General features: G+C 49.7%; 8 protein-coding genes and 1 pseudogene across 62 annotated transcripts in view; 3 read left to right on the top strand and 6 right to left on the bottom strand.

Moving 5' to 3' along the window:
- BOLA3 (bolA family member 3) overlaps positions 1 to 7,045 on the bottom strand; it is an 11,000-nt gene extending 3,955 nt beyond the window's left edge. The window contains exons 1-3 of the mRNA XM_070068905.1: positions 6,891 to 7,045; positions 3,803 to 3,923; positions 1,259 to 1,347 (exon numbers count right to left, since the gene is read on the bottom strand). Of these exons, the coding sequence (XP_069925006.1) occupies positions 1,259 to 1,347; positions 3,803 to 3,923; positions 6,891 to 6,944 (264 nt within the window). The 5' untranslated portion in view covers positions 6,945 to 7,045. The remainder of the gene's footprint in view (positions 1 to 1,258; positions 1,348 to 3,802; positions 3,924 to 6,890) is intronic.
- Positions 7,046 to 14,032: 6,987 nt separating this feature from the next.
- On the bottom strand, positions 14,033 to 42,490 carry MOB1A (MOB kinase activator 1A). The gene is made up of 6 exons (XM_002709733.5): positions 42,198 to 42,490; positions 36,935 to 37,101; positions 27,599 to 27,692; positions 26,142 to 26,275; positions 19,350 to 19,513; positions 14,033 to 17,581 (listed from the first exon to the last, which is right to left on the bottom strand). Exons 1-6 carry the CDS (start codon positions 42,209 to 42,211, stop codon positions 17,504 to 17,506), a joined length of 651 nt encoding a protein of 216 aa, XP_002709779.1. The 5' UTR covers positions 42,212 to 42,490; the 3' UTR covers positions 14,033 to 17,503.
- A 10,911-nt stretch (positions 42,491 to 53,401) lies between these two features.
- MTHFD2 (methylenetetrahydrofolate dehydrogenase (NADP+ dependent) 2, methenyltetrahydrofolate cyclohydrolase) lies at positions 53,402 to 65,991 on the top strand. Its single transcript, XM_002709732.5, has 8 exons — positions 53,402 to 53,722; positions 58,894 to 59,078; positions 60,044 to 60,166; positions 60,853 to 61,005; positions 61,798 to 61,905; positions 62,723 to 62,815; positions 63,405 to 63,530; positions 64,819 to 65,991. Exons 1-8 carry the CDS (start codon positions 53,622 to 53,624, stop codon positions 64,980 to 64,982), a joined length of 1,053 nt encoding a protein of 350 aa, XP_002709778.2. The 5' UTR covers positions 53,402 to 53,621; the 3' UTR covers positions 64,983 to 65,991.
- Positions 65,992 to 67,539: 1,548 nt separating this feature from the next.
- SLC4A5 (solute carrier family 4 member 5) lies at positions 67,540 to 209,205 on the bottom strand. Of its 11 annotated transcripts, none has more exons than XM_070068885.1 (28): positions 190,982 to 203,224; positions 187,187 to 187,387; positions 186,750 to 186,798; positions 163,900 to 163,974; positions 155,991 to 156,182; positions 138,865 to 138,994; positions 115,140 to 115,300; positions 114,513 to 114,668; positions 113,288 to 113,383; positions 110,376 to 110,431; positions 105,816 to 105,973; positions 105,316 to 105,403; positions 103,960 to 104,114; positions 103,142 to 103,333; positions 101,366 to 101,540; positions 99,008 to 99,141; positions 98,130 to 98,401; positions 93,874 to 93,932; positions 92,424 to 92,624; positions 87,657 to 87,770; positions 86,378 to 86,539; positions 85,576 to 85,754; positions 84,330 to 84,402; positions 77,117 to 77,185; positions 76,312 to 76,485; positions 73,678 to 73,830; positions 71,045 to 71,112; positions 67,540 to 69,315 (listed from the first exon to the last, which is right to left on the bottom strand). In XM_070068885.1, exons 4-28 carry the CDS (start codon positions 163,970 to 163,972, stop codon positions 69,150 to 69,152), a joined length of 3,456 nt encoding a protein of 1,151 aa, XP_069924986.1. In that variant the 5' UTR covers positions 163,973 to 163,974; positions 186,750 to 186,798; positions 187,187 to 187,387; positions 190,982 to 203,224; the 3' UTR covers positions 67,540 to 69,149. The 11 variants fall into 11 exon arrangements, with proteins under 11 accessions (XP_069924986.1, XP_002709774.2, XP_051693154.2 ...); XM_002709728.5 differs by lacking the exon at positions 187,187 to 187,387 and adding an exon at positions 72,080 to 72,164; XM_051837194.2 differs by lacking the exons at positions 187,187 to 187,387; positions 190,982 to 203,224 and adding an exon at positions 207,256 to 209,205.
- LOC108176327 (glycine cleavage system H protein, mitochondrial-like) lies at positions 161,230 to 161,790 on the top strand (annotated as a pseudogene).
- Positions 209,206 to 209,353: 148 nt separating the features above from the next.
- On the bottom strand, positions 209,354 to 239,833 carry DCTN1 (dynactin subunit 1). Of its 17 annotated transcripts, none has more exons than XM_051837114.2 (32): positions 239,577 to 239,729; positions 226,086 to 226,331; positions 225,744 to 225,822; positions 225,504 to 225,538; positions 224,901 to 224,921; positions 222,680 to 222,697; positions 221,243 to 221,263; positions 219,842 to 220,033; positions 219,318 to 219,515; positions 218,977 to 219,181; positions 218,822 to 218,900; positions 218,548 to 218,707; positions 218,349 to 218,453; positions 217,976 to 218,167; positions 217,763 to 217,879; positions 217,392 to 217,544; positions 216,296 to 216,456; positions 216,020 to 216,188; positions 215,684 to 215,752; positions 215,401 to 215,463; positions 215,138 to 215,287; positions 214,811 to 214,972; positions 214,600 to 214,731; positions 214,288 to 214,413; positions 213,933 to 214,075; positions 213,502 to 213,668; positions 211,782 to 211,796; positions 211,451 to 211,584; positions 211,156 to 211,348; positions 210,822 to 210,901; positions 210,239 to 210,328; positions 209,354 to 209,826 (listed from the first exon to the last, which is right to left on the bottom strand). In XM_051837114.2, exons 1-32 carry the CDS (start codon positions 239,658 to 239,660, stop codon positions 209,689 to 209,691), a joined length of 3,897 nt encoding a protein of 1,298 aa, XP_051693074.1. In that variant the 5' UTR covers positions 239,661 to 239,729; the 3' UTR covers positions 209,354 to 209,688. The 17 variants fall into 17 exon arrangements, with proteins under 17 accessions (XP_051693074.1, XP_051693097.1, XP_051693078.1 ...); XM_051837137.2 differs by lacking the exon at positions 239,577 to 239,729 and adding an exon at positions 228,344 to 228,671; XM_051837118.2 differs by lacking the exon at positions 211,782 to 211,796.
- On the top strand, positions 233,635 to 264,261 carry WDR54 (WD repeat domain 54). Of its 13 annotated transcripts, XM_070068897.1 has the most exons (11): positions 233,635 to 233,878; positions 238,885 to 238,979; positions 261,140 to 261,362; positions 261,485 to 261,547; positions 261,923 to 261,989; positions 262,081 to 262,134; positions 262,446 to 262,573; positions 263,390 to 263,490; positions 263,593 to 263,755; positions 263,924 to 263,998; positions 264,075 to 264,261. In XM_070068897.1, the coding sequence occupies exons 3-11, from the start codon at positions 261,141 to 261,143 to the stop codon at positions 264,204 to 264,206; spliced, it is 1,005 nt and encodes a 334-aa protein (XP_069924998.1). In that variant the 5' UTR covers positions 233,635 to 233,878; positions 238,885 to 238,979; position 261,140; the 3' UTR covers positions 264,207 to 264,261. The 13 variants fall into 13 exon arrangements, with proteins under 13 accessions (XP_069924998.1, XP_069925004.1, XP_069925003.1 ...); XM_070068899.1 differs by lacking the exons at positions 233,635 to 233,878; positions 238,885 to 238,979 and adding an exon at positions 260,703 to 260,810 and having other exon boundaries at positions 263,593 to 263,746; XM_017340606.3 differs by lacking the exons at positions 233,635 to 233,878; positions 238,885 to 238,979 and adding an exon at positions 260,706 to 260,810.
- C2H2orf81 (chromosome 2 C2orf81 homolog) lies at positions 252,147 to 260,675 on the bottom strand. Of its 5 annotated transcripts, none has more exons than XM_070068891.1 (4): positions 260,526 to 260,675; positions 253,969 to 254,208; positions 253,656 to 253,877; positions 252,147 to 253,570 (listed from the first exon to the last, which is right to left on the bottom strand). In XM_070068891.1, exons 1-4 carry the CDS (start codon positions 260,541 to 260,543, stop codon positions 252,206 to 252,208), a joined length of 1,845 nt encoding a protein of 614 aa, XP_069924992.1. In that variant the 5' UTR covers positions 260,544 to 260,675; the 3' UTR covers positions 252,147 to 252,205. The 5 variants fall into 5 exon arrangements, with proteins under 5 accessions (XP_069924992.1, XP_008252936.3, XP_069924993.1 ...); XM_008254714.4 differs by having other exon boundaries at positions 253,969 to 254,199; XM_070068892.1 differs by lacking the exon at positions 260,526 to 260,675 and adding an exon at positions 260,264 to 260,487.
- Positions 264,262 to 264,389: 128 nt separating the features above from the next.
- On the bottom strand, positions 264,390 to 277,604 carry RTKN (rhotekin). Of its 13 annotated transcripts, none has more exons than XM_051837274.2 (13): positions 276,087 to 277,118; positions 275,135 to 275,285; positions 269,874 to 270,073; positions 268,254 to 268,315; positions 268,103 to 268,156; positions 267,880 to 267,997; positions 267,488 to 267,697; positions 266,895 to 266,989; positions 266,701 to 266,807; positions 266,356 to 266,484; positions 265,879 to 266,047; positions 265,664 to 265,768; positions 264,390 to 265,076 (listed from the first exon to the last, which is right to left on the bottom strand). In XM_051837274.2, exons 2-13 carry the CDS (start codon positions 275,204 to 275,206, stop codon positions 264,757 to 264,759), a joined length of 1,641 nt encoding a protein of 546 aa, XP_051693234.2. In that variant the 5' UTR covers positions 275,207 to 275,285; positions 276,087 to 277,118; the 3' UTR covers positions 264,390 to 264,756. The 13 variants fall into 13 exon arrangements, with proteins under 13 accessions (XP_051693234.2, XP_051693222.2, XP_051693227.2 ...); XM_051837262.2 differs by having other exon boundaries at positions 275,135 to 275,516; positions 275,890 to 277,117; XM_051837267.2 differs by having other exon boundaries at positions 275,890 to 277,117.
- Between the last annotated feature and the right edge of the window lie 3,605 nt (positions 277,605 to 281,209).

Raw genomic sequence — 281,209 nt, 5'->3', positions numbered from 1 at the left:
CATGAGGCTGGCAATGGCTTCCCACATTGAGTGGGGTTAACTGCGCGTCCGACGCTGTTCTTGGGGGCCCCCTGCTCTTTATCACTAATTCTCGAACCCTTTGGGGCAAGTGGGTTGCAAATTAGGAAAATGGGCACAGGTCAAGGTCACGCAGCCAGAAAGCAGCAGAGGCCGGAATGGGAACACGGGCAGCCGGGCTCCAGAACCTGTACCCTTAACCTCCTGGAGCTGTGGCTTCAGGCCAAGGGCCGCACCTCGGGAGCTGAGCTGCACCAGGTGGCCCATGTCACTTTGAGAACAAACCCAAAGTCCCATAGGCTAGGGACAGTCTGGGCCAGGTCTGAGATCCTGTGGGGCTGCTGTCCCAGCCCAGCCCACCCTTCAAACCACCAACTGTGGGTGCCACATCCAAGAAATCCAGTCCACAAAGGGCTAACAGGTCACAAGGGACATGGGGTAGGGGCTGAAATGTCCGGGACACCAGCAGCCAAAAGAGGGAGTCAGAGAGTGGAGGGTGCCCTACAGGGGGCAGGGGGAAAGGGGAGGCAGCATCTGGGCTGGTATAGGAGTCTGGAGCTGGGCAAAGGTGCGGGTGCAGAGAGGCCATCGGGCAGCAGCCAGGCGCAAGGCACGCAGAGAAGGGGGGGGTCCTGAACAGCAGCTGGGGACACCCAAACTCCAAGTGCCGTGGCCACGGGAGAGACCCTGACAGCCAGAGCAGAGCTTTGCAGAGACCACGCCAGTTCACAACGTGCAGGGGCGTGTAGCGGGGCCCTGGCTAGACACAGGCCCAGGAGTCAAAGCTGTACGGGTTCTAACTGAAATAAGCAAGGAAACAGTATAAACTGAAATAAGGAGACAGTATAAACTGGGCCCCGTTCCGGTTAAAGGGGATGTCGCAGGCCGCAGGTGTTCCGTCCTGGGTTGGGGCAGCTGGCACCACGCTCAGTCACTGCATGGATCATCTACCCATCGGTCAAGCATCTCCTCCAGTCTACGCAAGGGCATCTTTTGGCACTGCCTATGTTTACCAATACTGTTCCACGTGTGACAGTGATGGCACACACAGGAAATGCGAGACACCCCCTGCGGGGCTTGTTTTCGATTTGGAACACAACTCCTGTTTGTCCAGTCCGATCCCAGGCAGGCAGGGCTGTATGTGGCTCAGGTCTCGGGTGCGGGTGGCATGAGCGTGATGTCGCATTGCTGTCCCCGCTCAGCGGGCCCCGGGCCCAGGGGCATGGTGACCCCCACTGACCTGATTAACCATCTGGTGCTGCTGGACAGTTCTCTTCTCCTTGAAGTCTTCCGACTCGATTTTGATCTCGTACATGGCCCCACAGCCCCCTAAAACAAACACACGTCACAAGCATAGCCATTCTCGTTCCAGCCGCCGCCCTCCAAGGGGGCTGACCTTGGAAAGGCAAGCTGCTGAGACGGTTAGGAGAGGAGCACAGCTTCCAGCAGGACCCCGGGTTCCTCCCAGGAGGCCGCCGCGGGCCAGAACGTGCCCGGCCCTCTCCGGGCCGCGGCGCTGGCCAGGGCTATTGCCTGCGGGCGGGAAAGATGCCTCACAAAGCAAGGGAAACCTGGGGGACGCACAGTTCACTCAGTGCTTGGTGTCCATGGGAGACTGGTTCCAGGACCACCCGCCGCCCCCCCACCGCCAAGGATACCACAGTCCAAGGATGTTAAACCCCTTGGATAATCCGCCTAACATTTGCAAATAACCCACACACAGCCTCCTGCACACCTGCCGTCAACTTTCGGAGCAGGAGCAGGTAGCAGTTAAGACGTTGGCATCCTGTATCAGAGACCCTGGGTTCAATTCCTGGCTCCACCTCCCGACTCCAGCTTTCCACCAGGGCTCAGAAGGCAGCGGGATGGCTTCAGTAATCGGGTCCCTGCCGCCCACCCACATGGGAGACCTAGACGGAATGCCTGGCTCCTGGCTTCAGCCCAGCCCAGCCCTACCCACTGCAGGCATCTGAGGAAGTGAATCAGGGGACAGGAGCTCCCTTTCTCTCTCTCTCTCTCTTTGCTCCTCAAATGGATGATAAAGATACTTTAAAGACTCGTCTCTAGCTTACTTATTTATTTTTTTTGACAGGCAGAGTGGACAGTGAGAGAGAGAGAGAGAGAGAGAGAGAGAGAGAGAGAAAGGTCTTCCTTTACCGTTGGTTCACCCTCCAATGGCCGCTGCGGCCGGCACACTGTGCTGATCCGAAGCCGGGAGCCAAGTGCTTTTCCTGGTCTCCCATATGGGTGAAGAGCCCAAGCACTTGGGCCATCCTCCACTGCACTCCCTGGCCACAGCAGAGAGCTGGCCTGGAAGAGGGGCAACCGGGACAGAATCCGGCGCCCCCACCGGGACTAGAACCCAGTGTGCTAGCGCTGCTAGGTGGAGGATTAGCCTAGTGAGCCGCGGCGCCGGCCCGCCTCTAGCTTACTTATAACGCCTGGTACTCTGTAAGTGCTACATAAAGAGGAGTCTTATTTAGGAATAATGACAAGACAACAAAGTCTGCACACGTGCAGCACAGACATGGATTTTACAGGTTTGTTTTGGGGCCTGGGCTTGGTTGAATCCACAGACGTGGGGCCCTGGATAAGGACGGCTGAGCGTGTGCCCTTCCCTAGGAAGAGGGAGGGCACCGAGCTCCGGCGTTCCAGCTTCCCGAGGCCCAGCCCTGCGCTCGTCAACAGGCAAAACCGCTCTACAGTCTGGGGGTAAGCACAGCCACAGGGAAGAAAAGCAAGGAACAAGGAAGCCTGGGACCCAGGGAGGCAGAGGCCGGGCTCGGTGATCTCTGCCGCCCCCTGTCCACGGTGCAGCATCCAGCATTTCACCTCGCCAGGCCGGAGCTTTAGAGCGAAGCCCTCAAGGCAGAGGTCCTGGGGAACCCCACACGCTGCCTCCCAGTGGTGGGTGCTGGCAATGACGCCTGTGGCTAAACATGCTGCTTCAGCCTGAACCCACACGGGCAGGAATTGTGCTTTGGGTTGCTCAAAGGGCTCCAGCTTCCCTTCTGCACCCCATCAGGGCCAGGCAGAGCCAGACTGAGGGTCCAAGTTCAGCCCTGCCCAGGGGCCCCTGCAGAGCCCTCTCCTGAGGGTGGATCTGTGTCCAGGATAAAGTCTACTTCCTCCGTGTTCTCCCGCATCTTCGTCAACGTTATGCTCTCAGCAGAGTCGCTGGGTGCTCATGGCAATGCCGAGTGGCCGACGGGCGTCTGCTGGGGAGCTGGGAGTGGTTCAGGCCCACGCCCATCAGCTGCCTGTGGCTGGGCTGGGCCACGTGTGAGCGTCTGGATAAAGGGCCTATCTCCCCCGGCCTGTGGGTGCAGCCCCTGGACACATAGCCAGCTTGAGCTGTCAGCACCACGTGAGACAGGCAGGGCCCAGCACAGAGCCTGTCCCAAGTCCCGGCTCACGGTCTATCGCTTCCTCCCGGGATGGGACGGGCAGCTCTGCTGGCCTCTCTGGGTCTGGCTCCTCGAGGGGACAGCGACAGTGTAACGCTGACATCCCAGGCCCTCAGGAGGGTGTGGGGGAGCCGGGGGAGGGCCCACCTGCCAGTCAAGTGAGTGACCGTGCACCTGAACCCTGGCGTGACTGAGCTGGGCGGGAGCCTTCCCCGCTGACCCATTGAAACCTTGTTTCCATCAGAGGGAGGGCTGGGTGCCCTGTGCCCGAGAGAAGCCCGCCGTGGGAGGCACGGGCAGCCAGCTCCTCCCTCCCCCACGCCCCGCCCTCTGCCACAAGCCAGGGCAGGACCCCGGCGGGAGGAGAGGAGCCTTACCGGAGATGTCGGTGACTTTGATAGCTGTGGCTCGAGGAAACTTCTCTCTGAGAATCTGGGTCACCCTGAGCTCCCCCTCAGTCTGTGAAGCAAATGTGCGACGGGCACAGTGAAGAGGAAGCTGCCAGAGAACAGAGGGGAGGGTCACGGCTCAGCGAGGCCGGGCCACGGGCCACGGCCACAGCCATGGCGCTGGGTGGTGCCAGGCGAGCAGGGACGCAGAATGGATCGTGGGGTGGAGGAGGGAGGGCAGCTCCCGGGAAGCAACTCCCCTCGAGTCTGGAAGCAACGAGGCCCTGACACATGCAATGGATACTCGACTCTGCACAATGAGGCTGTGTGAGGCCCTGTGATCCGGGGGAGGAAACCGAGTGGCCCAGAGCTGGACCCACCGGGAGGCTGCAGAGCCAGGACGGCGGCCGGGCAGCCTGTCCTCAGTCTGTCCCGCCAGGTGCTCCACGGTGGCCAAATCCCACCCAGCCTTAAGGAACAGGCTGCACACAGCCCAGCTGTGCCCCTGCCCCGTGCACTGGTCCTCCCCAGCCGGGAGACGCGGAGTTCTACTAAGCCACCTGAACAGGGAACACCTCCAGCCCCTTCACCACTGGCAAGCCCACCTCTCTCCCGCCCCCGCCTATCACGGGGCATCAGTACTGCTGACGGAACAGGTGCCAACCCTCGGGAGTCAAGGCGCAGGAAGCTGGGCCGGCAGCCGCACGGCTGGGTTGAACACATACTAAAAAGGGAGACCAGCAGGGGCCGTGACAGGTGAGGTCACAGGGGACCCAGATGGAGCTCGCGGCTCCTGGCTTCAGCCTGGCCCAGCCCCGGCCATTTAGGGAGTGAACCAGCAGATGGCAGATCTCGTTCTCTCTCTCTGTCTCTCCCTGTCACTCTACTTTTCAAGTGAATAATAACATAAATCTTTTTTTTTTAATTTTTTCTTTTTTTTTTATTTTTTTGACAGCAGAGTGGACAGTGAGAGAGAGAGAGACAGAGAGAAAGGTCTTCCTTTGCCATTGGTTCAGCCTCCAATGGCCGCCGCGGCCAGCCTGTTGCGGCCGGCGCACCGCGCTGATCCGAAGGCAGGAGCCAGGTGCTTCTCCTGGTCTCCCATGGGGTGAAGGGCCCAAGCACTTGGGCCATCCTCCACTGCACTCCCAGGCCACAGCAGAGAGCTGGCCTGGAAGAGGGGCAACCGGGACAGAATCCGGCGCCCCGACCGGGTCTAGAACCCGGTGTGCCGGCGCCGCAAGGCTGAGGATTAGCCTAGTGAGCCGCGGCGCCGGCAATAACATAAATCTTTAAAAAAGAACAAAAAAGTACATGTGAGGTGATCTCAGGTGATGTGGCCCAGGCTCTTGGTAGCAAATGAAGTGACAGAACACAGTGCTGGGGACAGGGCTGTGGTGTAGCAGGTAAAGCTGCCACCTGCAGTGTCAGCATCCCATATGGGCGCTGGTTCTAGTCCCAGCTGCTCCACTTCTGATCCAGCTCTCTGCTATGGCCTGGGAAAGCAGCAGAATATGGCCCAAGTTCTTGGGCCCCTGAGCCCACGTGGGAGACCTGGAGGAGGCTCCTGGCTTCGGATTGGCCCAGCCCAGCTATTGCGGCCAATTGGGGAGTGAACCAGTGGATGGAAGACCTCTCTCTCTCTGCCTCTCCTTCTTTCTGTGAAACTCTGACTTTCAGGGAAAAAAAAAAAAGGAACACAGTGCCTTGGGAAGCCAGACGGGACAGACACCCAAGGAAGAGGCATCACAAGGGAAGCGGTGCGGGGCGCCGACCCCTGACCACACGTGGTCGGCCGCTGACCCCAGTGCCGCCCACCCTTGCACTGCCATGTGACAGCATCTCAGAGCGCCTTCTTTAAAACCAGCCGTACGCTGGTCTTCTCCCCACCCAGGCTGAAAGGGGAAGCCAGGCTAACTCTTCCAGCAGCTCCCAGCACTTGGTGACAGCAGACGAACAGAGCACACGGGGGAAGCGTGGCAGGCAGCCGACGGCAGGCCAGGAGAAAGGCCAGAGTCAGATTTTCTGCAAGCTACAAACAGGGACAGAAACTCGCCATTGTGAGCTCAGGGGGACTGCTGGGGTGAAGTGGAGGTGGGGGGCAGGGGTAGGGCTGCGCTGGGAACACAGGGCAAAGGAAGGCAGGAACCAGAGCAGATGTTTGGCCCAGCAGTTAAGATGCCCGTGTCCTGGGGTTGATTCTTGGCCCTGGCTTCTGACTCCAGCTTCCTGCTAAGGCAGACCCTGGGAGGTGGCAGTCATGACCGCTCAAGTAATAGGTTCCTGCCACCCACGTGGCAGGCCTGGGCTGAGTTCCCAGCTCTCTGAGTCCTGACCTGGCCCAGAAAGGCCATTACTGGCATTCTGGCTGGAGCAAGGGTGAATCAGCAGATGGGAGCTCGCTCTCTTACATACATTAAAAAAAAAAAAACTTTAAAAAAGGTAGAAGGTAGCCAGATGGCAGGCAGAACTGACACCTTCTAGGGCAGACTCCTTCCTCTCGCATCTACGGCATTGCCCCCTAACCCAAGAACCGCCTGACAAAAGCCGCAGGTGACCAAAGTCGCCAGCACGGCAGAGCGCCCCTACCCCGCGGGGGACGCAGGCTCCAGACCAGCGAAGGAAAAGGATTGCGGCAAGGGCTCAGGGGGTTCGGGGAGCGCGCGGCGTGTGCCCTCTGCTGAGCGGTCAAGGTCAGAGCCCGCCGGCGTTCCCAAGGACCGGACCCCTGCGCAGCCCCGGCACCCACGCCTCGACTCGGAACCCCGACTCCTAGGTCCTCGGGCGCCCCTGTGCCCACCGTATTTGACTTGTGTCGCGTCTGTGCCCCTGCCCCCGATCTCCGCCCAGCCCCGGAGCGCCCCCCGCCCCGATCGCCCCGGCTGTCCGAACGCCCGTAACCAAGAGTGAACGAATGAATGAACGAATGAGTGAGTGAATGAGAGACAGCAAGCGGGGAACTCCGGCCCGGCGGCGTGCGCTCGGAAGCCGGCTCCTGAATCCCGACAGCGGCCGGCCCCGCGGCCCCTCCGCAGCTCCCGCCCGGGAGGAGCCGCCCCGTCCCGCCTGCGCTCACCCCGCGGATCCCGCGGAGCAGACCCGTTGCTGCGGCCGGGCCCCACGCCGCCATGCCCGGCCGACGCCGCCCGCGGCCCGAGGTCGCCGAGGTCGCCCGGCAGGCGCAGAGCCGGGGACCGAGAGCGGCGGCCACGAGCGAGGTCGCCCCCTGCTGCCCGGAGGCCGCGGGCCCGCTGGTCCAGGACCGTGGATATCCGCACCCCGGAGGCTGTGCACCTGCAGCCTCCGCACCCTGCCCTCCCCGGGAGACCCTCATTCCCACGCCCTTGCCCCGGCAGCCCGGCTTCCCACCAGAGGGGCTTGGGGAGGGCGTTCTTGGGAGCGGGTTACGGAGGGGAGGCACTTTCCGGCTTGCGAATCAGAAGGCTCCGCCTGGTCCTGCGAGGAGAGAGTGCAGGGTCTGACAGCGGAGACAAGAAGAGAAGGTCAGAGGCGGCTGGCATGGTCCGGGTGAGAACGGAGAAGCCCGAATGGAGGAGTGGGTTGGGACACTTGGGAGGTAGTAGCATGGAGTGACTGGATCCGGGGAACGATGGTGGGGAAGGCATGAGGTCAACTCTTGCAGTTTTGACTTCGACAATGAAACGGACAGAGGAGGGCTAGGCAGGGGGTGACTTTAAAGTGCTACAGGATGCGCCTCAGAGGCCTAGGTTGGAGGATGGGCCCCTGCCACCCACGTGGGAGACCGGGATGAAGCTCCTGGCTCCTGAAGTGACTTGTCAAGATTCAGTATGGTCTTCATGTAGATTAAGATTTTGGGGGCTGGTGCTGTGACGCAGTGAATTAAGCTGTATAGGCACCAGTTTGTGTCCCAGCTGCTCCACTTCTGATCCAGCTCTCTGCTAATGTGCCTGCGAAAGCAGCAGAGGATGGCCTAAGTGCTTTGACCCTTTCCCCAATGTGGGAGACCTAGAAGAAACTCCTGGCTTCAGCCTGGCCCAGCCCTGGTCATTGTGGCCATCTGAGGAGTGAACCAGCAGATAGAAGACCTCTCACTATCTCTGCCTCCCTCCCTCTTCCTCTCTCTGTAACTCTGCTTTTCAAAAAAATCTTTCAAAAAAAAAAATAGAGTGACTAAAAATATGCTCATTCCCTCCAGTATGACTTGAATGACACCTTTGTTCTGGCTTTCTTTCTCTTTCTTTTTAAAAATATTTATCTATTAGCCGGCGCCGTGGCTCAATAGGCTAATCCTCCACCTTGCGGCGCCGGCACACCGGGTTCTAGTCCCGGTCGGGGCACCGGATTCTGTCCCAGTTGCCCCTCTTCCAGGCCAGCTCTCTGCTATGGCCAGGGAGTGCAGTGGAGGATGGCCCAGGTGCTTGGGCCCTGCACCCCATGGGAGACCAGGAAAAGCACCTGGATCCTGGCTCCTGCCATCGGATCAGCGCGGTGCGCCGGCTGCAGCGGCGGCCATTGGAGGGTGAACCAACGGCAAAGGAAGACCTTTCTCTCTCTGTCTCTCTCTCTCACTGTCCACTCTGCCTGTCAAAAATAAAAAATAAAAATAAAAAAAATAAATAAAAATATTTATCTATTTATTTTGAAAGGCAGAGTTACAGAGATGCAAAGGTTGAGAGTTAGAGAAAGGTCTTCCATCCTCTGGTTCACTCCCCAAATGGCTACAATGGCTGGAGCTGTGCTGATCTGAAGCCAGGTGCTTCTTCAGGTCTCCCAAATGGGTGCAGGGGCCCAAGGACTTGGGTCATCTTCCACTGCTTTCCCAGGCCACAGCAGTGACCTGGATCGGAGGTGGAGCAGCCAGGTCTTGAACCAGCACCCATATGGGATGCCAGAGCTTCAGGCGAGGGCCTGTTCTGGCATTCTGATTTCTCCTTGGGTTACTGTTCATAGCCTCTCTTGTGTTTTCTGATAGATTCCTTAAAAGTAGTGGTCAGTGGGGCTGGCGCTGTGGCATAGCAGGGAAAGCCGCTGCCTGCAGTGCCAGCATCCTATATGGGTGCCAGTTCGAGACCTGGCTGCTCCACTTCTGATCCAGCCCTCTGCTATGGCCTGGGAAAGCAGTAGATGATGGCCCAAGTCCTTGGGCCCCTGCACCCACGTGGGAGACCTGAAAGAAGCTCCTGGCTTCAGATCGGTGCTACTCCAGCTGTTGTGGCCAATTGGGGAGTGAACCAGTGGATGGAAGACCTCTCTCTCTCTCTGCCTCTCCTTCTCTCTCTGTGTAAATCCGACTTTCAAATAAATCTTAAAAAAAAAAATAGTGGCCAGTGTGATTCGGAGTGATTTGTTAACTTTTACATTGTCTTCTCTGATGTCAACTACAGAATTAAAATTGCCCCAAATATTTTTTCTAGGGATGTAGTGGTGAGCCACTTCTCTGCTGTTCAAACCACTTGGGTCCCATGAAGCAGACCCATGCCCCTGGCTGTGGGAGTGGACACATGACCCAGGTCTGACCAATCAGGCGTTGGTTTAGGATTGGTCACGTGATCTCAGCCTAACCAATAAGTTGACCCAGGGTCTTCTCTGGAACTAAAGAAAAGTGATCTTTGTCAGTTGGGTCGCTGAGCTGACAATATTGGTGCGGCTGGTCCCGGAACCACTGCAGACCAGCTTTGCCACACGTGGCCAGAGTTGCTCTGTTAATGAAGCGGACGCCGAAGAAAGGCAAGCTGAGAGGAGAGAAATGCTTGACTTCTCTCGTACAACCGGAAACTGGCAGGTGCTGGAAACGAATGCTAATGCCGGTTTCATTGGGTTCCTGGTTTGTAAACTGAGCGGCCTGCGTTACACTCCCAGGTTTGTATGTGTTTTGCCAACACCAGCACTTTTGCTTCTCCCAAGCTTCCTCCTGTACTCTAACAACTGCCCACATGCCCTGCTGCTGCGAGGCGCAGTCGCTCGGCCCCACAGTCCTCGCGTTGCCTTCTGCTCCCACTCAGCTCTCAGAGCCATCTGCAATGCAAGCACGTACCACCTCAAGTCCTCCAGACCCCCCTCACCTACAGGCAGAACCCCAAGTCCTCTGACATGAATTAACCCCTACCTACCTCTCCAACCGAAAGCCACCCATCAATAACACTGACCTACCAACTTCCCTGCACAAGCTCCGAAGTTGCACAATCACACATCTATAGAAAAAAAAGTATATTTATTTGAGAGGCAGAGTGAGATAGCAACAGCTCCCATCTGCTGGTTCACTCCCCAAATACTGCAGTGGGGTAGAAGCAGGGAACCTGGAAGGCAATCCAGGTCTCTCATGTGGGTGGCAGGAACCCAAACACTTGGGTCATTCCATTTGCAGGAAGCTGGAACTAAGAACCAGAGTCAGGAACTCAGGGACTCTGTTATGGGATGTGGGCATCCCAACCAGCATCTTCATCACTAATTTAAATGCACACCTCAGTTACCTATTTTTTAAGCCAGTTCAAGCCGTGTCTTCTCCAGGGAGCTACCTCTGACCACCCCACAGCAAGCTTATGGCCCCAAACTTGTGCTTAACTTTCACTGCACTTATGGGCCTCTGTGGTGCAGTGGGTGAAGCCACCACCTGCAACGCCAGCATCCCATGTCAGAGTGCCAGTTCGCTTCTGATCCAGCTCCCTGCTAATGCACCTGGGAAAGCAGCGCAACGTGGCCCAAGCGCCTGAGTCCCTGCCATCCATGTAGGAGACCTGGATGGAGCTCCAGGCTCCTGGTTTTGGCCTGACCCAGCCCTGGCTGTTGTGGCCATTTGGTGAGTAAATGACAGATGGAAGATCTTTTTCTTTCTCTGTCTCTCCCTCTCTTTTAAATGAATCTTTTTTTTAAAAAGTGCATGCACTCACGCACCCTCTGCGCTGCGCTTTGTGGGGGCACAGCGCTCCCTAAGGGACTGGAAGGTGTCTGCGTGTGAATCCAGCTCCCATGGCCCCGCGGCACAGTCCCGTTCCGCACGAGGGGCACAGGCTCTCGCAGTCGGTCTGTTCTTTCCATCAGGGGTTCCGCCTCTGTCCCGGCTTATGCTTGCCCTTCGCTCGCTCACTCCGGGCCCAGGACTGCTCCAGTGCCCTGCAGCCTCTGAGGCCCGGGTGCCCAGCACGCCAGGCCCCTTCCTGCCCACGCCGTTGCCTGGTGGAAAGTGCTCCCATGCCTTGCCTGCTCAGTGTCCTGGGACAGCAGCTGTCCTGCCATTGCAGAACATTGTTCCCTCAAGGTCCTGGCTAACTCCAGTCCTTGCTTTAATTTATAAGACAAATATGTATGTATATATGTCAAGTGGGGGCTGGCGTGGTAGGTTAAGTCTCCACCTGCGGCGCCGGCATATGGATGCCGATTAGTGTCCCGGCTGCTCCTCCTCTGATCCAGCTCGTTGCTGTGGCCTGGGAAAGCGGCAGGAGATGGCCCAAGTGCTGGGGCCCCTGCACCCACGTGGGAGACCCAGAGGAAGCTCCTGGCTCCTGGCTTCGGATCGGCTCAGCTCTGGCCTGTGCGCTTGTTTGGGGAGTGAACCAGCAAATGGAAGATATCTCTCTCCCTCTCTCTGTAACTCTATCAAACAAATAAAATCTTAAGACATGCATATAACTTAAAAAAAAAGTGCATGCACTGAAATTACTGAGCATAACATGACAGAGGTTTAGCAACATCAGTTTTACAAGTCTAAATTTGAACCTTTTTAGAAAAAGATTTGCAAGATATTCTCACCAGTCTTTGGCTTCCAGATTAATTCCACATAATAGCTGAGGTGTAATATTTTTTACGACAGAAGCAAACAAAAGGCAAGTTTTGCTTTATGATTAAAGGTGAAATGTCTTTAGCTTCAGAAATGGGTCAATTCTTTCTGCATTTTATTATTTGTTGCAAACTTGAGATTCTCCTATTGTCACTCCTGTGGATCACTCCATTTTCATATGTGTAACACATCTGACACAGCTGCAGAAAACTCTGAAGGCAGGCTCTCTCTGGATGTATCTCTCTTTTCACCACACTAGAATGACTTTTAATTGCACATTTTCATTTTAGAGCCTGCTAGCACTCGACCATGCAGAATTCTTGCAAATGCAACTGATTAGTGTGCCATGTGTTAGCTGTCTGAACTTGTCTGAGCTTCTGTGACATGGTCTAAAAAACACTGAAAAATGCCCAGTGAACTGTGTGGCCACTTTACCAGGCTGCTGCAAGGGTGAAAAACTACTGTTTTTATAAAAGTTAGAAATAGCTTTCAGGAGCAGATGCTTGGTGATGTAGCCGCCAGCTACAAGGTACACCTGCATTCGGTATCGGAGGGCCTGGGTTCTGGTCGAGCCTGCTTGCACTTCCAGCTTCCTGCTAGTACTCTCAGAGCCAGATGATGGCTCCTGAACCTGGGTCCCTGGCACCCACATGGGAGACCCAATCGGAGTTCTAGGCTTCTGGTTTCAGCCTGGCCCAGCCTGACTGTTGGTGAGCATTTAGTAAATCAGCAGGTGAAAGATGTCTCAGATAAATAAAGTTAACTTAAAATAGCTGTCAAAGACAGCTGTTAGATACCTCTAGAAACCTACCACTTTGCCATCTCTTTTAAAGCCTACTGAAATTGCAAACAAAACAAAAAGCTGAGGCCGGCGCCGCGGCTCAATAGGCTAATTCTCCGCCTAGCGGCGCCGGCACACCGGGTTCTAGTCCCGGTCGGGGCGCCGGATTCTGTCCCGGTTGCCCCTCTTCCAGGCCAGCCCTCTGCTGTGGCCAGGGAGTGCAGTGGAGGATGTCCCAGGTGCTTGGGCCCTGCACCCCATGGGAGACCAGGAAAAAAGCACCTGGCTCCTGGCTCCTGCCATCGGATCAGCGCGGTGCGCCGGCCGCAGCGCGCCAGCCGCGGCGGCCATTGGAGGGTGAACCAACGGTAAAGGAAGACCTTTCTCTCTGTCTCTCTCTCTCACTGTCCACTCTGCCTGTCAAAAAAAAAAAAAAAAAAAGCTGAATGACAGCTGACCCATGGCTGACACAAAATGAGTGTCAATCCGGGACTGTTTAGCTACATGCATCATTTTTTAACTCTGAACAACTGTCTAAACAATTCTAGCATTATTTTATTTTTATTTATTTTTGACAGAGTGGACAGAGAGAGAGAGAGACAGAGAGAAAGGTTTCCCTTTGCCGTTGGTTCACCCTCCAATGGCCGCCGCGGCCGGTACGCTGCGGCCAGTGCACCGCGCTGATCCGATGGCAGGAGCCAGGTGCTTATCCTGGTCTCCCATGGGGTGCAGGGCCCAAGCACTTGGGCCATCCTCCACTGTACTCCCTGGCCATAGCAGAGAGCTGGCCTGGAAGAGGGGCAACCGGGACAGAATCCGGCGCCCCGACCGGGACTAGAACCCGGTGTGCCGGTGCCGCAAGGCGGAAGATTAGCCTAGTGAGCCACGGCACTGGCCTCTAGCATTATTTTAAATAGACCTAAAATGCATCTGTAATGTGGATCTCTATAAAGACTTAATGTTTCTCCTAGTGTAATGACAAAATGTCATTTGAGGAGAGGGCTGTTTTCAGGTTATGTGCTTGAGTAATCAGTTTCAAGGTAAAAAAAAAACGTGATTCTTCCCTTTACAACCAGGAATGTTCAAAAGGCCAAGAGCTTGGTTAGCGGCATTTCTGTCACGATGGGTTTCCACCACTACGATCAGAGTAACAGTCTGTTCCTTGGGAAATGGGGTCCTGGTATTCTGTTTAGTTTATTAAGGAACTTCCCTTTCTGCAAGGGTTTTCTTTAAGAAAATTTTGTTAGCTACTAAATGATATACAAAGATAATCTTCCACATTTAAAATGGACTCGAGAACCACAGAACCTACCAAACCTCAAGTTCCATATTTAAATAGAAGATTGAATGTAGAGGGGCAGCTGCTGTGGTAGAGCAGGCTCAGCTGCTGCCTGGGATGCCTGGGACAGCAGGACAAGTTTGAGTTCCAGCTACTCCACTTCTGATCCAGCTCCCTGCTAGTAATGTGCCCGGGCAAGCAGAAGACAGCCCAAGTGTTCGAGTCCTTGCTGCCCACACAGGAGACCAGGGTGGCGTCCCCGGCTCCTGACTCTGGTCTGGCCTAGCCCCAGCTGTTGCAGACATTTAGGGAGTGAACCAGTGGATGGGAGATTCTGTCAAGTCTGACTTTCAATTAAATAACTAAACCTTTAAAAAACAAGGGTGTTGAGACACATACATATTTTTTGCTTCAATATATTTTATTTTGATGAAGTTACAAAAGTAGATACAAAATACTTTTTCAAAAAGTACAGTTAACTGACTTAGAAAAATAGATAAAGCCCCCTAAAAGTTTAAAAATACAACATAAATTTTTATGTAAGGAACATTTAAAAATATTTTAAATGGTAACCAAGACTAACTTATGCAAACTATTTTCAATGCACACCAAATACAGAATGCTGTTCCATAAGTCTATAGCACACTGGTAATCCATTTGGATTTACAGAACACTTGTTGGGAATAGAATCTGATAATGGAGAGAATGTCCAAGTGAATTTCAATGCAGTTGCTTCAATAAAATTACAGTTACCACATCCAATATCACCCCCCAAAGTCCTTTACAGCAATATATCAAACTCAAATGCAAAAACATGAAGATGAGAGGATTACTCTTCTGTTTTGCCAGAATTCTATGATAGAAGCAAACCCACTTGCTGCCATGGTATCAGGAAGAAGTACCACGCCTGCTGACGGTGCTGTGTCTGCTGTCTGGGCCAGCGTTTCTCGGGCCAGGGCTCCCCCCGGACAGGTGGCAGCACCCCGGAACGAGCACGGCAGCACCGGCACCGAGACTGAGGCTGCCGAGAAGCAAATTTCCAGGACTTACGCTCTGGGCCCGCTTCGCTTGTTTATGAGGTGATGGTGACGCTTCTGGGCTAACTTCACTGCTCAGAGAGAAGGCCAACAGCGTAATCAGAAACCTCAACAATGTTTGCAGAAGTGACTCTCACCGCCAGGATTGTTCCTCTGGCTTCCACGCTAGTCAAAGAACTATCTTTGCTATCAAAGTCATAGCGAACACCGATTTGTATCTCAAGTATGCAGCTACAAAGAAAATACTTTTGTTAGTTGGCAGCCCTATAAATCACTTTATTCACAATCTGAAGAGAGGATGCATACGCCCATCACTATGAAAACTGGAGTACAAGAAAGTTTGCATAAACAAAAATTATTGCCCGAGTTTTTTAAGAGGCCCAAAGACTACAGCACCAGAGGATTAGCCACATAATTCAGCCAGTCCTCTCCACCCCAAGATTGTAGTAATCACGTCTGAGAAGCAGAGATCAGATACCAACAGCTGACTTCTGACAGGAGTGGGGTAAGGGGAGTGCGTGTGGCACGGGCAGACCGAGGGCACGAGGATGAACATCACAAATGAGAGGAGTCCAAGACAGACTGATTGCTTGAGACTCCTATCACAGTTTGACCCTGTGGCCAGGTCCGGAAGGTCCCACCCACCTCCCTTCCTCCAGTCCTCCTCTTGCCCTGGACTCCCTGGCCTTCGAAGTAAACAAATAACGTAAACAGCAACAGTCAGGTGCCCTGCTGGTTACGCCAGTGGCTTGGGAACTTGAGGATGTCTTTATTAAGAGGGAAAAAGGACATTCTGAGTCTCAAATTACCAAAAAGTTTTGATTTATGTCTCATTAATAAGCTGCCTTTATTACTGCCCTAGAACATGCCTGACTGACTTTGGTTTGTTTGGGGCTTTAGTCATGAAGAAAGGGAGGATACCTATCACTGGAGACAAACGGAGGAAAGTGAGACTGCTTTTGTTTGAGGACATGAAAATGAAAGCACAACTCTAGTTGAGAGACACCGCTTAACACAGTCCTTGCGACATATAAACAGCTACAGTCACAGGTTTACAGTCAAGGGCAGTTGCATCCACAGACGCCTGCTTCCGTCTGCCAGCGGCCCACAGAAGCATGCAGTTGGCTGACCTCTGTACCTTCCAGCAAGCCTGAGTGCCTCAGGCAGGGTTTCCTCTTTTTATCCTAAGTGACCATCCCATTCTTTAGTTCCTCAAACATTGTATGGTTTCAGCATAATTAGAGGAAATGAAAAATTCTGTATATATTTAAGAATTTATTGAAATTGAATTATTAAAAGGATGTTTCTAAGTAATTCTTTATACTCTCGAGAGACTGTAAAAATAAGCAATCAAACCTACCCCTTATCAACACATAAGAGAGGTGCTATTTTGGTAAGAATTACAGCTCTGAGACACAGCACGTGACAACTGAAAGCTCTCTTGGTCTGGCAGCTTCCAGCACTCCTGCTACTCCTCAGTACATTTTAAAGAGTCAGCTGGAGTTGACTAAATCCTAGGGACCAAATGAAAAATAGACGTTTTCTTCACTAAAGGGGAAGATTCTTTTATCCTAATAGAAACAGAATTTCGAGTTTTGAGATAAACACAATTCAAACTAGATAAAACCCCTGTGGTGGGCTCAATTCAACCTTTGAATAACAATAGGACAGAGTAAATTTTTTTTAAAAATTATTTCTCCCATTTTGCTTCCTTTAGATAGATACACACACACACACACACACACACCCTTGAACACAAACAAGTAGTACACCAAACTAGCTATTGTAAAATTGTGTACACCTTCAAAGTTTTTTACTGTGGTTTTGCTCAAGTCTTATCCTTATTAAGATAAACTTTGTGTATTTCTGTACTATTCTAAACTAAGTCTCAAGTCACAATAAAATCATAGAATTAAAGAAAAAAAAATAATTAAGCACTGAGTACTTCTTCCACTCTCTTATCCAGAATTACATGGCCTCTGAAAAATAATGTGAATGAAAATAATGGCTTTAAGACCTAAGTCTGTCATAATTTCTTGGAAGTTCTCTTTTTCTCAGCCAAAAGCTACATATTAATTAAACTAACTTTAGTGAAGCGTTTCAAAATAAAACCTACAAGACTACCCTTAGAAGCTGTAAAAAAATTATTTAATAAACACACTCCTAATAATTTAGATAGATATGAATAAAATTCCAAATAAAGATTAAAAAATAAAGTCACTTTAAAATAATTTTGGTTAATCCCATTCCATATTTGCCATGTGATTTAAACTGCAATCACAGATTTTGAAAAAATACATATATTCTTATCTATAAAAACACTAGCATACAGACTTGAAACTAAAGGATTATTGAAAGTGATGCAAATGTTCTATATCTTAAAAAACTTAAAAATATCTTTTCTATTCAAAAACTAAAAGCAGAATAAAATCAATCTGATTGTGCTATTTGGAAATTTGTTCTGGAAACTTACTAATAAATTACGGTGGATACCACTATGCTACCACCTGAAATAGACTCAATCATTTTCCTGAATAAAATAATAAGTAAACTAAATGAGCTGCAGATTAGTCACATGTTACAACCAAGTATGACTCTGACAGTAACAGGAATGGTCATCACACAGTAACTCAGGTTTGGCTGTGTCCTGTGGGTATCACTTTGAAGCTATCAGGCCAACCTACCTTTGGGACAATTTTATCTGTAGACACACAGACAGTGGGTGTCTTTTTATCCTGTTCTCTTAAAGTTTGTATCACTAGTCTATAACAGATAGCACTGAGACAGCTCTAGCAGTAGAGGAAGCAGGAAGGTAAGTGTGGTCTAAAAGAACCATTTATCTGTCTTTTGATCCAAGCTTCTCAATTAATTCCTGAAGAGGTGCCAACTCACGTCTATCAATCAGGTTAAACTCCTAAAAAGAGAAGAAAAAAATTTTAAATATGTCTACAATTAAACTCTTCAAATGTATTTTAGAGAAGGTATTCCCAGCTGTAGTTTTCTGGAAGGATCAAATGATCTCTGTAAACATGTTAAAATAGGACTGCCTCTACTTCCTTTTAGAAAACACAGGCATGATGCTGTGAGATATACTTGGTCTTCAGTTCTGTTTCCGGGGACCCCTGTAGAAACACAGGATGTGGGATGGTCAGTGAAGAGACCACGGCATTCATGAATACAGGGCTGCAATTTTCAGTCCCACCCCCACTCCCTGAGGAGAGGAGTGTGGTGAAACGTGCAGCAGAGCTCCAATGGCCAAGGACGTAATCTATCACAGACAAGTAACGAAGCCCCAACAAAAACCCAAAAGGACATAGCCCATGAGAGCGTGTGGAGATCTGACCATGTGCTGGTTCTTGCAGAATGTTGCATTTGGTGAAGGCACTGACGCTCCTCACCCTTTATCCCACACACGGCCCTGAGCATCCCTTCCATCTGGCTGTTTGTCTGTATCCTCTGCAATATCCTTTATAATAAACTGGTAAACAGTGTTCTCTGGGTTCCATGAGCCACTCTAGCAAATTAATCAAATAAAAGGCAGGAGTCATGGGAACTTTACAGAGGACAGCCAGTTGGCGTCCACTGTAGAACTGACTGCTTACTTGGTATGTGGGCAAACCCCACACATCTGACTGCAGCAAAGCAACGTGAACTTTGCTTATATATCCTTACAACAGGGGACTTACTAAGTCAGCAACAGTATGTTTTAGATATGATCCTGTGTTTCCAAACATTAAAACCAAAATTGAATGCATGTTTGGGGCCGGTGCTGTGGCATAGTGGGTAAAGCTGCCACCTGCAGTGCCAGCATACCATATGAGGGCCAGTTCCAAGTCCTAGCTGCTCTACTTTCGATCAGCTCCTTGCTATGGCCTGGGAAAGCACTAGAAGATGGCCAGGTCCTTGGGCCCCTGCACATGCACGGGAGACCCAGAGGAAGCTCCTGGCTTCCGATCAGCCTGGCTCTGGCAGTTGCAGCCATCTGGGGAGTAAACCAGCAGATAGAAGACCTTTCTCTCTCTCTCTGCCTCTACCTCTCTGTAACTCTGCCTTTCAAATATAATAAATAAATCTTTAAAAAATAATTGAATGCATGTTTGGATTTACACGGAAATCACCTCAAACTACAAACTGCACCTGCGACTGTGGCCATCTCTGGGGCAGTGGAGATTTTACTCATACACACATGTACTCATCACATAGTAACTCATAAGGAGGACCAGTAAGAGTGTAGCACATTCTACTTTGTGTGGTACACAGAACTTTAATACACAATATCTACTACCAATAGCTACCAAATTCTTCTACCATAAAATGATATCTAGACAGATATTAATATTTTCCATACAAAATTATGTATCTCTAAAGTCAGTCTTTAGCAGTCCTGATTCTCTGATATCCTTCTCAAATGATATGAATATTTTCAAAAGTTCCAAGTCTAACTAAGGGTGCATAACGCAACAGGCCATATCCCTAAATGATACATCCTAACCAGAGACCCACGGAAGCCACAGGCAGAGGGATCTGAACCAGAGTGATGCCTTTTTACATTTCAATGCATCAGTGAAATAGTGTGGATGAAGAGAATCCTGCCTGAACTTAGCTCCAGGTCTATAAATAAGAGTTTCCAATCCAAGTAAGTCCAAATCAGAAGACACAGAAATTAATCTGGTTCAACTCACCTGAACAAAGAAAATAAAGTGCTTAAAGGAGGTGTTGAGGTGGGCCTCCTCTTGCAGCTGCATTACAGAATCAAAGTGCTGGTGATAAATATGGGCATAAACCCTGAACAGACGCTTTAGAATGGTCTTTGCCACAGACATGAAGTTTTTGGGAAACGGGACACCTGTAATGAAATATTCACATGTATTACTTAGTCTTTTCTCTGACTGAAAAGAATGCTTGGATACTACCATTGGCAACTATAACATATAAATGCACACATGTACAAATACATAAGCCTATTCCTCTGTGTTTTTTAAAAGACAAGGGAAAATAAATCCAAACCGAACTATACTCTTACATACTTTTTTCATTGCCTTAAGACAGGCATAGGCATTAAATTACATAAGACATTGCTAAGTCAAAGTTCAAATAAGCACATTTTTAGTTGTTTCAGTGTATTCCTAAGAATAAATACAATAAGAATGAGTATTTTAATTATAAATAGAAATTTTTTTTGTCATTTGTAACTTAAAAAGAAATCACACACTTAATTTTAGGAAAAGACAAAAGACAAGCACAGCACACTCAGGCATTATAATCTATCAACACAAAAAGTATTTTATCCTCCAAATCACCCTGGAAAGCCAATTTTCTTTCTGAAAGTAGGAGTCCTAACTTTTTTAAAAAGCTATTTTCATATTCTTCCAGCCTAAAAAGGGAGTATTAAGGGGCTGGCGCTGTGGCTCAGGGGGTTAAAGCCACAGCCTATAGCACCAGCATCCCATATGGGCACCAGTTCGAGTCCCAGCTGCTCCACGTCTTATCCAGCTCACTGCTAATGCGCCTGGGAAAGCAGCAGGTTCTTCCTCCCAGAGGAAGTTCCTGGTTCCTGGCTTTGGCCTGGCCCAGCCCTGGTCGTTGTGTCCATGTGGGGAGCAGATAGAAGAGCTCTCTCTGTCTCTCCTTCTCTTTCCCTATATAACTCTGCCTCTCAAATAAATAAATAAATCTTCAAAAAAATTTTTAAAACGGCAGGGATGAGCCGGCGCCGTGGCTCAATAGGCTAATCCTCCGCCTTGCGGCGCCGGCACATCGGGTTCTAGTCCCGGTCAGGGCGCCGGATTCTGTCCCGGTTGCCCCTCTTCCAGGCCAGCTCTCTGCTATGGCCAGGGAGTGCAGTGGAGGATGGCCCAGGTGCTTGGGCCCTGCACCCCATGGGAGACCAGGAAAAGCACCTGGATCCTGGCTCCTGCCATCGGATCAGCGCGGTGCGCCGGCTGCAGCGGCGGCCATTGGAGGGTGAACCAATGGCAAAAAGGAAGACCTTTCTCTCTGTCTCTCTCTCACACTGTCCACTCTGCCTGTCAAAAAAAAAAAAAAAAAAAAAAAAAAAAACGGCAGGGATATGATTCTTGAAAAAGCAAGGGGGTGAATGTCTATATCTTTAAAAGAAAATAAACACCTGTTTAGAAAAGAACTGTGGAGGGGCTGATGCTGTGGCGTAGTGGGTAAAACCGCCATCTGCAGTACCAGCATCCCATATGGGCACCAGTTCAAGTCCTGGCTGTTCCACTTCTCATAGAGCTCCCTGCTAACATGCCTAGGAAAGCAGTGGAAGATGGTCCAAGTCCTTGGGCCCCTGTACCCACGCAGGAGACCTGAAAGAAGCTCCTGGCTCCTGGCTTTGGATCAGCCCAGCTCTAGCTGTTGCAACCATCTGGGAAGTAACCAGTGGATGGAAGATCTCTCTTTCTGCCTCTGCTTCTCTGTAATTCTGCCTTTCAAATACATAAGTAAATCTTACAAACCAAAAACAAACAAAAGAACAGAACTGTGGAAGGAAGGGTTCATGACCTCTCTTCAAGGTGTGGAGATGAGAATTGTGGTTGACAATATCAGTCTCTTAGAAAACAAGGACAGAAAAGGACAATATAACTGGCAAATACATAAAGAGTATCTGTTTTGAAAATAACCTAGATAGGCTGGCCTTAGTCTGTTCCACAATACCACTCTTGAAATACTTTCTTTTCTGCAATCTTTTAGAAAACAAAGGCTTAAAATACACTTTCCTAGAAACTTGAAATTCAGTGTATTTTGCTATTTAGAGGTTATTTCTCAAGTCCCCCAATCTTGGCTCACTTGGCTTTTCAAACATTATATAGAGTTTATGGGTATGTTCTCCTGGGCAAAATCTGGTATTACCATATTATGGGCACCTTGTTAATAGAAGAAACAATAATTTGCATTAGTTAAAAAAAACAAAAACAAAAACAGTTCTGGCCGGCGCCGCGGCTCACTAGGCTAATCCTCCACCTAGCAGCGCCGGCACACCGGGTTCTAGTCCGGGTCGGGGCGCCGGATTCTGTCCCGGTTGCCCCTCTTCCAGGCCAGCTCTCTGCTATGGCCCGGGAGTGCAGTGGAGGATGGCCCAAGTCCTTGGGCCCTGCACCCTATGGGAGACCAGGATAAGTACCTGGCTCCTGCCATCGGATCAGCGTGGTGCGCCGGCCACGGCGGCCACTGGAGGGTGAACCAACGGCAAAGGAAGACCTTTCTCTCTGTCTCTCTCTCTCTCTCTGTCCACTCTGCCTGTCAAAAACAAACAAACAAACAAACAAAAAAAAAAAAAACAAAAAAACCAGTTCTAATAATAAAATAATAAAAAACAGTTCTTAATAAGATTAAGTAACTGGTAAAAGACTTCACTAATCACCTAGTGAGGGGAGAGACAAAGATTCCAGAAAATCAGAATAAGTTTCTGAAGGATGGGAAGCTGAGAAAGAGGATAAAGTCAAAAGAATTCTTTATCTTCCATAAGAGGGAGACTTCAATGAGTAAAGAAATAATTTGTTTTAATCTATGTATCTTCCAAGCTGAATTGATCAGATATATTTAAGCATAATCAATATATAATAAAGGATCTGAGAAAGGAAATAAAAAGTTTAATAACAATGAAAAAACTGACCAACATCAAACAGATCAAATATAATTCCCTGATATAAATTTTTCTTTCCAAAGAGCCTCTAATCAGGCTCTTTCAAAAAGGAATCCAATAACACACTGATGCCAAAATATCAAAGTATTAGCAAATAAAAAAAGTACTATTTGAGCAGAACACTTTTAAATGAAGAAAATCTTGAGGTCATCAGGGCAGGCACTGTAGCACAGTGGATTAACACCTTGGCCTAGGGCACCGGCATCCCATATGGGTGCCGGTTCTAGTCCCAGCTGCTCCACTTCCGATCCAGCTGTGGCCTCTGTGGATCTCTGCTGTGGCCTGAGAAAGCAGTAGAGGATGGCCCAACTTTTTGGGCCCCTGCACCAATGTGGGAGACCCAGAGGAAGCTCCTGGCTTCGGATCAGCACAGCTCCGGCCGTTGCGGCCAATTGGGAAGTGAACCAGCAGATGCAAGACCTTCCTTTCTCTCTCTCTCTCTCTCTCTCTCTCTCTCTCTCTCTCTCTACCTCTCCTCTCTCTGTGAAACTCTGACTTTCAAATAAATAAATCTTTAAAAAAAGGAAAGGAAAATCTTGAGGTCATCAACAACAGATATTGGAATAGTATCTGATAAAACTCTACGACCATTCCTGATGTTTAAAAAACTTTGCTTAATAGAAATGGATGGATATTTCATTAATACGGTTTTTTAAAAATCCATAAGCCTCTAACCACAAGTCAGATTCCTGCTTAATGTTGAAATACGAACTAGGGTACATGCATAAAACAAGAGACAAAAAAGAACAGCCATTACTCAGCAATATCTGAAAGCACGAGTTAGTGCGATTAGGTAAGTTTAAAACAAGAAGAAAATGTATCAGAAAAGAAGAGGCAGGGCTGGCATGATGGGTTAAGCCGCAACCAACAATGCAGGCATCCCATTTGAGAACCAGCTCATGTCCCGGCTGCTCCATTTTTAAAAAAATTTTTTTAAATGTTATTTCTATTTGTTTGAAAGGTATTGCAAGATGAGAAAGAGAGCTATCACTTTCATTTGCTGGTTCACTTAAATGTCTACAACAGCCAGGGCTGGACCAGGCTGAAGGCAGGAGCTCAGAACTCCATCATCTGGGTCTCCCAAGTGGGTGGCAGGCCCCAAGCACTTGGACTGCTCCACTTTTGATTCAGCTCCCTGCTAATGACCTGGGAAATGCAGCAGAGGATGGCCCAAGTGTTTCAGCCCCTGCCACCCATGAGAGACCAGAATGAAGTTCTTGGCTCCTGGCTTCAGACTGGCCCAGAATTGACCCTAGTATCCATCTGGGCAATGAACCAGTGAAGGGAAGATCTCTCTCTCTCTCTCTCTCTCTCTCTCTCTCTCTCTGCAACTCTTTCGCTTTCAAATAAATAAATCTTAAAAAAAAAAAAAATGTAACAGTCATATCACAATGAGGCCATACACTTAAAATACTCAATAAACTAATGTAAAACTAGGACTAAACTTAAGAAACATGAAAGACTAATATAAAGCAAACTATATGATTTTACAAGAGGAAATTAGAATAAATAAAAGACACGAATAAATGAAGAACAGTATCTTGCTCTTGGGTAGAAAGACTCAGCAGGAAGAACAAGAATCCTTATGTAATCTACAAAAATTGAATGGAAGCATAATTAACATCTGATTTTTTTTTTAATCTTGAGAATATACTGCTTAGGTGCTGTGGGAGAACAAATATACCAGAATAGATGTGAATACTCTGAAAATGAAGAGATACTAGCCCTACAAGATAGTGAAAGATACAGAGCCACAGTTTAAAGAAAAAAAAGTGCAAAATTTCTACATGAACAGATAGAGATTAAAAAATCCCAATACAATTTGTTGAGCCAAACCAGCCTGCATTCAGATTCGGAGAGAATTAAGGTAGCATACAGAATAACACAAACCAGGGGTCGGCACTACGGCACAGTGGGTTAACGCCCTGGCCTGAAGCGCTGGCATCCCATATGGGCACCTGTTCTAGTCCCGGCTGCTCCTCTTCCGATCCAGTTCTCTGCTGTGGCCTGGAAAAGCAGTAGAAGATGGCCCAAGTCCTTGGTCCCCTGCACCCGCGTGAGAGACCCAGAAGCTCCTGGCCCCTGGCTTCAGATCAGCACAGCTCTGGCCGTTGCAGCCAACTGGGGAGTGACCCAGCGGATGGAAGACCTCTCTCTCTCTCTCTCTCTCTCTCTCTCTCTGCCTCTCCTTTCTCTGTGTAACTCTGACTTTCAAATAAATGAATAAGTCTTAAAAAAGAAAGAAAAAAACACAGACCAAAGAATTAAATGTAAAAACAAAACTACAGAATAATTAAATGATAAAAACATATATTCTTATTTTTTAATATTTATTTACTTATTTGAAAGGCAGAGCTAGAGGGGAGGGGAGGGGAGGGAAGGGGAGAGGAGGAGGAGAGGTGGGACAGAGACAGAGACAGAGAGAGGTCTTCCATCTGTTGGTTCATCCCCAAAATGGCCTCAAAGGCCAGAGCTGGGCCAGTCCAAAGCCAGGCATCAGGAGCTTCCTCTGGGTCTACCATATGGGTACAAAGGCCAAAGCACGTGGGCCATCTTCCACTGCTTTCCCAGGCACATTAGCTGGATCAAAAGTGGAGCAGCTGGAACCCGAACTGGCGCCCATATGGGAGGCTGGTGCTGCAGGCAGTGGCTTTACCTGCTATGCCACAGCACCAGCCCCAAAACATACATTTTTAAAAAACACTTAAAGCAAAAAGCCACTTTTCTAACCATCATATTGAAACCACAAGGCATGAAAGGAGATGATTAATGGGACAAAATAAGGAAGATGGATATAGTAAAAAATACCATGAACAAAAAAATAAAGCTAAAGGCAACCTGGGGAAAAATACGTACATGTATGACAAACAGCTAATATCCCTACCATACACATGAACAAAGGAAATAAACAGAAAACATACATGATTAACAAATAAAAAAATGCTCAATCTCAATATTTTCAAAGTGTACATTAAAACAGAAATATATTTAACTAAATTAGAAAAGAGAAGAAAATTAGTAATAACCAGTATGGGTAAAGAAATTCAAGCAGGGACCACATGGCGGCACAGTGATTGTCACTGTTTGCAATGCTGGCATCCCATATTGGAGTACTGGTGGTCCCATATATTCCGCTTCAGATCCAGCTTCTTGTTAATGTGTCCGGGAAGACAGCAAAAATGGCCTAAGTGCTTGGGCCCCTGCCATCCAAGTGGGAGCCCAGGATGGAGCCCCTGGCTCTTTGCTTTGGCCTGGCCCAGACTTGGTTGTTGTGGCCATTTGGGAGTGAACCAGTAGAAGATCTCTCTCTTTCTTACCTTGCCTCTCAAATAAATAAATATTTTTAAAAAACAAAGATGGCTGGCACTGTGGCATAGTAGGCTAAGCCTCAGCCTGAAGCACCGACATCCCATATAGGTGCTGGTTCAAGTCCTGCCCGCTATAGTCCAAGTGCTTGGACCCTTCCCCACCTCCACCTGCATGGGAGAACTGGAAGAATCTCCTAGCTCCTGGCTTTGGATTGGCTTAGCTCCAGCCTTTGCAGCCATCTGGGGAGTGAACCAGCAGATCAAAGACCTATCTCCCTATCTCTCCCTCTCTCCATCTGTAACTCTGCCTCTTAAATAAATAAAATCTTTAAAAAAAAAGAAAGAAAGAAAGAAATTCAGGCAGACTCAAACATGACTAGAGGGAGTATATACTGGTATATATTTTTGGACAAGAACTTGGCAGTCTATATCACAGTTTTTTTAAAGTAACAGAATGTCAAAAAGTATCATCATTCAAAAAGAAAAATAGTTCTACATTAACTCACCAATCTTAGAAGGAAAAAGAGTTTCATCATCAAGCTGATCCTGAACCCAAGTCATCAAATAGTCAATGTACTTTGGTGCAGAACATTTGATTGGCTTTTTAATATTAGTACCATCTGCCCAGTGATATTCGTATCTGGAGAGAAAAATATTTTACTGATGGTCTTCAAAAACAGTAACAAATCTACAACTTGTAATCAAAGCAGGTTCACGTTCTGTCAATGAACCTTATATGTGTCTTCAAGAATTATCTAAAGTTCTGCTGAAGATTACTAAAAATTTCCTACAGAACGTTTCTACAATGAGATGGTTACAATTAGCAGAGGAAAGGGGAATTATGTGGCAGCTGGCAGTGCCAGACTGGATGTTTTATAACAAAGCCCTGGGAAGATTAAAGACCTGTACTCCTATCTAAGGCAGAAAGTTGCTGAAGACTAGGTAAGGAGCCGATAGATGCATCTCACTCTCAGATCTCTGGCCATCAAGTTACTATCATCAGTGCAGCCAACATTCTAAACCTGATGCTTACAGAGGGTGGTTAGAGAAATACTCTTAGGCATTCATACTTTCCTTGCCCCTTCACCTTTGTTCAGCTGGGACAATTAACATGTACAAAGCATTTAATCCATAAATGAGTTTAATTTTCCTATTTACTTTTATTTATTTTAAAGTTTGAGGAACAAAAATTGAACACAAAATAAAAACATTCCTCCTGAAATACGGTAACAAAAAAAGGACTACGAACAAATTGTGGATCTTTTTTCTTTTACACCTTTAGCAGTGTCAAGAGGACAAGCTTTTCTAAGAGGCAAACACCTCAGGAAATCACTTATCATCAAAAAAAAAAAAAAAAAAAAAAACACTCATTTATTAGAACACAAGACAGGAGGGAAACACATCAAAGAGTAATCCCACCATACACTGACTTGCAACTGTAGGTGATAAGTTTCATCTCTTTTTTCAGTGTTTTTTTTTGAAATTTACTACAGTCAAAATATTTTTTAACTTAACACCTTTTTAGTCAGATAATTACTTCTAAATTGTGCTGCCTTATCAACTCTAAATAAGCACCTAGAATTAAATGAAGTGTTAAATGGTCAACAAACTCTTCCAAGAAATTGATTTATAAACTAGAAACAGGAACTATAAATGTCAATGAAATTCCAAAAACAGAATTTTTGCTACACAAGAAAAACAGACCTCAAATTTCTACACTTTTACTCCTATAACGTAACAGCCAGACTTACTTTGATGCAATAAACATCAAAGCACTAAGAACTCACATACCAAGGTATTTCATAATTACAGTTTATAGGTGAGTATTCAAAAACTATAAGACTGAATCACTAGCATAAACAAACAGGTAATAAAAACAAAAAGACTTTGTTAATCAACTTACTATAAGTTAGTGATAAAGCAAAAGTCATCTAAACACCTACATAATAGGCAATATTTGTACCTTGGCCCAGCAGACATGACTGGACAGCTTGCTTCAGTGCAGAATTCTGTAATAGTTCCATATAACATATTGATCTGGTTGAAGAAATCCACAGCTGCAGAGAGAACAGCAGAATTGTGTTATATCTGTGTAATATACCAAAACACCAGACTCAGTTGAGGAAAAATTAGATAATGCATTTTAATGATTGGCTGAACCCTTAGGAAATCCACTAACTCAATGACACTATAAATTCTTAAGTTGTAACATCTAAGAAAAGTCAACTTTTTATATACTAAGCTTTTATCCAGCATGTAACAATAGGAAAGTAAAATAATGGCGATAATTCTAACTTAATGGTAGCTATTACATCTCAGAATGTACAATTTGATTATATCCAAGGGAATTAAAAATCCATAGCTCCTTGTCACTGTGGACCAAATAATAGCACCTATGTTAGGAAAGAAAAAAAAATAATGTGTTGTGGAACATACTGTGAGGGAGGAAGATGTATCAGGTGCATTAAGAGGCATTAAAAAATCGAATTCAGCATAAATATTTGACACACACAGCACATTGAAGACATAAAAAAAATCTTGGGATAAGTTCCCTTCCCTGGAGTCTCAGGCTAACAGGAGGGTCAAAATTGAGACAGAAACAATACAAGACATAGTAAGACAGGACTCAAAGACCAGCAATAAGTATGAGAGAGTTCAGAGACAAGGCAATGTCATGAAAAGTGAGGCAGTGAGAGATTACTTCCTAGAGGAGCTTCAGCTAGGCTTGGAGGAAAATGGAAGAGGAGCAGGGTGAGTCATAACTGAGTGAAGTACAATTACTTTGTGCAAAGAGAACCACGTAAGCCTCAGGAAGCTTTAAAAAATCATTTGGTTCCTGCCTAAAGGAGTACCTAAAAAAAAAAAAAAAAAAAATCAATGATGGCTTTTCCAAGTTTCTTAAAAAACAAGTAGATGAAAAAAAAATCCCAGTGCCAAAAGGAGTTTCATACAAAACTCCCTCAGATATAAAGCTTCCTCTTAATTAGTCATTTTTCTAGGAAAGTTAACACTTAGGCCCTCAATACTCACTCGAAACATACAAAGTGCCCAGGTGGTAGGTTGCTTAGTCTCAAAATGTAGTCCAGGAATCCCCGTCTCAGGGAAGATCTATGAGGTCAAAACTATTTCAACTACTCTTTTTTTCTCATTCTCTTAAAAGGGCACAGTGGGGTTTTCCAGAGTCTCTATGATGTGTGATATTACAGCATATCACATGCAGCCACCAACAGGAGAACTCAGCTGTCCATTAAGCTGGTTTGCAAAAACATAAAACAGTGCCACATGTCTCACTAAAATTTATTTTGGCAAACAAGTCATTTGGGGGCCGGCGCTGTGGCATAGCTAGGAAAGTTACCGCCTGCAGTGCTGGGATCCAATATGGGCACTGGTTTGAGTCCCAGCTGCTCCACCTCCAGTCCAGCTCTCTGCTATGGCCTGAGAAAGTAGTGGAAGATGGCCCAAGTGCTTGGGCCCCTGCACCTGCATGGGAGACCTGGAAAAAGCTCCTGGCTCCTGGCTTTGAATCTGCACAGCTTCGGCAACTGTGGCCAATTGGGAGGGTGAACCAGCGGATGGAAGACCGACCGACTGACCTCCCTCCCTCCCTCCCTCTCTCTCTCTCTCTCTGCCTCTCCTTCTCTCTCTGTAACTCTGACTTTCAAACAAATAAATCTTAAAATAAAAAAAAAGATCCTGGGTGCAAAGTTCATCTCATGTCTCCAGGGGATAAAACTGAAGAGCTCCATGAGGAAAAAAAAAAGTCATTTTGTCACAGACATGTAATGTGTTTATTATTGCTATTTTTAAATGAAATTTTAAAATAGGCATTTAAAATTTCCTTTAGAAACTAAAACATAGGACATATTAAAATTTATATAGGATACATCTAGTGATGCTACATCATACTGCATCTCTAGACATACCCTATATTAATTCAAAGCTCTTTGAAGGTCTTTAATTTTTTTAAAAAATTTATTATTTTGAAAGGCAGAGTTAGAGAGAGAGAGGGAGAGACAAGAGATCTTCCATCTGCTGGTTCACTTCCCAGATGGCTGCAATGGCCAGGTCAAAGCCAGGAGCTTCCTTTGGTTCTCCCACGCAGGTGGCATGGGCCAAATACTTGGTCCAACCTCCACCGCTTTTCCCAGGCCATTAGCAGGGAACTGGATCAGAAGTGGAGCAGCCAGGACATGAATTGGCACCCATCTGGGATGTCAGCGTTTCAGGCAGTGACTTTACCCACTACTCTACAATGCTGGCCCTGAAGTTCTCAATTTTTAAGAGAATAATGGGATCCTTAGACCAAAAGTTTGAGAACTGCTGATGTGGAGCAGTCAAGTCTTCAAGAAAAGAAAAATCTAAGGTTAAAGAAGGACAACAAATGCCTTCAGATAAAAAAGATAATTTGATAATTTCAGTAAGGTTAAGAAAAGGCTTTTTTTTTTTTATTTTGGAATAACTTGTATTTCACATAGATCAAATATCAAAACAATAAATATAAATACAGAGTGAAAACTCTAAATGGAAACCACTCTACCTCCCCCTGCCACACACACTGGTAACCACTTTATTAATTTTCTGCCTCCCACTTTCTAAGTTTCTTTACTTTTTCTTACACAAAAGATAATATACTACAGTTTCATACTTTCCTTTTAGCAACATAAATATGTTTTTTTAATGAGTTAAGAAAAACAAATTTGGCCAGTGCCGTGGCTCAATAGGCTAATCCTCCACCTGCAGCACCGGCACCCTGGGTTCTAGTCCTGGTTGGGGCGCTGGATTCTGTCCCAGTTGCTCCTCTTCCAGGCCAGCTCTCTGCTATGGCCCAGGAAGGCAGTGGAGGATGGCCCAAGTGCTTGGGTCCCTGCACCCACATGGGAGACCGGGAGGAAGCACCCGGCTCCTGGCTTCGGATCAGTGCAGCACCGGCTAGGGGAGTGAACCAACAGAAGGAAGTCCTTTCCCTCTGTCTCTGTCTCTAACTCTCTCTCTGTCTCTTTTTATTTTTATTATTATTATTATTTTTTTTTTTGCCAGGCAGAGTTAGACAGTGAGAGAAAGAAGAGAGAGTTATAGACAGTTAAAGAGAGAAAGGTTTCCTTCCGTTGGTTCACTCCCCTAATGGCTGCCACAGCAGGCGCTGTGCCAATCCAAAGCCAGGAGCCAGGTGCTTCTCCTGGTCTCCCATGTGGGTGCAGGGACCCAAGCACTTGGGCCATCCTCCACTGCCTTCCCGGGCCACAGCAGGGAGCTGGACTGGAAGAGGAGCAGCTGGGACTAGTACCCAGCACCCCAACTGGGACTAGAACCTGGGGTACCGGTGCCGCAGGCGGAAGATTAGCCAAGTGAGCCATGGTGCCGGTCCTCTCCCTGTCTGTCTGTTCTGTCTCTCTCTAACTCTGCCTGCAAAAAAAAAAAAAAAAAAAAAAAGTAACAAATTTTTAGGGGCCAGCACTGTGGTGGAGTAAGTTGGGCCACTGCCATATGGGTGCCAGTGCATGTGGTTCATGGCCCAAGTGTCAGGCCCCTGCCACCTATATAGGAGACCAAGAAGCTCCTGGCTTCATCCTGGCCCAGTCCTGGCTGTTGTGGCCATTTGAGGAGTGAACCAGCAGATGGGAAGAGCTCTCTTTGTATCCCTGACTTTCAAATAAACTTAAAAAAAAAAAGAAAAAAGAAAAAATTTTTTAAAAATGTGACTACCAGAAAACTTACAATTCTATATATAGCTCACATTCAATTTCTATCAAACTGTATTGATTAAAGTAATGATTATGAATAGCCAATTTAAAAAAAGACACAAAAAGACAACTAAAGAAGTGGATGTTAGCAGCTGAGATGCCTGCATTTCATATCAGAGAGTCTGGGTTTGAGTCCCAGTTCTGCTTCTGATCCAGCTTTCTTTTAATGCACACTCTGGTAGGCAGATGATGGCTCAAATACTTGGGTCCCTGCCACCCACTTGGGCAATCCAAAGTGAGTTTTAGGTCTAGCTCTAGTTGTTGAAGGCATTCGGAGAGTGAACCAAGGGTAGAAAGATCCTTCTCCCTCTGTATCTCTTTCAAATAAATTTTTTAAAAAAAGGAAAAAATTTTAAAAAAAAATACAACATAGACACAAAAGAGAATATACCACTTACATTTAAAAAACAAAACAAAACAAAACAAAAAAAACAAAAAAGCTAGAGACAATAAAAATCTCCAGCATGTTAATTGTAGTTATTAACAAACTGGTTTTAAATTTTATATGGAGAAACCAAAAACCCAAAGTAGCTACCTAACATTGAATGAAGAACTAAGTTGGTAGAACTAATACTACTCAATTTCAAGATTTACTCTAAAGCTACAGTAATCAAGATAGTATAATACTGGTGAAAGAACAAACTGATCAATAGAAGAGAATAATAAGCCCATAAACAGACCCACATAAATACAGTCAACTGATCTTGGACAAAGAAGCAAAGGAAATCTGAGGCAGACAGTCTTTTCAACAAATGGTGCTGGAACAACTGATATCTCCCTAGAAAAAAAAAAAAACAACTCAAAATGGATCACAGACCTAAATGTAGAATGTAAAAGTATAAACAGTGGGTTAAACTGCTGTCTGCAGTGCCTACATCCCATATAGGCACTGGTTCAAGTCTTGGCTGCTCCACTTCCAACCCAGCTCCCTACTAATGTGCCTGGGAAAGCAGCAGAAGATGGCCCAAGTCCTTGGCCCCTGCACTCACGTGAGAGACCCGGAAGAAGCTCCTGGCTTCAGCCTAGCCCAGCCCTGGCTGATGTGGCTATTTCAGGAGTGAACCAGCAGATGGATGATTGCTTTCTCCCTCCTCTCTCTGTAACTCTTTCAAATAAATAATCTTAAAAAAAATTTACATGACCTCGGGTTTGGCAATGACTTTGATACATCAACAAAGGCCTAATTCATAAAAAATATTGATAAGCTGAACTTTATTAATATACAGTTTTCTGTTCTGCAAAAGACATGTCAAGAGAAAAAAAACTATATGCTGAGAGTAAATATTTTATAGATTTTATTTATATGAAAGATAGAGTTACAGAGAGAGGTAGAGACAGAGAGAGGTCTTCCATCCACTGGTTCACTCCTCAATTGGCCGCAACGGCTGGCGCTGTGCCGATCCGAAGCCAGGAGCCGGGTGCTTCCTCCTAGTCTCCCATGCGGGTGCAGGGACCCAAGTACTTGGGCCATCCTCCACTGCCTTCCAGGGCCACAGCAGAGAGCTGGACTGGAAGCGGAGCAAACGGGACAGAATCCGGCACCCCAACCGGGACTAGAACCCAAGGTGCCGGCGCCACAGGCGGAGGATTAGCCAAGTGAGCCATGGCACCAGCCTAGATATTTTTCAAAAGAGGAAATCCAAATGGCCAACAGACACATGAAAAAATGCTCAGGATCACTAGCCATCAGGGAAATGCAAATCCAAACCACAATGAGGTTTCACCTCATCCCAGTTAAAATGGACTTCATACAGAAATCAATAAACAACAAATGCTGGCAAGGATGTGGGGAAAAAGGTACCCTAATCCACTGTTGGTGGGAACGTAAATTGGTAAAGCCACTATGGAAGACAGTATGGAGATACCTCAGAAATCTGAATATAGACCTACCATATGACCCAGCCATCCCACTCCTGGGAGTTTAATCAAGGGAAATGAAATCAGTATATCAAAGAGTTATCTGTAGGGTCCCGTGCTGTGGCATAGTGGATAAAGCCGCCACCTGCAGTGCTGGCATCCCATATGGGCACCAGTTCACATCCGGCTGCTCCACTTACAATCCAGCTCTCTGCTATGGTCTGGGATAGCAGTGGAAGATGGCCCAAGTCCTTGGGCCCCTGCACCCACGTAGGGGACCTGGAAGAAACTCGTGGCTCCTGGCTTTGCATCGGTGCAGCTCCACCTGTTGCAGCCAACTGGGGAGTAAACCAGCAGATGAAAGACTCTCTCTCTGTGTAACTCTGACTTTCAAATAAATAGACAAATCTTAAAAAAAAAGAGTTATCTGCACCCCCATGTTTATTGCAGCTCAATTCACAATAGCTAAGACATGGAACCAACCCAAATGCTCATCAACTGAAGAAAGGATAAAGAAATTATGGGAGAGGATGGCACTGTGGCATAGTGGGTAAAGCCACTGCCTGCAGTATCGGCATCCCGTATTGGTGCCGGTTTGAGACCCAGCTGCTCCACTTCTGATCTCTGCTGTGGCCTGGGAAAGCAGTAGAAGATGGCCCAAGTCCTTCAGTCCCTGCACCTGCATGGGAAGACCTGGAAGAAGCTCCTGGTTCCTGGCTCCGGCCATTGTGGCCAATTGGGGAGTGAACCAGCAGATGGAAGACCTCTCTCTCTCTGCCTCTCCTCTCTCTCTGTAACTCTTTCAAATAAATAAATAAAAGTGGCTCACATGAGCCCTTTTTCGAGGGTTAAATGGCCATAGTAATGGTAAAGAACATTTTCATCATTGCATAAAGCTCTGGATCTAGCATTTATAGAAAACAAATGAAGGAACAGAACATGATCATGATGCCTTGGGGGACATAAACAGCAAAAATCCACTGGATGGAGCCGCCACTGTGGTGTAGAGGATAAAACTGCTGCCTGCAGTGCTGGCATCCCATATGGGCACCAGTTTGAGTCCTGGCTGCTCAACTTCTGATCCAGCTCTCTGTTATGGCCTGGGAAAGCAACAGAAGATGGCCCAAGTCCTTGGGCCCCTGCACCTGTGTGGGAGACGTGGAAGAAGCTCTTGGCTCCTGGCTCCTGGTTTTGGATCTGCCCAGCTCTAGCTGTTGTGGACATTTGGGGAGTGAACCAGAGATGGAAGATCTCTCTCAGTCTCTCCCTCTCTCTTTCAAATAAATAAAAAACAATGGGAGGGGCAGGCACTGTGGTGCAGTGGATTAAGCTGCTTACCTGCAGCCCACATTTCATACCAGAGTGCCTATTTGAGTCCTGGCTACTCTGCTTCTTATCCGGCTTCCTGCTAATGTGTGGGAAACCAGCAGATGATGATTCAAGTACTTGAGTCCCTGCCATCTTTGTGGGAGACCTAGATGGAGTACTTGGCTTCAACCTGACCCAACCCCATTGTTGTGGGAGATCTGTTGGTCTTTCCCTCTCTTCTCTGACTCTAAATATATTTTTAAAAGATTTATTTATTTATTTGAGAGGAGAGTTATAGACGGCGAGGTAGAGTCAGAGAGAGGTCTTCTCTCCACTGGTTCACTCTTCAAATGGCAGCAATGGCCAAAGCTGGGCTGATTGGAAGCCAGGAGCTTCTTCCGGGTCTCCCACATGGGTGCAGGGGCCCAAGCACTTGTGGCATTATCCACTGCTTTCCCAGGCCACAGCAAGGAGCTGCATCATAAGAGGAGCAGTCGGGAAAAGAACCAGCACATATATGGGCTGCCAGCACTGCAGGTGGAGGCTTAACCTACCACACCACATCGTCAGCCCCTCTAAATATTTAAAAAAGAAAAGATCACAGATTTTGTCTTTTAAAAGATACTAATTGATTTACAGATTAAATAATGTGTCAGAAATTTGCTTCAAAATAATCAAGTTGGGATACAGAAGCAGCACAATTGGTCACAAATTGATACTGGCTGAAAGAGGATGACAGATACTGGGGAATTCACTGTACTAGTTTGTCTACTTTTACATTTATAATTTTCCACTAAAAAGTTTTAAAATCTCCTAGAACATCTGAAATTTCTTTTTTTTTTAAAGATTTATTTCTTTTTTACTTGAGAGTCAGAGTTACACAGAGGAGAGGCAGAGAAAGAGAGAAAGAGAGAAAGAGAGAGAGAGAGAGGTCTTACATTTGATGGTTCACTCCCCAATTGGCCACAACATCTGGAACTGCGCCGATCCAAAGCCAGGAGTCAGGAGCTTCTTCCAGGTCTCCCATGCAGGTGCCCAAGGACTTGGGCCATCTTCTACTGCTTTCCCAGGCCACAGCAGAGAGCTGGATTGGAAGTGGTGCAGCCAGGACTAGAACCGGTGCCCATATGGGATGCTGGCGGTTTAGGCCAGGGCATTAACCCACTGCGCCACAGCGCCGGCCCCCGGACATCTGAAATTTCTAACAGAGTTAAATTTTATCACCCAGAACCAGTCTCATCTCAGAAATGAGAGATGGGGCCAGCACTGTGGTGTAGTGGGTAAAACCACCACCTGCAGCGCCAGCATCCCATATGGGTGCCGGTTCGAGTCCCGGCTACTCCACTTCCAATTGCGCTCTCAGCTATGGCCTGGGAAAACAGCAGAAGATGGCCTAAGTGAGAGACCTGGAAGAAGCTACAGGCTCCTGATCGGACAGTTCCAGCCACTGCGCCCATTTGGGGAGTGAACCTGCAGATGAAAGACCTCTCTTTCTGTTTCTCTGCCTCTGTAACTCTGCCTTTCAAATAAATAAATAAACAAACCTGGAAAAAAAAGAAAGAAAGAAGAAATGAGAGACTCACATTGAAATCTCTAGCAGGACTGTGCCATGCCCTGCCCTTGTTCTCTTGGACTCAGCACTTTCAGCCCACTATTCCTCCCTTTTCTCTCAGGTTCTCAACCTCCTTCTGACTTCGCAAGTCACGACAATCAACCATATAAACTACATCTGACTTTTCTGATGAATAGGCCAATGAGTGCAGCTGGCCTTAGGGGCAAAAGAATGCAAATGGATTTTGTATTTGTCAATCTCTCAGATGACTTTACTCTGCAGACTCGTCTCCTCAGAAACTTCTAACCCATAGGACTCACCATTTCTCCTCAGGTCTCTCTACTCAGCACAAGTTACTACCAAATATTCTGAAGAGAACATTATTAGATTTATTTGTATTTATGTGTTTTTTTACAGATAATCTGCTGTATTACAATAATTATACTTGTAAAAGAAAATTAACAAAAAGATTTTGGCAAAATCTTTTATAAACCAACTGTATGTCATGAAAAACTTAATGTTGGGGTCAGCTCTATGGTACAGTGGGTTAAGCAGCTGCTAGCAATGCAGGTTTCCCTTATCAGACCAGGAGTCTCAGCTGCTCCACTTCTGATACAGTTTTCTGCCAATGTGCCTGCAAAGGAAGCAGAGGATGGCCCATGTACTTGGGCCCCTACAACCCACATGGGAGACCAGGATGGACTTTCTACCTCCTGGCTTCAGCCTGGACCAGATCTGGCCATTGAGAGTGAACCCGTAGTTGGAAGATGGATCTCTCTGTAGTTCTGGCTTTCAAATAAATAAATAAATCTTAAAAAAAACAAAAAAAACAAAAACTTACTGTTAACAGCAATCCATTCATTGAGGTCCTCCCCCTCTGGCAACATAACAGCTTGTCTCAGATTCCCACTTCCCAGAGTTGCTTCCGCATGCTTCAAGAGTTCATACTGATGAGACCCTTCTGGGATATTCTTCTTTGGTTTGAATGTCTTAGAAGAACGGCTGCTGCTGTTAGGTTAAAAGTAAAAGCATATGAGTTTTTAGGATTACACCAAAATAACATTACTTTAGGCATAGAAATTGCTCCCCACAAAATGCCAGAATTGGAGAGGGAAAGTGGAAGAATAATGATCACAATAAAAGAATGTTCCATGTATGTTTTTCCTACAACACATGAAAGCAAGTTTAGCAACACAATTCCACAAATAAGGCAACTTTACTATGTCCTGTTAACAAATTCGGTGTAAAACACACTTTAACCAAAGAAAAAAACTTAGAGTCTACACTTTGATCTACCACTCACTATGACTGCCTAAGAAATTTATCCTTTTAATCTCAATTTCTACCTATAAGAAATGGTATAGGGAAGGGAGGCAGGCTTAAGGTTCTCATAGTTCAAAAACATCCAGTTTTCTATATCAAAATATTTGGAATGTCAATAAAGCGAACCACAGTAAAATAACTACTACTAACATTGTGAAGTTTTTAGCGGGGAAAATATATGAGACAGACATAATTATTTAGGATGGGAGGCTAATTTTTATTCCCGAATTACACCATCCATAAGGTCTTCCCAAAATCCAGAAACCTTAAAGAAAAAAAGACTGATTCCAAATCATAACACAGCAAAGAAATAAGTAACAAAAAAAGTACTTGTAACATATATTACAAAGGATTAGCTGGTTATTAAAGGACTTCAGCAACTTAGTAAAAATATAAGGAACTCTTAGAAAAGTAAGCTAATGAGCCAGCGCCGCGGCTCACTAGGCTAATCCTCTGCCTTGCGGCGCCGGCACACTGGGTTCTAGTCCCAGTCGGGGCGCCGGATTCTGTCCCGGTTGCCCCTCTTCCAGGCCAGCTCTCTGCTATGGCCTGGGAAGGCAGTGGAGGATGGCCCAAGTGCTTGGGCCCTGCACCCCATGGGAGACCAGGAGAAGCACCTGGCTCCTGCCTTCGGATCAGTGCGGGCCGCGGCGGCCATTGGAGGGTGAACCAACGGCAAAGGAAGACCTTTCTCTCTGTCTCTCTCACTGTCCACTCTGCCTGTCAAAAAAAAAAAAAAAAAAAGTGAGCTAATGAAATGAATAGCAATTCAGAAGTGCTACAGTCAACAAAGATGTGAAAAACTGTTCAACAAGGCCGGCGCCGTGGCTCAATAGGCTAATCCTCCACCTTGCGGCGCCAGCACACCGGGTTCTAGTCCCGGTTGGGGTGCCGGATTCTGTCTCGGTTGCCCCTCTTCCAGGCCAGCTCTCTGCTATGGCCAGGGAGTGCAGTGGAGGATGGCCCAGGTGCTTGGGCCCTGCACCCCATGGGAGACCAGGAAAAGCACCTGGCTCCTGGCTCCTGCCAGGATCAGCGCGGTGCGCCGGCTGCAGCGGTGGCCATTGGAGGGTGAACCAACGGCAAAGGAAGACCTTTCTCTCTGTCTCTCTCTCTCACTGTCCACTCTGCCTGTCAAAAAAAAAAAAAAAAAAAAAAAAAAAAAAAAAAAAACTGTTCAACTGAAGAAAGATATATTTTACCCTAATCTGAATGTCGAAGATTACATTATTAACTGAACTAAGGTATAGAGACATTAGTACTCTGATACACTCTCAGTGGAAGTATAAAGCCATATAACATATTGGTAGAACAATATGGCAGCATCTGCTAACACCAACAACCCCTCCATCTATCCTCCATTCCACTTCTCAGTATCTCTCCTAAAGAGGTTAAAAAAAGCTAGAAATAATCCTAAAGTTTATCAGTAGAGAAGTAACTTACTTAACATACAAAGTCTGTAATATTGCAGACTCAGACTTATTAAGGATAAAATACACATATTCATATGTAAAGATCTCAAAACATAAACACACTCAGAACCAAATGAACAGCAACAGCCCATTTTGTAAAAGACAGAAAGAACACAACAAACTAATGATTACCCTAGGAAGGGAAGGAACAGAACTGTAGCTATTACTTTACCTGAGTACCATGACTTTTAAATAAGACTGATTGAAGTAAAAATTATGAAAACACTAAAAATCAAATGTGAAAGTTTTTAATATGATAAAGAACTACATTTAACAGGGAAGTAACAAATTAAAAAGAATGGACCTTCAGAAATAGCAGTAACGGGTAGGCACATGGCACAGCAGGTTAAAGCTGTTGCTTGGGATACCCAAATCCCATCTACAGTGCTGGTTCCAGTCCTGACTACTCTGCTTCTGATCCAGCTTCCTGCTAACACACGTGGGAAGCAGCAGATGATGGCTCAAGTACGTTAGTTCCTGCCATCCAGGTGGGAAAACCAGATGGAGTTCCTGCCGCTTTGCTTCAGCCTGGATCAGCCCTGGCTGTTGCAGCCACTCGTGGAGTGAACCAGCAGATGGAAGATTTCTCTGTCAAGCTGCTGTTCAAATAAATAAATCGTAAAAGGGGGTGGGGGGGAGCTGTGACTGGCAAGAAACTAAATATGGAAAACTATGAAGTATGAAGTGATTTGTCAAGATTCAGTGTGGTCTTCATGTAGGTTAAGATTTTTGGGGCCCACACGGTGATGCAGTGGATTAAGTAATACGGGGACCAGTTCAAGTCCCAGCTGCTCCACTTCCAATCCAGCTCCCTGCTAATGCACCTAGGAAAACAGCAGAGGATGGTCCAAATCCTTGGAACCCTACCCTACGCGGGAGACCTAGAAGAAGCTCCTAGCTTTGGCCTGGCCCAGCCCTGGCTGTTGTGGACATCTGGGGAGTGAACCAGCAGATGGAAGACCTCTCCCTTTCTCTCCTCTCTCTGTAACTGTGTCTTTTAAGTAAATAAACAAACTTTAAAGAAAAAAAAATTTTTTGTGCTTCAAATGACAACATAAAGATAGTGAAAACAACCCACAAAATGCAGGAAACTATTTGCAGATCATGGATTTGATAATGGACTTGTATCCTGAATGTATAGAAGTCTTATAAATGAAAAAGACAACTCAGTTTAAAAACAGGTGAAGGATCTGAAGAGACCTTACTCCGAAGAAGATAAACAAATGGCCAATAAGCAAGGGAAAAGACGCTCAGCATTAGTCATCACGGAAATGCAAAGCAAAATGAGAAGATGCCACTTCATGCTGACTTAAGATGGCTGTAATAAAAAAGTCAGACAATTAGGTGCTAGAGTGGATGTGGGGAAATTGGAACCACCACACAGTGCAGGTGGAGATGCAAAATGGTGCTGCACTTTGAAAAAGTTTGGCAGTTTTCAAAAGATCAAAAACAGTTACCATACAAATCAGCAATTCTACTCCTTGGTGTCTGAGGATACCCATGCATGAATACATGAGATCCTTCACACAAATGTCAAGTCTCATTTTTGGGTTCAAAAAGCAACTGAGGGGGCCGGCACTGTGGTGTAACAGGTAAAGCTGCCGCCTGCAGTGCCGGCATCTCATATGGGTGCTGGTTCAAGTCCCAGCTGCTCCACTTCCAATCCAGTTCTTTGCTATGGCCTGGGAAAGCAGAAGGTGCCCAAGTCTTCGGCTCCTGCACCCGCATGGGAGACCTGGAAGAAGCTCCTGGCTTTGAATTGGCACAGCTCCTGCAGTTGTGGCCAGTTGGGGTGTGACCCAGCTAATGGAAGACCTCTCTCTCTGTCTCTCCTTCTCTCTCTGTGTAACCCTTTCAAATATATAAATAAATCTTAAAAAAAAAAAAAAAAAAAGCAACTGAGCACTCGAGCATCCACAAACTAAAAACCACTAACTAAACATCAGCTCAGTGGCCGGGGCTGTGGCACAGTGGGTCAACGCCCTGGCCTGAAGCGCCGGCATCCCTTGTGAACGCACGTTTGAGACCTGAGACCCGGCTGCTCCACTTCCAATCCAGCTCTCTGCTACAGCCTGGGAAAGCAGTAGAGGATGGCCCAAGTCCTTGGGCCTCTGCACCGGCGTGGGAGACCTGGAGGATGCTCCTGGCTCCTGATCAGTGCAGCCCCAGCCGTTGCGGCCAGTTGGGGAGTAATCCAGCAGATGGAAGACCTCTCTCTCTCTGCCTCTCCTTTCTCTGTGTAACTCTTTCAAATAAATAAATAAATAAATAAATCTTAAAAAAAAAAATAAACATCAGCTCATAAGCTTTCCACACTACTCTGGTGGAAATCTCTAATTAAATCTAAACCTTATAGGCTTTTTAACATGGTAATCGTACTTTGGAGACTATATATACCCTTAAGAAAATAACCCGAAGGAGAGAAAAATCGGAGGGGGGGGGGGAACCCCACCGGGACGGCAAAGGCATTTTCGGTAGCGCTATAACAGCACAATATTGGACAGAATTCGAAATTTCCAAAATAAAGGAGTAAACAAAATGTGGATATGAATTACTTAATTTAATAAAAGTGTAAGGCACGCTATGTCCATAATCAAAACTGGGTATTTATTCAGTCGTGCACCACACATGTAAGCGATACACAAGGCAGAGGAAGCCACTGGAATAATAAACATGATGCCAGAGCTATGCTTCTCAAACCTTAAGCATCTAAGGACAGTTAATTCGCAAGCTTTTCCACTGAAGCCTCATTTGGGGCCAGGCGTTCTCTCCATAACTGGATTCCACAGACGAGAGACATTAGCCAACTTAAAGCCACAGAACCAGAACAGGAGAAGGCTCCGCGGCCAGCCCAGGTCAGCTCCAAGCTCCTCAAACACGTTTTGCCCGGCGCGGCAGTCTTCCGCGGGGGCCATTTAATACCGGCCATTACAAAACCCGACAAACCGTGGAGTAAAAGGCTAAGTCAGCAGCGGGTCACGACCGCTACAGGATCCAGATCAGCGACGCCGGGCGCCCGCGCCGGGGCCGCGCTCCGCCCCCGGGGGCGTCGGGGCGGAAAAGTTTGCAGGCGCTGCCGGCCTCGGGGCCTCGCTAGTCCCCAGCCTCCGCGCCCGGCTTCCTGCGCCTCGACCTTCAGCTCCCTCCGTCTCCGCCCACCTCCCCGCCTCCGCAGCGGACCAGGGCAGCGGGAAAGCCAACGCCAGCCACCTGCCCCTGCCCCAGGGCCCAGCCCTCGCCTCGGGCGCCTCCGCCGCCCTCCCTGACCTCGGCCCTCAGCCCCGGCGCCCGCGGCCCGGCCTCACTCACAAGAGGAAGCTCATCTTCGGTCGCCAGAGGGGAGGGGAGGGGCCGCTGGCCCCCGCCCCGGTCAGTCCTCGGAGCCGGCTCCGGCAGCGCGAGGGAGCCGACGGTGCTCAGCTCGCGGACAGCGGAAGCAGGGCCGCGGTTGCTCCGAGCCGGTTCGAGCCGCTGCAATCCCTGGAAACCGCGGCGCCTACCTCGCCTGCCTCCCCCACCTCACAGACCCGAAATGCGGAACCAGCCAAGTCTCGCGAGCTGAGGCTTGCGCCCGCCCCGCGAAATAAAACTTGACGCGCCCCTTCTCGCCCCGCCCCTCTCGGAGCTCGGCCAATGAGCGTTCTGCAGGCCGGGAGGCGAGCTGAGGCGAGGGGGTCCGCCGGAAGGAAGAGGGGCCACCCGCGCCGGTCAAGCCTTCTTCCGCTGGGCTCCGCTCCTGCTTCCCAGGTGGCAGGGGACTCCTATGAGCGTTGCGCGCCCCTGCAATGTTTTTTTTTTTTTTTATGTATTTAATTTTAAATTGAGATAGATACATATAGTCTAAAATTCACTCTTTGGAAAGCGGCTTTTTCCTATGTATTCATAGAGTTGTCCAGTCACCACTGTTATCTAATTCTGGAACGTTCCCATGACCCCATTAGCACTGGGTAATTCGTTTCTTTCTCTGGACCGCTATTCTTTCTAGTTCTACCGACTTGCCTAAGCTGCACGTTTCCTGTGCGTGGAATCGTATGAGAGGGCTGTAGTCCTTACTGACTCGCTTCCTTCGCCTAGCACAATGTCTTACCCAGGCTGCAGCATGTATCAAGACCTCATTTGTTCCTTGGATGATGGGTTTTTGGGTTGCTTTCACCTCTCGGTTTTTTGGAATAACGCTGCTGTGCTGAGCTATGTGTGGATGAGTGAGTCGTGACTACCAGATGACACTGGTGGAGTAGAGGAGGAAGAGGAAGACCGTGGAGGCTTGAGGCACAGCAAATGGCTGACTGAGCAGGATGCCCGGTGTGAGGAGCATGCGTTGCAATGCTGGGCCTCTCCCCGCCTATTCACCTTGTTCCTGATTTCATTCATGCGTCGCCGGTCACATTGGGTCAACGATGTTTGCTTTATTAACGTTGTCATTTTGTTGGCATTTAAGTTATACATGTGTGATCTAATAAAGCTATACAGAAACGATAGACACATAGACTTTCATAAAACTGTATATTTTAATAATGTTGGTTGTAAGTATTTCCACACTATCATAAGAAAGGAATTCATACACACACACACACACACACACACACACCCTTTTGAGGATTTGAAAGCCCAGCCATTTATTAGTAAAACCTTTCGGGACGGGTAGATTTAGGTAGAGTGGCAGGGGGGGTTAGGATTAGAAGATTGTAGGTGAGTATTTGACCAAGGTGTCAATGTCGTCTACTTAGGGATCAAAGATTAGATCTCCTAGTAAGAGAGACAATGTTCATTGCTGCAGGGCAGCTGGTCTCCCCACCCCACCCCAGGTATGGGCTACACAAAGATTGGGGAAGTTTCAGTCCCTTCTTGACTCAGCAGGCCAGAGGGATCACCGCACACCATCTGGTCACAGCAGGTGTGGGAAACAGAAGCCAAGCGACACATTTTAAAGCTGCCAGTTAGTCACCCTCTCTTCTGAAACTCTCCCCACCCGCAGTCACCCAGTTCCGCTTCTGAGCTCCCTGGGGCAGGATTTGCGACCCTGCATTTTCGCTTTGTGTAAGTAGTGGTGCCATCATTTGCAAAGCTCCTGCTCTCCTCTGACAACTTCACCCGCGTCCAGCCGGCGGCTTGTTTCCACTGTGGACGGGTGGGTTCCTGGCCCTCCCACGTGGTTAGTACTCGGGTGCTTGTGGTTTAGCCCTTGTCACAAGTGGGTGAAGAAGTGAGTTGCTGAGATGTCCCTGCCCAGTGTCTCTGGACTTGGGTCACAAGCTGTGAAAGAGAAATCCCGGTTTTTCAGACAATGAAGTCTCACTTTAAAGTCACGTGAGAGTTTCCACTTGGAAAGTGGTTTTAGGGGCAGGTGGTTCGGGTGTCCACACTCACATCTGAGAGCCTGGGTTCTATTCCTAGTTCTGGCTCCTGATCCCAACTTCCCACCAATGTAGACCCTTGGGAGGCTGCAGTGATGGCTCAACTAATTGGGTTTCTGCCACCGGATTAAACTCCTGGCTCCCACCTTTGGCCCAGCTGAGCCCAGCTGTTGCAGGTACCTGGGGAGTGAACCAGAATCTGGGAGTGCTCTCTCTACCTCTACCTCAGATGTCTAAAGCCCAAAATCAGACCTCTGTGTCAGCCATATACATTGGTGAATAAAATGTATAGCCTTGACCTTCCAGGAGTTTATATTCATTTGGAGAAGATAATTAATGATTACATCAATAGATGATTGTACAATTACAAACTGTGGGTAAGTACTATGAGGAAATGCATGGAACTCATTAAGATTGTGTGACTGCCAGCGGTCTGACGCCTGCAATGCAATGCCATCATCCCATATCTGTTCAAGTGCCGGCTGCTCCACTTCCTATCCAGCTCCCTAATTCACCTGGGAAAGCAGCAGATGATGGCTCAAGTGCTTGGGCCCCTGCCACCTATGTGGGAGAACCAGGTGGAATTCCAGGCTCCTGGGTTTGTCCTGGCCCAGCCTTGGTCCTTGCAGTCATTTAGAGAGTGAAAAATCTCTTTCTCTCTGTCTCCCTCTCTCCCTGTCACAGTGCCTTTAAAAAAACAACAACAAACAAACAAACAAACAAAAAAAACAGTGTGTCTGACAGGAGAGACCTAAAAAAGACTAGAGTTTCAGAGAGCTCAGTTAAGCCAAGTCCTCAGGAGACAAATTTACCATGTGAGAGAGAGAAGTGGTCTGCATAGAAAATAGCATATGCGAAGCTTTGAAGCCAGTGAGCGTTTGTAGTGATCAAGGAACTGAAAGAAGCCAATGTGATGAAAGATGCCAATGTGGTAGGCAAACGGGGAAAGTAAAGGAGGTGAAGCCAGCTGTCAAGAACCTTCGAAGCAGGGTGACCAGCTGTGAATAGATCTTCAGGAGCTGTGTGGCACCAACTCCTGCATAAAAAGTGAAGACAGTTAAGAAGTTACTATACTTGTCTGGGCAGGAGAGGAAGTTGACCTGCACTGGGTCAATGCAGAGAGGTAGAGGGAAGTGAGACATACTGCGAGCAGCCAACAGCTGATTGTCCCCATGGGCTGAGATGGAAAAGACAAGTCTGAAAGGAAATGCAGCTTTAGGGCACAGAACATTAGTCTGTTCTGAATGCATTAACTCTGAAATGTCAGATAGACAGGTACCCACAGGTCTGGAACTCAATAAAGATACCCAAGTGGAGATGAACTCGCGAGTTAACAACATAGAGGTTTACAGCCATGACAGTGGTTAAGACAGCTGAGGGCAGGGTGGAGAGTAAGAGAGGCTAAGACAGAGACTCGGAACTCTGATATATACATATTTTATTTTACTATTTTTCCCCTGTAATTATGATAGTGTATTTTTGGGGCGGGGAGATTCTTTTTTAAAGATTTATTTATTTACTTGAGAGGCGGAGTTACAGACAGAGGGAGAGACAGGTCTTCCATGTGGGGAGCAACTCGGACTAGACTGTTACTGGAATTAAGACTTATTCTATGCATCTGCTCTCCCACAATATGGCGCTGGGAGAGGAGTAAACAACTTCTACACAGCTGCCTCCAGTTCTACCGATAACCTGCAGGAGCTAATCCTGCTCCTGATTGGAGGAGAGCAGCGTACTCGGCGTGTGGGTAGCAGAGTTGGGATTGGTGGAAGAGGACTATAAAGGAGGAGAGGGACAACACGCACAAGGAACATCTAAGGGGAACATCCGGATAACATCTGAGCAGCCCCCCGAGAGAGCTGGCTGGCGGTGTGCCGCTCCCCCGCGGAAGTGGGGAAAGTGGCAGGGGGAGCCGCCCTTCCACGGGGGTTGAAGGATCGGCAGCCAACCTGGGAAGGACCAGCAGCAAACCCGGGGAGGGCCGAGCAGACAAAAGAACAGCGCAGGGTCCTGTGCCGTTCCTCCGCGAATGAGGGAGCGACACTTCCATTGCTGGTTCATTCCTCAAATGGCCACAACAGCTGGAGCTGAGCTCATCTGAAGCCAGAAACCAGGAGCTTCCTTTGGGTCTCCTACATGGGTACAGGGGCCCAAGCACTTGGGCCATCTTCTACTGCTTTCCTAGGCTACCAGGAGGGCTCTAGTTCGGAAGTGGAGCAGCTGGGACTCGAACCAGCATCATCCATATGGGATGCTGTCACCGCAGGTGGATGCTTAACATACAGCGCCGGCCATGGAGCTCTGATATTTAAAGGCCACGTAGAGAAGAAACTTGCAAAGCAGTGTGAGAAGGAGCAGTCAGAGAAGTAGGTGCCAAACAAGAAGGGAGTGTTAATGATATAGGCAGGCAGACAGGATAAAATGGATTCGATTGTTGGGGCACGTGGCCTTCGTTTCGGGCCACCCGCGCTCTCTCGTTCTCTCCATCTTTGCTGCTCCTGCTAAGCTGCTTGTGGCTGCTCATAACTAACTGCTCACTGCACCTGGCTCCTGGCCTGCTCTCTGCTTGTTGCATCCACTCGTCAGCTAAAGCAGAATATTACAAAGACCAGTGACAGTCACACATTTTTATTGCAAATGAGAGGCAAGGGCTGCCGACTGATTGGGATCAACACTCCTTACCAGAATGCAGCCCCCAACAGCGAGTTACACAGTTTTTTATAAGTATTCTGTTCACTAGGGCTCACAGTCTCCAAACCCTGGTATGTGGTGAACAATAAAAAATCCAGAATATGGTTGTAAGATAACAGTTAACAATAACAAACCCAGGAACAATAATAAATCCAAGATATGGTTGTAAGATAACAGTGCAGGGTGCATTTCTGTCAAGTTAATTCCTTGGAATTTGGGCCCACATAGTTTCACAAGATACACCCGTAGCCTTTAGCAAGCAAAGCTGATACGTACAGAAGCAAGAGATCTGCAATTAGCTTTTAGCTATACTCACTCCACTCTGATTTTGACTCTACACCCCAACTTAATTTCCGGACTTTTCTTTCTCCTTTAAAGCCTTCACTCCCTGATACATTTCTCTCACTAAATAAAAGGCTTAGAAAACTGACCCGACCATGCTGCCTGGTCTATTTGAGCCACTAGGCAGAATTCTCTGAATTCGTGGCAAGAACTCACACAGCTTATTAATTTCAGAAATATGGATAAGCAGATCGGCTTCATTATAAAGGCAAAAATCTGTTTAAGAAGAGAGTGGATCAGCTCTACTGAATGACCTTGAGTGTCCTGGTGAAGATGTGAACTGGAGGACACAAACTATCCATGTGGTTGTTACAGGTGAAACCGCAGCAGGGCGGCGGCGGAGAAACCGTTATTACCTCAGATCTTTGTCTCACATGGACGACAAGCGAGAGATTTACGAGCAAGATTTATTAGAGTCAAAGACCTCCACCCAGAGCAGCACGGAGGGGAGCTCCAAGAGGAAAAGACCCGAAGGGCCGGTGGTGCTGGGGTTTTTAAGAACAATTTGGGGGAAGACAAAAAAAGCTTGACATTCAGTTACAAGGCGGGGACAAAACCCATGGAAAGAACTGATTTATAATCCCACTCCTGATAAAACCCATCCCGAAAGGTGGGATGGGTAACTGTTTCCACAGTAAACTGTGAACTCAAGAGGGTGGAATCACCACTCTTTTTTGCTATTCTCGTGATAAAATTGGAAACTTTCAAGGAGTAGGCAGGCAGTTTTGATTTTGCAAAAGACAACCCCTAGGGGAAAGCAAGCACTCTGCACCCCTGATTGCCTGGTAACCCGCCTGACTCCTCACAGGGTGACCTTGGGAAGGGCTTCTGACTGTTCTCCTGTTCAGGCTCTCCACAGCCTCCGTCAATGCTGTCAGGCTGGAGCCGGTTTGGCAGGAGCAGATGAACTGGTGAAAACCCACCAGGCCAGGTGCCATCCTGTGCCTATCTCTGCAGAGCCTCCCCCTGAGGTGTAGTGACAACAGATGGCCATAATAACAGGTGTAGATCTATTGCCGCTATTGGGATTTTCTTGTTTTCTTTTTGTTTCTCCTTGCAGCCTCCTCCTATCCGCTCTCTCAGAAACCCAGCCCCATCCCCTACCTTATTGTTAGTTTCAGAAATGGACTCTTGCACCCTTGACTTCTTTCCTTTTTTCTTAAAGAGTGTCAATTTGTTAAGCCAACAACAGGAGTCACTGTGCACTTACTCCTCATGTAGGATCTCTGTCCTTAATGTGTTGTACAATGTGACTTAATGCTATAACTAGGACTCAAACAGTACCTTACACTTTGTGTTTCTGTGTGGGTGCAAACTGTTGAAATCTTTACTTAATATATACTAAATTGATCTTCTGTATATAAAGATAATTGAAAATGAATCTTGATGTGAATGGAATGGGAGAGGGAGTGGGAGATGGGAGGGTTGCGGGTGGGAGGGAAGTTATGGGGGAGGGGGGAGCCACTGTAATCCATAAGCTGTACTTTGGAAATGTATATGTGGTAAATAAAAGTTTAAAAAAAAACTAATGTTTTGGTGTCTTAAAAAAGGAAGGAAGTGGATTTGAAAATTACATTTGCCATTTACTAGCCTGAGATCCTGGGGAGGTTGCTAACCTATGTCTCAATGAGGATGATAGTAGTATCCTTCTTTATAGGATTATTGTGATGATTAAATCAGTTATTAAGCATAAAACACCAGGGCCGGCACTGTGGCATAGCGGGTAGAACTGCTGCCTGCCGTGCTGGCATCCCATATGGGTGCTGGTTCAAGTCCCAGCTGCTCCACTTCTGATCTAGCTCTTTGCTGTGGCCTGGGATAGCAGTAGAAGATGGCCCAAGTCCTTGGGCCCCTGCACCCGCATGGGAGACCTGGGGGAGGCTCCTGGCTCCTGCCTTCGGATCAGTGCAGCTCTGGCCGTTGCGGCCAGTTGGGGAGTAAAGCAGAGGATGGAAGACCTTTCTCTCTCTCTCCTTTCTCTGTGTAACTTTGACTTTCAAATAAATAAAATAAATCTTTTTTTAAAAAAGCATAACACACTTATCACAATGACTCTCATATGGTAAATGCTCCCTGTTAGTTACATTTTTCTTTGCAACAAATAATTTCCCCCAGTATTATTGCTGCCTTTAGAATGTTGAATGTAAATTCAAGATGAATAAAAAATGTGTAGAATGGTTTTCATGATAAAATACAACTCGTAATTTGTTTGTGATTAATAGTAAGGAGATCATATGCAGAAGCATGCCAAGCTGGCATCTAAGCATTGAGGTTAAGGATGACAATTAGTGTTTGGGGCCAGCGCTGTGGCGCAGCGGGTTAAAGCTCCAGCCCGCAACGCCAGCATCCCATATGGTCGACGGTTCGGGTCGCAGCTGCCCCACTTCCAATCCAGCTCTCTGCTAGGGCCTGGGAAAGCAGTAGAAGATGGCCCAAGCCCTTGGGCCCCTGCACCCACGTGGGAGATCCGGAAGAAGCTCCTGGCTTCAGAACAGCTCAGCTCTGGCTGTTGCGGTCATTTGGGGAGTGAACCAGCGGAATGAAGGACCTCTCTCTCTCTCTCTAACTTTGTCTTTCCAAAAAAAGGATGACAATCAGTGTTTTCCACAACAGCTTTTTGATGCTTCTGTCAATCATTTATTTATTTATCTTTAAACTCTTTGGTAAAACAGCATCTCTTTTATTTAAAACAACCACCACAGATTTTTGTAAATGCTAAATATTTAATAAGAGCTTTTTAAAAAATATCTTATTTATTTTATTTGAGATGTAGAGTTACAAAGAGTGAGAGGGAGAGACAGGTCTTCCTTCCATTGGTTCACTCCCCAATTGTCTGCAACCATGGGAGCTGGGCCGATCTGAAGCCAGGAACCAGGAGTGTCTTCCAGGTCTCCCATGTGGGTGCAGGGGCCCAAGCACTTGAGCCAGCTTCTACTGCTTTCCCAGGCCACAGCAGAGAGCTGGATCAGAAGAGGAGGAGCTGGGACTAGAACCAGTGCCCATATGGGATGCCAATGCCACAGGTGGAGGATTAACCTATTGTGCCACGGCGCCAGCCCTTAATAAGAGTTCTTTTTAGAAAGCATACCAAAAGAAAGAGGAGGAAGAAGAAGAAAAGGAAGGAAGATGAGGCCATCCAGTGGGGCTGAGGGTCCGGGGATCTCTCAGACAGAGGCAGAATGTCCTTTACAAGCATGATGGGAGACCAGGAGAAGTACCTGGCTCCTGCCATCGGATCAGCACGGTGCGCTGGCCGCAGCGCGCTGGCCGCGGCGGCCATTGGAGAGTGAACCAACGGCAAAAGGAAGACCTTTCTCTCTGTCTCTCTCTCTCACTGTCCACTCTGCCTGTCAAAAAAATAAATAAATAAAAATAAATAAAATAAAAACAAGCAGGCTGCCAGCTGTGGCTGGAAAGCCTGTCTCCAGGCCAACTGGTGTCTCCCCCACTAACAGCGTCTTGTGCTGCATGTGTGACCTTGCAGCTTTAACTCACACCTTCAGGGTGGGTGCCAGCTTTCACCCATAGCGGCAGCGGAAGGGGCCGAGCCCCTGTTCTAGGAGGGACCTGTTCTAGGAGGCCCTAGCTGTCTTGTTTGACCTTGCGGTTTTAAACCATGCCTTCAACTGAGTTGCAATCTTCCACCCAGAGCTAGCCAAGGAGGGGGCTAAGCCCCTATGGAGACAGACAGTCTCTAGGAGCCCCCACTATCTCCATGAGCCCCAAGCCAATCAACATACTTATGTCAAGCCCCCTGTCCTGTGGACACCCCCAGTAGGATAACCCGATGAACAGCCTTAAAAACCAGGCCCTTCCTCAAAGCCAGTGTCCCACATGGGCACTCCGCCTGCTCTCCTCCTGGACCAGACACTCTCTCTGTCGCTTGCCAATCGAATAAAAGTTTCCGCCTCTTTGCAAATTGTTTCTGGGCTTTTTATTACTACCCTAAGCTAAGGAAAAGAACCCAAGGGACTCGCTTCGGCAACTGGTAACAGAAAAGTTAGGTTGGTTGGAGGGCGAGGGAGGCAAGCAGGGAGGGATGGAGGGGAGGAAAGGAAAGCTTGTTAGAGCGGAACCTTCAGGAAGCACTGTTTCCTCAAGTGTTCCGTGGCCTTGGCAGGGGTTCCTTGTGCTGCACCCTGGCCAACGCGTTCTGCCAAACACCCTGTCTTTAGTCACAATGCGATCATGTAAGCGAATGTACAGTACTTGCTGTTAGAGAGAAAGGGACATTGTGTCTGTGACTTACATTCAAATGGTTCAGAAACAAATAACAATACACACTTGTAGGCATGAGTTTCCTAGGGCTACCCTGACGAGACACCGCGGGCCATGTGGATTAAACAGAGATTCATTTCCTCACTGTGCTGGAGGCTGAAGTACCAGGTCAAGGTGCTAGCGGGATTGGTTTCTCGAGTCCCTGTCCTTGGCGTGCTTTCTGTGTCATGACCTTTCTCTGTATCCTTTTTAATATCCTTTATAATAAACTGATTACAAGTGTTTTCCTGGTTTCCACCAGCCATCACATCCAATGTAAGCGAACTCAAGGAGACTATGTGTGCCTTGATTTATAGACCATTGATTAGAGGTGTAGGTGACATCTTTGTGATTGGCATCCAAAGGAGGGGGCAGCCTTGTGGGACTGAGACCTTAAGCAGTGGGATGTGATGCTATCTCCAGGTGGCCCCGTTGGAATTGTCTGGGGGAGAATTGCGTGGTGGGGGAGCGTGTGGGTAGGGAGTAGACAATTTTGTCCTCTTATAAGCATTTGTGTGTACGTGTTCCTGTTTAATTCTTGTCACAAGTCCATGAAGTAAGTGCTGTTATCATCACCATCTCACAGCCCAGGGTCAGAGAACCGGGAAGTGGAAGAGCAGCGGCTGGACTCAGACCTGCAGGAGAGCCCGTGTGTTAATATGAGCCGCCATCCATTGGCTCTCATGGGATCAGCGCCATCTTTTCTAACCCAGCAGTGCTGTGAGGTAGCTATTACACCCCCAGCTTGAGAGGCATGAACAGACTCAGAGAGACTTGGCCATCTGCCCAAGCTGGATGAGGCAGGCTTCACCCTGGCTTACAAGTCAGCGTCTCTAACCCGGACATCAGGAGGGATTGGGACCTCACAGGCGCAATAACTTACACATGCAAATAGCTGAGAGCGAGCAGCTGGGCAGAGGAGGCCACAGAGTTGGCAGCTAAACTGTGAGGGCATTCTATATTTGGAAAGAGCCATTCTATATTTGGAGGGAGCCACAAAGCTGTGAACTGCAGCTCATCCCATGACTGGTAGAAATGCTGTGGTGAATGACTTACCCCAAGAATCAAGGGCGCCTTTGGGGCCGGAGCTGTGGCGTAGTGGGTAAGGCTGCTGCTTGCAGTTCCGGCATCCCACATGGGCACCAGTTTGAGTCCTGGCTGCTCCACTTCCGATCCAGCTCTCTGCTATGGCCTGGGAAAGCAGTGGAAGATGGCACAAGTGCTTGAGCCCCTGCACTCATGTGGGAGACCCGGAAGAAGCTCCTGGCTCCTGGCTTCGGATCAGCACAGCTCAGGCTGTTGTGGTCATCTGGGGAGTGAACCAGCGGATGGAAGACCTTTCTCCCTCTGCCTCTCAAATAAATAAATAAATCTTAAAAAAAATAATCAGGAGCCCTTTATCATCTCAGAGCATTTTCTAAGTAAGGATTGTATTTTTATTTGCTTGTTTCCCACCCAACTTTCACCCAATTGTTTGGACACGCATTGATGATCCTGAATCAATTTCTACTATGATTTGGCCAAGTGATGATTTTATTTTATTCCCGTCATTGTACATATTCATAAGGTATAATGTGCTAATGTGACGTTTGTATACAGTGTGCCAAATAACTCCAGTCTCCTTCCACTGGATATTTATGTATTTGTCGGTATTCTACCTGGTTTTTATCCCCTCCTCACGGTGCCTGGCACACTGCCCTGGCTCACAGGAGGCGCTCAGATGTCTGTTCAGAGAATGAATGAACCACCTCTTGCTCCTGCGGACCCAGCTTCGGTGACGTCAGCTGCATCAGGCAGGGGCTTGACTTCCTCAGCCAATCAGCGCATGCTACTGGTCTTCCGCGCCTCCCGGAGCCTTGCTCCTGGCTCTTCTAGTTCCAATCACAAGCAGGGCTCTACGGGACTTTGCTTACGTTCGATGAAGATAACCGATTGGCTCTTTCTGCGCCATCGAGGCCAATGACAGCCAGCGGAGCCGGGCAAGGAACCAACGGGTGCTGGCAGAGGGCGGGGCTTGCCACGCGGCGCCGGTATAACCGAGCGACCCGCGCGCGCGCGCTTCCTCCCGGCGCAGGCACCGGTGCAGGCCATGGCTGCGGGTTCTCTCTGGTGCGTGCTGGCCGCCCGGCTGCTCCGGCCCGCGCAGAGCCGCCACCTCCGCCATCGCCCCTTCCACCTCGCGGCAGTTCGGTGAGTGGGTCAGGGGGCTGGGTCCGCGCGGAAAGGCGGGAGGGGTGGGGGGCCGCCCGGGCTCCCGAGGAGCGCCGAGGGATGTCCTTGCTGAGCATCCCGGCCCGGCGGTGCGGCGCCCGAGGGGGTGTGGCGGGGGGCAACGTGGCACCGGGGCGCTCGCTGTGCGGCCGCGGGTCCGTCCGGGTTTCCGAGGGTCTCCCGCGGGCTCGGGTCGTCGCCCGGGCTCGGGGCCAGTTCGCCGGCGGGCAGGGGCCGGGGGGCGCTGGGACGCCCCGGGTTGCGTGGGAACTTAACGAAGGGAGCCCACCGGAACCCGCCAGCCGAGTCCGGCTGTGAAGCCGAGCGTTGCCCCAGGGGAAGCAGGAGAGCCTCCTGGGCGAGCGCGGGCGCGGGTTCCCCCGAGCAGCCTCGGGCGAGGCGCCCCTGGCCGGGACCCTAGCGGCCGCCGCGGTCGGTGCAGTCTGATGAAATCCCGGGGCCCGCTTGCTCGCCGGCACCCGCGCTCCCTCCCCGGGGGCGTGGCTCGCGCTGCTCGCCTTGTGGTCACCCGGGCGTTGACTGCAGCCCACCCCGAGCTGGCCAGTGCCAGGCTGAGGTAGCCAGGGCCTGGGGGAGGGGAGAAGAATGGGGGAGTTATTGTGCCGTAACAGTTGAAGGTTTACCAGATGCAGGGTTCTGCAGAGGGTCGGTGATGCTGGTTGCGTGCTTTTATGAATCCGTGCAGCTAAAAGTGGTCTGGATGGCAAATTTTATGTTATTTGTACTATAATAATAAACAAAAAAAAAAAAAAGAAAAAAAAAGTCTCGGAGGAGATGACTGAAAGCTTTCTTTGCATTTCTTTAGACGGGGTGGGGGTGAGGGGTGGAATCTTTAGGTTTTCCTGAACTTTCTGGACCTCAAACTCCCTTCTATTTTTTTCTTTTTCCTTTCCATCTTATTTGAAAGGCAGAGAGGCCGAGAAGAACACAGAGATTTTCCATCTGTCGGTTCATTGCCCAAATGGCAGTGGTAGTCAGGGCTGGATCAGGTGGAAGCCAGGAGCTGGGAATGAAATTTGTGCCGGTGGCAGGGGCCCAGGTACTTCTTCTTCTTCTTCTTCTTGTGCCGGTGGCAGGGGCCCAGGTACTTCTTCTTCTTCTTTTTTTTTTTTTTTTTTTTTGACACGCAGAGTGGACAGTGAGAGAGAGACATTGAGAAAGGTCTTCCTTTTGCCGTTGGTTCACCCTCCAATGGCCACCGTGGCCGGCGTGCTGTGGCCGGCACACCACGCTGATCCGATGGCAGGAGCCAGGTACCTATCCTGGTCTCCCATGGGGTGCAGGGCCCAAGCACTTGGGCCATCCTCCACTGCCTTCCCAGGCCACAGCAGAGAGCTGGCCTGGAAGAGGGGCAACCGGGACAGAATCCGGTGCCCCGACCGGGACTAGAACCCGGTGTGCCGGCGCCGCAAGGCAGAGGATTAGCCTAATGAGTCACGGCGCCGGCCCACAGGTACTTCTGCATTAGCAGGAAGCAGGCTGGATCGGAAGCAGAGCAGCTAGAACTTGAACTAGGCACTTAGCTCTGGGATGCAGGCGTCACAAATTTCTGTGCCGGGCGCTCACCCCTCACCCCTCACACTCTCTTTCGTTTTTTTTTTTTTTTTTTAAGATTTATTATTTGAAAGGCAGAGTTACGGATAGAGCGAGGGAGAGATCTTCCATCTGCTGTTTCATTCCCTGATAGGCCATAATAGCCAGGACTGGGCCGGTCTGAAGCCAGGAGCCAGGAGCCTCCTCCAGGTCTCCCACGCCAGTGCAGGGGCCCAAGCACTTGGGCCATCTTCACTGCTTTCCCAGGCCATAGCAGAGAGCTGGATTCAAACCAGTGCCCATATGGGAGGCTGGCACTGCAGACTGAGGCGTGGCCTGCTGCGCCACAGCGCCGGCCCCTATCCTCAGTTCTGTCTTCTGTAGAACAGAGTTGTTATTGTAGCTTACAGGTAGCCTTGAGAATAATGTGGCTAAAATTCTTGGCAAGATACCTGGTGTTTAATAGATGTTAGTGCTGTTCCCCTTTGTGTCTTTGTTCAGCATATCAGAACTCCTGCCAAGAAACTAGTTGTGAAATACTAACTTCTCATGGAAAACGACAGTACTGAAAGCTACTGAATTAGGAAAATGAAGATGCTACTGACATAGATTTTCATTTTGAGTTTTATTTAAGTAGTCCTCTTCTTCCTAGTCTGTTGATTCATAATTTTAATTCAAAATTGCCTAAGTGCATCTATGAAAGCATTTAATTCCTAAATAAATGCTAGCTAGTAGAATTACAATTTTTGGATTCCCCATGCCACCGCTGAGTCTCTCTCCCAGTTTATTTGGGGGCAGCATTACTTTATCTGCTTCTTGGCAGAAGAGGTGCTGGGAAGTTAGTGACTCAGTTGTGGGGCTGTGCGGTTTTGGAGAGTTCTGGGGAGCAGAGGAGGGCTGGGCCACAGTTACGCTATGAAATCTGGTCATTGCATTGTGGCTTTGTGTTTGGCTTGTGTTACTCTTGGATACTTTTTTTTTTTTTTTTTTTTTTTTTAAGTAAATTGGCATAACATCCAGAACCTGCCTTTGGTAGCAAAGATTGGGGCTTGGAACATTGGCTTCTTCCAGAACCCTGTGTCCTTAACTTTAGTGTATCACTTTTAGTCCAAATGTGCTGCTACCATTTTCCTTAAGTTTACTGCTTCCAAAGCAACTTTGTAAGAGGTGCAAGCTGAGTCCTGCTCACCGAATATTTTACATATACACACAGTCTGTCTCCTTGTGAGTATGTATAAATGTATCTCTTGTGTTAAGGATATGTGTATGTGCATCTATGTGTGTGTGTATGTGTGGGTGTGTGCATACTTCTGAATGTATACGGTTGTCCCTTAATATCCATGGGGGATTGGATTCAAAAACCCTCAGATGCCCAAGTCCCTTGTAAAAAATGACAGTAATATTTGCGTATATGTACGCACATCCTTTGGTACACTTTGAATCATCCCTAGATTACTTATAAACCCTAATACAGTGTAAGTAGTCCTCTTGCTGTATTATAGGGACTGATCCTAAGAGAGAAGGGCTGTATGTGTTGAGTACAGTTATGTAGATCTAACTACATAAAGGACATGGCAGCAACAAGGTAACTTTTTTTCCAAAAATTCTTGACCCCCGGATGGTGGGACCTGCAGAGGGGAAGCCCTGATAGCAGCCAGGAGGAGCTGGTTTTATTGAACAGACGTGCCTGGCACTCAGTTCTATTCCATTCAGGGTGATTGTGTGCCCCGAGCCCTCTCTGAGTGATACTGCACTCCATGGTGCTCCAGGGGCGAAATGCGTTTCTGACCTGGGCAGAGTATTCTGGGTACTAATAGATCGGCAGTGTTGCCAGGGTTACTTATACTGGCAAAGGCTTTTTAACTCTGTAATGGATTTGTAAATACTAATATGTTTTCAGGTTTTTTTTTTTTTTTTAGGATTTTTTTATTTATTTGAGTCAAATTAGAGAGAGGGAGGGACAGAGAGACAGAGAGAAGTCTTCATCCACTGGTTCACTCCCCAAATGACCATAATACCCGGGGCTGGGCCAGGCCAAAGCAGGAGCCAGGAGCCTCAAGCCTCCTCCAGGTCTCCCACGTGGGTTCAGGGGCCCACCATCCTCTGTTTTCCCAGGAGCATTAGCAGGGAGCTGGATGGGAAGTGAAGCAGCCGGAACACAAACTGGCGCCCATATGGGATGCCAGCGTCAGAGGTGGTGGCTTAATGCACTATGCCACAATGCTGGCTCCTCAATTTCTTACTACCACTTCTTGTCATTATTCCCGAAACAACACAAAGCAACAAGCATTTGTATAGCATTGACATTGTATTAGGTGTTGTAAGTAATTTAGAAATGAGGAGGATGTGTCTAAGTTATATGCACATTTTATAGAAGGGACCTGAGCATCCTGGAATTTTAACCATGGCGGGGCGGGGAGAGTCTGGAACCCTGTCTGTTCCTGGAGATATCAAGGGACAGCGGGTCTCATGGGGCAGGTGTGTGTTTGGCCCAGTGGTTAAGTAGCTGCTTCGGACTCCCGCGTCCGAGAGTGCCCGGTTTGAGTCCCTGCTCCTCCATGCCTACCCAGCCTCCTGCTAATGTGTGCCTTGGAAGGCAGCAGGTGATGGCTCCTGCGCTGGGATTCTTGTCACCCACACGGGAGCTGAGTTCCAGGCCTCTGGCTTCTGCCTGGCCCAGCCCTGGCTGTTGCAGGCTTTTAGGGAATAGACCTGTGCATGGAAGACTCTCTGTTTCTGTCAGTCTGCTTTTGAAGTAAAATGAAAAAAAAAAAAAAAAAAAAATTTAAATTAAAAACCCCAGGGGCCGGCGCTGTGGTGTAGTGGGTGAAGCCACCAGCTGCGGCGCTGGCATCCCATATGGGCACCGGTCCGAGTCCCAGCTGCTCCACTTCTGATCCAGCTCTCTGCTATGGCCTGGGAGAGCAGCAGCAGATGGCCCAAGTCCTTGGGCCCCTGCTCTCATGTGGGAGACCTACAGGAAGCTGCTGGCTCCTGGCTTCCAATCAGCCCAGCTGCGGCTGTTGCAGCCATTTGGGGACTGAACCAGCGGTTGGAAACCTTTCTTTCTGCCTCTGCCTTTTAACTCTGCCACTCAAATAAATAAATCTTTAAAAATAAAATAAAAACTCCCTTAGAAATATAAAATAAAAAAGTCAAAGCACCCTAAAAACTAAGAGGCAGTCAGCTAGCTGAGAAATGATTTGAAACACTACTGGATGCTGATGGCATGAGCAAAATTAAAGCTGCAAATGAATATGAGAGAAACTCAAACATCGTATCGGCCTGGTGACTGGGAGACAGTGGTGTAGAAGGTGGGCGTGTAAACGCTGCCGTGAGAGCCAGCTTGGCCAAGCACAAGCTGGCAGGCACTAAACTCCTATACTTTGGATTCCAGATACTGTATTTTCATCAACTCTGTCCCACTCAACATGAGGCTGGACACAGACTGGCCCCTTGGAATCCGCCCTTCCGATTTCAGTTGTACTCAAGTGTTAAGTGTTGGGTATTCAATAACAGCTTCTTGTAGTCTTTGCTTGACCTTTTACAAAACTTCCGGTTATTTGGTTTTGTGACTCCGTCATTGCCTTCTGCAGAAATGAAGCTGTGGTCATTTCTGGGAGGAAGCTGGCCCAGCAGATCAAGCAGGAAGTGCGGCAGGAGGTGGAAGATTGGGTGGCCTCAGGCAACAAGCGGCCACACCTGAGCGTGGTCCTGGTGGGCGAGAATCCTGCCAGCCACTCCTACGTCCTCAACAAAACCAGGGCAGCTGCCGACGTGGGTAGGTGTCACTGTTAGACCCCGACTGCCGTCCGTCCAATGCCATTGCCACATGCGGTTCCTTTTCCTAATTTGAAAACCTGAGCGGAGGCGGCCAGTGGGGGTGGAGTAGATGCCCCGTTTGTCGGGAGGAAGCGGGCTGGGTCTGCCGGGGCTGCTGGCCTGCGCTGGGAGGAATGTGCTTGGTGTCCTGGGGGGCTCCTGGGTCTAAGCTCGATTCTGGGTCTTAACACTGGACAGGGGGCCTTGCACCGCTTGCCACCTGCCTTCCTTGAGCGGTACTGAGCGACTGGGATGGGGACATCTGCAGTGGGACGGGGTGGGGGCGGGGCGGCGAAGCTTGAGCAACAGGCTGCTAGCAGGCCTCAGACGGCTGACACCACAGACGCAGACGTGAAGGAAGTGACTGAGACTTCTGGGAAATAGCTGTCTTTCTTCACTGCTTCCAAAGCCAGGCGTGCAGGTGGGGGGTGTGTGGTACCCGATTGCTGGGGCTGCAGACCGGATGTGGGTAGGTCGGGTGTGCCTCTGCCCGCTCCTCCCTGGCCCGGTGGGCTGAGCCCCTGGCGCCACCCCTCTCCGCGGAGCTGGGCACAGCTGTGGATTGAGGCATCACTGAAAACCGTAAAGACCGCTAGACCAATAGGAAGCCATGCCTTTTTTTAAAGACACTGGGAGGTGGCATGGTGGAACCAGGAAGCCTGGCCGTGTCAGCCGCTGGCGGGGGGCCCTGTTGCCTGTAAAGTGTGGTTAATGACTGAGGATTGGGTGGAACAGTGTGCAGCCAGTATTTTCTAGGGGATACGTTTGTGCAGTTACTTTTAAGTTCTTTGTGAGCCGGTTCGGCTTTTTAGCAACCAGGGTGGGGATGATAAGAAGCCTCCATGCCTCCATGAGAAGAAGCACGACCCGCAACATAGCAGTGCTCAAGGAATGCCCGTGTTTAAAACCTCAACATTGTTGTAGGAATCAACAGCGAGACAATTGTGAAGCCAGCTTCAATCTCAGAGGAAGAACTGTTGAACTTAATCAACAAGCTCAATAACGACGATAATGTAGACGGCCTCCTGGTTCAGCTGCCTCTCCCAGGTGGGTTGTGGGTTTGGGGTTCTAATGATTTCTGAGCAGTGGAGAGGCTTCGTTACACGCAGCCCCTCATGTGGGGTTCATCCAAGGCAAGGCCAACTCGGGCGAGTAAATATTTTGTAAGAAATGGGATGGGGGCCAGTGCCTGCGGTGCCAGCATCCCATGTGGGCGCAGGTTCAAGTCCCGGCTGCTCCACTTCTGATCTAGCTCTCTACTATGGCCTGGAAAAGCAGTAGAAGATGGCCCAAGTCCTTGGGCCTCTGTGCCCATGTGGGTGACCCAGAGAAGGCTCCTGGTTCCTGGCTCTTGGCTGCAGATCAGCTCAGCTCCCTGCCTTTGTGGCCATCTGGGGAGTGAACCAGCGGATGGAAGACCTCTCTCTCTCTCTCTCTCTCTCTCTCTCTCTCTCTCTCCCCCTGCCTCTGCAGCTCGGCCTTTCAAATAAATAATTAAATGGGATGGACTCATTCACCACTGAGATCTTGAGACAAAGGGCAGTGGGGGGAATCAGCTGTAAGAGAGGATGTCGCTGGGTCTTGCAGGGTGTGGGTTCTTTCTGCACCGGTGAAGAGACAAATCAGGGTGGTGCCTGGAGGATGGGGCGTGGATTTGCGTGGGAACCTGGACAGTCTGGGGTCGGCAGTGCCGAGCCAGCATACTGACGGCGGGCCCCTGCCTTGTGTTTCAGAGCACATCGACGAGAGGAAGGTCTGTAACGCCGTGTCCCCCGACAAGGACGTGGATGGCTTCCATGTGATCAACGTAGGGCGCATGTGTCTGGACCAGGATTCCATGTTACCCGCCACCCCCTGGGGAGTGTGGGAAATAATTAAGCGAACGGGTAGGTACGGCCCAGAACTGTATGTCCGGGTTAGAGTTAGAACAGACGCCCTTGCAAGCAGTAAGAATGCCTGTGGTCCCGGAGCGGAAGCCCCGCCCCTCCCCCCGATCCCACTCCCGGCAGCGGACCTCTCCTAGCAGCTCCCTGGACAGGTTTCGCCCTTCAGTCCAGAGCCTCAGTGAAGGAGACTCGAGTGACAGCACGTTTCGTAGCTGCCACGGTGCTCACTGCTGTTCTCTGCCCTCGCCATGCGTAGAAGTGCTAGCCCGGGTGACCGGGCAGGCAGGAAGCGCAGCAGCTCCTCCGCTGGCACCTGGATCCGCAGGGCCGGGTGTTTGGCACCGTTGCTGGGATGTCGCATGCCACTTGGGGTGTCTGGGTTCAAGCCCCGGCTCTGCTCTGCTCTGCAGGCCAGCTTCCTGCGCATGCACAGCTCGGGAGGCAGCAGGTGCTGGCTTAGGTGCCTGGGTCCCCGCCACCCATGTGAGAGGCCCAGATTGAGTTCCCAGCTCCTGGCTTCAGCCTGTGCCAGGTCTGGCCGTTGCAGGCATTTGGGGAAGGAATCAGTAGATGGGAGATCTCTGTCTCTCTGCCTTTCAAACAAATTAAATAAAGTTAAGTTCCCTGTCCCTGTCTCCCCACTACAGGATGGCTGGTCCCTAGCCCAATGCCCATATACTTAAAAAAAAAAAAACCCTGAATTTATATCTGGGCCATCTTCCTCTACCTTTAGTGTGCATCCTAAGACAGGCTGGCACTGTTGCTAATGGACGTATTTGAATATTTTCATAGGCATCCCAACCCTGGGGAAGAATGTGGTCGTGGCTGGAAGGTCGAAAAACGTGGGCATGCCCATTGCAATGCTGCTGCACACCGATGGGGCGCATGAACGGCCTGGCGGTAAGGAGCCTGGCCCCGCAGCGCCGTCTTCGTGTCCCTCCTGGGAGAGCCTCTGTGGCCTTCCCGGGCAGATCTGGACGTTTTAACCTGGCCATGCTTTGTGTTTGCTGTGATTTCTTAACAGATACTTAGACAGTGACCTCCGGGGAGAAGCTGCCCTCACTCTCGAGCGTTTCTTTATTCTTCCTTGATGGTGGAACTAGCCTCAGAAATAAATTTCGCATATAAGTGTGGTTGTAAATGATTAGACTTTTTCAGTTAATGGCTTTGGTAGTTGGAGCTAAGAAGCAGTTCTCAATTTGAAGTTAGGTATCTAACTTCAAAGGTATAGTTTAGGTATCTATAAGTTTAGGTATCTAAATAGCATAAACATCTTGGGCCATTGCAGAGGAGTAATTGATGACTGTAATATGTAGGTCAGATTTTTCTAATTTTAGCTGAAAGAAAGCCTCTTAAGTCAGTTATTACATGTGACTATTGTAATATGACCTTACACGATTATATTGGAAATAAAACTATTTTCCAGAAATCTTTTACTATACTTAAAAAAAAACTTGAGTGATTCTAAAAATATTAGAAAGGTAAAATTCTTGAAAGTCCGCTTAACAGGAGGACCGTTAAAAGTTTCCAGAGGCCAGAGCTAGGACCAGTGGGTGAGAGCTATAAGAAACCGGGTATTAACTTTAAGATGTAAAGGACATTCAGCTGTCCAGAAACTGCAGCGCAAGCTTTATCTCAGTTTTGAGAGATGCTGAATTTCGGCAGGGATTTGACCGTCTTGATTCCGCAGTCAAGACAGCTGTTTTTTCCTTCCTAGGCGATGCCACTGTTACAATATCTCACCGGTACACTCCCAAAGAGCAGCTGAAGAAGCACACCATTCTTGCAGATATTGTCGTATCTGCTGCAGGTAGGAACGCCGGGTGAGGGAGGAAGGGCTTCGCCTCGGACGACTGAGGTCCCACCTCTTGTCTCAGAGCTGCCTGGCTGCCATTCCATCCTCACTCCCCTGCTGTTCACAAAGCTGCAGCGGCTGCTCCACTTCCCATTCAGCTCCCGGCTAATGTGCCTGGGAAAGCAGCCTAGGATGGGCCCCTGCCACCCGTGTGGGAGACACAGAAGCAGCTCCTGGCTCCTGGCTTTGGCCTGACCCAGCCCTGGCCATTGCAGCCATTTGGGGAGTGAACCAGAGGATGGAAGAGTGATGTCTCTCTGTTAACTCTGATTTTAAAATAAATAAATCTTTAAAAAAAGATGCACCTAGAGTAGAGGCTGGAATACTGGTTTCTGGCATTCCACTGTGGACTGGGTGTTAATAACTGACCCCACAAAATTTTACGTACCGTGTGAAGAAGCTTCAGTGGTTTCTTGGTGAACAGTTTTCATAGGTTTTTAATAAAATTACGCTAGTTCGTCCAGGTCTGTTGAAATTGATGTAAGGAAGCACATGGCAGGTGGGATCTCCTTCCCAGCCCAGTCTCCCACCCCCCCCTCTCCAGGCATCCCGAACCTCATCACCGCAGATATGATTAAGGAGGGAGCAGCAGTGATTGACGTGGGAATAAACAGAGTTCAAGACCCTGTAACCGCAAAGCCCAAGTTAGTTGGAGATGTGGATTTTGAAGGTAAGTGGCTTCATTTTTAAAAATATAAAACTAATACATGCTGTTTTTAATGGGCACTTAGGACATATTTTGTATTTAACTTTTAAACTTAGGTTACCCCGGTAATACCACTGAAAATGTTTTAATGTTTTTCATAAAAATTTTAGCCATTCTAGGATCAATTAGGTATATCATAAAATTATTGAGAGCAGGGATAAACTTTTTGGGAGTTTTTTCCTAGGCTTCTTTCTTAATTGAAATGGATTTGTTACTTCTGACAATTCTGAACGCTTCATGAAGTGATCTTCTGTTTTAAACCACCAAGTTTCCTAGAAAGTGTTACAGATCTCTCATTTTCATTTAGAGGAGAGATCACAAACCTGGAATGTTAAAATGGTCCAAGAAAAAGCCATATTCCCGTCATTTAGAACATGTTAAATTCCTCCTTTCTGTTCGTCAGACGTTTGTATGAATTTTATGCTGACAGTCCTATTTCTCGCTTTTTGTTTCTGTTAGAGCAGGGAGACTCAAGTTTAGGTATCTAAATATTTTCCCGTTCAGATCTGGCTTTAAAAAAATGTGACTTCACATTCACAGTGTCCAGAAAATCACTTTGCTTGCTGCTTGGGGCAGATTATTTTTTAAGATTAAGCAAATGTAGGCAGGTGTAATGTTCATTATTATAGCTATACCTCCCACGCAGTTAACCTACCAAGATGATTCTTTTAAAATCTGTTTCATATGGAGGGAAATATGACTAATAACTTAAAAGTTATTTAGATTTACAAATATTCTTTCAACAGCCACTTATTATGTGCATGTTATTTCTTAGTGCGTTCAAAAACTATTACTCCTGGGTGTAATGCGGTGGGCATTCGGCCTAGCAGTTCAGATGCCACTTGGAATGCCCGCATCCCGTCCTGTGGTCCCTGAGGTCAACCCCAGCTTCCTGTTAGTGCACACCGTGGAAGCAGCAGTTGCTGAGTCCTTGTCACCCATGTGGGCGACCTGGGTTGAGTTCCTCCCAGATTTGGCCTGGCCTAGCCCCATCTGTTGTAAGAATTTGGGGAGTGGACCAGTACAGAGAAATCTCTGTCTTCCTGGCTGTGTATCTGTCAAAATAAATAAAAATTTAGAAGTAACAAATTCTTACCCTTGAGTAACGTGAATGTGATTTTTTTTTAATGAATTTGAAGTTCCTGAAGGTGCTTGTGCACACTATTGCTCTTTCTCTGCACACGTCTTTCATCGTATGTCAAAGCACACTCATGCCCTTTGCCGTAAGCAGACTGTCTTTGTTTCTGCGCAGGCGTCAAGAAGAAAGCCAGTTACATCACCCCAGTCCCTGGGGGTGTTGGTCCCATGACTGTGGCCATGCTAATGAAGAACACCATTATTGCTGCAAAAAAAGTACTGAGGTCTGCAGAGCAGGAAGTGCTGAAGTCTAAAGAGCGGGGAGTGGCCACCAATTAACTGTTGAACCTGCGCGCTGGTCGAAGCACTCCTAGCCAACCCAGGAAGCAAGTGGGCCAGCAGAAAATGCAATATTTTTATTTATTCTCCCGAGATGGTTTAAAATGATGCTGTGTATTTATTCAAGGCTCAAGTGGGTGGATGTTTGCGCGTATGGCTCTACAGAACCTCACCAGGGAGCATTCCAGTGTCCCGCTGGGTCGTGTGCTCCAGCCCAGAGAACCCAGTGACCTTGTGATTAGCTTGGGAGCCCTGTCACACTGATAATGGATGCCCGACTCTGTCAAGCCACTTCAGTTGAAAATTTGCCTTTTCTTGGATTGCATTTCCTAAATGCTCTTCCAGTAAGAGTTGATCTCATTTTAGGTTCCAAACCTTTTGAGTTCAGCTGGTCAAACCAAAGGAAAAGTGCTGCTGCGGAGAATTAGGGCAAAGGCAAAATTTAGGAAGTCATGGCAATTAAGTCTAAAAACAGTCACCCACATTTCTGTACATGCTGATTGATCACCAGATTTGTGTAAAGAGAACCAAATTGGATGGGAAGAAGACTACACGTTGGTGCTCCTGAGCTGTCTCCGTGGCCTGGTCAGACCCTGGGGAGGCGGGTAGGGTTGCTCTGTTTGCTGTCAGCCCTCCTCCTGCGTGTGTTACCCTTCCGCGCCCCTCCTCCCCGTTTTTGTTTTCTAGGTTGAAAGGCTTGTTTCGTAAATTATTCACGTTTCTTCTCGTATTTGGATTGGCTGTGTCCTTTGGTAATTCTTGAAACCGACTTTTGGAAAACAAAACTTGGGCTTGATAATCATGAGGGCAGCTTGTACAAGTATGCAACTTCCTTGTCCACCAAAGACGTGCCAGCAGCGGCCTGCTTCTTCGCATGTACCCTGTTGGCTTTCCCAAAAGATTTTTAAGAGCTCGAGTTAATACTGAATTTAATCAGACTTTCTGATTAGAGGGTGTTTTTTTGTGTGTTTTCAATAAAACACATCTGTGGTGTGGAATGTTTCTGAAATCTGTGTCTTCCTCCTGCTGTACCTAACCAGATAAAATTTTTCTTATTGGGTATAATGAATCTAGATATTTGGTAATACCCATTCCTACAAGAGATTGGTTTATTTTATTTTTTTATCTTGGCATGAATTTTTTTTTTTTTTTTTTTAAGATTTTATTGGGAAGGTAGAGTTAACAGACAGTGAGAGGGAGAGACAGAAAGGTCTTCCATCTGCTGCTTCACTCCCCAATTGGCTGCAATGGCCAGAGTTGGGCCGATCCAAAGCCAGGAGCTGAGAGCTTCCTCCAGGTCTCCCACATAGGTGCAGGGGCCCAAGGACTTGGGCCACCATATACTGTTTTCCCAGGCTGTAGCAGAGAGCTGGATTGAAAGACGAGCAGCTGGGCTGGCGCTCACTAGGCTAATCCTCCGCCTTGTGGCGCCAGCACACCAGGTTCTAGTCCTGGTTGGGGCGCCGGATTCTGTCCCGGTTGCGCCTCTTCCAGGCCATCCCTCTGCTGTGTCCTGGGGGTGCAGTGGAGGATGGCCCAAGTACTTGGGCCCTGCACCCCATGGGAGACCAGTGCGATGTGCCGGCCGCAGTGGCCATTGGAGGGTGAACCAACGGCAAAAGGAAGATCTCTCTCTCTCACTGTCCACTCTGCCTGTCAAAAAAAAAAAAAATCCTCTGCCTGTGGCACCGGCATCCCACATAGGCGCCAGGTTCTAGTCCCGGTTGCTCCTCTTCCAGTCCAGATCTCTTCTGTGGCCTGGGAGCACAGTGGAGGATGGCCCAAGTGTTTGGGCCCCTGCACCCGCATGGGAGACCAGGAGGAATCACCTGGCTTCTGGCTTCGGATCAGTGCAGCGCCGGCCGCATCGGCCATTTGGGGAGTGAACCAACGGAAGGAAGACCTTTCTGTCTTAACTCTGTCAAATAAAAAAAAAAAAAAAAGAGGAGCAGCCGGGACTAGAACCGGCACCCATGTGGGATGCCAGTGCCACAGGTGGAGGATTAACCCATTGCGCCACAGCACGGCCCCCCAAATTGCTTTAAAGACCTATGAAGAAACCAGTCTCGTCCTTTCAGTCTTACATTCCAGCAGGTTGTGTGGAGCTAGGAATTCAGTCAGGAAGATTCAGCTAAGGGATTACGCTTGTTCTGAGGGCTTGCTAAACCATGAGTTCAAGCTACACGTTGCTACCAAGGACTTCCTGACGTGCTCGCCAAGTTCACAGCCTCATGTCCTGGTGTGTCAGCATTAGTCTGACATTAGGTGTCTGCTGTGCATATTTTGAGACTGGGATGGGTCCTCCCCAGGTTCTTAACCAGAGCTGTGTATCTGGGCTTCTGTGTGGGCTGAGGTGGCTCCAGCTCTAGGCAGCTTGAGGCAGCAAGAACGAGAACCATCCAGAACCGACCCACTGCCTCCTTCCTTGTTCTGGCTGGTTTATTCTTTCTGGGAGATGAAGGACAGTGTGCTGGGATATTTTTGTAGGGGAGCTACAGCTCACATCTGTGAGCCAGGCTTGCTCACTCACCTCAGTTACTAAGCATGGGGCGCGAGCGGCAGACAGGACGAAGTTTTATTGAATGACAGTTACATCACAGGTGGAAAAAAATTACCGACTTCCAGTATGTCAACCTCTTAAAAACTATGGAAATTAAAATGTTTGTGTATATACAAAATATAAATGCCATTTAAGGTAAAAATTACAGTGATCAATTTACATCAACAAATTAACATGGTAGTTTTACAGCTTGTTTGATTAATCAAGCACATTTACTCCTGAATCCGTAACATTTCTACAGTTGGACAAAATGCTATTCCAAGTCAGTCAGGCTCTACAACAGATGTTCCGGGTAGATCGTTAGCTCTCCCAGGATTGGTGCAGAGGAAGGCAGGGAATTTAGACATAAGCTCGGGTGAAGTTCCTGGGTTCACGAACAGCTAAGTAAACCTGCTGCTATCGCGGAGGGGCGGAGGTTTAGAGCCATGGCTCTTGGCAGTATCCCTCGGGAGGGCGCTCCGAGATGAATTGAATTCAAGACCACTCATAGAGGACTTTATGAACCGAGCACTCTACTAGGCTCTGAGGATTGCACAGATGGTTATTCACCTGTTCTGCTACTCAAGGAATTCATGATCCAGGGTCATCTGTCTTTGAAGACAAAAAGCACCTGCATTTGTTGTCTTGAATAAATGCGGTGATCAAAATGATTTACTCAAAACTCAAATCCATAGTTGTTTTGGAGATGCCCTGCTGCTCATTAGAATACAGATTGAAGCTAAAATGATTGATGTTAAGTTTCGTGGGAAAAGAGTTTGTTTCTATAATGACTGGTTTTGGGCTACCCGAATTGCATTTAATTATTCTTTTAAAGTACTGGTTTGGTTATTGTTGCAAAGTTATAATCTTCTAAAATAAGACATTAGCTTTGCCTAATGTGGGATGTTCATGTGAATGGAAGTTTGACTTTGAGAATCAGCCCTTGAAAATTTGTAGCAAGGACCCATCCAAATGCCAAAAGAAACTTGACTTCGGGTTTGCAAAACCAGTCATGCGAATTTAAAGAGTCATTGTTGGTCCAACAAGTGCTTTGAGATTTCTTAAGAACTGTTCTATTTTAAAAACGCTGATTCACTTAGATGTGTTGGTTCTCCCACTAAGAGACTTTGGGACTGTTTTTTCAATCTGGGAACGCCTCCATCACCCATCACGTTTCTGGAACAAGGCCCACAATGCAGGTGGTTCACACTTAGAAAACCCAGTGAGATGGACAGAAAAGACAGGACCTTTCAAATACATAAGAGTGTTCTAAGAATTCTTTCAAACCATCTAGATTTAAATCTAACCTTTTTTAGAAAATTGATATTTCAAATACAAATGGGCTACTGCTCCTTTAGTCTTAGCTACAGTGTTGGGAGACAAGCATTTTTTCATTTCAAAAGAATGTCACTCCTATGCTGGACTTCATTTTAAAATAAGATACAGCATTTAGGTATTTTAGTAACTACAATGGGGGGGGGGGGCGTTGCCTCTAAGGAGAATGCACAGACCGACCTCCAGCTTTCTAGCAGGTACGAGTCCCTCTGGTACATGGGAGACAGGCACAGAGAAGTTGGGGGATTCACCCAGGCCCTCACTCTTCCCGGTCTGGGAGCGGCTGTGTCATCCTAGAGCGTGGTCTCACCGTCAGCCTCTCTGCCATATTTGTCCACGTCTGTGAAGTCATAGTCTGACTCCATCTCTATCTTCACCTGTGGCACCATGAAGACAGGGTTCCGGGAGTAGTTGAAAGCAGGTGAAGCTGGACAGGAAATTTTGAAGTGCAAGGTGATGCTGGACGAGAGGTGGGAAGGAAGAATGATTTATCTGGTTTTGGACTCTTCCCCCAAGCAGGGCTCTGATGACAGTAGTCCTCTCTATGCCTCATGAGAACAAACTGTCTTAATCGGCTTCACTTTCCGCTACGGAACTGGTCTTGCCCCGTCTCAGCCTATCTTCACATCACTGCCAGGGCGTACTCGCTAGGTCACACTTCTGAATCCAGCTCTAGTGGGTGACCCAACAGGACCTTCTGTGGTTGGCCTCTACTGAAGTTTGATTACCCTGCTCTTGTGTTTGATGCCCGTATTCTTGGCTGTCCTGTGTGTGTGCAAATGGTCCTCAAGCCTGTTCGCACCCCTTTCTCCCCCACTTCTGGGCCGATTCTCACTGATGTTCCCCAGATTCTCCAGAAGGCTAATCCTGTGCAAGCCCTGGCCTTTCCCTCCCACGTGCTATGTGCTGTTTCACTCACAGTGTGGCCTTGGTTGACACGTCTTCATCCCCAGGGCTTAAGCACTGTGCCCGGGAGATCTCTGATGCTTAACCTTCATTAAACTGGGTCCTGTTGCTGGCCTTTTCTTTACTAAAATGGAATCTTGGCTACTTAGTGATCTTTCCCTCCATAGATTTGGTAAAACACCAGTGTAGTTGGGTGGTGCCATCTCCACTGCTAAATTTTCTGCATTTCTGATCTTGTCACATGGCCTTACGTAATTTTAATGGGTTTTGGGAAATGCCATGTCCTGGGGTCCAAATTCTCTTTCCAGTGCCTGAAATCGGGGGATTAAAATTTGATTTGGTGTAAATTATTTTTACATGAAAATAATTCAGGATAAGCTGCTTCCCCCTCACGTGTATGTAAAGCTCAGCGGCAATGAAGGCGTGGGAGCCCTGGCCGGGGATGCGGGCTGGGAAGGAAGCAGAAATGTAATTCAGCCACCTGACCCCGGGCTGCGGCATCTTTGGGGGAGGGTTGCCTCGGTGCTGTCTCCTCCTCTTGGCATTGTGATGTCAGCTTTGCCTCACAAGAAGATCTCATAAATATTTCTAAGCGTCATCTAAGTCAAGGTTTACCTGCCTCTAGACACAGGATGCCCGTGCTCTTGTGCCCATTCCAGCTCAGAGCGAGTCCTGTCGGTTCCAGGGCACAGGGAGGAGTGGGGCTGCCTCTGCCATCTTCCTGATTTTCCTGCCTCTGAGCTCCCTTTCCCGTGTTTGAGCCCCGTGTGTGCAATCAAGTAGTCCCATTTTGTTCACAAGGCGTCTCATGCAGAACACCCAGAGTCCCAGTGGGCCTGCGGTCCCTGGCATCTGGGCCTTCAGTCTTGACTCCTGCTCCTACTTCTACCTAATCTTTGCTATTCAGTTAGCTTGCTGGATGCCTTGCTGACTTTTCCTGGGATTTCTTCACAGATCCTCAGTATCTGAAGCCTTAGTGTTCATTCCTCCTGGCTTCAATACATCTTTAAGCCATGTCTAGTTTCCTTTTTTTTCCAACATTTACTTCCAATTGTCCTACCTGGTATCTTGCAGTAACTTCCTTTTCTAGAGTTGAGTACTTTGTGGGCTGTACCCTCATTGTTCCGTGTCAGAAAGAAGACACATTTGTACTGGGCCCCTCAGCCCTCATCTCTCAGCAAAGGCCTTTTACTGCAACGTGGGCCAGCCTGGGACATCCCAGTGCCTCACCGTCCTGGCTAGTGCCGAGTCTAATCCCCAAGGAGTCTATCCAGGCTTTTACCTGCGATCGAGTTCTGAGCCAGTGAAGGAAGCATCAGAGTGAGTTACTCCAACTGGAAGATCTCTTTCCTGGCATGAGAATCAAAGTGTCAGATGGGGAGCAGGCCCGGGCACCTCACTGGAGGACGTCCTGCCTCCCTGGGGCTTCCCCTACCATCTCTGCTTTCCTCTTTTGGGACCCTAGGGTCAACACTGCGGCCTCCCAGAGACAGCCAGGTAGGGAGGGTATGAGGCAGGAGGAGGGCCAAGGAAGGAAGACAAAGAAGCAGTGGGAAGTACACACCTGGGGTGCGGGAGCCAGAGAACCTCTGCTGGGGAGTGGTGATGGGAAGCCCGCAGGGCCTCGGAGGGTGCTGGCGGGCTCCCCTGGCCACCCGCCCCGATCTGCCTCTTTGAGGAATATGGCAAGGCCTATAATAAAAGCACCAGGGCCAGGCTGGGATCCTCAGGAGACTCCCAGGATAGACTGTGGTCACCAATAGGGAGCTGAAGCTGGGAGGGGTTAAATAAAGGCAGAGGCAGAGGCTCCCGGGGTGATAAGCAGAGCCCGATCCCGCCCAGGCAGCCACCCTCCCCGTAATGGAGGGGACTTTGCGATTCATACAGAATCACAGCATGACTGGGCCCCTCAGTTCCAACATATTTACCTGCAGGTGCCCTCCTGTTTCTCTAAACGGGAAAACTAGGCTCTGATTTGCACTCCATCATCTCAACCACAACTGAGAAACACATGTGGACTGACGTGTTCTCAAACAGCACAGGAGAGGACCAGGCAGTGCCACGGGCCTCTGGGAGCAGCAAGGAGAGGAAGGAGGGGCTTGGCCTGAACACAGGTAAAGACTGGCCACTGGAGTCTGCAGGGTTTGCTCTGGGGTCTCCAGGGGGAGTCCCAGGGCTTGTGGCTCAGTTCTCTTCACGCCCTGCCCAGCACAGGAGTCCCCTCCCATGCAAAACGCTGCAGATGGAAGTTCCTTAGGGGAAGAGCTGCAGGATTAGCAGAAAGCAGAAAGGAGAGACACCCAAGTATTTTACTTACTGGCAATGCAGTGGATACCGTTTTGGGGATCTGATTGGACACTTTCCATGGGAATCTTTATAACTGAGGGAGGAGGGAACTGGGGCTGGAGAGAGACAGTAGGAAACGCTGATAAACACCACCAGTCAACAGCTTTGGCTTTCCTGCCAAGATGGGAGGTGCACGCTCTGCAGTGCAAACCACCATCCTCTTCTACACAGCCTGGGCACCAAGGGATGCGCCAAGTGCCCTGGGATGCAGGGGGGAGGGGGCAAGGGCACAGGTAGCCGCTGTTCTAAACATGCGCGGACAGGATGGAACTCTCCCAAGAGTGCTACTCCTCGGAACAGTTCCATCTGCCATAACCAGTCGCTGGGGACTGAATCCCACACAGTAGCCATGCTGCTGTAGATGTGTAAAGTGAATTTGTGCAAACCGAGTCCTGTTTCCCATCGAATATGTCACAGTTCAGAAATGCTTTTCCCCAGCCCTGGAACAGTTCCTGGCACATAGAAGTCACTCAGATATTCACTGGATGAATCCATGCTCTTGGCTCCTGGCTTTGGCCTGGCTCAGCCCTGACTGCGGCTATTTGGGGAGTGAATCAGCAGATGGAAGATCTCGGTCTCTCCCTCACTCCCTGTAACTCTGCCTTGCAACTAAATAAATAAGTCTTCTCAAAAATTGTATTTAAAAGCCCTTAAACTGTTGTCAGCAGCTATCTTCACAAGTCACTATAAGAAACGGATGAACAGTGATGGGCCCTTTCCTCCCTGGAAGCAGGAAGTAATTAAGGGCTGCTCACTACCCTCAAAAGCCAGCAAGGATCTGCACAGCAGGGCAGGGTGGACGCGGGGTGACGGACATGGTCTGGGCAGCTCGGTATACTGGAAATCAACAGGGTCCAAGTCAGGAACGTTTTCTTAATTCCCTCAGAGACATGGAGCACTAAGCCAAGCTGGAGCACATCACTTCTCTTATGGGGGACAGTTTCATCCTCTGTTATGAGCACCTGAACTAGACAATCTCTCCATTTAACACTTCACTGTCATTTCCAGACTGGCTCCTTGTCTGTGGGTCTTGGAGAGCTTTGGGGGTGGGACAGGAAGGAAGCACGGGAGGGAAAGAGGCAAATGGGGCCACTGATGGGAACGTACCCAGTGTCAGGGGGACTCCTCCCCCGCCCACCGCTCATCCCTAACACCTCCCAGGCAGGCCAAGCCAAGCCTGTCCCCAGCCCCCCTCACTGTCCCGGAGCCCAGGGAGCTTACGCATTCCCATCAGAGCTTTCCCCCAGGCTGCTCCAGCCTCTGGAGGTCACTCCTCATGAGCTCCTGGCAAGCTGGAGCCATTTCCCAAGCGACTCCCTCAAGCACCTGACTGCTGTTGATGGCGGCCCAGCCATGGAAGAGAAGGGGCCCAGCCAACTGGCTTCTGCCTGGGCAGAGCCCTTCACTCTGGCCCACCTGGAGAGTGGTCCAGCCAAGCGATAAGCCCTCGGCTGGACTGGCCCCAGGCGTGGGCCACCGGAGAAGCCACCCCAGCTCCCTGGCCCCCGTGGAGGTGGAAGGAGGGTCTCTCAATGTCTCCCCTCCGCCCAGGCCTCACATCTCCCCCACCTCCTCGTCACTGTCCTCGTGGGCCCCCTTCTTTTTCTTCTTCTTGTCTGTCTCCTTCTTCTCCTTCTCGGGCAGGATGTTGTCAATCCAGGCCAGATCGTGCTGGGAGAAGATGAAGTCCAGAAGCCTTCGGACGATGATGAGGCCCAGGATCTGAGGAGGGGGAGGGAAGCGCAGCTCTCGCGCGAGTTCAAACAGCCGTGGGCTCAGCGCCCCAGAGTCTCCCTCAGCCAGCGTGGTAGGGGGACTTTGTGGGGCCAGTGTTTCGGAGCCATCCCAAAGCTCCCACAAACCTTTAGTCCCCACCCTGGTTTCCCTCAGCTGGCCTTTACTTCAGGCGAGTGACCATGTTTACCAGCGACCAAGAGAGACGGAGCTCATGACAGGAGGGGAGCCGGGGGTGGGAGGGGAGAGATCACGGGCCAGAAACTGAAGTTACTCTTTAAGTCAGTGCTTCCCAAACTCAAGCAGCCATGAGAAGCACCTGCAGGCTCGAGTCGGGCTTCACCTGGAGTCTGATTCAGCAGGTGGGGGAGGGGGGCTGGGGATCTGCATCCCTAAGTTCCTCAGGTGCTGCTGCTGCACCAGCCCAGGGACCACGTTTGCAGACTCACCGTAAGCCCTCGTTTCTGAGAGCTTCCGACCTCTGTTTACGAAAGCTGGATATCGTATAGTGAGAGAGCTGGAATTTTAAAGGGCAGTTTAGACAATTTGCTTTTGTTCACGATGAACAAATTCAAGGAGGAAACAAGTGCTCTTTGGGGGAGAGTAAAAGCTGACCTCTTAGAAGTTCAGCAGGCCCAGGTGGCTAGTTACATGTACTGCCCTCTCACCACCAAGAATTGGCCCGTACAGGTCGGCAGGAAGCCGCGCAGTGTTTGGAGCACAGGTGCTTCACTATCACTGCTTCTTGGAAGCAAGCAGAGATGGAGACAAATCTGGGTTTTAAAAATGCTGGCTCCAGGGGCCGGCGCTGTGGCACAGCAGGTAAAGCCGCCGCCTGCAGTGCTGGCATCCCATATGGGCACTGGTTTGAGTTGGCTGTTCCATTTCTGATCCAGCTCTCTGTTATGGCCTGGAAAAGCAGAGATGGCCCAAGTTCTTGGTGTCTCCACCCTTGTGGGAGACTGGGATAAAGCTCCTGGCTTTGGATCAGTGCAGCTCTGGCCTTTGTGGCCATTTGGGGAGTGAACCAGCAAATGGAAGACCTCTCTCTCTCTCTGCCTCTATGTAACTTTGTCTTTCAGGTAAATAAATCAGTCTTAAAAAAAAAATCCTGGCTCCGAAAACAGATCAGTGGTTGCTAGGGGTAGAGGTGGGGAGAGGCACTGCCCACCCAGAGTTGGTGGCAAGAGGGAATTTTTGGGGATGACAGAGCTGTTCTGTATCCTGACTATGGTGGTGGAATCACCATTCTGTATAGTTGTCAAAACTATAGAACGGCAGAGGGAATCTCACTGTGTGCCATTAAAGGTTGACATGGATTCTGATCTCGCTCTTCCCATCCTGGCTCTCTCTCATGCTGTCTCATTTGCTCATCTGTGAGGCAGGGTTACCAGTAGTGCTGCCGGGGCTGCTGGGGCTTCAATGGAGCAGCTCAGTAAACAGGAAGCGGCCTCCCTGGTCAGCGCTGAAGTCCGGGTGGGGCTGCCAGGTGCTTCTCAACCCTGGCCACACCTCGGCGCACCTTCGGCTTCACTAACAAAAGCCCAGCTTCCCTGAGATTCTGACTTAATTCATCTGGGTTGAGCTTAATCAGCTGCCAAGGTCAGGAGGCCCCGGCTGGAGCCCTCCCAGGAGCACACAGGTCAAGTCTCACCTGTGTCTACGTGGGCCCCTGCCCCAGGCCTCCAGGTGCCTCCATCCTCAGCTCGGAGCTCCAGTCCTGCAGCAGGGCCCAGGGCCGCCTGGTGGTCTTATCTAGGGGGCTACATTGTGGGCTTGTAACTTTATTTGGAAATAATTTCACACTTAGGTGAAACTGGCAAGAACAGCCCAAGAACTGCTGTGCACCCTTCTGCAGCCGGAACTTCTGCCCTCGCTGGGTTCTGCAGTTCCTGATCTGATCTTGGCTCGTTCCCTCACCAGTTGCTTGTCCGACTCTGTTCTTTGGGGCTGGTGAGATTTATACTTCCTTTTTTTTTTCCAAGTTAAACAACAATTTTAACCAAAACTTTTATCCCAAGGATTCTCACAAAAACATATTACAAATGACAGCATGAAAAAAGTAATCTTGCACAGTAACTCAAAGTTTCTGAAATCTCAAGTTAGACCAACTAGACAACCTCTGCCCAGGGTAAGACTAGCTGGGTTTTTCCAAAAACCTCTCACCTAGGCAAAGGCAAATTTTTTTTTCTTTTGAGATTTACACTTCCTTGTGATCTGCTTCTGAACCTGAAGTGCCAGCGTCTGGTAGCCGGGAAGGGCTTCTCCAGGGCCCCCAGAGCCTGGGGGCTGGAGGCTTTCATGAGCTCCTGGGCCCGCCCACCACACCCAAGTCCTCCCACCCGGCCCGGCCTGCTCTGGGCCCGCCTCTGCGGCCCACCCGAGGGAGGCCACGGGTGAGAAGGCGGAAGGCAGATGGGGAGGTGGGTACTCCCAGCCGAGGAGGGCCGGAGCCCGCGGCAGCCTTACCATGACCGGGAAGATGATGGCGGCCACCGTGGACTTGAGGATCCAGAGCACGGCCAGGCAGAGGACCTGCACGAGCGTGAAGAGGTGGATCCGGCGCAGGGGCACGTGCCGCAGGAAGGCGTGGTCCGGCTGGTGCTTGGCCGGCATCAGGAAGAGCTTGCAGCGCTCCCAGAACTGGCGAGGACAGCGCGGGGCTCAGCCAGGCAGCCGGGCCCTGGGGGCCTGCTGGGGCTGGCACGGGGAGAAGGGATCCCACTACGGTTCTTACAGCGGGGATGCCCTGGTCAGAACTTGAGGACACGCAGGAGCGGGTGGAGATGTGTGCGCAGATACTTAACGGGGGTCTCAGGGAAAGGGTCCGGAGCCCTGGGTGAGGGCCATGGCTCTGCAGTTGACCACAAGATGAACAGTGTACCTATCTGAGGGAAATGCAACTTACATGCAAAACAAGCTATCTAAGACATGGGGTAGGTAGAACAAAATGTGTTCTTCTGTGGAGTTGCCTTAGGGAAGAGAGAGGAGGGGTAGCAAAAAGCTCATTGGAGTTAGTTTGACCTAGGTTTTTCAGTCTCAGTTTCTCCATCTGTAAAATGGGGACCAGAGGAGCTAATTATAGAGGTTAAATCAGATGCACCCATAAAGCACTTACTATAGCTATGTTGCCTGGCGCATGGTACAAGTAAACAGCATCATTACTAACACTTCCAGTGCACTGGGGCAGCAAGCATTTGGGGGTTTGATGACACGGGACCAAGTGGGGAATGTTGACTCCAAGCCCTATCAGCCTGGGCTGGGAGAGCCTTACCTGGATGCCATTCAGGGAGGCCACGCCCATGTAGAGGAAGACTCCGTACAGCACCGGCATGGGGATGTACTGAAATGAGAGCACAGCTCTAGACTGCGCCTCTGCCTGGGGTGGGCCCTTGGTCACCCTGTTCTGGATGGCAGCGTCTGCCAGCACAGAGGTGGCTGAGGGGCTTTGTGTTTGGAGGAACGGAAGGTCTCAGCAGAGAGGAAGTGGGGGTGCTGGGGTGCTGCTGTTCCCTTCTCGCCCAGCCTGTGGCTCCTCTCCTGGCCCAGCCCCTCTTTGGGCCCTGCAGAAGCCATCTGGTCTAGTTGGAGTGGATTTCTGGAAAGTGGGAATGGCTCCATAGACTGCCCTCTGTTCCTGCCAGTCCCTTCCCACCCCCAGCCTCAGCTGAGGGCCCCCCCTCCAAAGCTGCTCAGCCTGCAGGAGGCTGGGGACCTCTTGTGAGCTGAACTATACCACCAGGGAATACCAAGGTCACTTAACAAAATGCATGCATCATACATAGATAAGAAAAAACAGAAGTGTAGAAGATAACCCCCACTAATCAACGCGCCATGAATGAACTGGTGGGTACCCTGTCTTCCAAATGTGCACACAGGTAGTTTGCTGCTTTAGGTCAGATAATTCATGCTGCTCTGCCATTGATTAGTCCAGATCTTTGAAAGCCTTTCAAGGCATTTCTTCGCCATCTAAGTCATGCCTTTTTTTTTTTTTTTTTTAAGATTTATCTATTTGAAAGGCAGAGTTGTGGGGGGGGTCTTCCTTCTGCTGGTTCAGCCCCCAAATGGCTCCAACAACCAAAGCTGGACCAGTAGGAAGCCAAGAGCTCCTTCCAGCTCTCCCACGTGGGTGCAGGAGCCCAAACACTTTGCCCATCCTCTGCTGCCTTCCTGGGTACATTAGCAGGGAGCTAATCAGAAGTAGAGCAGCTGGGACTCAAATCAGCGCCCATTCGGGACTCTGGCACTGAAGGTGGCAGCCTTACCTGCTAAGCCACAGCACCGGCCCCAACTTCTCCTTTTATTCTCACTTTCATCTGCACCTGTGGCTCCCGGCTGTCCCCAGCTGCTCTGCCTTGGTCTCAGGGTGGTCATGTTGGGGCACTCTGGCCAGGATGAAACACTACCCCGACATGAGCTGTCCAACTCAGAGACCCCACTTAGAATGTCAAGTCAATCAAACCTTTTTAAAATACCTAGACTGTTTATTTCTTAATACAAAGCATGATTTGGACCCGTATGTTGTGAACTTCAAGATATTTGAACTAAAATAAAGAAACAGAGGGCCAGTGCATCATTCCATTAGTGCATGGCTTAGGAGATTTTTGCCCACTTTTGGAGCATGTTAAAAATGCCAGTGAACAACACTGTCCTAATCACCCTTAATCGTAGGAGCAATGGGTGTGAAAACCACATCAAAGGGGAGAACTGGGGCAAGTCTTAGATAATTTCTGGTTAGCCTGGCTGATCATAAAGTCACTTTATCCAGCTGAAGACACTGTCTCCAGTCTGGCCACTTTCAGGCTCCAGCAGATTTCCCAACAAATCACAAAGCCTAAGACATCGCTTCCTACTGGTGATAGATAGGGCTGTGACCTAGGATTCTGTTCATCAGTACCACTATTCCTTGGGTCCTTCCCAAACAGCAGTGAAATGAAGTGGCACAGCTATATACCACCAGTTAAAGCACTCAACAGTGAGCACAGCCACAGCCGGCAGGACAGTATGGTCCTCAGACAGCATCATTGGCATCACCTGTGAGCTTGTTAAAATTGCAGCCTTCCTATGTAACTTGAGACTAAAAGCATGAGAACACAGAACCCAGAGTGGGGTGTCTGACAGTCCTAACGAGACATGGGACAGTGTGAGCAACAGACAAAACAACACTTTGGGGAGGCATTCGGTGCAGTGGGTGCGAGGCCACTTTTTACCCCCGCATCCCACATCCGAGAGCCTTCATTCAGATGCTGGCTTTGTTTCCAATTCCAGCTTCCTGCTAATGTGCACTCTCAGAGGCAGCAGGTGATGGCCTAAGTGTCTGCGCCCCTGCTGCATGCTGCCCACTGCCCACGTGGGAGACCTGGGTTGAGTTTCTGACTCCTGGCTTTGGTATGACCCAGCCCTGGCTGTTGCAGGGATCTGGGGAGTGAACCAGCAGATTGAAGATCTCCCGCTGGCTCTGTACTGTACAAAACAAAACACAAACACAAACCAAGACCAAACTTCACAGCCTTGGGATGGATGGGAATCTGCAGGGCTGAGTGTGGGAGTGTTCGCTGCCCTCTGAATGCATGCCCCCAAGCTCCCCGACTTCCCTCACACTTGACAAGACGAACAGATATTTGCAAGTTGGTGATGGAAGGACTGAAGACAATCACCGATCCTCTAAGAATAAACAGTGCTGTACCTAACCATTCACTGATAACGAGAGAGGGGAGGGAAAGAGAGGAAAACAGGGAGAAGAGAAAGTTGGGGAGGGAGAAAGAAAAGTTAGTTCCTTGCTGCTCAAAGAATGGTCCTCGGACCAGCATCATTGGCATCACCTGTGAGCTTGTTAAAACTGCAGAATGTTGTCCTCTCGTAGAATTGGTACCTGCTTTTAACAAGATGCCCAGGTGACTTTTACATACATTAAAATTTGAGACATCCTGGAGCAAAATTCTATTGGAGGAACTGGTTAAAACCAGATGTAGTTGTTAATAAGTAATACATACATTAGTAAAAATAGAAACACTAGCAAGTAGTTTTTAATTTACAGCCTCTAAAATTGGCAGCCTCAGGGAGACCTTCCCTCTGTGGCTACAGAAACAAGAGTTAGATTTCAGCTAAAGTGCAGTCTTGGATAGACAATCTCCAGAATAAATTCCCTATGGGCCTAATTCTGAGCATGCCTAATTTGACTGACAGGAACTTAGAGATGCAAAAAGTTAAACAAATTTTATGGAAAAATTCTCTTGACTGGAAATAAATGGTGAGTTTACATCTAGGATCTCCAATTTTGATTATTTTTCTTGAACTGGCTGTACCACCTATCTTTTCTCTAACATAAGATTAATCCCGGGGCTAGCACTGTGGCGTAGCAGGTAAAGCCACTGCCTTTGGTGTCAGCATCCCATAAGGGCACCAGCTTGAATTCCGTCTGCTCCACTTCCCATCCAGCTCCCTGCTAATGAGCCTGGGAAAGCAGCAGCAGATGGCGCACATGCTGGGGCCCCTGTTTCATGTAGGAGACCTGGAAGAAGTGCCTGGCTACTGCCTTTAGATCGACTCAACTGTGTCCATTGCAGCCATCTGGGGAGTGAACCAGCAGATGGAAGATCTCTCTTCCTCTGTCCCCCGCCCCCATAACTCTGTCTTCCAAATAATAAATCTTTAAAAACTTAATCCAGCATTTACTGATAATGCTTCAACCATTTAACTAATAATTTTGAAGGCCTTTCATCATGAAAACATATATACTTCTTTCATACAATCAACTCAAACTCTCATCTTAGGATCAATTAAAAAAAATCTAGATAAGTCTGAACCTGCTACAACATTTATCAAATACATTCTTGCTTAAATAAAATGTATTTCTTTCCATTCTCATTGGGCAGGTAGATTTTTCTAATCCCTTTATGATCGAATGCAAGGACAATATCATAGTATTTGGAGCTCTGTAGACCCATGAAAACTTTCCATGATTGCAGAGCAGTAATTAACATTTCCCCATATCTGGCATCTTTCCCTATTATACAGCCCATTTATTTGTATCAGATGCATGCATTAATACTGAAATACAATCCACAGCATAGAAGGGTTACAATTCAATCTTTGAGCCAAGAACTGCAGTAGAAGGAAGTTTCCATTATTGCTCAAAGTCTGGGGCTCACACATCTCATCCAAGAGCAGGCAATGCAACGGCACCACATTTAAAGGACAACTACCACAGGCTTTGCCAATGTCAAATCCAATGCACAGAACTCCTTCCATTTTAATTGTTTTAAGTATCGTGGGCTTGCTACCTATATTAAGTATATAATGTTAGTGGGTGGGCGCCATGGCTCACTTGGTTAATCCTCTGCCTGTGGCGCTGGCATCCCATATGGGCTCCGGGTTCTAGTCCCGGTTGCTCCTTTTCCAGTCCAGCTTTCTGCTGAGGCCTGGGAAGGCAGTAGAGGATGGCCCAAGTGCTTGGGCCCTGCACCTGCATGGGAGACCAGGAGGAAGCACCTGGCTCCTGGCTTTGGATCGGCGCGGCACTGGCCATAGTCCATTTTGGGGGTGAACCAACGGTAAAGGAAGACCTTTCTCTCTGTCTCTCTCTCTCTCATTGTCTATCTGTCAAATAAAGTATATAATATTAGTACAAAAGCAAGAATTTACTAAAATCAGAGGCCAGAGCTGTGGCAAAGTAGGTTAAGCCTCTGCTTTGAGCACTGGCGTCCACACAGGCGACGGTTCCTGTCCCAGCTGCTCCTCTTCCGGTCCAGTTCTACTCCGATCCTGCTCTCTGCTAATGACCTGGAAGTCAGTGAAAATGCTCCAAATGCTTGGGACCCTGCACCCATGTGGGAGACCCAAAAGAAGCTCCTGGCTGCAGGCTTCGGATCAGCTGAGCTTTGGCCATTGCAGCCTTTTGGGGGAGTAAACCAGAAGATGGAAGACCTCTCTCTATCTCTTCCTCTTTCTGTCTGTAACGCTGCCTCTCAAACAAATAAACACATTTTTAAAAAAGAGTTTACTCTGTCGCCGCGGCTTACTAGGCTAATCCTCCGCCTTGCGGCGCCGGCACACCGGGTTCTAGTCCCAGTTGGGGCGCCGGATTCTGTCCCGGTTGCCCCTCTTCCAGGCCAGCTCTCTGCTGTGGCCAGGGAGTGCAGTGGAGGATGGCCCAAGTGCTTGGGCCCTGCACCCCATGGGAGACCAGGAGAAGCACCTGGCTCCTGCCAGCGGATCAGCGTGGTGCGCTGGCCGCGGCGGCCATTAGAGGGTGAACCAACAGCAAAGGAAGACCTTTCTCTCTGTCTCTCTCTCTCACTGTCCACTCTGCATGTCAAAAAAAAAAAAAAAAAAAAAAAAAAAAAAAAAAAAAAGAGTTCACTAAAATCAGATGTAAAAAATGAATGTAAAAACCTAGAAGATGTGTACGCATTATATAACAAATGTGTCCATAAAATAACTGATCACACTGTTCAGTGGAACAAAAGACCCTGTAGTGGAGTTCTCTAGCTGCTTTGTGTTCCGTTCACATACAAATGAGAGCTGGTGTGAACCGACTGCGTCACTGAATGGGCTCCACAGCTGGGGCAGCCCTGGGATTGCCTGAGACTGGCTTCCATATCACAAGGATACAGACTGCTGCTGGCAAAGTGATTGTAGGAACTTTTGGCCCCTCAAGCATGCAGCTCTTAGATTTGAGCTTTTTTTTTTTTTGGAAGATTTATTTCCTTATTTATTTGAAAGATAAAGAGAAAGAGAGACTATCTATCTATCTATCTAGATATCTATCTAGATGGAAGATTCTCTCTCTATATGTAGATATATCTAGATATCTAGATATATCTAGATATGTACATTAGATATATCTAGATTTATATCTAGATATCTAGATGTATCTATCTATCTATCTATCTATCTATCTATAGAGAGAGAGAGAGAGAGAATCTTCCATCTTCAGGTTCATCCCCCCAGATGGCCACAGTAGCTAGGTCTGGGTCAGGCTACAGCCAGAGACAGAAACTCCACCTGGGTCTCCCACATGGGTGCAGAAGCCCGAGCACTTGGGCCATCTTCCGCTGCTTTTCCAGGTGCATTAGTAGGAATGCCATATTGGAAGTGGAGCAGTCAGGACTTGAACCAATGTTCTCATATGGGATGCTGGTGTCACAAGCAGAGGCTTAGGCTGGCGCCGTGGCTCACTAGGCTAATCCTCCGCCTTGCGGCGCCGGCACACTGGGTTCGAGTCCCAGTCGGGGTGCCGGATTCTGTCCCAGTGCCCCTCTTCCAGGCCAGCTCTCTGCTGTGGCCAGGGAGTGCAGTGGAGGATGACCCAAGTCCTTGGGCCCTGCACCCCATGGGAGACCAGGATAAGTACCTGGCTCCTGCCATCGGATAAAATAAAAAAAAAAAAAAAAAAAAAAAAAAAACAAGCAGAGGCTTAACCCACTGTACCACAATGCTGGCCCCAAATTTGACAGGCATATTAACGGACAAATCATTGCCTGTTAAATAGTTATCAGGACTGACATACACAATGGTTTTTTGGAATCCTCTTTCCACAGAAATAAAGATTCTTTGGCCACTTGAAATACACTTCAAAAAATAAGGTGCCTGCCCACCTGTGTGCAGTCTGTTTCCTGCAGGATGTAAACATCTGTTAAAGAATGGCCAACCTCAAACCTACTGCTCAGGTTTGCCCAGCACCTGATTCTCAAGCCAGAAATATTTACCATTGCAAATAAATCAATTAACGTCATGGTTCCTTAGCCTCTGTTGTACACAAGGCCACCTCTGAATGAGCTGTCCTGAGCTATTCAGAGGGAAAACATCTGCAGAAGTTTAGGGTAATTTTGGGCAAGCTTAGTTCAAGAAGGAAAGTCTTGTGGGTGCTGAGGGTGAGCAGCTGCAGCAGAAAAAGCTGGGAGGAACATCTGTTCCTGGCCAGAAACCACTCGGGGGGCACCTGTCTCCAATGGACCCTGTTGGATTGTGTATCTTCCAGCTGGCCTGGAGGGACATGAACAAGAGGAGCTTCAACCTGTGTGGGTAGAGGCCCTTCTGTGTCCAAGACATGGAGGAGCAGATAACAGGCCTGGAGAACGGTGGGGGAAGACTCCCCCTGCAAATTTGAAACTTCAGGAGACGGGAGAGCAAGGAGGCCTGAGCAAGGCCCAGACCCACAACATGGACACGCCTGGCTCTGGAGCTGCTGATCCAAGCAGGGCTAGAACTCGGCAGGACTTTTGTCCTCCAGAAGGGGATCCTGGGCCCTGGGAGGGGTGGGGGAGAGCAGTGAGGATTGGAGACAGTGACAAATGGTGCACTGTTACAGAAAACAATGACAGTGTTGAGACACCAGTGTGACCTAATAAAGTCCTGCATTTGGGGAGGCCCGTGCGCCAGAGATTCCCAGGGCTTGTGGGGGATCCCATCCCCTCCCTGGCTCTCAGGCTGCAGCTCCATGCTTTCTCAGGCAGGGAGCCCCTGAGTGGGGTGCAGAGCCTCACCTTCAGGATGGGAGCCAGGAAGACGGAGATGCCCGTCAGGATGAATACAATGATGCCGGTCACTCTCTGTTCCCTGGAGAAGAGCAAAAGTTAGGGTGTCCGGGAAGATGCTTTGGGACCACTACCCATCCTCCTGCCCTCTGTGGGCCCTGAAGACTGTCCAAGGCCATGGCCTTGTTGCCTGAGGCCCAGTGGAACCACCATGGGAAGACAGAGAGCCCCTGGCTGAAGTGAGGGCACCTAGTTGGGGCCTCGGGGAGGTGTCCTGGGCAGTGGCTTAACTGCTGGGGTGCTTGAGCCACATGGACTTGGGCTGAATCCCAGCTCTGCCCCTGACTACCTCTGGGTATCAGGTGTGGCCCCAGGCATCCTGGGCCTGAGCAGAATGGAGGTGACAGTGGCGTGTCCCTGGGGAGGGTCTTGAGAAGATGAAATGTGATATGAAGAGTTATACACCCTCACTGGTGCAAGGCATGGCAAACAGGGATGCCAGAGAAGGTGGCCTGTTTGCCAGCACAGCAGGTGTAAGGGGCTGGAGGGCAGGCAGGTTTCCCTGAGTGCCCAGGCCCAGTCCCAGCCAGGGTGGAGTCTGGGCTTGGAAGCAGAGGACTCAGGGGTCCCGGAGGGGATACGGCTGAGGCCAGTCGTGAGTAGAGAAGCCTCCCTGGGGGCCAGCTGGGCCAAGCATCCAAGGCAGTGAGAGACGCTCCCAGGACGACCCCTAGGAGAAGGCCAGGGTCTAACACAGGCTCTCCTGGGCCCTAAGGGGTACAACACGTGCTTTTCCACCACGAACAGTTCAGGAACCTTCCTCGAGACCTGAGAGGAGGGGCAGGGGAAGGGACAGAGTGACAGGCCAGGGCTACAGCCCAGGGAGGGGGCGATGGAGAGTTGGGACTGCAAGTACAGGTGTGCTTGGGGCATGGCAGGAGCAGGGCCCTGGGCGCTCTTGAGGAGGAGACAAAGGCAGGGCAGGAAGAGGTCCTGTGGCGTCTACAGAGACCCATGTGGCGAGAGCCCCTGGCCTGCCTGCAGTGCCTGGGTGCGGGTGTGGAGCGTGTACTCCTTTAGATGACCAAGAAGAAAGTGTCTCTTACAACTGCATGTTCATCTCTCTCCTCTCCCTTCCTTATACTTGTAGTTCCTGGGCTCTTGCCAACATTCCTTGATGAAAAGCAAGCTTACCCCACCCCCACCCCAAGCCAGCCACTCCCATTCAGGTGATCTGGGCCCTGCCGCCCCCTACCTGACCCCCAGGAACTGAGGCTGCTCCCCAGGGGCGCTGGTCTCCGTCTCCATCTTGAGGCTGTCGATGTGGGCGATGGAGATGACGGTGGCAGCCACGTACCAGGGCAGCCCGGTGAAGGAGCACAGGGCCATGAGGACGCCCACCCAGAACAGGTCCAGGTGATAGCCAGCAGCCTTCTGCAGGGGCAGGGGCAGGGGCAGGGGCGGGGCAGGGGCAGGGGCAGGGGCAGGGGCAGGGAGAAGCGTTGGAGGGGCTGCCCTGGGCCCGAGGTGGCTTCCCCAGTTCTCTCCTGGTCTACAAGGGCGAGCCCAGTAAAGGACACAGGTGAGAGGAATGCCCAGGCTCAGAGGGGCCTGGGCTTGGGTCCCTGGGGAGAAGGACGCCCACCTAGGGGCTCAGCCCCTCTGCAGTTCTGGAATGAGGAGCCCCGGCTGGGGCAGTCCTGGGCCTGGCTGGAGTCATGCAGACGGGTAGGGAAGGGGGGCCTGAGTCTTCTTGGACACAGGTGCATGAAGGAGGGAGGCTAAGGACATCTGTGCCTCAGGGTTCCAGGCTGAGCCCCCAGTTAGAATTTACTTAGACCCCCAGGTTCACCGTCAGGAGGAGCCTCTGCTATGCCCAGTGTCCCTGGTCCCCACAGCAAGTCACCCCTGCCCTGTGAGACTTCTGCTGTCTAGAAGTCACGTGCCCCCACCCTACTCCCAACACAGGGGGGTAGCTCCAGGGCTCGCCCAGCAGGCTGTTGCAGGCACCACGCCCCCTCTTGCCATCCTCCTGACTCTGCTCCCAGCAGCCCTACCTTCAGCTTGTTCTCCTTCCGGTTGACGATGACCGCTGTGATCTGCTGGTCCATGAAGATCAGGATGGTCACCAGCAGGGCAGGCAGGATGCTCGCCGGGTACACCCACCACGGGTTCTTCCCAAAGGGAGCCACGAACCAGCCTCGGTCAGGCCGTGTGGGCTGAGTGGGAGCAGAGGGAGAGGGCGCTTTCTTCTCTCCCTTGTCCCAGAGTACCCGCTGGCAGCCCACTCTCCCTCCTTCTCACCGTCCTGACCTGGGGTACTTTTCAAGCAATCTTTTCCCTTAGACATTAGGCACCTGCGGCTTTAGAGAGCGTGGAGGCAGACAGAGGTGGCAAGGCATGTAGACACAAACAGGGTAGGAGCGGATCAGAGGGACGCTGGCACAGCGTGCGGTCATTCATGCAAAGTAACAGGAAGCAGAAACGAGGCCTGACGGGCAAGAAGTGCCTGACACCTGCTCCTCTTCCAAGTCACCTGTCTGGGGAGCATTACGGAATTGTCTCTAACACCAAACCTCAGTTCAGACCTGTGTGCTGAGAATAGGGACTATCTGTGCAGAAGTTAGGCTTATTGAAGAGAAAGTGGGATTTAATTTCCACGCTAACACGATGAGCTACCTAGGGGAAACCACTTGTTAAGGCCAAGAGTGCACAGGCAGGGTGGGGAAGTTCTGGGACCCGGGCTCCCTCCCTACCCTGGTTACAAGGTGCCCTTGGGAGGGAGCAGGGCGGAAGCTCAGCTGCCAGCAAGGGCATCGGCTCCAGACTGACAGGGGACTTGTGAAGTGGTGATTCTCAACCTTGGGCATGCCCACAATCTCCTGGAGGGCTGAGATGCAGGTCGCTGGGCTCCAGCCTGTCCTGTGCTTCTCATAACACAGGTCTGGGAATCTGCATTCGCAGGTGATGGTAAGGTACTGCTCTGGGGACCTCACTTAGACAATCAGTGTCTCCAGGCATCATTTTCAACAGATCCTGTAGTTGGCCCAGCTTCTAGACAGCCAGAGGCCATGAAATTGGAAGCCCTCAAATAGAAATGCAGAGGCTTTAGCTGGGCTGGAGGGCGGCCACACAAATGTTTCCTGGTGAACATGTCCCCACCTGACACTTTAAAGGACCAGCCCCAGGAGACTGTGCAGGAAGGGGTGGGGCACACACAGAGGAGCAAGGAAGTCTGCTGGCTGAGAAGAAGGAAGTTATCTCAGCATGGAGGGGAGAGGCTCTGCAGCTGCCCGGAGGGCAGAGCAAGCGCCCTGAGCTAGGGGAGAGGCAAACCTTGATGACACTGGGCACGTGCAGCTTGGGAGTTTCCAGGCCAAAACAGGCATCGATTCCACAGAACAGCAGGATGGAGAAAACAATGGAAAAGTCAGCCACCAGGGCCCGGACCTGCAGAGGTGAGAGAAGCAAGTGAGTGAGCCTCCTAGCCAGCTCCAGACAGACCGGGGCCTCTGGCAGCGCCGAGAAGAACCCGCTGAAGTCTGGGTTCTGAAGTCAGCAGGCCTAGGTGCAAAGCATGCGTCTGCCCTTTGCCGGCTGTGTGACCTTGGGGGAGCACATCCTCTCCCCAAGCCTCAGTTTCTTCCTCAGTGAGATGGAGATGACAGCAGCACCCAGCTCAGGGGTCTAAGTGAGCTGTGGCACATTCACAGGACTTGGCATACGGTAGTCAGAGCGGGAGCTGTTCTGACTCCTGTGGCCACAGCAGCCCTTGCTGAAGGCATGTTCAGGTTTGAGAGACTGATCCGGGTCACCCAGCAGGTGTGAGGAGGGCCAGGGTTGAACTCTGTAGGAAATTCTACCTCCTAAAGGGACAGGTTGTTGCCCCCCACCCCCAGACTGGGAGGGAGGTCCCCAGTCCCACTGGGGCCAGTGGCTACTCTCAGCCTCCTTGCTTGTTTGCAGGAAGCCCTTCCTAGGCCCAGTTCTGGACTGGACCTCCTTGCCCTTGACTGCCCCTCCACACCAACTCATTGTCTGGGAGTCTCAGGGCAGAGGGTTCCCCAATGTCTACCTTGCCACTTCCTTAAATCTTATCAGGGATATTTCAATTCAAGGGCAGGAGCAGCTACCAGCCCACTGGCTGCAATGCCTACACCCTCATCTCTCCTTTAAAGCTGTTAGAATGTAATTGACTAAAAACTCACAGAGTACTTAGAGCAAAAAGACAAAATCCCTACTTCATTTCCTCACTCCAGCTCTGCTTTCAGGTTATTCCACTGGTGTCTGCTTGATTTGCAGGTTTCCTCCATGTAACTTATATGTGGAAAGTTGTCCATTTTGATTTGCTAATGAAAGGCATTATTTGTTGATAAGGATTTAGATTCATTTATGTGAACCCCCTGCCCAAAGCTCTGATAGTCTTTTTTTTTTTTTTTTTTTTTTTTTTTTTTTTTTAAAGGCAGAGTTACAGAGAGAGAGGGAGAGACGGGGTCGGGGGAGGAAGGTTGGTCTTCCATCCACTGGTTCACTCCCCAAATGGCTGCAACGGCCAGGGCTGGACCAGTCCAAAGTCAGGAGCCAGGAGCTTCATCTGGGTTTCCCATGTGGGTGGCAAGGGCCCAAGGACTTGGGCCATCTGATAGTTATTGTTAAGCTCTGGTGACGGGCTTGCTTTATACTTCCAGTTATATAATTAAACATTTGCCAGTACCCCTCATTCTGTATCACTTGAGGTAAGGGTCCCTGCCTGGCTTCTTCCTACTCCCTGCCCCCATCATTCTAAGTCACCTTCACTTTGATCTTCACATTGTCAAAGCTGAGAACACTCATTTCCCATTCTGTTTTGTGTTTTATCCATAAGTTGATTCTAAGAGTTATAATGTTATAATCATTTAGATACTGATCACAAAAGTAGTTTGCTAGGCCTACATTTTTCTATATTATTCTTAGCATCCAGAAGAAAAAGTTATTAAGTTAAACCATTTGTATCCACTGTTTTTGTAAGTTAACATGGTGAAATACAGGCAATTTCATAGTCGCGATTAACAGAAAAACAGATGTAGGAAACAGCTGTGAGCTCCTTCCCACCTTCAGAAAGAAGGATTCATCCATTCAGTTAATGCCTTTTCTTTTCTTTTTTTCTTTCTTTCTTTCTTTCTTTCTTTTTTTTTTTTTTTTTTTTTTTTTGACAGGCAGAGTGGACAGTGAGAGAGAGAGACAGAGAGAAAGGTCTTCCTTTGCTGTTGGTTCACCCTTCAATGGCTGGCACGGCTGGCGCGCTGCAGCCGGTGCACCACGCTGATCCAAAGATAGGAGCCAGGTGCTTCTCCTGGTCTCCCATGGGGTGCAGGGCCCAAGCACTTGGGCCATCCTCCACTGCACTCCCGGGCCATAGCAGAGAGCTGGCCTGGAAGAGGGGCAACCGGGACAGAATCCGGCGCCCCAACCAGGACTAGAACCTGGTGTGCAGGCGCAACAGGTGGAGAATTAGCCTGTTAAGCCATGGCACCGGCCTAATGCCTTTTCAACTAGCCAGTGGCACCCCTGTTCTGCTCTCTGGTCTGAATTTGGAGGTTATTCTCACATTTACTAAATATGCATACACCCCTCAACAACAACATGGCACTGCCTTGCATGTTTTTAAGTTAGCTAAGTGGCAGTGTGTAAGCTCCTGCAACTTTGTTTGCTCAACATTGTGTTTGTGATGCTTTTCCTTGTGGATGGGCATAGCCACTGTCCCTGCAGAGTGAAAGCCGCTTGATGTTTGTGTGGTTATTTTCCATTTGCTTCTTCATTTCTTTGTTAACAGATAAATTTATTTTCATTTTTTCCCCTCTTAGAATCAATGTTTCCATGTCATTCTTCTACGTGTGTGAGAAGCCTCTGGGGTGCACACTTGGACATAGATTTGAGGGTCTTTTTTTTAATTTTTAAATATTTATTTATTCACTTGAGAGTTTGGCCGGCACCACGGCTCAATAGGCTAATCCTCCACCTAGTGGCGCTGGCACACCGGGTTCTAGTCCCGGTCGGGGCGCCGGATTCTGTCCCAGTTGCCCCTCTTCCAGGCCAGCTCTCTGCTGTGGCCCGGGAAGGCAGTGGAGGATGGCCCAAGTGCTTGGGCCCTGCACCCCATGGGAGACCAGGAGAAGCACCTGGCTCCTGCCTTCGGATCAGCACGGTGCGCCGGCCGCAGCGCGTCAGCCATGGCGGCTATTGGAGGGTGAACCAATGGCAAAAAGGAAGACCTTTCTTTCTGTCTCTCTCTCTCTCTCTCACTGTCCACTCTGCCTGTCAAAAAAAAAAAAAAAAAAAAAAAAAAAGAGAGAGAGAGAGAGAGTTACAGAGGCAGAGACAGAGAGGTCTTCCATCTACTGGTTCACTCCGCAATGGCCACAGTTGGGCCGATCCCAAGACAGGACCCAGAAGCTTCTTCTGTGTCTCCGACGTGGATGCAGGGGCTCAAGACTTGCACCATCCTCCACTGCTTTCCTAGGCACATTAGCAGGGAACTGAATGGGAAGGGGAGTAGCCAGGACTCAAATGGTGCCCATATGGGATGCCAGTGCTGCAGGTGGAGGCTTAACCTACTTAGCTACAGTGCTGGCCCTTATCAGAGGGTGCCAATTGCTTTCTAAACTCCTCCCACCATTTTTCATCCACAACATCTGATATTCAAAACTTTTCTATGTTTACCAACCTGGTGGGTGTGAAATAGTGTGGCCTCATTCTTTTCTGCACCATTAAATCCCAGGAGGCAACAAAACAATGTGTAAGCAATTTGAAGGGGAAAAATGTTGGTGGCACAATAATTTCATGCCATGTGTTATTTTTCATCCTACAGGGAACAGATATACATTATTCTAGGATTTTTATATAGGAGGAGACTCAGGGATAGGATCTGGTTGAAAATGGGATGGAGAGGGCACATGTTTTGAGGATACATTGTTGTTGCTGGCTCACTACATTTTGCTCAGTTAAATATCCAGACTGCAAGCCCTCCTAAGAGCCTTTTACTGGGGCCAGCACAGTGGTATAGTGGATAAAGCCACTGCTTGCTGTGCCAAGGGCATCCCATATGGGTGCCAGTTCCAGTCCTAGCTGCTCCACTTCCCATCCTGCAGAGTGAAATGTGCTAAATCTGCTAATGTGCCTGGGAAAGCAGTGGAAGATGGCCCAAATCTTGGGCTCCTGCACTCATGTGGGAGACCCGGAAGAAGCTCCTGGTTCCTGGCTTCGGATTGGCTCAACCCTGGCCATTGCAGGATGAACCAGCAGAGAAAGATCAGTCTGTCTATCTGTCTCTCTCTCTCCATAACTGCCTTTCAAATAAATAAATCTTAAAAAAAAGAGCCTTTTACTTGGTCTTTACAAACTACTGAGGAAAAATCAACTATTCATATCAGATTTGATTATTCCTATTATTTAAGAAGCCTTCATATATTTAGGAATTTATTTAAGGTTATATGTATCCAGGAATTTATTCATTTGTTCAAGGTTTTCTAATTTGTTAGCATATAGTTGTTCATAGTAGTTTCTTATGGACCTTTGTATTTTGGTGGTACTGTGGTGCAGTGGGTTAAAGCACCAGTCTGCAGTGCCGGCATCCCATATGGGCACTGGTTCGAGACCTGGCTGCTCTTCTGATCCAGCTCTCTGCTATGGCCTGGGAAAGCAGTAGAAGATGGCTCAAGTGCTTGGGAGACCCAGAAGAAGCTCCTGGATCCTGGCTTCGGATTGGCACAGCTCAGGCTGTTGCGGCCACCTGGGGAGTGAACCAGCGGATGGAAGACCTCTCTCTCTGTCTCTACCTCTCTCTGTAACTCTTTCAAGTAAATAAAATAAATCTTTTTTTAAAAAAAACGACACAGAAAGACTAGAGAGCAGTCTGATGATGTTAAACATCATCAAGGGGATTTGACAAGGGGACACAGTTCTCTCTGACTGCAAAGTCTATGCCCTTAGCTTGAAGAACTCTATGGTCTGGTGCTCCCATGGTGTCCATCCTGTCCATGGACAGAACCACCTGGGGAGACTCAGCAGGGGCTTTTTATAACAACATCTGACTGTAGGTCCCACCTACTGGCAGGGTGCACTTACCTTGGTAGGGAAATAGCGGCTGAACTTGAACTTCTTCAAGGTTAGTGTCATGGAATATGTCCCAAAGAACAGAATGAAGGACATGAGTGCCAGGTCTGGGATGAACTGGCAGGAATTCCCGAGTAGGCGCCCACCATAGCTCAGACACTCCTTCTTGCTCAGCAGGGACCAGTCCAGCGCTGTGAGGTTAAGGGGGTTGTACTTGGAGACCAAGCACAGGAGAGAAAGGGTCAGGGTCCTCCTGTCAGGCCAGCTGTGTCCTCCCGCCTGCAGTCCCCAGGTGACCCGTTATACCCTCCTAGCCTCTAAGGGGGCTCAGCCTTTCTGTCCACGGTGCCTTCAGCAAGACAGTAATGTCCCTAGGGACAAGCTGGTTCAAGGAATGACAGGCAAAGGGCTCTGAGGAAGGTTAGGCATGCACACAGGTTCCTTACTGTGTGCTAGAACACAGTGCTTTGCTAGCAAGGTGGAAAAGTGCAGCAGGCTCCTGCCTTGTTTGATCACTCACAGGTCCTGTGATCACCTCTGTTCTGGAGTCTCCTGTTAATTCTCTCCCTCCTTCCCCTTTGTAACACCCTTGTCAACCTCTTATTGGGTTATTCAGCCACTTCCCCCCTTGGTGTCCCAGGTCCTAAAATCCAGGCATCCAAAATAAGGTCCATCTCTACAAGTGTATGAAGGGCAAGTTTCAGGACCAGGACCACCCTGAATCTGTAGCATTTTTAGTCTTCCGTGCACACAGCACTTTGCCCATAATAGATACTCAGAAATGGGCACCAAGAGATTCCATTTTCCCCCTTGGATCTTAGGTCAAATTGACAACTGGGATGTGTGTAGGCAGACCAACTAACTGGGTGGATTTAACTTAAGAAGCAACCTCGGGGACACTAAGAGACACACATCTCTGCTGAGGCACTCCAGGCTCCGCCCTTCACTTGGATTTGAACCTCCCACTGTGATAACCGCTTAGTCTGGTGTGCTGGCTCCACAGGCTACTGCTCATCATTATTGGGAAAAGCCAGCCAGACCCGGGGGATCCCAGGGCTACAGAGGGCAAAGTAGAGATCAGGTTCATTGTGGTGGTGATGGTGGGGCTAACAGACTCCCTGGGGCTGGAGAGCGTCATTACTGTGTGGGAAGTAAGGGCTCTGGGTAGAAAGGGAAGGAAAGAAGGTAGAACAGTGAACAGGAAACTGTGTGCAGCTTTGCTTACGCAACCCCTTCCACCATTCCTCACCTCTATCTCCCCTTCATTGCGGAGTTTGTATCATATGTGCACACATGGTTTCAATAGAATGAGGCCCCTGTTTAATGGGATGTTTAGAGTGCACTTACAAAGCTCTGCAGGTGACCTGCTATGTGCCTGGCGTCGCCACAGTTGGTGTCAGTTTCCCAGCCCCTTCAGAAAACAACAGCACTTGCATGTCTGACCCGAGAGGAAGGGACTTACCAGAGAAGTGTTGGTGTTTGGTGCCAGCGGGGCTGAGGCATTGAACGCGGTTGTATTCACTGCAGATGAGCACACGACATGGGTAGAGTCAGCAGCTGCTGGGCTGCAGCCTGCAACCCTACGGGGGGCCCCACTCTCCCCTGCCTCCCTCCAGTCCCTGAGAGCCAGGGATTGGCTTCCATGGTGAGGGCAGCTCACCGCACCACAGCCCCGTCACCCTCCTCATTTTGCCTTGGTGAGGGAAGTCTTGGTGGGACAGAAGCCAGGCCATAGCCGGGGCAGCCCAGCTGGGCCAGCATAGGATAGCTCCCCCATGATGATGAGCAGCTGCTTTCAAAAATGGAAATAAGGAATCTGGTGGTAAGACAAGTTGGTGAATAACATGCTGTGTGAACCCCTAATGGCCATTGGCCTTATTTCTGTGTTGGTAGACTTAGAAACCATTTTCAAAGAACTCACTCTGTGCTGTGCACAGTGCCAAGCCTTCACACATATTCATGTAAGTTGCCAAATCTCCATGAAGTATCCCTATTTTACAGATGAGGGAACTGAGGCCCAGAGAGGTTAAGTAATTTGCCCATTGCCCAGCATCACACAGCCCTTGCTTGGAGTCGCGGTCCCGGCCCAGGCAGGCTGGCCCAGAGCCTGTGAAGCTCCCAGCCCCAGGACCCTCCACAGATGCCTCCCTTCTCTCCTGTCTGCTCCGAAGTGCTTTGCTCTGGTCAGCTGGGCCTGTAAGGATTTACGGGCTTTCACACTATCTTCTACGATCTGCCCCTGAAATGCAAACTCGGGAAAAGGAGACCCAGGCCCAGGACCTATGTGGAACCAGGAAAGCACAGGTCCAGCTCCAGCTGTCCACTCGGTTTCCCTTGCCAGGCACTCCCCTCCCTAACTGGATGTAGAACAGATGGGGGCGTCCCTTCAGGGGCCAGGAGACTGTGGGAGAGGCACTGCTTCCCCTCGTCTCCCTTCCATGGAGTCCTGCCTCCCTTGCTCCTCCGCCTGGGGAGCGCTCAGCACACACAGGGCCAGGCTCCCCAGTGGGTGCTGCCGCTCGTTTACCTAGTGGACAGGCAGGCTTTGGAGGGTGCTCTTTCCTCCTCCCAAACTGCACAGGCCGAGGTGAAGGCCAGGTGCTCTTCCCCCTCCTTCTCCCAGGGAAGGCGCGCTGAGCAGTCCCTCTGCAGCAGGTCTGGGGAGAGGGGAGGAGGCCCCTCAGCCAGCCCACTGGCGGTTCAGTCTGAAGTGCGCGGAGGCCCCCTTGGCTCCTGCTGGCTGCCTGCCGCTGGTTAGAAACCCAGAGAGAAGAGGTTTGTCTCCAGGCCTCTCCTGGCTGCCCATAAGCTGCCCACTGGGCTGGATGTGATTACAGGTGCCCACATCTGGGGCAGCTGAGGCTGGTGGCTGAGGGCTTTGGTCTGGACCAGGGCAGAATATCCCAGATTCACAGACCCACAGGCTTGCTGGGAGGTTCAGAAGAAAGTTTTACGTATTAGAAATCTGGGACACTGTTTGTCTTTTCTTACTGACCAAGAGTGTGTGACACCCATAACAGGGCTGACGGAAGCCAGCAACCAGGCTGACACAGGGCCACCAACTTAAATGCTGAAGTTTGGGTCTAGGGAGCTCAGGCAGTTTTCCACTACCTAGGGTTTTCAGGCCAGATATTCCTTTGATGTCTTTTGCTTAGGCTTATCAATGCTTTTATACTGAGAACTCTGTAGAGTTTTATCTGAAAGCCACTTGAGATAAAGCGGGCAGAAATATAACATGGTAAATTCCAGAAAGTCTCCAAATATCAAATATTTTAAAATTCTAGTGTTTGCAAAGTGGTACTCACTTGGGATTGGAAGCAGCCAAATCAGTGTGTGCAGCATCCATAAACAGAATACAAATCAGTTACAATGGAAACAAAATGAAATAGAAAGAGAGTTCCCCCAAATGAGCTTTTCTGATGAGGAGTGACTAAGACTGACAGCGTCAGGCTGCATTTGCCATGAAACTAGCGCTATGCAATGACGAGTAAGCAGGTGACCCATGGGCTGGGAAGTTAGTTCTCCCTCCCTAGGCTCCCAGAAGCCTAGAACTTTCCTTTCCATATTCTCCTAATCAAGTCTGACTTGTCCTGACTTCAGTTCCTGGACTTTCTGTGAAGAAACTGACACTCACCTTCCTGGGGTTAGTAGGTAACAATGGCCTGGGACTGCTACTCAGTAGTTCAGCAGCGCACCTGAAAGGCTTGCTAATCAACGGAAGGCTGAACCCCGCCCCGAGGTTCTGCAGAGCAGGCGTGCAGTGGCCCCGAGAATGAGCATTTCTAACAACTGCCCTGACAGAGCTGATGCTGCTGGTCCAGGGACCACACTTGGAGAACCATGACCCAAAAGCATGAGGTACCATCAGGCTTGTGTACACTTTCAAGTCCGAGAACCACTGCTCTGGTGAACTGTTAATCGGTGATCCCGAGCCGTTGTTAGCTAGGAGCTCCAGGAAGATCAGATCTCCAGTTTCTTCACTGAGAGTAAAGGAGCTGGGACCAGGACATCAGGTACTTGGGCAAGGCCAGAGGGAAGGGTTTTAGGCATGGGGGCTTCATTATGTTCCTCAAGTCCCCCAGAATTTGGACTGTTTCTAAAAGAGATCAAAGACATGGACTTCTGAAAGTCACGTTTATGGGAAGTTTCGGCTCAGTCCCACGAATCCGGGCTGGAAGGCAAAAGCAGCACAGGTGAGAGCCCTGGAGGTGTTGGCGGGAGAGGCGGGACTCGGCCTGCAGGTAGGATCTCGGAAGTACTCTGGGCAAGAGGCACGCCTGAGTGCAGGACGAAGGGGAGCTTTCCCTGGCATTGACTTTAACGGCATAACTCAAAATTAACAATGGAGAAAAATGAAAGAAGAAAAATTAAGTCTAAACTTTCTTACCAACTCAGTTCAGTGACAGAGGGAGAATCAAAACTAAACTCCTCGAAGGCAGGACATCTATCTTCCCTAGAACCGAATGTAAGTAGGGCACACGATATTGTGCAGCAAGTATTTTTGATGGACTTATGATTAATTTTTTATCCACAGTAATATATGAAGGGGATGAATAACCCAATATCTACTTATTTTCTCCATCCCAATCTGTTTATAGATCTGAAAACCTCACAAAAGTCCCATGAGATTAGCAGGGCCAGCAGGGCCACTTTTTCTTCCAGCTAGTGAAACTGAGTTTGGGGTGATCGTGGAGGGGTCTCTGGACCTCAGTTTGCTCTCTGCGACTCCTGAGTGGTGGAGCCTGGAGATGTGTGGATGGGGCTTGACGCCCAGGCACTCCAGGCACGGCCCACTGATGGCTCTCAGGGAGGCCAGCTGTTCAGACTCTGTGGGATGTGTTGGCTTTATCAGTGACAGTTTTATTGGATTGTTTCCTGAAATAACTTCACAGGAATTTGACTATTATCAGGTTGACTAGCTGACTGATGGAGCCTCCCACTCAGCACAAGGATCCTTATTGCAGCACTCTCAGAACATGGATCCCTAGAGAGTGTTCAAGGAACTCCCTTCCAACTGAGGGGCGGAGGCCTCCCGTGTGGCGACCCCACCATTGTTAAGTTCTTCCCTAACTCCCTGGTGCTTCTGCTCCTCATTCCTCTTCTGCTCTGCAACTGATGGTTGCAGAGGGCGAACTGGCCCCCACCTGGGCACCACATCCCTCCCTGGACCTCTCATATCCCCAAGGGGCTGAAAAACCCAAGCTCTCCAAACATTCCTCAAATGGTGTTGCACCCTGGATGTATTCCCATTTGTAGGGAGGCTCATCCCTCTGCTGTAAGATTCTGCAAGGCCTGTGGCCACACAGGCAACAATGCTGGGACAGTTCACTGCACCACGCACCAATGGAGCTGGGAGGAACTTAGGCACCACCAGGTCTCCCTCAGGCCTGCAGCAGGAACACCTGGGCAGCATTCCTGCCAGGTGTGACTTCCACATAGCCCCATACGAGGCAGAGCACCTCACTCCTCCTGAGGGATCCCTGTGCCCTCCCGACTGTAACCCTGGACACTGGTATTTGACTTCTTAGAGCTACTATCCTTTTGGCTTCCCTCCCGCATTTGCTCCTTTGAAAGAGTAAATCCTTGGGTACAAATCCCCGCCCCCTTCCCCCACTGAGCAGGCTCCCTTGCCTGCATTTCAGTAGAGATCTATGGTGTGGGTGGGGGAGAGTGGGTGGGTGGAGGGGGGCCCAGGGCACTTCTGGAGTTACCGGTCACCTGTGTCAGGGGCGACGCACTCGCATTTGTAGGTGGTGATGGAGTCAGGCTTGAAGTCCATGTTGATAGGGTAATATTTGAAGGCACCGATCATCTTCTTGATGGCATCGTAGATAAAGATGAAGCTGATAAGGGTGGAGAAGCCCTCCTCGGTGAAGCGGGTGATATACTTGATGATGAAGCTGGCATCTGTGGCCACCAGGATAAGGCACTGGATGGCTGAGTGCAGGCCAATCCAGAGGCGGAACTCCATGTAGTCCAGGCCGTTGCCTCTGGAAGGCAGAGGGAAGGCAAGGCCTCCAGCCTGGGGCTTCTGGATGTGCTTAGCTCCCAGACCCACCCTATGGAGCTCATCTGCCTCTCCTGTGGCACAGATGCCCTCCTAGGGACAGTAAGAGGGCTGGGAACAGGGATGATTGCTGGGGTTCTGGTCTCTGAGAGTTCTAGAAAAGATCTCAGTGTGCATACACAGGAAACAGACACCCAAATGAGTGGAAAACAGGGGACTTGAGAATAATAGGACTGGAGCAGGCCTTAGAAATGGTCCAGCCCGACTGTCATATTGCTGACGAGGCAACTGAGCCTGGAGTGGCCACAGGAGCTGCCCGGGTTCGGTGTAGCCTCTGACCTCCAGACCAAGCCACTGCATGCCCTGCACTAGCCTTCAAGTCATCACTGCTCGCGAGCACACTAGTGTGAATTCTGTCCTCTGGCCCTGCAGGCTGTGCTGGTACGCACTGAGATGGCCTGAGGCTGGCAGCTGGCAGGAGTCAGGAGGCACCACCTGGCAGGGCTCCCCATGCCTTCCCTCTGGGCCCGTTCCCCTGCCCTTCCCTGAGTGCAAGAGCAGGCCCTGGGGGCCAGCCCGGGGCACCTACTTGCTGAAATCGAAGAGGAGCTTCTCGAAGATGAGGATGGGCCCCGTGCTGCTGAGGATGATGAGAGGCTGCCCCGAGAAGAGGCAGAACAAAGAGCCCGCCATGGCAGTGCCCAGGAAGCTCTCCATCACTCCCTGAGGGCACGAGGAGAGAAAGGCTCAGCAGAGGCAGGAGGCACCTCCCCACACAGCCACACAGGCTGCAACCCACTCTCTTTCCAAGGGCCCTGGCCAGTGCTCCTCCATTGTTCTGGGCCCTCCCCTCCCCAAATCCTGCTCCCCACCTCCTGTTCCACAACTTGCAACCATGGCCAGGGTCACCCTCTCCAATTCCTGTGTGACTCCCTTTTGACACCCTGGAAAAAAACTGGCGTGCTTGCCACTGTGGTCATTCTACTCTCGGATAACAGACTATGCAGACATGAATGAATGATTCCTTCATTCAAAATCCTTTAGGGGCCTGCTATGTGCCAGGCCTTGTGCTAGATTTTGTGCACCATCTAGTGGGAGACATAAATAAGTAAGCAGGAGGTGTCCATTCTGCAGGTTTCCCACTTGGGCACCACTGACATTTCTGGCTCTAGAATTCTTTGTTGTGCGGGTCTGTCCTGTGCCTTGTAGGATGGTGAACGCATTCCTGGCCTCTGCTATCAGATGCTAGTATCACCCTCTCCCCAGTCACAGCATCCAAAATTGCTTCTAGATATTGTCAAATGTCTCCTGAAGTCAGGATCAGCCCTGGCTGCAAGCCACTGCCAGAGTGTGATCCTCTGGGTAGCTTCCGGTGTGGCAGGACCACACAGCAGGGGTGAAGGGTGGTCAGGGAGACCTCCCTAGAAGTAGATATGTGGAGGCTGGCGCCACGGCTCACAAGGCTAATCCTCCACCTGCGGCACCAGTACCCCGGGTTCTAGTCCCGGTTGGGGCGCCAGTTCTGTCCAGGTTGCTCCTCTTCCAGTCCAGCTCTCTGCTGTAGCCCAGGAAGGCAGTGGAGGATGGCCCAATTGCTTGGGCCCTGCACCCCATGGGAGACCAGGAGATGTACCTGGCTCCTGGCTTCAGATTGGTGCAGCGTGCCAGCCGTAGTGGCCATTTTGGGGGTGAACCAATGGAAGGAAGACCTTTCTCTCTCTCTCTCTGTCTAACTCTGCATGTCAAAAAAAAAAAAAAAAAAAAAAAAAGTAGATACGTGGAAGCTGAGACCCAAAACATGAGCAGGAGGTTGACAAGAGAACAGGGTTAAGTGGCATGATGAGACAGTACCCCAGGAGGAGGGTCTGTAAATATACACACAGGCTCGAGTTGCAAGGCAGCTTGTCCTTGGAGAACTGAAAGATGATCAGGACTATCATGACTGACAAGACACAGAAAGCAGAATGGGTGAGGAGGGCAGGAATGCCCAGAAGGAGATGCAGGGAGATGAGGCCTGAGAGGTAAGCAGGGCCATATCGTGAGGGCCATGTGGGGAAGCTGGGGTTTGTGAGTTCAGAATGATGCTAGTTTCTGGTGTGGATAGCTGGGGGAACGGTGGTGTTACTTGCTGTGCTGGGCAAGGCCCAGGAACAACAGGTCAGGAAGGAAGGTAATGGATGCAGAGGAGCCGTAAGAAGTGGGAGATCCCAAGGTGCAGCAGTGTGCACATACCCACAAAGCAGTGGGACATTGGACTTGAATGTCAGGAGAGAGGTGTAGGCTGCAATAGGCAGTCATCTCAAGTTATCTGCAAAAATGCATCTTCTCCTTGGTGCTCTGAGTTTTCTGCATATCAATGGGAAAGTGCCAAGTACCAAAGTAGACGACTCATCCCAGAAGTCTTATTTACAGCATCCTTAAATTCAGTTTGTTGTTGTGCAATATAGCTTTGGGTCTTTGTTATTTGAGAGGCACAGACAGAGAGAGGGAAAGAGGGAGTGGGAGAGTTTCCACTGCTGGTTTACTCCCCTGAATGTCTGCGAAGGCTGGGAACTGGGATCGCAATCCAGGTTTCCCACAGGGTCTCAGGAACCCAGTTACTTGAGCCATCGCCTGCTGCCTCCCAGATCTGCACTGTTGGCAAGCTGGAGACAGATGCCAGAGCCAAGAATCAAAGCAGGTACTCCAATGTGGGATGCGGATGCCTTAACCACTAGGTTAACACCCATCTTACATCCTTTCATATTGTCAGGTTATCTTTTTCTTTCTCTCTTCCTCTTCTTTAAAAAAATGTTTTCTAAGGGTAAAGGATTACAAAAAGCGATGGTCTGAACCTGGATGGTGGATGAAAACCTTGGTGTTGGGATGATGGATGCAGCACCCTACTGCCACCAGGTGGCGGCAGATTTCACTGAGGTTCCCACTCACTGCCTCAGCTCCCACACACCTGGTAGTTGTCGGTGGCATCCCCTAGAAGGCCACCGAAGGTGATGGCGTTGGTGATACAGCCGAGGTAGATGAATAGGATGGCAGAGATAGACTGGATGTGGAAGCCGTCGTAGAAGTCACTTGGGAACCAAGGCAGCTTCCTCTTGATGTCCAGACGTAGTCCGCCAAAGAACCTGCTCAAGACAGGCCCAGGGGCTGCTTTCTCACCAGACACAGGGAAGGGCAAGGCTACTTTCAGGGCCCCCGGAGTCTGGGGAGAGGAATGGGATTTGACCAAGGGTGGATGGGGACAAGGATCTTTCCATCAAAACATCTAGGATCAGAGACTGAAAGTTTATAGTTGGCACCATCTGTAGGAAGAAAAGCAGACGTAGTACCCTGCTTGGGAAAGGGACCTTCTGATGGACTAGGTCCTAATGTGGACCTAACATCCCACCAGGAGGGGAAGTCCCGGGTTCACAGGTGGTGGTCCACACCCCCTCCCCCCGCCCCGGGGCACTGCGCTAATAAACATGTTGTATCCAACTCTAGGAGTCAGACACACTCCAGCCATAACAGATCCATCAAGGGCAGGTTCTAAACCTTATTACTGGTTTCTTTGCTCTCTGGAATAACCGAGTCAGGAATCTTAGGGTTGGGGACAGAGGGATGCTGTTCCCCATAGCTCCTAACATTGTATATCTATTTAGCATGGAGCAGGATTTCTCAACCTCAGGGCTACTGATATTTCAGACCGGATCATCCTCTGTTGGAGGGTGGGTGTCCTGTGCACTGTATAAGTTTAGCAGCTTCCTTGGTCTCCACTCACTAGATGCCAGTTGCACCTCCTCTCTGGTTGGGAGGGAGGAAAATGTCCCTTGACATTGCCAAGTCCCCTGGGCAAGGGAGATAGATTCAGAAGCAGTGAGGGGATAAGGGGACAAGTAAAGTTGCTTCTCACTGAGAACAAGGGCTAGAACCAAGGGCACATGAAACATGAGTTCACGTTCCAAGTCATGATTCACCCTTGGTTTGCAGTCATCTTCTTTCCTATGTCTACAGCAAGCAGAGCTATTGTGAGAGCTGGCAAAAGAACTCAGGCCAGGAGAACTTTCTCTTGTTTTCCTAAGAGGAAAGTTTTTGCATAGGTAGCCCTGAGTGGAAGGAAGGCCATGTTGAATTGTCCCCTACAAAAGATATATTATAGGCCTGACCCCCAGTACCTGTGAATGTATGCTTATTTGGAAATAATCAAGATGCAGCCATCAACAAGGGGCTAACCCAACAGGACCGGTGTCCTTATAAAAAGAGGAAGAGAGAGACACACAGAAAGAGGCTGTGGCAGCACAGGCAGAGGTTGAGGTGCGCCAGCACGCTAAGGAACACCAGGGCTGTCGGCCATAACCAGAAACTATGAGGAGGCAGGGAAGGGTTCTGCCCAGAGGTGGGGAGCTCAGCTCAGCAGACACCTGGACTTGGAACTCCTGGGCTCCAGAACTGTGCGAGAAGCTACCTGGTTTGTGTGCATTGTTTGGCAGTCCTGGGAAGTGACTGTCTAGAGGAAAGTTGGGGTTCCTCTGCTCTCATGTGGGCTCTCCCATTCCCCTCTCCTGGGACCACCCTTTTCCAGGACCCAGGAGGGGCTTTCAAGTCACACATGGGAAAGCAAGCAGGGGTCAGATCCAATGGCCTGAAGTGGACACCACATGCAGTGACGGGGAGGTCCCCCAAGGGTGGGTGAGGTGGGGATGAGTGGAAAGAGCAGCAGGGTCACTGTCAGGCCGGGGGTGGGCACCTTCCAGTCCAGACAAGCTCCTCCCCAATTTCATGCACAGCTGGCATCTCTCCATCATCCCCGCCACTTGCTCCGGCTGCCCCTCCACCACCAGCACCGCTGCCACCGCCGCCTCCTCCAGCTGCGCTGCCGCCGCCTCCTCCCACAGAGCCGTTCATCTGGCCTAGCTCCATCAGGGAGAACACGGATTTCCTGCAACACGAGGCACGCGGTGAAAGAAAGGCTGCTGGTCTTGGGAAGGGCCCAGCCCCTCCAGGATTGCTAGAGAGTAAGTTACAAACTATCCTAAAAGAGAACAATGATCTGACAGCACCCACACACAGGTCACCCAGAATTTACAAATGCTCACATGTAGCTGTATTTGCTTCAAAAAGAAAAAATGAGGGGCTAGTGTTGTGGCGCAGGTTAAGCTGCTGCCTGCACACCAGCATCCCATAACTGAGGGCTGGTCTGAGTCCTGGCTGTTCCACTTCCAACCTCACTCTGTGTCAGTATACCTGGGAAGGCAGCAGAAGATGGCCCAAGTGCTTGGGGCCCTTCCATCCACGTGGGAGACCTGGATGGAGTTCCGGGCTCCTGGCTTTGGTCTGGCCCAGCTTTAGCTGTTGCAGTCATTTGGGAAATGAAGATCTGTAGCCTCTGTCTCTGTGTGTATGTGTGTGTGTGTGTCCCTCTCACTCTATCACTCTGCCTTTCAACTAAATAAAATCAATCTTTAACAAAAGAGAGAAAATGATGCTGCCAGAGCTAGAGCCCTGGTTTCTCGGCTGCTCCTTCCCTCCCCGCCTCCCCGCCCCTGCACTCACACACACACTCACCTCTTGTCAGCAGAGGGCACCTTCTTGGGGGGCTCAATGCGGATGTTTGGGTCCCACTCTCCAGGGGGGAGGACAATGACCTCGTCCAGGAACTCGTCGATCCCAGCGATCAGATCCTCCCGGCTGCGGGCTTTGTAGGCCACGTCACTGAAGAGCTGGCGAGGAAGGCACAAGAAGGAAGATCAGCTTCCCGTTCTCTTTTTATTTTTTAAAAAGATTTATTTGTTTTTATTTGAAAGTCAGAGTTACACATACACACACACACACACACACAGAGGGAAAGAGAGAGAGAGAGAGAGAGAGGTCTTCCATCCACTGGTTTACTCCCCAGATGGCCTCAACAGTAGGAGCTGAGCTGATCCGAAGCCAGGACCCAGGAGGTTCTTCCAGGTTTCCTACGTGGGTGGCAGAGGCCCAAACACTTGGGCCATCTCCCACTGCTTTTCCCAGACCATCAGCAGGGAGCTGGATCGGAGGTGGGGCAGCCAAGATGCGCTAGTGTTGCAGGCAGCGGCTTTACCCGCAGTGCCACAGTGCCCCCCCCCCCCCTTATTCCACCTCTCAGGAGCACATCATGTCTAGTCACACTTTGAACTGCTGCTCCGGCTGCCAGCTCCCTCTGTTTGCGGCACGAGAACATAGCAGGGCAGGGAACACAGGGCCCGGTGTTGCGCAGGCACCACGGAAAGGCAGCCCATCTCGGACCTGAAGGCCAGGTCTCCACGTTCTGCAGGGCTTCGGTCAAGTTACTCAGTGTTTCTGGTTTCAGTTTTCCACGGGGAATTGCGTTAGAAAATCTCTGTAAAGCCCAGCCTGAGAAACTCAGGCATCTCCAATCTGTTTATTGCTGCCTGGCCCTTCGCCCTCAGAGGCTGGGGCTGCTGCCGTGTCCAGAGCACGCTCTCTCTTGTTCACACCTGACGGGGTAAGTCCTGCATTTAGAGCTCCCCATGGGGACAGAGTGCAAACCCTCCTCTCTGCTTACAGCCTGTGCAGTTCCGGGCTTGCCTCCCTGGCATTGCCTCCTGCCTTCAAAGCTCTTAAACTGACCCTCCTCCGTGGAACCACTTCCGTCCAGCTTCTCCAAGACCTGACCGCTGTTGCCTTTGGAATATTGCCTCCGAAGATCATGCTGGGTCTCCCAACCTCTCGCTCGCCCTCCGCTGGACAGAGCCCGCAGCTTGGAGCCCCCTCGACTCCCAGGACAGCTGGCACGGGTTAGACCTCATGACGTTGGACCCGCCCTCCTAAAGGTCAGAGACACCTTTGGCACCCTGCACAGGCCCGGTACACAGTAGGCACCCAAGTGTGCCTGTGGACGTGGGAACAGAGGACACGCTTCTCGTCACCACTTACGTCATCTACCATGAGGGTTGCAATGGCACGGCCGATTTCGTTGTAGGATTTTGCTCTCCCAGATGGTCCTAGCAGTATGAACAGAAATCTGCAGAGAAGACGAAGAGGAGGATGCGGGCTGAGATGAGAAGGCAAAGGAGAAGCAGGTGAAGATGTATATGCCCTAAGCAGCACGTGGCTTTGGCTTTCTCACTCCCCTCCTTTGCATCCTGGACTTGTCCAGGAAGGCTTTGTTCTTCACTCGCTCCCACAAAGCTGCTCCGCCTCCAGCTCCCTCCCCTTAGTCCTGCTCCCATGCCTGCCCAGCAGCTTCCCTCCCAGCTTCACTTCCTTCTCTTTTGGGAATGAGCTTAAATAATGTTGCTAACTCATCGCTTGTCAGAGTTCCCTCCCTAGCAAATCTCCAAGCCCAGGGGCATGTCTCCCAGCACTGTGTGCTGCTTGCATGAACAGCTGGCTCCTGGGGAACAGGCGTGGGGGCAGCTCTCCATGGCTCTCACCTGGTGGGGACGGGCACCTCTGTCACCCCTCCCAGCATGGCGGACTGGATGAGACGCACGAAGGCGATGAATGGCTGGTCCAGGAAGTCCACCTCACCCACCAGCACGTTGGAGGCCTCCGAGTCCTTGGGGATCTTCTTCATGAACTTGTTTTTCCGCTGGTCAGGGAAGGCAAACAAGATAATCCTGGGGACCCCACAGTGCCCTCATTCCCTCACCCCTCTTCTGATTGCTCTGGGGGTCTAACTTTTTTATTTTTATTTTATTATTTTTATTTTTGACAGGCAGAGTGGACAGTGAGAGAGAGACAGAGAGAAAGGTCTTCCTTTACCGTTGGTTCACCCTCCAATGGCCGCCACAGCCAGCATGCTGATCCAAAGCCAGGAGCCAGGTGCTTCTCCTGGTCTCCCATGGGGTGTAGGGCCCAAGGACTTGGGCCATCCTCCACTGCACTCCCTGGCCACAGCAGACAGCTGGACTGGAAGAGGGTGACCGGGACGGAATCCGGCACCTTGACCAGGACTAGAACCCGGTGTGCCAGCGCCGAGGGCGGAGGATTAGCCTAGTGAGCTGCGACGCTGGCCCTGGGGGTCTAACTTTTAAAAGTTTTTAAAAGAGTTTTTAAAGAGACTGAAAGAAATAACCAGTTTACAAATGAGAAGACTCAGTGTTGGTTAACCCTAGAAACCAATTAGCCTTTGCAGACGACCCCTAAGACATGCTTGAAAACTGCCTAACCGCAGTGGGGATTTGCTGGATGCCAGCGGCACTGGTGCAGGCTGGAATCTCAGCACCCACACTGCAGTCGCCCAGGCCTCCCCTCAGCCTGCACCTTGGGTGGCTGTGGGAAGAAGGGGCCTGTTCTCACAGTGGAGGTGGGTGGGCTTTGTTTTCTCTTGGCCACCAGCTTTCTGGCTCACAGGAACCCCTGGACCACTCTCCAAGTCTGCAGGAAACTTCTGTGACCCCAAGTCACCCCCAGGAGACCTCCTAGGAAACTCAGATTTCCACCTGAGACTGTTGGGGTGCCCCCCTCTGGTCCCCCTGACTGTTGTCCGTCTAGGGCAGGAAGGCCAAAGAGGCAGAGCAAAGAGGCTGGCTTTATGGTGCAGAGGGTTAAAATGCCATCTGCGAAGCCGGCATCCCATATTGTCCAAATCTTGGCTGCTACACTTCCAATCCAGCTCTCTGCCAATGCACCTGGGAAGGCAGCGGAAGATGGCCCAAGTCCTTGTGTTCCTACCATCTAGGGAGACTCAGATGGCGTTCTAGGCTCTTGGTTTGGCCTAGCCCAGGTCCGCCAGGCTGTTGCACCCATTTGGGGAGCAGATCATGGATGGAAGATCTCTTTCCCTCCCTCCCACTCTGCATTTCCAATTAATAAAATAAATCTTAAAAAAAAAAAAAAGAGGCAGAGCAAGTAGGGTCTGATGTGCCCCCCTCTGCACAGACTTACTCCTGGCTGCCTGCATTTATGACTTGGTTACCTCTGAGTCTTCTTTTTTTTTTTTTTTTTTTTTTTTTTACAGGCAGAGTGGACAGTGAGAGAGAGAGACAGAGAGAAAGGTCTTCCTTTGCCGTTGGTTCACCCTCCAATGGCCGCCACAGCCAGCGCGCTGCAGCCGGCGCACCGCGCTGATCCGATGGCAGGAGCCAGGTGCTTATCCTGGTCTCCCATGGGGTGCAGGGCCCAAGCACTTGGGCCATCCTCCACTGCCTTCCCAGGCCACAGCAGAGAGCTGGCCTGGAAGAGGGGCAACCGGGACAGAATCCGGCGCCCCGACCGGGACTAGAACCCGGTGTGCCGGCGCCGCTAGGCGGAGGATTAGCCTAGTGAGCCGTGGCGCCGGCCCTCTGAGTCTTCTTTGACAGTGACAACACCCCAGGGCTGGACACTGAGGAGCTTGTTGTAGTTCTGAACACATCAGAATGAGCTGCTTTTCCACTTTGTGCCCCCCACTCCCCACCAGGGGTGGTAAGGGGAAGGATAAGAGAGAAATAACTTTGCAGGGAGAAGAAGAGGGAGCATCTGAGGAGAGTAAGGCTGGCTGGAGCCCGTGGTGGCTGACATGGGGTACAGGCTGGCACCCTGAAGAGCTCCTGGGGATGTCACCTTTTCCTACCAGCCCCGCCGCACCCCCACAGCCCTGCCCCGGAGCCTCTCCTGTGGGCACGGAGATGTCTATTTTCTGCAGGACCCCCGTGCCCACAGCTGTTTCCTGATCCGACTCCTGGGGAGAGTGACACATGCTGGGCTGGGTGTCCTAGCAGCACAAGGGGAGGCACGTGAGCAGGGGCTGCACCCTTATAATCTTTTAAATCCAATTGGAAAAAAAAAGGAAAACTCTCCACAACTGCCCAGGCAACCAGCAATAGATCCAAAGGCTCCTAATATGGTAAGAATAACCAAGGGCAGGAGTTGGGGGGAAGGCCAGAGTCCCCAAGGCTCAGAAAGTCCCTTTGTCCTAGGCATAGTCAGCTGATTAATAATAACCAGTGTTCTCTAGGATGGAGGGCTGGGTGTGCCAGGCATCCACCATCCCCATGCCAGCTCCATGTCTCTGAGGAGGAAGTGGGTCCAGGGGAGAGGAGGAAGAGTGGGGTGGGCAGGAGCATCCCAGAGAATGAGGATTTAAAAGCAATAACGGGGGCCACTGCTGTGGCATAGTAGGTTAGGCATCTGCCTGCTGTACCAGCATCCCATATGGGCGCCAGTTCAAGTTCAGGATGCTCCACTGCTGAACTAGTTCCCTGCTGACGGGCTGGGAAAGCAGCAGAAGATGGCTCAAGTGTCTGGGCCTCTGCACCCATGTGAGAGACCTGGAAGAAGCTCCTGGCTCCTGATCAGTTCAGCTTCAGCCATTGTGGCCATTTGGGGAGTGCACCAGCAGATGGAAGACCTCTCTCTCTGTCTCTCCCTCTGTCTGTAACTGCCTCTCAAGTAAATAAATAAATCTTAAATAAATAAATAAATAAAAGCATCAATGCTTTGGGGTGGCCCAACCAGCACACTTATAGGCCAGGAGAGAAAAGGAGGCCTTGGCCCTTTCCTTGCAGGTTGGTCAGAAGGTTGGGGTGGCGGCATCCCAGAAGTGGGGGCACACTGGCATTCTGGCCACTGTGGCATGGCCACAGCCTGCATATGGGCTTGACCAACAGGGCCCTGCAGACCCTGTTTGATGAGCCAGTGGGGACTCTGATCAAGCTTTACAGTATGGTGATGTTGCCTGAATCCACTGTTCACTGGGAAGCTGCTGTCTGAGGGAGGGCAGGGAATTCAGTTTTGCACACACCTATGATGAAGAGAGGCCCTGCAGAGCAAACACCTCTATGCTTGCACCTGAAGAACACCCACTGGCCCACAAATCACTAAAGCTGCCAGCACTAAGAAGCAGCTGCGGGCTTTGGTCAGGAGAACCGGACACTGGCTCCAGGGGCTGGGTTCCAGACCCTAAAGCAAGGAAGCACACTGCCTGGTGAAGGAGATAGCTGGCAGTATTATTACCACCTGAGCATTTATTAAAATAGGCTATGAAAGCCTTTTACTAGGCACTGCTTTCTTATCATGGGTCCATTGTGTGTACGTCTGTAATAAGAATAATCCGGAATACTGACTGGTTCCTAAACTACTTCCAAATTAAGAGCTCTGGAGTCGGACTGCCTGGGTCAAATTATGGCTGTGCCACCTGCAGCAGTGTGGCCTTGTATGTTACAAGGCTGCTTCATGCCTCAATGTCCTCTTTCCAGGGAAATGTGACAAGAGCACCTTCAGGACACACAGAATTCCCTTGTGATGGTGTAGCACACGCAGCGTGAGGACCTCCAGTGTTGACGCACATTACTATTTTGGACATCAAGGACCCTCAGGGCGGTGACATGAGACAGTGATGTTGTTTTGTCTTCCATCAAACTGGGGGGTGTCTGAAGGCCTGAAGGTCACCTAAGTTCCCCCAGACTCCACAGCCAGTTTCAGGAGTCCTTCATCATCTCCCTTCCTACTCCTGGGGTACAGCAACCTCCTGCCTTGAGGTACACAGGGGCTGGGATCAAGAGGGTCCTCTCTGGGCTTCCCCAGGGGACACAGCCACAGGTGTCCTGGGCTCTGGGCCTTAGAACTCTGACTCTACCAGTTTGTAGAATTCTGATCTCATCAAGAGGGTTTCAGCCAAGGTGGAAGAGACCAGAGTGGATGTTCTCCTAGTCTGGCTGAGGATGAAGACTCACTATTGGGCAGTCCAATTCACTAACTCTCATCACCGTTCTGCCCCAGGGAGGTATCACTTCCTGCTCTGCCAGCCTCAGTTCCCATCTCACCTTGAAAGTCACTGTGGGTCACAGGAAAGGTGAAGCTACAAGGGCTGGCCTCTCCAAAACATCCCAGCGCAAGGACGCCTGGCATGTCACCTGACCATGTTCTCCCAGAGCCTGGGACTCAATCAGGACCTGATGATGAGCTGGGCAGGGTCACCCAGGCAGCCCAGAGTCCCCACTGGGGTCCTTTCTGGGGATTCCTACCCTGCCCTGGCCCTCCACCAAAGCCAAGTACAGGGACTTTACTACCTGGTCTGTGTTTGGGGTGTGAGAAATGTCATTCATGCTTCTGCTTTGGGCATGACCTAGGAGAGAAGGAAAAGGAGGTCGTCAGAGGAAGCCAGGCCTTCCCAGGTCCTTTTCTCTTGGCTCCCACTCTTGTCTCCCCCATGTCCATGACCAAAGCAAGACCCCCTTGCCCTTAATCCTGCAGCCCCTTCAAGACCACGTCCTCTCACTTCCCTTCCTTCCTATGGGAGCTTTCTTGAAAGAGCAGACGGACTCCATGCTCCACCCCTTCCTTCTCACTGCTCGGCCTGCTGCACCCTGGCCTCTACCCCTCAGCCCCATCTTCTTGGGCCTCACTGCTGAGTCTACTCCAGGTGCTGCCTCTGGGCCAGGCCCAGATCAGGGGCGGGACAGAGGTGCATTATCTGATGAGGTGCCAGGTGTCAACGAGCTTGGGGTTTGTTGGAGACAGACAGGGACAGAGCAGCCTTACGTCTCCCCTCCATGACCCATGAGACTCTGAAGATGGCCTGAGGATTTAGACGGAGAGGAAGCTCCTCGTGGGGAGAAAGTGACAGTGCCTCATTTGATAGTTCCTATCCTGGTTACAGCAGGAAAAAGCTCTCATTTCCCACTAGCAGCCCACCACAGGGGGCACTCTCAGACCTACATTTCTCTGCTTTTAGCCTATGACAACGAGCTGCTTCCAGAACACTTTGTGGCTTAGCTTTCTTTGGCTCTCCTCCTTGTTCTTCTAACCCAGGATCCTCTCCTGATTGGGCCCCCTTGGAGTCTTTGCTCTCATCCCCTCCAGGGGCTTCAGCCTGTCCCTCCTGCCAATGACATCCACTCCTGTTGCTTCCACTACACGTTTGGGCTGAGGACACCAGGAAGGATCTCCAGTCTGACCTCTCCCCTGGGCTCCCTTGGAACTGCCCCACCTGGCACCTCAAACTCAGCTCATCATCTCCCATTGAATCACACACCTGTCCCACTCAGTGCCCCTCACTGGCACCCCTTAGCATTCACAGAGAAGCGGCTCCTCCCTCTCCCTCACCTCCTACTTCTCACCAGTCATGAAATCCTTTCCTCCCCCATCCTGAATGTAGGCTCAGTCTCTCGTTCCAACCTTGCTCCTTTCCAGTTTACCCTTTCTCAGATGGCATGCTCCTGCGCCCAGCTTCTTGGGAGACCCCGTTACCTTCAGAATGAAGTCTGATTCTTTTCCTGGGAACACAAGGCCCTCTTGGATTTGACCTCTCTTGCCCTTACCCCTCGTAGTTCTGGTGAACTCAGCCAGTGTTCCCTCCCTTCCCCTGCTCCTTGCAACCTTAACTTAGACCACCCTCTGGCCCTTCCATGTTCCTGGAAAACTCCCATGTACTCTCCAAGACTCTGCTGCCCATGTCTTCCTCTGAGCCTTCCCGGGTAGGTTCTATGCTCTGGGCCACCTTAGGGTGGTGCACACCTTGACTATCAGCTGGTTCACACAGGCTGCGCTCTCTTGTTCACACCTCACACCTAGGTTCCCACCACCATGCAGTGTTGAGCACAGAGGCTGCTCACACACAATGACTGAGTGGAAGGCCTTCCCTCTGCCTGCTGACCCGGCCACTGGCATCCCCACAAGGATTAACAAGGACAGGGGAGGGGAAGCAGGCAGAGAGAAGACCCTGGAGCAGATGCTTGCTGTGGCTGATGCCACGGATGCCTTCTCCCTAAGTCACTCCTGGAGCCTGGCCAGGGGCCCGGCCCTGGGCTGCACTTGTTCCTGTCCTGGCATTTTAGTGAAGGTATTTAAAGGAAGGAGCTCCCCCACACCGCTCTCTCTCCTAGTTGTCCAGGTTCTGTCTTCTTCACTCAGAGCTCATCTGCCTGTTAACCCCTTGTGAGCTGCCTAAAAAAGCCTGTCTGTGACCTTTCACCTCAGAAGCCCCAGTCCAATCCAGAGCGGCTGTGGCTCTGCCCACATTTCTTCTTTACGCTGGGAGGAGACTGTGAGCCAGTGATGGGGACATTGTCTAACCCTCCTGGGGGGAAGGGAGGGCGTTAACTGTTTTTTTTTTTTTTTTTTTTTTTTTTTTTTTTGACAGGCAGAGTGGACAGTGAGAGAGAGAGACAGAGAGAGAAAGGTCTTCCTTTTGCCGCTGGTTCACCCTCCAATGGCCGCCGCTGCAGCCGGCGCACCGCGCTGATCCTGGCAGGAGCCAGGAGCCAGGTGCTTTTCCTGGTCTCCCATGGGGTGCAGGGCCCAAGCACCTGGGCCATCCTCCACTGCACTCCCTGGCCATAGCAGAGAGCTGGCCTGGAAGAGGGGCAACCGGGACAGAATCCGGCGCCCCAACCGGGACTAGAACCCGGTGTGCCGGCGCCGCAAGGTGGAGGATTAGCCTATTGAGCCACGGCAACGTTAACTGTTTTAAATCAGGTTTCTGGGAAATGTTTTCCACAAAAGGGGAGGGGGAGTGTGTGTTAATAACAGGGTTAGTGAAAGCAAAGGGGGAGGGAATCCTCTTTTCTGCCAAGGGCCATTGGATATCTATAACACCATTTGCGAGCCATACAAAACTGTCAATTAACAATTAGTCTGCACAGACCTATTGGATTTTGAGTCTCATCTGTGGTTGCCCTGACAGGGCCAAACCAAATGATTTTGCAGGGTTTATATGACTGACGGGCTGGACATCCCCCACCCCTATTTGAATGCCTATAACTCAGGACTGGGTGCTAATTATGGCAGCATTTGAACCAGAGCCTCATCTTTAGAAGAGTTACTTGGGATGTCTGGATAGTGTATCGGGCCGTGAGAGCAGCCCCGGCTCTGGGCAGCAGTTGGAGTTCTCCTGTGCACACCTCTCTGCCTGGGAAAAGGAGCACACCCCGCCACAGTCCCAGCCGGGACGAAGCTGTGGCGGGCAGCAGGCAATACTCACACAGACGTCCGTAATTTGCACTTTGCCGCAACCTCAGGTCCTCAGTGGAGCGGTGCAGACTTGGGCCGGTGGCAGGGCTCCGGGCGGGGCTGCGATCTGGGAGGAAGAACAGAGGCACCTGACTTTGGCAGCCAGGCTGGCGCAGCACAGCCTCCAGATTAGCACAGTCTGGTCACTTTAGCTAAACAAAGCTGGGCCGCAAGACACATGTCTTCCCCTTATGGGAAGAATGTGGTGTGTGCAAGCAAATTAATAGTCTGAACAAGATTACAGAGAAATATCTGAACTGTTGAAAATGAGACAGATACACATCTGATTAAATAGGCAGCAGATACGGCAGACTGCCTGGGTTCATCCCTGCTTCCTGGCTGTGTGGCCTTAGGAAAGTTACTTAACCTCTCTGTGCCTCATCTGTAAACAGGGATGACAAGAACAGTGCCTAAAGCCACGAAATGATGATGAGAATGAAGTGAGTTCTCACAGGAGGCGACTCAGAACAGTGCTGGGAACCCCTCAAGTACAAGCGAGCAAGGGTCGTCTACCTGCTGGTATTAGGACACACTCAGTGCTCTCTGTTCCTTGAGGGTGTTTACTTAGTGACTTTGTCAGCTTTGTTCTGGTGACTGCATTTCTCTGACAGGTTCAGTAGGGCTGGTGTCTCTGGGCTTCTCCACTCAGATCCTGAGGAGGGTGGGGTTTGAGCTGTTTACCCGGGACCATGCAGTCTCCCTTACTGGCCCCAGGCTCTGCCAATCACACAAGCCAAGGCATCCATGGGATGAACTCGCTCCTTCTACCACCTCCATGTGGCTTCTGCCAAGGCTCGTCTCCTCTTGGGGTTCAGTGGGAAACTTTCAGGCCTTTTCCTAAGCGAGTCATCGCTAGCAGCATTTCCCAGCTGCGTGCACTTGAGGATCTCCTGTAGAGCTTTCCAACCACCGTCTCTGTTCCTGGGCCACAACCCAGACTGTCCCGGACATGTTCCAGGCACGTGTGATGGCCCTGTGCATTCCAGGCTGAGAACCAACTCTCTTCCAAGCAATCGTTCTGCCCTGGCAGTGGGGACAGCACTGGAGTGTGGCTGGGGTCCCACAGTCCTGCCAGCAGAGGAGGCTGAGGGAGCCCAGACCCTTAGGACTTCTGCAGATAGACCTGGCCCCCTCGGAGCGCCCCCTCATCACGCTGGCCCACGAGCCTGCCGCCCCCAGCAGACAGCCTGACTCACTTGTGGTGGAGGAGACCGACTTTCCAATGTCCACTAGGGAGCGGTGGATGGGCTTCTTGGTTTGGTGACGGTGCTTCCGCAGGAGGACGTAGCTCACCCTCTCCCGGAGCTCTGGCCGCAGGAGCCCGTCCTCGATCTGCTTCTCAATGACATCATCTGAGTGGGAAACAAACACACCTGGTCCTGGTCTGCGTGCCACAGAATGGCCCCGGGATGGTGGTGGGGGAGTCTTCATCTGTTACCAGTAGGATTAGGAGTGAGCTAAAGGTGGCAGGCGGTGTGGGAAGGCCCTGGCTTTGCCACTAACTGGAAACCTGGACGTCTCACAGACCCTCAGTCTGCTTGTGTACATGTCTCTGGGTGTGTGTGTGTAGAAGTCTCTGCTCTATCGCTCAATGTTATTATGAAGGGTAAAATAAATAGCAACTAAGAAAGTGCCCCAGGTAGCATAAAAATGCCATGTTCAATTTCTTTTCATCCTAAAATGTATTCTTGGGCAAAATACTTCTGGAACATTGAATGGGCTAGTACAAGACTCACAAAACTCTGTAGGTATTTTAAGGCAAGACTCTGTCCCTGTCTTTGAGAGGATAGCAAGAGCGCTGTGCACAGGGGCCCCTGCCTCACCTATGATCTGTGGCAAGGAGCCGCTGTCCAAATCCAGCAGCACTGTCCCCGTCTGCAGGCAGGTGCGAAGCTCGAAGAGGCTGTGCAGGGACAGCGTGGACACGTGGGGCTTGCTCCAGCGTTCACCTCCTTCCTCTACCTTTTCTTCAAACTTTATCCACCTGGAAGGGGGTGAGGATGGGGTTCAGTGTATGGCCAGTGCCCTCAGGAGCCCCCGCCTGGGTCTCTGTAGAAGAGGGCATGTGCCTGTGGGTTCGTGAGGCAGATGTTGTTCAGGTGCTGGTCCTACACTCACAAGCAGAGGGTCTCTTGAGGGATCAGGGATTGGGGGAGGAAGGAGTCCTGGCTGCAGACCTGCGGATCACTGTGTCAAGATGTCAGCCTTGGGGCTGGCACTGTGGCACAGCAGGTTAAGCTGTGGCTTGCAATACTGACATCCTATTTGGCCACCGGTTCAAGTCTCAGGTGTTCCCCTTCTGATCCAGGCTCCTGTTAATAATCCTGGGAAAGCAGAAGATGGCTCAAGTGCTTAGGCCCCTGCCTCTCATGAGGGAGACCCAGATGGAGCTCCTGGCTTTGGCTTGGCCTAGTCCTGGCTCTTGGGACCATTTGGGAAATGAACCAGCTGATAGAAGATCTCCCTCTCTCTCTCTAACTCTGCTTTTCAAATAAATAAAATACTTCAAAATGTCAGCCTCACCTCAGCGAGTAACTTCCATCTATGGTAACTGAAATCCCAAGGGAATATTTTTGGCTCATGACTAATTCTAAAGTTCCTCTGAGAAAGTAAGTGCCTGAAACACTTAGAGGCAATTTAAAAAGAAGAGGAGCAGGAAGGGTCCTGCCCTAGCAGATAGGAAATCTTGCTGAATATCTCAAGTGATTAAAACAGTATAATTCTAACCCAGATACAGAAAGGGGACAGCAGGACCAGAGCAGACACAGCCCAGAGCATCCCCAAGACTTGGGTTTTAATGAGGGAGTTGTTTAAAAGATGATCATCCCAAGAATTAAAGGGTAGGTTCCTACTTTTTGCCAAACACACACCAAGCCCTTCATGGATTAAACTGTAAACATACAAATAAATTCATAAACAAAAATGCAAATATACCTGAAAAAAATATGGGCGAGTACTTGCATTCTTGGAGATACATCCTAAACAAGATGTAAAACTATCAAGGAAAAAACTAACAGATTTGATTACACAAAAATAAAGTGCAAACTTCTATATGATGAAGTCAGTCATAGGTCAAGTTCAAAGAGAACTGAGTCCTGGGGAACACATGTGCAGCGGAACGCTAGAAGGATGGTATTTATAACACAGCACCAGAAGCTCCTTTGAATTGGTGAGAAAAAGTCAAATCACACAATAGAAAGGAAACAGTTCTAGGGCAGGCATGATGGCACAGTGAGTTAGGCCACCACTCAGCAGCACCTGGTTTGAGTCTGGCTACTCTGCTTCTAGCCCAGCTTCTTGTCAGTGTGCCAGGAAAGCAACAGAAGATGGTCCAAGTACTTAGTTCCTGCCACTCATGTGAGAGACCCAGATAGAGTTAGCTTCGGCTTGGCCTAACCCTTCCTGTGGCAACCATTCCAGGAGTGAACCATAAGGAAGTAATATTCTCATTCTCTCTTTCTCTCTTTCTCTTTTTCTCTCTTTCTCTTTTTCTCTCTTTCTCTCTCTCTCTCTCCATCCTTCCCTCCCTCCCTCTCACGATCATTCAGCCTTTTAAATGATCATAAAACAAGAAGGAAAGTGGATTCTTCTGGAAAAAAAAAAACAACTGAAGGAAACACAGGAAAGATGCTCAGCCTTACTAGTAACAACGACAAGTGAAATCACATTCTCCATTTAAGACTGACAACTTCCTGCGTCAGGGAAAATCTGAGGGGTGGCCACTCTCACACAGGCCTGCTTCACATGGGCAGCCTCTCTCAGCACTTGGTGTGCACACCTATTGACCCCGTGGCTCCTCCTCCAGGAAATTATCTCAGGAACATAAGCACACACCTACACCCAGCAGTGAGTATACCAGGACGCTCACTACTTTCCGGTAGGGTGAAGACCTGGAAACCACCAGTTTTTCAGTAGAAGCATGGTTACATTCATTGCAGATGTCCATGCTGTAGAAAGCCCCCAGAGTAAACAAAAATGGGAGGGACACTGTCACCCCGTTTTATTGTGTGTGTGTGTGTGCGCGCGCGTGTACTTGTGTCTGAAAGTGTTGCGGCAGGATTTAAGAGAGCTTCTGCTGGGGACAGTCAGTGCAGAAAGAGCACAGTCTGTGGAGCAGACTATTTTTTTTTAAAGATTTATTTATTTATTTGAAAGTCTGAGTTACACAAAGAGAGGAGAGGCAGAGAGAGAGAGAGAGGTCTTCCATCTGATGGTTCACTCCCTAGATGGCCGCAATGGGCGGAGCTGTGCTGACCTGAAGCCAGGAGCTAGGAGCTTCTCCCAGGTCTCCCACATGGGTGCAGGGACCCAAGGACTTGGGCCATATTCAACTGCTTTCCCAGGCCATAGCTGAGAGCTGGATCGGAAGAGGAACAGTAGGGACTAGAACCAGCGCCCATATGGGATGCCAGCGCTTCAGGCCAGGGTGTTAACCCGCTGTGCCACAGCGCCGGCTGGCCCCGACTACTGGGTTTTGAGTCTCCTATATGGGCCTTGGGAAAGTTACTTGAGAGCACCCCCTTTGCTTCCCTCAGGAATAGTAGCAGTATACAGCAAGCAGTGTGGCAGTGGCACACAAGATACACTGCGCTGGTGTTGGCTGTTACGGTAAAAATAAACACCATTACTTTCGTAGTTTTAGAAACAATTACAAAAACAAGGCCAAGTCCTTCAGAACTCACCCAACCGTAAGATGTCATGGTTGACATTTTGATGACTATCATGTACACATGTGTGTGTGCAGGTGCACTAACTACCTTAATGGCACCACAAAGGACCTGAAGGACATGGTACCCAGTGAACATTCTTTCATGTCTACAAGTGGTCATATAGTTTTAAGTTCTTTTTGGTATTCCATTGTATGGAGGTCCCATCATTGATATGAACAGTCCTCATAAACTTTTAGCTTATTTCTAATTCTTTTTTTTTTTTTTTTTGACAGGCAGAGTGGACAGTGAGAAAGAGAGACAGAGAGAAAGGTCTTCCTTTTTGCCGTTGGTTCACCCTCCAATGGCCGCCACAGTCGGCGCGCTGTGGCCAGCGCACCACGCTGATCCGATGGCAGGAGCCAGGTACTTATCCTGGTCTCCCATGGGGTGCAGGGCCCAAGGACTCGGGCCATCCTCCACTGCACTCCCGGGCCACAGCAGAGAGCTGGCCTGGAAGAGGAGCAACCGGGACAGAATCCGGCGCCCCGACCGGGACTAGAACCCGGTGTGCCGGCGCCGCAAGGCGGAGGATTAGCCTAGTGAGTCGCGGCGCCGGCCATTTCTAATTATTCTTTATAATAAATAAGGCTGGTTTGAACACCCTTTGCTCCTGCACAATGGGTGAAATTGTGGTAACTGTGCATTTTTACATTTATATCACACTTTGCCAAACTCTTCTCCAGAAAGCCTGTGTCAAGGTACACTCCCACCAATGTGTACAAGACTTCTTATCTCCCTAAAGCCTCTCAAATGCTAGTATTTTCATTCTTCTTCATCATTATTCATGGTAATTGAAAACTGAAACAACGTATCACATTTGCATTCTTCTGGTTAGAAGTGAGGCCGAACATCTTTTTCTTCAATTTCTCCTTCACATCATGGAGTTCTCTGCATTTTTGGTGTTCAACATAGTAATTCCATACATTTAGTTGGGACTTTTAACCAGGTACCTGGACAGGCCTAGAGGGATTAGACGGACACAGGGTGGTGAGATTTGATGAGAGGAGGCATGGGAGGTGAAGACCTGAACCGTGGAGGCTAGAACCAGAGACCACACTGACTTTGGAGACTTACAAAGTTGCTGTTGGCTTGCTTCACGGAGAAATCTGTTTGGGGGAACATCATTTAAATTATGGTAGATCAGGGGCCAGTGCTGTGGCATAGCGGGTAAAGCCGCCGCTTGCAGTGCTGGCATCCTATATGGGTGCTGGTTCAAATCCCAGCTACTCCTCTTCCTATCCAGCTCTCTGCTACAGCCTGGGAAAGCAGTAGAAGATGGCCCAAGTCCTTGGGCTCCTGCACCCATGTGAGAAACCTGGAAGAAGCTCCTGGCTCCTGACTTCGGATCAGCTCAGCTCTGGCTGTTGCGATCAGCTGGGGAGTGAACCAGCGGGTAGAAGACCTCTCTCTCTCTGGCTCTACCTCTCTCTGTAACTCTGTCTTTCAAATAAATAAAATAAAAGACTGAATATTTCTGACAAGTTCCCAGAGGGCACCAAGGCTGCAGATCCAACGACTGCATTTTAAGATCCGGCCCTAACAGGGCTGACGTTCTGGTACATCGAGTTAAGCTGCCACCTGCAATGCTGGCATCCCATATGAGTGTCTGTTGCTGAGACTCCTGGCTGCTCCATTTCTGATGCAGCTCCCTGCCAATACATCTGGGAAAGCAGCAGAAGATGCTCCAAGGACTTGGACCCCTATCATCTATGTGGGAGACCTGGATGGAGTTCCTGGGTTCTGGCTTCAGCCTGACTTAGCCCAGGCCTTAGTGGCCATTTGGGAGAGTGAGCCAGCAGATGGAAGATCTCTTTCTCTGTCTCTCCCTCTCTCTCTGCAACCCTTCCTTCCTTCCTTCCTTCCTTCCTTCCTTCCTTCCTTCCTTCCTTCCTTCCTTCCTTCCTTTCTTTTTGACAGGCAGAGTGGACAGGGAGAGAGAGTGAGACAGAGAGAAAGGTCTTCCTTTGCCGTTGGTTCACCCTCCAGTGGCCTCCGAGGCTGGCGCACCGCGCTGATCCGATGGCAGGAGCCAGGAGCCAGGTGTTTTTCCTGGTCTCCCATGGGGTGCAGGGCCCAAGCACCTGGGCCATCCTCCACTGCACTCCCTGGCCACAGCAGAGGGCTGGCCTGGAAGAGGGGCAACCGGGACAGAATCCGGCGCCCCGACCGGGACTAGAACCCGGTGTGCCGGCACCGCAAGGCGGAGGATTAGCCTAGTGAGCCGCGGTGCCGGCCTCTGCCTTTCAAATTAATAAAATAAACCTTAAAAAAAGATCCCACTCTAGGATGACGAATCTTAAATGTAGTAGTTGTACATAAGAACATCAAATCCCAGATGCTTTAAAATCTTAGTGGTTAGGTCATTTGCTAGGTCAATTTACATCATAACATCTAGAGTTGGACCCAGGAAAATGTCCTAACATTTTTTGTTTTAATTTATTTTTACTTTTTTAAAGGTATTTATTTATTTATTTGAGAGGTAGAGTTACAGACAGTGAGAGAGAGAGAGAGAGACAGAGAGAAAGGTCTTCCTTCCATTGGTTCACTCCCCAAATGGCCACAAAGACTGGAGCTGGGCTGATCTGAAGCCAGGAGCCAGGTGCTTCTTCTTGGTCTCCCACATGGGTGCAAGGGCCCAAGGACTTGGGCCATCTTCTACTGCTTTCCCAGGCCACAGCAGAGAGCTGGATTGGAAGAGGAGCAGCTGGGACTAGAACCGGCACCCATATGGGATGCTGGCGCCACAGGTGGAGGATTAGCCTACTGCGCCACAGCGCTGGCCCCCAGGAAACTGTCTTATAGACTGTTCTGGGTAAAGTTCCTAACTTCAGGCTCAGAGCCTAAAATAACAATTAATTCTAGTCAATCTTGTTCTCTGTTTTAGTACACAACAAATATCAAATAGGCGGGGCTGGCACCGTGGCTCACTTGGTTAATCCTCCGCCTGCGGTGCCGGCATCCCATATGAGCACCAGGTTCTAGTCCCGGTTGCTCCTCTTCCAGTCCAGCTCTCTGCTGTAGCCCGGGAGTGCACTGGAGGATGGCCCAAGTGCTTGGGCTCTGCACCCCCATGGGAGACCAGGAAGAAGCACCTGGATCCTGGCTTCAGTTCGGCGCAGCTGGCTTCAGATTGGTGCAGTGTCGGCTATGGCGGCCATTTAGGGAGTGAACCAGTGGAAGGAAGACCTTTCTCTCTGTCTCTCTCTCTCACTGTCTGTAACTCTACATGTCAAATAAATATCAAATAGGCATTCAGCTTCTTGAGGACAGTGCCACCGTTTCCCCTCTGGCACCCCCTCATGGTCCCGTGCCCAGATCAGCCCTCACTAAGTACTTGTTCCCTCTAGCTGGAGGGCAAAGAGACCCCCCCAATCACTTGGGGTGAAGTCTGGCTATGAGGAAATGATGGGGGGAAAAAGAGCTTGAAACACATTTAAGTAGACTTTAAATACTCAGAAGGATTTAAGTAATGAGCATCCCAGGTCCAATAAAATCACCAGCGCAGATGCAAAGACCGGCAGGGAATGAACTGACCTGGTAGAAGTGTACACTATCAACTATGAAATAGTCTTGTAAAAAAGTCAGGAATCAGATAAGCCTGGACCCAACTATCAGTTTATAAGAAAGACGGGGGTTAGAGGAATGTGTTAACACTGAAGAGATGCCATGAGCAAAATTCAGAGGGTAGGGCTGGGTGTTTGGTATAGTGGTTAGGCTGTCACTTGGGACATACCTTCATTCCACACCAGAGTGCCTTGGTTCATGTCCTGGCTCCAGCTTCCTGTTACTGTGCACCCTGGGAAGCAATGGCTCAGGAGTTGAGTCCCTGCACTTATGTGGCAGACCTAGATTAAATTCCTAGCTTCTGAGTGCGGCCTGTTTTGGGCATGTGGAAAGTGAACCAGAGGATGGAAGAGCTCTTTCTGTCTCTCTCCCTTTTAAGTAAATAAAAATAAATTTTAAAAAGTTTAAATTCAGAGGCTAGTGCTGTGGCATAGCAGGTAAAGCTGCTGCCTGCAGTGACAGCATCCCATATGGGCGCTAGTTCGAGTCGTGGCTGCTCCACTTCCGATCCAGCCCTCTGCATGGCCTGGGAAAGCAGCAGAAGATGGCCCAAGTCCTTGGGTCCCTGCACCCACATGGGAGACACAGAAGAAGGTCCTGGCTCCTGGCTTCGGATTGGTGCAGCTCCACCCATTGCGGCCAATTGGGGAGTGAATCAGCAGATGGAAGACCTCTCTCTCTCTCTCTCTGCGTAACTCTGACTTTCAAATAAATAAATAAATAAATAAATCTTAAAAAGTTTAAATTCAGAATAAATAAATCTTAAAAAAAGTTTAAATTCAGAATGTAGAAAACCATACAAAAAAAAAAAAACACCATGAAATTTCTTCAATAACGACAACCACAAAGAAAAACAATGTAGATTAAAAACAACTGGGGTGTGTGTGTGTGTGTGTAGCACTATGGCACAGAGGGTTAAGCTGCTGCCTGTGACGCCAGCATCTTATATGGGTGCCGGTTTGAGATCCAGCTGTTCCACTTCCAAATTCAACTTCCTGCTAATGCACCTGGGAATACAGCAGAGGATGGCCCCAGTGCTTGGGCCCCTGCCACCCAAGGAGGAGACTCAGATGGAGTCTCGGGCTCCTGGCTTTGGCCTGGCCCAGCCCTGGCTGTTGAAGCCATTTGGGGAGTAAACCAGATGATGGAAACTCTCTACTCTTTCCCTCTCTTTTGGTCATTCTGCCTTTCAAATAAAGAAAACATTTTTTTTTTTCAATATTATTTAAGGGAGTAGGCATTTCGCCTAGTGGCTAACATGTTCCACATCAGAGTACCTGGATTCAATTCCTGGCTCTGGCACCTGACTCCAGCTTCCTGTCAAAGCAGAGTCTTGGAGGCAGCAGTGTTGGCTCAAGTAATTGGGTTCCTGCTGTCCACATGGGAGACTTGTACTGCGTTCCCTGTTCTGGATGCTGTCGGGGAGCAAACCATCGGAGAAGAACACACGTTCTCTTTCTCAAATAAATACCAATTCTTTTTTTAAAAAAGTGACTTAAGAGGTATATCCCTCAAATGTAGTGACTGGATCAACTGAATAGAAAAAATATATATGAGGTGATCTGGAAAATATAGATACTGCCTGGATAATTTGAAGAAATTAAGGAATTCCTGCAATTCCTTTTTAGATGTGACAGTGGTATTGTGCTTTGTTAAAAAGAAAGAGGCCTTATCTTTCAGAGATGTATACTGAAATGTTATAAATGGAAGGATATGGTGCCTGGGGTGTGTGTCAACCAGGTCTAGTGTGTCCAGCATGGTGGGTGGATTTCCAGGAACAAGGCTGGCCATAATTAGCTGGCAGCTGTTGAAGCTGGGGTTCATTCCACTACACACTACTTTCTATAAGTTTGAATTTTCCATAATCAAATGCTTAAACATTTTCCAGATTAGATAAAGGAATAGGTTCTCTAAGAAGGTTCAGGCTGGGGCTGGTGCTATGGCATAGCAGGTTAAGCAGCTGCCTGCGACACCAGCATCTCAGATGGGCACCTGTATGAGTTTCAGCTGCTCCACTTCTGATCGAGTTCCCCATTAATGTGCCTGGGAAAGCAGCAGAGGATGGCCCAAGTGCTTGGGCCCCTGCACCCATGTGGGAGACCCAGAAGAAGCTCCTGGCTTCCACCTGGCCCAGTCCTGGCCATTGTGGCAATCTATTGCAGCCATCTGGGAAGTGAACCAATGGATGGAAAATTCTGTCTATCCCTGCCCCCTCTTAACTCTGCCTTTCTTTCTTTCTTTCTTTCTTTTTTTTTTAATATCTTTTTTTTTTTTTTTTTTTTGACAGGCAGAGTTAGACAGTGAGAGAGAGAGACAGAGAGAAAGGTCTTCTTTTCCGTTGGTTCACCCCCAAAATGGCCGCTATGGCCGGCGCGCTGCGCCGATCCGAAGCCAGGAGCCAGGTGCTTCCTCCTGGTCTCCCATGTGGGTGCAGGGCCCAAGAACTTGGGCCATCCTCCACTGCACTCCCGGGCCATCGCAGAGAGCTTGACTGGAAGAGGAGCAATTGGGACAGAATCTGGCGCCTCGACCAGGACTAGAACCTGTGGTGCTGGCGCCGCAGGCAGAGGATTAGCCAAGTGAGCCACAGCACTGGCCCAACTCTGCCTTTCAAATAAATAAATTAAATAAACAAATTAAAAAAAGAATGCTCAGGCCAAAGGTTTAGAAACTCTTGGGAAGCTGGATGAAATGGTTAATGTGTAATCCCAATCAACTCACTGCAAAATGACCTTTACACCACGGTTGGCTTCAAAAAGTAGGGTATTAGAGTTGCAGAAGCAGGTCAAGTGGAAAGAAAATCTCCAGGTTGTGGAAGAGGACTTGCAGGGATTTGGCTGAGACTAGGGCCGTGGGAGAGCCTCCCGCTCTGAGTGTGCCAGAGGAGGGCGCAGCTGCCTCTCTCCGTGTTGGGATGGAACTGGGCCTCTGAAAGTCACATGGCACAGAAAGCAGCTCTCAGTCACGCAAAGGGGGCTCCAGAACTGAAGCCTCTTCTGTGCCTGGTAACTCGGTCACAGAGATGATTAGAGGCCGCTGCTGCTCCATTAACAGCAGGAGCAGGAGAGTGCGTCAGGGGGCTGGCTATCCGTGCAGCCACAGAACCCAACACTCACACCACAGCACGTGAGAGGCGGCAGCTCTTCTTCAAGAAGGATTTGGAGAGGGATGAAATCCTCAGATAGAAACTTAAAATGATAACCCCCATTGATGCTGCACGGATTCGGGTAAGTTCTAGCCATTCTCAGCCTTGGCTGCATTTGGAGCATCTGAGAGCTTTTGACAAATTCCCAAGCCCAGGCTCAACCTCAAGCTGATTCCTTAAGAGTCTCAGGGGACTGAGAATCAGACACCTGCATTTATAAAACGGAAGACACCAGGGGCTGGCACTGTGGCATGGTGGGTAAAGCCACCGACTGCAGTTCTGCCTTCCCATATGGGCGCCAGTTCAAGTCCTTGGGCCCCTGCACTCACGTGGGAGACCTGGAAGAAGCTCTGGCTCCTGGTTTCAGATCAGCGCATCTCTGGCCGTTGCAGCCAATTGGGAAGTGAACCAGCAGATGGAAGACCTCTCTCTCTCTCTGCCTCTCCTTCTCTCTCTGTGTAACTCTGACTTTCAAATAAATAAATAAGTCTTTTAAAAAAATAAAAAGGTAGACACCGATCTCTTGCAAAACAAGGAGGCCACTGTGGTGTGTGGATAGATAAGGGTAAAATACGGAGAATATAAACATTCTGACTGGAAGGGACATCCCTTCTGTTTATACTTATTTTATGTATTTCTCGTTAAAGTTTTAGAAACATTTATTTATTTATTTGAAAGAGTTACAGAAAGAGAGGGAGAGAAAGAGATCATCCATCTACTGGTTCACTCCCCAGATGGCCACAACAGCAAGGGCTTGGCCAGGCCAAAGATAGGAGCCAGGGTCTCCCACGTGGGTGGCAGAGGCTCAAACACTTGGGCCATTTTCTGTTGCTTTTCCCAAGCCATTAGCAGGAAGCTAGACTGGAAGTGGAGCAACTGAGATACAAACCAGCACCCATGAGATGCTGCCATCAAACACAGTGGATTAACTGCTACGTTACAATGTTTGCCTCATATCATTAAATTTTTTAAAATTTCCCCAGGACATCCTAATTTTAAAGATTTTTAAAAAATGTAACTTCTGGAGAATGCAACATTCAATGTTAAGGCTATGTTGCCTCCAAATGTTTAAATATTTTATTATTTAAAAGATTTATTTGAAAGGCAGAGTGAGAGAGATAGAGAGATAGAGGGAGAGCAGGAGAGAGATCTTCCATCCTCTGGTTCACCACCTAATAGCTTCTGGCTTCTGATTTCAGATCGGCGCAGCTCCAGCCATTGTGGCCATTTGGGGAGTGAACCAGTAGATGGAAGGCCTCTCTCTAACTCTGCCGCTCTATAGCTCTGCTTTTCAAATAAATAAATAAATAATTTTTTTTAAAGAACTACATTGTGGGAGCCGGATCACAGCGTAATGGATAGAGCCACAGCCTGTAATGTCAGCATCCCAAAGGTGCTGGTTTGAGTCTCAGTTGCTCTACTCTTGATCCAGCTCCCTGCTAATGTGCCTGGGAAAGCAGTGGAAGATGTACTGAGTGTTTGGGCCCCTGCACCTATGTGGGAGACCCAGAAGAAGCTCCTGGGTCCTGGCTTCGGCCTGGCCCGGCCCTGGTCGTTGTGGCCATCTGGGGAGAAAACCAGGGGATGGAAGACCTCTCTTTCTCTCTTTACCTGTCACTTCCTCTCTCTGTGACTCTGCCTTTCAAGTAAATAAACCTTTTTTTTTTTTTTTTTTTTTTTTTTTTGACAGGCAGAGTGGACAGTGAGAGAGAGAGAGACAGAGAGAAAGGTCTTCCTTTTTTGCCCTTGGTTCACCCTCCAATGGCCGCCGTGGCCGGCACGCTGTGGCCGGTGCACCATGCTAATCCGATGGCAGGAGCCAGGTACTTATCCTGGTCTCCCATGGGGTGCAGGGCCCAAGCACTTAGGCCATCCTCCATTGCACTCCCTGGCCACAGCAGAGAGCTGGCCTGGAAGAGGGGCAACCGGGACAGAATCTGGCGCCCCGACCAGGACTAGAACCCAGTGTGCTGGCGCCGCAAGGCGGAGGATTAGCCTAGTGAGCCACGGTGCCGGCCTTCAAGTAAATAAATCTTTAAATAAAGGATGTATTTTTTTTTTAAAAAGAATTACATTGTGTACATTTGTTTCTTATATGAAGTTAGGTTTACTCACCTAAAATTGTAAAGTATAGATCCACATTAGGGTCTCTCTGTGGTATCACTGATAGTGTTTTGTTATTTTCTCTTTCTACTCCATCACTCATTGCTGGAAAGCTTACAAAGTACAAATACATGTTTTGCTTTCTGTCTAGGGTCTGTTTATAATACAGATTCATTTCTTTTTTTTTTTTTTAAAGGTGTATTTATTTATTTGAAAGGCAGAGTTACAGAGGAGGAGATAGAGAGAGATCTTTCACCTGCTGGTTTATTCCCCAAAGGCTGCAACAGCTGGTGCTGGGAGAGGCTGAAGTCAGGAGCTTCTTCCAGGTCTCCCACATGACTGCAGGGGCCCAAGCACTTGGGCCATCCTCCACTGCTTTCCCAGACACATTAGCTGGGAGCTGGATCAGAAGAGGAGCAGTGGGGCTGGCGCTGTGGTATAGCGGGAGGAGCCACCACCAGCAGTGCTGCTATCCCATGTGGGCACTGGTTAAAGTCCTCGCTGCTCTTCTTCGAATCCAGCTCTCTGCTGTGGCCTAGGAGGGCAGTAGAGGATGGCCCAGGTCCTTGGGCCCCTGAACCCACGTGGGAGACTTGGAAGAAACTCCTGGCTCCTGGCTTTGAATCAGTGCAGCTCCAGCCACTGTGGTCATCTGGAGAGTGAAACAGCCGATGGAGGACCTCTCTCTCTCTTTCTGCCTCTCTGTGACTCTGCCATTCAAGTAAATAAATAAATCTTAATTAAAAAAAAAAAAGTAAGCCGGCGCCGTGGCTCAATAGGCTAATCCTCCACCTTGCGGCGCCGGCACACCGGGTTCTAGTCCCGGTTGGGGCGCCGGATTCTGTCCCGGTTGCCCCTCTTCCAGGCCAGCTCTCTGCTGTGGCCAGGGAGTGCAGTGGAGGATGGCCCAGGTGCTTGGGCCCTGCACCCCATGGGAGACCAGGAAAAGCACCTGGCTCCTGGCTCCTGCCAGGATCAGCGCGGTGCGCCGGCTGCAGCGGCGGCCATTGGAGGGTGAACCAACGGCAAAGGAAGACCTTTCTCTCTCTGTCTCTCTCTCTCACTGTCCACTCTGCCTGTCAAAAAAAAAAAAAAAAAAAAAAAAAAAAAAAAAAAAAGTAGAGCACCTGGGACTCGAACCATTGCCCATATGAGATTCCAGCATCACAGGAGATGGCTTTACTCACTACACCACGATGCTAGCCCCAGATCAATTTCTTTTCTTTTCTTTTCTTTTTTGACAGGCAGAGTTAGGCAGTGAGAGAGAGAGAGAGAGAGAGAGAGAGAGAGAGAAAGGTCTTCCTTCCGTTGGTTCACTCCCCAAATGGCCGCCACAGCCAGTGCGCTGCACCAATCTGAAGCCAGGAGCCAGGTGCTTCCTCCTGGTCTCCCATGCGGGTGCAGGGCCCAAGCACTTGGACCATCCTCACTGCCTTCCTGGGCCACAGCAGAGAGCTAGACTGGAAGAGGAGCAACCAGGACAGAATCCAGTGCCCCAACCAGGACTAGAACCTGGGGTACCGGCGCCGCAGGTGGAGGATTAGCCTAGTGAGCCACGGCGCCAGCCCAGATTCATTTCTTAAAGTCAATTTTTCTCCATTATCTAGCAAAGCTATTTATCTTAATATCGAGTTCTATCAGGACCCTGAATTTCCCAGCAGAAACATAAGGCCAGTGAAAATACACATTTGAACCAATTGCCCATATGAGATTCCAGCCAGCATCACAGGAGGTGGCTTTACTCACTACACCACGATGCTAGCCCCAGATTAATTTATTTTCTTTTTTGACAGGCAGAGTTAGGCAGTGAGAGAGAGAGAGAGAGAAAGATCTGCCTTCCGTTGGTTCACTCCCCACTCATTTCCAGTGCTGCAGGTGAAGCCTTAACCTATTACACCACAGTTCTGGCCCCCAAATATGTAGTTTTAATCAATGGTAGAACAACTTATTGCATTATTTCATACTTTTTTTCAGTTTTATGTAATATAAATTAATGGAATAAATTGTAAGAATGAGCCAGAATTTCTGAAGTTTCCCTTTTGAAAGACTTGCCTTCCACAGATGATTTCTTGATGCCCGTGTCAACTAGAGAATATCTAATGATTCCTCAGACATCTCTAAAGAAATTCTCTCTCTCTCTCTCTCTCTCTCTCTCTCTCTCTCTCTCTCTCCACCTCTCCTCTCTCTGTGTAACTCTGACTTTCAAATAAATAAATAAATCTTTTAAAAAAAAGATAAGTTGGTCTGGGATTTTTTTTTTTTTTTTTTTTTTGACAGGCAGAGTGGACAGTGAGAGAGAGACAGAGAGAAAGGTCTTCCTTTGCCGTTGGTTCACCCTCCAATGGCCGCCGCGGCCGGCACACTGCAGCCAGTGCACCGTGCTGATCCAAAGGCAGGAGCCAGGTGCTTTTCCTGGTCTCCCATGGGGTGCAGGGCCCAAGCACTTGGGCCATCCTCCACTGCACTCCCTGGCCACAGCACAGAGCTGGCCTGGAAGAAGGGCAACCGGGACAGAATCCGGCACCCCAACCGGGACTAGAACCCGGTGTGCCAGCGCCGCTAGGCGGAGGATTAGCCTAGTGAGCCGCGGCGCCGGCGGTCTGGGATTTCTATATTAGCCTTTGTGAACTCAGTGTTAGCATCCCTCGACATAATCACATTTAGAACACTAAAATGGCAAATTTCTGAGTCTGGACTGGGTGGCTACCTCCAGAGGCCTCTCGTGCTCATCACCCCTCTCAGTATCTTCTAAACTTGTGCATATTGACCCTTGATCCATACCTGCCTACTCAGTCTTCAAAAAAAAAAAAAAAAAAGATTTATTTACTTATTTGAAAGAGTTTTGCAGAGAGAGAAGGAGAGGCAGAAAGAGAGGTCTTCCATCTGTTGGTTCACTCCCCAGTTGGCTGTGGGGAGCAGCCCGGACTGGACTGAGTTATTGGAATTAAGACTTATTCTATGCATCTGCTCTCCCACAATATGGTGCTGGGAGAGAAGAAAACAGCTTCTACGCAGCTGCCTCCAGTTCAACCAATAAACTGTAGGACCTACTCCTGATTGGAGGAGAGCAGCGTACTCGGCGTGTGGGCAGCTGAGTTGGGATTGGCGGAGGAGGACTATAAAGGAGGAGAGAGACGGCATGCACCAGGAACATCTAAGGGGAACATCTATCTGAAGGAACACCTGTGCAGCCCCCGAGAGAGCCGGCCGGCGGTGTGCCGCTCCCCTGCGGAAGTGGGGAATGTGGCAGGGGGAACCGCCCTTCCACGGAGGTGGAAGGGACAGTAGCCAACCCGGGAAGAACCAGCAGCAAACCCGGGGAGGGCCGAGCAGACGAAAGAACAGCGCAGGGTCCTGTGTCGTTCCTCCACGAAGAGGGGGAGCGACATAATGGTGCCGTGACTCGGATATGAAGCCTAGGCAGGGCTTAGTGTCGTTCCTCCGCGAAGAGGGGGAGCGACATAATGGTGCCGTGACTCGGATATGAAGCCTAGGCAGGGTTTAGTGTTGTTCCTCCACGAAGACGGGGAACGACATAATGGTGCCGTGACTCGGATATGAAGCCTAGGCAGGGCTTAGTGTCGTTCCTCCGCGAAGACGGGGAACGACAGTTGGCCACAATGGCTGGAGCTGCGCCGATCCAAAGCCAGGAGTCAGGTGCTCCTTCCCGGTCTCCCACGTGGGTGCAGGGGCCCAAGGACTTGGGCCATCTTCCACTGCTCTCCCAGGCTATAGCAGAGAGCTGAATCAGAAGTGGAGCAGCTGGGTCTCAAACCGGTGCCCATATGGGATGTCAGTGCTTCAGGCCAGGGCGTTAACCCACTGCGCCACAGCGCTGGCCCCAGACCAACTTATCTTATGGTGAAATTTATGATGGATCATTATAGGGGTGGCTGTCATTCTCCAGCCCTTGCATATTGTCATTGCAAAGCTGCTAAATATAGAATCAGAAGGAGGCTCATTAGCTAAATTATTCAAATGCTTAATAGGCTCAGCATAAGAGGTCTGGAATTTTCCATCTTTGCAAATGAGCTTTGCCTGGAATTGGAACCAGACAGGTGAGTGTCCCTGACTTAGACAGTTCTGGAATGAATCCCACACTAACTCCCTGTGATTCAAAGTTATATCTGAGGCTGGTGTGGTGGTGTAGCAGATAAAGCTGCCACCTGCAGTGCTGGCATCCCATATGGGTGCCGGTTTGAGTCCCTGCTGCTCCACTTCTGATCCAGCTCTCTGCTATGGCCTGGGAAAGCAGTAGAAGATGGCCCAAGTGCTTGGGCCCCTGTACCCATGTGGGAGACCTGGAAGAAGCTTCTGGATCTGGATTGGTGCAGCTCTGGCCATTGCTGCCATTTGGGGAATGAACCAGCACATGGAAGACCTCCTTCCCTCCCTCCCTCTCATTTCCTCTCCCTCTCTCTCCCTCTCCCTGCCTTTCAAATAAATAAATAAATCTTTAAAAAAGAAAGAGAATTGGGATGATGAAGAGCCATCTGCTGTGGGATTGTCTCTTGATTTGAGTAGATTTAACGTCTTTCTGTTGAGGTCTGGCCAATGGTGAGGGACCAGCAGAGGAAGCCAGCTGCAGAAAAGTAAGGAACATGCCTCGAGAGCAGCAGAGAAAGGGGACAAACCCACTTCCCAGGGCCAGCCCTGGCGATTGGACTGCCCCTGTGCACCATGAAGTCATCTCAGTGTTCTGCTGATATTCCTTTTAAATAAGGCAGCTTGAATGGGCTTCTGTTACTTGCAGCTTAAAATATCTTGACAATTACAGTGGCATTTCTCTCCCCTTTGAGCCTCACACATGGTTCCTGACAGCTCACCTGAAAACAGGCTGTGGGAGGTGGAGCTGGACAAAGCACATGGGGACATTTGACTTTAGCACAAAGTGCTGGTGCCAAAGCATTCTCAAAGGGGAAACTATTCTTGTGGCATCTTGGGAGTCTGACCGCTCTGATCCTAACAGGATGGGAGGCACAGTCACCAAAATCAATGTGTTTTGATTCTGAATTGTACAAAGCAACAGTAGAAAGACGTTATTAAGACAGTCTGAGAAATTTGAATCTCTACTGAATTTCCAAACATACTAAGGAATTATTTTCAATTTTTTAGGAGATAAAAAGGCATTGTAGTTGTGAAATCTAATTTCATAGAGGTGAGTGCTGAAATGTTTACAACATCTTAGGATTGTCTTCAAAGCACTCTAGGGGTGAGTATTTGGTGCACGGCTTGGAACACCCACGTGCCACATTGGAATGCCTGGGTTTGGGTCCTAGCTCTGCTCCAAATTACAGCTTCCTGCTATCGCATACCCTGGGAAACAGCAGGCAATGACTCAACAAGTTGTGCCCCTGCCACCCACTTGGTAGATTCAGCTAGAGTTCTTGGCTCCAAGCTTTGGCCTAGCCCACCCTCAGCTACTGCGGGCATTTGTGGAGTGAATCAGCAGTTGGGAGCTTTCTCTCTGTCTCTCTAATAAATAAATATCCTAGCAAAAGTGAATAACAAAAGGAAACCCCAGCAAGCAAGCAAAAAATGTAGATGATGATAAAATATTCATTACTGGTGAAGCTAGGTGATGGGTGCATGAGGGTTCATTGTACTATTCTCTCCACTTCTTTCACCTGAAATTTTTCAGGGGTAAATCAAGTGAGGTCTTGGCATGGAGGCAGCCTGATGGTGGCTTCCTCCCCTCCTGGTAACTGCAATTGATGGAACTCTCCAAGAAGGCCTTCCACTGCAGGGGCAGGGTTGGGGGGTGGTCCCTCGTGCTGACCACCCTTCTACAGTTCTGAGGAGCTTCCAGCCAGTCACGACTTCCAGCCATCTGAGAAGAGCTCCCCACCACCTCTCCTCACTTCACTACCTTTCCTACCACACTCACTGCCAACTAACCCCCTCTTAGCATCCTGGGTCAACCATGTAGTAGACTTGCATTATTGCCCGGCTGATAGTGTGGCTGCTGCTTCTCCAACATGCACAGGTCTCTCATGCAGCAATTACTAAGTCTCTGGGGGCTGGAAGTGTCTAGCACATCTGCATTCTGTGTTTACATGGCTACCAGATGAGAAGGCTGGCTGGAACCCAGGGCTTCTGAGGCCTCAGGGGAAACTTGTTTTCTTTTACTTGGACTTCATCCAGGTTCTGATCCCTATTTTTTATAAAAAACAAAAACAAAAAAAACAACCTTTTTCCTGCTATCCAAACATAAGCCTCAGGTATCAGTGCTTGACTAGTGGAAAGAAAGGGAAGGGCCAAGTTAAGATACCAAACGCAAAAGCAGTTTGATAATGACACATAGTGTGATTACTCAGACCAGTAGGTCACAGCAGGTGGAAGTCAACCTTAAAAAAACCTTCATCTGACTACAGAACCCATGCACGACTGCTCTGCATAAAACAGGATGGCCACAGGGCCTGGAGCTGCTTCCCCGGCTCAGGCATACCAGCAATCCACAGCTCCTCCAGTCTGCGCTTCCACTCCCATCTCTCCCGCACATCAGAGAACAGCCCCGCACTCACTCAGCTCCCTGCTAGGAGCCCCTGCATGTACCCCAGGGCCCTGCTCATCTAGCAGCCTCTCTCAGTTTCTTGGTTCTTTAACCCACTCTCTTCTGCTTCCTTCCTATCTCTCACAATCAGAAACAGAAACAGAGGACCTCCCTTGACCCAGGTTCCCCTGGGAAAGGAGTTCCGAAGAGTCCGACCAAAGCCACCTTCTTCCTTCCTTTGACCCTTCCCTCAGCCTGCTGCCGCCTGGCTTCGGCCCAGTCCTCCCGAGACGCCTGGCAGAGTCCCATCCCTGGAAGCTCTGCAGTGCTTCCCCCGTTCATGGGCCACTCCCTGCATCTTGAATGTCCCTCTGCCCCTGTTTCCAGAAGAAGCGCTCTTGTTCCTTAAAGGCTGGAGTTCCTGGGGAGTTCCGTCCTAGGCTCTCTTCTCACCTCAGCAAACTTACCCTTCTCTGTGAGCTTCACTTCCATCCAGATGCTGATGCCTCACAGATGTTATTTTTTTCTCCACTGAACTCCAGAACCCCTGGCCACTGCATATCCCCACCTGGGTTTTCCTCAAATAGAACCTGTCCAAACGGAACTCTTCATCAACTGCCCTCAAGACACAACAAAATATGCCCCATACAACAAGACCTTACTACCCTTTCTGTTTCCCAAACTGCTACCAGGCGGTACCCACTTCTCAGGCTGGAAAGCTGAGTATTCCCTCAACTATCCTTCTCCCGGACATGCCATTTGTCATCAAGCCCTGTCAATAGCACCTGCTAAATTATGTCTCAAACCCACCCCACCCTTCCTTCTCTCCCCAGAGCCAATATCTGAATCTTGGCTTTCATCTCCCTGGACCAGCCTCCTAACCAGCCAAGTCTTATCTCCTTTTATCCACCCTACACACTAAAACCAGACCACCTCTCTCAAACACATTATCCTGTCCCTTTCCCACCTCAAACACTTCAGTGGTCCTCTGAAGCTCTCCGCATCATATCCAAGACCTGTAGGGTGGGTCCTGCTACTCCCTGACTCTCACTCCGTAGCTTGGCCTCAGGGAACGTCTGCGATTCCTCTTTGTGTCTGGCCTCTTCCAAGGGTCTCCCCCCTCCCTCTCTCCCTTCCTCCCTCCCTCCTCTGCCTCTCTCCCTCCTTCTCTCCCTTCTCCTGGCTACCTCTGACCCATCCTTCAGGTCTCAACTTCAACACTCCTTCCCCCAGCAAGCCTTTCTGGACACCTCCTGCCTGGGGGAGGTGCCTCTGCTCTGTGCTCTCATAGCCCCTCCGTCACCTCTGTGCCCTTTTGGACTGGGAGCACAAGTGAGCAGGGACAGCATTCGCTGTGCTTCATTCTTTTTCCACCTAGGGCTCACAGCTTACAGACAGGAAGCATTTGGTAAATATTAGTTGAATTAATGAATGAAGCTTGTTGACTTCTTCACTGGGAGCTGTCAGTTTCCTACTCTGCTTTATATAGAGAATGAGCAGCTCTGGCCCCATAAGCTTGATTCCTGATGGGTGGCGAAACCAGAAGGCCAGGGGTTCATTCTGCCCCATGCCAAGAGGGTGTGCACAGGATCTAAACGGGAGCCTTTTTAGGGCTGAGCCAAAAAATTCATGCTTTCTCCTCTCTCCTTCCTGGGGTGAGAAAGCATCGCTGCCTACTTGTGGAGAAAACGCATTGATCTGGTCTGAGCCAAATAAGCTGACCCACTTCTCATGCCCTCTTTCTGTCCTGTCCTGGTCACTGCAGGAATGTTCTCAGAGCATGCGCATCTCCTAAGCAGCTTCTGGCCACTGCGTGCTGTCTTTCGGTCTGCTCTGAGCTGACCAGAGGTGGCTTGAATTTGGAATTTGCTTTCAGAGCTCTTGGAAGGCACTAAGCTCTAGTTATTTTTGAGTAACCCTAAAGGGCCCTCCACATTTGGATGGGTTCCAAACTGTGTCATTCTCTTTCCCACCCCTCCCTTTGTAGTCAGGGGGTAGTGGGCTTGAGAGAGCACAGACTTTTCTGGATGGATTGCTCCCAGCGAGGGGTCTCCTCCACTCCTCCTGACCCAGCCCTCCCTTCTGGCAAGGTCATTAACAGGACACAGTCAGCTGCATTTCCCTCATGGGAGCTCTACAGAGACAGAGTTAATAAAAATCTATCTTGCTAACAGCCTGCCCTCCCAGCATTGATCACATTAGAAACGATGCCACACACACAGTCCCCATTATGTGCACGGGGCAAGGCTCAGCAGAGCTCAAAAAGCCATTTAAATCCGCCCAGGAGTGACTCCTCCAAGGGCCTGAAACATCCCCCAAACTAATAACCCCCGACAAAGCACCGCCGGGGAAAATTCCTTTCGGATTTGAGATTTTCACTCTGTTAATCTCCTAACTCAATAAAGCAAACACTCCCTGCAGCAAATTAAATACTTTCATTAAAGGGTCCTCTCCCCCATTCTCTTTGATATGGGTCTTGCTGGACCCACAGCCTTCCCATGGCTGAGTGTCTGCGAGGGGGCTGTCCCCCATTCCCTGTCATTCTCTCCTGTTACTTCAGGGAAACTCAGAACCTACCAGGGTTTGCTAATTTTTAGGTTCTGGAAACTTCTGAGACCTATGGCTGCCCTGAGTGGATGCCACAGCCCGGGCCAAGGGAAAGGCTTCCCTTTCTTGTGTGGGAGTGACACCCCCAAACGGGTGGACCCAGTGTTTGCTGCAGGAGGGCCCAACAAAACTGTCTCGGCCAAGGCAGACCTGGCCACTCCCTTCTTCCAACTTCAGGGCAGGCCTGCTGGTCACACTGTGAGCAGCTGGCTGGAAACCAGATGGGGCTGGCTGCAAAAGAGGCTACAGGAATGCAGGAATGTAAAGCGAAAGACCCTCAATCTCCTCTCCTCTCCTGTTTCCTGCCCCCAGGTTGGCCTACAGCTGTTCTTCTCTGGGCTGCCTGGGATTGGGTTCAGCCATTGTAACTTTTGGCTACCACTTTCGGGATTAGTTTGAGCAGACTACCCCATGGCCCTCCCAGGACTCCACATGCTGATCTCAGAAAGCCTGTCTTGTAGAGAAACCTATTACCTCATGCGTAGCAATGGCCCGGACCCCTTTCATATTTAAGGAGGTGCCTCCCTCCGGAAACCCTCTCATCCACATGTCATCAGTGTCCTCTCTGCGTCATAGTGCAGAGGGCCCTGTGGATACACAGCCAGAGAACAGAAACAGGTGTGTTTTGTCTCTGGTGACTGAGGGTTCCAGGGCCTCGCTCTGCAAGGGTTCCATTTGTGTGTGATAGGCTCTCATCTTGGGTCTGGTCTTCGCAATTATTTCCAGGGGTTCTGGTGCAGATCCTGCCCAGGGTGAGGAGAAGACACTCTTTTCCTCTTGAGCCTCTGAGAAGCCCCTTTCCAGTGGTCCTCTTCTCTATTCACCCCCAGGGCAGGTAGTGGCTTCAGACCCTAGCCTCTCAGGGACATTAAGCCATGGAAGCCCAGGCTGGCCCTGGTCATTTGAAATGTCCTGCTCCATTGGGGCCAGCGCTGTGGCACAGCAGGTTAACACCCTGGCCTGAAGCACCAGCATCCCATATGGGTGCCGGTTCGAGACCTGGCTGCTCTACTTCCAATCCAGCTCTCTGCTGTGGCCTGGGAAAGCAGTAGAAGATGGCCCAAGTCCTTGGGCCCCTGGACCCACGTGGGAGACTCAGAAGAAGCTCCTGGCTCCTGGCTCCTGGCTTTGGATCGGCGCAGCTCTGGCCGTTGTGGCCATTTGGGGAGTGAACCAGTGGATGGAAGACCTCTCTCTCTCTGTCTCTGTCTTTCCTCTCTCTGTGTAACTCTGACTTTTAAATGAATAAATAAATCTTTAAAAAAAAAGAAATATCCTGCTCCATCTTGTCACCCCTAGATACATGTCCTGGGCTCTACAGCTGTCCTTATTGCTCTCTAAAACCAACTTAATCACCTCCAGAGCTATGTCCCCCCAAGAAGTAAAAGCAGAGTCCCTGGAAGTTGGAGGAGAAGGGGGAAGTGGCTGAGAAAAGTGGGGGAAAGCATGACAAAGTACATAAGCCTCAGGCAGGGAGAGCAGACAGGCCTGGGCTGGAACCCAGACTCAGTTGCCTGCATGCTTTGGCCATAGGTATCTACACCTCAGTATCCTATCTGTAAAATGGGCACAATAGTCCCCGCCTTCTCTGGGACACTGTGCAGTTTGAACAAGATGAAACTGTGAATTAGTTAACATGGTAAGGGTCAACCAGAAGGCTGATGGGAAGAGGCTCCTCAGCTTCCACACAGGCACAGGGCCCAGCTGCGGCCTGCAGGGTTTTGCTGGTCTACCCAGTGGCCTTTCTCCAGAGAGCCCTGCAGAGGAATGGATATAGAATCCTGGAGAGGTACCAGGAGTCAAGTGCAAGCTCGTCTGGCTCCGCACAGCAGATGGGTAGAACCCTGAGGGAGGTGGGTGAGGGAAGAGTCCAGGCCACAGGTCAGCTGCCAGGCTCTGGTGTCAGAGTGGCCCTGGACATCACCAGTGCTGGGTGCAGCCAGGAGTTAGTCCATGCATTTTCAACCAAGGCACTAGCTGCCCCCAAGGGGGCCAAAACGGATCCTTAGGGGAGTGAAACATTTTAGCCACCACAACGGCTTGAGGCACTCCAAAGTGCCTCAACCTATCTGACAAATCTTATTCCTTAGCATTTAATTTCTCTGATTAGAAAGATATTAAGTCTTAATTTGATAAGTTAATTTAAATCAAAATAATTTTTATGTAGGGGGTAGGGTGGGGCACAATGCAAAAAAGGGTGCTGTCTTCCAGACTGAGGGTCCTTCCAGGACCCATACACCACCTGTCCTCCTCCTTGGGCTCTCAGAAGAATTTGGCAATTCTGCCCAGCCCAGTTCAGTTCAGAGGCCACTCTGTCACAGGCCCTGGGGACGTGGGCAGCACCAACCACTCCTTACCCTGACTCCAGGTTCTGCTCCAGCCTCCCAGCCCTCCTGATCCTTCTACCATCCCTACTTACATAGCTTTCTGCCCTCCCCTACCCCTTTCCTTGATGACTGAGTCTGTAGCTCCACTCTGCCTGCCGAGCCCTAAACTCGCCAAATCTTTGTATTCAGTAGCCCATTAGACCTCCCCATCACTTTCTCAGACTCAGTGTGCCTGGCACACATTCTCCCTCCTGCAGGAAGCCCTCCCTGTCTACTCCCAGGCTGCTGGTACTTATGGTTAGAACCTTGTGACACTAAAGAATATATCCTTATATTATTCTCTGAGGGTCTCAAGGTAGACTGTTCTGCCTTCCCACTTGGATTTTAATTTCTTTGAGAATAAAGACGAAGTCATATGCTTCTGTCTGTCCCTAAGTGTTCAATATAGTACTGGATGCCAAGGATGGCAAGTGGGAGGGTTTCTGTGAACTAGGAAGCTCCCTGGCAAAACTCAAGGCATGAGGTGCCCTTCCCAGCAGGAGGGCCAGCTCAGCCCTCACCCCAGAGAGACTGCACCTCCCTCCTGGGGTTCCGCCTCACCTGGCTGACTCCTTCCACTCCATCTGGTCTCCGTCATGCTGGAGAGTGTCCATCTCTGTGAAGAGGGTGGGGTTGGGAGCCTCATCTTCCTCCCCCAGGATGTCCTGGAGCTGCTCAGCAGCTGGAGACCCTGCAAAACAAGGGCAGCACAGTCTGTTGAGTGCACTGTGGAAGGCGGGAGGGCCACCAGGCCAACAGCAATGGAGCAGGAGTCAAGTGCAAGGGAAAATATTTCCTAGTCCAGTGAAACTACATCAGGCATCTGGGTGGTTACACACACACCACTGTGGGTTGGATGTGGGCAAGATCTCCTTTAAGACTAAAGAGATGAGGCCGGCGCCGCGGCTCACTAGGCTAATCCTCCGCCTAGCGGCGCCGGCACACCGGGTTCTAGTCCCGGTCGGGGCGCCGGATCCTGTCCCGGTTGCCCCTCTTCCAGGCCAGCCCTCTGCTGTGGCCAGGGAGTGCAGTGGAGGATGGCCCAGGTGCTTGGGCCCTGCACCCCGTGGGAGACCAGGAAAAGCACCTGGCTCCTGGCTCCTGCCATCGGATCAGCGCAGCGCGCCGGCCGCAGCGCGCCGGCCGCGGCGGCCATTGGAGGGTGAACCAATGGCAAAGGAAGACCTTTCTCTCTGTCTCTCTCTCTCACTGTCCACTCTGCCTGTCAAAAAAAAAAAAAAAAAAAAGACTAAAGAGATGAGGGGCCAGCACTGTGGCACAGTAGGATTCCAGTGCCGTGGCACAGTAGGTTAATCTTCCACCTGAGGTGCTGGCATCCCGTATGGACGCCGGTTTGAGACCCAGCGGCTCCTCTTCCAATTCAGCTCTCTGCTGTGGCCTGGGAAAGCAGTAGAAGATGGCCCAAGTGTTTGGGCCCCTGCACCCGCGTGGGAGACCAGGAAGAAGCACCTGGCTCCTGGCTTCAGATCAGCGCAGCACCAGCCGTAAGGAAGACCTTTCTCTCTGTCTCTCCCTCTCACTGTCTATAACTCTACCTTTCAAATAAATAAATGAAATCTTAAAAAAAAAAAAAGATGAAAGAGATGAGAGGATTTGGTCTGAATTCAGACTCAGGTCTTACAACTATCAGTGAAGATGGGTGGAATATGGCCAAAGCCAGGACAGCAGCAAGAGCAAGGAACAGGGGGCTGGGGTTGTGGCACAGCAGGTTTAAACCACTGCTTGTGATGCAGGAATCTCATATGAGTGCCGGTTCAAGTCCTGGTTGCTCCACTTCTGATCTAGCTCCCTGCTAACAGGCCCAGAAAAGCAGAAGATGGCCTGAAGGCTTGGGCTCCTACCACCCAGGTGGGAGACTCGGATGGAGTTCTAGACTCCTGGCTTCGGCCTGGCCCAGCCATTTGGGGAGAGCAAACCAGCAGATGGAAGCTCTCTGTGTGTCTCCCTCTTTCTCTTATTTCAAATAAATAAAATAGATCTTAAAGGAGGGGGGGCGGAATGAATGAATCAGGAACAGAAAAGTGAGAGGAGAAACACTCCAACCTGAGTTCAGCACAGTAAACCTGCAGTAATCTTTTTTCTCCCCACTGGGCCCCAAACCAGTCAACTCAAAGAGGAAGCTGGCCAAGCAAACGGACAGTATGCATGTGTGTCCCTCTTATTCATGGGCTTCCAGGCTGCTTTCCAGTTATCCACTGGACATCACCTCATGAATATCTTGCAGGTACCTCCAAACTCAGCATTCCAATATTGGGCATTGCACACTTTCCCAAACACATTTCTCCAATGTTCAAACATTCGTTACTCTTTTCTCATTCAACATTTAATGAACAACTACTATGCGATGAGCATGGTTTTTGGTGTTGGAAAATAAAGCTGTGATGGAGCTTTATTTGTGTCCTTGCTCTCCTGAGCATACTCAGAGCCAGACAACCGACAAGTAAACACATCTACACATGACCATTTCAGGCAAGGAGAAGTGTTCTGAACCAAGCAAAGCAAACACAGGAGCCACAAGAGATAGTATGATCACCAAATGCCGCTCAGAGGGGACATCTGAACTGAGATGAGTGATGACAGCCACCACTTACGCACATCTGGGAGAAGAGGACTCAGCCTGAGGTGGGAATGTGCTGGTCAGCAGTGAGCAAGGACCAGAGGTGACCAGTGCCTTGGCTAAAGACATCCCTGTCTGCCCCATGGCACAGGCTGGACACCCTGGAGTCATCATCACTTCACCTCTCTTCTCCTCACCTCCAATCCCATATTAGAGTTTTCACTAATGCCATTGCCCTGCCTGGTTCAACCCATCATCAACTGCCTCCCAGCCCCTGTATTTCCTCAGTTTATCATTCCTTCTGTCCACACCCATTGCTCCCTGGACCTCCAATGGTATACAATCACAACTCCTCTTTCACCACCCCTTCCAGTTTCTTTCCAATAAAACCAGGAAGTCAACAACTAAACCAGAACTCCTCAGTCTAGGCTTCATCTCTGCAGGTGGTCCGAGAGGTACCAGGGAAGGCAGTGCTGTTATGAGCTGGTATGGTGGAATCAGGGTGCACAATGGACTTCCAATCCAGCCAGACGTGGTGTGAATCTCAGAGCTGCCACTTATTTGTGAGTGAACTCAGTTTGGGTGAACAGAATTATTGGGTGGAAGAAAGCAGGTAAGGAGAATAAAACACTTGACACAGGGTTTGGAATGTTAACGGATGCTTAACTGCCCTCACCACCAACCCCAGCACCCAGTCCCACCGTAGAAAATCACCCAACCACAGCAGGTCTCAATGGCAGCAACTTCCCCTTATCCTCTCAGTCCCCTGCCCCGGGGTCCCTTGATGCCATTCCTAGCCATTGCTCCTCTCTTCAAGCTTCTGGATCCATCTCCCACTCCACTTCCTCAAAACAAAACAAAGGCCCCCAGGCATGAAATCCACTGAATTCCTCTTTTCTGATCCTTCTGTGCTTTCATCCCCGATGCCATCCATCTCAGAACAAAGGAGTCCTTCCTGCAGCCCAACCCCTGCTTCCATCCACCCCTGGTGTCTCCTCCAGATCTTTATCTCATCAGCCAGCCTTTCCTTACTCAAATCCTCAGCTTTGCCCTCTCCACCATCTTTCTCTTCTCCTATAAACAGTTCCTCTGACCCTCAAACCTCCTCCCCAGACCCCTCCTCTCTTCCAAGCTCTTCTGCCTTCATTTACCCTTGACTTCCTAGAGAAGTGGTCCACACTCACTGTCTCCACTCCCTCCCTGCCCAGACACTTCCCAACCTGCTGCTAACTAAGGCACAGATTTCAGACTGGCGGCTCAGAGAGGTGTTAGGTTCAGCCTTCAGAGAGTGCAAAAGTTTCCTGAAATAAGTGCTAATATAGATACTTGTGAGGTTTCATATAAAAATCCACATCTCTAACTTTCCTGGAAAATTCAGAGGCTCTGATGACTGTGCCTGTGTTTGTACTTCTAAACCATCAACTGGAACAGGGTTATGGCTGTCTTGCTGGTGGGTAGTTTCTCATTTGCCACTGCCTCCACCACTCTCTACTTCTACTTTGCTAATTCATTTACAGTACATACCCAAGTTTGCAACTCCTGCCCTCAGATCCCTCCTGCTATCCTATTGTGAAGCCAATATATTAAATAAATGAATCAAACTAATGGCACTGTGAAGCTAGGTCTGACTTAGCCCTCTGGGATGTCAGTGGTGCTGGCGGCTCCCTCTGAATTGAAGTTACTCTTGTGCAACCTGGTACTTGCTATTTTTCCTCAGTCTTTGAAGATTCTTTCTCAATATCTTTCCCCAGCTCCTCTTGCCTAGCTAACACTTAAATTTCAGTCATCCCTAGCATTCTTCCTTGATCTCTCTTCCAGGATGGCTTGTGTTCTTTATGTTGTCATTTATAAACTAGCTCACCCGTGTCTCCAGGCCCTGTGTTAAGCATTCTAACTGCCACCTGAGAGTTCTGGGAGCTGGCGTCAACGCAGCTCTGTGTCCCATCTTCCAACATCCCAATGCTGCTGTCCTCTATTTTGCTTAATAGCCCCCTTAATTACCCAGCCATCCAGACAAGAAACACTGGATTTGCTCCTGAAGACTTCTCTCTCACTATGCACATCCAATTGGACACTAACTTCTTCCATTTTCAATCTGATGCATTTTTTGCCATTTCTTTTCCCCAGCCCATTGCCACAATACTGGTTCGGGCTCTCATCACCTCCTGCTCCTGTCACTGCACTAGCAGCCACGGCCCCGCTGCCCCCAAATGCTCCCTCCTTCCCCACCCCCTGCATAGTAACAGAGTTCTTTTAAACCATTTCAAACACATTCAGGTGGTGGACTCCTGGGAGTCACGGTGCACTGAGCAGTAAGATAAAATATTGTGCACGTGAGTTTGAAATAATTTTATTAGCAGAAGACATTCTTAATTTATCTCTATGTAGATCAATGAATTTTACCAAGAGTCTTCAAAAAATTCATGGAGAATACGTGTTACAAGAAAGACTGCAAGAATTTCAAAATAATTTCACATCAAAATAAGTTTATCTTTTAATTCATTTTCCATGACCTCTGGAAGTACCCTCCTATTTCTGCACTTTTTTATTCCTTTTATTTTATATTCTTTCCATTGGCTTCTTGAATGCTGACACTTGCTAGCAGACACCAAAGGTTTAAGAAAATTTCATAGAAGAAAATTCAATAAGTGGGAACATAACCTTCTCCTTCATACTGGGAGAAAAATATGACTGCTTGATTCTGGAGGGCCACACCAGTTTTCCCTGGGATCAGATTTCAAGAATTACTCCTTAGAATGTAGATTTAGTCAGGCTGCTCTCCAGGTGAAAATCCTTCAATGCTGTCTGTTTCTAAACCCTGGGGTCAGAGGCCAGGTCTCACAACATCCCTTGTGGTCGGGCTCAACCTGCCTTGCTTGGTCCTTAGTGTCCCTACCCAGTGCCCAACTCCAGCCACACCAGACCACACGCGGTTCGGAGAAGAGGCAGGCACAGGCATGCACCGACTCTGTGGGCCTCCGTGCCTGTGGTGCCTGGCAGGCTCTGTCGAGGGCATTACCTGCTCCCTGGAACGGCTGAGCGCTGGGGTCTCTGGCTGTCAGCACTGCCTCTGGCCCCAGCCTGTTTCTGCTTCGGCCACCCTGGTGGCTGCCTTCAGAGTCCTCTTCCTTCCACAACAAACTCACTCTTGTTTCCAGTTAAGCACCAGGAAAGAGGAGGGGTGGGGGGAGGGGGGAGAGAGGGAGGGTGGGAGGGGGAGGGAGAGGGAAAGAGAGAGAAAAAGGAATGTGTGAAAGACTTGGGAGGTGGAAAGAGAGGTCTATGTGCAGACAGTAAAGATGTGATAAATGGGAGAGAGATTGAGTGAAATTGTGTATCTGAAAGAGGAAAAAACTATACTAATAGTGAAATAAAGACACAGAGAGAGAGAGAGAGAGAGAGAGAGAGAGAGATGGAGATCTCAGGTGTGTTGGAGAGGAGGGCTCCGTGGCTTCAGTGGCTGCTCAGGCAGGAAGCTGGGTCTCCAAACAGCAGGGGCGGTGGCAGCTGAAGACTTGCGAGAGGACTGGCAGAACAGCGCCTTTACCCTCCTGCCTGACTGCTGGGGGCTCAAGGAGAGCCCAGACGCCTCTCCACGGTCCCCTTTATAAAGGCAGAGGTAGGATTTGCCTTGAGACTCCCTGGGGCCTCCTTAAGAGCCTTGGCTGCAGGTGAGCTGGGTGGAGAGTGGCCTGGCAGGGCTGCACAGCCCCAGCGGAGGAGGTGGGTGCTTACTGTGGGGCCTCACGGTTTACAGCAAGCAATACTTGGTTCTAATGTTCCATATAGCCCTTCCAACTTTAAGCCCAAACTCCTGATCCTCTTTCTGTTTGTGCACCTCCAAGAGAAAGCCCCCAATGTCATCACTCAGTGGGTGTTTTTCTGAGAAATCATGGACAGGGGGAGCTAGTGACTTCATGGCATGTGGTGAACCCCACAGGGACTTATTCTGCTCTTTGGAGAAACTTCTAATCTCCTGGGTTTGGTCCAACAAGTGCTTGCTGAGTACTTAGCATGTGCCAAGGTTGAGCAGAGGTCACTGAGCGGAGGCCACTCCAGGGAGCTCCAAACTCTGAATCCACTAAGTCTCTGAGCTGGAAGGGAGCTTAGCGATGGTTGAGTCCAAACCCTTTGTTTCACAGATGAGAAAATCAAGACCCATTTACGGCACAGAGGGTATCCCCTGGTCACAGTGCAGGTCAGTGGAGCCCGAGGAAGGGCTAATGCCCCCGCTCAACATCCTCCACCCTACACTGCCCCATTGGATGACTCCACTGATCCCAGTTTCATACCTCCAGGCTTGAGGGTCAAGCCAACCCATTTTACAGCTGAGAAAATGGAAGCAGAGGGCTGGGCTCCAAGCAAAGCCACCATCACATGGACCCCTGTAGTGGGCATCCCAGGAGTTTCTATCTTGGCGGGGAGTCAGGGGCAGGGCGATCCTGTTGGAGAACCTTGGGCTGTCCAGGTAGCCCTGCACTGTGGCTGAGGTTGGCCCAGCCCTCCTGGGTGCTGCTGAGCAGGGACACTGAAGGCTACACTAAGCCGGAGGCTACCGGCGAGCTCAACACCCACAGACGATTGCCAAGGACACCATAGGGTTCTGTTGATGTGCTTTAAGAGCCCAGATGCAGATTCATCTCTTGTCTCTACTTAATTACTAGCAGCAGGATCTTGGCAAGGCTTTAGGTCTCTGAGCCTTACTTTCCCTACTCATCAAGTGGGAATAATCACATGTAGCTCCCTATATTGCAGTGGGGATTAAATGAGATAATAGATGCGATATGGGTGGCACAGCACTCCACATATACCAGTCCCTCAGTAAACGAGATTGCTATTCCAATCTCACTTGCCAGCAGGTAGATCAGTCTGTCCCCCTAAACATTCCAAGGCTTGGTCCTCTTCAGCTTCTAAACTCTCAGGCTTCCCTCAGCGCCTCCTCCCCCAGACCCCCTTCCTCTCCCTGCCCCTCCCTTCTGCACACAGAAGATTTAGCTTACCACACGCTGGGCTATTGGATCAGGGTCTCTAATGCGGGTCCCACCAGCATGCAGCATGTCACAAGTTAATCCTTGTAATGAGAATCACCACAGGCCACAGCCTTTCTACTGTAGCTAATAGTGAGTCACACAGTGTGGCCCAACTGTAGGAACCCATTCAACCAGCGGTCATTGGGAGAAACCCAAGGATAGCAGACATGAGCTTCAGAGAATGTACTAGAAAAACACACAGAAGCCTGCTTTCACTGGGGGGCACTGAACGTTCACCCGACAAGCAAAGCACAGATTGCTCTACTGGACTGCAACTGGGCAAACAGCACAGACTTCAACTACTAGTAAAGACCCAGAGGCACTGAGATTACCAGGAAGCCAGCGTCAGGACACAATCCTGTGTCCCTCCGCTCTGGGTGAGTCCGTTCAGAGAGTCCCTCTCTCTCAAGCTTCACAAGGAGCTGCCAGACAGTCAGCTTTGCAAGGTCAGGCTCTGTCTTGTTCAGAAGCTGCTGGCCCCTGACTTGGGCTCACACAGCAGGAGCACTCAATAAATATTTGCTGGGTGAGTGAATTTGACTGATTAACACTCATGAGCACATCAGCTGGGATTAGCCTCAGCAAGAAAAGAGCCAACAAGAAGTCCCCCCCCCCCTTCCTCTCCCTCCTCTCCCTCCTCTTCTCTTCTACCTCCTTCCCCCTCCTGCTCTCTCCCTCCCTTCTTGCCTAAGCCAAGTTTCTGACACTGTGATAAATTACCTTTTTAATCACGAATCCCCCTTATATGAAATTCTTTATATGGAGAATCTTTTTGAGAACTCAAAGTTATAAAAGAATGTTGAGTCCCTGTAATGAGCACAGAGTAAGAAGGAACTGGTGATGGTTAAAAGACGGGGCATGAAGCTAAGGCAGAGCAGGCTAGAGAGAGAAAGGAAGGTCAGTGAGAGAAAGCTGGGGCTGGTGTTGTGGCCTAACAGGTGAAGCCACTGCCTGCAACGCCTCCTGCCATCCCATGTGGGCACCTGTTTGAGTCCTGGCTGCTCCATTTCCCATCCAGCTCCCTGCTAATGGCCTGGGAATGCAGAGGGAGAAGGCCCAAGTGCTTGGGCCCCTGCACCTATGTGGGAGACCTGGAAGAAGCTCTTGGCTCCTGATTTTGGCCTGGCCCAGCCCCAGCCTTTGTGGCCATCTGGGGAGTGAACCAGCAGATGGAAGATCTCTCTCTCTGCCTCTCTTTCTCTCTCTCTAACTCTGCCTTTCAAATAAATAAATAAATAAATAAATAAATAAATAAATCAGAAAGAAACCTGGGCCTGGAGGAAGGGAGGACATCCCCTGGGTCAGAGGAGCTGGCAGAGCCAGGTGAGGGCACTGCTGGGTACTCGTGGATGGCACCAGAGCTGGAGAAGATGTCGGTGTGTTGGGAGCTGGGGGAGAGACTCAGTCGATGCTCCATGAGGAAGTCAAAGAAGACATCCCTCAGCCTTTGCTCTCCGAGTCCCCACGCCACTCTGCTCCACTGAGCCTGGGAAGGGCAATATCCACTGTGTGAAATCAAAGGGGCCCACGTCTTTGTAGGAGACCCCGCAGAGAAGAGAGAATGATGACACCCATCTTGTTGGAGCCTCTGCGGTGGGGACTCTGACATTTCTGGAGAGCCAGAAGAGTAAGAGGCAATCAGTTGTACCGTGGGGGTTACTCACAGCTTAAGAGTCAAAGCATCAGCAAGGCTTTAATTTGTATGTTGTCCTCATTGCTTTGTTTCAGTGAATAGGAATGCAGTAAAGCAAAGAAATCAGCATTTAATACTCAAACAGCTGCTGCTTCTTCCTTCCATGCCGAGAGGGGAGCCTAACTCACATCACTGGGGGAGGAAGCTGAATCGATCCTGTGTCCTTCTTTTCCAAGACCAGTGGGTAGGGAGAGGAGAGAAAGGGGGATTTCAAGGCCTCTGTCAGTTCTTCTGTGCTACTAACGGGCTAGACTTAGAGAAGCTGGTCATTGGGCTTACTCAATACATCACGTCTTTAGCTGTTCAAAAGTGGGGCAGATGTAAACCACAGGACAGATAAAGTTAGCAGAGCAGGTTAGGGAGAGAGCAGCTGAAGGGATAGGGCTCAGTAACCCAACAATGAGGAAGTGTCAGGAGACTCAGGAGGGCAATGAGGGTGGGGTGGGAGCTACTGCCTGAGACTGCAGAGAAGGGTGGCTGAGAGTCCAGGGGCCAGAGGATGTTGAAAGCCCTCTGGGGGCCGGCACTGTGGCACAGTAGGTTAATCCTCCGCCTGCAGTGCTGGCATCCCATATGGGCGCTGGTTCTAGTCCCAGCTGCTCCTTTTCCAATCCAGCTCTCTGCTATGGCCTGGGAAAGCAGTAGAAGATGGCCCAAGTTTTTGGGCCCCTGCACCCATGTGGGAGACCCGGAGGAAGCTCCTGGCTCCTGGCTTCAGATTGGCCCAGCTCTGGCAGTTGCAGCCATTTAGCGAGTGAACCAGCAGACGGAAGACCTTTCTCTCTGTCTCTCCCTCTCACTGTCTATAACTCTACCTCTCAAATAAAGAAACAAAAATCTTGAAAAAAAAAGTCCTCTGATAAGGGCTGATATTTCATTTTGAAAATCATCTTTTCTCTGCAGTGTAAAACCCCTCCACGGTCCCAAACCTTCAGTGAGGTCTGCTGCTCACATATATGCCTTAAGTGACCTCATCTGGGGAAACCCAAGAAGGACAGAACTCCTGGAGGCAAAAGATGTGAGACCAGGGACAGGATGGGCAGGACTTAGGGCCAGTCATTTAAGCAAAGGCAGAGACCTCCCCCAAAATGCGGCAAGGAGGCCACAGTCTGTGCCAGATAACTCTGCAGCAACAGGTTACAAACCCTTATGTCTATCAGGACTCCTCTGGGCTCACTTGCCACCATGGGCCCTCCCCTGGGTTTCCCCCTGCAGTCCCAGGGTTCCTGTTCACACTTCTGTCTGTGTTTTAGGTGAACTGCATTCATGGCTGGGGACGGAGTGCTGGAGATGCTGGTGATTCCAGGAGATCCAGCTTTTAAGGTGTCAAAGGACAAGAAGAGGGAAGAGTAAGTATAGGCTTATTTGGGGAGACTTTGATTTGCTTTCCTGCTCCCCCTCCCCAGGGGTGGGGCTAAACGGTCTGGAATGATCCTCATTCTTCATTCCTCTCCTTCGTGCTCTTCCCCTTTCTCCCAAGAACTCCTCCCTCCAAGATCCAAAGTGTTAAGTAGACAAAAGTGAGGAAACCTCCCCATTTTAAAGCTCCAAGCTCTAAAAGGTCCAATGTTTGAAGCAGCTTGCCTCAGAACTCTTTAGAGAACTCTGTTCTCTTCTTTTTAAAGTGTATTTATTTTTATTTGAAAGGCAGAATGACACAAAGAAAGGGGGGACACAAAGAAAGGGGGGGACACAAAGAAAGAGAAAGTGAGAGAGAAAGAGAGGGAGAGAGGAAGAGATCTTCCATCTGATGGTTTACTCCCCAAATGTCCACAATGGTTGGGGATTGGGCCAGGCGAAAGCCAGGAGCCAGGAACTCCACCTGGGTCTCCCACGCTGGTACTTGGGCCAACTTTCACTGCTTCCCCAGGCACATTAGCAGGAAGCTGGATCAGAAGTGGAGAAGCCAGGACTGGAACCATAGGATGTGGGTGTCTTCCCCAGCGACAGCTTAACCCACAGAGCCAGCACTTGAGATGCCATCATTCCATTTTGGAGCAGTTCTGCTTCTGATCTGCTTGTGATCCAGCTCCCTGCTAATGCACCTGGGAAAGCAGCAGAAGATGGCCCAAGTACTTGGGTTCCCGCCACCCATGAGGGAGACCCAGATGGAGTTCCTGGCTCCTAGCTTTAGCCTGGCCTAACCTCTGTCTTGTATCCCAACCTGCTCCCTCCTCATCAGAAACAGAGAAACAAAGGAAAGATGAAACATATCTTTGGTTCTGAGACCCTGGAACCATGTGAGGTTCCAGCTTCTGTAGACAAAAGAGCCTTTTATTTTTTTCTTTACCTGCTTTATCTGGGGGTAATTTTGCTCTTTTAGTGACCCCAGAGATGTTCAATACCTAGCATGCTGAAGAAGGCCTTAACTTTTTTTTTCCATAGCTCTCCCATCAGGAGGATTTCATAAGCTTCTCAGCACCAATGGGAGCAACAAAACCAAACAAATGACCACTTGCAGAGGAAGCTTTGAATTCTATGCTCCTAGATTGGGCTAATGTGTACAAAGTGAACCAATGGCATGCTAAGTGCCTGCCATAAACTATATGAATTTATATCTCATTTAGGAATTTGTAAGAACTTAGTGTCACTAACCATCCAATTTGCCTAGGACTGACCTGTTTTTAGCACTAAAGTTTCTTCTTCCTCTGTACTGGGAAAGTTCCCAGTCCTGGGCAGACTGAGGCAGTGGTTACCCTACAATAACCTTTCCCTCTACTGATGAGAACACTGGACTCCAGGGTCTGCCCACACAGGTCGGGCTTGCTTGATATTATTGGTCAGTGACTCTAGTCTTGTGAATACCTTTGAAAAGCAGAAGTGCAACCATCTTTCTGCAGCTGCTCCTAATCCTCTTACTGCTACTGGCCTCTTAAGAGGTTCTCAGAACCAGAAAATACATTTTCCTCCTGGGTAGAAAACATAGCTCTCATTGAGTCCCTGCAGTGCTTACTGATTCTGTTCATCATATGTGATCTGTACTGGGTCCCTAAATCATGTTAACATTGGAGGAGGCATGGAAAGGAGAGACAAGAACACATGAACCAGTGATATGGCATATTGTTCCCTTCCTACCTATCTCTGTCACTATAAGGAGCTTGGCTACTTGGAAAGACAAAATTCTCAACCATGTCCAGCACTGCAGCCAATCAGTTTTCTCCCTTCTGTTACAAAGGAAAGGAGCTTGGTGGAAGGGTACAGGCTTCAAAGCCAGCAGACCTCATTGTCCAGCTTCACTGATTATCAACCAACATCCTACATCTCGTTGGACCCTGGTTTCCTAATCTGAAGACAGGATAATACTATCTCCTTTTTGGTGTTGGTATGAAAATTAATTGAGATGTGTTTTGCCAGATTTCAAACTATTACAAAGCTATAGTGATTGGGGTGGGTATTTGGTGTGGTGGTTAGAAGCCACTTGGGGTGCTTGCATGCCACATCAGAGTGCCTGGTTGGAGTTCTGGCTCCTCTGCATCCGACCCAGCTTCCTGCTGTTCTGCATCCTGGGAGGCAGCAGATAATGACTCAAGTTCTTGGGACCCTGCCACCCATGTGAGAGACCTGGCTGGAGTTCCTGGCTCCTGGCTTTGGCCTGGACTAGCCCCAGGGTCACAGTCATTTGGGGAGTGAACCAGTGGATAGAAGATTGGTATCTCTCTCTCTCTCCCTCTCTCTGTCACTCTGCCTTTCAAATAAATAAATAAATCTTTAAAATAAGACTTAAATAGAAAACATAAAACTGTAAAAATCCCAAAAAGAAAACTAAGGACAACTCCTCGACATTATCTTGGCAATGTTTTTTGGGTATGAGGCCAAATGCACAGATTAAAAAAAGCAAAAATAAGCAAATGGGACTATATCAAAATGAAAAGCTTCTGTACAGCAAAGGAAGTGATCAACAAAATGAAAAGCCAACCTTCAGAATGGGAGACAATGCTTGCAAATAATATATAAGATAAATTATTAATAGCTGAATTGTATGAGGAATTCATACAACTCAATAGCAAACAACAACAATAAAAACAAATCTGATATAAAAATGTACAAGAGACCTGAACATATATTTTTCCAGAGAAGACACATAAACGACTAACAGGTATGTGAAAAGTGCTCAATATCACTAATCAAACCATAATGAGACATTGCCTTATACCTGTTAGGATGGCTAGTCTCAAAAACACAAGAGGTGGGGTCAGTGCTGTGTTGTGGAAGGTTAAGCCTCTGCCTACAGTGTTGGCATCCCATATGGGCTCCCATTCCAGTCCCAGCTACTCCATTTTCAATCCAGCTCCCTGCTAATGCACTTGGGAAAGCAGAGGAAGATGGCCCACATGCTTGGACTCCTGCACCCATGTGGGAGACCTGGAAGAAGCTCTGGCTTCTGGCTTCAGCCTGTACCAGCACTGGCCATTGCAGCCATTTGGGGAGTGAACCAGTGGGTGAAGGATGTCTCTCTTTCTCGCTCTCTCTGTATATCTACCTTTCAAATAAATAAATAAATAAATAATCTCTTAAAAAACACACAAGGTAACAAGTGTTGGTGAGGAGAAAAGGGAATCCATTTGTACTGCTTGGAAGAATGAAAATTGGAAAACAGAAAGAAGAATCCTCAAAAAATTAAAAACAAAACCTGCCATATGATCCAAAAATCCCATGTCTGGGTATATATCCACAAAAATTGAAATCAGTGTGTCAAAGAGATAGCTGTCTGGTTTACCAGATGAACTGTCTCAGAATCATAGTGTTTGTGTTCAAGCAACTCCTGAACAATACCTGTATCGTTCACCTTACTCCCATTGATTACCTGAACACCAACCATATCATATCACATTATGGCAAGAAGAGTGAGGAAGATACCATGAGAGATTGTGAGAGAGATCACACACACATGAGTTTTATATCAGTATGTTGTTATAATTTTTCTGTTTCATTATTAGTTATTGCTAATCTCTTACCATGCCTAATTTATAAATTAAACCTTATCATAGGTATGAATGACAGGAAAAACACAGTATAGATAAGGTTATGTGCTCTCTGTGGTTTTAGGTGTCCACTGGGGATCTTGGGATTTATCCTTCACAAGTAAGGAGGAATACTATATAATTTTTTTATCAATTATATTTCAATAAATATATATCAAATATATTTCAATAAAGAAAGGTACATTTTCTTTATTTAATTCTCTCAGTTGTCTTCCCTAGATAATTTTTAGTTAAGACTTCACCCAGGTGTTACCTGCTCCAGGAAACCTGTGTTGCCTCCACCCAACACCACTTACTACCTTGGCCGCCACGCACGTCCTTTTGTTCCTCCCATTGTTCCCTGTGAGCCCACCGTGCTTGCACCTCACGCCTATGTGGGCCTATCTTCCCAGGTATGAGAGGTTTTCTCCAAGGGGTTCTGAGATGACCCAGAAGGCAACTCTGAAACAGGGCTCCATGTGCACATCATGGAGGCAGGAGAAGGCCCAGGAGGCCTGGGCTGGCCTCATTCCTGCCCCTGACCTGTTGAGGCATTGACAGGCACCCTAGAGTGTGTATTAAAGGTACCCTCACAGATCTCTCTAAAAGGAATCAAAGTTACCTGGTATTTGCTTCAACTTCCTAGTTATGAGTATTAATAGCATACATTTCCTTAACCATAATAGACAATCATTGGCAGAGTGCTTTCACAGCTGCAAAGCCCTTCACTCGCGCATAGTCTTGGTGGTTTTGTGAGAAAGGACCTTAAAGCATCTCCTCTCAATCCTTCATCTGCACAGCCCATCTGATGCTCAGGTCCAGCCACATCTAGCCACCCCACCCCACCCCAGTCAGACCCTACATCCCGTGGGATGCCCCTCTCCTCTGAAGTCAGAGCTTCCACTTGGGTTATGTGGCCAGGCCAGCTAGGACTCCTGCCTAGTCCATTCAGATGGATTAACAGAACAGAGAAGACACATGAGAGGAAAAACACATGTGGCCTGGTGCCCCACAGCAAAGGAAAGTGGGAGATGCAGGAAATTATCCAGATGCTACGAGTGACTCCAGCATGGTCTTATTCTCCCTTCCACGGGACATTGGCACTGATCCTCTGATGTGGCAGGAACAGGGCTTATATCTGCATCACACATATGACACCTGTTCTGCTTCGAAGAAGTGAATGAGGGTTGAGCCTTCGATGACCCCATGGAGCCTGGCAGAAGCCAAGCCAGCCCCCACAGGCTACAGAAAGTTCTCTGCAGCGGTTGACTGCAGCAGCAGGCTCTGTAGGGTCAAGGAACCAGGGTCTGGAATGTATTCTTGGGGGAAAGTGAGTTCTATTTAAGCCTTTAAATGCTGTATTTCCATTTTGATAATCACACTGTAAAGACTCAGATATAAGGGAAAACTTTTCTTTGTTGCAAATCACAACTAGAGTACATTTTCATGGAATAAAACACTAGTTATTTAAGATATTATTTCTCAACCTGGGATATGCGGCTCCTTGGAGCTGCACAAATATAAACTATGTTATCATGGGTCCGTAAGAATTAACTTTCCCTTTAAAAGGCCCAGACCGGGGCCAGCATTGTGGCAGAGCAGGTTAGGTCATCACCCGAGATGCCAGCATCTCATATGAGCAGAGTTCAAGTCCTGCCGCTCCTGGCTTTGGCCAGGCCCAGCCCCGCCATTGTGGCCATCTGAGGAGCGAACCAGCAGAAGGGAAATCTCTCTCTCTCTCTCTCTCTCTCTGTCTCTCCTTCTCTCTGTAACCCTGCCTTTCAAATAAAATAAATGAATCTTTAACAGTAATAAAAAAGGCTCTGACTTTATGAGACATAGCTTGATGTTCTGTGGCTCCCAGGCTCTTGCATTCCTCTCTCCCCTGTTCCACAGCCATGCCAGGCACAAGCCATTAATGCACATGGTATGGGAAGAGTAGGCAATGAAAGAAATGTACCAAATGTACATCTATGCCAAAGAACTCAACACTCTCCTTGGGTTACCAGTTAAAAAGCTGTCTCCTCAAATGCACCAGATATCACCAAAGCAATGTCGAGTCCACCATATGTAGCCAGTCCTGTGACGTGTGCTGTCGGCTCCTCCTGACCCTTCTAGCAGAGAACAGCTACTCTAAACTGATTCTTCTCCTCCAGCTCTGCAGGGACTCAGCTTTCAAAGGACAACCTCAGCCCTGCCTGTGGGAGAGGCAGTGGGTTGAAGGGAATACCCAGCGACCATGTGTGAGGCACCCAGAACCCACATGGGGAGCAAGTCTTCCAATCAGACCTTTCTTCCTGGTCTCTGATGTTCCTGGCACTGAGCATATGTGTGCTCATGTGCACATGCATGTGTGCATCCATGTTGTATTTTATTTGGAGCCCTTTCTTACACTGGACTCCTCCAAAGGACCCCCACCCCCACCCCTCAGTGCCCTAGTCCCACAGGACTTCATAGACCTGGTGCTAATGCAGGGATACAGGGTTGGGGTGGCTCCAGTGGCCTTGGGAGGAGGTGCATCAGGGCTCCTGCTGGGACATTAAGACATAGTCACTGCCTCTGACCCTCCTTTGAAGGTGCAAATGGTAGAATAAACTAATTTTGCCAGGCTCAAGGCAGCGAAAATATGACAGGTCTTCAAAAAGTTCTTGAAAAATACATACTATGAAAAAACTATGCATGGATTTTAAAGAATTTTTGTGCAAAATAAACTTAATCTTCTGATTTCTATGCATATTGTGAAGTCCCCTTGTGTATAGTAGAAACTGATTAAATATCATTTATTAGGGAGGCTTTGGATATGCTGGGTGAAATCATGTCCTCAGAGACATCAGTAAAGTCTAGGAAGAGTAAAATGTCACAGCTCTGCTCTGGGGATCCCAGTCTTCTTTACTCCTCATGACTGATAATTTTCTTTCCACAGGAAAGAGCAAAAGGCTGACTCTTAGTTAGCCCAGAACTGATTTCTACAGGTGAAGAAGGTAGCTTAAGAGGTCTTTGTTGTCCCAGGGGAAAGCTTCCAAGGGGTCTCAACAATGTAGGATGACTGCAAAATTCTGCACCATTCCTTTAGGCTCAGGTGAGGAGAGGGTGGAAGGTAATGAAATGAGGCATTCAGCTTACTGAGCACAGCTTGTGCTGAACAGTCACGTTAGCTGTTCTTAGGGCAATGGTCATGTGGCTCCAAGAGTTTGGAAATGAGGGAAATGATTCCAAAGATTACACCACGAAATCAACAGTCGATCTGAAAGGAGGTCTCAGTTACCGGACAGAGGGTGTCAGGCTGCCTGAGAGTGTCCACAGACAACAGGAGCACTGCACCTGCGGCCTTGCCCACATTCTCCTGAGAAGCCCCTCTGCCCTGCCAGGCTGGCAGGACCCCACCAGCTGAAGATGGCTCCCCAAAACGTGCCCGAGAAACTTACGAGTCCTGCTGATAAGATCCACGCTGCTGTCCTGCCTGCCGACCTCACTCCCGGGGCTGGTCAGCTCGTGTTGTTGCTTGTCTGGCTGCACGCTCCAGCGGACTTTTTGCAGTCCTGAAAGATGTCCCTTCTGGTCACTTTTTCTTTGAGAGTAACTAGGGACTGGAAGCCCAAGGTGGACGGAAGGGCAGCCTGTGGGCACAGCACAAAAGGGAGGGAAGGCAGAGTCACTGAGAACTGGCGTTTCTCCAAAACATCCATCAGTTACAAAGACAGGAAAGACCTGGCGTGCCTGGATGGAGCCACTGCCCCAGGCTTGGGCTTGACAGAATTCCATTTCTGAACCAACTCAACAGTTGCTGGGAGGGATAGCCTTGGTGCCATGATTAGAATTCTGCTAGCATGAGCAGAACTCCTGTTTCTCCTTCTGCTTCTCCAGAGCGGTGATGACTAGATGGATATAGCTTATGACACATGGCCCAGAAGCAAGTCCCTCAGTGGAACACTTGGACACAGTCCAAAACACCAAGTCCCCTCTTTGGTTGTTATGGTAGAAATCAAATGCATTTGCACTGATTTTTTTTTTTTTAGATTTATTTTATTTATTTGAAAGGCGCAGTTACAGAGAGGAAGGGTTGGGGGAGAGAGAGAGATCTTCCATCTGCTGGTTTATTCCCCAAATGGCCACAATGGTCAGGGCTGGGCCAGGCTGAAGCTAGGAGCTTTTTCCGGGTCTCCTACATGAGTGCAGGGGCCCAAGCACTTGGGTATTCTTCCACTGCTTTTACAGGCACATGAGCAGGGAGCTGTATGGAAAATAGAGCAGCCAGGACGGGAACCGGTGCTCATATGGGAGGCTGGCATTGCAGGAAGGGTCTTTACCCACTATGACACAATGCTGGTCCCCTCTGAATCTTTTTTTTTTTTTTTTTTTTTTTTTTTGACAGGCAAAGTGGACAGTGAGTGAGAGAGAGACAGAGAGAAAGGTCTTCCTTTTCCGTAGGTTCACCCTCCAATGGCTGCTGTGGCCGGCTCACTGCGCTTATCCGAAGCCAGGAGCCAGGTGTTTCTCCTGGTCTCCCATGCGGGTGCAGGGCCCAAGGACTTGGGCCATCCTCCACTGCACTCCTGGGCCACAGCAGAGAGCTGGACTGGAAGAGGAGCGACCGGGACAGAATCCAGCGCCCCGACCGGGACTAGAACCCGGTGTGCCAGTGCTGTAGGCAGAGGATTAGCCTATTGAACCACGGCGCCAGCCTGAATCATTTTTATAGCACTGTGTGGCTACTTAATAGAAAAGTACTTCTCAGAAAATTGAATTATTAAGAGTTTCTCAAAGCTGTACAAACTAAAATTTTCAAGAACTGGAGTTACCAATAACCCTAATTCAGATTTCTACTATGAAGCCAGATTGTAGGGCTGGTGCTCTGTCACAGCGGGTAAAGTCGCCTCCTGCAGTGCTGGCATCCCATATGGGTGCTGGTCCAAGTCCCCGCTGCTCCACTTCCAATCCAGCTCTCTGCTATGGCTTGGGAAAGAGCCAGAAGAAGCTCCTGGCTCCTAGCTTCGGATTGGCCCAGCTCTAGCCATTGTAACCATTTGGGGAGTGAGCCAGCAGATGGAAGACTTTTGTCTCTTTCTTCTCTGCCTCTCTGTAATTCCTTCAAAATAAATAAATAAATCTTAAAAAAAAAAAAAAAAGCCAGTAGCAGCAGCAGCCAAATTGTCAGGGCAGGCATTTGGCACAGTGATTAAGAGGCCATTTGGGGGGAAGGGGGCAGCATTGTAGCACGGTGGTATAGCCAGTAAAGCAGCTGCCTGTGACCCCAGCATCCTATGTGGATGCCGGTTCAAGTCCTGGCTGCTCCACTTCCTATCCAGCAGCTCCCTGCTAATGCACATGGGAAAGCAGTAGAAGATGACCCAAGTATTTGGGCCTCTGCACCTATGTGGGAGACCCGGAAGAAGCTCCGAGCTCCTGGCTTTGGCCTAGCCCAGCTCCAGATGTTGCAGTCATTTAGGGTGTGAACCAATGGATAGAAGATTCTCTCTCTCTAACTCTACCTTTAAAAAAAAAAAGAAAGAAAGAAAGAAAGAAAGAAAGAAAGAAAGAAAGAAAGAAAGAAAGAAAGAAAGAAAGAAAAGAAAAGAAAAGAAAAGAAAAGAAAAGAAAAGAAAAGAAAAGAAAGAAAGAAAGAAAGAAAGAAAGAAAGAAAGAAAGAAAGAAAGAAAAGAAAAGAAAGATGCCATCTGGGATGCCTATGTTAGAGTGTCTGGTTCAAGCTGTAGCTCCTCTGCTCTTGACAGAGCTTCCTGCTGATGTGCACCCTGAGAGGCAGCGAGTGATAGCTCAAGTATTTGGGTCCCTGCCACCTGTGTGGGAGAGCCAGACTGAGTCTTGAACTCCTGACTTCACCCTAGCCCTGGCCTGGTTATTGTGGGTACCTGGGGGAGTGAACCAATGGAACCAATCCTCCATCTTTGCCTTCCAAATAACATGAAAATAAATAAATATTTTTAAAAAGCCAGTTTTCTAGGTAACACTGGGTAACAGGCACACAGAGACAGCTGCAGCTCCTACGGCTCTCAGTGAGGACCTGCTGTCACCAGGCTAACATCAGTGTTGTCTTGACTCAGCCAACAATTTGTAAAATAATAGAGTATTTTTAGCACAGCTTTAGATTTACAGAATAACTGAGTAGACAGTACACAGAAATCCATGTATCTACCCTCATCTCTACCCCACCTCCACACCTGGAAAGTTTCCCCTATTATTAACATCTTGTATGGGTATGGCTTGTGTGTTACAATTAGTGACCCAATATTGACACATCATTATTAACTATAATCTACAGTTTACATTGAAGTTCACTCCTCCTGTTGTACAGAACTCCTATGGGTTTGGACAAATGCATAGTGGTATGCCTCTACCACTGCTGTGTCATACAGAAAACTTCCACTACACTAAACATCATGTTCAACCTATTCATCCCCCCTCTCTTCACCCAAACTCCTTTTTACTATCTCTATAATTTTTCCTTTTCCAAAATATCATAAAGTTGAAATCATCCAGTGTATAGCCTTCTCACACCAGCTCTTTTAATCAGAAATATGCATTTACATTTCCTCCCTGTGTTATCAGGGCTTGATAGCTCAGATTACATTCTATGGATGGATCATAGTTTGTTTATCCACCGTCCTACTGAAGGACCTTTTGGTGGCTTCCAGTTTGGATGGTTTAAAGCAGCTATGAACACTTAATGTACAGGCTTCCACATGGAGACAAGTTTCAACTCAATTGGGTAAATATCTAGGAACATGATTCCTGGTTTTTACTAAGCTAAACATAGTTTCATAGTAAGAAACTGCCAAACTGTCTACCACAAAGCTTATATCACTTGCATTCCTGCTAGCGATGGGAGAGCATTCCTATTGTTCTGAATCCTCACCACCACCTGGTATTGCCAGGTTGTTCTTTTTTTTTTTTTATTTTAGGCATTCTGATAGGTGTATAGTGGATTTCTTTGTTGTTTAATGTATAATTCTCTGATAGTGCACAACCTGGAATCAGAAGCAGAGCTGGGAGTCAAATGCAAGCACTTTGAAACTGAATGCAGGCATCCTGAACAGCATCTCAACTAATGTGCCAAACACCTGACCCAGATATTTGATTTCTTTTATCAGTCTCACAGTTTTCCTTATGCAGATCCTGTATATATCTTGTTAGGTTTATGCCTAAGTATTTTTCATGCTAATTAAAATGGTATTGTGTTAAAAGAATGTAGTTATCATTTTTTAAACATTTTTATTTACTTGAAAGGCAGAATCATTGAGATAGATTACATAGATAGATAGATAGATAGATAGATAGATTCCATCTGCTAGTTCATTCCTCAAATGCTGGCAACATCAATCAAAGCCAGAAGCCCAGAACTCCATCTGGTTCTGACACATGGATAGAAGGGACCCAACTACTTCTGCCATCACCTTGGTGTGCATTAGCAGGAAGCTGGAATAGGAGTGGTGAGAGTACTCAAACCTGGGCACACTGATATGAGATGCAAGTGTCCTCAGGCAGTATCTGAACCATTGTGCCAAAAACCCACTCCAGGAAACAATGTACTGATTGATCATGGCATATAGATTTATTTATTTGAAAGGCAGAATTAGAGAGAGAGACAGAGAGAGAAAGACAGAGAAAGAGATCTTCCATCTGCTGGTTTATTCCCCTAATGGTTGCAATCGTCAGGGCTGGGCCAGGCCAAAGCCAGGAGCCAGAAGTTTCATCTGGGTCTCCCACATAGGTAGGAGGAGCCCAAGCACATGGGCTATCTTCTGTTGCTTTCCCAGGCACACTGGCAAGGAGCTGAATTGGAATCAGAGTAGCAAGGACAGAAATTGGCACCCATATGAAATGCTGGCATTGCAGGTGGCAGTTTAACCTGCTGTAACACAATGTCAGCCCCTAGAAAAACTTTTTTAAAGAGGTATACTTGGGGCTGGTGCTGCGATGCAGCGAGTTAAAGCCCTGGCCTGAAGCGCCGGCAGACCATATGGGTGCTGGCTCTAGTCCTGGATGCTTCTCTTCTGATCTAGCTCTCTGCTATGGCATAGGAAAGCAGTAGAAGATGGCCCAAGTCCTTGGGCCCCTGCACCCATGTGGGAGATCCAGAAGAAGCTCCTGGCTCCTGGCTTCGGATTGGCACAGCTCTGGCCATTGTGGTCATCTAGGGAGTGAACCAGCAGGTAGAAGACCTCTCCGTATCTCTCTCTAACTCTTTCAAATAAATAAAATAAATCTTTTTGTTTGTTTTTGTTTTTCTTTGACAGGCAGAGTGGACAGTGAGAGAGAGAGAGAGAGACAAAGGTCTTCCTTTTCCGTTGGTTCACCCCCCCAATGGCCGCTGTGGCCGGTGTGCTGCGGCCGGCGCACCGCGCTGATCCGAAGCCAGGAGTCCGGTGCTTCTCCTGGTCTCCCATGCAGGTGCAGAGCCCAAGTACTTGGGCCATCCTCCACTGCACTCCCGGGCCATAGCAGAGGGCTGGACAGGAAGAGGAGCAACTGGGACAGAATCCGGCACCCCGACCCGGATGTTCTAGTCCCACCCGGTGTGCCGGCACCGCAGGCAGAGGATTAACCTATTGAGCCACGGCGCCGGCTAATAAAATAAATCTTAAAAAAAAAAAAAAGAGGTATACTTGGGTGGCAACCCTTGGTACCCCTGCAAACACGGCACTGCAAGTGGTGCTGAGCGTGCAGGCCGCGGCCTGCAGCCTGCTCGCGTCTGCTGGGCCTGCCGCACCCTGCTCGCCTCTGCCCTGGTGACTACAGGAGGGCACCGTCTGGATGCTATGCACAGGAACTGCTCTGCTCTCGATATGTAAATTCACAAAGAAACAAAAATGGATAACAACAGAAAATGGTATTGGAGCAGTGGGAATCAGCAATTTTTGCAAATAAGATGTTTTTGCAATAAGATGTTGCTTATTGTAATCTGCCTGAAGTTGGGACAAAATTGGAAAAACAAGATGAGTTTGCTGCTTTGGAAAGTGTGAAAGCTGCTAGTGAACTCTATTCTCCTCTATCAGGAGAAATAACTGAAATTAATGAAGCCCTTGCAGAAAACCCAGGACTCGTCAACAAATCTTGTTATGAAGAGGGTTGGCTGATCAAGCTGACACTGAGTAACCCTTCAGAACCAGATGAACTAATGAGTGAAGAAGCCTATGAGAAATACATAAAATCTATTGAGGAATGAAAGTGGAACCCTTACATGAACTAGTATGGAATAACTTAATCCAGCACAATTATCTTAAATTAGTGGCAGATAGAACTTAAAATAGCAACTTTTAGCAATATTGATGGGAAGAGATACTACTTTCAACTCTACTACTGGAAGAAAATATCTGCTAACTTTGTAATGATGAACACAATATGCATAATATGCGGCAGATGAACATAACATGCATATTTTTCCACAATACTTTGTGATTTTTACACTAGGCTCTAGGCACTAGTATTCAGAACACATGAATTTATCTGTGGTAAAAACCTAGTTCTACACATAATGTAATTCAAGGATAACCATTGTTATCTTAAGCCTTATGTAATATTGTCACTTGCTTATAACCTCCCTAGATTGGGGTCAAAATATGTAATGATCTTTCCATCGGAAGTAACTGGGAATGCAGAACAGTTTTTGTTAGTGCCAGAGAAAGAACAACGCTATCTTAATTTTGCAATATACTGCATTTGCTGGTGCCATTTAATACAATGAAGCAGCAGCCCTGCAGCAAAATAAGAAACATAAGAAAATTTGCAACTTCCTCATTAAAAAAGAGGTATACTTGGTATGTTAATAGAAGAGAGAAAATGGAATGATATAAAATGCTGAATTAAAACGAATGGAGTGGAATAAGAAGAAAATTTTTGGCCATGGTCTAGAGATACCACACAGAAGTGGAGTGTCAGTTTACCTGGACATTCATGTCCAAATGTCTCTAAAACCACAGCTCACCCATTCACGTGCTTTTCTGGACTCCTAGTCTCTCCTGGGTGTAATGAGGATGAAGTACATGGAAATTTTGATGAAATGCAGCCTCCCTTCCCAGGGGACCAGTATCAGAGTGACTGCTGCTCTTCCTTCCTCCACTCCATTGCCCCTAGTTGGAGGGGACTTCCTCTCCTATGCTCATCCTTGAAACAAGCTGTAAGTTGAGGGAAGCAGTGATCATCAGTATTGAGAGAGAAATAGTTGCACTCAAAGGGCTCAGCATGCTTGGGTTTTCCAGGGAAGTGTTCCTATTCTTTACCCTTGATTGAGGGAATGGAATGAGAAGCAGCCAGTATACAAGAAAGGCTTCTGCCCAAGAGACAGATGCCCTGGGTGCTCCCTGGTGTGCCCCTGACTTGTTTGTGGCCGTCCTGCCTCCCTGGGACTTGCTGTCTTCATCTGTAACGGAGGAATGAAAATCCTCTGAGAACATAGAAAGAGATCATGTAGGAACATAATTATGAAAATTGTGATTGGGGCTGTACTCAGAAAGAATCTGGTTATTAAGGCAATTGGGGGAGACATCAGTCAGGGAAACATTTTACTTACTGTTCTGGATCTAAATGGTCCCACCTTTTCCGGGCTCTGATCGTAATCAACAAAGCGCTGCTGTTGAGCTAATGAGCCGCGAGGAATGGTTTGCCTTTCCCCAAGCCCAGGCTCCTTGCTGTTTCTACAGCACCCACCTCTCACTGTGAGCATCTTGCAAAGGTTAGCTCAGGACAAATACCATGCTCGCCTAGGCAATCCTTACTACATTCGTTTCAGTTAAGAGTTCCAGAGTGGTTCTACCCATTCCACAGCTCAGCAAGCATCTTGCTGGGCAGCAAGGTTAGTGTTTGCCTCAAAGTGGGTCGGGGGTAATGGTGTGGGCAGCAGCCTGTCTGGCTGCCTCTGCAGAACCCCTATGGCTGCTTCTGTCAAGTGAAGGAGACTTGGAGCCTCTGAGTCAGCAATTCTGGAGCAGGAAAAATGCCCTTCTCAACATCATCTTATCCTGCTACCAACTGAGATTTGCAGAATCTGCAAACTGAGGTTTGCAGAATCTATAAGATGCTGACATTTGGCATTTATTACAGTTTGTAGATCTTATAAAATGAGGTGAGTTTAATTTTGTATTGGGGGAAGAAGCTATACCCCAACTCATACAGGCAAAATGGCAGCTTCTTGTCTCCAGCCTGACCACATGGTCCCTTTAGGACATGATGAGCGCTGGTCCCACCAGCTTCAAGGAGGCACTGTGGGTGAGTCAGGACAAGGGAATGGCCCTCCAGATTCTCCAGCTGGAAGAGCTGTTGAAAGGACACTTCTCAGTCACTCCAAGGATTTGCGTCAAGCTTTCAAAGTGGTCTTACCTTGGTCCCGACATCTACTCCTGTAGTTGGTGGGGTCCAGCTTTCCTACCCCAGCCTTCTCCTCCACCTTCATGACTATAAAGTAAAAGATGAACATAGCCTTAAAAATGTATGTGGCAAACAAGGATTTCCAGGAGAAATGATCAAATACATAAAGTAGAAGACCTTAGCTAATACAAAATTAAAGCAAAAGAAGAATCTCATGGATCTCCAATAACAAACACACCTCTTTTTCAAGTACAAATGGAAGATTTACAACAAGAGCACACATACTAGGTCACAGGAAAACCTAGATAAATTTAGGTCAGTCAATTTATCATACTTTTAATATATACTTTCTGAACATAGTTGTTTTTTTTTTTTTTTTTTAAACAGGCAGAGTGGACAGTGAGAGAGAGAGAGAGAGACAGAGAGAAAGGTCTTCCTTTTCCATTGGTTCATCCCCCAATGGCCGCTGCGGCCGGCGCGCTGTGCCGACCTGAAGCCAGGAGCCAGGTGCTTCCTCCTGGTCTCCCATGCGGGTACAGGGGCCAAGCACTTGGGCCATCCTTCACTGCACTCCTGGGCCCAGCAGAGAGCTGGACTGGAAGAGGAGCAACCGGGACAGAATCCGGCGCCTCAACTGGGACTAGAACCCGGGGTGCCGGCACTGCAGGCGGAGGATTAGCCTATTGAGCCGCAGCGCCAGCCCTGAACATAGTTTTAACAGGAAACCACAAAGAAATTATTAAATATTTAGAATTCACCACTCGCAGCTACTACAAATGAAATTTATGGAATGCAGCATATCAGAGGAAAAAGGGAGGGAAGAAAAGGAGGAACAGAGGGAGGGGAGAGATGGAAGGAAATGCATGTGATAAATATTCACAAGAAGCCAGAAAAACAGGAGAGAAACCCCCAAGAAAGTAGAAGAGATAAAGAAAGTATAAAAGATAAAAAGCAAAAACTAATGAAATAGAAAATAATCAGGGGCTGGCGCTGTGCCTCAGTGAGTTAACACCCTGGCCTGAAGTGCCAGCATCCCATATGGGCTCCGGTTCTAGTCCCAGCTGCTCCTCTTCTGATCCAGCTCTCTGTTATGGTTTGGGAAAGCAGTAGAAAATGGCCCAAGTCCTTGGACCCCTACACCCGTATGGGAGACCCAGAAGAGGCTCCTGGCTCCTGGCTTCGGATTGGCTCAGCTCCGGATGTTGCAGCCATCTGGGGAGTGAACCAATGGATGGAAGACCTACCTCCCTCTCTGTCTCTACCTCTCTCTGTAACTCTGACTTTCAAATAAATAAAATAAATCTTTAAAAAAAAATAAAATAATCAAGCATAGACAGCGTTAGTAAATCCAAAGGCAATTGTTTGAAAAAGTTATTAAAAAGACAAACTATATAAGACTAATGAAGAAGAAAAGAATATTCACAAGTAATCAACATAAGGAATAAAAAAAGAGACATCAGTAGAATATAGCAGAGAATTAAAAAGATTATAAGAGAATCCCATGAGAAAACTATATGCCAACAGGTTTTAAAGTGTAGATAGTAATAGCTACCATGGCTATGTTCCATGTTCAATTTTAAGTGTTTTGAAGGCTGATTTAATTAACCTTCTCAACAACCCTATGAAGTAGCATTATTCCCATCTTACAGATGAGGAAAATGAGGCACAGAGATTAAACTACTGCCTAGGGGGCCAGTGTCATGGCATAGCAGGTTAAGCCACAGTCTGAGATCCTTGCATCCCATATAAGTGCTGGTCCATTTCCAATCCACACCCCATTAATGGGCCTGGGAAAGCAGTAGAAGATGGCCCAAGTCCTTGGGCCCCTGCACCTGCATGGGAGACCTGGAAGAAGCTCCTGGTTCCTGACTTCAGATCAGTTCAGCTCCAGCCGTTGCAGCCATTTGGAGAGTGAACCAGTGGATGGAAGACTCTCTCTCTCTCTCTTTCTCTTTCTCTGTAACTGCCTTTCTCTGTAACTCTACCTCTCAAATAAATAAATAAAATCTTAAAAAAAGTTTTATCCAAAATGTCAAGCATTAGATAGCCTTTCTTATGAAAAATAGTTCTCAAAAACAGATAAAGAGTAAGTCAAGAGTGGGTAGGTACATCTGAAGACAGGAAGCAACGAGGGGCTGAAAACAATTTTGTTGAAAATCACAGTTAAATCCTCAGATGTCTCTTCTGGGCTCAGTCTCCAGAATACCCTTGCTATTCCAGAAGATGGAGGGGTTAATTCAGAAGGCCCTTGGATAGCTAGGCTCCTAGAACACAAAAGCAGCTTAGATCCTCAGGCAGGAATTGGAAGGATTTGCAGATTCTGACATTTTGGGGACCTCTAACACAATGGTGAGGGCCCGTCCACTTGTCCACTGTAAATCTTTTTGTTGTTGTTGTTGTTGTTGTTTTTTGTTTGTTTGTTTGTTTGTTTTGACAGGCAGTGTTAGACAGTGTGAGAGAGAGAGAGAGAGAAAGGTCTTCCTTTTTCCATTGGTTCACCTCCCAAATGGCCACCACGGCTGGCACCGCTGCCCGATCCAAAGCCAGGAGCCAGGTGCTTCTTCCTGGTCTCCCATGTGGGTGCAGGGCTCAAGCACTTGGGCCATCCTCCACTGCACTCCCGGGCCATAGCAGAGAGCTGGACTGGAAGAGGAGCAACCGGGACAGAATCCGGCGCCCCGACCAGAACTAGAACCCGGGGTGCCGGCGCCACAGGCGGAGGATTAGCCTAGCGAGCTGCAGCGCCGGCCCCACTATAAATCTATCATTCAACAGATCCAGCTCGTCCATATGGACAGTTCCACTCCAAAATATGAATGGCTAAGCAAGACCTGCCAGAATGACAGAGATCAAAACAAACAGGAAAAGAGAAAATCCAATCATGGACCTTGGTGCAATCTAGGCAGGAAAAGAAACCATTAAACTGTTTAACATTTTCAAGGAGGCATGAAGAACATTGTATCCATGACAAAAACAACAAAGCAGACTACTATAACCTGAGACTTTCAAAGAATAGGAAGGAACTCTTGGAAAGTTAAAATGTTAGAAGAGAGGCAGGCACTTAGTAGTTAAGATGTCACTGGGGATACCTATCTCCCATACTGGAGTGCCCAGTTCGAGTCCTGGCTCCACTTCTTTGTTTTTTTCTAAAAGATTTATTTATTTATTTATTTGAAAGTCAGAGTTACACACAGAGAGAGAAGGAGAGGCAGAGAGAGAGAGAGGTCTTCCATCCGCTGGTTCACTCCCCAATTGGCCGAAGTGGCCAGAGCTGTGCCCATCCAAGGCAGGAGCCAGGAGCTTCCTCCGGGTCTCCCACATGGGCACAGAGGCCCAAGGACTCAGGCCATTCTCTACTGCTTTCCTAAGCCATAGTACAGAGCTGAATTGGAAGTAGAGCAGCCGGGACACAAACTGGCGCCCATGTGGGATGCTGGCACTGCAGGCACCTGCTTTACCCACTACATCACAGCACTGGCCCCCCTGGCTCCACTTCTGATCTGAGCTTCCAGCTCATATGCACACTGGGAAGGGAGCAGATGATGACTAAAGTACTTGGATTCATGCCACCCACATGGATACCAGTTGGAGTTCCTGATTGCTGTCTTCATCCTGGCCCAGCCCTGGATGCTACCACCATCTGGGGAGTGAACCAGTAGATGCAAGACTTCTTTGTCTCTCTTTCAAATTAAGTAAAAATAAATAAATAAAAATTTTAAAATGAAAATTTAGAAGAAAAATTTTCAATAAACAAGTTGGGACATAAAGTTGAAAGAAAATGTCAGGGCATAGAACACAAGCACAAAGCACAGAGACATTTTCAAAATAGTAAGACAGGGGCTGGTGCTGTGGCACGGCGGGTAAAGCCACCGCCTGCAGTGCCGGCATCCCATGTGGGCCCCGGTTCAAATCCTGACTGCTCCACTTCCAATCCAGCTCTCTGCTGTGGCCTGGAAAAGCAGTAGAAGATGGCCCAAGTTCTTGGGCTCCTGCACCCACGTGGGAGACCCGAAAGAAGCTCCTGGCTCCTGGCTTTGGATGGGTGCAGCTCCAGCCATTGCAGCCAACTGGGGAGTGAACCAGTGGGTGGAAGATCTCTATCTCTCTCTGCCTTCTCTCTTTGTGTAACTCTCTCTGTGTAACTCTTTCAAATAAACAAATAAATCTTAAAAAAAATATTAGTACAAAGGGCTAGTGCTGTGGCATAGCTGGTAAAGCCTCCACCTGAGGTGCCGGTATCCCATCCCATGTGGGCGCCAGTTCAAGTTCCAGCTGCTCTTCTTCCTATCCAGCTCTCTGCTATGGCCTGGGAAAGCAGTAGAAGATGGCTCAAGTCCTTGGGCCTCTGTAGCCATGTGGGAGACCCGGAAGAAGCTCCAGGTTCCTGGCTTCAGATCGGCCCAGATCTGGCCGTTGCAGCCATCTGGGGAGTGAACCAGCGGATGGAAGACCTTTCTCTCTCTCTCTCTCTCTCTCTCTCTCTCTCTCTGCCTCTATAACTTCATCTTTCAAATAAATAAATCTTTTAAAAAAATAGTAGGACAAGACAAAGTAATCGGAGCATCAATCCAGGAAGAACAAGCATCAAAGTAATAAGAGTTCCCTGAGAGAGATGAGAAGAAAATAGTGGAGGGAAGTGTTGTGGCACAACAGGCTAATCTCTTCACAAGCCAGCATCCCAGAGCCCACATCAGAGCACTGGTTTGAATCCTGGCTGCTCTGCTTCTCATCCTGCTCCCTGCTAATGTTCCTGGGAAGGCAGCAGAAGATGGCCCAAGTGATTGGGCCCCTGCACCCATGTGGGAGACCTGAACAGATTCCTGACTCCTGGCTTCCAGTTAGCCTAGTCCAGTCCTGACCATTTTAGCCATTTGGGGCTGAACTAACAGATGGAAGATCTCTCTCTCTTTCACCTTCTTTCCTTCTGTCACTCTGGTTTTCAAATAAAACTCTAAAAAAAGGAAACAATAGTGGAGAAGAAATTATCAAGGAAGTAACATGAGAATGTTTCCCAGAACTGCAGAATTTGCATTTCCTTATGGAAAGAGCCGCTGAGAGCCAAGAAAAATGAATGTTTTAGAAATCTACTCCAAGTCCATCATCTCAACATTTTAGAATATCAGAGAGAGCCCTTAAAGCTTCCAGAAGAAAATAAGTCACCTACAAAGAATGAAACTTAAGAACTGTCATGTTTTTGCAACTGTGTAGTAACTGTGGAAGCTACAGGACAATTGGCACTATGCTTCTGAAAGTAAGAACAAATCTTGGGGCCAGCACTATGGCATAGAAGGTTAATCCTCTGCATGCAGTGTCGCCATCCTATAAGAGTACCAGTTCAAGTTCTGGCTGCTCTACTTTGGATCCAGCTTCCTGCTAATATGCCTGGGAAAAGCAGAGGAAGATGGTCCAAGTACTTGGGCCCCTGCAACCACGTGAGAGACCTGGTAGAAGCTCTTGGCTCCTGCCTCCCAGCTCCCAGCTGTTGTGGCCAACTTGGGAGTGGACCAGGAATGGAAGACCTTTCTCTCTCTCCTTTTCTCTCTGTTTCTCTGACTTTCAAATAAATAAATAAATATTAAAAAATAAAGAACAAATCTTTTCCAATTTAGAATTTGTCTTAACCAAGCTATCAATCAAATGTAAGGGTAGAATAGGACATTTTCTTTTCCTTCCTTCCTTCCTTCCTTCCTTCCTTCCTTCCTTCCTTCCTTCCTTCCTTCCTTCTTTCCTTTCCTTTCCTTTCCTTTCCTTTCCTTTCCTTTCTTTTTCTTTTTCTTTTTCTTTTTCTTTTTCTTTTTCTTTTTCTTTTTCTTTGACAGGCAGAGTTAGACAGTGAGAGAGAGAGAGACAGAGAGAAAGGTCTTCCTTTTTCCATTGGTTCACCCCCCCCCAAGAGGCCGCTATGGCTGGCACGTTGTGGCTGGTGCGCTGTGCCGACCTGAAGCCAGGAGCCAGGTGCTTCCTCCTGGTCTCCCATGTGGGTGCAGGGCCCAAGGACCTGGGCCATCCTCCACTGCACTCCTGAGTCACAGCAGAGAGCTAGACTGGAAGAGGAGCAACGGGGACAGAATCTGGCGCCCCGACCAGGACTAGAACCCAGGGTGCTGGCGCCGCAGGTGGAGGATTAGCCTAGTGAGCCTCAGCGCTGGCCCAGAATAGGACATTTTCATACATAAAATGTCTCAAAAATTTACCTCCTGTGCACCTTTTTCAGGAAGTGATTAAAGAAGGACCTCTACCAAGATGAAGGAGTACCTAAGAAAGGAAAAGAGGATGTGGGATATGACACTCACCACAAAGGGAACTGCTAGAAGAACTATGCAGCAGCAACAGAGAGCAACAAGTGCATCTTAGAGCATGCTTGGAACATGATGCCTTCAAGAAAAAACTGGAACTGAAAAGCTATCTTGATGTGTTGAACTGTTTGAGAGAAAAAAAATATGTCTACCAGGAGGGAGGGTGGGTATTTGGTGTAGAAGTTAGGATCCACTTGAGATGCCGGTGTCCCATATTGGAGAGCCCGGGTTCCAGTCCCACCTCTACTTTTGATTCCAGCTTCCTGCTAATGCACATCCTGGGAGGCAGCAGGAGATGGCTTAAGTACTTGAATTCCTGCCACCCATGTGGGAGGTCTGGACTGGGCTCTCAGTTCCCAGTTTCAGGCTGGCCCAGCCCTGGCCATTGAAGGCATTTCGAGAATGAATCAGTGGATGGGAGATCTTTATCTGTCTGCCTGTCTGTCTCTTCACACTCAAATAAATTAAATAAAACTATCTTAAAAACTTAAAAACTAGGAGCCAGTGTTGTGGCACAACAGGTTAAACTGCCTCCTGCAAAACTAGCATCCCATATGGGTACTGATTCACGTCCCAGCTGCTCCGCTTCTAATTCAGTCCCTTGCTAACCTGCCTGGGAAAACAGCAGAAGATAGTCCAAGTGCTTGGGCCCCTCCCATCCAGGTAGGAGACTCAGAAGGGTTCCAGGCTCCTGTCTTCAGCTTGACACAGCCCTGGCCATTGCAGCCATTTGCAGAGTGAACCAGAGGATGGAAGATCTCTCTTTCTGTTTCTCCCTCTTTCTCTAACTCTGCCTTTCAAGTAAATAAAAAATTAAACTTCTAAATTTAATTTTTAAAAGATTTATTTTTATTTTTAAAATAAATCCTGAAGCCAGGAGCATGGAGCCCATGTAGAAGACCCAGATAGGCTGGGTGCAGGGACCCAAAACCTGGGCCATCTTCCATTGCTTTTTCCGATGCATTATGGTAGGGAGCTGGATTGCAGGTGGAGCAGTCAGGTCTCAACTGGCACCCAAATGGGATGCCAGCATTGCAAGTGGTGGTTTTATCCACTATGCCACAATGCCAGCCTCTAAATAAATCTTTTTAAAACATTTAAAAACTAAAATTAAAAATATTTTTAAAATAAAAATTAAAGAACTTACCAAGAATAATCATAGAAAAGAGAAGCAATCACGGTACACTGTACTCAACTATAAGCAACTATATAGTTTTAAACAAAAAAATAAAAGTACTACCAAAAATTGTGTTATTAGTACAGTTGGTATCCCTTCAATATGCAATACATATGGCTGTTGGTATCTTTTCTTAGTGGTCAAGTATCCACTTTAACTGTCAATGTCAATGTCACATTGCTTGCGTTGTATATTTTGAATATCATCATAGTATTTAAGGATTTTGGAGGATGGAGAAGTGTCGCTCCCCCTCTTCGCAGAGGAATGACACTAGACCCTGCGCTGTTCTTTTGTCTGCTTGGCCCTTCCCGGGTTTGCTGCTGGTCCTTCCCGCGTTGGCTGCCAGCCCCCCCACCTCCGTGGAGGGGCGGCTCCCCCTGCCACTTTCCCCACTTCCGCGGAGAAGTGGCACACCGCCGGCCGGCTCTCTTGGGGGCTGCTCAGATGTTATCCGGATGTTCCTGGTGCATGTTGTCTCTCTCCTCCTTTATAGTCCTCTTCCAGAGGCAGAGAGAGACAGAGAGGTCTTCCATCCATTGGTCCACTCCCCAGATGGCTGCCATGACCAGAGCTGCACAGATCCGAAGCCAGGAGCTTCTTTCAGGTCTCCCACATGGGTACAAGGACCCAAGGACTTGGGCCATCTTCTACTGCTTTCCCAGGCCATAGCAGAGAGCTGGATCAGAAGGTGGAGCAACTGAGACTCGAACTGGCACCCATATGGGATGCCGGCACCGATGGTGGAAGCCTTACCCACAATGCCACAGCACTGGCCCTCTTGACTTTCAAGTGGATGAAATGAAACACACACATAATACTACCAATATTGCTTATGGCCACCTTTATAAGTAGTGAAAGCACAGAATTGTGCAGGGGCATGATACACAGTAACTTCAAGCTACCCCTGAGGGAGGCAGAAGGTTTAATGGCAATGTTTTAGCTATATTTTTGGTATTTTTGGATAAATAAAGATATGAAGCAAATATTTTAAAAGTTAAATGTTAGGGGGCCAGTGCTATGGCACTGTGGGTTAACACCCTGGCCTGAAGTGCTGGCATCCAATATGGGCGCAGGTTTGAGTCCCCTGCTGCTCCACTTCCTGTCCAGCTCTCTGCTATGGCCTGGGATAGCAGTAGATGGCCCAAGTCCTTGGGCCCCTGCACCCACGTGGGAGACCCAGAAGAAGCTCCTGGCTCCTGGCTTCGGATCAGCACAGCTCAGGCTGTTGTGGTCATCTGGGGAGTGAACCAGCAGGTAGAAGACCTCTCTGTATCTCTCTCTAACTCTTTCAAATAAATAAAAAATAAACCTTAAAAAAATTAAATGTTATTTCTGATTAGCGATATGTGATGTCTATCATATTAATCAAATTTGAAGTATCTTTTAATTACAATTAAAAATGTTTATAAAAAGAAATAAGATAACTCCCCAATTCTATAAATAATAGGTTTAGAAAAAATGGGCCAAATACTCTGCACAGAAAATGGAGGGAAATCCTCACACTGCGATATATTATGAAATTTCAGGATACCACCTGTGAAGAAAAGAAAGATCCTAAAATCCTCTCGTGGGAAAGAAGCAGAACCAAGTACTTGGGCCCCTGTTACCCACGTGAGAGAGCTGGATGCAGTTCTTGGCTCCTGGCTTCAGTCTGGCACAGATTTGGGTGTACAGCCTTTTGGGGGAGTGAACCAGCAGATGGAAGATAACGCTTTCTCTGTCACTCTGCCTTTCAAATAAATAAATAATTCAATCTTTAAGTAACCGATAATTTATCTATTTGGGAGGATATAGAAGAGATTGATGAGGTTTGAGATAAGCAAATATTTACCTGTAGGTGATTGATATCTAGCTTAACAAATAGCAGGTATTATTATTATTATTATTATTGTTATTATTATTAGAGGAGTACAGGTGACCAACAGGAAGAGCAATAAGAACTCCTGGTGGTTGTCTGGGAAATGGAACTGTGGAGTATGGGGAAGCTGGGACGGGATTCCAATGCTTTTTAATCAAAGCCCTTATATGTATTAATTGATTTTAAAATCATGGTTATATATTATGTTAAACATTTTAAAACAAGTAATTGAATATGACACACATGTTCCCACTTATGTGGGAACTGTATCCCTGAAAACTCATGGTTAAACATATATGTTCAAAGTGGATCATGTACAAAACAAAGAATGCTTTAAGGCAGTAACCCGACGCCTTTAGCATGGATCAGGGCTTCTTAAATTGCAGATGGGGCCGGCGCCGCGGCTCACTAGGCTAATCCTCCGCCTTGCGGCGCTGGCACACCGGGTTCTAGTCCCAGTTGGGGTGCCGGATTCTGTCCCGGTTGCCCCTCTTCCAGGCCAGCTCTCTGCTATGGCCCGGGAGTGCAGTGGAGGATGGCCCAAGTGCTTGGGCCCTGCACCCGCATGGGAGACCAGGAAAAGCACCTGGCTCCTGGCTTCGGATCAGCGCGATGCGCCGGCCGCAGCGCACCAGCCGTGGCGGCCATTGGAGGGTGAACCAACGGCAAAAGGAAGACCTTTCTCTGTCTCTCTCTCTCACTGTCCACTCTGCCTGTCAAAAATTAAAAAAAAAATTAATTAAAAAAATTGCAGATGGATGGACCCCATTCCTGCAATTTCAGATTCAGTACACCTTGCAGGGTGGGGCGGGGGGCAGGACTGGGAATTTGATCTCCAACAAATTCCTGGTTGATGTTGATGGTGCTGATCTAAGGACCACACTTTAGAACCTGCTGTTTAGGGGCCAGGGTTGTGGGGCAGCAGGTAATACTGCCAGCATCCCATCTAATCACTGGTTTGAGTTCCTACAGCTCCACTTCTAATCCAGCTCCCTATATTTTTGCCTTTCAAATAAATAAATTAATCTTTTTTAAAAAATCCCTAATACAAATGAAACTGTTTTCAAGCATGTTTTTAAAAATGTGTTCTTTTCCACTTGAAGTCATATGGACACTCAGATCAGAAAATACAAGTGGGCCGGCGCCGCGGCTCACTAGGCTAATCCTCCGCCTAGCGGCGCCGGCACACCGGGTTCTAGTCCCGGTCGGGGCGCCGGATCCTGTCCCGGTTGCCCCTCTTCCAGGCCAGCCCTCTGCTGTGGCCCGGGAGTGCAGTGGAGGATGGCCCAGGTGCTTGGGCCCTGCACCCCATGGGAGACCAGGAAAAGCACCTGGCTCCTGGCTCCTGCCATCGGATCAGCGCGGTGCGCCGGCCGCAGCGCGCCAGCCGCGGCGGCCATTGGAGGGTGAACCAACAGCAAAAGGAAGACCTTTCTCTCTGTCTCTCTCTCTCACTGTCCACTCTGCCTGTCACAAAAAAAAAAAAAAAAAAAAAAAAAGAAAAGAAAATACAAGTGAATACAAAATGACACTACAGAGGCACATAGAGATGAGAACTCTACAAAACTACAGAAGTCAGGAGCTAGAACATGGCTGACATACAGGTTAAGGCATACCTCCTGCTTCTGAACTACATGAGAACATCCCCCTCACTTGTTCTGTGCTGTTCCTACTTTCTTGCAATTTGAGAGGAGCTCCCTTCCAGGAGTACGCAAAAGTGAGAGGAAAACCCAGACTACCCCGTGCATCTGAAATTGAGTGTCAGCCATATGGAAAGTATTTGCCCTGATCGGCCCCTATGCTGCCCCATAAAGATCCTCAACCAAACCTGCGACACAAAATTTCTATCTTCAGCATTTCACACAATGTCTATTAACTGAGGGTCAGATACTTTGCTTTCAACATCTCATTCAATCCTCACCACAATTCAGTGAGGAACATAATTTTTACTGCCAAAGACTAAGAGGATGAAGTAATTCACTCTGGATCATAGAGCCAGCCATGGCAGAGTTGGGATTCAGACTGCATTCTTCTTGATCCCCAAGCCCAGGGAAAGAAGGGAGGAAAAGTGGGGGAAGGAGAGAGGGAGGCATGGAGGGAGAAGGGGAGAAAAGAGGGGAAAGGGAGTCTGGTGCAGGTTTCTGACAGCCTTCCACTTGTGGGTTCTGGGCTATTCCTATGGTCCAGCTACAAGAACCCCACCACCACCACCAATGGCTTCATAATAAATTCCCCTTTGCTCTTTGGCTAGCTCCAGTTGATCTGAGTTATTTGCACCCAAAAATTACTACCCAGTACAACCATCCACTACAATATGTTGCCATAGGAGTTATGCTAGCGGCACGCCCTCCCTGGCATGTATGCAGCAAATGGAAGAACAGCAGTTTCTCGTATCTGCATTCCCTCCATCACCAACTACCTCACCAGTATTCTCCCATCTATCTGTTTTTTTTTAATTGAAAGAGATTTATTTAATATATAATCTCCATACAATTCAGTACAACAAGTTATAAAAGCTCTTTGTAAAATTTTATCCCTAGGATGCTAAAAACAGAAAAATCAATTCCAGCAACAAAGTCACTCTCTGATCTTTTGACAGGCAGAGTTAGACACACACACACAGAGAGAGAGAGAGAGAGAGAGAGAGAAAGGGTTTTCCTTTTCCGTTGGTTCACCCCCTAAATGGCTGCCACAGCCAGCACTGGGACGAGAACCCGGAGTGCTGGCGCTGCAGGCGGAGGATTAGCCTAGTAAGCCGCGGTGCCAGCCACTCTTGATTTTAAAAGCTTTGTTCTTAGACAAGCACTCTCTTGTAGGCCAAAAAGTTATCATGAATAAAGCAAGATCTATGATCTGAGAGGATTTTCATATATTTCTATTAATTCCAAAGTATGAATTAAAGTTTTAAATTAAATATCTCTACGTTAATTCAGGTAGATTTTGGCCAAAGATGAGCTACAATTTTTACAACTTAGAGAAAGTTAGTTTGGAGTCAGAATAAACATTTTTCTTTTTAGTTAACTGTGAAATAAAGCTGCAGACCAGATGTAATATCTACATGTACCCTGTCACCTGGCAACAGCCACCCACATGCACACACATGCACACACACAAACGTGCCAAACTGAATTCACATGGGTCAGGAAAACAGTCTTTAAGGGACAACCAATGGCCTAGATAATATCTTATTATGTTCCCGACTAGCGTATCTGAAATGAATCTCTATTCTTCCAAAGCCTGGTCTCCCATCCATCTTTAGACCATAGATCATCTTGGCATCGAGCATGGCTCTAAGGTGAAGGATCAGACCAAATTCTCCTCTGTCCTTAGTCATTTGATGGATCCTTCCTATTTCACTGCCCATACCCCAAGCCAGGAATCACATCTGGGATCCCTGAGAATCCAGAACCCTAAGCCAATAAGACTAAGGACCAGGATGCCACTCTGGTGAACAGACTTCCAGGGCTCCCTGCCCACGCAGCCTTCATGTCCAGCGCAGCCAGGAGAGAGTGACACACCCACCCTTGAAGATGCACAGCCACCACAATCCCAGCCATGGAGCTCTCTACCATCTGAGCACCCCTGTGCCCCACCTGCACGGGCTCATCAACCCAATCCACACGTCCTCACTGAGTACCCACTTTGTTCCAGATCTTGGCACTAGCCACTGGAAACAAAGGAGACAAAATAGTTTAATTACTAAGGAAGAAAGGCAAAATATGGTAACAAGTCCTCAAGGATAGACATCCATGTCCTCCAAAGAAAGCTCAAATAAATAAATAAATAATAAATAAATAAATAGCTGTCACAGCCACAGGTCAGCTGTTTGAGAGTCTCTCTTTCTACTCTGTCTTGTAAGCCACCTGATCTTTATCTCAAAGAACTCTAGGCCAGCCCACAGGGTGTCTAGTGAACCCCTCTGAGAGCATGAAGCAGTTCAGAAAAAGACCTGCCCAAGGGCATTTGCGGGATTAGTGAGAGAACCAAACTGACAAGAATAACACTGAGTCACCGGGCTTTAGACCAGACACCAGGGAAAGGCCACCCTCCCAACTGATGACTTGTCCATTGCCTCGGGGCCCCGCAGACCAAACACCCATGCCTGTCCCAGGAAAGAAAGGACAAAACAAGCCAACAGAATGCCCCCAAGAAAAGCAGCAGTGAGAAGGCCAGGTCTAAAACCTGTGTCTAAAACCTAAAAAGAAAAATGTGTCATGAACAGAGGCCAGCCGTTTTCCAATGTTACATTAGCACATGCCATCGATTTCCCTGCTTTCTGGGAAAGAGGCAAGGCAGGTTTTGCTTGCTTTATCAGTATTTAAGCTGCTCTCACAGATGGGTAAAGACGACAGAAATTTACATGCCTCGAAGAGAAACATCCAGTTCCATGGGATGAGAATAAGAGAGAACTAACTCACCAGGCTGTCAGACAGCAAGGGTCTCCCGTTGCTTCTGTTCATTTTGAGTGAGGTTTTGTATCTGGAACTCGAGAACGCAAGGCACCAGGGTGATGAAGACAGTGGAATTTTTAAAAGAAAGGCAAATATCCCACGCTCGTTTGGAGGATTTATCTAGCCTTCCTCATATTCTCTTCCTCAGTGTGTGTGAAGCTCGCTTCTAAATACTGTGTTCCTACTATGAAGCACATTTTCCCTTATCTGCATAGCTTTGTCTAATCTCCCTGAAACTTCAAGCTGCAGACTTACCTCTGTGTTCTAGCACTGGATCCAAAACCAGGGAAGGCCAGGGCCACTCACTCTGTTCCTGCTGGGTGGCAAGAAGGGTTCTCTGTGGTTTCCAGGCTGAACAGTATTTGGGGCATGGGAGATTGACTTCTGGGGCTCAGTGGCGGCCAGCCATGTGATCAGGGTGGGGGAAGGGACACTCCTGCATGGTCAGGGATGGATGCCTGGTTGGCTGACAGACAGGGCAGAGTAGGCTCTGAATAGAACCGGCCAGGATAATAGGCAGACATCTTTGCTTGGAATTTCTTCTTGGATTTCAACCTGGTGATTTTTTTTTTTTTTTTTAATGGAGAGATATGCTTCAGCCTTGAGTTTTGAAATGCTACATGGTTTTTATTCCAGATACTTTTTGGATCTGTCTTGGAAGGAAATTAGAGCTGGAAGAGAACTTAGAGGTCCTCCAGACCTACTCCAAGAGGGAAACCAAGGCCCAGAGAGGGGCGATGGCATTTCCAGGAGCCTGCGGAGGCCTGGGCCTGTGGTTACATACTGGGGTGACCCCAAGTGGCACAAAGTCACAGCTCCCCTGAATGTCTTCACCTTTCCGGCTGCTCGAGCTTTGAAGACTGCTGGGATGCTGGGGATGATTTCATCTTGTTGCCTACATGTACCCATATGTGCACCTATCAAGTAAGGGCATGGCTTAGAAATGGTAGCAGTTTATACTTGCTGTCAATGAGTCTTTGTAAACATGTGCACTTAAGTTTAGGAATCTCTATCTCAATCTTCATAAAAATGACCTTTTTGGAGGGATCAAGAGACAGCAAACACTGGAGACATCTTTGATCTCAAAGACCTTGGTGACCTAGAGCTAGAGCCATGGGTTCTAGTTCTCACCTGCTTCTCTGCCCAAATAGGGTGACTGCTGGTTGCCTGCTGATGAGAGGGAAGGTGCTAATGACGGTGGAGATGACAGAGGGGGAGCTATTGGCTGTAGGAGTAGCAGGATGATAGTGGAGGTGGGGTGCTGGTTTGGGTGCAGATGGCGAGATGCAGAAGAGGTGGTGAGGAGTAGATGAAGGTGGTGAGGTAGAGATAGGGAGTAGAGGCAATGGTGGTGATGGTAGAAGGAGTTAGAAGTCTTCCTGGGCCGGCACTGCAGCTTACTAGGCTAATCCTCCACCTTGTGGCGCCAGCACCGGGTTCTAGTCCCGGTCGGGGCGCTGGATTCTGTCCCGGTTGCCCCTCTTCCAGGCCAGCTCTCTACTGTGGCCAGGGAGTGCAGTGGAGGATGGCCCAAGTGCTTGGGCCCTGCACCCCTTGGGAGACCAGGATAAATACCTGGCTCCTGCCATCCGATCAGCATGGTGCGCTGGCCGCGGCGGCCATTGGAGGGTGAACCAAAAGACCTTTCTCTCTGTCTCTCTCTCACACTGTATACTCTGCCTGTCAAAAAATTAAAAAAAAAAAAAAAAGTCCTCCTGAATGAGGGAGGAGATATTCTCATTACTATCATGTTGATAATCCTGGATGGCCTGACCTGCTCTGATTATATTATGAAATGGTAACATCTTGCCATCAGGAGCTTGCAGAATGCTATCTTGTTCCCAAAGCTGTGTGACCTTTTTTTTTTTTTTTTTTAAGATTTTATTTATTTATCTGAGAGGTAGTTACGGACAGCGAGAGGAAGAGACAAAGAGAAAGGTCTTCCATCAGCTGCAAGGGCCAGAGTTGGGCTGATCCAAAGCCAAGAACCAGGAGCTGCCTCTGGGTCCCCCATGCTGGTGCAGGGGCCCAAGTGCTTGGGTCATCTTCTACTGCTTTCCCAGGTCAAAGCAGAGAGCTGGATGGGAAGAGTAGCTGGGACTAGAACTGGTGCCCATATGGTATGCCAACACTACAGGCAGAGGATTAACCTACTGTGCCACAGCACCAGCCCCTACAGCTGTGTGACCTTCAGGAAATCAATTTACCTCCCCAAGCCTCAGTATTCTTGGAGCAGAATTTGCACTTGATTGAATAGTGGTTGTTAGGAGAAAACCTCTCTCTCCCTCCAAGCACTTTTACCTTGCACTACAAAGCAGGAGCTTCTGTCCCATGTGATGTCTTGAGAAAAGCACTCTCCACTTACTTCTCAACCTCCTCACTCTTCCTACCCAGCAGAGGCTGAGTGGCTCATGTGCTTGGAGTTTTCGGGAGAACAAAACGAGTGCCATGTCAGGTCTCAGATTCTTCCGAGCTTCATCCTTCTGAAAAGTGTGTGCCCCAGAGAGGCCCATCCTCCTCTCCTCTCTTCTTTTCACAGGAAACTCCCCAGGCAGGCTCTAGCTCTGAGAGACAGGGGAGTCTCCCGGCTCTGGGTAGATATGTTTGATTCCGGGAAGAAAGAATTAGGAAGCCCAATTGTGCATTCAAAACCTTTTCCAATCAGATTTATCTGTTATGAATTTATTTTCGGTTACAGCAGCTTCACTTCTGTATCTTATTTCTCATTTGGTTCCAAGCACAGAGGGAACTTAAAGATTATGAATCTGTATTGTCTCAAAGACAGTGTGATGAGTTAATAACAAAAGAGTTTACACAATACACGGAGTGGATTGGACTCAACGCTCCCTAAGTTCCTTCAGGTTCTAATATCCTGTGAGTCTAGGAGTCTAGGGGCTTCTCTGGAGAACATCACACTTACGCTCATGGAGCTGGGTCAGAGGAGATGTTGAGACTCTAAGTGTGGACAATTCCCTAAGCTCTAACCCCCTTCTTTCCTGCTCTTCAACCAGATGAAGATCTTTCATCTTCGCACATCTTCCTCTTCTGCACATACACCAGCCCCTGAAGACTTCCTTCACTCTCCCCCTCACCTGGATCTCATGATTAATACCTACTTCTCTCCCTTCATTGATACCAACAACCTCTTATTACTGCCCCACCAATCTCTTACTCAAAAGCAACTATCCATTAGCCTTCTCCTCCTGCATTAAGTTCTCTTTCTTCTCTAGAGAAAGTCTGCCATCAGTGGGAGAAAACACAAACAATACACAGAGTGGCAAACAGTGTGTGTGTGTGTGTGTGTGAGAGAGAGAGAGAGAGAGAGAGAGAGAGAAACAGTGGAGTTGGGAGGGACAGAGACCTCATCCCCTGATGCCTGTGACCAAACCCATTCCTGCCCTTAGCTGTGGTTTAGTTTTGTGAGCCAAAAAACATGTTTAGAGAAGATCTTGCCATACCTTTCCTCCACTAGCCCTGCCCTCTGACCTCCTACCCAGGAGGCTGGTTCACCCTGTTGGCTTTAGCAGTGGAGTAAATGCTAGGGATGCTTTTCAATTCTTCGGCACAGCTCCAGCCATTGCAGCCATCTGGGGAGTGAACCAATGGAAGAAAGACCTTTCTCTCTGCCTCTTCCTCTCACTGTCTGACTTTACCTTTCAAATAAATAAATAAAATCTCTCTCCTTTTTTTTTCTTTTTTTTTGACAGGCAGAGTTAGCATGGTGACAGCTGAGGCTATGCATTGGCGTGGGGGAACGGGATAGGACTGGCCCCCGTGGTCCTTGGCCAGAGTGCTTTTCCTCCTTGGAACACAAGACAAGTCTGGAGACATTTGTGGCTGCTCTGGCAGGATGTCTGCTACTGCAGAGAGGGTTCTATTGGCTTCTAGTGAGGAGAGGCCAGAGATGCTGCTAATATCCTACAACGCCCAAGATAGCCCCCACAACAAAGAATTATCTGACTCCAAATGTCAATAATGCCGAGGTCACAAAATCCTGGATTGGACTATTTAGGCTCCTCTGGTCCCAGGTTCCAGTCCAAGCAAGAATAAAACTCACAGGCCCACCTCACTCGCCACAGCTCTACCAGGAGGGGAAGCTAAAGACTCTTAGTCATTTGCAGCAATGGACCTTCATGCCTCCATTTCCTTGGGATACCTGGAGGACAGGGTGGCTGCTCACTGGGACAGAGTCTCTTCCATCTCCTGGCTAAATGCCATCTGAATCCCACCTAGGCTTAGTATCTGGCGGGGTTTAAGCAGGTTTGACATATTGCTGGTTTGTAGGTGAAGTTCAACAAAGAGAGACACCTCCTATCCTAGAGGCCTGCAGGCTTAGGCCCTTGCTTGTGAGACAAGGATTCATTTGAGGGTCCCAGCAGACTTTTCTAGAAACTTTACCCACAAGAAGTTCCCCACGAGCTGGGCAACAATCACTGCAGAATGTGCAATTTCTGGCTTCCAGATTGTTTGTATCAAGCTTTGGCAGGTGGTACAATAACTGGCTGCCCCAGATTCTTCTGGGCTTTAGCTGATTTTGAACTATATCCAGGGCTGAGGAGGGAACATACTGTGATGGTATCAGAACTCTATGGGAAGGCAAAAAATAAAATAAAATAAAAGATGAGCAACAGCTTAAAGAGAAGCCTAGAAACAAAAGGCAGCCAAGCCCAGGTCACACTGTGGATGAGCCCTCTCCTTCCCCATGCCTATGCCTACCTACTCCCTGATCACTGCTATGGCCTGGGGCTTTGGCTCAAAGACACTAACCACAGGTGTGCCCTACTGCTCCTTTAATACCCCAAGCTCACTCCTACCTCAGGACCTTTGTATTTGCTGTTTCCCAGCCTTAAGCATGGTGTGCTCCCTTGTATATTAACTCTATGGTTAAATGCCATCTACCAAAGAACTTCCTGAGGCTGGTGCTGCGGTGTTATCAGGTAAAGCCGCCGCCAGCAGCACTAGCATCCCATATGGATGCCAGTTTGAGTCCCCACTGCTCCATGTACAATCCAGCTCTCTGCTATGGCCTGGGAAAGCAGAAGATGGCCCAAGTGCTTGGGCCCCTGCACCCATGTGCTCCTACATGGAAGAGGCTCCTGGTTCCTGGCTTTGGATCAGCACAGCACTGCCCGTTGTGGCCAACTGGGGAGTGAACCAGTGGATGGAAGACCCCCCCCCCTTTTCTCCCTCTGCTTCTCTGTAACTCTTTCAAATAAATAAATAAATCTTACCAAAAAAAAAAAAAAAAAAAGCGTCCTGACCAGCCTGTCTCAAATGCCCCATGCAGTCCTTAATTCAGCTTTATTTGTATATGTGCATTTCTATCCCCAAACATATTATATGCTGATTTATTTATTTTTTCCTCTGTTCTTCTAATATGGCCTGGACTTCGTTTTGCTCACTGATATATCTCTGGTACCCAGAAAAGACACTGGTTTGCTGATGGTTGGGTTCAAATCCCAGCTCCACTGCCGGTGGGATCTTAGGCGAGTTACTTTTTTTGTTTGTTTTGCCCAACTGAAAAGATGGGAAGGATCCTCACTTCTCCCTCCAAGGTTGTTGTCTGAGTGAATCAATGTATGTGAAACAGGTCAATGGTCCACAAGCAACAGCGCCCACTAGGAACATCATCATACTTATTATGCTCCCAGGAAACTGCCAACATGTCAATTCCGAGAAGCTGAGGAGGGCGATGAGAGGTACTCCCAGCACCTGGCACTGGTGGAGCTGGCTTTGGGACTTCTCTCTGAACTGGCAAGCCCTAGACCAGGGGCCTGCGCTCATCTTTTGCTTGCTCTCTGCTGCCCTCTGGAGGCTGGCAGTGAAGATAGGCACACAGGCCGCTGCAGAATCTCCACAGAGAGCATGGTTTGCCTTGGAAAAGAATGACACTTTGCCTTATGACAGTCCCTCTACTTGGGCATCCAAACCACCATAATTTATAGAAGAGGAAACTAAAATATCAAGAGGATAAAGTGACTTGTCCAAGTCTTCAGAGCAGGTAAATGGCTGAACTGGCCTTGGGAACAGGAATAGGAAGGTTTGCCTACAAGCTCTAAAAACTAGTAACATCACAAAAGACAGAAAGCACATATTATGTAAAACATTTATACATGCCTTGCACAGTGAGGTTCTGAAGTGTTAGCCAGTGCCTCCCCCGCCCCTGATATCTCCTTCACCTTCTCTCCCTTCCCCCTCCAGTCAGGCTATTGCATGATCACCGCAATGGGTTAAAGCCCTGGCCTGAAGTGCCGGCATCCCATATGGGCTCCGGTTCTGGTCCTGGCTGCTCCTCTTCTGATCCAGTTCTCTGCTATAGCCTGGGAAGGCAGTGGAGGATGGCCCAAGTCCTTGGGCCCCTGCACCCACATGGGAGACCCGGAAGAAGCTCCTGGCTCCTGGCTTTGGATCGGCCCAGCTCCAGCCATTGCAGCCATCTGGGGAGTGAACCAATAGAAGAAAGACCTTTCTCTCTGCCTCTTCCTCTCACTGTCTGTAACTTTACCTTTCAAATAAATAAATAAAATCTCTCTCCTTTTTTTTCTTTTTTTTACAAGCAGAGTTAGTGAGAGAGAGAGAAAGGTCTTCCTTCCGTTGGTTCACCCCCCAAATGGCTGCTATGGCCGGCACGCTGAGCCGATCCAAAGCCAGGAGCCAGGTGTTTCCTCCTGGTCTTCCATGCAGGTGCAAGGCCCAAGCACTTGGACCCTCCTCCACTGCCTTCCCAGGCCACAGCAGAGAGCTGGACTGGAAGAGGAGCAATTGGGACAGAATCCGTGCCCCAACCGGGACTAGAACCCAGGGTGCTGGCGCCGCAGGCAGAGGATTAGCCAAATGAGCCGTGGCACCAACCTAATAAATAAATAAAATCTTAAAACAAAATGGGAATAGGAGAGGGAGGAGGAAGAGGGGTGAGAGAGTGGGTGGGAGGGCAGGTATGGTGGGAAGAATTGCCATGTTCCTACAGTTGTAATTATGAAATGTATGAAAATGTATGAAGTTTGTATTCCTTAAAAGGTTTCTAGAGAAAACATAAAATAACATAAAAAACGAGAGAGAGAAGACATCAAGCAGCCTCTTCTCTTGGAGGAATTTGCTAGACTCCTGACCTAGGTAGGCCAAAGTATGGAGGAAAGGTGCAAAGAGAAAGATCAAGGCCATCCCCTCCCCTTCATCCTAGAAGTGTTCCCCAGCACGAGGATGGGAGCTGGATGGGAGTCAAGAGACATAAATATGCTTGGTTCTGAGACTCGGCTCATCCCTGCTCCCTACACACCAAAGAGCAGGCAGCATCTCTATGGATACGTGGGTCTGAGACAGAGAAGACCTCTGACTTGCTTCCCAGAGAGAATGACTGCAGGGTGTGTCCAGGACAGGAGGGCCCGAGGCAAGCTTGCCGAGGCAGCATGAAGAGGTGGAGGGAGAACTATCTGCATGGTGACCTTCAGGCACCAACCATGTAGAACCAGACAGGACAAGGATAGATGGCACCAAAGGTGCCTTTGTAGGTCCCTAACAACCTGGAACCCTGTACTCTGTCCCACCCCAACTCCAAAATGCAAGCTGTGAAGGGAACTCAGAACTGACTGGGACTAAGTGTCAGCATTTTTTTAAATATAGGGGCTCAAAATAAAGATGGAGGGTTTTAGAAATAAACTGATTCTTCTTACATGAGTTCAGGGGCTGAAACTGGAAGAATGTGTCTTTAAGAAAATAGTGTTGAAAAAAAAAGAAAATAGTGTTGAGTAAATGCATGACTTAAAAGATTAATTTGGATGCCAGTGCTGGCATTCCATATGGACACCAGGCCGAGTCCTGGCTGCTCCATTTCCCATCCAGCTTCCTGCTAATGTGCCTGGGAAAGCAGTGGAAGATTGCCCAACACCTGGGCTCCCATGTGGGAGACCAGAAGAAGCTCCTGGCTCCTGGCTTTGGCCTGGCCCAGCCCCAGCCATTGAGGCCATTTGGGGGGTGAGCCAGGGAATGAAAGGCCTTTCTCTCTCTCTCTCTCCTTTCCCCTTGTCTTTCTCTGTAACTCTTTCAAATTTATACATAAATCTTTTTTTAAAAAAAAAAAATCAGTTTAGGAGTGAAGTGTGGGCAGTGGACAAAGGCAGCAACATCGTCACGTGCTGGGCTCGGTGCACGTTATTTATGTCTGCCCTGAAACATAGGTGACTGCTCCTTAGAAGGGCTGAGCTTGTCTCCCAGTTTGCCCTGCACAATTACCATCTACCCTGTCATCTTGGCTTCACGTTTGCAAGGGTTCCAGTCTGGGCAGTAAGTTGTTACTCTGCTTGAGATATAAAGACTGAGAGTGGCCCCAGGGGCGGGCCAGCTCTGAGCCAGGCACCGTGAAACAGAAATAAGGTTTTTCCAGGCAGGTGGGGCAGGGGGCCAGAGGGCCAGGAAGTGGAGCCTGGGGAGGGGCTGAGAACCTCAGGGAGATGGCAACTGAAAGGAAGCAAGGGGCAGGTGCGGTGTCTTGAGAACTGTGGGGAGGTTGAGGATCGGACACTGGGTGGAGCTGAGAGGACACAGTGGAAGGTTTATACTTAGTATTTCAGATGGAGCAGCTCAGGGGCACAGCGAGGCCCAGGTTATAGGTACAGGGGCCAGAAATGAAGATCTGATTGAGTTTGGAGACCAGATAGGAACTGGGTGGCTGCAGAGAGACACAGAAGGGGCTATAGTCTCTACCCACTTAGTCCTTTTGAGTTTTGAAACTTGTGTCTAAATTACTTATTTAAAAAAAAAACTATAAATAAAACTAAAATTTAAAGGAATCCAGCCTGTCTTGTCTATACAATTTCCTAGATCAACTGTAACACCATTTTGTTTTTAAAACCTCATTACAAAAACAAATGGCCTGTAAACATTTTTGAAAAAAATGCTCAACTCACTCATTTAAAGAAAAAAAAATAGAGACATAATGAGGTGCCAGTTTCCCCTTTCACAACAGTGAGAGTGGAGGGTGACAGGCCTCATACTTGTGTGTACACTTGTTGTGAGACTGAAGATGAGCATGGCCTCACATGGGCCATTTTGGCAACATCTGTATAGCTTTGAAACGCACATACCTTTTGGTAGCAGCAATCCTTTGTCTGGAAAGTTATCTTACGGATATACCTGTGAACAAAGACAGATAGATGGTTTGGGCCAGTGACTCATTTCACTGTACTCCTATCAGAGGGGCATCATGGGAGTTAAATGATATAATACATAGAAGTTTAATGAGGTTATGGCACACAGTAAATGTTCAATAAATGCCAGAAGTTATTATTACAACATTGCTCATGGAAGAAAAATATTAGAAAAACCTAGGCGTCTATCAATGGAAAACTGATTTAAAAAAAAAGAAACAAAAAAGCTTTGTCTTTATTTTGTAAAACCATGAAGGTTTTAAAGAGAACGAGGAAATTCAGAATGATCTTTTAGAAATATGGTTGGGTGGGAAAAAGCAGAGTGCAGAATGGTCTTTTTTTTTTTTTTTTTTTTTTTTTAATGATTTACTTACTTATTTGAAAGAGTTACACAGAGGAGAGGCAGAGAGAGAGAGGTCTTCCATCCAATGGTTCACTCCCCAGGTGGCTGCAATGGCTGGAGCTGTGCCGATCCGAAGCCAGGAGCCAGGAGCTTCCTCCCAGTCTCCCACATGGGTGCGGGGACCCAAGGACTTGGGCCATCTTCCACTGCTTTCCTGGGCCATCGCAGAGAACTGGACAGGAAGTGGAGCAGCCGGGTCTTGAACCCGCGCCCATATGGGATGCTGGCACTTCAGGCCAGGGCGTTAACCCACTGCGCCACAGCGCCAGCCCCAAGAATGGTCTTAAGGCTCGCCATTACTCGTGTGTGGAGCATGCCTATGAGTACAGGGTCTCTCCAAGTAGGATGTTACAAAAACTGTTGCAGTGATGTCTGCTGGGAAGGGAACTGGGAGGGAGGGGCTCAGGGGTCACTGTATGATCTTGTGTATCTCTGATAATGTCCACCATGAGGATGTATGTATTCCCTATTCAAAGATAATTAAATAAATTCCCTTCTGGGTATACCCTCAAAATTGAAAGCCAAGAGTCAAATGGATACATGTATGTCAACATGCATAGCAGCATTCTTCAGAGTAGCTAAAAGGTGGAAACCACAGGAATATTCATCGACAGGTGAATGGATAAACATAGTGAGGTGTATACATACAATGGAATATTATTCAGCTTTAAAAAGGAAGGAAATTCTGACATGTGCTACAATGGGAGAATCTTGAGTACATTTTTCTAAGTGAAATAAACCAGGCACAAAAAGACACTGTAGATTCCTCTTACATGAGATGCACAGAAAGTCAGATTCTCAGAGAGAGGGTGGGTTAAGGGACATCAGGGGGCGCGGTGTAGGGAATGGGGGGATTAGTGTGCAAGTGGTACAGAGTTTCGGTTGGGGATGATAAAGAGGTTCTGGACACAGACAGTAGTGATGGTTGTACAGCAATGTAATTGTACTGAATACCTCTGAATCATACACTTAAAATGGTTAAAATGGTAAATTTTCTGTTACATTTATCTCACCACAAAAAGAAATAATTTTTTAATTTTGACTGGTGTTGTGTTAAACACAGAAATTAATCACAGAGAGCTGTATTGTATGAGACACAGAAAAGAGCCGTCCTAATGGAAAAAGGACTCTGGATCTCCAAATCCTAGTCCATCTGCTCTGCTCTTGTGGCTGGCGTTTGGGGGGCACTGAGATTCAGAGCAGGGGTGAATGGCTGAATCAGGGACCAGAGGAGGAAGGCAGCGTCACCCAAGACTGGGGAGAAAAAGAGAGAGATGACAGGTGGGGGCAGCAGAGGCATTCCCACCTGACCACGCAGTTTCTTCTCGAGGAGGGAGGTAAGTGGGATGGGAATGGGGGGAGGGATTCTGACACAGGTGGAAATGATTGATCATTGAGGAGCATAACAGAGGGGTCATTTAGGGCACTGAATCACCACATTCCACTGAGGACCCTGGCATGGCTGGAAGCCACATCTCCTTTACCTCCTGGACTCAAACTCTGAAGGGGTTGGAACCTTTATTTGCTTAACACATTGGGGGGAGGCAGAAACCAACACCCCCCCAGCCCTCTGTCTGCCATAGGCTTCCTTCCTTCAGCAGCACCAACCTGGGGGTGGCAAGAGGCCTCAATTTTACATCAGGATTGAAGTCTGGAGTATTACCAGGGACAGGACGCTGTAATTACTGAAGTGAGACTGACACCAAGGGTGACCAGAACAACGATGGGACAAGCCCTAAATTTCATTTGGAGGCACAGCAAGATCTGCTCATGAGTGGGGAGAGGAAAACTCAAGTGGCTTCCTGATTTTACCCCAACCCATGTGTGTTCAGTGGCACAGGTACACAACATTATGCTCAATTATTAACATGCATATATCTTGCGGCTCCCTCTAGCCTGTAAGCTGAGGGCAGGGCCATGTCTCCCTATACTGCTTCCAGTGCCTACTGAAATACCATGCACGTATGTGCAAAGCAGGCACTGGGATGGCTGCTGATTCAATTACTGACCAAGGGGAGAGGTCCACATTGGGCAGCATGGTTTTGTTGCTGTGCTTAGGCAGGCAGGCAAGTAGTAAGTCCTGGCTAAGTTAGGCTGACTCTTCCTAAAGAGAGAGCCTGTGTTCCAGGGAACATGATGTAAAAGCGATGTTGCAGGTTGCCCAGGCTTAGGGGAAGAGGGGCAGAAGTGAGGTAGATGCAGATTGCCATTTTCCGCTTCTCTGTTAAGGCTGTTCTTACTCTGGAGTAAGGAGAGGAAGACTCAGACATGACACTACATGTGTCCTGTCATACCAGGAGTGAGTACTGCAATCACCTATAAGACCTCACCCCAAGCTCAATGCATTTATGAGAGACTCTTAAAGGGCCCCTTGTCTTCATCCTCCAAGCTATGTACTCCCGAGACATCCAACTAGCAGAAGCTGCTCAGAGTCCAATGCTCAAGGTATGGAAGTCTATCTGAAGTAGCTCAAGAAAAATTTTTCCACAAATGAAAGCCGAGAACTGGAAACACAAGGCCAGCTGATTCTGGTTTGGGGAATGGTAACACTGGAGAACACACTCGACCAGCCATGTCTCATGGCAGTATCCATGCTGAAGAATCTCCTTTGTTGACATGGCCACCACCCCCTGTTCATAGGACTGCAGAGGTAAGAGAGATGTGTGAACGTCTCCATTGCTGACTGCTTCCTTACTGCCCCTCTGGGAAGATAAACTCGACAGGAGGGAGGGTGCGGTGAGTCAAGCAACAAACCCCTCACTGAGTGTCCTCAGTGCACAGGGAAAGATGTCCCTCTTCAGACTGGTCCCCATGCCCAAAGTGAGCAGGGGAAACGGGGGAGGACATAGCTAGTGGTCTTCCAGGTACTCCTGGGACCATCTCTCAGCTCATGAGCTCACAGTGGAATGCTAGATCCCAGCATGCTTACTTGGAGGGAGGCTAAAAGACCCTCCCTCAAGAACAGAAGTCCACAAAGCTAAGGACACTGGGTTTCTAAGCCAGACGCCTATGAAGGGCTGGGTGACCCTTTCTCAGAAAAGCCAACTGATTTACAGGTGTCCTGACACATAAGGTCTACACAGCCTGTTACTTTCAGGGGCAGACATGTGGGTTAGCTTGCTGGCCTCTCACTTGTTCCCACCCCCTCATTCCCTAGAGACCCCAAGAAGCAGACTTGGTAAATAAATGGCTTCCTTGGGCCAGAAAACTTAGTTGAAATCGGGATTGTTTTGTACAAGTCCCCTGTTTTCTGGATTCCTAGGAGATACGTAACGACCCATACTGAATTGGAAGAGGTAGAAATAAGCACAAGACCACTGTGACTTCCATGGCTCAAGAGCATGGATTTAAGAGGGGTCGTTAGGCCTCTGTGCAGAGAATAGAACCGAGTATAGGTTGCAGCCACTCACTTCAGAAGTCTGACATTGCACAGAGGTGCACACGAATACATGCTCTCTTCACCAAGGAGGTGAAACCAGAATAGGGACGGGGAGGGCATGTGAAACAACAACACTACTGCAGGGCAACCTCGTCATTCATTCTGTTATCATCCTTTCCTGTGTTGCATATAGATTATACAATCGATTGCCCCTTAGCTTAGCTCTCAGTCTTGTATAGGCTTTTAGCAAAAAGCTATAAAATTCTCATTTGAAGCTCCAAGGGCTGGGGATTCTTGCCTGTTCTACTCGATTTGCTCATGCACGTCCCCAAACCAGAAGCTACATCCAAGCTGTAACTCCAGATATTGAAAACCCGCTGTACTCACCTCTAGGGCAGTGGCCCGTGGATCCTGGCCCTTGAATCCAATCCCTTGTAGGTGGGCCTTGCGTTTGGAACCTTTCTTACCTCTGCTATTAACATAGCCCCTCCTCTATTGCCTTACCAACCACTGTGGAACCAAAAAGTCTTTGTCTATTCATAGACACTGTAAGAGTAACACTTGTTTTCTATTTTTTAATCTAATGTCAGTCTTCAGTGGTTTTCATTGGCTTATCTAATCAGTGTGTTCTAGGGAGGTCTATTACTTGTCTGTTTAGCTTGCTCAAGCGCAACAGAGACCAGGCATAAACGGAGGAGAACCAGCTCCTTTAAAACAAGCAATCCTCTGAAACTATGCCAGAACTTTACTCCATGGGCTCGAGATTAAGGAGAACATTCCACATTTCATTGTCACTTCAGCTCTGCAAACCCCAAATCCGAACTCTTCAGAGAAGTTATGGACAAGAAAAACAAAGGAGGCATTTAAACACACCAAACTGCAACAAAAACCTTGCATACTTCGTGATTTTTCTAGATTTTATACTTTAATTTTTGGTGTCCTTTTAAAAAAATATTTGAGAGATAGCAAGAGAGAGGGAGAGAGGAAAAAAGAGTTAGGCAGAAGAGCTTCCATCCACTGGTTCACTCCCAAAATATCCACAATAGATGGCCTGGACTGGGCTGGGCCAAAGTTGGAATCTGGGAGCTCAATCCAGGTCTCCCATATGAGTGGCAGCAGCCCAATTAGTTGAGCCAGCACCGCTCTCTCCCAAGGTCTGCATCAGCAGGATAATGCAGCCAGGCGTGGAACTCAGGTACTCTGATGTGGGATGCAAGTGTCTTTACTGGCTTCTTAAACACTAAACTCAAGGCCTGCCCCTGGCCTCATTTCTCATTAATTATTATTATTTTTTTTTGTAAGTGGAAAATATATGAGGGAGAAAGAAGCGGAAAACAGGAAGTTTTGAGGGAGATGGGAAGGGAGTAAGAAAGAAGTTCAAGCAGAGGGAATGGGGACACAGAACTAGGAATCAGGGAAGAGGAGCATGATTGGGGTCTTAGCATCTCCAGGCACCAGGCATTGGACTTGGTACATACACATATCTTCTCTCACTAAACTCTCTCAATAGTCCTGCAAGGACAACATTCTCACCCCCAGTCTTGCAGATTGGAAACTGAGGCTCATGGACTCACAGACAGGAAGAAAAGTAGCTGTTGCAGGATCCATTTAAAAAAAGAAAAAGAAAAAAAGAATTCTCTGGGGCCGGCGCTGTGGCACAGCAGGTTAAAGCCCTGGCCTGAAGTGCCTGCATCGCACATGGGTGCCAGTTCAAGTCTCGGCTGCTCCTTTTCCGATCCAGCTCTCTGCTATGGCCTGGGAAAGCAGTAAAAGATGGCCTAAGTCCTTGGGCCCCTGCACCCACGTGGGAGACCTGAAGAATCTCCTGGTTCCTGGCTTCTGATCAGTGCAGCTCTGGCCTTTGTGGCCATCTGGGGAGTGAATCAGCAGATGGAAGACCTCTTTCTCTGTCTCTACCTCTCTCTGTCACTCTTTCAAATAAATAAAAGAAATCTTGCCAGTTCAAGTCCCAGCTACTCCACTTCTGATTCAGCTCCCTGCTAATGCACCTGGGAAAGCAGCAGAAGATGGTCCAAGTCCTTGGGTTCCTGTCACTCATGTGAGAGACCTAGATGAAGCTCCTGGCTCCTGGCTTTGGTGTGTTGTGGCCATCTGGGGAGTGAATCAGCTGATGGAAGACTTTTCTCTCTCTCCTTCTCTCTCTGTAACTCTGCCTTTCAAACAAATAAAAAATCTTTTTTAGAAGTCAATTTTTAAAAAAAGAACTCTGGGAGTGGGTGTTGTACAGTGGGTTGGGCCACCACTTTTGACACCATTGGAGTCCCAGCTGCTCTGCTTCTGATCCAGCTTCCTGCTGGTGTGCCTGGGAGGGCAGTGGAAGATGGCCCAGGCTCTTTGGCCCGTGCTGCCCATGTGAAAACCTGGATGGTATTTTTGGTTCCTGGTATTGGCCTGGCCCAGCCCTAGCTGTTGCAGGCATTTGGGGATTTGACAGTGGATGGAGAATTGATCTCTTGCGCTCTTTCTCTCGCTTGCTCTCTCCCTCCCTCTCCTGGTGTCACTCTTTCAAATAAATAAATCATTAAAAAACAAACAAACAAACAAAAACACCCTCTGTTTTCTGCCGTTTCCCAAAACCCCTTCAGTGATTTCTCGGAGTATCTTAAGCCTCCCTATTTCAGGGTTTACTTTGTCTTTCAGGTAGGAAATTTATCTTGGTTTGAAGTCCTCATTTTATTCCTGGACCATGTGGAGTTCTCCCTCAGTGGAAAAGCCACATCCCTGGACCCAGGCCTGCCTGAGGCAGACGTGTGGAAGGATGCACTCCAGAGGCTATCACCAGGCCCACACAGGAACTCTACAACCCAGTTTCTCTTAATAATCCATGCCTGGTGGTCAGGACCTGGGAGGTCAATGTGTTGTGGGTTGCCTAAGACCTTCCAGGTTTTAGCAAGACAGGTTCTGACCCAGGAAATCCCCTAGTCCTGAGCAGACCCGGAGCAGTTTAGGCCAGAAACACACCCTCAGCCCTCAGGAAGCTTCCAGTCGGTTGGGGATTAGACAACAGCCCAAGCAGGAGGGTATGAGGCTCCAAAAAGAAGCACAAAGGGAGGGAGGGGTTCAGGGAAAGAAAAACCATGGGCGTTTGGAGGAGTCATTCATTCCACAACTGTTCCATGCTTACTAAGAGCCAGGCCCTAAGCTCAGCCCTGTCTGCTCAAGAAAAGCTCTGTGGAGAGAACAGCCTTGGAGATGCAAATTGAAGGGGTAGGACTTAGAAAAGCAGGACAACAGAAGCACAACTGAGGGGAAAGAGACGCAAAAATAGACCTGAGAGGCAGAAGACACAGCGGACACCTCTTGAGAACAGGGAAGCCATTTCCCTGGGTTCAGGGCAGGTGGGAGGAGGCAAAGTTCTAGGCCTGTGAAGATGCTGGGCCAGTCTGCAGAGATGTAAACAAGGGTGTCTGAACTCCAGGGACTGTGCAGTGGGCTTCAGAGTGGATTGTTGCACAGGTGGAAAGATCGGTTGGGACGTTATTGCCAAATGCTTGAATTCTACCTACTCACGTTTTGTCCAAATTGTTTGGACATTTCATATAGTTCAGATTTTTTTTTCCAGTCAGGAATATGAGGGTGAGATTTACCTGGATTGATGAACAGATAGGAAAGTATGGAGTGAGGAGTTTTCCCTTCAGGGTGCACAAAGGGATCAAGTTTGCAGGCTGAGGATCCTTCCTGAGGGAAGAAATAGGGAGGGAACCACCCTGGCATCATTGTGTCCAGTGTCCACTGGGGAGTTGGCTGGCACATTGCCTGTTCTCTGTCCAGCTCTAATGCCATGAGTTAGCCATTAACCAGTCCCTTTGAGAGTCTTTCTGTTGTGCTCTGAGGACAGCCACTTGACTGTTCTCTCTGAACAAAGGGAGAGGCGGGTAGAGGGAAAACGAGCACAGCCTGAAGTCCCCCAGTTACCACGGCTGCTCCCCACTTCTGCTGCCTCTGAGCCTTACAGTTTCCCACTCTACTTCTTAGAAGACTCCCTCATTTCTGTGCGTCAGAAGGCGAATTTCTCAGCAAAGGTATGTTTCTTGTTGGCAGAACCCAATTTACATTCAGGATGCCAACAGCATGGGATTCTGGGAAATAACACTATTGGCTTTCCACTTTCTGCAGCTAGAGGGCTGAAAAGGAGGTTAGAGGGCCGATCCAAGAATCTACTGCAGGGTTTCTAATTCTACCAATTTATCTAGGCTTTATGTGGTTTACCATTTTATGATTGTGTGTTGGTTCCATAAAACAAGACCTGAGCAGGAGGTGGTGAGAGGCATTCCCGGCTCTAACTGTGCACAAAATGGATATTAACTCTGTAAGGACACTGGAGTCCCACATGAACTCAAGACCAGAATGAGGACAGAGGGCTTTGCCACAGAAGGGAGAAGTGCTGGGCAGAACTCTACTGTTAAATCTTCCCTAATTCCCCTTGTCTTTTTTTTTCTTTCTTAAAAAAATGTAATTCTAGGCTGGCGCCGCAGCTCAATAGGCTAATCCTCCACCGGGTTCTAGTCCCGGTCGGGGCGCCGGATTCTGTTCCAGTTGCTCCTCTTCCAGTCCAGCTATCTGCTGTGGCCTGGGAGGGCAGTGGAGGATGGCCCAAGTGCTTGGGTCCTGCACCCGCATGGGAGACCAGGAGAGGCACCTGGCTCCGGATCAGTGCGGTGCGCCAACCACAGCGCGCCGGCCGCGGCGGCCATTGGAGGGTGAACCAACGGAAAAGGAAGACCTTTCTCTCTGTCTCTCTCTCTGTCCACTGTACCTGTCAAAAAAAAAAAAAAAAAGTAATTATAGTCAGATTCAGAAAGGAAAGAGAAGTAAATGGAAGAGATAGGTTCACTATCTTGAACTAGAGTTTTTTATTTCTATTAAGGTTGAATTATTTTTCATGGGTTACTGAACTCTTGTATTTTTTGTGAATTGCCTACTCATATTCATGTTTATATTGGTGTGTTTGTCTTTTTCCTATTTATTTTATGAGTTATTTATCATCTACTATCATGTATTATTTTTGGTATCTGAGGAGGAATGATTCTAGGCCCCCCACTTCTTGAAAATGAAAATCCAAGAATGCCCAAGTCTCTTATATAAAATGGCACAATATTTGCATATAACATATACAGATTCTCCTGTACTCTTTAAATCATCTTTAGATTACTTATAATGTATTGTTTATATTTAGAATGTAATAATTGTTAGACTGCGGCCAGCGCCGTGGCTCAATAGGCTAATCCTCCACCTTGCGGCGCCGGCACACCGGGTTCGAATCCCGGTCGGGGCGCCGGATTCTGTCCCAGTTGCCCTTCTTCCAGGCCAACTCTCTGCTGTGGCTAGGGAGTGCAGTGGAGGATGGCCCAAGTCCTTGGGCCCTGCACCGCATGGGAGACCAGGATAAGCACCTGGCTCCTGCCATCGTATCAGCATGGTGCGCCGGCCGCAGCGCGCCGGCCGTGGTGGCCATTGGAGGGTGAACCAATGACAAAAGGAAGACCTTTCTCTCTGTCTCTCTCTCTCACTGTCCACTCTGCCTGTCAAAAAAAATAATAATAATAATAATTGTTAGACTGGATGAGTATTGTTTAGGACAAGAAAAGAAGTAGAGGTGCAAATTTTTTTCAAATATTTTCCAAGTTTGACTGAATCTATGGATGTGGAACTTGACAATAGGGAGGGATGACTATATTGTAAATATTTTTCTATCACTTGTTATTCAATTTTGTTTACAATCTTTTTTCTTCTAGAAGGGCCGAAAGTGTATGAATTTTTATAAAATCCAATTCATCTATATTTTCCTTTAAGGTTTCCAGTTTTGTTGTCCATCTTAGAAAAGCTTTACCCATCACCAAGTTTGCATGTATGTATATAAATACAAAAATATATATAATACGTATATACACATTTTCTTCTAGTTCTTTTCTGTTTCTTTTAATATGTAAATATTCAATTCATCTGGACTTTAATTCTGTAGGCAATCAAGGATAAAGATTTAGCTTTATTGCTTGTTCTGAGTGTCACATCACATTTGTCAAATTATGTGCTCAGTGGTTTAAAAGGCTACCTTGATCACATAGTGAAAGTGTCTGTATGCGTGAATCTATTCTCACACTTTCAGACTACAGGCCCAGTACTCAGTTTCCCTTCCCTTCTATCCACCTACTCCTCAAACCAATGATTTCTGTCCCTACCAAATCATACTCACACAGCTAAATTGCCAAAGTCAGTGGACACTTTCCAGGTCTCTTTTTGATAGACTTCTCTAACACATCTGACACTATTGATGGTTCTTTCCTTCTTTTGTTTGCCTGTTTGCTTTGCTTTAGTATATTGTGGGACTTCTGGGCCACTGGTAAGTGCATCTTCATCTTTGTTAAATAATGCCATGCTGGGGCTGGTGCTGTGGCACAGCAGGTTAACGCCCTGGCCTGAGGCACCCACATCCCACAGGGATGCCTGTTCGAGAACCAGCTGCTCCACTTCCCATCCAGCTCTCTGCTATGGCCTGGGAAAACAGTGGAAGATGGCCCAGGTCCTTGGGCCCCTGAACCTGCGTGAGAGACCCAGAGGTGGCTCCTGCTCCTGGCTTCGGATCGGTGCAGCTCCGGCCGTTGTGGCCAACTGGAGAGTGAACTATCAGAGGGAAGACCTGTCTGTCTGTCTGTCTCTCTCTCTGCCTCTCCTCTCTGTGTAACTCTGACTTCCAAATAAATAAATAAATATTTTTGAAAAATGCCATGCAGTTTTGCAGAGTGGCTATAGCAGTTTATAACTGCACCAGCAGTGTGTAAAAGTCTAACTGGATTATTTAAGGGCAAGAGTTGGTAGATGTGGGATGTTCCAGTTCTCTTTCTCCAGTTATCACCCTTGTGCCCTCTGCTACCAAACTTCCTTTGACCTGTGAGTTTGGATCCCGCTGCTTGCCTAAGCCAACCCTACCACCATCACCATCCTCTTTCAAACACAAACCAATAAAGAACTTTAAAGACTCAACTCCCTAAAACCCCATTTTTGCATTTTGCTCCCCATTCCACAACTACTAGTAGCTTCCCAGTGCAATCAAATGAAGTTTGAACTTATTGGGTTGGCACTAAATGCCTTCCCCTACCTGGATTCCTCATTCCCACCCTCCCAAAGGGGCAGATTTGAATCCAGCCAAAGGGACCCATCCTCTGCTTAGGGTGCAAAGCCTAGGCAGTACAGCCTCTGTGCAAAAACAGTGTGGCAATATTTAAAAAGATGAGGATACAGGGCCAGCGCTGTGGTGTAGTGGGTAAAGCTGCCGCCTGCAGTGCCAGCATCCCATATGAGCGCCGGTTTGAGACCCAGTTGCTCCACTTCCAATCCAGCTCTCTGCTATGGCCTGGGAAAGCAGTAGAGGGTGGCCCAAGACCCTGGGACCTAGAAGATGCTCCTGGCCCCTGGCTTTGGATCGGTGCAGCTCCGGCCGTTGTGGCCAGTTGGTGAGTGAACCAGTAGATGGAAGACTTCTCTCTCTCTCTACCTTTTTTTCTCTCTCGGTGTAACTGTGACTTTCAAGAAAAATAAATAAATCTTAAAAAAAAAAAAAAAAAAAAGATGAGAATATACACACCAAATGACCAGCCAGTTTCATTACTTTGAAAAATTTCTGCATATGTAACAGGACATTGTGAACAAGGAAAAATGTTTATATAGCATGGATTGTACGTGAAAGAACTTGGAAGCAACCCAAAAGTCCATCAAGAGTAGAATGGTAAGTTTCACTCCCTTCACCATTCTTCACTTTGCCTCCTGCCTACCACCCACTACTAAACTGAGGTGAGCATATTACTTTTTTTCGAAAGTATATCTTTATTTAAAATAGGAGCCCAACTACTTACTTTCCAAAATAGAGAGTTGGGATTTTTCTAGTAAAAAAATGAATTTCCACTGTGTTACTGTGTATGTAAACTCTGACAAGGTATTGTAATGTTTTATTGGGTGTTAATCTAAGTGCTCCTGTTTGTTTCTTATTTACTTTTTAAAATTCATAGATGGTAAAATAAACCTTTTTTTTTTTTTTTTTTGGTTTTCAGTTCTGTGTCAACAAATGCATACAGTCTGATCCTTGGCATTTTGGTTTTTCACAAAGAAGGATCAAGATGGATTAAAAGTATTGCAGCTAACAGATTAAGATTTTTTTTTCCTTGAGGCTCTGGTAAATGAAGCTGGATTCCACAACTCTGTGGCAAGTTGTGTTTACTCTATACATTCAAAGAAGTTCAGTTCTGTCTATTGGTCCTCTCTCTTACCCCTTACTTGAGTGGGCCTCGCTTACCGCCAGGATGGCCAGTGCTGGGCTGACCCCTTCTGCTTTGTACTTTTTGGTTTATCCTCTCTATACAAACTTCATGAGTCAGTACTGCAGCTAACAGACCCAAAGAAGGAATCTTCTAAACTGCTGCCTTTGCCTGTCAAGTATGAAGACAACCTAGTGCTCCCATCTCAGCAAGAAGGGGGTCTGCCATATCGGGCTACACTGTTTCCTAAAAAGTGTCAAGAGTTGGCAGCCAAGCGTTGTGGGAGAAGTGAATGCTGCTCATCTCACTTCTCTGTGAAAGGCAGGGAACCCTACCATTAGTAATGATATAGTTTTTAAAGAACATCAAACCAGCCAAGTTGACTGTTTAGCCATAAGTTCACCATTTCATTTGTTCTGACATTATGCAAAAAAAAAATCCAAATTTTTTCATTTATAGAAAATAGTAACAGAAATACCAAAGATGTCAGCCTATCATAAAACCAATTATTACCTCACTCAAAATTTTGCTGTCTCCACCCCAACTGCTTGAACCCTTCTAGTTTAGTGAGTGACTTCACAGCAATGGGATGCTGGGCCTCCCCTGAACAATAATCTTTACTGCCAGCCTCTGAGGGGTGGGTGGGAATTAGCATTTCCCATGATACTAATGCTGGTGGTTAGGGATCTGCAGTTGAGAATCACTGCTCTAAATCTAGTTAACAACTTACAGGAAATAATGTAAAGGAGAGAGGAACGTGTTCATACCCTGAGCATGCAACTTTTTGTTCAGACTCTGAGAAACAGTTCCTTCAACAAATAAATTATAAGGAAAAAGCAAGCAAGTAAAAAAAAAAAAAAAAAAAAAGAACCTAGAGATTAAAGGAGACTTAATATGCCCAGAGAGCAAAGCCAAGATGGCAGCCCAATCAGAAGATAAGCCTGTCCTATGCAGAAGTTGAATGTCGCTGGCTACCAGTCTGCTCCAGGCCTCTAGTAGTGGCCACAGGCTGGAACTTGAGCCAGCCTGCTTAGACCGATCCCCTCCAAGTCATTCAAAAGGGAGCACTGCCTACTCCTACTTAAGTAAAATATTTGCTCACGCACCCATAGAACATATCCTGATATTGCTGAGGAGACAGAGATAGATTCCAGCTTCTACTCTGTAATGTGCTTCCGGAATAACACTGAAAAGGGCACAGTGCTTCAAGTGACAGTGGCTACATTGATCAGGATGATGTCTTTGACTTTAATGTCTCCTTGCAAAACTGCATTAAGCAGATAAAAGCATGTATCTGAGATCTCAAGAAAGCTACATTCATCCCAAATTGGATGTGAGCTTCAAAGAACAGACTACCAAGTTGAATAATGGGAACATCACAACCAAGAGACATGTTTCTAAGTCCAGGACTGCAAGGGACTGGAGCTGTAAGTCTACCCCCAACTTCACCTGGAGGCAAGTTGCTATTCCCAGCTATCCTCTGAGGAAGCTATTAGCAATCATGTTGCCTCACCAGCCTTTCCAAATCTAACTACTGAGACAGTGATACAGGTATCCTTTCGGGCTGAGATTCTTTTGCTTCTTCCAACCAACATCACAGTCATCCAAATGAATCTATTTCTAAATAGCATTGGCAGGACATCAAGGACAGACTTGAGAAGCTGGCTCTGTGGCACAACAGGTTTAGCCATGACCTCATACCATATAGGCACCAGTTGGAGTCCTGGCTGCTCCACTTCTGATCCAGCCTCTTGCTAATATGCCTGGGAAATCAGTGGAAGATGGATCAAATGCTTGGGCCCTTGCCACCCACATGGGAGATCAGGATGGAGTTCCTGGCTCCTGGCTTTCACCTGGCCCAGTCCTGGCTGTTGTGGCCACTAGGGAGCAGCAGATGGTAGATTAAAAAAAAAAAAAAAAGTTATTCATTTATTTGAAAGTCAGAGTTATACAGAGTAAAGGAGAGGCAGAGGGAGAGAGGTCTTCCAAGTGAGGGTTCACTCCCCAGTTCGCTACAACAGATGGAACTGTGCCAATCTGAAACCAGGAGCCAGGAGCTTCTTTAGGGTCTCCCATGTGGGCGCAGGGGCCCAAGGACTCGGGACATCCTCTACTGCTTTCCCAGGCCATAGCAGAGAGCTGGATCAGAAGTGGAGTGGCTGTGACTTGTACCAGTGCCCATATGGGATGCGGGCACTGCAGGCAGCGGCTTTATCTGCTACACCACAGCACCAGCCCTGGAAGATCTCTTTCTCTCCCTTTGTAACTCTTTCAAATACAATAAATAAATCTTAAAGAAAAAGAAAACTTGAAGACTAAAAATGACCTTGAAAAGATGAAAACCACACTTTGAGAAGAAAAGTGGGGAGTGGGGGGTGTGGAGAAGCAGTACAGAAGGTAGATCTGGGAAAAGTATTTACCCAGAGAATTATAAGGTGTGATGTATGGGTTCGGGGAGATAATCAAAATCCTTTTGCTGAGCCAGCAGATATTCTTGAAGACTTTGCTATGGAATCCATCAATGAAATGATGAACTTTTTTTTTTTTCTTGACAGGCAGAGTGGACAGCGAGAGAGACAGAGAGAAAGGTCTTCCTTTTTGTCGTTGGTTCACCCTCCCATGGCCGCCACGGCCGGTGTGCTACAGCCGGCGCATCGCGCTGATCTGAAGCCAGGGCCAGGAGCCAGGTGCTTCTCCTGGTCTCCCATGCGGGTGTAGGGCCCAAGGACTTGGGCCATCCTCCACTGCACTCCCGGGCCATAGCAGAGGGCTGGCCTGGGAGAGGGGCAACCATGACAGAATCCGGTGCCCCGACCAGGACTAGAACCTGGTGTGCTGGCGCCGCAAGGTGGAGGATTAGCCTAGTGAGCCACGGTGCTGGCCATGATGAACTTCTGATATTAACTGGATGGCAAGGTCAAGTACTAGGTGAAGATACCATCTTCTTGATTTGAAAGGTCTCAAGGAGGTTTGCTAGGTTTAGAGACAACGAGGTATTGAAATGAGCTAGAAAAACACTGGACAAAGCCAACTATAGATTTTGAATCCTTCTATGCTTTCTGGAGCTTCTTTTTTTTTTTTTTTTTTTTTTTTTTTTTGACAGGCAGAATTAGACAGTGAGGGAGAGAGACAGAAAGAAAGGTCTTCCTTTCCGTTGGTTCACCCCCCAAATGGCTGATACAGCCGGTGCTGCGCCGATCCGAAGCCAGGAGCCAGGTGCTTCCTCCTAGTCTCCCATGCAGGTGCAGGGCCCAAGCACTTGGGCCATCCTCCACTGCCCTCCCAGGCCACAGCAGATAGCTGGACTGGAAGAGGAGCAACCGGGACTAGAACCCGGGGTGCAGCGCCACAGCTTCATTTTCTGGGGCAAACATATTAAGCAACTGAGTATTTTCTACAACAGTATCCTGATATCTAACCATGTAAAAAAAGAAACATAACATTTCCTGTTTTTGAATGATACTTGAGACTTCCAGTTGCCTACCTTTGTTATCAGATGTCAATTATTTATTTGGGCTTTTAACGGCTACATATAAGTTAAAGTCCTGTACCTTGAAAACTAGTTCTTTTTGACTTCTGATTATCTAAATGATGATGTAATATTTGTGTTAGCTGTCTTGCTGCCATTGTAGACCATCCTATGACTGCTTAAATGTGAAACCCAGGTGGCATCTTTGACTTATCAGAGTTGACTGTGTATTCTCTAGTTTCTAGACAAACCAATCTGGAAGATGTTTAAACACAATGAACTGGTTGTGTCTCTCTTAAGTGGAATATAGGAAAAGTCTTTCCTAAGAATTTTTATTAAAATATAATGTTTTAATATTCATGGAGCTGGCATTGTGGCATAACAGGTAAAACCACCACCTGCAATGCTAGCATCCCACATGGGCACCAGTTTATGTCCTGGCTGCTCTACTTCCCATCCAGCTCTCTGCTATGGCCTGGGAAAAGTAGTAAAGGGCCCAAATATTTGGGTCCCCACCATCCATGTGAGAGATCTGAATGAAGTTCCTGGCTCCCAGCTTCAACATGGCTCAATCTTGGCTGTGGTGGCCATCTGGGGAGTCAATCAGCAAATGGAAGATCTCTCTGTGTGTCTCTCTCTGTAACTCTTTCAAATACATACATAAATCTTTAAATATATATATACATATATTCTTTTTCTCAGATATCAAGTGATTTTCTAGAGAAGCTAAGTTTCCTATGAATGCCTCAGTGTTGGAAAGTTTTTGATTTGTATTTTTGGGGCTTACACATTCTGTCTGTCAAGTTTTAGGAGAAATGTATTTTTCCAGATCAAAGAATCTAAAACACATGTTCTCAGTAGTAGCTGGAATGGCATTGAGAGTCTTTTTTTTTTTTTTTTAAGAATTATTTATTTGAAAGAGTTACAGAGAGAGGCAGAGCCAGAGAGAGAGAGGTCATCCATTCCACTGGTTCACTCCCCAAATGACCGCAACAGCCACAGCTGAGCTGATTCTATGCCAGGAGCCAGGAGCTTCTTCCGGGTCTCCTATGCGGGTGCAGGGGCCCAAGGACTTGGGCCATCTTCCACTGCTTTTCCAGGCCATAGCAGAGAGCTGGATCAGAAGAGGAGCAGCTGGGACTCGAATCGGTGCCCGTATGGGATGCTGGCACTGCAGGCTGGTGCTTTAACCCACTGCACCACAGCACCAGCCCCAAGAGAGTACTATTTTATTAACTTATTTGTTAATACTATTCATTGTGGAAATGTGTACTTGACTAAAACCATATGATCACTTTTATAGATCAGGATAAACAAATTTTGTGTGCATTTAGCTATATTGGACTAAATTATTACATTTAGCTTACAAAAAGGATTGAAACTGCCTTTAAGGGGATAAATGAAAGTTACTGTTGTGAATGTTTCATGTGTCACTAACAAAAGCTACCTAAAAATGAATACTTGAAAAAATTCTACTTTATTAACCTACTCATACTAGGAATAAATTAAACAGGGAGGGGAAGACTTCAGGAGCATCCATCTTTGAGAGGCTGGAAACTTCTTTGACCTTCCCAGAAGTAAAATCATGGACAACCTCTTAGTTTCCACATTCCATTCAGGACGGTTATGCTGTCCTCTTAGTAGTTTCTTGCTGTGGGGCCAAAAGAACATGTGCCATCTCCTATTCATTATCAAGATGGAAGACGGAGGGTCTTCATGGCCGTACTCATGGCTATGAGGGGCTCAGAAGGCCAGTGGGAAATGACGCCCAGCTTCTGTAAAGTTCTTTTCCACCTTTTAAGTTTCTCGACTTATTTCAGTCTCCTCGTGCCCCTGTGTGTCCTTTGTGAAGTCCTATTTAGCAGTGTCAGAGGACAAACAAAGAAAGCATTGCTATTGCCCTCTCCACTAAGCCCTTGCTGTTTCTAAGTCCAGAATTTTGACAGGAATGGATGGGCATAAGGACCCCTTTCCTGGTCCTTGTTACACACCCCTCCTCTTCACATTCAGTGCTGGTAACAGCTCCAGCACCCTCTGTGTGTTTCCATGTTCTTATAAGATGTTTGCATTGGTGGCACCTCCACTATATCTTATTTGCCACAAAGGGGAGCATCTTCAGCCAGAATTCCAAGGGATTGTTCTAAGTTATATTCTAGAAAAATATTTCTTTTCTCATAGCTTCATCCAGCTGCTGCACTTGAAACAAGGTCTTGCTTTTTATTTGTCTATGACCTAATCTAGAATCAAAGGGTTGAGAGTTTTGAGCTGAGCTGTACCACAGAGCAGTTCAAGGTACCTAACTCTTGTTTAGTAACCACACTGCCTTGCTGCCTGGGTATTTGTCTGATCCCTTTCCATAAATGCTTTTTTCCAATCCACTGCCATCTTGGTAGAAGTCTCTTAGGTCAACCATTGTTTGTAAAACTGGAGAGTGAAGCTTCAGCTTTGTGAGGGCTTTCCTGAAGGGAAGGCTGTGATAGCCAATGCTGAGAACACCTCCAAGCAAGTCACTCTCCCACCACCGCCCTGTCCTGCATCCCTACCTTTTCTTACACAGGTTGTAGAGAATATCCTTTCTCAGCTCCATGGGTGCTATCTATTTTGTTTGTTAATGGGCATTTTGGGGAAGAAATAAGACAAAATTCCTCTCCTTAGCATCTATCTGGAAGCTTATATTCAAAACTACATTCTTTCTCCTTGACTTTATCTTTGTCTCTCTTCCTAACTTTGAGTCCACTTCTCCACAACACTCCCTTCCCAGGCATTTCTGTTCCTGCAGAGTTATGGCAGTGCGTATTTAAACTGCAACAGAAAACGCTAAAGGAAAATCTCTACAACTGCTAGGGACGAAGTTCAGGGAACTCACGTTCACAATCTTCCTTCACATGTGTGCTTTGTATTCTCAAGGTAATAATACCTGACATATTTGAATTACTGACGCAATGCAAGTGAAGTTTAATAAGGATGCATATAAGGCCTCCATTGTATTGGTGCAATAATGGTAATTTGGAATAGTGGGGGCAGGGGGAAAAGGATTTCAACAAATGTCTTTATCTTAAACCTTACCTAAATACACAAAGTGTAAACCAAAATGTTTACGAGACAATCAGAGAAATCTGAACATCAAATATTTGATAAATTTTTTCTAGGTGTGATAAAGGTACTGCAGTTTTCTAAGAGCTCTTCTAGGGGTACTAAAATAGTTTGGGATGTAATAATAAGATAGCTGAAATCTGCCTCAAAATAATCTGATGGCTGGAAGAGGAGTGAAGAGAGGATACAGATGAAATAAGATGGACCATGAAATGGTTATAGTACTTAAAGATTCCTTATACTCTACTCTTCTCATTTGTATGGCAAATTTTTCCACAATAACAAGTAACTAAACACAGAGGGAGAGACCTATATTAACCCTGACACCAGTTATCAGAGGAAGAATAGTCCAATTCTCACAACCAAATTCTCCAGCCTTCTGGAAAGGAATGGAGACCCTCCTCAGTAGGAGCTGGCTGTCCATGGGAGCAGCTGTGCCTGTTTTGCTGGCACACATGATAGAGATGGCGGGAGCTGGGCAAACGATACTCTTCTCAATGCTCACCAAGCAGTTACTAGCAACAGAATGAAACACCCACAGAGAAGCATGAGGAACCACTCACCCTCAGGTGCGGTATTCTCCAGGTGTCCACACCTATTTGAGAGGGGACAAGCTTGCCAGTAATAGGACATTTCCCCAGTTTGCCGTGGGTGCTGTTGGGCACTTTGCTGCTACTTTACACTGAGACCCTAAGGCTGAGCAGGGTAGACCCTTGGCTCTGAGGTCTTCACAATCCCTATTAGCCAGGTGCAGGTTCAGGTCTTTGTATTGCCCCCACCTCTGCTCCCGACTATGGGGCAGACCAGAAAATGTGAACCAAGCAGGTGAATTCAAATTGTGGGGTACCACAGAGAGTAGCCTGTTATTTCACCAATGACAGAGGCCACTTCCCAGAACTCACTTGCCCTCTGTGTTCCTGATCTCCCTGGGCTCTCTGACACTTGCTCTGAGAGTCCTCTTCTCACAGGGGACGCTCCCTTGGGCTCCACTGTGGGCTCTCTAACTCTCAGAGTTGCCAGGAATCTGTCTCCTCTTCCCTCTGCAGTCTCCTCAAGTACCTGCTGCTGCAGATTCTCTCAGCCTTACCGGACATTGAGGCCTCCAGCTGCGTGCTCTGCCATACCCGACTCCCGCGGGCCAGTGCCCACATCCTGTTCCCCTCTCTACTTCAGGACTTGAAAGGACTACCTTGCTGCAGGGCATGGGATCTGGCCTTCCTGGTGGCCAAGTGACACAATTCTGGTAAGCAGGCGGGAGAGCTAACACCCCACAGCAAACCCTGAGGATTGCAGATCAGGCAGGAGGGCAAGTAAGTGAATTTCCTATCCAGCCCTCCATCATCCAGTGTCATATGGTAGCCAAGCACCGCATTTCTGTGCAGTCTATCTAGGGATGTGTCTTTGAGAAGCAGCAGCTACAAAAATCCTTTCTTTTTCTCTTCCTTGCTCTCTCACTGTTCTGAGATTACACCTTCCAAAAAAGCAGCAGGACTTGAAGTAACCTGAATTAAGACAGTGACCTCATCCAAATAAGGCCTTCAACCACCACCAACACACTCTCAGCTCATTCCCCAAACTTTATCTCCAATGCAGACTTCTCTCCTGACTGAGCTCCAGACCCAGTTGATCTGACATGGGACACCTCCACTTGCACATTCTCACAGTCATCTCAAACTTCTATGGAACATAAAGTTCATTACTCTCCTTGAACATGTGCCCTTCATTTTTTAGGGAATGAAGAGGTGGAAGACACCTTAATGGAACTCTCGATCTGTCCAAAGTAGGAGATAGAGGATTTGGCTGCCAATTCAATGGAAACAGATGCTTACTAGTATAAAGCAGTGTGGTAGGAGCACATACTGAAGAAGCAAGCCTGCTTTTGGCCAGTCCCAGTGCTTGACGCCTGCATGCATTATCTCACTTAGCCTTCACAACAAGCCTGCAAGGTATCATTATTCCCATTCTGCAAGTAAGAATACAGACAGAGATTAGAATTTTTTCCAAGGGCACAAAGCAACTAAACCCAAGCATATCTGGGGCAGGGAAAAGGTTTGTACTCTTTGATACCTCCAGAACAAGGATCAGAACTTTTGAGAAGGCTACCTTAATGAAAGAACAGGATGTCAGTTGAGGAATAAGGGTGGAGTGGGGGTGACAAGGTGGCGTGGAGGGAAAGGAGTAGATGGCACTCTGGGCAGTGGGAAGGGGCCTGAAAGATAACAGAGTAGCAAGGAAACTGCAGGGTTCCCTGTAGCTGGCCCACCCCACACATGTGGAGAAGTAGCCCCTTGAAAAGCTGGAGAGGTAGGCAGGAGCCAAATCATGAGTAACCATGTGTGCCAGTCTAGTGAATTTAAATTTTAAATTCTAGACACTTAGGAGTCCTTTCAGGATTGTATTTAAAGTTTTAAAGGGACTACTTCAGAATTTAAAGGAGGCAGTGACATGAACCAGTTCGCCTTTTGGGAAGCTCTCTCTGACATTAATAACTGGCTGAAGAGAAGTGGTGACAAGGTAACCTGGTGAAGACTGCAGAAGCACCCAGAGCAAGAACTTAACACCACGTTAGAAACACGTGGGAAAGTAGACAGATTTGAGAGACAAGTCACTAAATTGGCTGAGGAGAGTGAAGGAGCCAAAGACACGCAGGTGCGTGGCTCATTGCATCCTGGACACAGAAGAGGCAGTTTCAGTTCTGGACATGCTGATTTTGAGACAGACCCTTGTGGGGCACCTGTAGGTAGGTGGCCAACAAGCGACTAGATGAGTCTGGCACTCAGAAGAGTAGGATCTCGAGGGTAAGAAACTGCCACCAAGGGAAACAGATGAGACAAAAAAGCCCAAAGCCCTGTTCTCTTCTCAACGTACCACTAGAAGTTACCCAGGCTTGGCTCTCAGCGTCTTAATCAACAATCACAAGGCAGGTAAGCAGCTTGGATAGAGAGGATGGGAACACAATCTCCTTCCAGAGGAAGAACAGTGTGATCTGTGACTTCCTTAGACTAGAAGAGCCCAACTTGAGAGAGATGAAGTGAAGACTCTTCAGTACCAAGACACAGCAATGCTGCTCAATCAGCTGTGTCCCAGGGCATCCATCATTCATCACAAGTGACATACCAAGCATCTGGAATCTGAGAAAAGCCTAAGTAACCCACCTACCTTTCCAGGGCTGCCCTAATTGGGAATATGGAGCCTGGGTTCCTACCCTGGAGCCCGGCTCCTCTTATCTGCCCCCGGCTCTCTAGAGAAGAAGCACACGCAGAGGTTGTGGCCTGGACTTTTTTTCCCAAATGGGGAATACAAGAGTACCAAGGATCCAGACAACTAAACTAAACTAAACTAAACTAAGGCTAAACTCTAAATGCTCCTGTGCAGCCTAGTGGCCTCCAAACATTTAGGTGTTTCTAGCAGGTCTGGGTGAAGACCTGAAATCCATAGGTTTTTTTCAGAGCAGCACCGCAGGTAACACTAATTTGTAGTGAGGCTTGGGAGCAGCTTTTGCAACTTCCAGCCTTTCTTACTGGTGTGCTGCTTCACTCTTCCCTAGTTGAGTATTTCCTCAAAAAGGCCAGGTCTTAACAGGGAGATTGTGGCCACCGCATCAGAGTTGGCCAAGCTTGTGATCACATCATTAGTCCAGCTCCAAAAATCAGGCTGAGGAGCAGTGCAAACTCCAGGAAGCATGGTAGAGCTGCCACAGGCTACACACTCCTGATCTGCCTGACTCTATAAATGAACTTAGGTACCTGGTCATTTCCCCTTTGCTCAGGGTGACTTAACTGCACAAGAATTTGAGGGACACAGCATCCTATGGGTCACTAACGGAGGTCCCTGAATTTCTCACAGAAGCGGCTTCCGCAGCAGCCCTTCTCAACTCCTACTCCTGCCCACTGGCCCAAGTCCCACTCTCAACACCACACAGAAGGCTCTGAAGCAGAAGTTGCTTTAATCAAGGGGTGAAGTCCTCAGTCAGGGGGACCTCACTCAACCTTTGGTGGTGGGGTCTCAGCCTACCCCCCACACGCCCTGAGGCCCCTCAGGAAGGAGGGAGCAGCCAAACAGCGAATTACCACAGAGGTCAAGGAACGAGAACAGGAAAAAACCCAGGTCAAAGGGTGGGGATAGGACACGAGTGGGGTTGAATGGGGCAGGAGTAGCTTAACCCACATGGTTCTACCTGGGGGTTGGCTGAAGTGGCTGTGCATCGGGCATAGCAGCACCAGGGTGCTGAGGGTTGAAGGGGACAGTGGGGCAAGGAGTGCTTAGGAGATGAGGCGCCCATGAAGTTGGTGCAGCTGCTCCTGTGTCAGCACCAGCCGGTGTCGCTGTCCAAGGCCAGCCGCACAGGAGAAGGTCACTTTGCCCATGTAGACTGTGTCATCTTGCTGCTCTTCCTTGGCCTGGGGGTTAACGAGGGGAACAGGACCCCAGGTCAGGGGCTCACTTGAGCTGTGAGTCCCTGAAGGGGTCACTGAACACTGAGACCAAGATGGCCCCTAACAGACTGAGGCTTTTGAGTCTCTAGGTCACAGTACCTAGAGAATGGGTATACACAGTCTGACAAGGAAGTTTTGAGTCCCTCTTTATATCAAAAGTCATGGAAGGTGTGTTGTCTATGTGCTAAAATAATGAAATTTCTAGAGGCATTGCAAGCACTTTTGAGTTACTTGCAAATAACACTTGGCCAAATAACCCAGGGTGTGCAACTGCTGGACTTCAGATGCCAGAGGCCTCTTCAAATTCTGAGGTAGACAAGGAGGACCCACCCGAGCCCTCCACACTGCCCATCTTCTACCCCAAGCTCCCTCTTACCCTGAGGAAGGCTGATGAAGGGAAGGTGGCAAAGGCAGTGGGCACAGTGGCTCCAGGGCGCTGGGACACTGTCTCCTTGAGGACTTCATCCTGGGGAGAGGGAAGGGAAGACAAAGGCTCATTTCTGGGACCCCACAGGCCAGCACAGGACATCCCTGGTTTCACAGAGACACTGAAACTGAGGGAGAAGGGACTTAGTCCTATCACTATACTTTTGCTCTCACTTCCAACACCACACTTACTGCAGCCTTTCTCTTTACTTTAAAGATCCTCATTTTCCCCACTCAGTGTCTACCACTTTTGGAAGCCATGCCCATCCATTTTGCCCACAGTAATCTCAGTTGACAGAGCTGCAGACTGAACCATACCCCCTAAAGATGATCCTGCTCATCCATTTCGTCGATGAGAATCTGTCTTCTGTTTGCACTGAGACTGTGACCTCCTAAGGTGAGAACTCGGCCCTTCCCTCCACCCCCTGCCTAATGTACATCAAGGACATGGCTGATCCCAGAGGAACTCTTTCCCCCAGTGAATGCTCTGAGGTGAAGTCTGGAGGGTGGGGAAGGGCAGGGTCTTAGCTGACCTTGAGTTTCTCAATGGTGTCACTCAGAGACTTGAGCTGAGCCACTTGCTCCATAAGCTGGGCTGATGGGCTCTTTGCAGCTGTGGGGAGAGAAAGCAGTAAGGCCCAGGCAAGGCAGCTGTACTGGATTACAGGTCAGGCATGCAGGTACCAGACCTTCTCAGCAGGGAAGGCACATAACAGTGAGTTGGTGAACCAAGCAAACTGAACACTGAAGTCATCAAACACTACTGGGAAGAATTCCAATGGTGCAGAGACTGGCTGAGCAGGCGCTAAAATCCTGGGGCAAGGGGAGAGGGTCCGTTATTTATCTCAGGGATTGGCAGGTACATACCAGGGCTGGCACGAGTGATGTCCACTACGTGGGTGTGTGTGCTCAGCTGATTCAACGTCTCTAGCAGCTGGCTGGTCTTACGATACAGCGCCCCAGATGCCAGCTCGCTGCTGGGGCCCTCATGGGGCGGAAGCGACAGCTTTGCAACATGTAGAGGGGGAAGGGCTGCCAAAGATGCCTTCATCTGGGCTCCCTGTAGAGGAAAGAGACGGTAATGGTAGAAGCACTAGAAGGCCCTGCCATCTAGTAGGGCAGGCACACTCCACCTCCAGGCAGCTGTCCCTGTGGCCCTCACCTTGAGGATGCTGTTCTCATGCTGGAGCTGAGAGATGTGCAGCCTCATGGCAGAGATCTGCTGAAGCAGCAGTGGTGAGTCTTTCACCAGCCCAGGGCCTGGCATGGATCCTGGAACCTGCCCAGGGGCGCCCCCTGTGGGTACCATAACAAAGGTCATCAGTCCCCAGTGCAGAGGGCTGAAAAACAGGCTCCATCTCTGTCGGGAAGTTCCCCTTTCCTCATTCCCTCCCACCTCCAATCCTGGTTGCTCCCAAGGTGGAAGCCTCAGCTTGCTGCCCCAACCCCTATTCCCATCAGCCCTGGTAACCCCCAGCCAGGGTGGTCTCTACCTCGCTGTTGTTCTTCTGTGCTCGGGACAGCCCATGGGGGAGCAGGAAAAGAAGAGAGAGGAATTAGAAGATTTAGGGGTTGGGGGACCCACCAGAGGAATACTGGACATGACCTGCAGGAAAATCCTTTTCCTCATCACTGTCTCTAACACGACCCTGCCTCTGTCCCCTCCCTATATTTGGGGGAGGAGCAAGTATATGTGAAAGGATAGCAAATAGGAGTAAAGTCACCCGACAGGGTATGTGGTGTTGAGAGGGTGGCAAAGTCAGTGTTGGCGGGGGGGAAGCACTGGGGGCAGGAGGCTGCACCACCTCCTCCTCCTCCCACTCCAAGAAGGGCACTGGGAGTGCTCTAGAGACCTGGTATGTCTGCACCCTTAGTGCTCACCAGCAGCAAAACTTAAGTTCAGGATGCAAATGCATCCCCTTTCTCCTGAGGCTTCCCCATGGCTCTGAGGCAAAAGCTCCCCCTCTTTTGGTGGGAAGTTTTGCAAATTCAGAACTAGTGTTGGTTCAAAGAGCCTGTGCTATAACAATAAAATGTGGTAATTCGGGTGATTCCCCCCAAAGAATACGGAGATCTCTCTACCTTGGAGGCTCAAGCCAAGAAGGTGCTTGTTCACCTCCCAATATCCAGAGGTGCCAGTGACAGAAGTACGATGAGAACAAGACCCTAGGGGAAGTCAGCTGATGAGACACAGGAGCAGCAGGGACTGTCTAGAGGCCCTGAGGGTTTACTTCCAGGGCAAGGAGACTGTCTTCTGGAAATGAGTAGAGAGGAAATGAAGAAAGAACAAAAGCTAACCACAGGCAGATGATAACCAAGATGGCAGCAGCTACTGCCTTACTCAGGAAAAGTGGGAGAATGCGTCTGAAAAACTCCAGGTAAAGAGCCTGACCGTACTGAAGTGCCTAGGCCAAAGTCAGAAGAGAAGCCCGCAAGCGAGACTGGGAAAACTCAGCAACGGAGGAGGCAACTGTGCACACCACAGGATGAAGCCACGTGAACTCTGGGGGAACACAGTGCCCCAGCAGAGGAATGATGAAGATAGGCACCAGGCAAGGCTGGATGCCCCGGAGAGCTGGCACAGGCTGACAGCCCTCTGGGATACAGAGTGAGGCAGAAAGGCCAGACTGTAGACTCAACAGAGATATCTCCTAGAGTATAGCTGTTGTTATTCAGAGCTGCATTGATAACTTGGTAGTGCCCCACTTTTGTTAGAGGGACTCATCATATACCTTTGGGGAAAATGAAAACCTGCTAGGCCAGTGCCACGGCTCAATAGGCTAATCCTGCGCCTGCAGCGCTGGCACACTGGGTTCTAGTCCTGGTCGGGGCACCGGATTCTGTCCCGGTTGCCCCTCTTCCAGGCCAGCTCTCTGCTGTGGCCAGGGAGTACAGTGGAGGATGGCCCAAGTCCTTGGGCCCTACACCCACATGGGAGACCAGGAGAAGCACCTGGCTCTGGCTTTGGATCAGTGCAATGCACCGTCTGCAGCGCACTGGCCATTGGAGGGTGAACCAATGGCAAAAGGAAGACCTTTCTCTCTGTCTCTCTCTCTCACTGTCCACTCTGTCAAAAAAAAAAAAAAAAAAAAAAAAAAAACCTGCTGAAAGTACATTCCTGGCTGAACATCACAGGCAAAGGGGATAGAAATCAAAGTGACATCAAGGACAGTCTATCTCCTCTGGGCAGTGCTGCCCATCCACTGTACTCACCACCAGCAATGCCAGACACCAGGGTAGCAATGCCTGAGGGCGGAGGCCCCCGGAGCCCCTCGATTGTGCGCTTGGACTGGCTGTTTAGCCGCTGCTTTAGCTCTGCCTTTTCTGCCTCCAGCTGGTCGATGTCAGCCTGGAGTGCATCCATTGTCTCCTCAAAGTCTCTGTGAAAGAGCATCTAGGCTTCAGCAGGGTCCCTTCCCCATGTCCCCAGCCCAGGTTGTCAGTCCTGACATGTCCTTGCAGTGACTCTGTTAGTGAGAATCTGGGGGCAGGCAGCACAGGCCTAGGCTGGGATGATATGATGGGGAAGGAAGATGGGGAGAGTCTCACTATAAGAGGGCTTGGGTAGGGGGACAGGTCAGGAGGAGAGAGCCACAGCAGGAGGGAAGGCGGGAGGAGGCAGGGCCCCAAGGACGGTGCCTGACTTCTCCTTCTTCCGCAGCAGCGCCTGGGTCTCCTCCAGCCGAGTCTGGACTTTCTCGATGCGCTCGTCTGCATCCTTGGCAGCACTGTCCAATTTCTTCTCCAAGAGGCTCAGCCGCACATTGGCCTCACTCAGCTCCTCCCCCTGAACAGGACAGAGAGCTTCGAGTTCCCTGACAACCCCCGCCCCCCACTGCTCCTGGGACCTGGGCCAGGCTGTAAGATAGAAGCTCTCTTGGGACTCTAGTGACTAGAGTCCTGATTGCAGGCCTCATTTTTCCCCTCGACCTCCAAGTTTTCTGTCTTGACCCCCAATACTTTCTGGCCCCCCAGGCCCTGAGCCCAGTCTACTCTCACCTTAATCTTGAGCGACTTCTTCAACTCCTTGATAACAGTCTCTCGATCCTCGAGCTTCAAACCCAGGCCTTCGGCATCTGTGATCTCTGCACGAAGGGCTGCAGCCCGCAGCTCAACCGGGGGAGGCTAAAAGAAGGGGTAGGGCAGGAGAAAAGCTTATTGATGTGCTCATTTCAGAGGAAAACCTTGTCTTCCATGAACAGTGCTCTCCAGACACCTGCCCCCTGCCTCTCTGCCCTCCCACAACCAGCAGCAGCTCTGCAGGTGCTGCTCCTCCAGGCTGAACGAGCCGCCAAGAAAATCTCCACCCACCTTGCTGGGGGGCCGCTCTGCGTCATACTCGCCCTCCTGCATGGCTGTGGCCAGCTTATTCATGGTACTGATGAGGATGTTGCACGACTGGCGCAGGCACTCATAAGGACTGCTGGAGGGGCTCCCATAGATCTGCAGGAGCCAAGGAAAGGAGTGAAGCCCCACATTAGCTGACTTCCTGACACCCTTCTGCCCAGTCATCCAGGTTTACCTGCTCGCTTGCTTTGAAAGCCAGTTCCTCCAGGGCAGCCACCAGCAGCCCCTCATTTTCCGCCAACGGGGCAATGAGCTGGGCAGCAGCAGCTGCCACCTCCTGCAACACAGCTACCACCCACGTCAAGTGTTTCCTGCAGTCCAGGAGTGTGTCGGACACCTATGTGACAGGCCAAGAGTCAGGAACTCATCCTGGGTCCAGTACCACAGTTCCCAGCTACACAAAACCCATTTTTGTTTCCTGACTGCATCCAGATCTTAATGTGCTATATGGCCCTTCTGGTTCTATTCAGCTTCCTTCCCTTCCCCACTAGCAGCCCTAAACCTGTGGTCCAAAGGCCAGCGCAGCTGGGATCCCAGGAGCATCAGTCCCCGGCATTCGCCTTCGGATCTTCTTGCAGAACTGTCGGATGTCACTGCACGATGTCTCCAGGTCCCGGAGCAGGAGGGCGATATCTGTAGCCTCCTGTCCACTCTTCTCAGCAGACAGGAAATGGACAGGAAACCAAGTCAGTAATTAAGGCTGAGTGTGAGAAGGTGAGAACTAGGCAAGAGGAAGAGCTCACACAGATCTACATGTGCTCTCACCTGCAGGAAGGCACGCAGCCGTCCTACCTCCACGCTCATGCAGTCAAGGGCGCTCTGGGTGAACTGAGGACAGAAACATGTGCTTTAGCCCCTAACAGGAGCCCTTCTGCCCCATCATAATTCCTAAGAAGGCAATACCCTCTTTTCACCCCAAACATAAGTGAGTCCTCTGGTTTCCCTGATCTGGCTTTGGTGACCATGCCTGAAGGGGCCAAATCTCTTGATCTTTGTCCTCTATTTCTGAGCTCTATTGGAGGCTTAACCACCAGCCCAGACACTGCACCTTGATGTGGTCAGCCAGCTGTAGGGTACAGTCCTCAGGCTGCTCAGCAAGATGGATGCTGTACAGATGCTAAAGAGAGATAAGGAAGAAGAGATAACCATTAGCCCCTGGAGGAGTAGGGAGTTCTTCCCAAAATGTAGTTTCATTTCTGGGTATCATGGGTCTCCAGAGGTACAAGAGAATTCAGAGGTAGAAGCAGCTGCATCTTTAGGCAAGTTCATGTAACAGCAAACCAGGCCTCAAGAACCCAGCCAGGGTCACAACTACATGGCGATGGCCTCCATTAGGGGAAAGCTTCCCTCCCTTCTGTCCCAAGCCTAAATTCCTGCCCCAGACCTGGTAGTACTTGATGGCCTTGGTGAGAGGCTCCACGTTGACAGTTTCATCCAGCTGATCCTTATGTAGCAGCTCAATGAGGAAGTCCAAGGAGCGCTCATGGGCACTCATCTCAGGGTAGAGGCTGCCCACCTTCTTATACACATCCACGCTGCACTGAGAGAGGGCACTAGAGACCAGAGAAGGGCTCTGTGAGGCCAAGGTCAGCCAGGCCACCTCCGTTCCAGTCAGTCCTGCACCCATGGTCCTGGAGTGCGGGGCTCAGGAGTCACTTACTGCTCATAGCGGTGTAGTGTAGCCTGCAGAAGACTCAGTGAGTACACCAGCCCGGCAGCAAAGCTCAGCTGCTCCCCAGCAGCTCCACGCAGCCCAGGCCGCTCTGAACAGTTCTCACTCAGTTCAAACTTCTCCTGGGCCTGCTTCCGGATCAGCTCTGCCTGTGGGAAGAAGACCAGGGCCTTGAGACTCAGAGCAGAAGATGGAGAACATAGACTCAGGAACACACAAGGCACAGAGTCTAACAATTGGTCTCAAATGGGGAGCATGGACACATGGGAGAGAAAGAAAAATAGCTCTGAGACAGGCAGGGAGTCTTGCAGTGGGCAAGGCTAACCATGTGACTGGCAAAGCTTGTGAGGACTTAGGATGTGAGAATGAAAGGGCACTGAGACTAGTGGGACCAGGCTCTTCCCTGGCTTAAGGGAAGGCTTGCTCCTGCTGTCTCTCAGGCTAGAATGCTAAACCACCACTTATCCCCTTGGCTAACAACTCCCAGTCACCTTTCTATTCCTCAGCTCCGATGTTACTCCTTCAATCATATTCTGCCCCCATCTAAATCAGCTTCCTAATTGTGCTCTCCCAAAGAGCATACAGAATTTGTAACATGGTCAGTCATCCCTGGGTATCCACGGGGGACTGGTTCCAGGACCCCTCTCTGATAATAAAACCCACACTTACTCAATTCCCTTATATAAAATAGTATAGTATTTACATATGACCTACATATATCATCCTATAGACTTTAAATTATCTCTAGATTATTTATAATACCTAATATGATATAAATGCTTTGTAAATAGTTGTTAACACTGTATTGTTCAGGCAATAATGACAAGGAAAGAAGTCTGTATGTGTCCAGTACAAGCTCAGTTGCTTTCTCCTTGAATATTTTTGAGACACAATTGGCAGAACCCACAGGATATGGAGGGCTGACTGCATTTATTCATCTGTGACCTTGCTAACTGTAATCTTCCACTACCTCATGAACTCTGTGAGCAGAAACACTGACTGCAGTCTCCACTTGGCACCCTCAACGACCAGCTCACAGCCAGTCCAACTGATTTCTGCTGAACATGTGAGTGAGTGGCCATACCTTACAAATGAGACGAGGCATAAGCAGCAGTACCAGGACGCAGTCATGGTCCCCACCTGGCCGAAGGAAGCTGTCTGGCATGAAAGCTGTCAGCAGGGACATGTGCCGATTCGCCTGGGCAACCTCCATCTGCCTTAGTTCCATCTCAATTGCCTGTGAGGTGGAAAGGGAAGAAGGCTCTCAGCTAGGCTGGGGAGAGTCTCAGAACTCCCAGGTCTTGCTCTTCCGGGTCCCTTGTTTCTAGGACAAGCCCAGGCTGGGAATCTTCCAAACCACTGCACAAAGCACTTCTTCCCCAAGGATACTGAAGCCCACACCAGGTCAGCCCACAGCCACGCTCAGGCTGAGCTTCTGTACACCCTGCTCCTGACCTTGGCATGGGCCTTGGTCTCAGCAAATTTGATTTTGAAGTCAAAAGTCTCTGGAGGTGGCTGCTGCTGCCTCTCCACAGATGCTTCCTGCTGGTTGGTCAGCTCCCGATTCACATCCTGGGAGTAGAGACAGTGACACACAGCTGGGTCATGTGGGGGTCATGAGGGGGCCCTGGGGTGATTGCCATGGGACAGCAGAGGGGTAGCAGGCACCTGAAGATGGGCAGTCAGCTGGCGGTACTTCTTGATGGTCTGCTGATAGTCTGCAACTGTCTCCTGGGCTGCTTCCACACGCTTCTGGGCCTCACGCACTCGGGCGCCTGCCATGTCCAGCTGCTCCCGCAGCTCCAGTTCTGTCTCACGTGCATTCTCCTGCAGCTCATCGTTCATCTCATTCATCACTTCCTGGGACACCGCAAGGTTGTTGGGGCAAAGGAAAGGCAGGGTCAAGGTAGGGGAGTCAGGGTGACTCCCCTCACCACATACCCTGCTCAAAGGTCAGGGGTCATGTGTCTGCCTCTCTCAGCAGGTTCCTTGCAAAAACTTTCCAACAGGGTCTGAAGTCAGAGGTCTGCTCTTCTCTTACCAAGTCCCCCACAGTCTCCCTCAACTCCCGCACTTTCTCCTCCAGATTCAGGTTGCGGTCTGTCAGCATCTCCACCATCTCCTCGGCGCCCAGAGCAGCATCCACCTGCGTTCGAGGGAGGGAACAGGGTGAAGGGCTGCAGGAAGGTGCCCGAAAAAGGAAGCACCAACAGGAGGAGATGGGGGCTGGGATCCCTGACCTGCTCCTTGAGCTCATCGATGGTGCTCTCCGCCTGGCTCAGCTCCTCCTGCAGACGCTCACGCTGCTGCCGCACCACTTCCAGCTCTTGGTTCTTCTTTTCCATGAGCTTCTGGAGCTTCACATGCTCCTGCTTCTCAGAGGAGGAAAGATCCCGCATCCTGGACGGGAGAGGGGAGGAGAGAAGGGTACAGCGTGTGTCAGTCAGGTGATGGGTGCTCTAGCGCAGGTGGAGACAGGAGAGGGCGTGCGGACAAGCAGAGGGAGGACCCTACCTCACCAGGGCATCCTTCAGGCGGGCATTCTGCTCCTCTAGCTGCTTGAGCTGATAGCTGGACGCAGCCCCATCCGAGCCTGGAGGAGACCATTAACACTTTCAGGCAAGGCTCTCATGCCACCATTTGGCCCCCCGCAGCTTGCAGGCTCTTACCCTTCTCTTCAATCTCAGCCTTGAGGATCTCCAAGTCAGTGGTGAGCTCGTCGACACGCTCCTTCAGTGCCTCCACCTCTTGCTGCAGAGACTCAGCCCGCTCTTCAGCCATCTCCTTGTCCAGAGTGGCCATTTCGATGGCATCAGCAGTGTCAGCCATCTCCTCCATGTAGCGTTCCTTTGCCTCCAGAGCTTCCTTGGCTTCCTGAGGAAAGAGTGGAAACACGTGGGAGTAGGAACACAGAGAAGACCCATGTTACCCTTTATCACAGGTTCAGTTTCCAGCATAGCCCTTCGGGTCGCTCACCCTCCCCAGCCACCCCCTTCACTCCAAGGCCCACCTTCCGTGCCTCCTTGAGGCGCCGCTGCAGGTCTGCCTGCTGCTCCTGCATTTTGCTCTTCCATTCCTGCACTTGTTCTAGCTGGATCTTGTGTTTCTCCAGCTCTTTTAGCTTTGCCTTGTCTTCTGCCCGTTTCAGGCGCAGGGTCTCCAATTTCTCCTCCAGGTCCCGCACCTGGGCCCTCAGTCCCTCTTCTTCCTGCAAAGGAGCAGCTCTGTGGTCTATGCACAGCCTACCCAACCTCCCTACCAAGAATGAACTAGAGAAGAGTAGACAAGAATGTGTACAAACATCACCCCAGCCCCATGGTCAAAAGCAAGTGGCATACAAACTCCTGAAAGGATAAGTCTAACAGAAGGGCAGGAAGGGAAAGTGTACCAAGTAGCAAGATATCATATGCCATGTCCCCACTCTTTCTGATTTAAGTTTTGGGTCTTCTCCAACCCCAGGAAGTTTCCAAGACCACCCAGAGGTCACAGGCCCTTGGTGTCTGGATTCTCCTTCACTCCAACCCCAGTGCTTACCTTGGAGGGGGAAGGAAGCGGGGGTGCTGTTCCAGGAGAAGTGAGGGCCGGTGTTGGGATGATGGGTGCTGCCAGCGGAGTCTGAGCTGGGGTGCTGGGCTCACTGCTGCTCAGCTCACCTGCTGATGCTGAGCCAGAGGGACCCAAGGAACTACTGGCCCCAGACACCCCGGTACTAGCTGGGCGGGTGGGCTATTCAGAGAGGGTAGGGGCAGACCACAGAGAGAAGAGAGGACGTGAGATGGGAAAGGGAGAGAGAGAATATGACAATAGAAGGACACAGAGAAGGAAACAGGCAGAAACAGAGTATGAAAGCACAATGAGAACAGAGAGTGAAAGGGACAGGGAAAATGACACAAAGTCACAAAGAGACAGTAACAAAGGACAAGGGTGGGGGGAGAATAGAAGGAGACATAAGATTATAAGGCTACTCCCTTGGTACTTACCCCACATTCCTCCCAACTCTGTCACTATCTTTTACAGCAGACTCTCTTACTCCCCAGAAAACTCCCCTCTGTGACCCACTTGTGATCATTCTAATAATTTCTTATTATTCCCAGTCCCATCCTTGCTCCAGGTCTATTCCCTCCTTTCCAGGGAGGAAAAGTGCCTCCCTCAATGTCATTCCCAGAAAGAAGATATGAGCGTTTGCTCCCTTTCATGTTCCCAGAGAAAGCTGGGCTAAAGAAGTGGTGCAAAGCTCTCTACCCCTGAAATGCCCTCCTTACTCTTTGGCCCTCCATTGCTTGTTCTATTTCAGGGGGCTTTATAGGTAAAGGGGTCAAGGTAAGAGTTCTACCCCTGGACTCTAGCATAACAACATTTGTACCACCAACCTTCTGTCACCTTCCTCCCCCAAGACTAGGAGCTCCTAATGAAGGAATATGACTCAGGCCCCTGGGGAGCTGCCCTAAAGCCCCAGCCCCTGGCGTGGACAGGCCTGGCCAGTGCTCTCTCAATCAAGGCTGAGCCTGGAAGCTCTCCAGCTGGGCTGACACTCAGACAATGCACTACCCAGAGGCCCCTCCACCCAAAACTTTTCCCAGATGCATTCACCTCCTCACCCCCTGACATTTTACACTGCCAAGTTCTTCACCTCTCTTCCAATCCCTCCCCGCAAAACTGGTCAAAAGTCTTTGTTCAAGAAAGTCTGCCTTCATTAACCACAACTCTTCTCACTTCTCTTTTGCACTCAAGCTATTGGCTTAGACAATCTCCTAAGAGCTGGAAGTCATTTTCCCGGGAGCGGCCTATCACCACTGCAAGGCCCTGTTCCCCCTCAAAGAGAATCCAAGATGCAGCGCCAACTGCTCCTTGCTGTGCACACACACCCACACACATGCACATGCCTGAAATGTGTGTACACACTCAGAAGCTTGTGTAGAAACCTGTTTTTCTCACCTTGGGCCGCCGAGTTGTGGTCTGGACAGGCAACAGGAGCCAGAGGAGAAGTAGTCAGGAAAGACAGGATAAGGGCAGAAAGACAGACAGCAAAGGGACAGTGGTGAGAGGAGAAGTAGTACCAGGAATGCAGCTACAGTGAGCCGCCACCACCACCACCCGTCCACCACCACATCCCACTTCCTTCTCCCTCCAGGGAATCCCCATCCTCCTCCTCCAGGACCCTAAAACTTCAGTTTCCCTTGCTTCCTGCTCCCATTTTTGCCCAAGCCGTTCAGGCCTCACCCCTGTAGACACCCTGGAGATCCCAGAAGTCCTGGTCTCCTAGGCTGAGCCACGGGACTCCTAGGGCAGCAGCTGGTGAGGTCTCCAGAGACCAATCCTTCAGGGAACAACCTCTCCCACTCCAGCCCAGAGCCAGAGGCTCCGCCCAGCTGCCTCTCCCAAGGACTTTCCCAGGTCAGCTTCCTCCTCCAAGTGTTAGACTCCATGGAGGACTCCCTAGAAACCCCTAGTGACAAAAGTAATATGAGCCCAGAAGTGGGAGATCAGATCCCTATGGCAGAACAACACCACTGTTCCCCACCCCACCCCCCCACCCCCAGGACCAGATACTGCAGTAGGCCCCAGCCCTTAGGCAGAGGGCTCAGGTGTCAGGACTATGAATATTGCATTAGCAGAAGCTCAGAGCTCAGCAAAGTAACCCCACCCAGCTGTACAAAAGGAGGTGGGGGTGGGCAGCAGCAAAGAGAAATGACTGCCCTAAATCAAATCCAGAACCATTTGGGTTACTGCAAAGTAGAAAATGGATGCTTAACTCCAACTCCCAAATAGCATTCATGCTACCCAGGTGGTTCATTGCTCTGGCAGATACAAGATTTGGCTTGGGCTCTGTTTCCAGGAGTCCCCGAGCCCATGGAGATCAACCAATCCCTCACCCCTCCTGCCCTGGAATATACTTCCATAGATGTGGGTCACAAAGTATTGCAGGGTCCCAATCCCACCTGCTGAAGCTCCCAATACAGACCCTGGGGGAGCAGGGATGCCAGAACAACCAGCAGCTGTTCTAGCTAAGGTTGGCAGATACACAGGCCTACTAGAGACACTGAGACACCTGCTTCCCCCATGGTCTACCACAGGAAACTCCCCCAGGGCCACTCTGCAGTAAAGGCTGCCTGAAGCCCAGGCCTGTGAGGCCACTAGGTACAAGGCCTAGAACACACACTCAGAGCTAAAAGCAGGCAGGGCAGAGCGCAAACGCCCAGGGCGTGGAGCAGGGTGGTGACACACACCTCCCCCTACCCTCCACCTCCTCCTCACATCCTCCCCAAACCAGGTAGACAGATGAAGTCAGTGAGCCCCCAACCCCCACCCCAGCAGCCTGCTGCCACCATCGCCCTGGCAACCCGGCAGCAGGACTAGAGCAAGCAAGAGTACCTTTCGGGCTGTCGGTGCCTGTCTCATCATTGCAGAAAACCAAAGAAAGCAAGGAGAAGAAAGAGAAGGAGGGACAGAGGAGGATAGACAAACACAGGGAGGAAAGACAGACGAAGGGAGGGAGGGAAAGAGACCGAACAGAGGGAAAGGCGGCGGAGACAGGAGATTAGTGCATCAAATCCCAACAATGCAGCCTCAGCTTCCTGGCCGGCAGTTTCCCAGCCTGCAAACGGCTGTCGCTCTGACTCGGGCCCCTGCGGGTGCTCAGCTAGACGGCCAGGCTCCGGCAGGCACCGGAGCGGTGCCCGGCCCAGTTCGCCAGCTTAGGCTGATGGCAGCCTCAGTGGCCGCAGCACCAGCTCCACCTGACGTCATGCACCCACCCTCCTCTGCTCCTCGGGGGTGGAGCAACTGCTCCTCAGTCACCTAGCAACCGCCCAGGGCTCTGCTGGCTCCTCCTCCTCCTCCTCATGACTGGACAAAGTCCTGCGCAGAGCCCACCCCGCTTCCTCCGCCAATGAACGGGTTCTGGATCTGCCTCTCCCCACCCACTGCCGTTACCTGAGTTTGCTCCCAAAAAATGGGCAGGGGCCACCCCAGAAATGGCACCTATGAGGCCAGGGCTTCACTGGACAGGGACACAGAGTCTCCCTGCTCCCTCAGTTTCTCTTATACTACATTTTCTTCCTCCCACAACCCCTTCAACACCACTTCTCTTAACACACACTGATACCAGACTTAGAGTCTCATCATCATCAGGCACACACTGGGAGCACCCCTCCAGGGCTTCAGCTCTGAGCAGAGTGAGAGAGAAACCCTGGGGAACAGTCCATCGGGGCCCCAGCAGCTCTAGTGATGGTGCTGGGCTCCTCTTCCAATGGTGCCTTGTTGTAGACAGGGTAAAGCCTGCCTCTGGACACTCTGCAGAGACATCTGAGTTCTCCTCCACTCTCCCTAAGTTCAGTGTGTACTCTGGAGCCAGCTCCCTGCTCCATACAGAGTGACAGCAAGAGGGGCGCCTGACTACTTGACTGACACTGTCCACCATGAGCAGAGAAGGTTCTGTAGCCCACCATGAGCAGCCTAGGCTGGGCTTTGCCGTGTTTCCCTAGGCAGCTGCCAAAGCCCCAGCTCACAATCAGGTCAGGTGCAACCAGAACCTCTCCACAGAGTAAGGTTGCAGTTTCATGCTCTTCTCTATTTAGGGGTCTGAGACGAGATGGGAGCCCCAACCAGGAGAGAACAATCCAGGGATGCAGCCAAGTTTCTATAACTGTGGAATGGGACATAATTTTCCTTACATCCCTATTCCCACCCCCAGCCAAGACCCAAAGCAAGTACCAGCATTTTGTTTCTACAATGGCAAGACTCCAAAGTGAGGCCCTATCACCAACCAGAAGTCATGATGTCAGGAGATGTTTTCCTTCCCCCTCCCACTGCCCCAATCCAGCAGTTTTCCATGCAACATCAGGAAGGTTGGAGACAAGGAGATCACAGTACTTTGTACGCACAGCACCATAAGTACAGGTCAGACAGGCACATGCAGGTCACAGACAACTCGGGCAGAGGCCCAAGGCAGGAGCTGGCGTGAGGAAGTGGTCATGGCAGCAATTTAAGAGTCTTTAAAAGTTATGGCAGGAAGGAGAAGGTAGCACAGTTGAGCTCCACTCCAGTGACGGTAGACAGAAGGCTGCAGGGGTGGGAGGTGGGCCTTGGGTACCCCAGAATGAAGGAGAAGGCAGAGTGGGGTGGGTATTCACAATAGAGCCCACCTAGAAGTAGGCACACAAGGACTCAGGCTTTCCAACTCAGGACTTTCTTCCGGTGCTGTTTCCTGACTTCCTGTCTCCTTGCACGAACACCTCCCCCTACTCAGTCCTCCCAAGGTCCCCCAACCTCGGGCTGAGAACTCAGTGTAGCCCAGTAAATGTTCTAATTCATGCTGTTGCTACTTACAGTCATATGCTTGACATCTCTCACTAGGAGTCCTAGGGCAGAGGGAACCATTTCTAATGAGTGCCTCCCAGGGTCTGGACACTGAGCCCGACTGATGTCCTTGTATCCCTCAAAGGAACTCTGAAAGTCACAGCTGCCATTTCCTCAGGTCATCCCAGCCTCAAAATGACATGCACATGCATGCAGCAGCCCAAGGACATGCAGGACAGCTTGGGAGGGGGCTCCGGGCCCCCACCGACCCAGGCACGGAGAATAAACACACCACCTTCTTAGGCTTCAGTCCCCGCTGCATGAGGAGTAGGAAAGGGCAGAGTTAGAGAACAGACCTCACACGTGCTGGCTGGCCATACATCCTGGGAGTAGGCGTAAAGAGCAACTGGGGCACACACAGGTAAGGCAGGGGGACTCACGTCACTGTCAAGCCCTGAATAAGCGAGTTGAGGGATTTCTCAATGATCAGCTTCCAGGATGGCCACACCTTGACCCAGAGAAGCTGCATAGTCTAGAGCCCCACCTCTCATACTCTTCTTCCTCTACCTTCTACCTGAACCTATCCTCAGGCCCTTTTCAGCATTTGGAGTACCAAGAGGTAGAAGTTGGCTACACTACTGGGATCCTTCCTATCACCCCTAGTTTAATACCATTTGATCCTGAACTTCTGGCACCTAATAGGTTTCCCTGCTATCACCTGTACTCTAGCCCTAATGTAGCAACTCAGAAAACTTCTTTCTCAGAGGCTAGAGAGATTAACTCGATTCAAACTCACTCACTGCTCCTACCTGCCTGGTGTTGAGTCTCCCACTTCTCTTTCTCCTTTGTACCCCACTTTCTCTCTCTATTACTACCCCCCCACCCTCCAACCACTCACCAGTTTGCTAGTCTTTGCGGTTCCTTCAGCTCCCTCTGTAGAAAGCAAACAGAAATAACATTGTGTCTGCATAGATGGCTAGAGGCAGAGAACATTATGGTGGATGGGAGGAGCCATAACAACGGAATATGGTGGTAACGGGACAATCTCAGTAAGCCTTATGGCCCATGGTATAAGGGAGAACTTATAGCCCTGGGAACTCCTAGATATGGGGAGGTGATTTAAGTGGGTGGTAGTTACCTCTTTTGAGGACCTTTGTGGCAGAAGAGTCCGGTGTCTCTGGGGAAGTAGTATCTGCTCCATCTTCAAATACCTGGATCTGAGGCCACAGAACAGACTCTATACAGCTAGCAAACAATGGCTGTAATAAGGGCCCCTCCCTAGCCCCAAAAGAACCAGGATACAGAGAAGCTTCTCCAATATTTCTTCCTCTGCTACCTCCCACTCTCCCAACCAGAGGCTTATGCCCAGGCCCAGGGAAAGGAAGTACCACCACACCAGCTGCACAAGCAACAGAAATGTACATACACACGTACATACACCACACACACACACACACACAGAGGAGCAGGGCATGAGTACCTGCGACTGACGCACAAAGATGCCATGCCCTTCTTCACAAGTGAAATACTTCCTGCCTTGGACAGTTCCATCATTCTTGCCCTTTGCCTCATCCAGGATCACGCCTACCCATTTGCCAGTGGCAAAGAGAGTGGCTCCAACATAGGCCACTGTGCCTCGGTGGCCTTTTCCAATCACTTCCACACGGGAGCCCACGCGCAGAGGCCGGGCACTTGCCTCTGCACTCATCCTGCTGCCACTGGGAGTCTGAAAGAAAGGAAACATAACAAGCATACAGCCAGAGGAGTCAGGTCAAGGGTATCATCCTCATGCACAAGAAATGCCCCACTAGCGCTCTGGCATAGTGGGTTAAGCTGCTGCCTGTAGTGCCAGCATCCCAGATGGGCACCGGTTCGAGTCCCAGCTGCTTCACTTCTGATCCAGCTCCCTGCTAATGTGCTTGGGAAATCGGCGGAAGATTACCCAAGTGCTTGGGCCCCTTCACCTACATGGAAGACCTGGAAGAAGCTCCTGGCTTCAGCCTGGCCCAGCCCTGGCTGATACAGCCATTTGAGTACTGATTCAACAGATGGAAGATCTCGCCCTCTCTATCTTTCCCTCTCTATAACTCTGCCTTTCAAATAAATAAAATAAGTGTTAAAAAAGAAAAGAAATGCCCTAGCCAGGGTCCTGAGCCCCATCTCAGGATGAGGTGAGACCCCAAAATCCCCTTTGAAAAATGCCAGTAGTGTATTCGAAGACTTCTCCAAATTTCTCTGGAACCTGCTAGAAATTTTAATTTTGTATTTTGATTTCCTAACAATCAGAATTCACTGACATACCTGGGAATGTCACCACATGGCTGCTTGCTCAGGAGCACTGCCCCCAAGGAGAAAAATTAAATGCAAGCAAATAACTCAGTTTAGACTAGGGTCCCCTCAAGTCACTGCCCTGACTCAGGAGCCTGAGCTGAGAAGACAGGCAAATCGGAGGGTGATCCTACTGAATCCTGTTGCCCTCTCCACTGTCACCTGCCTTCTCTATGATTCAAATGGCTCTCTCAGTGCTGCCTTCCAGGCTCTCAAATCACCTCTATTTCTCTCCGATGTGACTCTCACTGACATCCACATAACCACCGTGACACTCCTGGATGCCTTACTGCAGCCCATTCAACCACCCAGCTCCCTTCTTCCTGGCCTGGGTCCTGTTCTGTCACTTTCTACCCTCAAGCTCTGGGAATCCTTCCTGCATGTTATATTGCTGTAAAACAAGAAACATGGGCCTAGTAAAGTGGGTGCCTCAGATCTATTCCTCACTCTGCCCCCCAGACTCTAGTGCTCCTACTGGATGGCTTATCAAAGCACTATCCAGATCAAGACACTGTCCTTGGGTAACTATCAGCTTCTGACACACCCATGGTGACAGGACATAACATGAAATTAGGTCCCAAATAGGCCCATGGTTTAGAAGAAAATCACACCTCAACCATTTTTAGCAATAGCACCTCCATGAACCAAAGGCCTTGTAGGAAACAAATGAACAGGGGAGAAAGAAGTGACACCATGATCCTAAAGATTCCATGGGGCTCCCTCTGATACCCCACCCCCCATCATCATCAGCTTCAGGATGGAACACTGCCAGAGCCAGGGAAGAGCTGGGATACTTCCCACCCGGTCACTCCCTAACCCCCTCCCCAAAAAGCTTGACAGGAAGTTGAAGATAAGGCTCCCAAGAGCTCTGGGATCCCACATCAATCACATCTGGGACAGCAGAGCAGTTCTCATGGACCTGACAATGAAAGGAATCACAGTGACATCAGGACTACCCTCAAACTCAGAGACATCGCCCACCCCACCCCCCAACAAACCTCCTAGAATCAGGTAAATATAACAGAGGGTACAGATTCGATCTCACAGAGAAGAGAAAGCAAGTGACAAGCAACAAAGCGGTTCTAAAGAAAGGCTTCACTGTAAGCCCTTTCCGACCCTTCAGTCCCATTCTGAGTCCCCAACATGGTCTGGCCGCCTGCAGGAACCCCTGGCCTGAGAGCTGATTGGAGTCAGAAGTCAGGCCTTGCCAGTCCCTGTTTAGGGCCCAACTCTGGAAAAGGAAGCCAGTCCAGATCACTACCAGCAGCGCTCTGAGGACTCCCCCACAACACTGTGAGTGCCCAGCTGAGTTCCAGCCCCTCTCCCCAGCCCCCACAGCAACAATGTCCACAGGCACCCAGGCCTTCCCCAGCAGCCCTCCCAGGGCCATCCCAGATTAGGGCCACTTACCCGGCTGTACACGTGCCTCTTGCTCTGGGCCATGTTGCTTACCCAGCCTCAACCCCCTCCCCCAGCTGGCCAAAGACAGAGAGAAAAGGCAGAAAGCTAGGCAGGAGGGTCAGGGCGCTGGGCCCTCATGGACAGACACAGGAGCCGGCAGGCACGGCCTTCCCCAGTCCATGGGCCTCACTTCAGCAGCCTACCGGGGTAGGGGTGGGGGTGGTAATGGGGGCCGAGGATCAAGTCCCCCTGCTGCCCGAGGACTCCTGAACCCAGAGACACTGAATCCTGCTTGCCAGCTGATGAGTCTCACTCTGCGCTAGTGCTGCTCTAGACTTGTCAGGATCTGTGCTCGCCTCTGGGTCCTAGTGCCCCCCTGCTTCACCTGAGCCAGACAAGAAGGGCAGGAACCAGGGGCTGGGCCCACGCCACAGATAATCAGCACCTACCTCTACAGTACACTGTCCTAGGACTGGGACCACAGTCCTGACAGATCCTCTTAGTCTACAACCCCTCCCATCACTGTACCCCCCCACCCACAGGGTGTGAGGCCCACAGGCATCAAGTGACACTTCAAAATGATCAGCTGCCTAGGGCCTCCACAAATGAGGGTCTCTCACCCTCCCCTCTGGCTCTCTTCCCTCCCCTCTCAGGATTCAGGCCCATGTGATTAGGATCTGAATTTCAGGGTCTAGGACAGCCAGGCTCTACCCATAAACAGCCAAGGAAGGGCAGTAATGGAAGCAACCTAATGCACATAAAGGCAGATACCACACGCCCCCTTGCTGGCAGAGGCCATCACTGTCAGTCCTCCTGCTTTCCAGCTGTTACAAAGGGCCAGGTTCTGGACCCAAGACTACCAGATTCCACTGGATTACTCTGGGCAGTGCTCAAAAACAGAGTCTCACGTTCCCCTTCAGCACAGGCCCAGTCCATCTTTGCCACTGCCCTTTGTACTCCTGGCCTTGATTTCTAGCTTCTCAGATCCAATGAGATGACTTATTTTCTATAATTCTGTATTTCACAAAAGTTCCCACATTAGTTTTATAATTCATTTTTTTTAATTTAACAAGATTTTTATAAATTCTAGTGTGAGGTCTCCAAGGGGCTATGTAACAATACCAATTCATTCATTTAGCCATCTGTCATGGGCCAGGAACCAAGAACCAGAGTTCTTGCCCCTTATGTAGCCAAAAAGGTTAAGGTTGGCCTGGGGTCCGACATAGCTCCACTGGCTGCAGTGTGGATCTAGATCCCCTGGGCCTGGGGCCATCTGTCTTTTCTGCACTGGGCTTCCTCCTCTGGCAGAATAGTGACTTTCCCAACTGTACCCTCTTTCTAAGGCAGGCCACAGAGTCTGACACAATGACAGCCAACAACCATGGTCACAAAACACCTCTCCATATCTTCAGTCTCTGTCAGACTCCCTGGGTCTTCCCTAGGAAGCCATTTCTCTCCTCCCCCGGAAAACCTCTACATTGCCCCTGCCCTCTCCTTCCCCATTTTACACAGGTGGGCAGGGCCATGCAGGTCCTTACAGCCTGGAACCCTACATTCAGAGCACTGTAGAGTCTACAGAGCAACCTAAAAAACGTCACTTCATAGTACTATGATGAAGAGTGCTGGTTCTAGGTTCTGGCTGCTTTCCTGGCTTTATCATTTGGTAGCTACATAAACCTAATCCAGTTACTTAGCACCTCTGTGCCTCAACTTTCTCATCTGCCAACTGGGAACAATCAAAGAACAGACCTCATAGATGTGTTGTGAGGATTAGCTGAGATAATTCATGTAAAACATTTAGGACAGTGCTCAGTAAGTTAGCTAACAAAAAAGGCTGTCATATCACATTTAGATATTGGCAATAACCCCAAAGTGAGGTAGGCCAGGGATGATAGTGACAAGGAAACCATGGCTTAGAGAACTCAGCAACTTCCCTGAAGTTACACAGAAGGAGTAGAGCCAAAACTGGAACCAAAATCTGTCCCTCTGTGCTTTCTACTTCCTTTTGCTATTCCCACAGATATCTCTGTGCTTCCAAAGTCAAGCTCTTCCTCTAGATCACACTGCTTTTAAAAATTCAAAAGAGCTCAGACCTAAGAACCTTGTGACTATATATACCCCAATTCACTAGCCACACAGGTATATACAGTCACCTACCTTCTATGCTGTTTACCCTCCTACAAAATGGGAATTATAGTTGTCCTGTCTATATTAGTGTTATACAGCTTGGATAAGATAAAGTACAGAGTTATTTTAGTACTGAAGCTATAGAAGTACAAAGAATTACTATCTGACATAACACATAAATCTGAAAATATCTAGACAATAATTTTTTTAAATCTTTACTTATTTTCACTTTATTTGGAAGGCAGAGAGATACAGAGACAGAGACAGAGACAGATTCTCCATCTGCTCATTCACTCCCCAGATGCACACAATAGTCAGGGCTGAACCAAACCAAAACCAGGAGGCTGGAAGTAGATCCAAGCTTCCCATGTGGATGATAAGGACCCAAGTACTTGAGCCATCATCTGCTGCCTCCAGGGTACACATTAGTGGGAAGCTGGCCTGGAAGTACAGGTGCCAGAACTCAAACCAGGCACTCTGATGTGGGATGAGGGTGTTCCAAACAATGACTTAACCACTGTGCCAAATGCTCACTCCTAGGCAATAAATATTATAAGGAATTATAGAGAGTAGAAAGGTGAACTGAAAAGGAAATCGGTACCTTCCAAATCAGGAGGAATTTTATTTTATTTATTTATTTATTTTTGCTATGTGGAGAAGAAAGGCCTACAAAGCACTATAAGTTTTAAGTGTAGTGAGTAGAAACAAAAATAATTTAGCTTGGGGCTATTGTTGTGGTATAGTAAGCTAAGCCTCCGCCTGCAGTGCCAACATCCTATATGGTCACTGGTTCATGTCCTAGTTGCTCCTTTGCCGATCCAGCTCTCAGCTATGGCCTGGGAAAGCAGTGGAAGATGGCCCAAGTGCCAAGCTCCTGGCTCCTGGTTTCAGATCAGCCCAGCTCTAGTTGTTGTGGTCATTTGGGGAGTGAATCAGCTGATGGAAGAACTTTCTCTCTGTCTCTCCCTCTGTCTGTAACTCTATCTCTTAAGTAAATAAATAAAATCTTAAAAAAAAATAATTTTGCTTGACTAGGGAATATTACAAAGGACTAGCTTAGCTTCAGTGAGGAATTCAGGATGAGTTCTATCAAACTATAAGCCTTTCAGAGTCCAGAGCTCTTGGAGTCGAATACTTGTTGAATAAATAAACACATTGAGATGTGCTACAAGGTAAGTATGAATAGGCATGGAGTTTAACATCAGGCAGAAGCAGATGGACTCGATCCAGTAACCACAGGAAGCTGCTCTCCGTCCTGAGCAGTAGACTGGCATAGTGAAACTCTTTTAGGAAGATCAAACTGGTGGCACGTGCAGGATGCAGCAGAGGCAGGAACAACTTGGCAAAGAGAGGGATTACAGCAAGGAGGCTGCTGCAGTAATCACCATGGCGGGGAGGAGGGTCTGAGCCAAAGCCATGAGAGAGAAAAGAAAAGAAAGGGCCAATTCAGACACAGCACCAAAAAAAAAAAAAAAAAAAAAAAAAAAAAAAAAAAAAAAGTCCCTAGAAAGATCAGATGAAAGAAAGAGGCAACCCTGGTCCTCCTATTTCATCACCTGTATGACACCCTGCAAGATATTTAACTTTCTGAGTTCCAGTTACCTCATCTTCAAAAAGAAGGAAATAATGCTATCTCACAAATATGCACTAAACAAACTGTAGCTCACGTCTTCATTATTATTGTGAGGGTACATCAATGACGACTTGCACATACTAGGAACTCAAATGTTACAAGAATAAATGGAAGAATGGATGAATGTATGAACAGCTAAATGAATAAGCAGTATGAGCAAGATATGAATAATAATTGAAAACATGAGCAGAATTCAGAAAATGGGAGGGAAAACTAAGCATCCAGGAGAGAGAAAGTCAGTCCTGTTCTCAGGGCTTTTGGGTTGGGGTGGGGTAGGAGGTGAGCAAATGTAACTGTAAACACTAATGTGTGTTTTACTATCTCCTTCAAAAATGAACCTGTGATACTACCAAAACAGATTGTATTATCTCTATCCTATGAATGCGAGAACTGAATCTCAGTAGTAGAAAGGCTTGCCCCAGTCTTAGAACCAAAAAATGGCAGGGGTACATACCTGGCTAGCTGTACAGGCAGGTACTTTTCCCACACTATTACTGGCTCCTAGCCCATACCCTACAGGGCAATCCTGAATTACATTGCCAGAGACAAGACAGACAGTCTGGATTTCTAATCCATTTTTCTCCCCAGTGGTATTAAATACTGCTAAAATATCTAGGAAAATGGGAAGAGGGGAGGGAAAAAAATCTCTGTGGATGACAAGGTTGCTAACAGTCTTGGGGGAAATCTCAGAAAATGACAGGAAAAGAAGCAGATCTGTGAGAATTAAAGAGGAAGAAATGAGGAGGAAAAGCCTCTCTTCCCTTCCTGCCTTGCTTCTCCTGGCATCCAGGGATCCCCAATGCCTTGATCACCTCTTGTCTCACATCACCAAACTCGGACCCTGGGCTAAGTCAACTGTCTGCTTTCCCTGATCCCACTCCTAGCTGGGCTAATTTGAAACCCAGGCAGTCTGACAGTACGGCAAAATTGCACATTTCTGACAGCATTAGAAAGAAGGAAGGTGGATGTAAGTCCCTGAGGAATCAAGAAGAAGGGTCTGCTGACTGATTGGAGAATGGAGGTGAGGGGACTAGAAGCCTGGAAAACTGGATTCCAGACACCCACAGGAAACTAGCAAGATGACACCCACAAGCTTTAGGCTACTAGGTCCTACTCCTCTATCTGCCTTACAGATCTCATACAGATAGGCTTGGATCCTAAATGGACCTCCTTTAGTGCTCCAGCTCCCCGTGATCCCCAGAAATGTCTACAGCCCACTCCCAATCCAAATATAACTCCAGCCTCTTCCCCCAAAGTGCTAGACTCCCCAAGAAATACTCAGGGATGCACAGGCCCACCTCTATGGGCCTACATCTCCAAAAGTCAGGAAGGAAAACTACACAATACACCTCCCTTAGAGGCACTCAGCCCTGTACTTAAGAACTGCAATCCTCCCAGTGGTAGCTGGGGTCCAACTCAGCTGTTTCAATTTCCTCCTGGTTCCTCCCTCTGAATCAACCAGCAAGTTCCTGGCACTAGGACCCTGCAGAAAGGGAATCCTGAGCCTGCGCTCTAAAGAGAGAGATGCACCATTTCACAACTTCAGCAAAAACCAAAGCAGCCAACAAAGCCACAGCCACCTCGGCTGTGCTGGGCTCTGCCTTTTGGGCAGCTCACCGGCCACTCCCCAGAAGTAGATCATTCTGTCCTTTCTCTTTAAACTCACGACATCATCTGATCAGAATGGAAATCAGTCTCTTCAAGCTACCACGCAAAGGCGTATCCATGGCAACCTCAAGAGGAAGGACACAGAGATGATGCTCCAGTGACTGCAGCAGGAAAAGGTAAGTCTGTTTCCCTTCCATCCACGCCATTCCACCATTCTCCCCTTTCACTCAAGACAGGTGTGTACCTTACCTGGCAATCCTCTCTATCACACCAACTCAGAAAACACACAGGTGAGTTCATCATCATTAGTAACCTCATTATTACATAAGGTTATAGGCATGCCTAGTTTCATAACTGAATGGTAGGAAAAATTCTTTTCTGGGCAATGGGGATGGGGACAAGAGCTCTTTTTTTGTTCACTGTCTCAGGTGACATGGTCTCAGGCTGCAAAATCTGACAACTTGCTATCAGTCACTTGTCTTTCTTTTCAGGATGCTGGACAATCACTCAAGGGTTTCAGAGTTTCCCTATGTAGTTGAAAAAAGCTGGCAGCAAAACTGACCCCAGTGCCCTGCCCACCTGTGCCACCACCAGCTCACTTACTAGTATGCTAGGACTCCCTCGCTAGCAGCCCCCGATTCTAGCCCCTCATGGTCCAGAAACCGGGAGTTGGACTTAAATTTCTGCCTTCTCTGATACTCAGGAAAAGGAATCCCATTTCTACAAAGGCAAGAGATTCACTAGACATAAATATTACTAAGCCTAACCAATCCTCCCTGCCTCAATTTCCCCTTCTGTAAAATAGGAATAATAGCAATACCTTTCCAATAAGGCTGTTGTAAAAATCACATGATAATGCCTGAAAAGCATTTAAGAGAGTGCCTGGTATGAAGCACTCAATAAATGTCAGCCATTATTACCATGAGGAAGACGAAGGACAAGCCTGTAGTGCAGGATTTCAGTTCAGAGAATCCTCAAGATTCTTGAAGTTTCTCTCGATTCTGTTCTTTCCCCTTCCTCTGAACAGCTGTTTCACGTTTCCTTTACCACTCTCAAGGCCTTATTTCTGATCAAGCCCCATCCCTCAGCAGATGACCTTGCCAAGATAGAAAACCAGCCTATGAAGTAAAAATTCCTTTGCAAATTCCATCATTGCCTCTTTCTTCCTAAATTCCTTCCTTTCTCCTTCCATTGTTCCTTTTCAAAGAAAATAGTGTCCCCTCCTCTTCAGGGCCACCACTGCCACCCTCCTCTGAGGATCTGAATTAGCAACCACCTTTTCTCTTGGGCTGTCAACTGTACCATTTCTGATGGCTCTCATCCATCTCTAGACCTTGCTATTCTTCTGCAAGTTGTCACAGTCCCTGTGCTTCCTTCTCTGCGCAACCACTCAGAATACACTCTCCCTGTCCTCAGTCCCCATATACTCTTCAAATCATTGCAACCCCACTCCATCCCCAGCACCCACTGCAGCCCTGGTGAACACAAGCTCCTAACTCCCGAACTCCAAGGTGCCTTTTCCAACTTCCTCCTACTCGACCTCCCTATAGCAAGTGAAACTGCTGATCCTCCTCCTGGCAGCGTTCTCCTTCCCCAGCTTCCCAGGTAACGCTCTCGCTGACCTTGTGCACCATTCTTTTACATCTCCTGGGCCACATCTAGCTTTCTATAAGCATGGCTGGGAGAGTACATCCATTCACAACTTCAATGGCAACTTACCACCCGTAGAAGAAATTCACTTCTGAACCTCAGACCCACATCTCTACCTGTCTAAGTGCCAGAGATCCCTCAAGTAGTATACCATGTCCCAAAACACACTCAGTATCTTCCCAGTAAAAAACGTTCTTTGTTCTTCCTTTGCTACTGGCACCACTATCTTCTCAAAATAGAAAATGAATCACCCTCAACAACTCCTTTCTTGTTTTCAACCAGTTAGATTGCATCAGGTTAACTCTGTCTCTGCTGTCTATCTCGAACTTGGCCCACCCCTCCCTCCATCTCCATTGTCCTAATCCTTGGTTGAGCCCTAAACCATGCCTATGTTATTCTAAGAATCTCCCGATGTCCCTGATCCAGGTAAGTTCTCCCCTTTCAGACTAGTTCTATAACCAGCTTCCCAAAGCGCAATCAATGCCACCTTCCTAGAAACCTCCAGTGGCTTCCCTGCCCACAAAACTGAATCTTCTTAGCACTTCATTATGGGCTATTAAAATCCTGGCGTTGTGGCATAGTGGGTTAAGCCTCTACCTGGGACCCTGGCATCCCATATGGGTGCCGTTTCAGGTCCTGTCTGCTCCACTTTCAATCCAGCTCCCTGCTAATGTGCCTAGGAAAGCAGCAGAGAACGGCCTGAGTGCTTGGGCCCCCACACCCATATGGGAGACTCAGATGAAGCTCCTAGCTCCTGGCTTCAGCCTGGCCCTGGTTGTTGTGGCCATTTGGGGAGTGAACCAATGGATGGAAAGTCAGTCTCTCAGTCTCTCTCTCTCTCTCTCTCTCTCTCTCTCTTCTCCTCCCTCCCCCCCCCCTCTGTAACCCTGCCCTCCAAATAAATAAATAAATCTTAAAAATAGAAATCCTGGCCTCATTACCAATCCAGTCTCATCAATAAGCTCTCCTCTGACCCCGAAGTTCTCTTATATTCTAGCCACTTGGATCTATTTCTCCTAATGCCTCTGCAGATGTTGCAAAAGTTACCAGCAGCATTCTTCTCCCTCCTCACCCTTCAAGGCTCAGCTCAGGCATCACTTTCCCCATGAAGATTCTCCTGACTTCTCTATGGAGGGCTGATCATTCCCTCCTGGGCCCTCACACAGCACTTTGGATGTTATCTCCATCACAATACCACATTTTAGTTAAAATATTTTCTCCCTCACCCTTAGCATGAATTACTCTAAGACAAAGAAATCTACTCATTTCAGTATCTAACACAGTGCTCTGTACAGAGAAGGCACTCAATGCTGAATAGAAGCCTGCACCAACACCAGGCTCTAAGGACAGCTTTCCCAGAGAATAGCTCCACCCTTAAGACCACCATCAGGGGGAAAATTCACAGTCATGGTGCACCTGAACACACACACGCCAGTAGATGTGGCTCTTGTCTTTCCAGATCGGAACCTAAGAAACTAAAAAGTACAGAAAGAGTGCCAGGTCCTGTGAAATTTGACAGTGACAATAATTCTCAAGCTCATGTTTCCAGGGTGACAGAACCACAGAGCAGGCTCTAGCTGAAGCACAGATCTTCTGGGAACCCACATCAGTGAGGCTTTGGGAGCAGCAAGGGCCCACGCTCTGCTGCAGTGAAGCCCTTAGGAGATGTGAGGGAGGCTGGGGAGGTCTGTCCATCAGCTGGTACCAGCCTGAATTTCAAGAGTGACAGAAAGCCAGAGTCAAATTCTTCAAGATGGCAAGGACCTTAGCATAGACTTGAATCAGGCAGTCTCTCAGCTCTTCTCTCTTCAGGGGATGCTGATGACCCAGCTCCCACATCCTTTGGTGAGATATCTCAAGTGCCCCCAGCACTACCTAGTTGCTGAAGACAAGCCAAGTAACCTGGCAATCATCTACTCCAATCCCTCCCAACTTGTGACTCCAGGCAGCCACTAGCATTGATACAGCAAAACCTAGAGTCGTATTTGTCAATGGTACTATGATCCTCCCAACTATTCTGCCTCCTCCTTAACCACATCTCCTTCGTACTGCAACACCCAGTCAGGCCCAATTTATCAAGTCTTTTCAGTGCTGCCTCTTGCAGCCTTCCTTTCTCCTCCATTGTCACCGTCATCACTTTGGTCATCACTTTGGTCTGCCTTTTAATAGTTTTGAAAATTAAGGCACATCTTCACTCTCTTCGGTGCTTCATCTTTAAAATATGGTAACAGCTACTCTGTCTACCTCACAGGGTCATTAAATCAAATGAGATCACACCTGTGCAAAGTTCTGTAATCTGCAAAGTTGGATATAAATACAAGGCATTACTGTTGTCACCAACCTAAGTCCTCTATTACTGACATATGAAGCTGAGTTTGTCCCCTTTCCTACTTCCAAGCACCTTGTACACTGCAAATATATCCTCTAAAGGTAAGCATACCCTCTAAAATACTGCTGTTCATACACTCATCTGCCTAACATCTTTTACTGGCATCTCACTTCTTGCTGTAATCTAACCAGCCTGGATCTGACACAGGTAGTCTCAGCTCTGCACTACTGTCAGCTTAGGATGCCTTCCCCAAGCCTTCAAAGTCCAGCTAAAGCTCTAGCACATTTCGTGCAGAACAAAGACAAATTTAAAAAAAAGAAATTTCCTAAACATGATTTTGGAGAGTGTGGTAAGAACAGCTGCCATCGGATACAGTAAGAGTCGAGTTTTTAAAGAGGGATTACACTTCTTGTCTTCTTATTTCATTCTAAGAGATAACCTAGGACCAACAGGAGGGAAGGGACAGAGATGTATTTCAGCAACATAAAGACCTTCCTTATTGAGCTATCCCAAGAATAAAACAACATGCTGAATATATGGTTAATTCCACATTACTGGAAATGTTCAAGACAAACTGCAAAATTTACCAAGGTGACAAGAATATTTTGTAAATGGAACTGAGCCATCACAAGCATAGCTGGACTAGACTCCCAGCACCGTGGATCTTGTCTAGTCCTGACTCTCACTAGACAGGTGAAGGGACTCACCGGGGGCTGCAAGCAGTTTGTTCTGGAGAAGAGGGAGAACACCCTCTCTTTCGACCCAGTGGTCTACACCCGTGCTACGACGAGTGCGGTCCATGGGGCCAGCAGCATTAGCATCACCTGAGAACTTGTCAGAGCTGCGGAGTCGACACCTGTCTTTTAACAGGACCCTACTCAACATATGCACCGTTAAAATTCGAAAAGCACTGACCCTCACTGTCCCTTCCAAACCTCGAGTTTCTAATTCTGGAACCGTGCTTCTCAAACTGCTCCAGATGTTAAACAGAGGCACAAGCCCGGAAGGGCAGTGTTAACAGGAAGATTTGGAAAACTCCCCATGCCTGCTCTCAGTTGATTTATGGTAAGCACCATTAGCATAGTGAAGGCTCTGAAATACTCTGCAGGGCAGAAAACTTTAACCACAAATTTTCCAAGCATATTTGAGTGCAAAATGTCTCTCTCAAAAATAAAGCTCAGCATCTCTTCTGACATCCCACAGCTCAGGCTGCACAGCAACACACGGTCAAGAGTGTCGCACGGTTCCTGTCACTGTCGGTACCGGCACCGCGGGCTTGCTCCGCGCAGTCAATGAGGGTAAGTTGCTAAGTCGCGGCCCCCTGACAACGGGCAGAGCTCCCTGTCCTTGCGAGCCGGCGGCGGCCGCGCCTCAAGACCCGGGATGCGCAGCACCGCTGCTCCAGGGTCCCCTTCCCAGCTCGGGCGGACCCAGGACGGGAAGGACTCACACCCCAAGCACTCATCCAGATCCCCAGCTTAAATCAGTCCTCTGGGATTGCTTTTCGTGTGACACGTTTCTCCACAAGCGCCCACACAGAGCCTGCGGCTCTGAGCGGGTTCAGGGGTGCAGCGGACGCTCCCAGCAAAGGGGGGGGGGGGGTTGCAGTTCTGGAGGGACGCGGAGGCGCAGTCACTCTGACTCCGGCAGAACAGTGTCAGGTGGAAGAGCTCAAGTGGGTGGGGGGAGGCTGGGCTCAAACACTCGGGGGGAGCCCCCCCAGACCGGGGCGAACGCCCACCCCTTCCGCGGCCCAGCCCCGTCAGCCCCCGCCCCGCACATCGAGCGCCATGCTGCGCCCTAAGCCAGTGACGAGCTCCCGGCCCACCGCCCGCAACCTCGTAAACACTTGGGGGCGGCGGAGCAGACGGTTGGCAGGGTCGCCGCCTCCGTACCTGTCCTGTCAGGGGCTCCGCGCCCGGCTCGGGCCACACCGGCGACCGACGCCCAAGACCCTGCGGGGCGCGCCCCGCCCTCATGGGCTGCCCGACGCGCCGCCTGACCCCTCCAGTACCTCCCCAGAGCCCCCCACCCCTCGGGCCCAGAGGCACTCTGGGTCCGGGGTGCACGGTACTCTTTACTGCAGTCCCAACCGGACTGACAACTCCGCACCGAGCACTGTCGCGATCACATCGATCAGGCACAAAACTGGACACCTGGGGCGTGATGTGCGCATGCGTATTGTGCCTGGGAGGCCTATTTAGGCGCATAAAGGAGAGGATCGTCGTGGCGAACGCCCTCTGTCGGAGCAGAGGAGACAGCGCAGAGGAGCTGGAAGTGCAAGCTTCTGAGTGCTAATTAAAACAGGAGTGATAAATCATATCTTGTCGGTTAGCTTGGGAAAAAAATAAATTTTGATGCTACTCAGTGTTATACATCATGTGCAGATACATTCTAATATGCTTGTAATGAAGATGTAAAATAACACAAATTGGCCGGCGCCGTGGCTCAATAGGCTAATCCTCCACCTTGCGGCGCCGGCACACCGGGTTCTAGTCCCGGTCGGGGCGCCGGATTCTGTCCCGGTTGCCCCTCTTCCAGGCCAGCTCTCTGCTATGGCCAGGGAGTGCAGTGGAGGATGGCCCAGGTGCTTGGGCCCTGCACCCCATGGGAGACCAGGAAAAGCACCTGGATCCTGGCTCCTGCCATCGGATCAGCGCGGTGCGCCGGCTGCAGCGGCGGCCATTGGAGGGTGAACCAACGGCAAAGGAAGACCTTTCTCTCTCTGTCTCTCTCTCTCACTGTCCACTCTGCCTGTCAAAAAAAAAAAAAAAAAAAAAAAAAAAAAAAAAAAAAATAACACAAATTTATATAATGCCATTTTGGCTTTTTTATATTAAAAGAAACATTGAACAATAAACTTCTTGACCCAATGTACCTTCTTCCAAAAATGAAGCCTTAAAAAACGGATCACGTGGGGCCGGCGGCGAAGCGGATTAAAGCCCCAGCCTACAGTACTGGCATCCATGTGGGCGCCAGTTTGAGTCCCAGCTGCTCCACTTCTGATCCAGCTCCTTGCTAACGTGCCTTGGAAAAGCAACAGAAGATGGCCAAAGTGTCTGGGCCCCTGCCATTCACATGAGATACCCAGAAGAAGCTGCTGGCTTCGGATTTGCTCAGCTCTGGCTGTTTCGGCCATTTGGGGAGTGAACCAGCAGATGGAAGACCTCTTTCTCTCTCTGTTCTACCTCTCTCTCTGTAACTCTTTCAAATAAATAAATTAAAAAAAAAAAAAAACAGATCATGTGTACCAAGATATTTGCACAAGGATGTTGAGAGAGGCAGAATTTTATAAGCATAGTTTCAAATTCTTCACTGCAACTTACTAGCTGTGTGAGACTTGGAGCTGGTTACTTAAACCTCTCTGTGCCTCTGTTCTTCGGTTGTAAAATGACAATGTTAATGACAATATCTGTCTCACTGGGTTATCAGGAACATTGAGTGAATCCATGTAAACAGCCTGAAATACAACCATACAATGCTTCTAATGTTTACCTCAGTTAATCTCAAATTGAAAACAATCTGAAAAAATCCATTAAATTGATGGGAGGATGAGGGGGTTAAGAGGTAGGAGGGATGAATTGGGCACCCTCTCCATTATTTCTGTCTTTTCCCCATTTTATCTTCTAAATATTTCTAATGGTATTCAGAATATGTATTTGCATGGCTCAAAAATCAATGGGGCTGGAGTTGTGGTGCAGCAGTTTAAGCTGCTGTCTGCAGCATGGTGTCCTACATGGGCACCAGTTGGAGTCCCACCTGCTCCATTTCAGATCCAGCCCTGCTAACGTGCCTGAGAAAGCATCAGAAGATGGCCCAAGCACTTGGGCCCCTGCACCCACATGGGAGACCTGGAAGAAGCTCCTGGCTCCTGGCTTTGGCCTGGTCCAGCCCTTGCTGTTGGAGTCACTTGGGAAATGAACTAGCAGATGGAAAATTCTCTCTCTCTCTCTCTCTCTCTCTCTCTCTTTCTTTCTTTCTCTCTTTCTCTCTCCCACTCTCCCTCTCTCCCTCTCTCTGTAACTCAGACTTTCAAATAAATAAAAATTTGGGGACCAGCGCTTGTGGTGTAGGAGGTAAAGCCACTGCCATCGGTGCCAGCATCCTATATAGGCACCAGTTTGTGTCCGGCTGCTTCTCTTCCAATACAGCTCTCTGCCATGGCCTGGGAAACCAGTGGAAGATGGCCCAAGTGCTTGGGCCCCTGCACCTGCGTGGGAGACCTGAAAGAAGCTCCCAGCTCCTGGCTTCGGATTGGCCTTGCTCTGGCCGTTGCTGCCATTTGGGGAGTGAACCAGTGGAAGGAAGACCTGTCTCTCTCTGCCTCTACCTCTCTGTACCTCTGCCTTTCAAATAAATAAATAAATAAATGTTTAATAAATAAATAAATAAATAACAATTTTTTTAAGAACTCAAAAGAGAGGTTGGCCTTTGGTGCAGCAGTTAAGACACTGACTGGGACCCTGGGGTCCCCTACAGAGTGCCTGGGTTGAGTCCCAGCTTCTCTGCTTCCATTCCAGCTTTCTGCTAATGTGCACCCTGGAAGGCAGCAGATGATGCCAAGTAGTTGGGTCACTGCCACCCATGTGGGAGACCTGAATGGAGTTCCTGGCACCTGGCTTTGGTTTCACCCATCCCTGGCTGTTGCAGGCATTTGGGGAGTTAACTAGCAAATGGAAGACATCTCTCTCTCTCTCTCTCTCTCTCTCTCTCTCTCTCTGGTAAAATAAAAATAAATAATTTTTCAATCAAAAGAACACAAAATAGTATGCACTAAGAAGCCTCCTAAACCCTTGTTCCCTCCATTCCATGCTCTTCACCTGCTACAGGTACCCCTTGTTATTAGTTTCATATTTATTTTCTCAGTGTCTAAGCAAACACAGGTGCATATGAATCCATAAACTTACTCCTCCGCTTTCTTATGCAAAAGATAGCATACTATGTATACTTGCACTTTGCTTTCCTCACTTAAGGTATCTTGAAGATCTTTCTTTTTTTTAAGATTTATTTTATTTATTTGAAAGAAAGAGTTACAGAGAGAGATAGAGACAAAGAGAGAGGTCTTCATCTACTGGTTCACTCTCCAGATGGCAGCAATGGCCGGAGCCAGGAGCTTCTTCCGGGTCTCCCACGTGGGTGCAGGGGCCCAAGGCCTTGGGCCATCTTCTACTGCTTTCCCAGGCCATAGCAGAGAGCTGGATCAGAAGAGGAGCAGCCGGGACTAGAACCAGAGCCCATATGGGATGCCGGCGCTTCAGGCCAGGACGTTAACCCGCTGTGCCACAGCGCCAGCCCCTTGAAGATCTTTCTAACTCAGTGCATTAGAGATGGTCTTCATTCATTATTCCAGTTGTACAGTAGTCTACTGCACAGGTACAGGCGATTTATTAACCAGTTTCTACTTATTTTCTTTCCCCTCTTGATGGTACAATGTTGCAGTGAATCGCTGTGTACACGGGATTTTCCATAAGAGAGCCATCATAGCTGTAGGATGCAACTGGCTCAAATAACAAATGCATCTATAACTTTAGTAGCAACAGCTTCTATTCTCTTTTTTATCAAAGAGAAATGGCATTAAAATAGCTTTAAAGATCTTAAAAGGCACTTACACACATATCTGTTATTGTGATAAAACACTTAAAATTTACCACTTCAGGCCGGCGTGGCGGCTCACTAGGCTAATCCTCCGCCTGCGGCGCCGGCACACTGGGTTCTAGTCCTGGTCGGGGCGCTGGATTCTGTCCCGGTTGCCCTTCTTCCAGGCCAGCTCTCTGCTGTGGCCAGGGAGTGCAGTGGAGGATGGCCCAAGTGCTTGGGCCCTGCACCTGCATGGGAGACCAGGAAAAGCACCTGGCTTCTGGCTTCGGATCAGCGCGGTGCGCCGGCCGCAGCGCACCAGCCGCAGCGGCCATTGGAGGGTGAACCAACGGCAAAAAAGGAAGACCTTTCTCTCTGTCTCTCTCTCACTGTCCACTCTGCCTGTCAAAAATAAAAAATTAAAAATTAAAAAAAAAATTACCACTTCAATTACTTCTAAGTGTACAGTCAGGGGTATGAAGTACATTCACACTGTTGTGCAACCATTGCCACTATCCATTTTTAGAATTTTTTAAAAGATTTACTTATTTATTTGGGAGGCAGAGTTACAGAGAGAGTGGGAGAGGCAGAGAGAGAGAAAGGTCTTCTGTCTGCTGGTTCACTCCCAAATGGCTGCAACAGCTGGAGTTGGGCCAATTTGACCAGGAGCTTCTTCCAGGTCTTTAATGTGGGTCCAGGGACCAAGCACCTGTCCATCTTCCACTGCCTTCCCAGGCCATCAACAGGGGGCTGGATAGGAAATGGAACAGCCAGGACACGAACGAACATACTGCACCACAGCGCCAGCTATACTAAAAATCTGTACCCAATAAACAATAACTTTCCATTCTCCCTTCCCCCTACATCCTAGTAATCACCATTCTACTTTCTGTCTCTATGAATTTGAATTTTTTAGAGATTCATTTGTTTGAAAGGCAGAGTATCACAGAGAGAGGAAAAAACAGAGAGGGAAAGATCTTATCTTTGCTGGTTCACTACCCAAATGGCCACAATGGCAGGGCTGGGCCAGGCCAAAACCAGGAACCAGGAGCTTCATCCGAGTCTCCCACGTTGGTGGCAGGGAACCTTAGGACTTGGGCCATCCTCTGCTGCTTTCCCAGGCACATTAGCAGGGAGCTGGACTAGAAGTGGAGCAGCTGGGACTCCAACCAGTGGCCATATGGCCTGCCAGCATTGTAGGTGGTGGCTTAACCTGTTATGCAACAGGTCCAAAGACTTAACTAAGTATTTGAAATCCAGAGTGTATTTTGTTTTAAAAAAAAATTTATTTATTATATTTTCATTTTATTTGAAAGGCAGAGAGACAAAGACAGCTGGAGAGAGTCAGGGGTGGGCCAGGCAGAATCTTGGAGCCTAGAATTCAATGTGTGTCCCCCATGTGGGTGGCAGGAACCCAAGTACTTGAATCACCACCTGCTGCCTCTCAGGGTGTGCATGTGCAGGGAGCTGAAATTGAAAGTGGAGCTGGGGGGCCGGCACTGTGGCGTGATGGGCTGAGCCTCTGCCTGCAGTACCGGCATCCCATATGGGTGCCGGTTCGTGTCCCAGATGCTCCTCTTCTATGCTCTCTGCTATGACCTGGGAAAGCAGTGGAGGATGGTCCAAGTCCTTGGGCCCCTGCACCCTCATGGGAGACCTGGAGGAAGCTCCTGGCTCCTGGCTTTGGATCAGCCCAGCTCTGGCTGTTGTGGCCATCTGGGGAGTGAACCAGCAGATGGAAGACTTCTCTCTGTCTCTCCTTCTCTCTGTCTGTAACTCTACCTCTCAAATAAATAAATAATATCTTAAAGAAAGAAAGAGAACGAAAGAGAGAGAGAGAGAGAGAGGAAGGAAGGAAGGAAGGAAGGAAGGAAGGAAGGAAGGAAGGAAGGAAGGAAGGAAGGAAGGAAGGAAGAGTGGGGCTCGACCAGGCACTTTGATACAGGATGCAGGCATCTCAGCTTGTGTCCTAACCACTTCGCCATCATTTGCCCCTCCAGGACATATTTTGCACTTGCAGACCATCTCTATTCAGACACTATGTTTTTGTTGGGGATACTTGATATGGTTCAGATTTCATAAGACTTATGGTTGAAAAACTACATGCACATGTGCTACTTGTTTCAGATTGTACAAGTTTTCCAAAAACTGAATTGAATAGCCATTTTTAAACTTACAGTTAACATGATCAAAATTAAGTAAAATTTAAGATTTAGTTCCATGGTCACATTGCTCATATTTCAAATGCTTGGTAGCCCCATGTGGCCAGCAGCTCCCCTATCAGGCAATGCAGAGGCAGCTTCAATCCTTCCTCTCCCTGCTCTGTTAGGCTTTCAGGAGAGGGTGTGGCCCTTCAAGAGAGTCCTTAATGTATTTTCTTTTTTTTTAAGATTTTTTTTATTTATTTGAAAGTCACAGTTACACAGAGAGAGAACAAGAGGCAGGGAGAGAGAAAGATCTTCCATCTGATGGTTCACTCCCCAATTGACTGCAACGGCCTGGCTGCGCTGATCCAAAGCCAGGAGCCAGGAGCTTCTCCCAGTCTCCCATGTGGGTGCAGGGACCCAAGGACTTGGGCCATCCTCTACTGCTTTCCCAGGCCACAGCAGAGAGCTAGATCGGAAGTGGAGCAGCCAGGACCCATGTGGGATGCTGGTACTGCCAGCGGCAGCTTTACCCGCTACTCCACAGCGCCGGCCCCATCCCTTAATGTATTTTCATCATGGCCTAACTTGTTGTCACACACTGACAGAGCAAGGAGAGCCACACCTGCTGTGCCCCATTCCTCTAAGGAAGGGTCAGAGGATGGTCCCCTCAGGAGATCTGGAAGACTCGGTTATAAGAAGAATCCATAATGTAGACTAAGCCACAACAACCATGAAAAGCTACTCTTACAGGGGCCCATCAGACCACTAGGTTCTGTTGTAAAATCATGGAGAAAACTTTCATTTTGTTAAAAACACAGACTCTTGAAAAGAAGGCAAGGGACAGGGGTGGTACAGTGGAATAAGCTGCTGCTGGGGACACCGCATCCCACATCTGAGTGCCTGGGAAGGAATCCCACTTCGCCTTCTGACACAGCTTCTTTTTTTTATTTTTTAAGCTTTTATTTATTTATTTGAAAGACAGAATTATAGAGAGAGAGAGAGAGAGAAATCGCCCATCCTCTGGTTCACTCCCCAAATGACCACAACAGCCAGGGCTGGGCCAGGCTGAAACCAGCAACCAGGAACTTCCTCCAGGTCTCCACATGGATGCCATGGCCCAAACACTTGGGTCATCTTCTGCTTTCTCAGGCATATTATCAGGGAGCTGGATGGTAAGTGGAGCAGCCACGGCACTGTGTCGAAGGCAGCAGCTTTGCCTGCTATACCACAATCTGTGCCCCCCAACTTCCTTTTAATGCACACCCTGTGAGGCAGAAAGTATGTGGGTCCCTGCCGTCCATGTGGAAGACCTGGATGAAACTCCTGGCTCTGGATTCTGTCTGTCCCAGCTTCTCCCCATTGCTGCCATTTGGGGAGTGAATCAGTGAATGGAAGGTTCTCTCTTTCTCTCTCCCCCCTCTCTCTGTAACTCTGCCTTTCAAATAAATAATTTTTTTTAAAAAAGATAGGATCCCAGCAGCTTATCTAAAATCAAAAATAGAAAGCTTTCAATTATCTCTAATTTTAATCAACATTGTATTTTAGGCCATAGAGCAGTGAAACCAGGAAAATATAGGGCATAATATTAGAAAGCAAGAAATAAAACTTTCATTTTTCGATGATAGGATGACTATATAGGAAACATCAAAATAATATGAAAATGACTAGAATTTATCTAGAAGAATTTGTCAAGGTGGCTGGATATAAAGTCAATATGCAAAAACAATTGTTTTTTTTTTTCAGGTTTATTTATTTTTTTAAAAGGCAGAGTTACAGAGAGAGGGAGAGATGGGGAGAGAGAGATCTTCCATCCACTGGTTCACTCCCCAAATGGATGCAAAAGCCATAGCTGGACCAGTCTGAAGACATGAGCCTGGAGCCAATCCAGGTTTCCCATGTGGGTTCAGGATTAGTGCAGCTCCAACCATTGCAGCCATCTGGAGAGTGAACCAGCGGATGGAAGATCTCTCTCTCTCTCTCTCTCTCTGCATCTCTGTAACTCTGTCTTTCAAATAAAATAAATAAATCTAAAAAGAAAAAAAGAAATGCTTCATGACCTCTATGGATGTAACACCAGCGTCCACAGAGGTCACAGCCACACCTTAGAGAGTGTGACACAGGTGTGGGGAGAGAAAGGGTTAAGTGTGGTTCTAACAGTAGAGGGAAGAGTCCTACCAAGTATGTTGGTGGCGGTCCTGGGGACATCAGTGTTCCACAGCTTTCGTTAATGGTGACACCCAAACCAGTGAGGAAGGGTAGGTATTGGAAAGTGTGGGGTAAACTTTAGGAGGAAGATGATGGATGGTGTTGGGATGGGAAAATACTGGGCGGAAAGGAGGTTGTCAATGATGAGAGCGGGAAACAATTGAAAAGGAGACACAAAGACAGGGTTGACAAAAATTTAGGATGTGTGGGTGATAAATGGAGGGGATGCTGGGAGTACATTAAGGCCAGGACGTGTTGGGAGGAGTTGTGAAACGCTGGAGGTGGTGATGGGGGCAGAGGGGTAAGGAGTTTCAGAGGCAGTTACCGGCTCCTTGGAGGTGCCGGCAAGCTCCCTAGCAAATGAAGTCAGGGACAGTTTGCTGCAACTGTAGCTCTGGCTGAAGGTCAAAGGCCCTCTAGCCGGTAAGGAGCTCTTCATCAGTCTGCCAGTGTAGCTGCTGAAAGGAAGACACATTCACCTACAGGGCTCACCCTGCCTTCTGCAGGGCCCATGGGTGCAGAGAGGACCAGAGTTCAATCCAAGTCCTGGGCTAACTCCCTCGCTCACTGCTCCAAGACCATGGCCCACCCAGGGCTTCCTGAGCTGGGCAGTGGCCCCCCGCTCCCCACCCCCCACCCTGTGCTAGGCACAGGAGAGCTTCATGTGAACGAAGCCTGAACTTTCATCAGCTGCTTTCCTTTTTTAGTGTTTGGAGTTTTCGCTCTGCTTTTGGAGCTAATTTAAATGATCCTTGTGTATTTGTTTTGTCTCACTGATGCTCAGATGGGGAAAGAGAGGTTGGAAACACTGTGAGAGCTACCTTTCAAGTATTCATTCATTCATTCATTCACTCACTCACTCACAAATGTTTATTAGGCAGTCAGGATGTGGCAGACATTAACATGGGTCCTGAACACATAGGGGTTCTATAGTTGAGGGAAATGTGTTGTACAGATACTTAAGAAAGTATTTGAAAAAAAAAAAAAAACAAACCTAAATTATGGGGTTAGCGTTGTGGTATAGTGGGTTAAGCTGAAGCCTATAATGCTGGTATTCCAATGGGCACCAATTCAAGACCCAGCTGCTCCACTTCCAATCTTGCTCCCTGCTAATGTGCCAGGGAAAGCAACAGAAAATAGTCCAAGTGCTTGGGCCCCTGCACCCATGTGGGAGACCCAGAAGAAGCTCCTGGCTACTGGCTTTGGTTTGGCACAGCCCTGGCCATTGAGCCCCTCCCCTCCAACTCCTGTAACACTGCCTTTCAAATAGATTAAAAAATAAAATAAAAAAACTAAATTAGGGGCTGGCATTGTGAAACAGCACATTAAGCAACTACCTGTAATGCTGGCATTACATCTCAGTTAGGGTCTCCCATGTGGGTGTCAGGGACTCAAGCGCTTTAGCCATCACCAGCTGCCTCCCAGGGTGTCCATTAGCAAGAAGCTGGAATCAGGCATGAAACCAAGACTGAAACACAGGCACTCTGATATGGGATGAGAGCATTCCAAGTGGTGACTTAACAGCTACACCAGTCACTGGCCTCAAGAAATTGTTCTTAAAGAGAAAAAACGGACTCCAAATTTGCAGACAAGTGATATAAAGAAAAGAGGCTCCTTGCCTGATAGGAAAGACTAATTCCCATAGGGCCCTATCAGGGAAGTCACAGACATGTGTACAGGGCACCTGAGAGGTAGTTGGAGGAGGCGCAGGGGAAGGGCGGGGGTTGGGGAGCAAGGCAGATAGGGAGCATATCAGAGACGATATCTGTGTTGAGTCTTGGAAATGAACTAAAATTAACTAGGCCAAGAGGGTGGGAAAGAATTTTCCAGTTAGAACCACAGGAGCAAAAGCAAAAACACAGAGGGATAAAACAGAACAGAGTCCAAGAGCTAAGATTGGCTGGCTGGAGACTTGGGTGTGGATTGAGGGAGGGGAAAAAGGTACGATTCTCAGTCTTCAGGGGGCCTTGGACATGTGGAGAGAAGGGCTTGGGATTTATCTTCTAAGGACAGGTACCTTCAAAGGATTTTAGACAAGAAAGAGATGTGGTGAAAAGTGAACTTCTAAAAGCAGCAGTACAGGGCTGACGTTGTGGTATAGCAGGTTAGGCCACTACCTGCAGTGTTGGCATCCCATATGGTCACCGATTGGAGTTCTGGCTTCTCCGCTTCTGATTCAGCTCCCTGCTTCTGTGCCTCAGAAAGCTTCAGAGGATGGTCCAAGTACTTGGGCCCCTGCACCATGTAGGAGACCTGGAAGTTGCTCCTAGCTCCTGGCTTCAGCTTGGCCCAAGCCATCATCTCTCTCTCTCTCTCTCTCTCTCTCTCTCTCTCTCTCTCTCTAACTCTGCCTTTCAGATGATAAAATAAATCTTAAAAAAAAAATAAAAGTGGCAGTGGGGAGAACACATGAGAGAAAGGGACATAGGAGAGAAGACAGTATAAGAAATATTAGTAAACAAAGTGTGGGCAGTGGTGTGATATGCTACAATTTGGGAAAAGGGGAAAAACATCCATACATGCAAATGCAAAGTCCTGTCTTTCTCTCTGATGGTTTTTTAGTTGGGCTAATTTAATTGGCCACTGAAGGATACACAGGACCCTGGCAGCAGTAGTTGCCTCCCAGGAGAGGAGTACGTTGTTTATGGACAAAAGGAGTAAGAGACAGTCTTTAAAAAACAAAACAAAACAAAAAACAACAAAACAAAAAAAAAACTCTGCACTTTTTTATACACCTTCAAGTTTGTGCTTTAGATGTGTGTTGTCTGACCTAAAAAACGCTTTTCTTTCTAAAAGGCTATTACAAAATTCAGGGGAAATTTCAGGGACAGTGTGCCTTGCACCACCAACCCCCCACCCCAACACACACCCTCCAGAAGAGCCCAAAGCTTCTATATCAGAAAAGGAGATGGACCCAAGGCCCCAGGGTATTGTCTACAACCCTGTGGACCTTGAACTCTATAAGAGCAGGGACTCGGTCTGCTTGCTTTCTCTGTAGGGCCTCATACTCCTGTCCCCAAGAAGCTTTGACAGTGACGATTGACTACAGGTTTGACAAGAACTGGGGGCTCGGAAGGGAGGCTGGGTGCTCGTATGGGCAGCTTGTTTTTCAGGCTGACTGATTCTGTTACCATTTGGTCTCCTAATCCTGACTTGTTCCATCTGGGTTCCCCTGCTGTGTGATGCAAATCACCCTTTAGCAAGCAGGTAGGTGCCAGCAGCTAACAGGTATCACGGGAGACAGTGAGTCACCAGGTGGCACAGAAGGTGAGCATCCATCTTCCTTACTTTGGAGTGGATTTGTGAGCAGAAAGGACCCAAGTGGTAGCAAAGGTGAGATTGAGACTGTTTAGGGTAAGTGTTCTGGGGGCTTGGGAGAAGATGAGAACACAGGTGGTGGGTGATGGAAGAACTACCTTGCGGGAAACACAATCTGGAGGGATATGTTGGGGATCAGTAGAAAGGCCATAGGGCATGCAAACATGAGGGATATGAGGCTGGAACACAAGGTAGGGCTTTGGGGGGTATTACAAGAGCATTCCAGTGGGATGCATAGGTGATGGGACGTGGGCATGCCTGTTTTGGAGTTGGGTTTTAGAGTGCCTAAGCCCAGAAGGAGACTCCTGAAACATGTTGGAGGCAGCAAGCCGAGGCACACACCACCCATGCCAGCTCTGCTTACCTGTCGATGCGACTCGGGCTCCTTCACCCAGATGGAGGCCACAGAGCTGAGATCCCTCTTCCAGCAGGAAGCAGTCACTGGGGCTGCATGGATCATTATCCACACCATTCTGGCTCTGGTTAGGTGAGAATCAGATGAGTCCCACATGGGGCCGGCCTCAAGGACACAATATTCCCGATGCCTGTGGGAGGGCAGCATCACAGAAGGCTGATCTTGATGGTAACCAGAGGGCAACAGAATGAGGGAAGAGACAACGGTGCCAATAGTGGGTGCTGGGTCTCCTCTCTGCCCTCCCTGTTGGAGCTGCTGGGTGCTGAGGCCAGGACAGTGTGGGAGGTATCAGGGTGGGTGAGCACTCACCACCACTGGCCCCCCACTCATTACTTCTGTCTTCCTAGTCAGATCTGAAGCAGCACCGGAGGTCCTAGGATGGGACTTCTGCACACAGTTTAAGCAGCAGGAACAGAATAAGGAGGACAGAGCCGGGAGTCTAAAGTTAGCTAAGCACGAGGGAGTAGGGAGGGAAAAGAAGTCCAGTTCCTATGACTTGAGTCCCTGTGAGCTTAAGCAGGGTCAGCCCAGTTTCCCCTAGAGAAATGAAGGTTATGTTCTCCCTACCAAGCCAGACCCCACTTCCAGGCTTTACATCTGTTCCTTTGGGAGAGGGATGGCTCCAGAATGTCCCTGATGGGCAGCAGCCTTGGCTCTCAAGCAGGATCTCCTGAGGGTAGTGGTGGAACTATTCCCTGTAACCAGTGGGCTAGCTTCTTCCAGGCCTGCAGACAACTGCTCCCCTTGGGGTCCAGTAAGAGACTGGACACTCTTGGAAGAAACTGACAGAGACATTAGACCAATTCCAGAGACAACTCAGATGTTTATTCTGAGGAAAGGTTCAATTCCCACTGCCAGAGGCTCAGGGCTCAGCAGGGGGTGGGGGCTTGGAGGGCACCTGCCATACTTTGGGGGTGGAGTTCTTAGTTAGCTGAGCTGGCATCACGTGGGGCTTCGGGGCACCCATCTGGATAGGGTGCTGCTGCTCAGTGGGAGGAGAGGTGCTGTCTTCTTGGTTTTCCTCCTGGGACACAGCAGAGCTGAGCAGCACCTTGGTGCCATGTTCCCACAGGGTCACCCCAGGGGCCAGCTTCACAGCTTCTGGCTGCAGCAAGGGCTTCCACAGCACCTGGGTTGTGGCCTCGAGAACCTGGGCAGGCTGAGGCCATCCGTCATGGTCTTGGCCCTCTTTGTCTATAGTCCCCAGGCCCCGTGAAGGTGCACGGGTTTGGCCTGTCCACAGCTCATCCAGCAGCTCTGCCTCCCACTCCCAACCACTGGGCCACTTGGCACTGGGCCGTGGCTTGGGGCTGAGGCTTCTGGCCTCTTCAGGCAGCTTCGGTTGTGGTGCAAGGAAGTGGAGCCTGGGGCTGAAGAATGGCATCTTTGACCCAGAGGATGACTCCAGCGGGCCTAAGTTTGAAGTGGGGAATTTGAGTCGGCGGCCCCGGCCCAAGGGACGGAAAGGAGTGCCAGGGTGGAGGGAGAAGAACATTGCCGGGGAGGTGCAGTCGCCAGGGCCAGGGAATTGGGGTACAGCCTGGGCTTTGGTCTTCTTGCTCTGCTGGTGCCCACAGTAGGCTTCCATAGAGTACCTCTCTGAGCTTGGGATCAGGACCGTGGCCAGGGGCTGCACCCAGTGGCGTGGGAACCTGGCGGAGTCCAGGCACCTTCTGGTGGCTCTGCGGTCCATCCTGGAGCGAGGTGGATTAAGCCGTGCATGCCAGCGCCCTGGCTGCTGCCACCGAAAGGGCACCGAGGGACCAAGCTGGGTGGGGCGGTCCTCGGAGCCCACTGACAGGGCGGCAGCCGAGGCGACGGGGGGCAGTTCCTCCCTCTTGAGCTCCATTCGGTCCCCAGCTGCGTCCTTGTCCGGCATGCAGTAGTAGAGATCCTCCAGTGACAGGAGAGAGCCAGACTGTGGCCTCAGGGCAGGGGCCTGGGGGCTGGCTACCTGGGACAGCTCCAGAGAAGGGTGGGGACCTTCCCTTGGCCCCACCTCCACCCACGGCAGTTGGAAGCTGTGCAAGGACTCTGCGGAGGAAAGATGGCTGTCTGCTTCTTCCAAAACATCTCCGGGCCCTGCCTCTGGAAATGGCTCCGGGGTCAGGGGGCGGCCTGAGGTGGCTCTGAGTTCCGGAGAGGGCTCCCAAGATCCGGTCTGCCCCTGGGAGTGTCTATCCAGCCACAATCTTCCCAACGGGCTCTGGTCCTGGCTCTCAGTGTCCTGCGGGAAGTGCACCGGACAGTGAGAGGCCGGAAATGGGAGAGGGGAGAGATTCCCGAGGAAGGAGGCAAGAGGCTGGGCTTACTTCGCTCTGGAAGGTCTCCTCCTGGCCCTCAGAGAGCCGCCCGTGCAGCACAGGCACTGAGCCCTGAGCCCAGGCATCTGTTGTGCAGGGCAAGGGCTCCTCGTCCTCACCCCATGTGGGATCCTGGGCCACGGCAGACTCTCCCTCGTCCCGGGCCAGGAAGCGCCACTCGGCGATCTGCAGCATGGCCTCCCGGGCCTGGCTGATGGTAAATGGAACGCACTGCGGGGAGGAGTGAAAGGTCTCAGCTGGGCACTGACCGGAGGGCGTGACAGGGAGGAGCTGGGTCTGGAGGACCCGGGGCCAGGCTCACCTGCTGGGTCAGGTAGACTTTGAAGGCAGAGTCCATGACTCGAGCCAGCAGATCGGCCAGGATGTCCCCCACCACATCCTCACCCTCCTCGACAGCAGTGAGAGCGATCCACTCGGCCTCATTGAGGCGCCCAGGCACGATGTCCACCTGTGGCACTGGGACTGTGGGCGGGCGTGCCTTTTCTGCCTTGGACCGGGTCACCCCGCGATCTCGGGCCTGCCTCTCCTGCCTCTCCTGCCTCTGTGGGAGCGAAAGGGGGCAGGCAGTCAAGTCAGAAGGTGGAGTGTCCTCTGTGGAAAGGAGGCACACCTGATGCACTCAAGGCAAAGGACCAACACTTTACCTAAGAGCCTACTGTGGACAGGTGCTGGCTGGCTGGCTGATTGAAATAACAATTTCTGTTAACAGCCCACTGATCCCATGTTATAGACCACACAACTAAAGCTTGACGGGAACTTAAACATCATTTGCTTCGAAGCACCCAGTTAGTAACCCCAAGCTACAGAAAGCTGTAACTCCATGACCTTGCTATTTGCATTAGTGTAAAATGTTCAGAGCTCTTGAAAAGTGCAAAGCACTGAAGAGAAGGTGGGTCAATAAATGGTACTGGAATTATTGCTGACATTGAGAGACTTCTATACATGTTAACTATTTTTATCCCCATTTTATCTGTTTCCCCCAGGATCACACAAGTAGGAAGACATAGAATCAAAATTCAAATGCTGGTCTGTCTGACTTTATCCTATGTCGCAAACAAAAAATATTTGTAACAAATATGTAAAAGGGTATTAATATATCTCCAAATATATCAAAAATTCACATAAATGGGTAGGTATTGTGGTGCAGCAGGTTAGGTCACTGCTTGGGACTCCCACATCCCACATCAGAGTACCAGTTAGAGTCTAGTTACCCGATTCTGATCCAGTTCCCTGCTAATGCACCTTGGAAGGCAGTAGATGACGGTTCAAGTACTTATGTCCCTGCCCCCTATATGTGGGAGATCCACATGGAATACCAGACTCTTGGCTTCAGTCTGACCCAGCCCTGACTGTTGTGGGCATTTGAGGAGTGATTCAGCAGATAGAAGATCTCTCCTTCTCTGTATATAACTCTGCCTTTCAGATAAATAAATGTCTTTATTAATAAATAACGTCTTTAATAAATAATTAATAAATAAAGACATTTATTTATCTGAAAGGCAGAGTTACAGAGAGAAGTGTAGACAGAGACAGACAGAGAGGTCTTCCATCTGCAGGTTCACTCCCCAAATGGCTGTAATGCTGGGGCTGGGCCAAGCCAAAGCCAGGAGCCAGGAGCTTCTTTTGGGTATCCCACATAGGTGGAGGGGCCCAAGGACTTGAGCCATTCTCTGTTGCTTTTCCAGGCACATTAGCAGGGAGCTGGATCAGAAGTGGAGCAGCCAGGACTTGAACCAGCACCCATATAGGATGCCAGCACTACAGGCTGGGGCTTTAACCCACTGTGCCACAGCACCAGCACCTATAAATAAATCTTTTAAAAAGACTCATATGAGGCCAGCGCTGTGGCATAGCAGATAAAGCTGCCATCTGCAGTGCCGGCATCCCATATGGGTGCTGGTTCGAGTCCCGCTGCTCCACTTCTGATCCAGCTCTCTGCTATGGCCTGGGAAAGCAGTAGATGGCCCAAGTTCTTGGGCCTCTGTACCCGCATGGAAGACCCAGAAGAAGCTCCTGGCTCCTGGCTTCAGATTGGCGCTGCTCTGGCCCTTGCAGCCAGTTGGGGAGTGAACCAGCAGACGGAAGACATCTCTGTCTTTCTCTGCCTCTCCTTTCTCTCTCTGTAACTCTGCCTTTCAAATAAATAAGTACATATTTTTTTAAAAAAAGAATCATATAAAACAAAAATTATTGCAGACTCCAAAGGTAAGCAAAGAACATTTCACAAAAACAGAAACTCTGGACAACTAACAAATATATATATATATATTTTTTTGACAAGCAGAGTGGACACTAAGAGAGAGAGAGACAGAGAGAAAGGTCTTCCTTTGCCATTGGTTCACCCTCCAATGGCCACCGCGGCCGGTGCATCGTGCTGATCCAAAGCCAGGAGCCAGGTGCTTCTCCTGGTCTCCCATGTGGGTGCAGGGCCCAAGCACTTGGGCCATCCTCCACTGCACTCCCTGGCCACAGCAGAGAGCTGGCCTGGAAGAGGGGCAACCGGGACAGAATCCGGCGCCCCGACCGGGACTAGAACCTGGTGTGCCGGCGCCGCAAGGCAGAGGATTAGCCTATTGAGCCATGGCGCCGGCCCTAATAAATATTTGAAAAAGAATGTCCAACCTTCAAAAGTATCAAAAGATGTGGCTGGTATTGTGCCATAGCCAGTGAAACAACTACTCAGGATGCTTCCATCTCATACAGGGATGCCTAGTTTCAGTACTGGCTACTCCGTGCATCTGATCCTGCTTCCTGCTAATGCATGTAGGAGGTAGCACATGATTGCCCAAGTATTTGGTTTCCAGTGGAAGACCTGGATGGAATTCCTGGCTCCTGACTTTGGCCTGACCAAGCCCTGACTATTGTGGGTATTTGGGAAGCGAATCAGAGGATGGAATCTCTCTCTGTCACTCTGCCATTCAAATAAATGAATACACAACATTTTTAAATTTTAAAAAATCAGAAAGATGTCAACTTAATTGAGCTTCTGATTTTTAGTTTATAAAGATTAGCAATTTTCTTTTTTCCTAGAAGATTTATTTTATTTATTCGAAAGGCAGAGTTACAGAGAGAGAGGGAGAGACAGAGAGAGAGAGAAAGGTCTTCCATCCACTGGTTCACCCCCTAAATGGCTGTAATAGCCAGGGCTGGGCTAGGCCAAAGTTAGAAGTCAGAAGCTTCTTCCAGGTCTCCCACATGGGTGCATGGACCCAAGCACTTGGCCTGTCCTCTGCTGCTTTCCTAGGTGAATTAGCAGGGAGTTAGATTAAAGGTGAAGCAGCCAGGTCTGGAACTGGGATGCTGGCACTGCTGGCAATGGCTTAATGCCATGCCATGCCACATCACCAGCACCAGAAATGATTTTCTTTCTTTCTTTTTCTTTTTCTTTTTCTTTCTTTCTTTTTTTTTTTTTTTTTTGACAGGCAGAGTGGACAGTGAGAGAGAGAGACAGAGAGAAAGGTCTTCCTTTGCCATTGGTTCACCCTCCAATGGCCGCCGTGGCCGGCACGCTGCGGCCGGCGCACCGCACTGATCCGATGGCAGGAGCCAGGTACTTATCCTGGTCTCCCATGAGGTGTAGGGCCCAGGCACTTGGGCCATCCTCCACTGCACTATCGGGCCATAGCAGAGAGCTGGCCTGGAAGAGGGGCAACCGGGACAGAATCCGGCACCCCGACCGGGACTAGAACCCGGTGTGCCAGTGCCGCTAAGCGGAGGATTAGCCTAGTGAGCCGCGGCTCAGGCTCCCAGAAATGATTTTCAAAATAAGAGGACTCAATGCTGGTAGAGTTTGATAAAGTACATAATGTAATACCATGCTGATAGGAATGCTAACTGGAACAATGTTTTTGGAGAGCAATGCAGCAGTATGTATGAAGAGTATTAAATATGTTTTTACTCCTCTAACCCTGCAATTCTTTTTTTTTTTTTTTTTTTGAGAGGCAGAGTTAGACAGTGAGAGAGACAGACAGAGAGAAAGGCCTTCCTTCTGTTGGTTCACCACCCCCCCCAAATGGCCACCATGGCCGGCACGCTGCACCAATCCAAAGCCAGGAGCCAGGTGCTTCCTCCTGGTCTCCCATGCGGGTGCAGGGCTCAAGTACTTGGGCCATCCTCCACTGCCTTCCCAGGCCACAGCAGAGAGCTGGACTGGAAGAGGAGCAACCGGGACAGAATCCTACCGGGACTAAAACCTGGGGTGCTGGTGCCACAGGTGGAGGATTAGCCTAGTGAGTCGCAGTGCCATTCTAATTCTATAAATACATCCAAAAGTTATGCTCTCCAAAATGTTCACTGTGTGTATTTATAATAGCAAAATATTGAAAAATATCTAAGAAAAAAGATAATATGGTTAATTTGCTATAACTATTTAAATAATAATTGAAGGTAACCTCATTTTTAAAAAATATTTATTTATTTATTTATTTGAAAGTCAGAGTTACACAGAGAGAGAAGGAGAAGCAGAGAGAGAGAAAGAGGTCTTCCATCCACTGGTTCACTCCCCAAGTGGCCACAATGGCTGGAGCTGCACCGATCTGAAGCCAGGAGCCAGGAACCAGGAGCCTCCTCCAGTCTCCCACGTGGTAACCTCATTTTTGAAAGATTTATTTTATTTTATGAAAGAGCTGGATGGGAAGTGGAGCAGCTGGGACTCATGGGACGCCAGCACTGCACCTGATAATGCTGCAGTGCCAGCCCCTGAAGGTACTCTTGAGGAAGAATTTGCAATAGCATATGGAAATTCTTAAGATACAATTTTGGGGGCGGCACTGTGGCGTAGCAGATAAAGCCACCGCCTGTGGTGCCTGCATCCCATATGGGCACCTGTTCAAGATCTGACTGCTCCACTTCTGATCCAGCTCTCTGCTATGGCTTGGGAAAGCAGTAGAAGATGGCCCAAGTGCTTGGGCCCCTGCACCCATGTGAGAGACCCGGAAGAGCTCCTGGCTCTTGGCTTCAGATTGGCCTGGCTCCAGCATTTGTGGCCATCTGGGGAGTGAATGAGTTGATGGAAAACTTCTCTCTCGCGCGCGTGCGGTCTCTTTTTCTCTCTGCCTCTGCCTCTCTGTAACTCTGCCTTTCAAATAAATAAATCTTAAAAAAAAAAAAAAAGATGTAATGTTAACTGAAAGAAACAGTATACAAAAATACACACAATTGGTGGCTCAATAGGCTAATCCTCTGCCTAGCGGCACCGGCACACCAGGTTCTAGTCCCGGTCAGGGCGCCGGATTCTGTCCCGGTTGCCCCTCTTCCAGGCCAGCCCTCTGCTATGGCCCGGGAGTGCAGTGGAGGATGGCCCAGGTCCTTGGGCCCTGCACCCCATGGGAGACCAGGAGAAGCACCTGGCTCCTGCCATCGGATCAGCGCGGTGCGCCAGCCGCAGCGTGCCGGCCACGGCGGCCATTGGAGGGTGAACCAACGGCAAAGGAAGACCTTTCTCTCTGTCTGTCTCTCTCACTGTCCACTCTGCCTGTCAAAAAACAACAACAACAACAACAACAACAAAAACACATACAATGATCTCAGATATGTACACCAGTAAGTGCTGAAGGGAAGGGAGACACCAAGAACATTAACAATGGGTATGTGTCTTTCCTATGTGCTCCTCTGTTTTATAAGTTCTCTACCTTGAGTTCCTATTCTTTTGTAATCAAGAAAAACCCACACAGACAGGAATAGATAGTCTCCCAAACTTACTTTAGGGACACAGGAGTTTATTAACACTCTCTTAAGAGCCTTCTTACTTCCCCATAACAGTCTCTCCAAACCTGGTGCCCACCAATATTTACATCCAAACAGTGTACTCCCCAAACACCTGCCTACTCTCCCAGCTCCTCAACTATATTGCCTCATGCTCTATGTTCCCTAAAATTCATTCTGTCCCAAATCTGGTGATCCTTAAATCTTACCCTGAACTCAAAATGCCTCAAACCTCATTTCCTCTCTCCTTCTGCAAGAACAGCCCTTTCACAAGCCCAGGGACTGGCCCAGGGCCCCAGCCAGGCTTGGCCGGAGCAGGGCAGACAGGACTGGGACCAGAGGTGGTTCCTGCCCTTCCACACCTCCGCTCCCAGCGCCACAGCTGACACCTGTGATAGTGATCATGCCAAGGTATAACTTGATCAGAGAGGACAGATGTGTTCTCTTGTATCTGAACATTTCTAACTTGTTCTTAGTTTTGAGACATAGAGTGTGAGAGACAGGCAAAGATGCCAGTGCACTCTCCAAGTGCTCATAACCGCTGGGGCCTGGCTAAAGCCAGAAGCCAGGCATTCAATCCAGATCTGGGTAGCAGGAACTCCATGCTCTGAGCCTATCACCGCTGCCTCCCGTAGGTCTGTATTAGCTGGAATCGGGAGCCTGAACCGAGGATAGAACCCATGTATTCAGATACGGGCCAGGAGGCATCTCAATCACCAAGCTAAATACCCACCCCTAAGTCTCCAGCTTTTAAATATTTTGACTTTCAAGTGCATCCTCAGTGTTTTAAAATCCATTTCTTCCTTTTAAAATTCTGAAAATACATTACTTATCTCTCAACCCGTTCCTCCCGAAATGCCTGACCAATTCGGATCATTTAAATTTTAGGGTACCTCAGTTTAAGAAGCTTATTACATGCAGTAGCTGGGTCCACATTCACTTGTTCTCAGCCTCTACACCACCCAGTGATCCTTTCCCTCGGGGCCTGAGCGTGACAGAGCCTGTGAGTGGGCATGGTGCAGGTGGCGTCCTTGGACGGCCGCGGGACCAAGGAGGGGTGTCTCGGGCAGTGTGGAGCCGACCCCACTGTTCCCGCCTCCGACCTTAAAATCCGACCCAGGCTCGGGCGCACCCCCCAGCTGAGCTGAAGCTCACCGAGCCCTCGTGCGCCATCGCCACCGGGGGTGGCTCCAACGTGCGCTTCAGCACCCTTCAGGCCAAGCCTCCACGGCCGCCGCCTAACGGTCACCTCGGCAACGACGCGGCGCGCTGGGTCGTTCGCTCCGCCCACGGTTGCCCCGGCAACCGCGGCCGCGCGCCGCACGCTCAGGCTATTCGCCCCGCCCAACGGCCGTGCGTGTGTGCGTCGTCTCTATGGTGGCGGCGGATTCGGAGGTACCCGGCGTTCCCGGGATCTGGCGAGCGGTTCTGGAGCACCAGGTGTGACCTCTGACCCGGGACAAAGGATTCGCGGAACGGAACGGAGTGAGAAAGGGCCTTCTTGGCTCGGGAACTTGGGGTCACGGGGTCCTATGCCATCACCATTCCTCCTGCGGGATTCCCCCATCGCCCCATGACTCAGCCCTGGAACTTCCTGCTCCTCCTCTACGAGACCGTCCCCACGCCAGGTGACCCTCCCTCCATCACCGTCCTCGAGGCATCTTATCAGTGACCCGGCCTCAGGGGTCTCTTGCGGTGCCCCTGCCCGGCCCCTGGAGTCTGCTGTCGCGTTTCCCGCGCGCCAGGTGATTCGGGTGTCCCCTCCTCAGGATGTTCCGCCGGGAGCACTCCATCCCGCTTCGCGGCTCGGCTGCCGCCCTGTGCAACAACCTCAGTGTGCTGCAGCTGCCCACTGGGAACCTCAGACATTTTGGGGTGGTTCATGGGCCCAGCGCCCAGCTCCTCAGCGCTGCCCCTGAGGATGGGTCCTTGGTCCAGCGCCAGCTCCAGGCTAAGGAGGGCGCTGGAGTGAGCCCCACTCTCATCACTCAGGTGAGGCATGGAGTTGGAAGCCGTGTTGCTTCCTGCCTTTTCTCTCCAAACCTTAAGGGATAGGCCTTCTATAATCCCCTGCATTCGCACTCAAGCCCCCTTCTCTACTCCTCCTCCTGCAGGTCCACTGGTGCGTCCTCCCCTTCCGGGTACTGCTGGTTCTCACCTCACACCGAGGAATACAGGCAAGAAGAGGACCCTCCTGCCCTCCTCCACCCGGGTCTTCTCACTCCCACCCCCGCCCCTGCCTCCCAGGCCCTTCTCCCCTTGCTTCTAAACGGTCCCTTACTTTTCACACGCCTAGCCCACTCTTCCCGCATGTCTCCTCTTCATTCTTTCTGCCTTCTCCAGTTCCTAACTGCCATCTCCAACAGCTGTCCCTTTATCCAAGGCGGTTAACTTCTCTGGGCCTCAGTGTCCTCCTCTGTGAAATGGGGACACCAACAGGACCTTCTTCCCAGAATGGTTTTGAGGATTTACATGGCTAGGTAAAAACACTGAGCACAGAACTCAGCCAAGATCAGCTGGGTCATGCCCAGGTCCTTGTCCCCCTCCTCCAGATGTTCGAGTCTGATGGCTCCATCATGGTGTACTGGCATGCCCTGGACACTGGAGATGCCCCTCCAGGTACCTGTGGGACCAAGTGTGGGGGGGGAGGGAGCATTTACTGGGACTGGGGGAGATGCTATAGCTGATAGTTTTCCCCTTTCGTACTCAGTACAGGCTGTGTTTGCCCGGGGAATTGCTGCCAGCGGCCATTTCATCTGTGTGGGTGAGGGGGCCAAGGGCAGGGCATTGAGGGGTGCTTGGATGTGGGCTGTGGCTGAGAACCTAAGGAAACTCTAAAGGGCTGGAGGGAAGAGTGGGAGTGAAGGGGGTCTGAGAAACCCCAAAAATGCATCGAAGGGTTCAGAGGGGCAGCGGGGGTAGGGTGAGTAAGGAGTGGAGGGACAGGGGCTGCTGGAGCAGTGAGAGAGGGGTTTGTGGTACCAAGGTTTCTGGGTTGAAGGGAGTACCGAGTGTGATGGCTGGAGACCCAGGAGGGTCAGGAGGCCATCAGTTGGGTACTGGTTCTGGCTGCAGGAACATGGTCAGGGCGGGTGCTGGTGTTTGACATCCCAGCCAAGGGTCCCAACATCATGCTGAGTGAGGAGCTGGCGGGGCATCAGACGTCAATCACAGACATCGCCACTGAGCCTGTCCAGGGAGGGGTGAGTGCACTTCTACCTGTGCCAATGAGCCTGGGAGGTGGGGGCCCCTGGTTTGAGTCTTGGCTCTGCCACTAAGCAGCTGGATGACTTTGGGCAAATCTGAACTTACCTAGATTTCAGCAGCCTCAGGTGCAGGCCAGAGATACTTTGCATTTATATGACATTTTACCATTCAGGAAGACTTCTCAGTACTGCTGTGAGCTGAAGAGTCACAATAGATGGTTCCTAAGATGCCTTCCAGCTCTGATACGTGCAGTTTCCTTCTCTGCACCTGGGCAAGTTCTACCCATGCAGGCCCAGCTCTAGTGCCTCCCTCTCCAGGAAGTCCTCCCCCTAGTCCAGTTCCTACTGCTCTGTCTTAGCTGAACCCCGAGTTGACACTGCCCTTAAAGACAACTCTTGTCTCTCCAGTTGGACTGCAAGCCTCTTGAGCACAGGGAACGTATTTCCCAGTTGGTGCCCTGAGCTGGGCCTGTCCGCCTGGGGTCTGGGAGCCACTGCCAGCTGTGATGGACTGGCTTACTGCAAGACCTCTAGGAGGCTGCGGCACTGCGGCCTCAGTTTCATCATCCATCCAGGGAGGACACTTAGGCACCTCCTCCCAACACATGATGTGTTTGTGTTGGGGCAGGGGAGTGGCTGCGAGACTCTAGGGAAATGCTGTGAAGACAGTTGGTGTTTCCTGAGGGAACTGGGGAGGGTGCAGCCAGGAGGGCCTTGCATCGTGACCCTTCCTGGAGCAAGAGAGATGCTCCCTGCCTGCCTGCCTGCACACAGTGGGGCGGGGGGAGGCTGGACCCTGTCTCTTCCCTTCAGGATTGTATGGCAGACGTGGTGACAGCGGATGACTCGGGCTTGCTGTGTGTGTGGCGGTCAGGGCCTGAATTCACGTTAGTGACCCGCATTCCGGGATTTGGGTAGGTGAGACACAAGGGGGCTGTGAAGCCTTTCTTACGTAGTTTCAGGATGGGGAGTGGGCTTGGGTCTGGGGAAATCAAAGTCCGGTGTCACCCATGCAGGGTGCCCTGCCCCTCTGTGAAGCTGTGGCAGGGGATTGTAGCAGCAGGCTATGGGAATGGGCAAGTGCGTCTGTATGAGGCCATGAAAGGAACACTTCACGTCCAGATCAGCGCCCACGCCCGGACCATCTGTGCTCTGGACCTAGCTCCGGAGGTGGGGAAGGTCGGTCTCCTCCCACATCCCCACACATCCTTCCCCTGGCGCTGGGATGGTGAGAGAAACGTCCCGGGCTTGTCTCTGCCACCCCGGGCAGGCCCCCGCCTGAGGCATCCAGACCTGTCGGCTAGCACGTGTTCCGACTCCCGGTCCCCCTCCATTTTGTCCCCGTAGCTACTCTCTGCAGCCGAGGACACCTTTGTGCACATCTGGAAACTGAGCAGAAGCCCAGAGAGTGGCTCCATTGAGGTGTGTGTCACGGGAGGGCTGGCTCGGGGAGCCCGCGTCTGAGGTGGCAGGTCCTGAGCGGCTGTCTTCTCCCCAGGTGGAACACTGTCACGGGGAGTGTGTATCCAACACCCAGCTGTGTGGGGCTCGATTCTGTGATCCCTCCGGCAGCTCCTTTGCTGTGACTGGCTACGACCTCGCCGAGATCCTGAGGTTCAGCAGTGTGTGAGAAGAGCAGCCTCCCTTTCTCCTTGTGGTATTTATAAAGTATCCCCTCCACCTGGCCCTGGTCTGATTACTCAGTGGCACAGCCGTCCTTCACAGCTGGGAGAGGGGCTGCAGGGAACGGGGGCTGGGGCAGGTCCAGGCCGAGCCGACAGAGGCAACCTGTCCCCAAGAACCAGGTGAAGGCTGCTGTTAAATAACTTTAATGGTCGGTGTATAGTCACAGGGAGACGTGTTCTCTCCCACGGCTCCTGAGCGCCATCCTCAAAGCTGGTTAGTGCAGGGAGGTAGGGTAGGGTTGATTCCAGTTTTCTCCCAGGAAAGGTTCGGTGGGGGGGGGGGGGGGGTCCTGGCCAGCCTCAGGAATGAGCCTCTTAGTACCATGGCAACCACAGCTTCGAGAGTCTTCTGCTCCCCCTCCCCAGCCTACCCCCGGTCCAGCAGAGGAAGAAGTGGCCAAACTGGCCAACTTGCTGGGGCAGTGCTGTATCCAGAGCCCACTTGCATTTGGTCACTTTCTCTTCTGGCCAGATCCTGGTGCCAGCACCTTTCTCTCACACTGGTGACTGGAGCCAAGTGCGGGGCAGGCCTTTGCTGCAGAGGCCTCTGGACCGTGGGGATCGCTGCGGGGGGAGAGGGGCGACCGAGCGGGAAGCCCCAGGGCAGTGGTCTGGGGGGACAGCATCCAAGGAAAAGGTTCGGGGTCGCCCCCAGGACAGGGGGTGGGTCCAGGCTGGGGCAGCTGAGCAGGGGCTGGGCAGGGCGGGCTGGTCTGTAAACATGGCTAGCCAAGGTGGGGGTGTCTCCAGCCTCGTGCCCTCTCGCTGGGCCAGGATGTCTGTCACCGCTGCGATGTCATCCAGCGGCTCAATAGCTGTGGCACCAGGAGGGGGTTGAGGGGAGGGGGCTAGTCAGAGCTCAGGCCCAGGCCTTCCCAGCCCTGAGCATCACCTGTCACTGTAATAGGAGGAAAGCAAAGCCCGGATCTCAGCCGAGATCGCATTATCCTGGAGCAGCAGCCCCTCACCTCGGCCCCCCGAGGCCACGGGCTCTGAGAGGGCTGTGGGGCACAGGGCGCAGAGGGGAGGGGGAGAGGGAGAGGAGCAGACGTGGGTGAGGAAACCGAGAAAGGAGAAGAATAAAAGCGATGCCAGGCAAGTGGGGGGTCAGAGGAAGAGACAGGAAGCCGCATGCAGAAAGGGAAACAGAAAAGAAGAAGTTAGGAAAGAAATCCATGAAATGAATCTGGTTCTTTGGGGTTTTGCTTGAAACTGGTGGAAGTGGTTCTAAGAAGAGTTGGAGAGGAGAAAGGAATACAATGTACTGGGGGTGGGAGGTGGACCTGGGGCCCTGGAGAACTGCCTTAGCCCAGAGTGTGCTTTCTCTGTTGTCACAATCTGGGTTCCCTGGAAGCCCCCAGCCCTGCTTCCCATCAGGTTCCTGGAGTGTGCTGTTACTCACCCATTTCGTGGTACAAGGAGCCCTGCTTGGCCAGTGCTAGGGGTGGTTTCCGGGGGGCAGGAGTTTCGATTTTCATGATCTCATCACAGCACTGCTTCCATTGGCCTGGAGGAAAAACATTCAGTACAGGAGGGCGCCAGGCTGCCCTCTGCCAAGGCATTCTCCTCCTTACACTCCACTTGGCACAGCAACAAACCCCAGTCCTTCTCTCTTACTCATGTCGAAGAAAAGCTGCCACAGGGCCTCCATCCAGCTCTGCAGGGCTTCCCGGCTCTCTGTCTGAAGGACATGCGTCACCTCATCATTCCCATACCGGTTACTGATGCTTAGGGTGAAGGGCCGGCCTGGGGCCTGATCCCGCTCCCCTGCCCGGACGCGGGTCTCCTGCAGGAGAAATAGGGGGCCATGAGAGTCGGAAGTGAAAGGAGGAGCTTGTGGGGCTTTTGCGGAGCCTTCTTTCCCACCTCCTGCTGAGCAGAGTGGGAAGGCATGAAGGAAAAGGCAGGATGAGGCAGGTGGTCCAGAGTCAGGGTGAGGGGGATTGAACCAGGCAAGGAAGGACAGAGCGGGCCAAGGACACTGATGCCAGCTGCATGCTGTCGTCTCTGAGGTCTGCACCCACCCTCCTGGGGCTGAAGGAGAGGCTCCTGGGCCCAGGCGCCTGGTAGCCTCACCACCAGGGGACCCGTCACCTTGTTAATCGCAATAGTAAGCAATGGCTCTTCGCCAGCGTCTGCATCCTCAGGTCTCCGGTAACAGAAGATGTTTGTGCCTTTCAGGACTCCGTGCACTCGGGCCCAGTTCTGCAGCTCCCCAGCTTGCTGCATAAATGACTTGGCGTTTCCTGGGGGAGTCACTCCCAGCCCCCATGGCGAGCCCGCTCCTTTTGTCTACCCTCCTCCCATCCTTTACTCGGCTGGTCTAGCCGCACCCCTCTTCCTCCACCCAGATCTTGCTTTCTCAAGAGTCCTGTTCCGAGGGGCCCAGGCTCTCCTCTGCCTTCCCTCTGTTCCCTCCCACTCCACAGGGCCCCTCACCTGCACCCTGACGGTACCACTTGCACTGGGCTGAGTCATGCAGAGAGGCTGGGCTGCCAGGCGGCAGCACACGCTGCCGTACAGGGGCAGCCAGGCGGGGTTCTCCTCTGGGGGAGGAGGAGGAAGTACAGGGTGAGGGTGGGAATGAGAAGGGACCTCTCACCAGCCAGCATCCTCCACACCCACGCACTCACCGTGACTGGCAAGAGTAAGGTCATGTGTGCGGAACCCATCTTGCACTGCTGTCAGGGTGAGCATGGTGTGAGCCAGGAGGTGGTAACGGGGACCACTGGAGGGAGGAGCAGCAGGCACGTTAGACAGCAGGCGCTGCGAGGGCTGAGCAGGGCTGCTGCATGAGGCTGCCACACACAAAACGAGCCTGCCACCCCAGTGGGGCTGGGAGCGTACATTTACTGGCTCCGACCCCGGCTTTAGTTTGTCATCCCACTGTAGTCCCACGACAGCCTGTAAGCTTCGTGGCATCCTTCATGTAGATGAGACAAAGAGAGGTTAAGGAGTTTGCCTGTAATTGGTAGCCCTTCAGAGTTCGGTGGTTCCACAGGGTGCTTCCAGGTGCCTGTAGGGCACCTCATGGGCCCACACCACCCTGCTCCAACTTTGGAGCTTCGTTCTGTTCACATAACTCCCTGCCTTTGTAAGGATTCTGCACTGGCCAGCCTTGGGGTGTGGCCACCGCCACGTGTCCGCAGGTCCTGGCAGCACTGTAAAGGGGTTTTGCATGCTCAACACATGGGTCACTGTGGGCAGGACACAGAGAGGGCCTTACCCCACGGCCGGGGTGGGGAGCAGGATGGGACTGCTCCCCGTGCCCCCAGCACTGTCCAGCGATGCCCGGACACGTCGCCCTGAGGAGCGGCCCAGGGAGCTGCTCAGTTTGGTGGCTAGTCTCTTGGGGGCACCAGCCAGGGCGCCCTCCTCTTCCACACAGGCTCCATATAGCTCCAGCCGCAGCTCAAAGTCTGGCCCCGCCTCTGTGCTACAGGCGTGCAGGAGGAAGAGAGGAGAGTGGCCATGGAAGTCCAGGGGGACAGTCCGGGTGGTGTGGATGGTGCAAGCACAGGGCAGCTCCACAGGGAAGGCCCGCTGCCCACCCGCCTGCCCCTGCCCACTCCTCCGCTGGAGCAACAGCGTCTGAGAACTTGGGAGACGAGGACTCACAAGAGCACGCTGCTCTGAAAGGAGATGTCCGTGAGGGTCCTGTCCACCAGGATCATCTCTGTGTCCTGAATCTGTTCCCCAAGCTGCAGCAACAGGAACACAGCCCAGCGGTGCAGGTCTGGGGACCGAGAAGGCGCGCCACTCAAAACCGGTCCCCCACACCTCTGTGCCTCCGACCTCAAGGGCCCCACCCCGCGTTCGTCCCAGGGTGGGTAGAACTCACCACCTTTGTTCTTGAAATACTCTGTGTCCTTCCACATGAGTGGAATCCTCAGGTCTGAGGGGTAGAGGGGTGGGAAGAGACATTGAGGTGGGGCAGGAGACCCTGTGGGTGGGCGTCAGGTGCCAGCGGCCAGGGATGCTGTGCTTCTTACCAGAGATGCAGACGCGGCCTCGGCACGGGGAGTGCTCAGCGGGTGGCCCGCTGTCGGAAGGCCTGCGGGTAAATCACAGCGTCCTCACCTGGCCTAGGAGCCCCCAGGCCCCGAGACAGGCTGGCACCTGAATCCAGGTCTGCTGGGCTTGGGGACATTAAGGACACTTGAGCCACATCATCTTGCACGTTCCTCCGGCTCCAAGCCTGACCACCTCCCCAAACCCCTGCCAGGGACAAGTGGGGCCTGGAGGGGCAGGTGTCCAGACAGAGGCCCTTCCAAGAGCTCTTTGTTAACCCGAAGGCTTGGTGCAGCAGGTGGGGGAGGGGCACTGCAGGCTGTTCTGATGGTAATAGGGAGGCTGCTCCTTTCCATCACCTAGCGCTACTACTAGCTCATACTGTGTCAGTCAGAAAATAGTTGGAGCAGTGTTTGATGAAAAGACAGAAGTAGGGAATGCTTGTGTGCCAGTCCCCACAGAGCCCCCTCTGCCCCACAGCTATGATTTCCCTGTCCCCTGCTGGCCACAGAGGCTGCAACTTCTCCACCTGTCCCCAGTAGGAGACACGCAGCCTTCCCCTCTCCTAAATATGCCAGCCAGTTTATCCCTATGTAGTCACAGTGTCACTAATGTAGTCACAGTGTCACTAATGCAGTTACCTGCTTAGGGCCGTCAGCTAGATGAGGTGACACTGCTGGCAATGTGTCTGCCACCAGGGACTTGAGTATACCTCGGGTTACACTGTGTGGGCTGTGTGGTGACAAGGCAGGGTAGCCCGTCCAGGCGGGCCTATGGGAGGCAGCACGCTCACAGGTGGTGCTCCCCTTACCTGCATGGGGGGCGGCTCTAGGGTGGATTTTCCACTTGCCCCTGGCAGTTACCCCTGTGTCAGCCTTCCTGGCTGAGATGGGTACTGTGCCAGCGAGGAGCTGGGACTATTTCCCCACTCAGCCTTAATGAGGCAAGCAGGCTCCTCTGCCAATAACCAGCTCTCCAAATGGCCAATTTACCAAAAATGGCCAGTTCTCAGAATGATCCTTTTGTCTATATTTTCTCCAACACGTTCGTGTCGCCATAGCATTGTCAGATCAGCAGTCTGCTGTCTGTGTGGCTTGGGTTGCACTGCCAGAGCTGGGTCCTTTGAGGATACTCAGGCACATTAATAGGAATGGACAGGCTTTCCTTGAAGTGGTCTTTTTATTATTTCCTTTCCTAGTTCCTGTCTCTGATGGTGAACCCCGGGTATAACAAACCATTGTCAGTTTGTGGTAAATCGGCCATTCAACAAATCGACCATTTGGTGAGCTGGCTTTGAGAAGATTCGTTTTCCAGAAGCCAGCCAGCCAGACTCATCAAGATCACAGCAGGGCTGAGTGAATTAGGGCTCTGCATTAGCCCCTGCCCCTCAGCCTGCTGGCTGTCACTAGTGGCCAGCCCAAGCCACCCGCAGGGCACCTCTGAGCAACACACGGCCATGGACACCACCCAGGTGTCTTCCAGGCCCTGGGGACGCTCCAGGAGGGGCTCATCTCCACGGTGGTCCTCACCCCACAGAGGCACACGTGCACCACTGCTATCCATAAAGGCTGCCATTGAGGCCTCGCCTCCCCCGTGCTCACCGCCGGCCTGTCTTCCCCAGCACCTGCGCCTCCTTGCGCCGCTGCAGCTCGCCCATGTAGCTGAGGATGCGGCTGTTGCACACCAGCAGGCTCTTGGTGGCCTCTAGAGCCTGCTCGCGCTGGGAGCAGGCCGCCAGCAGCTTGCAGGCCCCTTCCCTCATCCGGATCTCATGGTCGAGCTTCCTCTGCAGTTCTGTGTCCTAGCCAGGGTCAAAGGAAGGGGGAAAAGGAAATAACAATCAGGGGACAGGCTGAAGCCCCCTCCCGCCAGCCTCCCTGGCCCTAGTTCCCAGGCGGGAGAAACTGACAGGAAACTCAAGTTTTAGGCAGTTTAAGAGCAACCCTGGAGTTTCCACCTCCCCTGCCCGGGAACAGATGGAGAAGCTCTGTAAAAGTACAGATGTCCTTGTGCATCTGAGGGTTTAGAGTACAGGTTCCTTCTATAGTGGTTTTTTTTTTTTTTTTTTTTTGAGTGCAGTTTGGAAAAGTCTATGAAAACTGCAAATTCACACATCCTTTGATCCAACTCTGCAGTATCTAGGGGTTATCCCACTGATACAGTCACAAGTGTAATGGGGAAAGCCATATGGACAAAAATACTAATTGTGGCATTACTCTAAACACCAAAATTAAAGGCCCTTCAATATGGCATTGGTTAAGTAAGTTATAGCATGTCTATACATCATAATAGCACAGACGTTAGAGTGAGGGACACACACGTGTGCAGACATGAACAACCCCAAAACACTGCTGAGAAAGCAAAGCAGAATCATACTATTTGTGCAGGTTGTAGACATACACGTGTGTGTGCCTATATACACATATACACAGATATGCATTCTTACGGATAGACTGCTAGTGGTGTGGGCCTAGGAGCCAGGAATGGAAAAGAGACTTATGATACTTTCTGTGTAACCCTTTCTATGTTACAGTTTAAAAAATATTAAATTTTTGGAGTTAAAAATGACCCCCCCCCACACACACACCTAAAAGTGGCAGAATGAGTTTTGGAAAACTCCCCAAGTGATTCTAAGGTGCAGCTAGGGCTGAGGGCCAAGAACTAAAGAGGATGGACAGATATTCAAGGCCACCCAGGGTTGTCCCTGAAGACTCATGTGGCAGAGGGGAGGGGACATTAATTGGCAAAGGTCGGTGGAGAAGCACCTCACCACCTACAAAGTTTACCCGTGCTTCACAGATCCCCATCTGCATTCCAAATTAGGGGATCCACCAACTCCTGGCCCCCAACTTGAGAGCTGGAGAATGGGGGTGGGAAGATAGGTGTCCAGGAGTTTCGGGTAAGGGTCAGAGGGGAAGCCCTGAGGGAGGCGCTGGAACATGACTCAGAGAGGAGCCCTGGAGGTAGTGGTGCTTACAAAGCACTGGGCAATTGACTGAAGCTCCCTAGCCTCAGTTTCCCCAGCTATGAAATCCCAGGGTTGTGAGGGCTCAGTGAGACAATGCCTAGCACAGAGTGCACAGACATGGTGGGGGTGCTGATGTTAATGATGCCCCATGGGCAGCAGGAGCATCTGCCCCGTGACCACTGGGGCACCCTTGTCAAGTCCAAGGCTCCCCATCTACAATGCAGCTGGGAGGCAAGAGATGCAGGCACTAATGGCTGCTCCCTAAGTGCCCTGTCATAGCATATAGGCACTCATAGCAAACAGCCCCTGTGTGCTTCTGGCTGGGGGGACCAGGGGTGGGGCAGACATCAGAGAGGAGATGGAATACCAACCTGGCCACTGGGTACAGATGGGGCAGGACTTGAGGCAAGCCAGCCAGCCAATCAGACAAGGGGGAAGAATGAGGCCACCCCAACCTGCCGTCTCCTTCATCCTAGTTCTCCTCCTCCTCCTTGCCGCTGTCCCTGGTGGTGCCAGCCTTCAAGTCTCCAATACCTGAACACCCTAAGTTCTCTCGCCCAAAAGCCCTGTCCAGTCTGCCTGCAGATGCTTCCTTCACTTTCTGTCTCCTGGGCCACTCTGCTAATCCCACTTGCATCATCCTCCACCCAGCACCATCCCAAGTAGGCCAACCAGTTCCCAAAGCCCCCTCCCTCAGGACGCCCTCCTGCACTACGCAGCTCCTCCCAGCCTAGTTTTGTCTATCTGCACCAGGGTTCTACCTCTGCTAAAAGCTTCACAGCTTGCCAACCTGCACTCCAGTCTGCACCCGATTCCCACCACAAACACCCCAAACGGAGGACAGCCGGCGAGGAGGGGGACGCAGAGGCGCCCTGGAGCCCCCTCACGGCTGGCCTCCGTGCCCAGTCCCGGCACTCACGGATCCTTCCCTAGCCCCGTCCATTGCGCGTGCGGTGCTGGCGCATCGGCGCGCGGGGACCGGGGAGCCGCCAGCCCAAGAAGCCGGAGGAGCCGGAGGACCGGCGCAGCCGCACCGGCCTCCGCCCGCGGCGCTCCAGGCGCGGGTGACATCAGCTCCCAGTTGCCGCGAGAGCGGTCCAGGGGCGCAGGGGTGCGGGCGGTCCCTCTGGGCGCCTGGCCGGGCTAGGCTCTGGGCTCCGGGGCTTGCAAGCACTGAGACCCAGTCACAGCCGGAAAGGGCTCCCAGCCCTGCCAGAGGCGGCAGGCCCCTCCCAGGTTGCAGTCGCTCTCCAAGGTGACCTCTTGCCCCCGGGACAAGGGGAGGAGAGTAGCTTACACTTTGGGAAAGCTGGGAGGTCACTGAGCCCAGTCTGAGTGAACGGGACTGGGGGCCCAGACCCCTCGGTCACTTCCCCATAGCCCTGAAGCCTGGAATCCACTCTCCCACGACCCAGAGTGCCCTAGAAACCGGCTCTCGCCCTGGGAGCACAGGATCTCAGCAATCCCAGCCCAGGCTCCGGATCCCTGTGCTTGGCCCGTGGCTCCCTCCCCGCCCCCAGCATTTCCCCCAGACTCTCTCGGGAAAGAGGCCAGAGTTGGGTGTCAGCCTGACCTGGGTCAGGTCCCAAGGGGCCATAGGAGGATGAGTCACAGCACACATTAGGCCCTCCGTGGCCAGCCCGCCCCCTCTGTCCCTGACTTCTGCTCTGTTTCTCATCACCTCTGCTTCCCTTCAGAATCTCACCAGGCTCAAGGCTGGGTTTAGGCACTTGACAAGTGGGGAGGATTTAACTTTGGGAGGCTTGGTTTGTAGACTGGAAAGTATCCCACCTCTTTTGCATTATTTGTGGACTAAATGGGAGGGTCTAACCTCCACCCGGCTCTAGCACATGTTTAAAACAAGTTTTCTCTCACTCTCACCTCCCTTCTACCTGGAATTTAAAGCACCTCCTCCAGAAAGTCTTCTTGGATTTACTCTGCCAGGACTGCCTCTCTTGCCATTCCCTGGAACATCAATGGATCTCTCTTTTGAAAGCCGGCTGAACTTGGGTGGGAAATGGATAGAACACTCGGCCCATGGCAGGATGGGAGCGGTGGGCCTGCCTGAAAACCAAGACCCTCCTCTTCCCCAGACCTTGGGCAGGCCCCCGTGGGGAAAAGCCAGATGAGGAGTAGAGGAGAGGGTAGTCCCAGGATGCGGAATTTAAACACTCAGAAACACAGACCAACTCCAGCCAAAGAAACCTGCTGTGACGATGGAAATGTATGGTTTGAAAGCGAGAACAAACAGAACGTCCTTTGCCACTATGACCTGTGGCTACCACCACCAAGGGGTTGATGCTTTGCTTTATTTGAATCAACTAAAGTTAAGGGTGAAGTGGCTGTGTGTAACTGGTGACCTGGACAGTGCAGAGGACAGTTCTCTCACCCGCCTGGGCCGACACAGGACAGTTAGGAACACCAGCATTCCAGCAGGTGCAGGGGGCCCCTTTCTGCATGTTAGAAAAAGGTAGCCCTCCAGGCACACAAATTAGATAAAGGTGCCCCTTGCCTACTGCAGCAGCCAAAACCAGACCAGGACTCCTGTGCTGGGGAGGGTTCTGAGGCAGCCTCTGGGCTCATGGGAAGAGAGTGCCAGGGACTAACTGTCCACTGTGGCCCAGGGGGTGGGGCTGGGGAGCCAGCACACATGCCATAAGCTGCCATTGCTGATCTGCACTCTCCACACTCACCCCTGCCTCTGACCTGCGCCAGCAAGCCCCTGCTGGCCTGGGTGGTCACTTCCACAACATCCCTCATCTTCCCCATCTCAGGATGGGGCACAGCACCTGGCCACTTAGCCATACAGCTAGAAATCATCCTAGAGTCCTCTCTTTGCTGCCACTCCTGTGCAGGCCCCCAGCAAGCCCGAGCAGATCTACCAGCATCATTTGAACCCCCCCCCCCCACTTCTCACCATGAGTGCTTTAATCCATACCACCAGGTTCAGGCAGGCACCTGTGGTCTTTCGCTGCCTCTCTTGTCAACCCACTTCCCTCAGCTCCATCGCCCGCTCCAGCTGGCCTCCACCAGCAGCCTGTTTTAAAGTCCCCCTCCCCCATTCCCTGATGAAGTCCCTTCATGGCCCAGCATCGCATGGAGAGTAAAATCCAAGTGCCTGATCACAGCCTTCAAGGCTGCGAGACCGGGCTCCTGCCTACTAGCTCCACTCCAACTCCTGTGTTCCAGCCACGCTGGCTCATTTGCTTTCTCACAAACATGCCACCCTCCTCCGCACCAAGGGCCTTTCCCCAGCCTGAGCTCGAGATCTCAGAGGCCTCCCTGATCTCCACCTGCGATGCTGCCCCTCCCACCTGATTCTGATTCCACCCCCGTTTCACCATAATTCCACTCTGTGATATGACTTCCGGGCTTGCATGTTGAAGGCCTGCTCTCCTGTCTTGCTCACTGAGGACTGCCATGACCTAGAAAGGGGCTGGTACACAGCACATGTTCAACCAATGTCTTTAAGAGTAAGTAAACAGAGCAGCAGCTCCCTGCCATCTCTGGGGCCAGCAGAATCCCTACTCCTGGTCCAGACTCTGTCCAGGCGACATCCTTCCTGCAAACATCACTCCCGTGGCACTCTCTTCGTCCCACACCCACAAGGAGCCCTTGTCCCCAGGGCTGGCATCCACACCCACCCACGAGCTTCCAGAAACAGGTGTAAAGAACCTGCTGCCAACATAGTGCTCTGGCCGGCGGAACTGAGCCTGGGTCCACATGCAGCAGCAGCAGCAGCAGCACCCATGGCAGGGCACACAGAGCCACCTGCCCCTCTCCCCAGCTTGGAGCAGGCCCCGCCCCCTCCCCCAGCTCCAGCAGGGGTGGCCAGGGCAGAGATGGGTGAGACGCAAGAGTGGGGGCCTTGTGCTCCAGGGGTGGTGCCATTACCTCCAGGCTGAGTGCCATCTGTCGGATGTACAGCATATTCAGGTCCTCCAGGATGTGCATTCTGTCCTGCATCTCCGTGCGCCCCAGCGCCCCTTCCCCGGCTGAGCCCTCCAGAGGGGCCCCACAGTTCCTCCTCCCACTGCTCCCTGGCCTGGAAAGAGGTTGGCTAGCTCGTGGAGGGGGAGGGCAGAGGCTGCCCCGTCCCTCTGCACTCCTGTTAGACCCCTCTGGCTGTGGTGACAAATTGTCCTCCCCACTGCTGTGCCGACGGGAAGGGAAAGCGAGGTGAGGAGGAGCGGGATCCCAGGAGGGGAGGCCAGCTGCCCGGAGGGCTCTGGGCACACAGTGTCCAGGCTGGCTTTGGTGGCAGCTGCTCTCCCAGCTGTGGAAGAAAAAGGCCCTTTCATTCCCGCTCTGGCCCCTCCCCAGCCCCCGCCCACACGCCCGGCCAGGCGGACAGAGAACCTGTGTGCCGAGAGGGCAATGAGGGGCAGGCACAGCTGGAAGCGGGCAGGGAGGGCGCCTCCTGCAGGCTCCGCAGTGCCCTGGGGTTTGTGGCACGCTGGAGCTCCCCCAGCGGGATTCCGGCGGAGTTTGAGAAAGTTAGGAAGAAGGATCAAGGAGCTGAGGACTTGAGGGCAGAGCGAGCCCAGGGAGTGGGGCAAAGTGGGAGTCCGTTAGTGGTGCAACTCCCAGGGCCACCTCTTCCAAATCGGGGACCCGTCCAGCCCGCCCCACCCGAGGCTCACGATTACCTCGCGTTTCCAGAAGGGAGGAGAGGGAGGGAGAGAGGCTGGGGTGTGCCTGCCTGCTGCTGCTGCCCCCGCTCCCCTCTGCAGGCCCCTTCCCTTCCAGACAGGAAACCAGCCCCGATTCCCAGCCAGCTGCAGCCTGTCCCCCGCCCCCCGCCTCCACTCCAGGCCCACGGAGTCACACACTCCAGGCTCACCGCTCGCTCGCTCGCTCGCTCGGCGGCCCAGCCGGGCCCTGCGGCTCCGCCCCGGCTCCACGGCGTTGGCCCCTGAAGGCAGGGCTGATCCCGGGGGCGGCCTCAGCTCTCAGGCCCCTCCTCCTGGTCCGCGGGCCTCGCCCCTTACTCCCCCACGCCGGCGCCACGCGGGGTCCTCGGGCCGAGTTGCTGGGGGTGAGGGGTTGCCCCCAGTGCCACCAGCTTCTGACTCAGAGACAGCCTGGGACACGGGGACATGGGTGTGAAAGGGCCTTTGTTCTGGGCCGGCAGGATCGGGGCCTGGAATCCCAGCCGGAACGAGAGGGGGCCGGGAGCCAGGCCCACCTCACTTAACTCTTTCCAGGCCCCGGGAGGGAAGGACAGCTCCGAGCTGGGCTCTCCAAATGGGAGGAAGGAAGCAGCTTTGGGGTGGCCACTCGCCCTCGCAGCCCTGGCTTAGCAGCGCGCTTCCAGCCCCCTCCCAAGCCTCCTTAGGAAGTCGCAGGTAGGGCTCAGACGTCGGCGACGCCGAGACCGCGGGGCTGCGGGGCAAACTCGGCCCGGAGGCGGGACTCCTTTTCCGCCCCTGGCAAAGTGGCAGAAAGTTAGGGTGTGGCAAATGACCCCCAAAGAGTTAAAAGAGAGACCCGCCTTGCCAGGCGCTGGCCCGCAGGAGCCCTAGGGGAGGACGTTTAGTGAAGCAGGCAGCCTTGGCCCGCAGTGTAGACGGGTAGCCGCGGCCGGCCGGGATGGTTGAGGCAGGTTGTAGGAAAGTGCTGGCAGCCAGGGGCCGAGCGGGCGCCCAGGCGTTTGGGGCCCGCCTAGCTGCCCACCGCCCTTCGCCGGAGGATGCCCAGGCTGGGAGCGTATACAGGCACATTTTGGGAATCAAGCCTGGGGCCCCTAAAATTGAGGCCAAGCCAGAGTCTTTCGGAGAAGAGGCAAATCGTCCCAACCCTGGTCAGGGAACCTCTGCGGCAGCACAGGTCCGATTACCGTGCAGAGGGTCCACACCTGATTTTCAAGTCAACAACTCCGGCCACTTTGTACCCAGACCGCGGCGTCTCCGCCCCTCGGCGTGCGCGCGGGCGGCGGCCGGTGGCTGAGGCGGCCGGGGCAGCCTGGGCGCGCCCAGCGGGGCGCGGGGCTCTCACCTCGGGCGGATCGCTGAAGACGCTCAGTCGGAAACGGCCGCGTTTGAACTCCATCTCCAGGGCGGACCCCCTGGCCACGGTGACCCGGCTCCGGTGGTTTCGGGAGAACATGCTGGCGGCCCCGCGCCTGTGCGCTCCCTGCGCCCCTCGCACGCCCCAGCTCCTGTCTCTGCTATCTTCTGTCCCTCGACGCCCGCCCGCCAGTCCGGCCGGGAATCTCCCGCTGCCGGGTTCCCAAACCACGCCCCTGGAGACGACACCTGGGCCGGGCAGGGCGCTGCACCCTCCTCTTCCACCCCCGCCGAAAGCCCGGCCCGCCCAGCCAGCACCCGGAGACCAAGCAGGCGGGCCCGACAGCCCGAGCCAAAGGCACCCTACAACTTGAGATCACTGCGGGGGCGCAGCCTTCCGGCCGGGTCAAGATGCCTCACCTGGACTGGGCGGGCTCAGAGAAGCCCCGCCCCACCAACCACCCCCACCTGGCAAGCCGGACTGCCGGGCTCGGAAAATCCCGCAGCCACATGCGTCGCCGCGTGGCACAATCGGTATCTAGCCGGGCCCTGGGGCTGCCCTGATCTCACCCCGAAGCAGACTCTGAAGCGACCGTCTCAAATTCCTCCTGTCCCAAATATCCCTTCCTCTCCTGCCTCTCCCCCTTCAGGTCCCTCCTAGGGCTCTTGGCACCTCCCTAATAGCCACATTTCTCAAGGGGGTGCTTAAGTATGGCTTGGAACCCCAGTTCTGTCACTGACTCACAGTGGAGCCTTGGCCCACTCTTGAGCTTTTGGAGCTTCAAGTTTCCCAACTCTTTAATGGAGGTCTTGTAATGATCCCTACTCCTTAGGTTTCTGGGAGGATTATGCCTGCAAATGGCAGGAGTTATCAAGACAAAGCAGCAGGTGCGGCACCGTTGTGTCCCTGGACCCAGACCTTAAGTGCCTGGAGGAGGGTGAGGTCTTCCTTGATCTCAGAGTCCACAAGTTCTCAGACTGCTTCGCTGGGTGGTTGAGAAATGGTTACCACTCCCAGCTTCTGCAGGAACAGGTGCACGTTGTCCACCCCAGCCTCCAGAAAGACCAGTGGAGAAGGAAATGGCAGAGAATTAGCTTGCGGGGGATAGGGTACATGAGGGGTCTCCTGGAGGCTTCTAAACTTGCTGGGGGAGAACTTGAAGGAGGACAGAGTTCCTACACAGCAGATGAGCTGGAACCAGGGCCATAACCAGCCTTGAGCTCTTAAGCTAGCTCCGGTTAGAATTGCTTTGCGATAGCAAATACTCAATCTTCTTTTTGGAAAGGCTGACTTAAAACTACTTCAGCGAAAGGGAAGACTGGTTGACTTATGGACTTGCACTGGGCCTTGTGTGTCACAATGATCAGGTCTCTTCCTGTTGCTTGGTTCTGCTTGCTTCCATGGTGGCTTTACTCTTCCCAGCATAACAACATTGCTGCCAAAAATTCTGAGCCTACATTTCTTGGGGCTTAAATTCAGTTGAAAAGAGAACATCTGTTTCTTGAGCCTCCAACACATGTCTGGGATTCACAGCGAGCCATCTGGGATCACTCATACATCCCAAACCAATCACTGTAGCCAGAGGGTGGCCAGACCTGAACCAATCGCTGTGGTGAAGAGGGTTTGGTATGCCAGTCGGCAGGCCTGGGTCACTTGCCTACTCCTGGAGACCAGTTGGAACCCAGTGAGCTGGGAGGCAGAGAGAGGGGGAGAAGTTGTTCCCCAGTGAACGATCCTGGGACTACCCTCAGAAGGGGAGGGAATGGATGACAGCAGGAGATCCACCACACACATTTACATGCAGGGGGAATCCTGGCCAGTAGGGAAGGCAGAGCAGGAGATCCACAATCTATAGATCTTATAAAGCCCACGGCATCTGAGATGCACTGCAAAGGATGGACGAGAGGAAAGGCAGAGAGAGGCACTGTTAATATCCTCAAGTCACTCCTGTAAAAGGCAAGTTCCCCAGGGAAGGACAGTCTGTCTTGTCCACTGCTTATTCCCCCGCCCCGCACATAGCAAACGCTCAGTGGACGTTAACTGAAGTAGATAAACAAGAGGGATGCCTACGGGAAGCAAGCTGACATGAGTGCCCCTGACTGAGATGAGCTGTTGCCCTAACTGTTCATTTCCAGTGTCTGCCTGGAGCCACAGAGCCCTTTTTTTCCAGATGAAATCTTACCTGGGACGTGTGAAACAGCAGCAGAGTGCTGTGATGGAAGCAGGCGCTGGATCCTCATGCCATGTCCGGTCACCCCCTGCTCCTCACTGAACCTGGGCTCCGTGGACAGGCTTGAAAATCCCTGGTCTGAGGCCCAGGAAGAGGTGGAGGAATGGAAGACGTTTGGCCAGGAGGCTGGACTGGGGTCCTGCTGAGGTTTGCACTCACCGTGACTGAGGACTTTTTGGAAAGGAGTGATAGAATCTGAGTCTTAGCGTTTCTTCACTATAACCAAATACCAGAAACAGGCTATTCGTAAAGGAAAGAGAGGTGAATTTGGATTAAAGTCCAAAATTGGGCAGGCCTCATTGTTTCAGCCTGTGGTGATGGTGTCCTTGCTAACAGAGTTCCAAGTGTCACAGGGCATAGCATGACAGGTGACAGGGAGTATGCATGTCTGTCTATGGCTCTATTTCTGTCCTTATAAAGCCACCTCTAAACACTGCAATTGTATTGAGTTTGCATCCTTTCTGTACCACTGGCATGAGACTTTGGAACTTAAACTTCTGTATGAGTTCACAGGCCAAATCGACTACAAACCACAGCACAGACTTACACGTCAGAGATCATAATTTGGCAACCTTTTCTATAAATCTGTTGAAGGAGTCATGACTGGGGTTAGGCAAGCCAGCGAACACTGCCCTCAACCGAGAGAGGAGAAATAAGGGCCAAGATACCTATGGACTTGCTTATTAAATTTTTTAAAGATTTATTTATTTGGGGGCTGGTGCCATGGTACAGTAGGTTAATCCTCCGCTTGTGGTGCCGGCATCCCATGTGAGCGCCAGTTCTAGTCCCATCTGCTCCTTTTCCAATCCAACTCTCTGCTGTGGCCTGGGAAGGCGGTGGAAGATGGCCCAGGTCCTAGGGCTCCTGTACCCGCATGGGAGACTGGGAGAAAAGCACCTGGCTCCTGGCTTCGGATCAGTGCAGCTCCAGCCATAGTGGCCATTTCGGGAGTGAACTAACAGAAGGAAGACCTTTCTCTCTGTCTCTCCCTCAGTCTGTAACTCTACCTCTCAAATTAATAAATAAAAATCTTTTTATAAAAATTTTATTTATGGCCGGCGCCATGGCTCAACAGGCTAATCCTCCACCTGTGGCGCCGGCACACCGGGTTCTAGTCCCGGTCGGGGCGCCGGATTCTGTCCTGGTTGCCCCTCTTCCAGGCCAGCTCTCTGCTGTGCCCAGGGAGTGCAGTGGAGGATAGCCCAAGTACTTGGGCCCTGCACCCCATGGGAGACCAGGAGAAGCACCTGGCTCCTGCCTTCGGATCAGCGCAGTGTGCCGGCCGCAGCGCGCTGGCCGCGGCGGCCATTGGAGGGTGAACCAACGGCAAAAGGAAGACCTTTCTCTCTGTCTCTCTATCTCTTGCTGTCCACTCTGCCTGTCAAAAAAAAATTATTTATTTGTTTCAAAGGCAGAGTTATAGAGAGGCAGAGGCAGAGAGAAAGAGAGCAAGGGATATTCCATCTGCTGGTTCACTCCTCAGATGGCCACAATGGACAGAGTTGTGCCAATCCAAAGCCAGCAGCCAGGAGCTTCTTCCAGGTCTCCCACATGGGTGCATCCTTGGGCCATCCTCTACTGCTTTCCCAGGCCATAGCAGACAGCTGGATTGGAAGAGGAGCAGCCAGGACTAAAGCCAGCGCCCATATGGGATGCCGGCTGTGGCGCCTGCAGTGTCGGCATCCCAAATGGTTGCTGATTCAAGTCCCAGCTACTCCACTTCTGATCCA

The sequence above is a fragment of the Oryctolagus cuniculus genome, chromosome 2 (genome assembly GCF_964237555.1).
Source record: "Oryctolagus cuniculus chromosome 2, mOryCun1.1, whole genome shotgun sequence".
NCBI classification, from domain to species: Eukaryota; Metazoa; Chordata; class Mammalia; order Lagomorpha; family Leporidae; genus Oryctolagus; species Oryctolagus cuniculus.
This window is presented reverse-complemented; position numbering and strand designations above follow the sequence as displayed.

Bases quoted from the DNA above. Each gene is read 5' to 3' on its own strand.
- SLC4A5 (XM_051837194.2), bottom strand. From the start codon at position 163,972: ATGAAGGTGGAGGAGAAGGCTGGGGTAGGAAAGCTGGACCCCACCAAC. The intron at 138,995-155,990 runs GTAAGTTTCTCG...CTTGTTTTGCAG, and splicing joins GGATCTTATCAGCAGGACTC to GGTCTCCAGCTGCTGAGCAG. The intron at 93,933-98,129 runs GTGACCGGTAAC...GCTCATCTGCAG, and splicing joins GTGCGTCGCCCCTGACACAG to TGAATACAACCGCGTTCAAT.
- RTKN (XM_051837254.2), bottom strand. From the start codon at position 277,348: ATGTTCTCCCGAAACCACCGGAGCCGGGTCACCGTGGCCAGGGGGTCC. The intron at 270,074-277,237 runs GTGAGAGCCCCG...GACCCTGGCTAG, and splicing joins TCTTCAGCGATCCGCCCGAG to GACACAGAACTGCAGAGGAA. The intron at 265,769-265,878 runs GTAAGAGAGAAG...TTTTTCCTCCAG, and splicing joins GCAGCTTTTCTTCGACATGA to GCCAATGGAAGCAGTGCTGT.
- DCTN1 (XM_051837114.2), bottom strand. From the start codon at position 239,660: ATGAGGGCGGGGCGCGCCCCGCAGGGTCTTGGGCGTCGGTCGCCGGTG. The intron at 217,880-217,975 runs GTGCCTGCTACC...CTCTACTCCCAG, and splicing joins AGCTGACTGCCCATCTTCAG to GATGTGAATCGGGAGCTGAC. The intron at 215,288-215,400 runs GTGAGAGCACAT...TCTGCTGAGAAG, and splicing joins GGCTGCGTGCCTTCCTGCAG to AGTGGACAGGAGGCTACAGA.
- MTHFD2 (XM_002709732.5), top strand. From the start codon at position 53,622: ATGGCTGCGGGTTCTCTCTGGTGCGTGCTGGCCGCCCGGCTGCTCCGG. The intron at 61,906-62,722 runs GTAAGGAGCCTG...TTTCCTTCCTAG, and splicing joins GGCGCATGAACGGCCTGGCG to GCGATGCCACTGTTACAATA. The intron at 63,531-64,818 runs GTAAGTGGCTTC...GTTTCTGCGCAG, and splicing joins TGGAGATGTGGATTTTGAAG to GCGTCAAGAAGAAAGCCAGT.
- WDR54 (XM_070068897.1), top strand. From the start codon at position 261,141: ATGTTCCGCCGGGAGCACTCCATCCCGCTTCGCGGCTCGGCTGCCGCC. The intron at 261,363-261,484 runs GTGAGGCATGGA...CTCCTCCTGCAG, and splicing joins GCCCCACTCTCATCACTCAG to GTCCACTGGTGCGTCCTCCC. The intron at 262,135-262,445 runs GTGAGGGGGCCA...TTCTGGCTGCAG, and splicing joins CGGCCATTTCATCTGTGTGG to GAACATGGTCAGGGCGGGTG.
- C2H2orf81 (XM_070068891.1), bottom strand. The intron at 253,878-253,968 runs GTGAGCCTGGCC...TCCTCCCCGCAG, and splicing joins AAGTCTACCTGACCCAGCAG to TGCGTTCCATTTACCATCAG. The intron at 253,571-253,655 runs GTAAGCCCAGCC...CACTTCCCGCAG, and splicing joins AGGAGACCTTCCAGAGCGAA to GACACTGAGAGCCAGGACCA.
- MOB1A (XM_002709733.5), bottom strand. The intron at 19,514-26,141 runs GTGAGTTAATGT...ATTTCATTACAG, and splicing joins TCTTTTTCCTTCTAAGATTG to GTGTCCCGTTTCCCAAAAAC. The intron at 17,582-19,349 runs GTGAGTTGAACC...TTCTCTTTTTAG, and splicing joins ACTTTATTTTCTTTGTTCAG to GAGTTTAACCTGATTGATAG.